The 255,423-nt window shown below is 45.7% G+C and overlaps 5 protein-coding genes across 17 annotated transcripts in view; 1 reads left to right on the top strand and 4 right to left on the bottom strand.

Annotated features, from left to right (window-relative positions):
* Window positions 1–16,257: 16,257 nt before the first annotated feature.
* On the top strand, window positions 16,258–140,854 carry NFAT5 (nuclear factor of activated T cells 5). Of its 9 annotated transcripts, none has more exons than XM_040410103.1 (15): window positions 95,170–95,297; window positions 100,422–100,538; window positions 103,042–103,103; window positions 103,609–103,733; window positions 107,431–107,617; window positions 109,542–109,732; window positions 112,055–112,227; window positions 114,693–114,827; window positions 116,282–116,334; window positions 118,063–118,195; window positions 118,745–118,822; window positions 132,718–132,863; window positions 134,704–136,975; window positions 137,290–137,516; window positions 138,011–139,827. In XM_040410103.1, the coding sequence occupies exons 4-14, from the start codon at window positions 103,609–103,611 to the stop codon at window positions 137,511–137,513; spliced, it is 3,717 nt and encodes a 1,238-aa protein (XP_040266037.1). In that variant the 5' UTR covers window positions 95,170–95,297; window positions 100,422–100,538; window positions 103,042–103,103; the 3' UTR covers window positions 137,514–137,516; window positions 138,011–139,827. The 9 variants fall into 9 exon arrangements, with proteins under 9 accessions (XP_040266032.1, XP_040266028.1, XP_040266030.1 ...); XM_040410100.1 differs by having other exon boundaries at window positions 103,609–104,140; XM_040410098.1 differs by lacking the exons at window positions 100,422–100,538; window positions 103,042–103,103 and adding an exon at window positions 16,258–16,631 and having other exon boundaries at window positions 95,172–95,297; window positions 103,609–104,140.
* A 4,104-nt stretch (window positions 140,855–144,958) lies between these two features.
* LOC120980807 (NAD(P)H dehydrogenase [quinone] 1-like) lies at window positions 144,959–163,578 on the bottom strand. Its single transcript, XM_040410104.1, has 6 exons — window positions 163,429–163,578; window positions 151,503–151,667; window positions 150,389–150,519; window positions 150,085–150,198; window positions 147,840–147,936; window positions 144,959–145,327 (listed from the first exon to the last, which is right to left on the bottom strand). Exons 1-6 carry the CDS (start codon window positions 163,433–163,435, stop codon window positions 145,008–145,010), a joined length of 834 nt encoding a protein of 277 aa, XP_040266038.1. The 5' UTR covers window positions 163,436–163,578; the 3' UTR covers window positions 144,959–145,007.
* Window positions 163,579–175,002: 11,424 nt separating this feature from the next.
* LOC120980456 (NAD(P)H dehydrogenase [quinone] 1-like) lies at window positions 175,003–193,557 on the bottom strand. 3 transcript variants are annotated; one of them, XM_040409580.1, is made up of 6 exons: window positions 193,539–193,557; window positions 188,153–188,317; window positions 187,577–187,707; window positions 185,373–185,486; window positions 184,982–185,083; window positions 175,003–175,570 (listed from the first exon to the last, which is right to left on the bottom strand). In XM_040409580.1, exons 2-6 carry the CDS (start codon window positions 188,259–188,261, stop codon window positions 175,259–175,261), a joined length of 768 nt encoding a protein of 255 aa, XP_040265514.1. In that variant the 5' UTR covers window positions 188,262–188,317; window positions 193,539–193,557; the 3' UTR covers window positions 175,003–175,258. The 3 variants fall into 3 exon arrangements, with proteins under 3 accessions (XP_040265514.1, XP_040265512.1, XP_040265513.1); XM_040409579.1 differs by lacking the exon at window positions 193,539–193,557 and adding an exon at window positions 190,517–190,606 and having other exon boundaries at window positions 175,259–175,570; XM_040409578.1 differs by lacking the exon at window positions 193,539–193,557 and having other exon boundaries at window positions 188,153–188,333.
* A 12,807-nt stretch (window positions 193,558–206,364) lies between these two features.
* LOC120980457 (NAD(P)H dehydrogenase [quinone] 1-like) lies at window positions 206,365–227,177 on the bottom strand. 2 transcript variants are annotated; one of them, XM_040409582.1, is made up of 6 exons: window positions 227,016–227,177; window positions 225,044–225,208; window positions 210,272–210,402; window positions 208,221–208,334; window positions 207,928–208,029; window positions 206,365–206,676 (listed from the first exon to the last, which is right to left on the bottom strand). In XM_040409582.1, exons 1-6 carry the CDS (start codon window positions 227,020–227,022, stop codon window positions 206,365–206,367), a joined length of 831 nt encoding a protein of 276 aa, XP_040265516.1. In that variant the 5' UTR covers window positions 227,023–227,177. The 2 variants fall into 2 exon arrangements, with proteins under 2 accessions (XP_040265516.1, XP_040265515.1); XM_040409581.1 differs by lacking the exons at window positions 206,365–206,676; window positions 207,928–208,029; window positions 208,221–208,334; window positions 210,272–210,402 and adding exons at window positions 221,330–221,874; window positions 223,238–223,339; window positions 223,639–223,752; window positions 224,473–224,603.
* A 25,789-nt stretch (window positions 227,178–252,966) lies between these two features.
* LOC120980458 (NAD(P)H dehydrogenase [quinone] 1-like) overlaps window positions 252,967–255,423 on the bottom strand; it is a 26,184-nt gene continuing 23,727 nt past the window's right edge. Inside the window, exon 6 of one of the 2 annotated variants that reach the window (XM_040409583.1) lies at window positions 252,967–253,757. In XM_040409583.1, the coding sequence (XP_040265517.1) occupies window positions 253,446–253,757 (312 nt within the window). In that variant the 3' untranslated portion in view covers window positions 252,967–253,445. The remainder of the gene's footprint in view (window positions 253,758–255,423) is intronic. The other variant, XM_040409584.1, reaches the window with a different exon arrangement.

Below are 255,423 nucleotides of genomic sequence, written 5' to 3'. Positions count from 1 at the left end.
TGTGGATGTAGTGAGGTGAGTAGAAGCCTGGACAGACGGGCGGCTGTGGATGTAGTAAGGGGAGTAGTAGCCTGGACAGAGGGGCGACTGTGGATGTAGTGAGGGTGGTAGTAGCCTGGACAGAGGGGCGGCTGTGGATGTTGTGAGGCGAGTAGTAGCCTGGACAGAGGGGCGGCTGTGGATGTAGTGTTTCTGGATTTTGCAAAGGCTTTTGATACTGTCCCTATGGACGTTTAATAGGTAAGGTCTATAGGTTTGGAAAGTATAGTTTGTAATTGGATTGAAAACTGGCTGAAGGATCGTGTCCGGAGAGTTGTGGTCAATGATTCCTGTTCAGTGCTGGGCCCTCTATTATTTAATTTATTTATTAATGATATCGAGGACAGGATTAATAGCACCATTTCTATTTTTGCAGATGACACTAAGCTGTGTCATACTGTACAGTCAATGGAAGATGTCCATAAACTACAAGCTGATGTGGACACTCTGAGTGATTGGGCATCAACTTGGCAAATGAGGTTCAATGTGGATAAATGTAAAGTTCTGCATCTTGGTAGTAATAATCTCTGTGCTTCATATGTCCTAGGGGATGTAACACTGGGACAGTCACTTATAGAGAAGGATTTGGGGGTCCTTGTGGATGGTAGATTAAATAACAGCACAATGTCAATCAGCTGCCTCTAAGGCCACCAGGATATTGTCATGCATTAGACGAGGCATGGACTCGCAGGGCAGGGATGTAATATTACCACTTTACAAAGTGTTGGTGCGGCCTCATCTGGAATACGCAGTCCAGTTCTGGGCACCAGTCCATAAAAAGGACGCCCTGGAGCTGGAGAGAGTACAGAGGAGAGCAACTAAACTGATAAGGGGCCCGGAGGGTCTTAATTATGAAGAAAGATTAAAATAATTGAATTTATTTAGTCTTGAGAAGAGACGTCTAAGGGGGGACGGGATTAACCTGTACAAGTATATAAATGGGCCATACAAAAAAATACGGTAAAAAACTGTTGCATGTAAAATGCCCTCAAAAGACAAGATGTCCCTGCCTCTGACTGGCGAAGAAAAAGTTCAGTCTCCGAAAGCGTCAAAGCTTCTTTACTGTAAGAACTGAGAATCTGTGGAATAGACGTCCTCAGGACGTGTTCACAGCAGGAACAGGGGACGGGTTTATAAAGGGTTTAAATTAATTCTTATAAGTAAAAAACATTAATGCTTATGGAAATGTGTAGAAATCTGAAGTCATTTCCTTCTGGGATTCGCGTCCCCACCGATCCCTTGGTTGAACTTGATGGACTTATGGTCTTTTTTTCAACCGTATCAACTATGTAAGAATGCACACCGTTCTGGTTTGTTGCGTTCTGTGACCGGACACAAAACCGCAGCAAACTGTGGTTGCGAATCTGAACAAACCGGACCCGGCACTAAAAACAACGTAAGTCAACGGTGCCGAATCCTTTTTTTTTTTTTTTTTTTTCTTGTCCGGCACCAATTGACTTACAATAGTGTTAGTTCTGTATCTGGTTTGTTCATTTTCAATTTAATACAACCGCATCCAAATGGAACGGATGCAGATGGTTGTATGAAATCAAACTGAAGCGGGATCTGAAAACTGGAAGGAAAATCGCATAGGTGAAAGTAGCCTAACTTTCATAATAAATTTATTAGCAATGAGCTCCCTCTAGTGGTGAATAAAAAAAAATATTATTTGGTTCTGTGGATTTCCCTGAACAGCTTGGAAAGGGTTTTCTAGGTACTAGGAACCTCGACCGTAGGAATTGTTAAATTCGTAGATCAAGATGGATGGAGAGAGAAATGCATTTGATTGTCATGTATTTATCTCTTACTGGAGAACTCGGAACTAGGGTTGTTCCGACACCAAAATTTTGATTCAATTTCGATACCATAAAAAAGTATTGCGATACGCCCTTGGCTCTCCCCGGAAAGACGGCTGCACGGCTTCGCCACGCCCTTGGCTCTCCCCGGAAAGACGGCTGCACGACTTCGCCACGCCCTTGGCTCTCCCCGGAAAGACGGCTGCACGGCTTCGCCACGCCCTTGGCTCTCCTCGGAAAGACGGCTGCACGGCTTTGCCACGTCCTTGGCTCTCCCCGGAAAGACGGCTGCACGGCTTCTCCACGCCCTTGGCTCTCCCTGGAAAGACGGCTGCACGGCTTCTCCACGCCCTTGGCTCTCCCTGGAAAGACGGCTGCACGGCTTCTCCACGCCCTTGGCTCTCCCCGGAAAGACAATTGCACGGCTTTGCCACGTCCTTGGCTCTCCCCAGACAGACAATTGCACGGCTTTGCCACGTCCTTGGCTCTCCCTGGAAAGACGGCTGCACGGCTTCGCCACGCCCTTGGCTCTCCCTGGAAAGACGGCTGCACGGCTTCACCACGCCCTTGGCTCGCCCCAGAAAGACAGCTGCATGGCTTCACCACGCCCTTGGCTCTCCCCAGAAAGACAGCTGCATGGCTTCACCACGCCCTTGGCTCTCCCCGGACAGACAATTGCATGGCTTCACCACGCTCTTGCCTTTCTTCGAAAAGCATAGCAGAAACAGGCAGGCCCTGTGCCCCCCTGAGCCCCAAACTTTGCTATCAGTATTTCTTGGCACGCAAACCACCACCAATCAAAACTTCTGAAATGTAAACTTGATGGATGCCCTTCAACGGTTCTAGCCTATCTATCTGGTCAACACAAATAATATCACTAGGAAAACCTAGAATACATTCTTTATTATTCTGCCATGTTAAAATCCTAGGTCCTGCTGGATTCCACATTGTTCCCTATGGTAGATGGAGGGCATAACCCATCAACGGAGTCTGGCACGGCACGCTTAGGTTTGTGTGTTTGGCTAGCTACTGGTTGCTTACGGGCCTTCCCCTATCCGTTATGTCTGACGCTTCCTCCGTGGATCAGAAGGTTACCCCAAGTCTTCCTCCCACTCATTCATGAGAAGTTTGTTTACTTACCATTTTTGTGCGTCCCCCCCCCCCTCCCGTTTCTTTGAAAGAGAAGGCTCCTTGTGTAGCGTGAAGTCTCACACAGTAAATGTTTGTTTGCTTGGTCACCGCTCGCACAATGGGGCTCTGTAAAGTGTGTCGTTTGTCAATGCGATTGTCTCTGTGCCATCCAAGTGACAATGATGGGGCATGTGCTGAGCGCACACAAGTGGCGCCTACACATCGAGCCCTCGGTGCACAATCCATACTACAACATCTCACGCTGGGGGGGTCTTTCTATGGAAAAGAAGAAGATCTGTCCAGCTCCATAGTTTAACCATTACACGTATAGGCAGGTAGATGTTCATCAGCTGTTCTTGGGGACCTGTTGCCATATTGATTGTCACTGTTAGGCCTCATTCCGCCGCACTGTGCATCAGGATCAAAGCCATGGAGGTCAGACTCGCCTTCTCAAAGTTTGTAGCAAAGTGATAGCCTTTGGTTGCTCCTAAAATTGTCACCGCAATACGGAAGCGGATCCTTCTCGTGTGAACAAAGGTATTAGAAAATGCCCCTTCAATCACACGGGTGGGGTGCTGGGAGTTGGACCCCCCACCAGTCAGATCTTAATGGCCTATCACTATGAAAGTTGCACAAAACTCCTTGAAGGACTCATGCACATGACCGTTGGGTGTTTTGCAAAATACGGATACCAGCCATGTGCATTCTTTGGAACGGAACAGACGGCCCATAATAGAACAGTCCGATCCTTGTCCGTAATGTCTGTTGTTTTGCAGACACTGAATGCACATGGACTCATTTCCGTTTTTTGTGGCCCCATTGAAGTGAATAGTTCTGCATACGGGCCGCAAAGAAGAACGGTCACGGTATAAAAAAAATGCGTTCTTGTCCATGAGGCCTAATAGTGGGCTTCCGTCATTCTGGACCCTCATCTATTAGCCAGGGAGCCGGATTGTCTGCACATTACACGGACTGCCATTGATTTCAATGTGAACTGTGTAATGCTTCATTTATCCTGTGGTGGCGCTGTAGGGAAAAGGAACGCTTGATGTTGAATTCCCTACAGTCCTTTTTAGGGTGTGACCCCACGCACCCAGGTTGTGCTCATCTGTGGCAACGACGTGCAAACTTTTGTGGCCATTGGTTGCTGCAGGTGGACCATGGGGGGGTCACACCTTCTAATGGACGATTCATTGGGTCATTTAACAGGGATGAGGGAAGCGCTTGCTCATGATAATCATCTGATAAATGAAACAATGCGCTTTCATTGGGTGATCGCGCCTTTCAGGCAGCCCAAAACATATTTTCTGGGCAGCAGATCATCTTGAACAGGGAGGGATCTGCTGCCCAGAGACACTGATTCCCTATGGCAGAGATGCCCAACCTGCGGCCCTCCAGCTGTTGCAAAACTACAATTCCCAGCATGCCCGGACAGCCTACAGCAGGGCATGGTGGGAGTTGTAGTTTTACAACAGCTGGAGGGCCGCAGGTTGAGCATCCCTGCCCTATGGGGACAGGCAATTGCTGTAGTGATGATTGCTGCACGAAGAAGCGGCTCTCCCCTCCTCTGACAAGCAGGCAGTTATTGAGAACATTTGGTTATCTCCCAATAATTGCCTGAATAATCAAAGGGCCATGAGTTCCATCCACAGAGAGCAGCCATCTCCAGTCTATCTGGGAACCCCCTATAGATGCAGTACCCTAATGGCAATAGTGGTCTATAAACTGTCATCAGGAGATCCTACGGTTTAGTTCACCTAAGGAGGTGGTGGTCATCGATGCACAGCTCTGTAACCTTAGCTGAATGCAAGAGGAATTAAGGAGATATTAAAGAAAAGGTGTCCGAAATTCCCTGTGGAATTCATGCTCATCAAAGATTTAATCCTTTCCTGAGTCGCAGGAAATAAAGTCTGTATCCTGGACTTATTAACCTTCTTGATAATTTCCATTAATGTTCTGCGCTCCCCGAAGAACAGAAAAAATAAATAAAAATAGAAATTCACTTAAAGTGACCCTCCAGTCAGGAGCTCAGAAATGACCTGTAAGTCAGTACCAACTGGGGATCATTACCTGCCATTTCTTTTCCTCAGGTCTTGCTCTTTTTTCCTAATTTGCTCTTTTTTCCGAATTTGCTCTTTGGCTGCTTTTTAGCTTCGCTCCATTGGGGCAGAGCTGTGATCTGTGCCTACGGGTAGTCTGAGACACACCCCCTGACTCATCATTGGTTCTCCTGCTGGAGTCTGAGCCAATGATGAGACAGGGGGTGTGTCTCTGACTGCCTGTAGGAACAGATCACAGCTCTGAACTAAGAAAGCAGCCATATGTGAGTATCACCTACAGGTACTGCCTTATCTTTTGAGCTCCTGGCTGGAGGGTCTCTGTAGGGTAGTTTTATTTTTTTTTCCCCAAAAGAAAAACTATACTGGTATGTCTGTAAAGAATAAATCAAGGCAACAGGACTTACTGTAGATTTCTTGAAAACGTTTCACTCGTTCTTCCAACGAGCTTTCTCAATTCTGAGTGACTGTACAAGAATTCTCTGGGAATAAATATGTAACTGAATCAACATCTGGTAATTATACCCAGCATGGGGTCAGAGGTCATTATACCCAGCATGGGGTCAAAGGTGTTGATTCCATTATCCTAATTGGAGTCAGTAGGTGATAATGACCTCCCAGAAAAAGGTGTCAAGACAGCATTGTATGTGGCAGACAACCCGCCCGCCCCCCCCCCCCTCTATTCAAGCTTGGCTTCTCCATTTTTACGTAGATGGCCTCCTTCACACCTAGTTTGTACCAATTGGCCTCCTTATGCAAAACACGTACTTGACTGTCTTCAAAGGTGTGACCTGTTTCTTTTAGATGTAAGTACACGGCTGAATCTTGACCAGAGGTTTTGGCTCTTCTATGCGGAGCCATACGCTGATGTAGTTGTTTTGCCGATATACAGTTCTGAGCATTCCTCATTGCACTGGACACAATGTTGTCCATCTTGTGTTTAGGCGTTGGGTCTTTGGGGTGAACCAGTTGTAGGAATCAAATAGCAGGTACTGGTCTGTGTGTGTTGGTTTTCGATAGACCTCTATTCCCAGCTTCCTTCCCTCTTCCACTGTTATAAGACAGTCCAGAAACGCCAGTTTGTTGGTCTGCATATCTTCCCGCGTGAAATTGATGTTATGATCTACTGAGTTGATGTGGTCGGTGAAAGCCTGTAACTCTTGTTTATGAATTTTAACCCAAGTGTCATCCACATATCTGAACCAATGACTCGTGTAATTCCCTTGAAAGTGGTCAGGGCTTTCCTTTCTACTTCCTCCATATACAGGTTCGCTCCAATAAGGATAATGGAATCAACACCTTTGACCCCATGCTGGGTATAATGACCTCTGACCCCATGCTGGGTATAATTACCAGATGTTGATTCAGTTACATATTTATTCCCAGAGAATTCTTGTACAGTCACTCAGAATTGAGAAAGCTCGTTAGAAGAACGAGTGAAACGTTTTCAAGAAATCTACAGTAAGTCCAGTTGCCTTGATTTATTCTTTACAGATATACCATGACCTGGATAAATGAGAACCTTCACAGGTATACTGGTATGTCTTCAAATGCTTGATTTCCTACCCAGGCATATGAAGATTTTTCTTACGTTTTCCATCTGTAATGTCCTAGCGCATGTCATACTGATAAGTGCCTTCAGGTCCATAGCACAGAATTATAGAGACTCCATGTGTTGCTGTGCAGGCTTTTCTATGTGCATAAGGCCTGACCCACACCTGTGTCTTCCATGTACAGCATAGGACCTTCCTTAAGGTCAGAAGTAGGGTGTCTCCTAGTTTACTACACCTCCCATTGGGTGTCCACCTAAGGCAACTATCCCTTTAAGGCAATAAAGTTTAGTTATCTGGTCCTGTCCTAATAATGTGGTTTTCCACATTCCAGTTTGGTAAATTTTAACCTACTTTTGTCCTCAAATGACAAAGCATGTAGTGATGACATCATGATACCCCCGGGCTGGACAGACCAGCTCCTCAGCCATAGTGAAGGTCATGAAGTTGATGGAAGTTTTTACTGCTCTCTACTCCATTCATCCCCAGTCCGACGGCAAACACTCGAGGACGCAGTCCTTCCAGCCGCACCAGTGGAGATGTTTTCCTTGGAGAAGTTCCTTTTCCGTTTTGTGGTGGAGTTTGGTGTGTAGTCAGCACAGGGATCATTGGTTTGTTTAATGACACATTTATGGCTTCTTTTTTCTTGCTGTCTTTTCCCTGAATTTAGGTTTTGGAAAAGACCCGATGGTAAAAAAATCTGCAATGCTGATGCCACTTACATGGCCGCCTTCGGTCCTTCCTTCCCATAGTTCTATGAAGCACATGGTGTTCTTAGCTTTCTGTACCTTTGTTGTGGTGCTTTGCGCCATTTATGATAATATCTGTTCAGTGTTTGTTTCCCTCCTTTACTCCATGTTCATGACCACTGGGCCAATTCCACAACTTCTTGTTCGCTAAAGATGCAAATCCTCTGGAGAGAGAAGGTTCTCACAACCCAGGAGAAAGAGGATGAAGCCAACCAAGGCAGGGTCTTCTTTCTCCAAGGACCTTAGAGCAGCTGCATGGTCTGCCTATGGTGTACACACTCTTATTTGTACCCTATCAGGGTACACCCACCTTAGGTTGAGAACCCAGAGTGTCTAGTTTTAGATTTGTTCTTTCAGGGTGAACTTCAAGGAAAATTGGAGTTTCCTAACGTGGCTTAAAATGGAGTCCGAAAGGACACTCTTTTGACCACTGTTGGGTGAAATTGATCCTATGGTCCGGTTCAAGATAAAAAATAAATAAATCACATTAACTGAGGAGTGCTAACATGGTGACCTCCTTTTCCGCTGCAGATCCACCAATTCCTGGGCTCCTCTTTTGCCATCCAACATGGCCGCATTGCTTCCCAGACTACCTGATCCACACTGAGCCAAGACACCTCCTGCCTGCCAAGCTCTGCCAATCCGAGGACAGCAGGAAGTGTCCTGGACTACCAAATGCTCAGTAGTCTGAGAAGTGATGCGGCCATCTTGAATTGCAGAAAAGGAACCCAGGGATCTACAAATGAAAAAGGTCACCAGGTAAGTGTTCCCCAGTTAAAGGGGTTTTCTGCAACTTTTATACTGATGACCTAGCCTCCGGATAGGTCATCTGTATCTGACACCTGGGACCCCCACCAATCAGCTGTTTGAGAAGGCACTGGAGTGTGCAGTAGCGCCGCAAACCTTCTCGCAGCTTTCCCTAGGTCATGTGATGTCACCTTCATTGGTCACATGGCTCAGGCCCATTGACGTGAATGGGGCTGAGCTGTGATACAAAGTACAGCTGGTTCCAGCACCAGAAAGGTAGCAAGGTGGCCAATGTTAATGGGATGATGGCAAGCTAAGGCTACTTTCACACTAGCGTTTTTTGCGGATCCGTCATGGATCTGCAAAAATGCTTCCGTTACAACCCGCATGCATCCGTCATGAACGGATCCGGTTGTATTATGTCTTCTATGGCCATGACGGATCCGTCTTGAACACCATTGGAAGTCAATGGGGGACGGATCCGTTTTCTATTGTGTCAGAGAAAACTGATCCGTCCCCTTTGACTTACATTGTGTGTCAGGACGACTCCATCTTACTCCGCACCATATCGCGGACAGAAAAACTCTGCTTGCAGCGTTTTTCTGTCCGCAATGGGGATGCAACCAAACTGAACGGAATGCATTTTGGTGCATTCCATTCAGTTCAGTTTTGTCCCCATTGACAATGAATGGGGACAAAACGGAAGCGCTTTCTTCCGCTATGATGCTGACGTCGGACAGATTTCTAACTCTTGGTACTTGGAGTCCGGCCAGTGTCCTGTTCATGTTATGGTGCAATCAGAATCAGTTGAGAAGATCTCCCCAAACACACTACATGCGCAGAGGGTCTTTGCTTTCCCCATAGGCCAAGACCTTCCAACCCTTCATTACTCCGAATAAACATCTAATAAATGCAGTACAGATCTCTGCCAAAAATGGCGTCCAACACTGAATTTTCAGAAGACGGTGGAGCCCCCCTCGAGCACATATCAGATCGAAGCACAGTAATTAAAATGATTAATAAGATGCTATTTATCGGGCAGTGGAGAGAGCACAGACAAGTCACTGAACTGGTCACTGAGCTGCCAGTCATGGGCGAAAGTGGGAATTCGCCAGGAATGTGGTGGGAGGCAGGAGGCCGTGCCCTGTGCTGAGACTGTTCTACTGTTCCTGTAACAATCTACCAACAAATATACTTTATTCAATGATTTATTTAAACTATTCCAAGGGAAAAGTATAAATTATAAATTGTTTTAGGTTATTTCCCTAGTTTTGATTGACCTCCGCATTCTCCTCAGAGACCTCCCTATCCAACTGTTTGCATGGCTGTGGTTCACATGATTAAAAGCAGCCAAGGAGGGGCTAGCAACAGAAAGGAGCGGAGCTTGGGTGCAACAACGGCAACGGTAACGCCTTCATTGCACCAAAGGACACCTGCTCCCTGCTGTTCATTTGGTGATCTTCCTGTCTCCCGCTCTGTGTACTTACAGATGGGGTAAGGATGGGGTCATGTGTGTCGCAGCAGCCTTTGACTGTCCTCAGGGATGACGTATTCCCAAGTGGCACATCACTGCTGAGGCCAGTCATTGGCTACAGCAGCGCAAGTGACTCCATCCTTATTCCAGGTTTAAAGAGGAACTTTTATGGTTTTATATTAATTAAGATAAATACCTGTACTTGCGGGGTACCCCCCGCTGATGCTGCCACCCTGCCTGTTTTTTTTAAATATCGCTCCTGTGCCCCCCTGTAGTTTTTTCGCTCAGTATGTTGATACTAAGCATCTGTACAGGGAGACACCAGGGTTTCTCAAGGGGTGTTCTCCTTTCTCCCTGGCTGTGCCGCGATCCAATCACAGCGGAGAGCGTCACAGCCAGGAGAAGGTGAGTGTTTTTTTTTCTCCCTGGCTGTGACGCTCTCTGCTGTGCCCCCCGTTCTGGTTTCCTGCGTGGTATGTAAATCCATACCATCAGTACAGGGAGGAGGAGACGGCAGTGTTTCTCAATGGGCGTCACCTTCTCCCTGGCTGTGACACTCTCCTCTGTGATTGGATCGCGGCACAGCCAGGGTGAAGGAGACGCCCCTTGAGAAACCCTGGTGTATCCCTGTACCGGTGCTCAGTATTAACATACTGAGCGGGAAAACTAACGGGGGGGGGGGGGGGCGCAGGAGCGATATTTGATTTAAAAAAAACAGGCGGGGTGGGGGCATCAGCGGGGGGGGGGTACCCTGCAAGTAAAGGTATTTATCTAGAATAAAAAAAATAAAAAAAAACATGAAAGGTCCTCTTTAAGTAAACATATCGGGGCCCAGAAGATAGACGAACGCAGCCAGGGCACCAGAGCGGAAGGCATCAGGTGGGTAGGAGTTTCTCGACAGGTACCACATGCGTCGGGGGCTATGAAAATAGCCCAAATTCTGAAAATCACCATTAATGAGATATTTGTGGTATATCAGGTCCTAGAGAACCCCCAAACCCTGTCTGACTATGTGACTCCCGTTCTCGACATTGGTGCAGGTCCCAGAGGTGTAGACATGTAGGCCAAGTTTTAATGGGAGTACCTTCTTTAAAGTGAAAGCATATTAGCGGCAGGTGATAATTGTTTGATCGGGAGGGGGGGGTCCGACATCTGGGAGAGAACGGGGTCTTGTGTCTCCACGTATAAAAGGAGTGGCAGTCGAGCATGTGTGCTACCGCTGCATTCATCTCTATGGGGCTGCCTATTACAGCCTTCTGCATGATTGACTGCAGCTCCATTCTCTTTATTGGTGGGGGGTCCCCGCAGTACCCCCCCCCCCCCCCATCAGATTTATTCTGTCAGTAGGGGATTAGTTGAGAATGCGGCACAAACCCCCGCCGTTCAACACGGTAACGGAAGACATGATCCCTATCCTATGGTGAGCAGCTTGCCCATTTACATTGTCCCGACTTCAAAACCCACCAAAGACTGATCGCTGTCATAAGCAAAAGCCATAATTGTTTCACGTCGCGGAGTGGCCCCCTTCTTTTTTAACATTTACAAGAAACGCGCCACCGCACCGCTGGAGCATTATCCTGTGGATGAAATAAGCTGAACTTTTTGTAAATGTTAAGCGGTCGTCTTCCGAATTTTTGCATCCACCATCTTCACTGAACAGAACTTAGATCAGTATAGGTCTCTGTGATGATCTAGGTTTGGTTCAACGGAACCATGGAAATCCGACTGCATCCATGAGGCCTCACATACACGCCCGTTGCTTGGCCTTTCTGTGCATTGGGGACCACAATTTGCGTGCGGCTGCCGCGACAGATCCGGACCCATTCAACTTGAGCACGTGGCCGGTGCCTGCAAATTTCGGACCCGCTGTTTAAGGCCGCAAAGGCCGTGGTGCATGAGACCCAATATGGATGCTAAAAAATGTGGCTGCATTGCGAGCCATGTGAATCTGGCCTTATTTTGCATGAAAGCAACACCATGCTATCCCAAGAGTGAACGGATTTCCAAAATGTGCTGGTGCCTGAAGGTCTTGATGGACTGCAATCAGTGACGGACACAGTCAGCATAGACCTCATGATGATGGGTCCTGCAAATCTACAAGAACCTCGATTTTAGAATGGTCAAGTCTAAAGCTGGCCATACAACACATTAGACCACTAAATATCGGGGAGAGAAGGTTCAGGCATGATGGGTTTTAATCAGGGATGAGCGAATCGACTTTGGATCCGAATCGTTTCGCATAAAACTTCGTTCCAATTCTGTACGGAGCAGTACCACTTGGAACTGAACCTGAGTTCGGGAAATGTTTTTTTTTTTTTTTACAGTACAAGTTAGTTTATGAAGTTATCACCCGAATTCTCGAAGCAATAACTGCGGCTCATCGGAGCCAATACATTCTAATACTGTACAGAGCTCCTGCTCCGTACAGTATTGGAACAAAGTTTTATGCGATTCGCTCATCCCTAGTTTTAACATGTCCAATCCTTTTGTTCTCAGGAGGATTAGTCGCTCTTTGTATTTACACCGACAGATTATGTGACCAATTTCTGTCCAATCAGGCCAATAGATGGTCTGGATCACAAAAGATCTGTGCGTGTAAACGGCCGACGGACCGATGATCGGTCAGACAATCTGTTGGTGTAAATGCCGAGGCCAAGCCCAGCATGCATGTGTGTGGTGGTGTCGGGACAGATAGGTGTCAGCTGAGGCTCAATCCCGATGACGAGTCCTAGGACGATCTGTAGCAGGGTTCTAATGAAGACGTCTGCAGACAAGCACAGCGCCCAATGAATCCCGTTCTGGGGCATTGCCAATAAAGAAGCATACAGCAGTTAATATGAGGGTTCACAAAGTTTTTCATCAAAGGACCTTGATTGTATTCGCTTTCACACAAGAATGCCATTGTAAAATGCAGGCTGCTGGTCACATAATAATCCCTTTATGATTGTGGCTTGGATTGAAAGTAAGATGACTTTCAGGAGCCATTTCATACAGAGGTGGGGCCCGTCCAGTTCAAGTAAGGCCTCACCCATTCATTCCAATGGGCCTTCCAAATCATCTCTGATCCAATCAGGTGGTCCCCGGAGCTAAATTCATAGCAAAGGGGGCTGAATACTTATGTCCATCCTTAAAGGGGTTATCCCATCATAATGATCACTGTTAAATCTGTTAATGATTTGACAGCGATCATTTTTGTAAATATATTTGATTAACCAATTCCCACCGTTTAGGAGAAAATTCATCCCCACTTACCTCACTGTTGTCATTCGGTCTCCTGGTTGCGGCCACCGCTCTCTCCGGAATCCCGGTGTCTGCGCTCCGCTTTTCTGCCGGCCGGGCCGCTCGCTGTCCTGAACGTGCACGCCGCCATGCATGCGCAATGGTGACTTTTTTTGCTGGCCAGAATAGGTACAGAGCCGCGAACGCGCATGCCGGCTCTGTACTATACTGGCCAGGATAAGTCACCATGGCGTATGCACGGAGGCGTGCGCATTCAGTCCAGGCGCGCGGCGCGGCTGGGAGAAGACTTCAATCAAGATGAAGCCTGCCCCCAGCCAGAATCCAGGAAAGTGAATGGCGCGCTGGCAGCAGGTAAGTATGAAAATGCAAAGTGGGATAACCCCTTTAAAGGGGTTATCCGATTTCAGGAAACATCCCCCCCCCATGTGCTAGGCCCCTGATTAGGTATATACTTACACCTCGCGGCGCTCCTGGTCCCCGCACCGCCGCTTCTCCCTGCACATGGATGAAAACATCCGGGTCGGGGGGGAGCCTCTCTAGGGTCACCTGCGATGGTAGGAGGCTCGTCCCCGTCCCTGCCTGCCATTGGCTGTTCCCCCCCACCCGACACCAGATGTTTTCATCCATGTGCAGGGAGAAGCGGCGGTGCGGGGACCATGATTTTGGCCCAATATTTTTGGACCTGACTGTAATGTGCAACCATGTGTTAATGCATAGTGAGCCGGACCATTAGGCTGGGGCAACACGGCGATCTGATCACAACGCCTAATGCACTCTAAAGATTGCTGTGCAAGCAGTGCAACCATTGAACTCACGCTGTAGCAGCCGCAACCCCCAGAATCTCCTTTTTTTTGCAATTTCTGGAATTGTGGCAGCTTTCATCTTGGGCTGACACCCTATTCATTTAGTGCCTGCTACGCGCCAGTCTCTGGTTGTGCGACGAGCGTTGTGGCAAAAGATCGCCATGTAGTCCCAGTTTTATTTCATATCTGCATTGGAGGCTCCGTTAGGAAATAGTGCAGATATCAGTCCAGCCTAAGGCTTCATGCACACGACCAGATGTGTTTTGCAGTCTACAAGTCGCGGATCTGCAAAAACATGGATCCTGACCCTGTGCATGTTGCCATTTTCTTTTTCACTTCAATAGAAACGTCCTATCCTTGTCTGCAAAACGGGCAAGAATAGGACAAGTTCTATCTTTTTTGCGGGGCCGCAGAACGGATGTGCGGATGCAGACAGCACCCATGAAGCCTAAGGCTGGACTGCAATCTGCACTATTTCCTAACGGAGCCTCCAATGCAGATATAACATAAGACTGGGACTACATGGCGATCTTTGCCACAGCACTCGTTGCAAGACCAAAGGCTGCCGCGTAGCAGGCACTAAACGGAATAGGGTGTCAGCCCAAGTTGCAAGTTACTGCATCTTTAGAATTGCAAAAAAAAAAATGCAGAGTTAGATTTTTGAGATTCTGGGGCTCGTCCTCTATACATTAACACATGGATGCACATTACATGAAAAAGTCGAAATAGAGTCCAACTGCCAATTGAACATACAGAGCATTTGGAAAGTCTTCAAACCCTTTCACTTTTTTCACATATTGTGGTCTTGTGGCTAAAAAAAAATTTTTTATATATATACAATTTCCCCCCATCAATCTGCTCTCACTACCCAAAATAAAAAAAATTATTTTATAAATGTATTAAAAAGGAAAAACAAATGTCGGATGGACATAAGTCTTCAGACCCTTTGAGGCCTCCCATTTCTCTGGAACGTCTGAGATGTTTCTACACCTTGACTGGAGTCACCTGTGGCAAATTCAGTTGAATGGACATGATATAGAAGGCACAGCCCGTCTATGTAAGGTCTCACACTGACAATGCATATCCAAGCAAAACCACGCCATCAGGAATAAAGAACGTGCCTGTAGAGCTCAGAGACAGGATTGTGTGGAGGCTCAGATCTGGAGAAGGGGACAAAAACAGTTCTGCTGCACTAAAAGGAGCCCAGTGGCCCCCATAATTCTTGATTGGAAGAATTTATACCAGCCAGGACTCTTCTTAGAGCTGGACCACCCCCACCAAACTAAGTAATTGGGAGAGAAGAGCCTTAGCAAGATAGGTGACCAAGAACCCAATGGTCACTCTGACTGAGATCCTGTGTGCAGATGGGAGAAACGTCCAGAAGGTCGACCATCACTGCAGCCTCCACCGATCTGGGCTTTATGGCAGAGAAGTCAGAAAGAAGCCTTTCCTCAGTGAAAGACACATGGAAGTTTGCACCTAAATGACTCTCAGACTGTGAGAAACACAATTCTCCGGTCTGATGAAACCAAAATTGAACATTTTCACCTAAGTTCTAAGTGTCATGTCTAGAAGAAACAGCAAAACAAAGTACAGAGATAGTCTTAATGAGAACCTGATCTAGTGCGCTCTGGACCGTAGACTGGGTCAATGGTTCCGATCCAGAGGGCTCTGGAGCTCAGACTGGGTTGAAGGTTCGCCTTCCAACAAGACAACACAGGAGCGGCTTAGGGACAACTCTGGGAATGTCTTTGAGCGGCCCAGCCAGAGGCCTGAACCCAATCAAATATCTCTGGGGAGACCTGAAAATGGCTGTCCACCGATGGTCACCATCCAACCTGACAGAGCTTCAGAGGATCTGCAGAAGAATGGCAGAAAATACCCAAATCCAAGTGTGCAAACCTTGTAGCATCATGCCCGAGAAGACTGCACCTTAGCTGCTCCTCTCTGCTTCCCTGATTCCCCATCACTTAATTGAGAGGTTGAGGTGGAGGGGAAGAGTCCAGGAAAGCAGAGAGGAGGAGCTAAGGTGCATCGAGTGGATAGGGCCTACCTTCAGTGCACTTCAGCCCTAATTTGAATATTCACTTTTTTCTCCTAAACACAGCAATGGATTGTTGGAAGAAAGGTATTTTTTTTTAATCAGGAGGGTGAGGCCTATAATAGGGTTGATCCTGCTGACAGATGCCCTTTAACTTAACTGTACAGCCCTTTAATCTCTTGCCTGGCATATCCGGGCAGTCGGTGACTCAAGAGCAGTGCCCCACTGACTATAGCTAGAGAAGTGGATCAGAAGGAAGCCACTAACCCACGTAAATGCAACCCCCATCTCTAAGAATGGGTTATATCTAGCGTCCTGGACCTCATTTTATCAGTCGTATTGGGACCCCCACAGTATGCACGTACCATTCTGCTAGCCCTACGCGTTTTGCACATCTCAATATCAATCCAGCCTTCATGATGTCCTATAGGCACCGTGCCCAGCCAGCTACCTGACATCCAGAGCTCGGAAGCTCTTGGCAAAGGCAATATTGTGCGAGGGGTTAATTTTTAGCAAAGACGACAGAGAGAAGGACCAAGGTGTTTAACTTGAAAGGACACAGCCTGAGAGCTGTCAGACAGGTTCAGGCAGAGCAGCAGAGAAGAATTCTCTTTAATGAAGCTCCTGGCCCTGATAAGCTGCGGCGTGTCGGCTTCAGAGTTCTGCTGTATGACCCGTGGCACCAAAGATCTGACCCTATACATATAGAGAGGGCAGCAGCGACCAGGTCTAACACAGTGCTACTGTGCCCATGCCAAAATAGCCAAACCGATCAGGACTCTTCGTGAGAAGCTGAAGGAGCTGCTGTTCCTGGATTTTAGAGACAACATAAAGACCCTTATTGATTCCCATAAACATTGCTCTAACGTAGAGAGGTTCGACCAGCGTCGGGCGGTCCGACAGGCAGCAGCGTTATGCGCTCCCTCTCTGAGGACATCTTTCTGCTCCACGGCTGGCGAGTCGATGGCGACACCGTGGTCTTCTTCCTGAAGTGAGAAGGAGAGGGTAGAGGCAGCAGGTCGTAGGAACTGCAGAAACCTGGGAAACAATGCAGGAAAAAAATGTGATATATTTTCAAATTGACGCATTTTTTTTAACTATTAACTTTTACTTACTATGGACTAATAGGAGAGAAGGCGCTTTGAAAACATTTAAAGACCACATCATAACTTTGTGATATTCTTTAGCAGTTTGGTTCCCAAAGACGACTCAAAGGGTTTAAGGTTATGGAGAGAGAAAGAGCAGCCATAACACATTACATAACTCCAGTCCATGAACTCCCGGAGATCTCCGATCAGTCACACGTTACATCTGCTCATTTCTAGAAGCTTTCTTTATAGACATAATTTAGAGACTCCTTATAGATAACTGTCCATTTATAATGCTTTAATTTTCACAGACTTATTATGTCCAACAGCTAATCACACAATATTACTTTTGGTTCATCTAGGGTCCCAATAGTAAAGCTACTGATCCTGAGTTACATCCTGTATTATACTCCAGAGCTGCACTCACTGTTCTGCTGGTGCAGTCACTGTGTACATACATTACTTATCCTGTACTGATCCTGAGTTACATCCTGTATTATACTCCAGAGCTGCACTCACTATTCTGCTGGTGCAGTCACTGTGTACATACATTACTTATCCTGTACTGATCCTGAGTTACATCCTGTATTATACTCCAGAGCTGCACTCACTATTCTGCTGGTGCAGTCAGTGTACATACATTACTTATCCTGTACTGATCCGGAGTTACATCCTGTATTATACTCCAGAGCTGCACTCCCTATTCTGCTGGTGCAGTCACTGTGTACATACATTACTTATCCTGTACTGATCCTGAGTTACATCCTGTATTATACTCCAGAGCTGCACTCACTATTCTGCTGGTGGAGTCACTGTGTACATATATTACTTATCCTGTACTGTTCCTGAGTTACACCCTGTATTATACTCCAGAGCTGCACTCACTATTCTGCTGGTGGAGTCACTGTGTACATACATTACTTATCCTGTATTGTTCCTGAGTTACATCCTGTATTATACTCCAGAGCTGCACTCACTATTCTGCTGGTGCAGTCACTGTGTACATACATTACTTATCCTGTACTGATCCTGAGTTACATCCTGTATTATACTCCAGAGCTGCACTTACTATTCTGCTGGTGCAGTTACTGTGTACATACATTACTTATCCTGTACTGATCCTGAGTTACATCCTGAATTATACTCCAGAGCTGCACTCACTATTCTGCTGGTGCAGTCACTGTGTACATACATTACTTATCCTGTACTGATCCTGAGTTACATCCTGTATTATACTCCAGAGCTGTACTCACTATTCTGCTGGTGGAGTCACTGTGTACATACATTACTTATCCTGTACTGATCCTGAGTTACGTCCTGTATTATACTCCAGAGCTGCACTCACTATTCTGCTGGTGCAGTCACTGTGTACATACATTACTTATCCTGTACTGATCCTGAGTTACATCCTGTATTATACTCCAGAGCTGCACTCACTATTCTGCTGGTGCAGTCACTGTGTACATACATTACTTATCCTGTACTGATCCTGAGTTACATCCTGTATTATACTCCAGAGCTGCACTTACTATTCTGCTGGTGCAGTTACTGTGTACATACATTACTTATCCTGTACTGATCCTGAGTTACATCCTGTATTATACTCCAGAGCTGCACTCACTATTCTGCTGGTGCAGTCACTGTATACATACATTACTTATCCTGTACAGATCCTAAGTTACATCCTGTATTATACTCCAGAGCTGCACTCACTATTCTGCAGGTGCAGTCACTGTGTACATACATTACTTATCCTGTACTAATCCTGAGTTACATCCTGTATTATACTCCAGAGCTGCACTCACTATTCTGCTGGTGCAGTCACTGTGTACATACATTACTTATCCTGTACTGATCCTGAGTTACATCCTGTATTATACTCCAGAGCTGCACTCACTATTCTGCTGGTGGAGTCACTGTGTACATACATTACTTATCCTGTACTGTTCCTGAGTTACACCCTGTATTATACTCCAGAGCTGCACTCACTATTCTGCTGGTGCAGTCAGTGTGTACATACATTACTTATCCTGTACTGATCCTGAGTTACATCCTGTATTATACTCCAGAGCTGCACTCACTATTCTGCTGGTGGAGTCACTGTGTACATACATTACTTATCCTGTATTGTTCCTGAGTTACATCCTGTATTATACTCCAGAGCTGCACTCACTATTCTGCTGGTGCAGTCACTGTGTACATACATTACTTATCCTGTACTGATCCTGAGTTACATCCTGTATTATACTCCAGAGCTGCACTTACTATTCTGCTGGTGCAGTTACTGTGTACATACATTACTTATCCTGTACTGATCCTGAGTTACATCCTGTATTATACTCCAGAGCTGCACTCACTATTCTGCTGGTGCAGTCACTGTATACATACATTACTTATCCTGTACAGATCCTAAGTTACATCCTGTATTATACTCCAGAGCTGCACTCACTATTCTGCAGGTGCAGTCACTGTGTACATACATTACTTATCCTGTACTAATCCTGAGTTACATCCTGTATTATACTCCAGAGCTGCACTCACTATTCTGCTGGTGCAGTCACTGTGTACATACATTACTTATCCTGTACTGATCCTGAGTTACATCCTGTATTATACTCCAGAGCTGCACTCACTATTCTGCTGGTGGAGTCACTGTGTACATACATTACTTATCCTGTACTGTTCCTGAGTTACACCCTGTATTATACTCCAGAGCTGCACTCACTATTCTGCTGGTGCAGTCAGTGTGTACATACATTACTTATCCTGTACTGATCCTGAGTTACATCCTGTATTATACTCCAGAGCTGCACTCACTATTCTGCTGGTGGAGTCACTGTGTACATACATTACTTATCCTGTACTATTCCTGAATTACACCCTGTATTATACTCCAGAGCTGCACTCACTATTCTGCTGGTGGAGTCACTGTGTACATACATTACTTATCCTGTATTGTTCCTGAGTTACATCCTGTATTATACTCCAGAGCTGCACTCACTATTCTGCTGGTGCAGTCACTGTGTACATACATTACTTATCCTGTACTGATCCTGAGTTACACCCTGTATTATACTCCAGAGCTGCACTCACTATTCTGCTGGATAAATAATGTTATGTATGTACACAGCTACACTAGCAGAATAGTATGTACAGCTCTGAGGTATACAGGATTTAAAGGGGTTTTCCGGTTGCCAATATTCATGACCTATCCTCAGGATAAGGCCTCCTGCACACGAACGTATTTTTTTGCGGTCCGCAAAAACGGGTCCCGTTTTTCCGTGATCCGTGACCGTTTTTTCGTCCGTGGGTCTTCCTTGATTTTTGGAGGAGCCACGGACATGAAAAAAAAGTCGTTTTGGTGTCCGCCTGGCCGTGCGGAGCCAAACGGATCCGTCCTGAATTACAATGCAAGTCAATGGGGACGGATCCGTTTGACGTTGACACAATATGGTGCCATTTCAAACGGATCCGTCCCTAATGACTTTCAATGTAAAGTCTGGAGTCCCTTTTATACCATCGGATCAGAGTTTTCTCCAATCCGATGGTATATTTTAACTTGAAGCGTCCCCATCACCATGGGAACGCCTCTATGTTAGAATATACTGTCGGATATGAGTTAGATCGTGAAACCTCATTTCCGACAGTATATTCTAACACAGAGGCGTTCCCATGGTGATGGGGACTCTTCTAGTTAGAATATACTACAAACTGTGTACATGACTGCCCCCTGCTGCCTAGCAGCATCCGATCTCTTACAGGGGGCTGTGATCAGCACAATTAACCCTTCAGGTGCCGCACCTGAAGGGGTTAATTGTGCTATCATATCCCCCTGTAAGAGATCAGGGCTGCCAGGCAGCAGGGGGCAGACCCCCCCCCCCCCCCCCCCTCCCCAGTTTGAATATCATTGGTGGCCAGTGCGCCCCCCCCCCCCCCCCTTCCTCCCTCTATTGTAATAAATCGTTGGTGGCACAGTGTGCGCCCCCCCCCCCCTTCCTCCCTCTATTGTAATAAATAGTTGGTGGCACAGTGTGCGCCCCCCCCCCTTCCTCCCTCTATTGTAATAAATAGTTGGTGGCACAGTGTGCGCCCCCCCCCCCTTCCTCCCTCTATTGTAATAATTCGTTGGTGGCACAGTGTGCGCCCCCCCCCCCCCCCTTCCTCCCTCTATTGTAATAATTCGTTGGTGGCACAGTGTGCGCCCCCCCCTTCCTCCCTCTTTTGTAATCGTTGGTGGCACAGTGTGCGCCCCCCATTGGCCCCCCTCCCTCTATAGCATTAACAACATTGGTGGCCAGTGTGCGGCCTCCCATCTACCCCCCCCCCCCCCCCCGATCATTGGTGGCTGCGGGTTACTAGCAATAGTACAATAGTAAAAGATTCATACTTACCTGGGAGCTGCGATGTCTGCTTCCGGCCGGGAGCTCCTCCTACTGGTAAGTGACAGTTCATTTAGCAATGACACTTACCAGTAGGTGGAGCTCCCGGCCGGACACGAACATCGCAGCAGCCGGTAAGTATGAATCTTCTACTATTGTACTATTGCTAAGTAACCATGGCAACCAGCGTCCTGGTTGCCATGGTTACCGATCGGAGCCCCAGCGATTAAACTGGGACTCCGATCGGAACTCCGCTGCCACCAATGATGGCGGGGGGGGGGGGGGAAGATGGGAGGCCGCACACTGGTCACCAATGTTGTTAATGCTATAGAGGGAGGGGGGCCGATGGGGGGCGCACACTGTGCCACCAACGAATTATTACAATAGAGGGAGGGAGGGGGGGGGCGCACACTGTGCCACCAACGAATAATTACAATAGAGGGAGGGAGGGGGGGGGCGCACACTGTGCCACCAACGAATAATTACAATAGAGGGAGGGAGGGGGGGCGCACACTGTGCCACCAACGAATAATTACAATAGAGGGAGGGAGGGGGGGGGCGCACACTGTGCCACCAACGAATAATTACAATAGAGGGAGGGGGGGGGCCGCACTGGCCACCAATGATATTCAAACTGGGGAGGGGGGGGGGGGGGGTCTGCCCCCTGCTGCCTGGCAGCCCTGATCTCTTACAGGGGGATATGATAGTACAATTAACCCTTTCAGGTGCCGCACCTGAAGGGGTTAATTGTGCTGATCACGGCCCCCTGTAAGAGATCGGGTGCTGCCAGGCAGCAGGGGGCAGTCTTGTACACAGTTTGTAGTGTATTCTAACTAGAAGCGTCCCCATCACCATGGGAACGCTTCTGTGTTAGAATATACTGTCGGTTCTGAGTTTTCACGAAGTGAAAACTCAGCTTTGAAAAAGCTTTATGCAGACGGATCTTCGGATCCGTCTGTATAAAAACTAACCTACGGCCACGGATCACGGACACGGATGCCAATCTTGTGTGTATCCGTGTTCTTTCACGGACCCATTGACTTGAATGGGTCCGTGAACCGTTGGCCGTGAAAAAAATAGGACAGGTCATATTTTTTTCACGGCCATGAAACACGGATCACGGATGCGGCTGCAAAACGGTGCATTTTCCGTTTTTTCCACGGACCCATTAAAAGTCAATGGGTCCGCGAAAAAAAACGTAAAACGGCACAACGGCCACGGGTGCACACAACGGTCGTGTGCAGGAGGCCTAAAAGTCATCAATATCAGATCGGTGGGGGGTCTATCTCCCGCCACCTCTGCCGATCCACTGTTTTTGAAGGGCGCTGTGCTCTGTTTAGCTGCTCGCCATCGACGCTACAGCAGAGAGCAGGAGTAATTACAGCTCCTCCATCCCATTCACTAGTAGTTACACTCCATCCCAAATGTGACGGAGGAGCCGTAATTACACTGCTCACTGCTGCAATGGCAAGCAGGTAAACCGTAAAGAGAACACAGCGCCCTTACTGCACTGCAGTCTCTTCAAAAACAGCTGATCGGTGGGGGTGCCGGAGGAGGACGCAATGATATTGGCAAACCGGCCAACCCCTTTAATTCAGGATCAGCACAGGATAAGTAATGTAATGTGTTCCTGATGGTTCCCCAGTATTAACAATTTCTATACGTAAGCTGATGGACATATCCTTTAAGGCCCCACTCACACGACCGTGTCCGTTTTATGGACTGCAAACCGCGGATCCACAAACATGGGCACTGGCCGTGTCTACCCCGCACCGCGGACCCATTGACTTCACCAGACAAGGATAGGACATGTTCTATCTTTGGCGGAGCTGCTGCACGGACCCGGAAGCACTCTTGTGGATCGCGGACCCATTGAAGTCATATTGGGGCAGTTGGTGACCACAAAGCAGTGCCCCACTGAATATAGAGATGTTCTAGATACAAAGACTAATGGTAAAAAAATCTGTTGCAGCGGTCTCATTCCCAGGGGGTCCGCACAGCGATGCGGGGTGCACACAGCCACAGATTACAGTCCACAAAACAGACTCGGGCGTCACATGGTTGTGTGAATGGCATTTATATTTACAAATAGTCCTCGTAGACCAAAAATCACTGGTACTAAAAAGCCATGTGAACGCTGCCGCCCCGACATGTTTCGCCGGAACTCCGGCGTCTTCAGGGGATCGGGCACATACAGACATATTGGTTTGTCATTCGACTCATCCAGGGTGCTATGGAAATGAAAAGGGTTGTCTCATCTGAGACAATGGGGGCATATCGCTAGGATGTGCCCCCATTGTCTTGTAGGTGCTGCACCTATCTCCTAAACGGAGCCCCGCAAATTGGTGGCTGGAAGACTCCAGTCCGGCCACCGCCAAGCGCTCTCCCACCACGCATGACCGGCCACTGCTCCACCTTCGCTTCTATGGACCCCAGCACTCGGCTATTTTTGGCGGCCCCATAGAAATGAACGGAGGGCACAGTGTGTTCTCCACCGCTTTCGGGGCTCCGTTTTCGATATAGGTGCGAGACCCGCGCCTATCAGACAATGGGGGCATATCCTAGCAAAATATGTCTCCATTGTCTGAGATGAGACAACCCCTTTGAGGGTTCCCTCCCTGGGCGTATGAATTGTCTTCGAGATTTATGTCAGGCGTTTCCACATGGCAGAGTTGGTAAAAAGGTCACTAACCCAAGGTCGAATACAGAGTCAGCGCTGTAATCTCAAGAGCGGTGATTCTTGCTGATGCCAGTATATACAGTACAAGGAAACCGGATCGGCAGGTTGTTATTCTTAGTTGAATTGGCTTTAATTATCGACAATTAGCTGAATATACAACACCCCGTATTTTCAGAGTCAGCCTGATCCACCGCTGGGAGTCTTCCCTGTAGAATAAATATCCTGTACCCCCATCACGTACCTCTGCCCGTCAGATGTTCAGACCCGTAGATAAGACCTGCTCAGGGCTGTGTTTGTCCGAAAGTCGGCTGACGTGTTTCAAGCCTGTGATGAGAAGTCAGGAGAGAAAGCCCACGAGTTCCACGCGGTTATCACACTGCTAGGTGACGTCATTTTACGCTGCTTAACGATACTGTTCATGGTAAACCTGTGGGCAAATTTGGTGGATTCGCAGTGGCGGGCAGGTGATTTGTGAGAAGGGGCCCCTGAGGATAAGTAGATCACAGGATTTCTCTGCTGCCGGGACCCCTATTGATCAGCAGCAATCTGCCTCAAACTGTGACGCCAGGTGTTTAGTACAGCAGCGCCACCACAGGGCAAATGTGGCATTACACTGCCCCCATCCATAGGCTGTTCAAATAACGCACAGATCTTCCGAGTCTGATAGATGAGGGTCCTGACTGGGCGACCGCCTTCTATTCGGGGTATCTGAAAATGGGGTTTCTAATGCAGACATCCCCTTTTATTTATTCAGCTCTATTTCTAACCAGGGTCTTGTTCCATAGGTTATAATATAATTGGGTATTTCTGGCCTGGCTGCTGACAGTTTCCAGAAAGTATTATCACTGTAGGGTTGTTGCGGGTTATCGAAATTTCGATACCCAATCGATACTTTTGTCCTGGTATCGATATGATACCGGGATTTCCATTTTTTCGATACTGGGCTGCGCAGTCTAGTATCTCTGAGCATGAGCGCGCTGCTCTCAGCGCGCTCATGTTCCCTCAACAGCACAGGGGAGTAGGAAGCAGTTTCTCCCTCCCCCTGTGCCACACTGCCAATAAAGAGAGAGGGGCGGGCGCACTGCGGCACCAATGATAGGACTTTTCCAACACGGAGCGGCGCCCAGCGATGTCCCAGCACTTACTATTATTCCTGGGCGCCGCTCCGTTCACCCACTGTGCCCCATTACTGTCTCCTCTCCTGCTCCATATGCTAATTACTATCGGAGCAATGGGAAGGAGACCATCAGCTTCTCTAGTGGGCGTTCCTTCTTCCTGCGCTGCGATTGGACAGCGCTACAGCCAGGGAGAAGGAACGCCCACTAGAGAAGCTGATGGTCTCCTCCCCATTGCTCCGATAGTAATTAGCATATGGAGCAGGAGAGGAGACAGTAATGGGGCACAGCGGGCGAACGGAGCGGCGCCCAGGAATAATAGTAAGTGCTGGGACATCTCTGGGCGCCGCTCCGTGTAGCCTAATACTCAATGTCTGGACCCAGGAAAAGTAGACTTTAACACATAATATAGGAGGCAGGTGACGGCAGCAGAATCGCATTGCCGGCACCCTACCTCTGACAGGGAGCTGCGATCAGCGGCAGTTAACCCCTCAGGTGCGGCACCTGAGGGGTTAACTGCCGCTGATCTGCCAGTACCCGCCTCCTGTATTAAGGGGTAAGTATCATTGGTGGCACAGTGCGCCCGCCACTCTCAACCCCTCAGTATTAAAATCATTGGCGGCAGTCGCCACAGGGTCCTCTCCCCTCCCCCTCATTGGTGGTGCAGTGACAGCTTCTGATCGGAGCCCCAGCTGTGTAAGCCTGGGGCTCCGATCAGTTACCATGGCAGCCAGGACGCTAGTGAAGCCCTGGCTGCCATGGTAACATCCCTGATGTTGTGTGCACAGATCACAGAGCAGCAGGGAGAGTGTGAGGTCCTATTCACCCTGATAGAAATCTATCAGGGTGAATAGGACAAGGGATGAAAAAAAATCCCAGGTTCTAGCCCCTAATGGGGGAAATAGTTATTAAATAAAAAGTGCAAAAAAAAAAAAAAGTAGTAGAAAAAAACCCTAACGAAATATTAAGTATGAATCACCCCCTTTCCCAATTTCACATATAAAATGTATAAACAATAAAAAAAACATATCACATATCGCCACATCAGAAAAGTCCAAACTATTAAAATATAAAAAAAATCTACGCGGTGAATGCCGGAACAGAAAAAATAAATAAAAACTGCTCGATTCGCCATTTTTTGAAATGCGGAATGCACATGGCTTTTTTGGTTTATTTTTCCGCGTGGTATCGAATGGTATCGAGTATCGCAATACTTTTTTATGGTATCGAAACCGAATCAAAAATTTGGTATCGCAACAACTCTAGATCACTGAACAAAAAAACCCCTAAAATTTAACTTTTAATATAATCATTAAAATTAAAAAAAACAAACCCCCAAAAACATAGATAATATATGGATAACATAGATATGCCTACACTCAGGATGCAACAGTCAGCGTAGTGCATATACCATATTAAAAAGCAACAGGGACAATAGACAATATGACACCTGCACATTTGATAAAGCATAGAACATGCAGTTAAATAACCAGAGGTTGTTGTAAAACTCACGGTTACTTGTCACCAGATAGTCTCCAAATATTGAAAGACTCACGGTTACTTGACACCAGGTGTTCTGTAGGCCAGCAACCAACAAGGTGGGGTGGGGAAGGTGTACTCTCCCTAAATTGTCCCTACCGGCTACCCCTGCCTAAGAGCATATGGGAAACAAGGGCAACAGTCTAGGAATAGAATAGAAGGGATGGAAACCGGAGATCGACATAAATCTCCAATTTCCAATAAGCAAATAAAATGCAAACTAACTCTGAACTGCGTGCGTTATACTACTACGGCGGTGACTACTACAATACATGACCACACGCTGTACTTTTAATAATAAAATAATTTATTAAAACAATTACACGTCTACAGTCTATTAATGCTATAATTATTGTGGGGATTCGCTCTGGTAGACCGGGTGTGCGGACGCAGTACAGAGGCAAATTACCAGTTCTTAAATCAAACTTCCGTGTTTATTCACACATAAAGCAAAAAACAAAACGTCACTTTGAATTCTTGGGCTTAGTTCACACACAATGGAAAGTCCACATAGCAAAAATCACCTTGTTGGCAGTTCTGCCTCCAGCAGTCCATAGCAGGCTTTTAGGGGGCCGTTTCCCTTACAGACGGGTCTCAGCCCTCCAGCACAAGCCTCAGATCCCAGCACACACACCTCCTGAGCTCCACTGTCGGACTGAGGTAATCCTCCTCACCTGGCAGTGCTGGCTGGTTTTTAGGCCTGGCAAAACCTGGCCTGGAAAATGGGGAGTTGTCACCCACCCAGCACTTTGACTACTCCCAGTAAGAGCTGTCCCCGATAAGCTATACAAAAATGTAAAAATCTGCAGCACTCGCCAGTGTAGTAAATCCAATAGTGGTTTATTCAATAAACACCATTCATTTCTAGAATGCTCCCATTAGTAATACTGCCCCCTACAGTGCCCCCAACTGTGATAATGCTCCCCAAGAGTGCGCTCATTAGTAGAAGAGCCCTCCAGTATTAATAATACCCTCACAGAGCCCCCAGTACAAATAAGGCCTCCTATTAATCCCCCAGTGGTAATAAAGCTCTCTACAGACCCCTCAGTAGTAATAAGAACACCTAATGTCCCCTGGATTTATACTGCCCCCTACTGTTATAATTCTCACCCTGAAGCGCCCCCAATATTGTGCCCTCTGTATATTCCTCTGTTTACTGTCAGAAATTATAATTCCTCAGCACCTCCACCATGCAGTCCCATGTAAATAATATTATTTCCCTCCCTCCGCCATAGAGTCCCATATAAATACAATCACACCATCTCTCCAGCCCCCTCCAATAGACAGTCCCATGTAAATAACATTACCCTACCCCAGCCACTTCCAAATTTCACTCCCATGTAATTAACATCACTTCACCCCACTGTCCCATGTTAATAACTTCCCTCCCTTCAGCCCTAACATACAGTCCCAGTTCAATAACTACAACTCCCAACATTGCTCTGCCTCTTCACTTACCTCTCCTCATGTAGCAGATCTCACCTCAGCCTCTTCCCAGGGCTTCTCTTCACTGCCATCCTCTCCTGCACTGGTCACATGATGGTGACATCATCCCAGGTCCTTTTCAGCTACTGCATTTAGAATTGATCACATGACCTGTGAGGTCATCACAGGTCCTTCAGCTCTTGCAGTGCATTAGATTCAATTGTATTGCAGTCCTGAGGACTTAGTTATATCTAGCAGGCAGGCAGTACATTCGGGGCCTGAGACAACACATCAGGGGCCTAGGCCCCGAATGTTTTGATCTAGCAACGCCCCTGCATATATATATCTATATATACACCTACCTGACACTTCCCTCTACAGATCTGTCAGAGAACCCATTGACTTAGGCTACTTTCACACTGGCGTGTTGGCTTTCCGTTTGCGAGATCCGTTCAGGGCTCAGCGGTCCAAAACGGATCAGTTTGGCCCTAATGCATTCTGAATAGAAAAGGATCCGCTCAGAATGCATCAGTTTGCCTCCGTTCCGTCTCCATTCCGCTTTGGAGGCAAGTAGGACAAATTTGAGCCAAACGGATCCGTACTGACACCCAATGCAAGTCAATGGGGACGGATCCGTTTTTTATGACACAATCTGGCACAATAGAAAATGGATCCGTCCTCCATTGACTTTTTAATGGTGTTCATGACGGATCCGTCTTGGCTATGTTACAGATAATACAAACGGATCCGTTCTGAACGGATGCAGACGGTTGTATTATCTGAACGGATCCATCTGTGCAGATCCATGACGGATCCGCACCAAACGCGAGTGTGAAAGTAGCCTAACATTGTGTGCCAAATTGTGTGATCCCTTTGTCAGGCGCTGCAGGCGCCAAACTGATGCATTCTGAGCGGATCCTTTTCTATTCAGAATGCATTAGGGCAAAACTAATCCGTTTGGACCGCTTGTGAGAGGAGCCCTGAACGGATCTCACAAACGGAAACCAAACCGTCAGTGTGAAAGTAGCCTTACACCCCTTTTAAAAAAAAAAAGAAAATACTTTTCCAGATCTGGAGACTAGAGAGACCTGTGTCTTCAGTAATGTATCTACTGACCTTGTATACATTGTATCATCATAGGAAATACATTGGTTACAGAGTAGCAGAAGCAGCAGGAGCACCGGGGTAGTGAGAAGAGAGAGGGACACGCATGCCACGTACTGGCCACTGTCCACACAACCAGTCAGGGGCAGCCGAATTCTACAGGCTCCTCCATACTGCCGGGTGACAGGTGTCTTCATCGCTTGCTCTTCTGATACATTAGGACTTTTTTAAAGTGTAGGTTCACCTTTAAAGAGTCCAAAGGGGAGTTCAAACTGTATTTTAGGTAAGTAAATGAACATCACTTCCCTAATTGACTTTAACTATAAAATTCTTTATCTTAAAAAAGTAAAAAAGTTACATGACTGTAACAAAGCTAGAACCAGTCCTGTATGGCACATGGATCCAGAGATCACTCTTCATTGCTCCAATTGCTCTGCTAGATTTATTTCAAGCAGACAGTCCAGGGGACATGTCCTTTCAGCTGCAGCTCTGCCCCTATCACAGCTCAGGGTGTGTGCCCTTTCTACTAGGGAATCGACCGATGTTGATTTTTTAGGACCGATACCGATACCAATAATTTGTGAACTTTCAGGCCGATAGCCGATAATTTATACCGATATTCTGGTAATTTTCATTTTTGAGAAAAAAAAAAAAATTCCTACACAAAACTGCTGAAAATTAATATGTTTATTGTTAACGTGTATTTTTTTTTTTTTTTTATATCTTTCTTTTATACTTTTTATATATTATACTTTTTTATATTTTGGTGTTTTTTTGTTACTAACTTTTAGCCCACTTAGGGACTAGAGCCCTTGTCCTATTCACCCTGATAGATCTCTATCAGGGTGAATAGGAGCTCACACTGTCCCTGCTGCTCTGTGCTCTGTGCACACAGCAGCATGGAGCTTACCATGGCAGCCAGGGCTTCAATAGCGTCCTGGCTGCCATGGTAACCGATCAGAGCCCCAGGGTTACAGTGCTGGGGCTCCAATCGGAGGAGGAGGGGAGAGGGGATCCTGAGGGGGGATCCTGGAGCCACTGCCACCAATGATTAATACTGGGGGGGGGGGGGGGGCTTGGGTGGGGGGGCGCACTGCGCCACCAATGTTTTAAATACTGGGATGGGGGTGGGGGTGGGGTGCGCACTGCGCCACCAATGAAGAGAAATCTCTAATAAATTCATATACAGGAGGCGGGAGCTGGCTGCAGAATCACATAGCCGGCTCCCGACCTCCATGAGCGTTAGCTGCGATCCGCGGCACCTGAGGGGTTAACTACAGCAGATCGCAGCTACTTGTCATAGAGGTCGGGAGCCGGCTCTGTGATTCTGTAGCCAGCTCCCGCCCCCTGTATATGAATTAATGAGAGAGGTATCATCATTGGTGGCGCAGTGGTCACAGCCCCTCCCCTTCTCTTGTCCTCTCTCCTCTCATTGGTGGCAGCGGCACAGGGGGAGGGAGACACTGCTTCCTTATCCCCTGTGCTGCTGAGGGAACACGGAGAGCGCTATCAGCAGCATGATCCGTGTTCCCCATACGTTATCGGAATATCGGCAAAATAGATGCGATAACGGTCAAAATACTGAATATCGGCCGATAATATCGGTAAAACCGATAATCGGCCGATCCCTACTTTCTACTATAGCTCTGTCACTATCACACCAGAGGGTCTGTGTACTTTCTGCTGCAGATCTGTCACTATCACAGCTCAGGGTGTGTGTCCTTTCTGCTGTAGCTCTGTCACTATCACAGCTCAGGGTGTGTCCTTTCTGCTGTAGTTCTGCCCTTAGAACACCTCAGGGTGTGTGTCCTTTCTACTATAGCTCTGTCACTATCACACCAGAGGGTGTGTGTCCTTTCTGCTGTAGCTCTGCCCTTAGAACACCTCAGGGTGTGTGTCCTTTCTGCTGTAGCTCTGTCCCTAGCACAGCTCAGGGTGTGTGTCCTTTCTGCTGCAGCTCTGTCCCTAGCACAGCTCAGGGAACATGTCCTTTCTGCTGCGGCTTTCTCCCTGTAACTGTCACAGCTTCTGGAATAGAACTGAGCATGTGCGACCACCTCAGCAGGTGGTGCTATACAGATAGATTTTATTGAATAACTCAGTTGCTAGACTAAATTTCAGGGGCTGATTTGAAAAATGTAGAATATCTTTCATGGGAGAAGCCCTTTAGAGGGGTTATTTCATGAAGACAACTACTTCCTAAATGTGACCATATACATGATGAACGTCAGCCAACCAGCTAATCTCTATAAGGGTGTCCCAAATCTTCCCCTGATAGAAGATGTCAAGGAAAAGAAGGATCAAACATGATGAATTTCAACATGTCTGATCCTGTGTTCTCATGGGAGCAGCTTAGCAGAAAGTATTGGCTCTTCTTAAAGGGGTTCTCCGGGCTTTTAATATTGATGACGCATCCTCTGGATAGGTCATCAATATGAGATCGGCGGGGGTCCGACGCCCAGCACCCCCACCGATCAGCTATATGAGAAGGCACATGCCGTCTCCCTTCTCTCTTCCCGATTGCTGCTGCTATGTCTATGGCGAGCAGGAAGAGAGAAGGGAGACGGCACGCGCACCTTCCCTTCATACAGCTGATCGGCCGGCGTCCCGGGTGTCGGACCCCCGGAGATCAGATATTTATGACCTATCCTGAGGATAGGTCATCAGTATTAAAAGCCCGGAGAACCCCTTTAAGGAGATCAGCTCCTTGAATGCTCCAAGGGAAAATAATATGAAAAAAAAAGAGGCATCTCCCGGGGAAAGAGAAGCGGCTGAATAATACATAGTTTCTTGTCATGTTCCAAAGAGCCAGCCACTTCCAGTAGGTGGCGCTAACGAGACTCCGATACCTCTTTACATATTATTTTCCCATGTAGCGTTGCCATTGTCTATACACAGCTGGTCTCCATAAGGAAAGCCAATATCTCCCCTGAGCTGCATCCAGGGTATCTCACTAAGGGCTCATGCACACGACCGTTGTTTGGGTCCGCATCCGAGATTTTTTTGCAGCTGGGATGCAGACCCATTCACTCCAATGGGGTGGCATCCACTGCTCCGTAAAAAAAAAAAAAAAAAAATAGAGAAGAATAGGCATTTCTATCATGGGCCACCTGTTCCGTTCCACAAATTGTGGAACGCACGCGGCCGGCATCCGTGTTTTGCGGACCCGCAATTTGCATTGGTGTGCATGAGCCCTAAGCCAGCTGGAATCCTACCCCATGGTGAAGAGCTGTCTGTGGACCGCTATATGGTCGGCTAGTTGGCGTGTTGGTAGGGAGCCACGTCCATTAGGTGGCAGTAGCGAGACGACCTCTTTGCGTGTTCTCACGCAGGATAAGCCACTGTCAGAAGAGAGTATTCCCTTCTCTCTGCTAAGCACACATGCATGCTCCTCAGCTAAGTGTGCATGTCAGGAAGAATAAGCTACGGAAAGTGAGCGGTCAGCTTTAGAGGAAGCGGCTGGAGGCCGCAGGTCGGGCTTCTCTACCTCCCCACAACGATCGGGGGAGGCCACGGGCAGCCTTACAACTAAATGGCCATTTGTGTAAGGCAGGGGCACGCTGGGTCTGTCGCAGCACATGGAGGTCGATGCTTGGCACCAGGGAGGACAAAAGGGCTAGCTACAATTCCGTGATGTTTTGGCACCTGGTCCTGAGAATTGTTCTTTCGCCGGTGTATGGCAGTATTATTTGCACATGGTGCGGAGTTCACAGCCGTGTTATCTGGGTGCTGCATGGTGGAATATTTGGACGCTTTATGGTCTTTCCACTGCAGGGTCTCATTATGTTGGCGCTATATGGAGTATTATTGGGAAATAGTCTACTTCTACCATCTGGGCACTGTATGATGTATTATCTGTGCAGTGTATGATGTATTATCTGTGCACTGTATGATGTATTATCTGTGCACTGTATGATGTATTATCTGTGCACTGTATGATGTAATATCTGTGCACTGTATGATGTAATATCTGTGCAGTGTATGATGTATTATCTGTGCAGTGTATGATGTATTATCTGTGCACTGTATGATGTAATATCTGTGCAGTGTATGATGTATTATCTGTGCACTGTATGATGTATTATCTGGGCACTGTATGATGTATTATCTGGGCACTGTATGATGTATTATCTGTGCAGTGTATGATGTAATATATGTGCAATGTATGATGTATTATCTGTGCACTGTATGATGTATTATCTGGGCAGTGTATGATGTAATATCTGGGCAGTGTATGATGTAATATCTGTGCACTGTATGATGTATTATCTGGGCACTGTATGATGTATTATCTGTGCACTGTATGATGTAATATCTGTGCACTGTATGATGTATTATCTGTGCACTGTATGATGTATTATCTGTGCACTGTATGATGTAATATATGTGCAATGTATGATGTATTATCTGTGCACTGTATGATGTACTATCTGTGCACTGTATGATGTATTATCTGTGCACTGTATGATGTATTATCTGTGCACTGTATGATGTATTATCTGTGCACTGTATGATGTAATATCTGTGCACTGTATGATGTATTATCTGTGCACTGTATGATGTATTATCTGTGCAGTGTATGGTGTATTATCTGTGCACTGTATGATGTATTATCTGTGCACTGTATGATGTATTATCTGTGCACTGTATGATGTATTATCTGTGCACTGTATGATGTATTATCTGGGCACTGTATGATGTATTATCTGTGCACTGTATGATGTATTATCTGTGCACTGTATGATGTAATATCTGTGCACTGTATGATGTAATATATGTGCAATGTATGATGTATTATCTGTGCACTGTATGATGTATTATCTGGGCAGTGTATGATGTATTATCTGTGCACTGTATGATGTATTATCTGGGCACTGTATGATGTATTATCTGTGCACTGTATGATGTATTATCTGTGCACTGTATGATGTAATATCTGTGCACTGTATGATGTATTATCTGTGCACTGTATGATGTATTATCTGTGCACTGTATGATGTAATATCTGTGCACTGTATGATGTATTATCTGGGCACTGTATGATGTATTATCTGTGCACTGTATGATGTATTATCTGGGCAGTGTATGATGTATTATCTGTGCACTGTATGATGTATTATCTGGGCAGTGTATGATGTATTATCTGTGCACTGTATGATGTATTATCTGGGCACTGTATGATGTATTATCTGTGCACTGTATGATGTATTATATGTGCAATGTATGATGTATTATCTGTGCACTGTATGATGTATTATCTGGGCAGTGTATGATGTATTATCTGGGCACTGTATGATGTATTATCTGGGCACTGTATGATGTATTATCTGTGCACTGTATGATGTATTATCTGTGCACTGTATGATGTAATATCTGTGCACTGTATGATGTATTATCTGTGCACTGTATGATGTATTATCTGTGCACTGTATGATGTAATATCTGTGCACTGTATGATGTATTATCTGGGCACTGTATGATGTATTATCTGTGCACTGTATGATGTATTATCTGGGCAGTGTATGATGTATTATCTGTGCACTGTATGATGTATTATCTGTGCACTGTATGATGTATTATCTGGGCACTGTATGATGTATTATCTGTGCACTGTATGATGTATTATCTGGGCACTGTATGATGTATTATCTGGGCAGTGTATGGTGTAATATCTTGGCAGTGTATGATGTAATATCTGTGCACTGTATGATGTATTATCTGGGCACTGTATGATGTATTATCTGTGCACTGTATGATGTATTATCTGGGCACTGTATGATGTATTATCTGTGCACTGTATGATGTATTATCTGGGCACTGTATGATGTATTATCTGTGCACTGTATGATGTATTATCTGGGCACTGTATGATGTATTATCTGGGCAGTGTATGGTGTAATATCTTGGCAGTGTATGATGTAATATCTGTGCACTGTATGATGTATTATCTGTGCACTGTATGATGTAATATCTGTGCACTGTATGATGTATTATCTGGGCACTGTATGATGTATTATCTGTGCACTGTATGATGTATTATCTGGGCACTGTATGATGTATTATCTGTGCACTGTATGATGTATTATCTGGGCACTGTATGATGTATTATCTGTGCACTGTATGATGTATTATCTGGGCACTGTATGATGTATTATCTGGGCAGTGTATGGTGTAATATCTTGGCAGTGTATGATGTAATATCTGTGCACTGTATGATGTATTATCTGTGCACTGTATGATGTATTATCTGTGCAGTGTATGATGTAATATCTGTGCACTGTATGATGTATTATCTGGGCACTGTATGATGTATTATCTGTGCACTGTATGATGTATTATCTGGGCAGTGTATGATGTATTATCTGTGCACTGTATGATGTATTATCTGGGCACTGTATGATGTATTATCTGTGCACTGTATGATGTATTATCTGGGCACTGTATGATGTATTATCTGGGCACTGTATGATGTATTATCTGTGCACTGTATGATGTATTATCTGGGCAGTGTATGGTGTAATATCTGGGCAGTGTATGATGTAATATCTGTGCACTGTATGATGTATTATCTGTGCACTGTATGATGTAATATCTGTGCACTGTATGATGTATTATCTGTGCACTGTATGATGTATTATCTGTGCACTGTATGATGTAATATCTGTGCACTGTATGATGTAATATATGTGCAATGTATGATGTATTATCTGTGCACTGTATGATGTATTATCTGTGCACTGTATGATGTATTATCTGTGCACTGTATGATGTATTATCTGGGCACTGTATGATGTATTATCTGGGCACTGTATGATGTATTATCTGGGCAGTGTATGGTGTAATATCTGTGCACTGTATGATGTATTATCTGGGCACTGTATGATGTATTATCTGTGCACTGTATGATGTATTATCTGTGCACTGTATGATGTATTATCTGTGCACTGTATGATGTAATATCTGTGCACTGTATGATGTAATATATGTGCAATGTATGATGTATTATCTGTGCACTGTATGATGTATTATCTGTGCACTGTATGATGTATTATCTGTGCACTGTATGATGTATTATCTGTGCACTGTATGATGTAATATCTGTGCACTGTATGATGTATTATCTGGGCACTGTATGATGTATTATCTGGGCACTGTATGATGTATTATCTGGGCAGTGTATGGTGGTTTTATTTGGGTACTGCATGGTCCCATTATTTTGGCATATTATATGGAAATTGCCTAATTCTTCTATCTGTGCACTGTGTGATGTAATATCTGGGCAGTGTCTGGTGGTATTGTTTAGGGACTGTGAAGTCCTTGTATTTGGGGCTGTAAAGTGTCATAGGGACATGGCCTAGTTCTATTATCTGTGCGCTGTATGATGTAATATATGGGCAGTGTATAGAGGTACTGTTTAGGTACTTTATGGTCCCATTATTTTGGCACTGTGGAGTATAATATGGACATGGTCTAGTGCTAAGATCTGGGCACTGTATGATGTATTATCTGTGCACTGTATGATGTATTATCTGTGCACTGTATGATGTATTATCTGTGCACTGTATGATGTATTATCTGTGCACGGTATGATGTATTATCTGTGCACTGTATGATGTATTATCTGTGCACTGTATGATATAATATCTGTGCACTGTATGATGTATTATCTGTGCACTGTATGATGTATTATCTGTGCACGGTATGCTGTAATATCTGTGCACTGTATGATGTAATATCTGTGCACTGTATGATGTATTATCTGTGCACTGTATGATGTATTATCTGTGCACTGTATGATGTATTATCTGTGCACTGTATGATGTAATATCTGTGCACTGTATGATGTATTATCTGTGCACTGTATGGTGTATTATCTGTGCACTGTATGATGTATTATCTGTGCACTGTATGATGTATTATCTGTGCACTGTATGATGTATTATCTGTGCACTGTATGATGTAATATCTGTGTACTGTATGATGTATTATCTGTGCACTGTATGATGTAATATATGTGCAATGTATGATGTATTATCTGTGCACTGTATGATGTATTATCTGTGCACTGTATGATGTATTATCTGTGCACTGTATGATGTATTATCTGTGCACGGTATGCTGTAATATCTGTGCACTGTATGATGTATTATCTGTGCACTGTATGATGTATTATCTGTGCACTGTATGATGTATTATCTGTGCACTGTATGATGTAATATATGTGCAATGTATGATGTATTATCTGTGCACTGTATGATGTATTATCTGGGCAGTGTATGATGTATTATCTGTGCACTGTATGATGTATTATCTGGGCACTGTATGATGTATTATCTGTGCACTGTATGATGTATTATCTGTGCACTGTATGATGTAATATCTGTGCACTGTATGATGTATTATCTGTGCACTGTATGATGTATTATCTGTGCACTGTATGATGTAATATCTGTGCACTGTATGATGTATTATCTGGGCACTGTATGATGTATTATCTGTGCACTGTATGATGTATTATCTGGGCAGTGTATGATGTATTATCTGTGCACTGTATGATGTATTATCTGGGCAGTGTATGATGTATTATCTGTGCACTGTATGATGTATTATCTGGGCACTGTATGATGTATTATCTGTGCACTGTATGATGTATTATATGTGCAATGTATGATGTATTATCTGTGCACTGTATGATGTATTATCTGGGCAGTGTATGATGTATTATCTGTGCACTGTATGATGTATTATCTGGGCACTGTATGATGTATTATCTGTGCACTGTATGATGTATTATCTGTGCACTGTATGATGTAATATCTGTGCACTGTATGATGTATTATCTGTGCACTGTATGATGTATTATCTGTGCACTGTATGATGTAATATCTGTGCACTGTATGATGTATTATCTGGGCACTGTATGATGTATTATCTGTGCACTGTATGATGTATTATCTGGGCAGTGTATGATGTATTATCTGTGCACTGTATGATGTATTATCTGGGCAGTGTATGATGTATTATCTGTGCACTGTATGATGTATTATCTGGGCACTGTATGATGTATTATCTGTGCACTGTATGATGTATTATCTGGGCACTGTATGATGTATTATCTGGGCACTGTATGATGTATTATCTGTGCACTGTATGATGTATTATCTGGGCACTGTATGATGTATTATCTGTGCACTGTATGATGTATTATCTGGGCACTGTATGATGTATTATCTGGGCAGTGTATGGTGTAATATCTTGGCAGTGTATGATGTAATATCTGTGCACTGTATGATGTATTATCTGTGCACTGTATGATGTATTATCTGTGCAGTGTATGATGTAATATCTGTGCACTGTATGATGTATTATCTGGGCACTGTATGATGTATTATCTGTGCACTGTATGATGTATTATCTGGGCAGTGTATGATGTATTATCTGTGCACTGTATGATGTATTATCTGGGCACTGTATGATGTATTATCTGTGCACTGTATGATGTATTATCTGGGCACTGTATGATGTATTATCTGGGCACTGTATGATGTATTATCTGTGCACTGTATGATGTATTATCTGGGCAGTGTATGGTGTAATATCTGGGCAGTGTATGATGTAATATCTGTGCACTGTATGATGTATTATCTGTGCACTGTATGATGTAATATCTGTGCACTGTATGATGTATTATCTGTGCACTGTATGATGTATTATCTGTGCACTGTATGATGTATTATCTGTGCACTGTATGATGTATTATCTGTGCACTGTATGATGTATTATCTGGGCACTGTATGATGTATTATCTGTGCACTGTATGATGTATTATCTGTGCACTGTATGATGTATTATCTGGGCAGTGTATGGTGTAATATCTGTGCACTGTATGATGTATTATCTGGGCACTGTATGATGTATTATCTGTGCACTGTATGATGTATTATCTGTGCACTGTATGATGTATTATCTGTGCACTGTATGATGTAATATCTGTGCACTGTATGATGTAATATATGTGCAATGTATGATGTATTATCTGTGCACTGTATGATGTATTATCTGTGCACTGTATGATGTATTATCTGTGCACTGTATGATGTATTATCTGTGCACTGTATGATGTAATATCTGTGCACTGTATGATGTATTATCTGTGCACTGTATGATGTAATATCTGTGCACTGTATGATGTATTATCTGGGCACTGTATGATGTATTATCTGGGCACTGTATGATGTATTATCTGGGCAGTGTATGGTGGTTTTATTTGGGTACTGCATGGTCCCATTATTTTGGCATATTATATGGAAATTGCCTAATTCTTCTATCTGTGCACTGTGTGATGTAATATCTGGGCAGTGTCTGGTGGTATTGTTTAGGGACTGTGAAGTCCTTGTATTTGGGGCTGTAAAGTGTCATAGGGACATGGCCTAGTTCTATTATCTGTGCGCTGTATGATGTAATATATGGGCAGTGTATAGAGGTACTGTTTAGGTACTTTATGGTCCCATTATTTTGGCACTGTGGAGTATAATATGGACATGGTCTAGTGCTAAGATCTGGGCACTGTATGATGTATTATCTGTGCACTGTATGATGTATTATCTGTGCACTGTATGATGTATTATCTGTGCACGGTATGATGTATTATCTGTGCACTGTATGATGTATTATCTGTGCACTGTATGATATAATATCTGTGCACTGTATGATGTATTATCTGTGCACTGTATGATGTATTATCTGTGCACGGTATGCTGTAATATCTGTGCACTGTATGATGTAATATCTGTGCACTGTATGATGTATTATCTGTGCACTGTATGATGTATTATCTGTGCACTGTATGATGTATTATCTGTGCACTGTATGATGTAATATCTGTGCACTGTATGATGTATTATCTGTGCACTGTATGGTGTATTATCTGTGCACTGTATGATGTATTATCTGTGCACTGTATGATGTATTATCTGTGCACTGTATGATGTATTATCTGTGCACTGTATGATGTAATATCTGTGTACTGTATGATGTATTATCTGTGCACTGTATGATGTAATATATGTGCAATGTATGATGTATTATCTGTGCACTGTATGATGTATTATCTGTGCACTGTATGATGTATTATCTGTGCACTGTATGATGTATTATCTGTGCACGGTATGCTGTAATATCTGTGCACTGTATGATGTATTATCTGTGCACTGTATGATGTATTATCTGTGCACTGTATGATGTATTATCTGTGCACTGTATGATGTATTATCTGTGCACTGTATGATGTATTATCTGTGCACTGTATGATGTAATATCTGTGCACTGTATGATGTATTATCTGTGCACTGTATGATGTATTATCTGTGCACTGTATGATGTAATATCTGTGCACTGTATGATGTATTATCTGTGCACTGTATGATGTATTATCTGTGCACTGTATGATGTATTATCTGTGCACTGTATGATGTATTATCTGTGCACTGTATGATGTATTATCTGTGCACTGTATGCTGTAATATCTGTGCACTGTATGATGTAATATCTGTGCACTGTATGATGTATTATCTGTGCACTGTATGATGTATTATCTGTGCACTGTATGATGTATTATCTGTGCACTGTATGATGTATTATCTGTGCACTGTATGATGTATTATCTGTGCACTGTATGATGTATTATCTGTGCACTGTATGATGTATTATCTGTGCACTGTATGATGTATTATCTGTGCACTGTATGATGTATTATCTGTGCACTGTATGATGTATTATCTGTGCACTGTATGATGTATTATCTGTGCACTGTATGATGTATTATCTGTGCACTGTATGATGTATTATCTGTGCACGGTATGCTGTAATATCTGGCAGTGTATGGTGGTATATTTTAGGGACTATATGGTCCCATGTCTTTAGCACTGTAGCATGTTATATGGACATGGTCTAGTTCTATTATCTGTGCACTGTATGATGTTATATAAGGGCAGTGTATGGATGTACGGTTTAGGTACTGTATGGTCCCATTATTTTGCCTTTGTGGCGTATTATAGGCAAATGGCCAAGTTCTATGATCTGTGCACTGTATGGTGTAATATCTGGACAGTGCATGGCGGTATTTTTCAGACAGTGTATGGTCTTATTATTTGGCACTGTACAGTATTATAAAGACATAGTCTAGTTTTAGGATCTGTGCACTGTATAGTGGTATTGATTAGGCCAGGGATCAGCAAACTTCGGCACTCCAGCTGTTGTGAAACTACAACTCCCAGCATGCTCTTTCCACTTGTGTGGGAGTTTAGAGAGCAGCCAAGCAAGTGTGCATGATGGGAGATGTAGTTTCACAACACTTGGCGTGACGGAGGTTGCTGACCCTTGGTTTGGGCAGTGAATGGTCCCATTATTTTGGCACTGTACAGTATTATAAGGACACAGTCTAGTATGTAGTATTATTTGTGCTCTGTATGGCGCTTGCTGACAGAATACTGGTTTGAATCTCCTGCTGTATCATTTCCTGCAGTACAATTTTCTTATGTTACCTGTAGCTTGTTTTTGAAGGTTATTTTTCCTTTTCTTAAAGGGGTATTCTGGTTTTAATGATTACATTTGTTTATTTAGAGAAGATGATGTTGAACGACCTATACATCTATTTAAAATGTTGCCCTTTATTGTATCCATACAGTAGCCTCTCCCTAAAGAAAAAAAAAATGGTCTATTTTAGTTCTATGAAGTACATCCATTGGAGGGCTGGATAGGACTAAACATGGCGTCACGTGAGCCGTCATGTGACCCTCACAAGTATCTTGTGACTTGGCTTTCAGTTACCCGCGCAGGTATCTAACAGGTAATAGTATTACATTGAGGAGCAGAACATGTACAGTATATACAGTATTACTACCCACAGCAGCATCTCATGTCTCAGCGTCTGTTTACAAACAGATGTGTTTTTTTTAGACTAAGCTTTATTAACAATATGACAACATGACCTAGAGACAGGCAGCCATTTTTACAACATGACCTAGAGACAGGCAGCCATTTTTACAACATGACCTAGAGACAGGCAGCCATTTTTACAACATGAACTAGAGACAGGCAGCCATTTTTACAACATGACCTAGAGACAGGCAGCCATTTTTACAACATGACCTAGAGACAGGCCGCCATTTTTACAACATGACCTAGAGACAGGCCGCCATTTTTACAACATGACCTAGAGACACTCAGCCATTTTTACAACATGACCTAGAGACAATCATTCATTTTACAAATCACCTACAGACAGGCAGCCATGTAAATGCATTACTATTATAACCAAAATAAGAATCATTATTCCAGCATTATGCACATGTATGTCATGTAACACTGCTGCTTACTGAATGTCCGGGCTTATAGGTTGTGAAGAGTGTCACATGACTGATGCCATGTTTCTGTTAGGCCACGGATACATTACACAGGGCCGCTACCTGGGCTACACCATTCTACTGCATGTAGGGGGTCAACGGCCTGATATTTATGCAGCATTTTAAATACATGTATATTAGAAAGTTGTATGATTTCCTATTATATAAACACATAAATTAAAAAATAAAATCTAGAATATTTTTCAGTGCGAGCGTATTGACCTGTACGCTGCGCCGATGCTGGCACAATATGTGAGCGTAAAACATTACCAAACTCCAGCCCAATTTTAGAAACAGTCTTCGTCCGGACCGGTCTGTAATAATATACCAGACGCAATAAATTATCTGACAACCGACAATGATAGATGATAAAGGGTAGGCTAATTACTTGTCTCCCGACAGCCAAAGATCGCTTCGAGGTCATGACTCATGATGGGTACGGGGTGTACTCGCCCTGGGTGGGAGCTGTACAGGAAAGCTTTCCGATAATGTGTGTAATTACAGGATACGTGACACGAAGCTGCTGCAAATGTGTGCTGCCGTTGGTTGCAGCGGTTGGGGGGTGGTTTGGGCGCATGCCGCCAGCTGCACCGTTGGTTACACCCCTAAATGCACACAAATATGGCCAGTTACTATAAATAATTGGTTGCTACACCTTTAAAGGCCACAAGGTGGCAGTAAGCAGGGGGGGGACTGGTAAGAGAATCAGAATAATCAGCGAGCAACCCCTGCCGCTCACCTCCAAAGGCTGCTGAGGAGCAACTACAGACATGGTAAATACTTACAAAGGAAACATCCGGAAAGCTGGAGTTCACCTTTAACTTTAATATAAATGAAGCAAAATGGATATTCTAAGGCCTGTACAATACAGTATGGGCAGAAGAGGACGGCGCATGGGGAACTGTGTGCCGCTGACCTACCACGGCAGTATGCTGCAAGCCGTGTCCTGGTGGGTGGGGTGCCCCTGAAGTCCTCCTGTCACCATGTAATTAACTATAGAGAGCAAGTGCAGCGGTGTGTATATATATATATATATATATATATACCGTCTATACACATCTATCCTGTGTGTCACTGCTGCAGTGTGTGTATATATAAATATATATACAGTACAGACCAAAAGTTTGGACACACCTTCTCATTCAAAGAGTTTTCTTTATTTTCATGACTAGGAAAATTGTAGATTCACACTGAAGGCATCAAAACTATGAATTAACACATGTGGAATTATATACATAACAAACAAGTGTGAAACAACTGAAAATATGTCATATTCTAGGTTCTTCAAAGTAGCCACCATTTGCTTTGATTACTGCTTTGCACACTCTTGGCATTCTCTTGATGAGCTTCAAGAGGTAGTCCCCTGAAATGGTCTTCACTTCACAGGTGTGCCCTGTCAGGTTTAATAAGTGGGATTTCTTGCCTTATAAATGGGGTTGGGACCATCAGTGGCGTTGAGGAGAAGTCAGGTGGATACACAGCTGATAGTCCTACTGAATAGACTGTTAGAATTTGTATTATGGCAAGAAAAAAGCAGCTAAGTAAAGAAAAACGAGTGGCCATCATTACTTTAAAAAAGTAAGGGCTATTTGACCATGAAGGAGAGTGATGGGGTGCTGCGCCAGATGACCTGGCCTCCACAGTCACCGGACCTGAACCCAATCGAGATGGTTTGGGGTGAGCTGGACCGCAGAGTGAAGGCAAAAGGGCCAACAAGTGCTAAGCATCTCTGGGAACTCCTTCAAGAGTGTTGGAAGACCATTTCAGGGGACTACCTCTTGAAGCTCATCAAGAGAATGCCAAGAGTGTGCAAAGCAGTAATCAAAGCAAAAGGTGGCTACTTTGAAGAACCTAGAATATGACATATTTTCAGTTGTTTCACACTTGTTTGTTATGTATATAATTCCACATGTGTTAATTCATAGTTTTGATGCCTTCATAGTCATGAAAATAAAGAAAACTCTTCGAATGAGAAGGTGTGTCCAAACTTTTGGTCTGTACTGTATATATATATATATATATATATATATATACCATCTATACACATCTACCCTGTGTGTCTCTGCCGCAGTGTATAATATATATACCATCTATACACATCTATCCTGTGTGTCTCTGTCGTAGTGTATAATATATATACCGCCTATACACATCTATCCTGTGTGTCTCTGCTGCAGTGTATAATATATATACTGCCTATACACATCTATCCTGTGTGTCTCTGCTGCAGTGTATAATATATAAATATACCGCCTATACACATCTATCCTGTGTGTCTCTGCCGCAGTGTATAATATATATACCGTCTATACACATCTATCCTGTATGTCTCTGCTGCAGTGTGTGTATATATATATATATATCTATATATATATATATATATATATATCTCCCATCTATACACATCTATCCTGTGTGTCACTGCAGGGGCCGCTCTGCTTCTCGCTTCCATTGTGTACAGAGCCAAATTAAGACTACTTTCACACTCACACCAGGGGCGCTGTTAGATTAAAACATTCGGGGCCTGGGCCCCGAATGTCCTGCCTGCCAGATAGATACAACTAAGTCCTCAGGACGGCAATACAATTGAATCTAATGCACTGGAAGAGCTGAAGGACCTGTGGTGACATCACAGGTCATGTGATCAGTAAACCAGGCAGTGGCTGAGAAGGACCTGCGATGATGTCACCATCATGTGACCAGTGCAGGAGATGACGGTTTTCTATCAGAAAACGTTAACTCGTCAGATTCCCTTACCCCACGTGACTTCCGGGGGTGTGCGCCTCTGCGCAAGTGCAGTACCAGAGCATGCGGATGCTTGCGATTTTCACGCAGCCCCATTCACTTCTATGGGGCCTGCGTTGCGTGGAAAACGCACAATATAGAGCATGCTGCGATTTTCACGCAACGCACAAGTTATGCGTGAAAATCACCGCTCGTGTGCACAGCCCCATAGAAATGAATGGGTCAGGATTCAGTGCGGGTGCAATGCGTTCACATCACGCATTGCACCCGCGCGGAATACTCGCCCGTGTGAAAGGGGCCTTAATGAGCACTTGTCTGTCAAAGGCTAAAATGCAAGCACCAGATAAATCCAACATATTGTTTTGTAAAGGTCCATGGAGAAGACCCTGCAGATTTGATCCAATGGCTTTTCTCTGCCCAAGCGACTAAGTGGACGGAGTGGATTGTGCTGTAACTCCACCTGGTAACTGGAGTACAGAACTGAATGGTATTCTTAATCCAAGCAGTGTATGCTTACTGGCTTTTATACTTATCTATAAGCAGCTGGTCAGCCAACCTAAAGGACCCTTGTTCAGCCGATTGAGGATTCCGATGAATTTCTTAACTTACATTCATGTTTAGATGAGAGCTTTGGTAGGATATAGGGCATCAACCTTAAAACCAAGTCTTCTTGATGTACTTTCAGATATGGCCCTTTATAGGATAGAGCGTGCAAAGTCTGACACCTTCTTGGCTGATACAATTGCCAACAGAGATAAAAACCTTCCAAGATACAAACATTAGTGGTGCTTCTGTAAGAGACTAAAATGGAGATTCAACCAGGGTCTTGAGGAGAACAGGCTGGAATAGGAGGCTTAACCAATTAATTTAAATTGAATAAAGAACGTAAAAAAATAAAATAAAATGCATTAAATGCACAAAGGCGCCATCGATGCAAGCAGCGGCAGCCATGAAATGCACTCTTACAGTGTTAGGTTTCCAGTTTAGATTAAAACCTTCCTGTAAAAAAATAAAATGTAAGACTTCAGACAGATCAGGGTTCTGCAAAGTTTCCACCACCACATCTTACAAGCCCTTCTTCAGTCCTGAACCGTCAGATTGCAGGCTGTAAGCTGAAACATCTCCGCAGTGGATGCTGTAGGCCTGCTTGAACCAGAAGGTTCGACTGTATCTCCAATAACTTCCTCTGAAAAGTTGAAGCCAGTGAGGGATCATGGCCTCCTGGCCAGATGAGCACTATGGCTATGGCTGAGACACTCAGGATATGAGGGGAAACGGAGGAAAATCTGGATGAAAATTTTCTGGTGCTATTCTTTCTGGTGGATCTGCTAGATTCAGGGAGCAGAACTTCTTGAGCTTTGTATTGGAGGCTGTCCCCAATGCATCTAAATGGGGATACCCAATCTGTGCACAATCTGTTAAAAATACAGTCGCTGAGACTTCAGCTGTGACCTACTTAACAGATCCGCCTGAACATTCAGAACACCTTGAATGTGGATGGCTGTCTACGGTTGGACATTCCACTGCCCAAGTCAAAATTTGACTGTATTGACTGTTCCGTGGATCAGAGCAAGTCCTGTGCCAATTGTTGGTATAGCACATGGTGGAGATATTATAATCAGCTCCACCACTGACTGATTCTTGGGCCTGCCCTAAATGAAGAGCTAGATATATCGCTCCCAGGTCTCTGATATTGGATCACAGATACATCTCTTGAGGAGACAATCTCCCCTGAACTTAGAGAATGTGGAAGTATACTTCCTGACCAGAGTTACCTTCAGTATTTATAAACTAAGAAGACAGGTTGGCATTAGCAGGAGGTGCTCAAACCCACATGCAGTTGTGCATATATATAGGGGAGCAAATCCTGCACTTGTGGCCTGTTGCTAATGGCAATCCCCAGCAAAATGCATACAATGGAGGATGCCCGCGGCGAACCATAAGTACCACAATAGACATCCTACACAAGATAACAAGTGCGGATGTCATAATTAATATAACAATATAACAAAACAATAACAAGAACAGGTGCACTCTGCAGTCTCACTAGACCCTCAAACTGATTTTAAAATTGAGAGATTAGTCAACATGTCCTACGGTGTAGAACATGTCTAAGCCCGGACACCACGCCAAGGTTTCTTAAGTAGCCCGGGACCTAACACTCTCCTACCTGAGCCGTATGGGCGATACCAGGAGCCAGTGGGCAAATTACAGGAGCATAAGGCCGACTCACAAACAGCTCACCAGTTACCTCCAGCATGTAGCCATGCTTCCAATGGGAGGAGGGAGGAGTATGCGAGTCCCACTCAAGACTGGCTGATATGTCCCAGGCCTCACAGGTGCACCTAAATGTGGCCTGTAGATGGAAAACAGGCACATTTAAATTGGAGTTTATACACCTCCAGAAATCTATATATATAAACTAAGAAGACAGGTTGGCATTAGCAGGAGGTGCTCAAACCCACATGCAGTTGTGCATATATATAGGGGAGCAAATCCTGCACTTGTGGCCCGTTGCTAATGGCAATCCCCAGCAAAATGCATACAATGGAGGATGCCCGCGGCGAACCATAAGTACCACCATAAGTACTTGAGAAACCTTGGCGTGGTGTCCGGGCTTAGACATGTTCTACACCGTAGGACATGTTGACTAATCTCTCAATTTTAAAATCAGTTTGAGGGTCTAGTGAGACTGCAGAGTGCACCTGTTATTGTTATTGTTTTATTGTTATATTAATTATGACATCCGCACTTGTTATCTTGTGTAGGATGTCTATTATGGTACTTATGGTTCGCCGCGGGCATCCTCCATTGTATGCATTTTGCTGGGGATTGCCATTAGCAACGGGCCACAAGTGCAGGATTTGCTCCCCTATATATATGCACAACTGCATGTGGGTTTGAGCACCTCCTGCTAATGCCAACCTGTCTTCTTAGTTTATATATATAGATTTCTGAAGGTGTATAAACTCCAATTTAAATGTGCCTGTTTTCCATCTACAGGCCACATTTAGGTGCACCTGTGAGGCCTGGGACATATCAGCCAGTCTTGAGTGGGACTCGCATACTCCTCCCTCCTCCCATTGGAAGCATGGCTACATGCTGGAGGTAACTGGTGAGCTGTTTGTGAGTCGGCCTTATGCTCCTGTAATTTGCCCACTGGCTCCTGGTATCGCCCATACGGCTCAGGTAGGAGAGTGTTAGGTCCCGGGCTACTTAAGAAACCTTGGCGTGGTGTCCGGGCTTAGACATGTTCTACACCGTAGGACATGTTGACTAATCTCTCAATTTTAAAATCAGTTTGAGGATTTAGTGAGACTGCAGAGTGCACCTGTTCTTGTTATTGTTTTGTTACCTTCAGTATTTATCAGACGAAGCCATCAAGATAGGTCTTCCCAAGTTTCTGACTTGATTACCACAAGACGAACCAGACTTGATAAACATTGGTTTCTTCCTGAAACAATGCTGGTTTGCAATGTACACTAATGCCCATGTTACGGCTTCTATCGAAGTGGTCAGGAAAGTACAGTACAGACCAAAAGTTTGGACACACCTTCTCATTCAAAGAGTTTTCTTTATTTTCATGACTATGAAGGCATCAAAACTATGAATTAACACATGTGGAATTATATACATAACAAACAAGTGTGAAACAGCTGAAAATATGTAATATTCTAGGTTCTTCAAAGTAGCCACCTTTTGCTTTGATTACTGCTTTGCACACTCTTGGCATTCTCTTGATGAGCTTCAAGAGGTAGTCCCCTGAAATGGTCTTCCAACAGTCTTGAAGGAGTTCCCAGAGATGCTTAGCACTTGTTGGCCCTTTTGCCTTCACTCTGCGGTCCAGCTCACCCCAAACCATCTCGATTGGGTTCAGGTCCGGTGACTGTGGAGGCCAGGTCATCTGGCGCAGCACCCCATCACTCTCCTTCATGGTCAAATAGCCCTTACTTTCAAAGTTTTCCCAATTTTTCGGCTGACTGACTGACTTTCATTTCTTAAAGTAATGATGGCCACTCGTTTTTCTTTACTTAGCTGCTTTTTTCTTGCCATAATACAAATTCTAACAGTCTATTCAGTAGGACTATCAGCTGTGTATCCACCTGACTTCTCCTCAACGCCACTGATGGTCCCAACCCCATTTATAAGGCAAGAAATCCCACTTATTAAACCTGACAGGGCACACCTGTGAAGTGAAGACCATTTCAGGGGACTACCTCTTGAAGCTCATCAAGAGAATGCCAAGTGCAAAGCAGTAATCAAAGCAAAAGGTGGCTACTTTGAAGAACCTAGAATATGACATATTTTCAGTTGTTTCACACTTGTTTGTTATGTATATAATTCCACATGTGTTAATTCATAGTTTTGATGCCTTCAGTGTAAATCTACAATTTTCATAGTCATGAAAATAAAGAAAACTCTTTGAATGAGAAGGTGTGTCCAAACTTTTGGTCTGTACTGTACATATTTGCAGACAGAGCGGCTGCCTGGCCTGGTCTGATAGCGATCTTGACTAGTGACAGGAGTGGCGGTTTCACCGGAGGGGGCTTGCACAGAAGTTGCTGGGGGAAGCCCTGTTCAAATATTTGCTGTGGGGCCCAATTATTTGTAGTTACTCCACTGAGTCCTGACTGGCACTTGGTGATGGGACCTTAGATCTCACCTTGATTTCTGGACCTGCTCCTGTGAGAGCCTAAACAACCAGTTTCTGGAGTCTAACTGGAAGCTAAGGGTTGAGTTAGCTCCACCACTAACTTATGAGTTGGCGATGATGAGAAACAAAAGGCCAGTGAATTGAAGATGAGAAACCCTGGTGAGTGATGGCCATAAAATCGTCCTGCTGGCGAATGTTAAAAACAAAACAGAAATTCACATCATGAACCAGCGGTGGACAGCGCGCAGGAGATGTCTGCACCAGCGGTGGACAGCGCGCAGGAGATGTCTGCACCAGCGGTGGACAGCGCGCAGGAGAGGTCTGCACCAGCGGTGGACAGCGCGCAGGAGAGGTCTGCACCAGCGGTGGACAGCGCGCAGGAGATGTCTGCACCAGCGGTGGACAGCGCGCAGGAGATGTCTACACCAGCGGTGGACAGCGTGCAGGAGATGTCTGCACAAGCGGTGGACAGCGCGCAGGAGAGGTCTGCACCAGCGGTGGACAGCGCGCAGGAGAGGTCTGCACCAGCGGTGGACAGCGCGCAGGAGATGTCTGCACCAGCGGTGGACAGCGCGCAGGAGATGTCTGCACAAGCGGTGGACAGCGCGCAGGAGATGTCTGCACAAGCGGTGGACAGCGCGCAGGAGAGGTCTGCACCAGCGGTGGACAGCGCGCGCAGGAGATGTCTGCACCAGCGGTGGACAGCGCGCAGGAGATGTCTGCACCAGCGGTGGACAGCGCGCGCAGGAGATGTCTGCACCAGCGGTGGACAGCGCGCGCAGGAGATGTCTGCACCAGCGGTGGACAGCGCGCGCAGGAGATGTCTGCACCAGCGGTGGACAGCGCGCGCAGGAGATGTCTGCACCAGCGGTGGACAGCGCGCGCAGGAGATGTCCTCCGTCCTAAATAGGAGCAAGACATTAACCCTTCGTGTGTGCTGCCTGAAGGACGATAAGGAAAGATAGATAATGGACAGATGAGCTGTAATGTTCTATCACTGTAGATGTGTATATATATATAGAGGAGGTAGCGGTGTTATCAGGGCTGGCTCCAGGTTCATGTGGGCCCTTGGGCGATAAATCCCAGTGGGCCTCCTTGAGCCATTTTTTTACATTTACATGTCCCCCTGTGGCTTCCACACGGTATAATGACCCCCAGTGGCCCCTATACAGTATAATGACCCCACAGCGGCCCTTCATTCAGAATAATAATCCCCAGTCGCCCCCCCTCCCCATTCAGAATAATGACCCCCAGTAGCCCCCACACTGGGGGAATACTGTAAGGAGGGGGCACTGCAGGTCATTATACTGTATGGTGGTCACTGCGGGTCAATATATTGAATGGGGGCTCTGGGGGTAATTATACTGAATGGAGGGTCATTGGGGATCATTATACTAAATGGCGGACACTGGGGGTCATTATACTATGTAAAGGGCCCTCACAGTATAATGACCCCACAGTGGCCCTCCATTCAGAATAATGACCCCCCCCAGTCACCCCCACACTGGGGGTTATACTGTATGGAGGGGGCACTGGGCGGTCATTATATTGAATGGGGGCTCTGGTGGTCATTATACCAAATGGAGGTTCAATGGGGATTATTATGCTAAATGGGGGGCACTGGGGGTCATTATATTGTGTAAGGGGCCCTCACAGTGTAATGACCCCGCAGTGTCTCCCTCACATACCTATCATTGCTGGAGCGCAGGGGAGCCGGCGGTCCTGTCATTTACTAACGGCAGCTCCCTGCGCTCCTTCTCTCCTCAGGCCTGCTGCAGCAGTGAGACACACGTCATGATGTCACTGGGCCGAGCCTGGAGGACAGAAGGAGATGTGCAGTGATGTAGCTAGAACTGACTGGGCCCCACAGCAAATTTTAGTACGCCCCCCACCCCGCCCCCCAGTGGGTTCACATCACGTTTTTTCTATTGGTTTGATGTATACAAATGTGCAGTACTCCACGTTTTTGTATCCTGCAGAGTCCAGTAAAAAACGCATACGTTATGTTACAATGGAACTGTATGGTGAACGGACGCCACTGTACGGCATCAGTCTGAGGCATCTGTTAGCGCATACATTGGTATACATTAAATGGATGGCAAAAATGGGATCTGAACCCAGCCCTAGTGTCAGAATAAACGCCAGTACACAGCGGAGCAGCGTGGCGGAGAGGGGAGACCGCCATGTACTGAGAGTGCTACCTGGTCCTGGTGGTCAGGGATGAGGACTGTGTTTCCCAAGGATCATTTATCTATTGGGAAATACAGGGCACAGTATAATACACTAGAATCGATATAATATAAAGATATTAGCCCTACCCCCGAATAATAATAAAATTAGGGGCTCATATATTATATAGAAATACGTCTATATTAGGCGTATTTCTGACACAGAAGTGGCGCAAAGGTCCTTAGCACCACAATCTGTATCTTTTCCCGCTCATGCCAGGTCTAAAAAAAGTGGCGTGGGCAGGGAAAGGGATACAGTTATGGCCATGCAGTTATTGGATACCACCGCCATATAGTGATAACACCGCCATATAGTGACCGGATAAAAGGGTATAAGAGGGCACAGTACAGGGAATGACTAGGGGCACTGCACAGGGTGTGGTAAGAGGGCACAATGCAGGGTATGAAGGGGCACAGTACGGGGTGAGGGGCACAGTACTGGGTGGGGGGCACAGTCACATGACCCTGTGACGTTGGAAGGTCCTCATGGTGAATGCGGTTCAGATGCCTCCATAATGAGAGGCAGAGGAGTGAGACAGGGGCCCTGGATGTACAGGAGGGGTGGACACAGCAAGTAGGTGGAAGGGGCTCTGAGGGGGATTCATACAACAAGTAGTGGCAGGAGGTCTGTGCAGGGCAGCAATAGGAGATAGGAGGGTGGAACAGAAGCTCTGGATACATGGGGGAGGAAAGGAGACAGAAGGGGCTCCATGAGGATGAGATAGGACAGGATACGGGGGAAGGGGGGCAGGTGTCATGGAGGCAAACTGCTTAATGAAACAGTAAAACAACTAAATAGAATGAAGCAGCATCCAGCAGCAGATCGAAGAGTCCCCCCCCCCCCTCCTGTCCCACAGAGAAGAGACAGTTACAGTGCAGACTCACTGACAACCTATGTTCACACTTCTGCTCCAGTCTCTCTCCTCAGGCAGCATGTCCTGTGTAGAAGGGTGTGTCTGAGTCTCTGCAGCAGTCGGCCTCATGTGACTCAGAGGGCCCACTAAAGCGGTACTGCGTAAGTGAAATGACAGCAATGAGAGCTTCCATCTGTATGAATGGAAGTGCTCATATCAGCTCAGTGGGCCCCCCCAGGAGCATTGGGCCCCGGCACTTGCCCGGGTTTGCCGGGTTATGACGCCGGCCCTGGGTGTTATATCTGCACTATGATGACGAGGCTCCTGTCTCTCACTAGCAGCTCTGACCATACCGCCCAACTTTTAAAAATCGCAGAGGTACAATATTTTCGGCGCACATCACGGCAGGTTTTTTTCATACTAAGCCACGCCTCTAACTCCGCCCAAAGCCTAATTATTGATGCCGTCTCCGCTGCAGCAGCCGGGGATCGGTTATTGTGGAGCCCCCGGGGACTATTTTTTTTTCTTTCGCTTCAATATCCATTGAAATATTAGGCTACTTTCACACTTGCAGACTGCCTGCCGGCAATCCGGACGCAGACGGATCCGTCTGACAAATGCATTGAAATACCGGATCCGTCTCTCCGGTGTCATCTGGGAAAAAAACTGATCCGGTATAAAAATTTTTTTGCCTTTTTTAAAGGTCTGCGCATGCGCAGACCGGAAAGCCGGATCCGTTTTGCCGGAACACTTAATGCCAGATCCGGCACGAATACACTTCAATGTAAATTGGCATTCCGGCAAGCGTTCAGTACTTTTGGCCGGAGAGAAAACTGCAGCATGCTGCAATATTGTCTCCGTCCAGAAAAACGTAAGAGGGACTGAACTGATGACATCCTGAACAGATCGCTCTCCATTCAGAATGCATTAGGGTAAAACTGATCCGTTTTTTTCTGGTATTGAGCCCCTGTGACGGAACTCAATGCCGGAAAAGAAAAACGCTAGTGTGAAAGTAGCCTTAGCAGATAAATCAGCGGATTAGAGATATTTATAGATATTTTAAGGTCCAAATAATGAAGTTCTGGTCTAATATACGGGGCATTAATCCCCCCCCCCAAAAGAGGGACACTTGGGAGGCCTGGCTCCTGGCAGGAACCTGTTGTCTCTAGGCTTTTCATTGGCTGACACACATTGGGGTCACAACCAATCACCTTCCCCGCACAGCCCGTCAGCAACACATGGCGCAAACATCATCCGCTTTCCTACGTCGCCCGCCAATCTTTTCCCAAGCCCCGCCCAGAGGAGGCGTATTTGCGTCTTCCTTCGCGCGACATATTTCAGCGCATGTCACGTCTTGGCTCCTCCCTTAGTTACCGTCACTACCGTGTTGGCTCCACTGCCCCGCCCCTAGTAACGCTCTACCGCCTGTCAGCACCGCCCACCCGTGGAACTGTCTCACAGCAGAAAGGCCCCGCCCCGCGCTTGCGCAGTGTACTGTCAGTAGGGGGGCGTGCCGTCGGTTCCTGTCAGTGTGTGAGCAGACCGGAGCGAGCCCCGGGACTTACCGACTTCTCCTCGCTTCTCCCGCTGGCCCGGGCGGCCATGCCCTCCGACTTCATATCGCTGCTTAGTGCCGACCTTGACCTTGAGACCCCGAAATCCTTGTACTCTAAAGGTGAGCGGGCCCCGGGGCGGCGGGGGGGACACACCGGCGACCCTTCTGACCTGAAGCTCGGGCTCCAGACTTTGGTTGCCGCCAAGGATTCTGGGAAGATCACACTGCTCCTTATTGGAGGTGGGCGTCCTGTGGAGTGACCTGCAGGGGGCGTCTCCCCTTTGGACGAGGAGCTTGCACTCTTTGGGCTGTGGGGGTCCTCCGTCACCTTGTGGCCCCCTGGCTGCCTGTCCTGTAGGGTTCAGGTCACATGTTGCGTCTTTTCTGCGTTACAACATCTGATGAGGTTTATTTGTGCCATCGATACATCTGGTAACTATTGGTGGTCACGGCTCGCCACCGCCACCCACAGAAGCCACCATTATCCCAGAGTGTGTCCGCAGTGGCTCGTCCTGTAGAACCACAAGTCTCAGCAGCAGAAGTGCAGAACACATCGCTGTCCTAGTGACCTGTGAGAGCCGAGTGTACGTCACTGTGTATCGGCATATACACGTATAGGCGGTATATGTATACGTCACTGTGTATCGGAATATACACGTATAGGCGGTATATGTATACGTCACTGTGTATCGGAATATACACATATAGGCTGTATATGTCACTGTGTATCGGCATATACACATATAGGCGGTATATGTATACGTCACTGTGTATCGGCATATACACATATAGGCTGTATATGTCACTGTGTATCGGAATATACACATATAGGCAGTATATGTCCGAGTGTACGTCACTGTGTATCGGAATATACACATATAGGCTGTATATGTCACTGTGTATCGGAATATACACATATAGGCGGTATATGTATACGTCACTGTGTATCGGCATATACACATATAGGCGGTATATGTATACGTCACTGTGTATCGGAATATACACATATAGGCGGTATATGTATATGTCACTGTGTATCGGAATATACACATATAGGCGGTATATGTATACCTCACTGTGTATCGGAATATACACATATAGGCGGTATATGTCCGAGTGTACGTCACTGTGTATCGGCATATACACATATAGGCGGTATATGTATACGTCACTGTGTATCGGAATATACACATATAGGCGGTATATGTATACCTCACTGTGTATCGGCATATACACATATAGGCGGTATATGTATATGTCACTGTGTATCGGCATATACACATATAGGCGGTATATGTATACGTCACTGTGTATCGGAATATACACATATAGGCGGTATATGTATACCTCACTGTGTATCGGCATATACACATATAGGCGGTATATGTATACCTCACTGTGTATCGGCATATACACATATAGGCGGTATATGTATATGTCACTCTGTATCGGAATATACACATATAGGCGGTATATGTATACGTCACTGTGTATCGGAATATACACATATAGGCGGTATATGTCCGAGTGTACGTCACTGTGTAGGAATATACACATAGGCGGTATATGTCCGAGTGTACGTCACTGTGTAGGAATATACACATAGGCGGTATATGTCCGAGTGTACGTCACTGTGTATCGGAATATACACATATAGGCGGTATATGTCCATGTATACATCACTGTGTATCGGAATATACACATATAGGCGGTATATGTCCATGTATACATCACTGTGTATCGGAATATACACATATAGGCGGTATATGTCCGAGTGTACGTCACTGTGTATCGGAATATACACATATAGGCGGTATATGTCCATGTTTACGTCACTGTGTAGCGCAATATACACATATAGGCGGTATATGTCCATTGTCCATGTATACTTTGTACAGTTGCCCCCTCCCCTGTATATCGGCATATGTATGTACACATATAGGCGGTATATGTCCATGTATACTTGGCTTTATATCATTGCCTCCCCTGTATATTGTAATATAGATTATATATAGGCAGCTAGGACATACCCTGCTGCTGCAGAATGTGTCAGTCAGTGACAGCAAACAGTGATCTCCAACTTGAACTCCTCTGACAGCTGCAAAATTTCAACTCCCAGCAGGCCGGAAATACAACTCACAGCCTGCAGAAATGCTGGGGGTTGTAGTTTGGACACCCGTGGCCTATGCTAGTAGGTGGTCTCGTGATGTGAGACGTTTTTCTGCACCTGTTTCATGCTTGAGACTTTTTCTTTCATCCTGGTCACTCACAGTCTGATCCCAAGAGCTCACAATCTATTGTCTCACACATACATTAGGGGCAATTTAATAGGAAGCTAATGAGCCCATCAGTGTGGTTGTAGAGCAGTGGTCTGCATCCTGTGGCTCTTCATCTGTTGCAAATCTATAACTCCCAGCATGCCCTGACACATTGTGGCTGTCGGGGCATATTGGGAGTTGTAGTTTTGCAACAGCTGGAGAGCCACAGGTTGGAGACCACTGTTTTTTAGATTGTTGGGAGAACATACAGCCTCCGTGCAGATGGATTGCACAAGTCTTCACCCCCCAGTGATGGTCCCTGAGGTGACGACCTGCTCGCTCTACGTCACTGTGTATCGGAATATACACATATAGGCGGTATATGTCCATGTATATGTCACTGTGTGTCGGAATATACACATATAGGCGGTATATGTATATGTCACTGTGTATCGGAATATACACATATAGGCGGTATATGTCCATGTATACGTCACTGTGTGTCGGAATATACACATATAGGCGGTATATGTATATGTCACTGTGTATCGGAATATACACATATAGGCGGTATATGTCCATGTATATGTCACTGTGTCGGAATATACACATATAGGCGGTATATGTATACGTCACTGTGTGTCGGAATATACACATATAGGCGGTATATGTATATGTCACTGTGTATCGGAATATACACATATAGGCGGTATATGTCCATGTATATGTCACTGTGTGTCGGAATATACACATATAGGCGGTATATGTATACGTCACTGTGTGTCGGAATATACACATATAGGCGGTATATGTATACGTCACTGTGTATCGGAATATACACATATAGGCGGTATATGTATATGTCACTGTGTATCGGAATATACACATATAGGCGGTATATGTATACGTCACTGTGTGTCGGAATATACACATATAGGCGGTATATGTATACGTCACTGTGTCGGAATATACACATATAGGCGGTATATGTATACGTCACTGTGTGTCAGAATATACACATATAGGCGGTATATGTATACGTCACTGTGTATCGGAATATACACATATAGGCGATATATGTATACGTCACTGTGTGTCGGAATATACACATATAGGCGGTATATGTATATGTCACTGTGTATCGGAATATACACATATAGGCGGTATATGTATACGTCACTGTGTATCGGAATATACACATATAGGCGGTATATGTATACGTCACTGTGTATCGGAATATACACATATAGGCGGTATATGTATACGTCACTGTGTATCGGAATGTACACATATAGGCGGTATATGTCCATGTATACGTCACTGTGTATCGGAATGTACACATATAGGCGATATATGTCCGAGTATACGTCACTGTGTATCGGAATGTACACATATAGGCGGTATATGTATACGTCACTGTGTATCGGAATATACACATATAGGCGGTATATGTCCATGTATACGTCACTGTGTATCGGAATATACACATATAGGCGGTATATGTCCATGTATACGTCACTGTGTATCAGAATATACACATATAGGCGGTATATGTATACGTCACTGTGTATCGGAATATACACATATAGGCGGTATATGTCCATGTATACGTCACTGTGTATCGGAATGTACACATATAGGCGGTATATGTCCGAGTATACGTCACTGTGTATCGGGATATACACATATAGGGATATTCACCCCCCAGTGATTGTCCCTGAGGTGACGACCTGCTCGCTCTACGTCACTGTGTATCGGAATATACACATATAGGCGGTATATGTATATGTCACTGTGTATCGGAATATACACATATAGGCGGTATATGTATACGTCACTGTGTATCGGAATATACACATATAGGCGGTATATGTGTACGTCACTGTGTATCGGAATGCCCTGACACATTGTGGCTGTCGGGGCATATTGGGAGTTGTAGTTTTGCAACAGCTGGAGAGCCACAGGTTGGAGACCACTGTTTTTTGGATTGTTGGGAGAACATACAGCCTCCGTGCAGATGGATTGCACAAGTCTTCACCCCCCAGTGATTGTCCCTGAGGTGACTACCTGCTCGCTCTCACATGACTCGCTCGGCCCGTTCTGGGTTGTGCTGCGTTTACTTCATACGGGCGAATGTTCTTCCCTTTCCTCCTTCTCACCTGTCACCTAGAAGACGTTTGACTTGTCCCCGAGGACAGATCACTTGCACTTTGGTGATAGCCACCCAACATGGCGGCCACAGAAATCTCCACCCAGCTTTCCAAGGCCCCAGAACAGCAGATCAAGATATACCTGCTGGTGTTATTGAGCTCAGTCTGTTGGGAGTTGTAGTTGCACGAGAGCCAGAGGTTGCAGACCGCTGATGCCCAGTGAGGCTGATTGCTATAATTTTGGAGCAAATCAGTTCCACGAAGATTTGCGCCAAAAAGGACTTAATGTTTTTGCTTTGTGTGTGGAGGATAGGGGGCGTGACCGTGGCGATGCGTCCGATTTATACCTGGCGGGCGTCACTTTTATTAGTTCACCCAAGTCGTGTCCTAAGGAAGGAAACTTAATCTAACACGTGCCAAAGATGCGCCAAATCTGTCAAACTGCGTGCGTTACTGCGACACGACGCATCTTCTGACTGCACCGCCGCCGATTCGGCTGTCTAGATGTTAGACCACATTAGTTAATCTGCCCCAGTATATAGTGGTCCCTAAATGGTTGCGCCAGACAAATCCCGGGAGCGAGGTTACCTATGGATCCGGAAATTTGCTGCCGGAGTTGTCATGCACGCATAGGGGGTCTGCTTCCTGTAGCGGCTGTAAATCATGCTCTAATAGGCGCTCTGCTTGTCATGCCTTTCTACGTATAACTATAGAAGGCCTTAGGTCCTTGGTGATGCACGACCAGATCGGATCTCCACTTTATGCACAGCTTAATTCATGTAGTTAAAGGGGTCGTCCGATTTAAGGGGGGGGGGGAACAGGATAACCCTGGGGATCAGCCTACAATTAAGAACTGCTCAGCACTTAAAGGGGTTGTCTCATCTAGCCATTGGTGGTATATCGGTAGCATATGCCACCAGTGTCAGAACAGTGCGGGTCCCACCTATTCATCTCTATGTCCCTCAGTCGCATAGAAGTTAATGGAGTGGCGGAAACGCTTGCGCGCAGCACTCTCCGTTCATTTCTATGGCTCGCAGTACGCTTTCCTTCACTTTCAAGTGTCCGTTCTGGAGATAGGTGCAGGTCCCACCTCTGGGACCTGCACCTATCTGACGTTGGTGGCCTATCCTAGCGATACGCCACCAATGTCTCAGCAGATCCAACGCCATAAGACCTGGAGCTGTATGTCTGGATCTGCCAGGTAAGTACTGAGCAGTTCTTTATGGCAGCTTGATCCCCAGGGTCCTCCTTTTATCCCCTTAAAGCCGGACAACCCATTCAAATATGGAAACCGCATGGGTCCTCCTTTTATCCCCTTAAAGCCGGACAACCCCATCAAATATGGATACCGCATCGGTCCTCCTTTTATCCCCTTAAAGCCGGACAACCCCATCAAATATGGATACCGCATCGGTCCTCCTTTTATCCCCCTTAAAGCCGGACAACCCCTTCCAATATGGATACCGCATCGGTCCTCCTTTTATCCCCTTAAAGCCGGACAACCCATTCAAATATGGATACCGCATGGGTCCTCCTTTTATCCCCTTAAAGCCGGACAACCCCTTCAAATATGGATACCGCATCTGTCCTCCTTTTATCCCCTTAAAGCCGGACAACCCCTTCAAATATGGATACCGCATCTGTCCTCCTTTTATCCCCTTAAAGCCGGACAACCCATTCAAATATGGATACCGCATCGGTCCTCCTTTTATCCCCTTAAAGCCGGACAACCCCTTCAAATATAGATACCGCATCGGTCCTCCTTTTATCCCCTTAAAGCCGGACAACCCCTTCAAATATGGATACCGCATCGGTCCTCCTTTTATCCCCTTAAAGCCGGACAACCCATTCAAATATGGATACCGCATGGGTCCTCCTTTTATCCCCTTAAAGCCGGACAACCTCTTCAAATATGGATACCGCAAGTCGGAATGTAGCTGAGATTAGTCAACTTATATGGATGTATAAGATGTTTCTACGGGCCCTCAGAGGGGGGCCAGGGGTTCTTCAGAGGGGGGCCGGGGGTTCTGAATTTCTTGGTAACCCAGACAGCACCTTCCTGGCTGATAACAGGGAGCAGTAGATTGCATTCAGATTTGGCGTCCATTTTCAGGACTAGGGACTGCTGGCCATTTTCATATAGAGTCAGAGACCTAAAAGGGGTTGTCCTCTGACTATAAGCTTGTGACAGAGAGCCCGCACCAGCTGGAATCGGTTACCCTGCAGCGCCACCACAGGTGAAATGAAGCATTGCACAGTTACTATTGATTTCAAAGGGCCGAATGCATTTCATTCCTGGGGTCCACTAAAGCAGGGATGTCAAACTCGTGTTGCAAAACTATAACTTGCATCATGCTCAGACAGTCTACAGCTATCAGGGCATGCTGGGAGTTGTAGCTTTGCAACGGCCGGAGGTCCACAGGTTTAACATCCCCCCAGTCTGGGTATAAGATGAGGGTCCTGAATGAGGGACCCTCTCGATTAACGGAGTTTCTGATTTCCGATTCCTCCTCTGCCGGCTGCAGTTGTCTTCAGGTGTCCTGAACTGGGTGAGAACCGCCGTGGGTCCTGTGATGGCGGGAGCGCTCACATGTAGATGTCCTGATGAGGGCGATCATGGGTCGGGGCAGTGTCCTCCGCGTAATCTCATATGCTGATATGAAATCACCAAAGTTCGTTCTGCAAAAATGAGATATCGTTACACGTGTGCAGGAACGGCTGCTCGTTACCGTTCTCCCTGATCAGTCCATAATGAAAGGACTGTCTGGCGGTACATTGTACGTTCTGTATTGGCCTATACCATTTTAAGGGTATGTTCACACGGGGCTGAAAACCTGCTGCATGTTACAGTAACAACAAAGTGCGATTTTACCGTATACTGCGTAAAAGATTACACGCTGTGCGGATTTTAAATCCGTAGCGTTTCAATTCATATCACAGATTTTTAGAGCAAATTTCATCCTTTGCAATGCATCTGCTTAGGCCTCATGCACATGACCATCTCCGTGTTTGGGGTCCGCACAGCACGGATACCGGACGCGTGCATCCCGCATTTCCCCTTCGGCAGGTCCTGCACTGTTGTATAAATGGTTATTCTCTGCAAGAATAGGAAATGTTTTTTGGGGTTTGTTTTGTGGGGCTGCGCCACGGACATACGGACAACGGTTTTTCTGTCCGCATCTTTTTCAAGCCCCACTGAAACCAATTTGTCCTTATCCGATCCGAAAAAATGCAGATTGGATGTGGACTGAAAGATGCAGTTGTGCGCATGAGGCCTTACATCCTGTACCCTAAAAGCTAGAGATCATGGCCGCCATGAGCGTGTCCAAAGGCCGGACATATCCCAGGAAGTTTGCATTGTTTTCTATGGAGGCTTTTGAGACAGGAGTCAGATTTGGCTTCTAAAGAGTCACTAGACAGACGCTTTATTCTAAAGTGAAAATTCAGCGCCATTTATAAACGAGAGCTCGGCTTGATCTGATTGGCTGAGAGGGTGGTCGCTACCGGTAAGTCCTTTTTTTTTTTTTTTTGTCTGTGGCCTCTTGCATTTCTAGTGTCAGAAAAGCTTTGCCACGTCAGAATTTTTTTTTGTGGCAGTCCAGATCCTGAGACACCTGCTCCTACTGATTGCTGAAACAAAGGAGCAGAAGCTCTGCTTTGCTCAGCTCTCTTCAGACTGGTGTACACCTTTAATCCCACCTGCCCCCATTTGTTTCGGTGAACATCGGACCCCAACCACCAGTCAAAACGATGACCTGCCAAACGTTTTCGGAAACCGGAGGCACGCTTTGTGTATGATATTATTAAGTTTCCCCCCCCCCCCTGTTTCATCCAGTTTTCAACCTGTGTCAGTCTCCATTGCAGTTAGCATTCTATTCGCGTAACAGGAAGATCAGGATGTACGCTGCCTTTAAGGGGGCGCTGCAGAGGATGGAAATGGGCATTAGCGCCTTGTGATTGCATTGTTGGAATTTATCAGATGGTTTATACGTTAACAGGGCTGACGCAATGTTGGTGGTTTTCTTTCACTGGGTACATGAATAGTGGTGGTGTTACCTCTGCCTGGCACGGTCACACACGCGCCCCCCCCCCCCCCCCATAACCAATTATGCAAGTGCGGACCACAGGAGTAAAAGATGCATGAGACAGGTACTCGCATGCCAATTCCTAGTGATGATGCCAGCCCGACCCCAGTCATTGGCACATAATAGAGGCTGGCATGTTTTAGGTTGAGTCAGTATTTCACAATGCAATCAATGAATGCAGCTGATCTTTCAGGTGGCATGGGCATGATGCCAGGAGGCTCCTTACTAAGCGCTGGCATCACCGGGGCAATATTGGTAGAGTGCCCATGTCTTGAGCAGCCAGTTTGGTTTTCTTATTGACCTCATTAATGGACATGAATGGAAATTGTTCCAGAGTCAAATTTATGGCTTCATTTAAAGGGGTTGCCCTATGAAGGTATGGACCGGGGAGGAGGGGGGGTTGGGTGAGATTGAAGGAAGCTTTGCTAATATTGTAGGAGAGCGGTATAAATGTCGGTGAAATTCCTTTAATCCAGCATTTGATAATCCCCAAAAACCGGATCATTTGGCACCCATGACCTAGAGCCGAAGACTGAGCGGAGAGAGCCAATTTGGAAACTTCACGTTTCATTTTCAGCTTCCTCCCTCACGGAGTTAATCCTGTTTTTAACAAGGTTTTCCACGTTGACTTCAGAGGAGCTGAGCTGCAATACCAGACACAACCTATGGGCCGGAGGTGGCGCTGTTTTTGGAAGAAAGCCGTGATGTTTTTTTTTAATAATCCTGGATAACCCCTTTAAAAGTTGATTTCATATTACTAGGATAGGGCGTCGCTTTATGATTGGTATGGGCTCGAGCTCTGGGGCCCCTGCAAATCCTGAGCATGGAGGGGATTTAGCACTGCGTCCCTTCACAGCAGCGCTCCACCCACTGTCGGAGCCCTCCAATTATAAAGTGCTGCCATATCCTGTCCGTACGCCGTCCCTTTATAAGATGGTTAAAGCTTATTTATTTAGTTTCATTATCGGAATCGCATTTATCAATCCGCCCGTCTTTTCCACAGACCAAGTATCGGCCACCTCTGGCACTCCGGCTGTTGGGAAACTACAACTCTCAGCATGCTCCATTCACTGTTATTAGAAGCTCTGAGGACAGCTGAGCAAGGGTGCACGCTGGGAGTTGTGGTTTGACTACAGACCCCTGCCATAGACGGCGTACAGGCTTCCAAAAACAGCACGTGCATTTTTCTTGATTTTTAAAAAAATTTTTTTTTTTTTTGTTCTCGCTTCGGAATGGTTATAAAGGATGTCATAGGGAATTGCCATTCATGCAATTGCCGCAGGTTGCGCTTTCTGCTGGGCCCGAGACATCGGAGGACTGTGCTTGCTTTACTGCCTGCTGCAACGTAGACTGAGAGGGTCGAGCTGATCTCGAGATCTGGGAGAACTTCTTCTTGGTAATACTTTTCCTAGACTTCCTCGATCAGATAAACAGTTGCAGCTGACCGGGGTACACGCATGCATATCTGTTACCATGGGACCTGCCTCGTCAAGGTCATTCGCCCTGCACGTTTGTCCTTGATTTTGCACGAGGAGGAGTCACAGCTCCGGAGGGCTCGGGGGGGGGGGGGGGGGAATTGCAAGTCTAACAATGCAGATCGCCCGACACTTCTCCTCCCCAGGACTTGCATCCAGCCGCCTTCTCCTGCTTTTCCGTGAGGCACGAAAGTTCAGGACGTTTTTTTTTTTTTTTAATCTGGCTGTAACGTGACTCGGACATGGGAGGTCACGGAAAGGACTGGATCCAGTGGTTTCCCTTGGAAGTGACAGAAGTTGATTGCAGGAACGGTGCCAGCATCTTGAAAACCCTTGGCAGGTCCATTCACGTGGATGCCAAAACTATGGTCTGGAGTTATTTTTGGGTGCAGATGCATTGTGCACGCTCGTTCCTGTCAACACCACAGGGGGGGGGGGACTGGAAAAAAAAACTAAACTGTGAAGTTACACCGCTGTCACGAGGCGAAATGTGCATTAGTGCTTGCATGTTATTAGTCCGGCCGCAGGCTTCCCTCCTAGATCACAGGCTCCATGATTAAGCCGGACTGACGTAGGTTTAAAACTCCAAAGTATCTTAGCAGCCTAGAAAAATGCAGTCTCCAGCATGGAGGGTATTACAGAGCGCTGAGCCCCACAGAGCCCCGGACAGGGTGGACAATGAGCGGGCCGGGCCACCAGACCTTGTGCGCTTTAACCCGTTTATTGCCAGGGGGGATGGCAGCAGTAATAAAAAGACGTTCTCCTGCCCGTCCACCCCTGTGCGCTCCAGCTCCTGGGACGTTAGGTACTGGGTGCACCCTCTGCGCCAGTCCGGCAATGAAACTTCACATTACCAGATAAGAATATACTGTGTACCTTGGCTAGGAATCCTGAAAAACTACTGAATCACAGCCGGGTCCACCTTTGGACACTTTTTTTTTCTTTTTCTCTCGTTTTATATGTAGACACAGCAATTGCTGCAGCGAGCAGGTAAACAGAGCAGAGAAGGCAGCGCTCGTATACAGGATGTAACTGAGGATCAGCACAGGATAAGTAATGTATGTACACAGTGACTGCACCAGCAGAATAGTGAGTGCAGCTCTGGAGTATAATACAGGATGTAACTGAGGATCACCACAGGATAAGTAATGTATGTACACAGTGACTGCACCAGCAGAATAGTGAGTGCAGCTCTGGAGTATAATACAGGATGTAACTGAGGATCACCACAGGATAAGTAATGTATGTACACAGTGACTGCACCAGCAGAATAGTGAGTGCAGCTCTGGAGTATAATACAGGATGTAACTGAGGATCACCACAGGATAAGTAATGTATGTACACAGTGACTGCACCAGCAGAATAGTGAGTGCAGCTCTGGAGTATAATACAGGATGTAACTCAGGATCAGTACAGGATAAGTAATGTATGTACACAGTGACTGCACCAGCAGAATAGTGAGTGCAGCTCTGGAGTATAATACAGGATGTAACTCAGGATCAGTACAGGATAAGTAATGTATGTACACAGTGACTGCACCAGCAGAATAGTGAATACAGCTCTGGAGTATAATACAGGATGTAACTGAGGATCAGTACAGGATAAGTAATGTATGTACACAGTGACTGCACCAGCAGAATAGTGAGTGCAGCTCTGGAGTATAATACAGGATGTAACTGAGGATCACCACAGGATAAGTAATGTATGTACACAGTGACTCCACCAGCAGAATAGTGAGTGCAGCTCTGGAGTATAATACAGGATGTAACTCAGGATCAGTAGAGGATAAGTAATGTATGTACACAGTGACTGCACCAGCAGAATAGTGAGTGCAGCTCTGGAGTATAATACAGGGTGTAACTGAGGATCAGCACAGGATAAGTAATGTATGTACACAGTGACTGCACCAGCAGAATAGTGAGTGCAGCTCTGGAGTATAATACAGGGTAAGTAATGCAATAAGGATGTACCAGAACCTATTCTGTTCTATCAGTTGGACCAGTCAGTGTAATTTAAAAAGCAGTTTTGCATAGAGTGTAATATTACAGACTTGCAGCATCTTTACAGGTATAGCCTTAGGGTCACTTTAACAGATAATCCACTTTAATTCATTTGCACCATTTGTCCTCTTGTGTTGGGAAAGGGAAACAACTTCGGAGTAGTTGTCCCTCTGTTAGTCCCACGTTCTCTCCGTGGTGGCTGCTGTGGACATGGCGCCCTGGTTCATGTCATCTTTATATCAGATGAGCACTTACAGCTTTCTATTAACTAAAGTAAATTTGCTAATAAATCCAAAGTACAAACTCCAATGCCATAAAGAGTTCATATATTTGGCTAGCCTGAGGCAGCATACTTTTTCTAAGTAGCCAAACTTTTACAGTGTAAAAAATAAACAGATTCATTTAAAGTGTGACTTGGAGGTTGTCGCCAGTGCGGAGGATGAGTGTTGTTCCTCTTTCACACAATGGTGCTGATAAGCTTTACAGCCAGTGTTTCACCGTGGCTAATCTGCAGAAGAAGTTAGGCCTCTTAAACCGTCTTCACAGCGACTCTATATGGCCTTAAGGGCCCAATTTAGCAGGCGATTGTCAGGAGGTGAAGCGTTCCCTGCAAGCGCCTGCTCGTCCGTAAAGGAGACCGCTGCCTTTACATGTAGTACTCCGCAGTATGAGGAGGAGCGATAACCATGTTATAAGGGAAAATAATACAATCTACCCAGCACCTAACCCAAACCCGAACTTCTGTGAAGAAGTTCGGGTTTGGGTACCAAACATGCCGATTTTTCTCACGCGAGTGCAAAACGCATTACATTGTTTTGCACTCGCACGGGAAAATCGTGCATGTTCCCGCAACGCACCCGCACCTTTTCCCGCAACGCCCGTGTGAAAGAGGTCTAAGAAATAGGCTCTGCTCGCACTGACTAAATGCTGAACTTCTGCAGGGCTTGTGCATATGCACAGCAGCCACTCAGAACAAGCGAAGCTTCAGTGTAAAACACAGAGGAAGGCAGAACGGGAACAGGGCGCTCTAATTAGACTGCCTCAACTCCCAGGAGATGACCACAGATCTGTCCTAAAGGTGCAGAGACTTTAAAGGGGTTGTCCCATTAGAAAGACGTTTCCCCCATGCGCATCATAGAGGATAGTTATCTGATGGGTGAGGTTCTGACCACTGGTGCCCCTGCCAATCATAAGAACTGAGACACATGTTACCCCGCTTGAATGGAGAGGCAAACACACGTGTCCACCTCTATGTTCAGCCCTATGGGACTGCGGGAGATGGAGGAGTATTTTATTTTATTTCTGACGAAGGTTCCGATCCGGACCTGAAATGCGTTGCCATTTAACTAATAGAAACGTCTCCTGAACCCGATCTGTATCCTGCTGTCGTATCTGGAGGTAGTGCCTTGCTTTCAAAGTCCCTGTTCTCCTTCTCTGTACCTGTATATCTACCCAAAAAAATGTTTTTGAAAAGTTACCCTCAATGGCACCTCTTCTGCAACGAATGTAATTGCCAGGAGTAAATTCCTGCACGATCTGACACAAGGCATGGTGATCGGGCAGGATCTATCATATGTACCTGAAAAAACTGCCATGTCTTAAAGGGGTTCTTAACAATAAGCTGACCACCAGCTAGGACCCCCAGTGATCAGCTGTAATCTGTGTGTGGGGGGGGGGGAACCTGCCAGTCGGTGTGTCCGTTTTGTGGATCCGTGGTTTGCAAAACAGACACAGCCGTGTGAATACATCCTAATTGTTAAATTTTGATGCAGCGCCACCACAGGGGAAATGAAGCATTGCACAGTGCCTATTGACAGCAATGGTCTGTCTGTATAATGCAGGACAGGATGGGTCCTCCAGAGCGAGAGATGCTCTTTGTAACCATTGGCCAAGAGACGAGGATCCTGAATGTCGTCTCCCCCCCCGGTTCCTGATTATCTCATAATTCCCTAATAGGTTTCAAAAATGTCTCGAAAAAGAAGGTCTTAAAGGGAGTGGTTCAGCTTTATCGGCGGGACCTGTTGAGGGAAGCTGCCCGATTCTCTGCTCCAGATCTGTGGGTCCACCACTGTTTTCACTGCATTTCAGTTCCCCAGGTAAACTTCTGGCATGAACGGGGACCCATGCACTGCTGCAGCCAACAGCTGATTGCAGTGTTGTCGTGTCCCCAAGCAGTACGTCTCCTTGTGGACTTGTCGCTGCTGGAGCCAGTCATTGACTGCAGCAGTGCACATGTCCTCATCCAGAATTTTACAGGTCTGGGATCAGAAGACCATGGCATGGAGCCAAGGTGTTGGAACAGAGCCATGGGGAGTATGTTTTTCTTTTTCTTTTTTCCCCCTTTCATCCTCCATGACGGCATACCATGAGAGATGACCGCCTTCATCCAGGTAGGGACAGGAAGAATAACTCTAAGGACTCTGCTCCTTACCTCCTTCTTTGCGCGTCGAGCGTGGAGGTCCATGTGGTGACCGGACAGTATTGTGCGCGCTCCCTGTTGCAACCCGATACTTTAGGCTCTTGTGATGACGTCACAGGAAGTTGGATGAGTTCCACATGCGTTCCAGCAAGAAATTCCGGTATGCTTGACACGCGTAGAGGGGGCGAAGCTTAATTTGGCACGTGGATCAAGGCGGAAATCGCCCTCTGATCTGAGGTCTGCAGGTTTTACAGAGGCCTAGCAGTATGCCTGAACTGGAGACAAGCCAGATGGAGAGCTCTCTGGGGCCTACTGCTGAAAGTTACTTTCACTTGGAGAGCTAACGCTAGTCCAAAAAGTAGGAAGTGTGTGATATGTTCGGTTAAATTTCCAGTGGCTTGTAATAGGAAGCTCTGCAAAAAATGTGCTGCCAATATAGCAGAAGATTTGGTTCCCTCTATTAGGGAGGCGTTAAGGGAGGTAATCAGAGAAGAAATGCGTTCGGCCCTATCTGAAACTCCTGTGGCCATTCCTGGTCCAGCTACATCAAAGCGTAGGGACCCTAAAATGGTTGTCTCAGATTCTTCCTCCTCAGACTCAGAACAAGACTCTGAGTTAGAGAGTCTAGATTCAATCCATTCCCCTGGGTCTGATACGGAATTCAAAAGTTTTCTTTTTTCCTCGGAGGATACGAAAGAATTGATTAAAGCGGTCAGAGCAACCATGAACCTCTCGGATGAGAAGGTCCAAAGGTCAGTCCAAGATAAGTTGTTTAGTGGACTAGAACAAAGCGTTTTTCCAGTCCATAAAAACATGCATGGATTGATAAAAAGGGAATGGAAGGCTCCACATAGGAAGCTATTTATTCCAAAAACAATCAGACGTAGATTTCCCTTTAGTGAAGAAGACGAAGCGTTGTTAACCTCCTGTCCAAAAGTAAAGGTGTCCCATTCAAAATTAGCTAAAGCATCTAATGCACTTCCCTTTGAAGATATGGGGTCCCTAATAGACACTATTGATAAAAATAAAGTAGATTCAGGTCTGAAAAGAAGCCGGGAGTCTGCTGCTGCCCTTTTAAAGCCAAATCTGTCACCAGATCTCTTAGAACAGTTGAAATCCTGTATGAAAGAAGGCTCCCCTTATGACTCATTAAAAGACTCCTTCCCTCTCTCACTAAAGGCAGTGGATTTCTTAGCAGATTCTACCGCGGAGTCTGTAAGGATGACGGCAAGAACCACTGGGCTGGCGGTTGTGGCTAGAAGGGCTCTATGGTTAAAATTCTGGACAGGAGGCATCAGTTCAAAGATGAAGCTATGTAGTCTTCCTTTTCACGGAAACCTAATGTTTGGTCAGGATTTGGAAAGTATTTTAAAAAAAGCTTCTGATTCTAAAAAATCCTTTCCCCGTTGAAACAAATAAGAGGAAGTTTCCCTTTCGGAAAGTTAGGAAAGGAGGTTCCTTCCAGTCCAAAAGATCTGACAGGGAGGGTGTCACGGATGGTGTTGCAGAAAACTAGAAGACACAAATGAAGATCCGACTGACTTGATCCCAAACTAAGGAACATATGGGTGAGCCCTATAAAAGCCCTAGAGCTCTCCCTGACTGCTCAGCCCATGCAAAGATCTCTATGATAGATAATTGCATGCCTTCGTGCCTCGACTGTATGACACCTGAACACCCTATAATAGAGGGGCCACGACCACCGGCACCCTACACTTAATACGGAGGGAGACAGGGTCACCTAGGATCAAGCCAACAGGAAAACGCAAATAAAGGAACAGACTTATCTGAGGAAGCAGCAGTTGCAGCATCTAGCATAGCACAATCCAGGAAGTTGTATAAACCGCAAAGTGATGCAGTATGGGAGGGGATATAAAGGGATGCAATCAGTGCAACTAGATGAGAGCTGAGAGAGGGAAACGAGATGACAAAACGAAAGCAAAACAAAAGAAGGCAAGAGGTACTGAAGAACGTCTGTCAGAACTTCTCAGATATCTGGCGGTGACAGAGGGACAGTGGTCCAGAGGGAAAAGTCAGAAGATTGGTAGAGGTAGAGGATTCTTGTTTAACCCCGAAAATTCGGAATCTTCCAAACAATGACGCCAGGCTTCAGGTGGGAGGAAGACTAAAATTCTTTACAAAAGAATGGGAAGAAATTACCATGAACCCTTGGGTTCTAAATATTATATTAGAAGGTTACGATATTCCTTTCCATCTTCCTCCACCCATAAATTTCTTCAAAGTATCTCCAATTCAGAAATCTGTTCTTCTACAGAGAAAATTAGAGGAAGGCATCTTGAATCTGTTGGCTCAAAAGGCTATTATCCCGGTTCCAGCCCCTCAACAAAGAACAGGTTTATTATTCAACAGTTCTATTCTGTAAAAAAAACAAACGGGGGATTTCATCTGATAATAAACTTGAAGAGCCTGAACAGATTAATAAAATACGAGAAATTCAAGATGGAATCTATAAAATCCACCAAAAAGGAGGAGACTTTCTGGCTTCGAAAGATTTAAGAGATGCCTATTCAGGGGTGTGGAAATTAAAAAAAAAACTACTTGTCGAAGGACTAAAGAGGGGGCTCCATCTACTTGTCTCTCATGACCATCTACTTGTCCTGAACTTATACAAACGTTATACTGTATGGGGGCGGGGGCCACAAGGAGACATTATGCTGTATGGGGCGGGGGCCACAAGGAGACGTTATGCTGTATGGGGGCCACAAGGAGACGTTATGCTGTATGGGGGCAGGGGCCACAGGGTGACGTTATACTGTATGGGGGCAGCCGCTTGGTGATGTTATACTGTATGGGGCACTAGGGCAGCCCCAAGGTGACGTTATACTGTATGGGGGCAAGAGGGAGACGTTATACTGTATGGGGGCAACAGGGAGACATTATAGTTTATCAAGTGCCACGTGCAGTGCAGATTGCAGGCAGGGCCAGAGCCTCAGAAGACAGACAGCACAACCTTTATTTCTGACACCCCTGCAGATGAGCGTTCCTCCCGGAGCCTGTCCACATCGCAGCTCCCGGCCTGAACTGCAAGCGCTGACTGGGGTCACATAGCATTATACTGATACTGCGATGTGGACAGGCTCCGGGAGGAACGCTCATCTGCAGGGGGCCGTGGGGTCTCTCACTCCTCTTCTCCCATCTTGGCCTGCAATTACTCAGTCTCTGGAGACGGTGTGCTGACTTACTGTGCGCTCCTGTGCTGGCAGGTGGGCGGAGACTTCGATACAGGAGCCGGGAGGAGCGGGGGCCGTCTGCAGGAAGTGATATGTACGGTACTCATATGCACGATGCAGGGGCAGGCTGACATAGATGTAGGAGCGGTCAGCTCGCGGCTAGCATATGACCGCTCCTATTACTTCCCAACCGACATGTCCCTGCTACTTGCCCCCACAGGGCTAAACAACTGTTCAAACTACTTGCCCGGCGCCCGGAACTGCATGTCCCGGGCATCGGGCGATAGGAATTCCACACCCCTGGCCTATTACCATATTCCGGTATGCGAGAGAGAGCGCAAAGATTCCTTCGTATAGCAGTTTTTCTGGGGATAAATCGACATCATTTTCAGTTACAAGTCCTCCCCTTTGGGATCACCTCCGCTCCGAGGGTTTTTACTAAAGTAACGATAGAGGTGGTGGCTCACCTGAGAAGAGGGAACATCATAATAATCCCTTACCTAGACGATTTCCTAATTGTAGGAAATTCAAAAGAAGCTCTAGAAAACAATCTGTTCCAAACCTGTCAAACTCTTTATCGAACAGGCTGGGTGATAAATTGGGAAAAAGTCAAACCCCTGTCCATCCCAAAGTTTAACCTTTTTTAGGGGTTCAATTAGATTCCACACATCAAAAAACCTTCCTGCTCAAAAAGTGGAAGGGGTAATGGAGAAAGTTCAAGCTTCGGGGGGCATGAAGCTGCTGGGCATGCTAACATCATGTGTCCCAGCGGTAAAATAGGCCCAGTTCCATAATCGGGTTCTTCAGCAGTGGTTACTAGGGAACTGGAACAAAAGTCAGGATTCGTTAGAGCAAACAATTCAAATTCCCACATCAGTTAATTAGTCTCTGCAGTGGTGGCTAAATCCAGATCATCTGCGGAGGGTTGTTCCTTGGAGTCCCAGGCACCTAGAGATTGTCACAACAGATGCAAGCCTTTGGGGATGGGGAGCTCATTGCTCTCATCTCTCTTTCCAAGGACGATGGTCCAGAGATCAGACTGCTCTATGTTCAAACCTGAGGGAATTATCCGTGGTCTGGGAAGCTCTAAAAGCTCTATCTCAAAATATAGAAGGGAAAGACATTCAAGTAAGATCAGACAACTCGACAGTAGTAGCCTATCTAAACTGTCAGGGGGGGAACAAGAAGTGTAAGCCTAAATCTGAAAAAAGATTTTTTTCCTGGGCAGAGATTCATCTGAAGTCCCTATCTGCAGTACACCTAAAGGGATCCCTAAATATAAAAGCAGATTTTTTTAAGCAGGGTATCTCTAAGGTTGACAGAATGGAGCCTAGAAGAACAAGTTTTTCTCCATATAGCAGACAAATGGGGAACTCTCTAGGTGGATCTGTTCGCTTCCTCAAAAAGTTATTTGCCCTAAACCCCTTCAATGGGAACATAGGGGTAGACGCACTGTCCCAAAAATGGGACTTTAATCTGGCATATTCCTTTTCTCCCTTTCTGCTGATTTCCAGGGTTCTGAAAAAGATCTGTCAGGACAGAGCCCATGTTATCCTAATAGCGCTGTTATGGCCAAAGAAATCGTGGTTCCCTCTTCTAAAGTTCCTTGGATTCTTCCCTGGAGGCAAGATCTGTTGTCCCAGGGACCGGTTCTCCATCCCAAGTTAGAAAAACTACATCTGGTTCCTTGGAACCTGAGAGGGTGACTTTGAGATCCAAGGCCTTGTCGGACGCTATAATTAATACCATGGCGGCCAGCAGAAAGGAGGTAGCCTCAAAAATTTATTCAAAAGTTTGGAAGAGGTTCTGTGGCTGGTGTATTCAATCCAAAAAATGTTTCACTGAAGTTTTCCATTCAGGCAGTATTAGGATTCTTGCAATTAGGGTTCGAGAAAGGGTTGCGCCCATATACCTTAAGAGTCCATATCTCGGCATTAAGTTCGGTGTTGGATAAAAAGATTGCGGATCGCCCGTGGGTCATCCGGTTTCTTAAAGGGGCAGATTGAGGCCTTTCCTAAGACCAGTGGTATCGCCCTGGGATCTTAACTTAGTCCTATCTGGTTTGACTGTAGCCCCCTTTGAACCTCTGTCGGAAGCCTCTCTAAAAAACATTTCGATGAAGACCCTATTTTTAGTGGCCATTACCTCGGCACGCAGGGTAGGCGGGATTCAGGCTCTAAAAGTGATTGAACCATTTTTTACGGTGTTTCCTGACAGAATAGTTTTCAGATTGGATGATACCTTCCTACCCAAGGTCGTATCCAATTTCCACAGGCAGGAGGAAATTATAGTCCCCTCATTCTGTTCAGATCCAAACTCCGAGGGGGAAGAAAGATTTCACAAGTTAGACATTTTGTTCTATCTAGAGGCTACTAAATCATCCAGAAAGTCAAATTACTTGTTTGTATAATGTCTAGGGGCGTATACAGGTCATAAAGCTACAAAAAAAATTCCCTGTCAAGATGGATAAAAATGGCTATATCTGAGACCTACAAATCGTTAGGAGTATCTCCACCAAAGACCTTGACGGCCCACTCTACAAGATCTGTCTCAACGTCCTGGGCCGAGAGAGCAAACTCATCCATAGAACATATCTGTAGGGCAGCGACATGGTCGAGTCCTCATACGTTTACCAAACATTACAGGGTCGATACTAGGGCAAGTCAGGATCTGTCTTTTGGTAGAAAGGTCTTGCAGGCCATAGTTCCTCCCTAAAAGAATTAATCTGATATATCTCATGGTATGCCGTCATGGAGGATCAAAGGGAAAAAACATATATTACTTACCGGTAATTTTCTTTTCATGAATCCTCTGACAGCATGTGTTCCCCCAACACCCCCCCCCCCCCCAAAAAAAAAAGTTTTTGACACATATACGAGTAGGAAATTGTTGCTGTGAAAGGCTCTCCGAGGAGGAGCCGGACGAGGGTCTAATTTATTCTTCCTGTCCCTACCTGGATGGCGTCACCTCTCATGGTATGCTGTCATGGAGGATTCATAAAAAGGGAAATTACCGGTAAGCAATATGTTTTTATTTTTTTCATGAGATACAACACGTTCCTTGGGCAATTAAAAAGCCTTTTAAGGTAGTCACTGTAAGGGTTAACTGAATTGTCCGCTCTTGCCAGGTGCACAGCGCCTTCCAAGGTTGTGAGAAGTGATCTCCGAGGCTGGAAGACGAGACCTTGGAGTAGCTTCGCCTTGGCACCCGATTCCACATCGTGAAGTGTGACCCCCGTCCAGCAGACCATTGTAGTAGATGGTCACACATAGGAGTCGGCGGGGCCCTGGTAAATCACCTGTTGTTGTTAGTAAGGAAACTTTAAATGCCGAGAGGCGCTCTAGTCCTGGACGAGATCTGTGGGCCGGGCAGCGGAGGGATGTTTTCTACCAGATGATGAAAGCCTCCATTCACATCGGAGCAGGGCTTATTACTGGCCATGCTCCACATACACAAGTTTACTTAGGTTTCAGCCCTGAAAATACTGTTCTTTTGTAAGGAAATTGTCTGTTTGAATAAGCAGGATTTATGTGATGTGCGCTGTATTTACTCAGCTATGTCTGTGTGGCTGAACAACACGCCGATTTCACTGGGTCTTCTTCACGGCCTTGAATGGCTGCAGAATTACACATCCCAATAGACCCTTGTATGACAGAAGGGGGTTTGGGAAACTTATAAACGGAGGCTGATCTAATCTTCTATCAACCATTCTTAAAGGGGATGTTCCACCATCGACAGGATTGGGTATAGGTACTTGTGGGGGTCTCCCACCGACCTCGAGCTTTGGGTCCACAGAGTGAATAGAGCAGTGGTCACAAATACTTGGGACTCCAGCACCTCCTTCTTGATCCCAATGGTCTGACCTCCACTGATCAGATTAGTTCTTAAGGTGAGACAGCCCCTTTAAGCTGGCTGCTTGTTTGGCTGTCAACGATTCCTCCTGAATGTGAATGGGGAGAGGGAAGTAAGCCGCTGCCAGGCTTCTCTGGACAGAAGGGTCAAGCACGTTGAAATCCAACAGCCCGATCCATCTTTCTTCTGACATCTGCCTTTGGGAGAAAGTCGGGATACCCCCTGTAACGGAACGCCTAGCACCCCGACCGGGTACCTCCGTCGATATATGCTCCTAGTGCTTCCAGAGGACTCCAAACACTCCACTTGACACCGTACGCACTGCAGACCCCACGAACCGCCGCAGCTTGGTTGGGGTCTCACCGTCCTCCACCCATGCTGGACCCAAGACTGGGCTTCAGCTTCCAGTGGGTGACCCTCTCCTAAATCCAGAGACAGGAACCAGGAGCAAGCTCTTACAAGAGCTTATACTCGGAAGTATTGTGATATAGCAATCCCCAAGAGTGTAGTTATTCCATCCCCCAAACATGAGCCAAGACTTCATGAAGGTATAAAACAGGAACTCTCTTTATTTTAACACACAAGCATTTTATACACATCTTCCAACAAAGTTACCACCCCAGGGTTTTGTAAAAACAGCCAATAACCACGTACAATACACTCAGACACTCCCACACAAAATCCTCCCCTCTGTCCGTGATAGAATTACCTCACACTGGGTTGATGCAATCATCACAGGCAGACGAATACACAATATCCTCTGTCCTGGAGACAACCGAGAAGTAATTCAATTATCTCTCAGGACAAAGGACATCGCCAATACACACAGAGAGACAATGGAACAGACCTCCCTACTCAACGTATACAATGTCCCACCCTTTTCAATACACATAGACATTTAACATCCCAAAATGGCACGAATTAGACCAGGGTTCAAGTTAGTCCAAGTCCTTTGTGAACAAATGAGGCCTGGCTGATGAGAGGGCCCATAATCCTGGGGCAAGAGGCTAGTACTCAGGCCCCTCCAAAACCCAGTGGCGAGGTTGGTTTCGCCACACCCCCATACACATAAGATGGTTGGCTGGTCTCGCTGAAATAGGTGGAATAGTGGTCAGTTCTGTTGTGTAGCAAAGTCTATGAAAATTTTTGAATTGACCCTTAGTGTTCTGTTCATCCCTTGTTTACTGTGAATGGGAGGGTTAGAGGGAGTAGGTCACCCCTTATGTTGGGCCAGCTTAAAGGGGGTTTTATCATGAGGTCAGCTCATAGACGATTTGGGGATCAGCTGTGAGTCAATCTTCTGAAAGCCCCAGCGATCCTCTGTTGGCGCCAGGGAAAGTTGCGATTGGCCAGAGGGTTCCTCTGCAGTGGCCACTGCAGGTGAAATAAAGTATTACACGGCGGTCTTCAGATGAATAGCTGGAATTGTAATGCGTGGATACAAAGCTTCATTTTTGCAGGAGCATTTCATATTTGGTAGGTATGAGAGGGTCCCTAATGGTGGACCCCAATTCCTTCCTTTTGTACTCGATAGTACTCTGATTGTTAATGAAGGACCCAATGACGAAATCAGCTGCAAAATTGTGGCCATCAGCTTATCGCTGAAATGGCTTTTAAAAAGTGCCCTAATACTATCAATAGCTATCGGCCGACCACTCGGTCCCGCCGACCCCCTATACCCATGTTCCCTCGGGGGTGCACGTGTTCTGAATAGAGAGAAGGCAGTTAGCTTCCGTTAAGTACCCCTGGCAGCAGAAAGGAGTGGCCGTTGTAATTCAGTGATCTGACCCTTCTTTACCCTGATATCTGCCGGGAGAGAATCGGAAGCTCGTGTGTAGAGAGCTTTACATGAAAGGGGGTGTTCACCTACTGGGGGCCTTTCTGCCAGAACCCCCACCCCCCTTTCCCCCCCAATGTCACCGGACCTCCGGAGGATAGCATTCTTATCTGCTCCGACTCCTTTGGTGCCAGTGTCCACGGGTCACTTGGTCGCTGCAGCGGTGACTTGTCCCCCCATTTCAAGTCATGTGGCCCAGTGACATGGTGTATGTGGGAAACCTGACCGCTGCATCAGGCTGTTGGCTGCGAAATTCACGTGAGCCACGTCAAGCAGGATGTTGGCACGTGTAGACCGGAGAACTGGAAGGGCCGTATCCCAGCGCCGAGGAGCAGGTAAATATGATTCCTTCCACAGTTCCTATGACGTCGGGAGGAGGGGAGTCTTACATAAAGGCCACCTAAAGGTGAACTGCCTCTTTGAAAGTAAAAAAAAAATAAATAGATCTTTTTAAAAATATCAAGTTGTGCCCCATCTGCAGAATAGGGGTAAGTGTCTCTGTAGGACCCCCACCAATCAGATGCTTATCCCCCATCTTGGTATGAGCCCTTTAATGTTGTGTAACGTGATCGGTGGATGGTTGTACGTTTAGGCCTCCTAAAAGGAACAGGTCGTTAATTGCCTTTGTCACAAAAGCAACAAATGCATATAACCAATGGCACGTAAAGCGGATTAGAGCCGCTCTGGCAGCCGGGGGTGTTTTCTTGCTTCCTTTGTCGAGAACAGATAGAGAAACGACTAAACCTAATCCCTTGTGCAATATGGAGGGTATCTTTAAACCTGGTCTCACGGGGAGAGGGTTAAGAGCTCCCGAGCGTCCTGGAGCCTCAAAGTATACCTCGCGTTGTTTAGTCACCGAGACTTCCCGTGTTTTGGAAATAGTGCAGGCACTGGGCGTCACCGACATGAGGTCTGCAAGTTTCCTACGGGTGACGCTGGTGTGTCGACAAAGGTGGCCTGTGTGCCATCTGCCGGGGTGCCAGCCTGAACTTGTGAATATGCCCTGATCTTGTTTCAGGCTCGTGCATCTCTATCCCAGCACGATCTAAATATCTAAAAATAATGTAATGGAACGTTAGGCACTTAAGAAGCAGATGACGCTGGATGCCTTCATTACTGTCACGTTGCTGCTCGCTCCTTCCCTTGGTTACTGTGTAACGTAGACTCCTCGGCCCGTACATGCACAGGAACTGTAAGGGAGGATGGAGCATTGTTAGCCTCTGGTATTGTTGGCGTACCGTCATCCCCTGCATTCCTTAAATACTTTGTTGGCTTTGGAAGTGGCTTGGCACTTCATGGGGTACTTTAACCCTTGGGTGGCTTAGCTGTCGCTCTTCTAAGGGCTACTGCAAGGTACAGTGCTGAACTGGAGCTAAAAAGCAAGCTCTGACACCCTAACCTAGCCGAGCTCTGACACCCTAACCTAGCCGAGCTCTGACACCCTACCCTACCCTCTTACAACATCACTGAAAATATGCCACAGCAGATTATGCGGTATTTGGGTCACTTGCTTACTACTCACACCCCCTAAAGTATAGACCCTAGATGAGACCAAATAAAAAATAATAATCAGATCCTGCCTTGCCTGCAAGCTTTCTGCAATTTGCTTGTGTTTTTACATCCATTTGTAGACAATTTGCATAAATGTTTTGCCATATAGCCCCCAGCCTTTGGGGTACAGCCTTTACGTAGCGGCATCCACAGCACATCCAAATTTGCATGAAATCATTCAGATTTTATTGTGGATTGTGGTGCGGAAACGCTGCCGATTTATTACAGATTTCTTCCTCTGCAAGGAAATTTTATGCTTCTGAACCCTTTAGAATTTTTCATATTTCTGCATAAATTTGACGTAAAACTACTTCAGATTTTCACACAAGTTCTAAAAGTAGATAAAGATAACCAAATAAAAAAAAAATAAGTCAAAAATATTAGATTTGGTCATTTATTTATTTGAGGAAAATGATAAGTTTTTTTTTAATGTGAACCTTTTAGGATTTAGCAGATAAAACCACACATCCGTGTGGTTTCCGCATCCGTATGTCCGTTCCGCAAAAAGATAGAATATGTCCTGTACTTGGCTGCGAAATGCGGACCAGTTGAAGTCAGTCCGCAAAAAAAAAAAAACAGTACGTCATGTGCATGAGGCCTAATTTGAAGATGAAATTAAAGTCAGGTGTTTTCAGTCAATGGGACAACAATCTGGTATCGGCAAGAAAAGAGTTTCATTTAGAGAACATGGATCTATCAAAGTCTGATCTTCACAACACATTTATGGACGTGTATCATGGCAAAATCAAAAGAAAACTCTGAGGACCTCAGAAGAAGGGTTGTTGATACTCATGATACTGGGAAAGGTTATGAAACGGTCTCTAAAGAATTTGGTCTCCACCAATTCACAGACAGATTGTGTACAAAAGGAGGACATTTAAGACCCTTACCCTACCCAGGAGTGGTCGACCAACAAAGATCATGCCAAGAGCAAGGCATGTAATAGTCCGCAAGGTCAAAAAAGAACCCAAGATAAGCTCTAAGCGACTGATGGCCTTTCTCATGTTAATGTTCATGAGTCCACCATCAGGAGCAGGGCTGTGGAGTCAGTAGATAAATGGTCCGACTCCGACAACGACTCCTCAGTTTTTGGTTCTTCCGACTCCGACTCCTCTGTATTTAATATGCAAATGTATTTTATACATTCCTTGAAGGAAAGAAAGGCAACATACATGTCATTACCACAGAACTACTGGCCAGGAAGCTGCTGCCTTCTCCGTTGTGTGCGGATCTTCTGCTGAAGATCGGGCAGTGGGGGGATCCAGGACGGGGCATTTATTTTAAAACATGATTTCCCCAGTAGAATCCCATAGTCATGTTTAAAGTTTAAGCTAACAATCTGAGTTTACAGGTTTTTAGAGCCTTAGCTGAATGACAGCAGTTTTTCAAATGGTTTACAGCTTCAGTCTTGAGCTATTGACCATCCATTCCCTTCACTTATACAAGTGTCTCTAGTCCTGCAAAAAACATATTTACTTGACCAGTTATAAGTGAGAGGCGAGGTTACCCATGGGCGATGCCTTCCCTGTAACAGCGGAACACAACACAATGGAAAGTATAAGTATTGCTGCTCCTTAACTGTGCGTTGCGTGCCATATAGTGCAGCATATGAAAAGCTTCTTCGTGGTCACTTAACGTGTTCGTTTTGCGGTAACGTGACACACTGCATGCATTGGCCTTTATTCTTACAGTAGAGAAGTACCGTATTTTTTGCAAAAGTGGGGGAAAAATAGCAGTGCGTCTTATGGGGAGGCAAATGCTGCGACCGTCCGATGAATAGGCTGAGAGGGAGGAGGGTCTGTGGGCCGGCATCTGTTTCTGTAATGGCAGCGGGGCCCGGTGTAGTAGAATACCGTATACTACAGTGAGCGGGGCCCGGTGCAGTCACTGCCATTACAGAAACAGATGCCGGCCCCCATTCACTACACAGGGACACTGTTATGGGGGGGATCTGTGGATGACACATAAGATAAGATGCTATATATGTGTCATCCACAGATGCACCCACAGATGTCCCCATAACAGTGCCACCCACAGATGCCCCCATAACAGTGCCACCCACAGACAACCATTAGTTCAAAACCCACCAAAAGCACACCTTTTGGTTCAATTTTTTTTTTCTTATTTTCCTCCTCAAAAACCTAGGTGCGTCTTATGGGCAGGTGCGTCTTATAGGGCGAAAAATACGGTAATTAATTATAACTTTTTGTGAATTGGGACATTTAAACTTGCTTTTTTTTTATTTATTCCAATTTAAATCTAGTAGGAGTCTGAGTCGGTTCATTTTTTTTCCGACTCCAGGTACCCAAAATTGCCTCCGACTCCTCGACTCCGACTCCACAGCCCTGATCAGGAGGACACTGAACTTCAGTGGTGTGCATGGCAAGGTTGCAAGGAGATAACCACTGCTCTCCAGAAAGAACTGCTGCCCGTCTGCAGTTTGCTAAATATCACCTGGACAGGACAGGAGGCTATTGGAACGAAGTTTTATGGACTTATGGGACCAAAATACAACTTTTTGGTTTACATAAGTGTTTGTAGAAAGGAAAACCACTGCATTCCAGCATAAAAACCTCATCCCGTTTGTGAAACATGGTGTTGGTAGTGTCATGGTCTGGGCCTGATTCGCTGCATCTGGGCCAGGACGGCTTGTCATCATTGATGGAAGAGTGAATTCAAATTACACCTGCAAATTCTATAGGAAAATGTCAGGATGTGAGCTAAATCTCAAGACAACGTGGGTCATGCAGCAAGACAACTACGCCAAGCACACAAGTTGTTCTACCAAAGAATGGTTAAAGAAGAAGAAAGCTAAAGTTTTAGAATGGCCAACTGCGAGTCCTGACCCTAATCCAAAGGAAATGTTATGGAAGGACCTGAAACGATCAACATGGCAGTGCTGAAGCTGTTCTGTACGGAGGAATAGGCTAAAGTTCCTCCAAGCCGATGTACAGGACTAATCCACAACTACCGGGAACGTTTAGGTGCAGTTATTGCTGCACAAGACACTGAAAGCAAAGGTTCACATACTTTACCACTCACAGACATGTCATATTGGATCATTTTCCTCCATGAATAAATTATCAAGTCTAATATTTGTGACTCATTTGGTTAACGTTATCTACTTTTAGGACTTCTAGTGAAAATCTGTTTTAGGTCAAATTTATGCAGAAATATAGAAAATTTTGAAGGGTTCACAAACTTTCAAGCACCACAGTAGCTGTACTCTAAGACTTCTAGCTTCCCATTCCCCCATTTCCCCCTCCAACACACCGCTACCAAAGGCCCCTTCTCTTTTTCACTTAGTGCCTTCCTTGGTCCCCCCTAATTTCTCACATTTCCCCCGTGATGACACCCTTTCTTATTTGCATATAATGATCCCTATAGTCCTGGTGACCTCATCCACTTCTTTCCATACTGTGCCCCCTCCTCTTTCCTGCTGGTTCAGGACCTTTGGCATGTGACGATGTTACCAAAGGTCCTACACCCAGTTTAATTGTGCTGTGTTTTTTTTTTTTTTTGTCAAAATTTGCATGAAATTGTGACAAAATTGCCTCAATTTTACTGCAGTTCAGGCAGGACTGCGTTGCTTCTAGCATGGTTCTGTGCATGTTGATCTGCATTCTTTTAAAGCGTACCCAAACTTTCAGAAAATTTTTCAGTATAAACCTCTGTGTGTGTATGAGTTATTGCACTATATCGGACCATTATTTGACTTTTTTTTTGTTTTTAGTTTTTTTTTAAATCCGTTTTCTCTTTTGCATACTACATCTCTAATTCTCAGTTGTCTCAGAGCTGGAGGGTGGAGACTAGCTGCTATGTCTGCCCATAGGCCACACATAGGGACAGCAGACTCCACTCTTAGGGTCCATTCACACATCCGTGTGTGTTTTGCGGATCCGCAAAACACGGACAGCGGAAATGTGCGTTCCGCATTTTGCCGGCACTAAGAGAATATGCCTATTCTTGTCCGGACAAGAATAAGACATGTTCTATTTTTTTTCAGGATCGGAATTGCGGACCCGGAAGTGCGGGTCCGCAATTCCGTATCGGGGCCGCACGTCGTTGCGGCCCCATAGAAATGTATGGGTCCGCAATTCCGTTCCGCAAAATGCGGAATGAAATTGCGGATGTGTGAATGGAACCTAACAGTGAGCAGGCTGGCCGTCTTGGTCTCGCAGTATGGATTTCTCGTAAATTTCAGGGAAAAAGTTATTTCTGAAAAGGGGAGAGGGAGAAACAGCCGAACAACTCTAGAACAAGGCATTCATGTCTCTGATAAGGTATATTACAAAGTTTCATACGGTCACCCTAACTATGGATTTATGCAAACTTATCTGATAGAGTTTAAAGAGTTAAATCATCGTACATTCTTCACTCTGTCATCAATTTAAAATGAAATAATCTTGCTGGTCTTCAGTAGTAACGAGCACAGTCTTTTTGTGGAGCAAGTGACGCGAGGCTCCTGGCACTGCAGACGGGGAGTGTGGGCGGACGCAGCATCACTACAACAATGTCCTCCGTGTACTGCAAATATTTACATGATAAATATATCAATAGAGGTTGTTTAGACCCCTGAGGAAGCTGGTTTGATCCGGCAATACTTGTGGGGCGTATTACCTGCACACCATGACCGCCTACTTCTCTATGTGACAAGTATCTTGCACTGTCTTTTATGCCATACTCATGAATTGTATATCTCCTTGGTAGTTTGCAAATGTTCTTTATGTTGAACCTGGTGTTTGTGGGACGTATTCTTGATCCAAACACAAGAACTTTTTGGGCTTTGTGTCTACAAATAAACTATTGATATTTTTTACAATAAGATGTGCGGCCGGTGTGTGCGGCTTCTTCTCTTACACAGCGGAGAGGTCATACCTGCGGCTGGTTACAAACTGTAATAATGTGATTAAAAACAGATGGCAGATATTGGGAAGCGATGGTTGCCTCTACTAGATCCCCCCCACTTTCAGGGCATATAGAGGGGTATGTGCTGCAGACATCTGGTGACATCTCTGAAATAATGTTAGTTAAAAGGGGTTTTCTGGGACTTAAAGGGGCTGTTCTGCAAAATCATCAAATTCCCTAACCACGGCAGTGGAAGTCTGAACAGGAGAGCTGAGGTATGATTGGAGAAGCCGCTCCATTCGTTCTCCACCGGACTGCCGGAAATAGCAGAGTACAGAGGTCAGCTGTCTCAGACAGTCCCATAGAGAGTGAGTGGCGTGGTAATGCGTATACTCCAACTGCCGTTCAGTTTATTCAGGACCGCCCCATGCTCCACTGCCGCTCCATTCGTTCCTGTGCACAGGACCGCCCCATGCTCGACTGCCGCTTCATTCGTTTCTGTGCACAGGACCCCGCTCCATGCTCGACTGCCGCTCCATTCGTTCCTGTGAACAGGACCCCGCTCCATGCTCGACTGCCGCTCCATTCGTTTCTGTGCACAGGACCCCGCTCCATGCTCGACTGCCGCTCCATTCGTTCCTGTGAACAGGACCCCGCTCCATGCTCGACTGCCGCTCCATTCGTTCCTGTGCACAGGACCGCCCCATGCTCGACTGCCGCTCCATTCGTTTCTGTGCACAGGACCCCGCTCCATGCTCGACTGCCGCTCCATTCGTTCCTGTGCACAGGACCCCGCTCCATGCTCGACTGCCGCTCCATTCGTTCCTGTGCACAGGACCCCGCTCTATGCTCGACTGCCGCTCCATTCGTTTCTGTGCACAGGACCCCGCCCCATGCTCGACTGCCGCTCCATTCGTTCCTGTGCACAGGACCCCGCTCCATGCTCGACTGCCGCTCCATTCGTTCCTGTGCACAGGACCCCGCTCCATGCTCCACTGCCGCTCCATTCGTTCCTGTGCACAGGACCGCCCCATGCTCGACTGCCGCTCTTCAGCTTGGCAGCTCGACTGCCGCTTCATTCGTTTCTGTGCACAGGACCCCGCTCCATGCTCGACTGCCGCTCCATTCGTTCCTGTGAACAGGACCCCGCTCCATGCTCGACTGCCGCTCCATTCGTTCCTGTGCACAGGACCGCCCCATGCTCGACTGCCGCTCCATTCGTTTCTGTGCACAGGACCCCGCTCCATGCTCGACTGCCGCTCCATTCGTTCCTGTGCACAGGACCCCGCTCCATGCTCGACTGCCGCTCCATTCGTTCCTGTGCACAGGACCCCGCTCTATGCTCGACTGCCGCTCCATTCGTTCCTGTGCACAGGACCCCGCTCTATGCTCGACTGCCGCTCCATTCGTTTCTGTGCACAGGACCCCGCCCCATGCTCGACTGCCGCTCCATTCGTTCCTGTGCACAGGACCCCGCTCCATGCTCGACTGCCGCTCCATTCGTTTCTGTGCACAGGACCCCGCCCCATGCTCGACTGCCGCTCCATTCGTTCCTGTGCACAGGACCCCGCTCCATGCTCGACTGCCGCTCCATTCATTTCTGTGCACAGGACCCCGCTCCATGCTCGACTGCCGCTCCATTCGTTCCTGTGCACAGGACCCCGCTCCATGCTCGACTGCCGCTCCATTCGTTTCTGTGCACAGGACCCCGCTCCATGCTCGACTGCTGCTCCATTCGTTTCTGTGCACAGGACCCCGCTCCATGCTCGACTGCCGCTCCATTCGTTTCTGTGCACAGGACCCCGCTCCATGCTCGACTGCCGCTCCATTCGTTCCTGTGCACAGGACCCCGCTCCATGATCGACTGCCGCTCCATTCGTTCCTGTGCACAGGACCCCGCTCCATGCTCGACTGCCGCTCCATTCGTTCCTGTGCACAGGACCCCGCTCCATGCTCGACTGCCGCTCCATTCGTTTCTGTGCACAGGACCCCGCTCCATGCTCGACTGCCGCTCCATTTGTTCCTGTGCACAGGACCGCCCCATGCTCGACTGCCGCTCTTCAGCCCGGCAGCTCAAGGGGGCGTGTCCTTTCTGCTCTCTCCCTGTAACTGCCACTTCTTCTAACAGAACATTTGGCGGGTGGCAGTTGAAGATTTAAAGGGACCCTGTCACCTGGATTTCACTTACTGAGCTATTAATATCACCACATCAGTCTCCACGATTTACATAAAAATATACTAGTATTACTGCCCTGTGTCTTGTAATTTGTCTATAAAATCACGTTTATCAATATGCTAATTACCTCAATAAGGAGCCAAAGGGGCTGTCCCTCCGGCCATTGGAGCCCAACCGCGCCCATTACTTCGGAGCCCAGCACCGCCCCACTGCTAATTTTTTCACTCCTCTTCGCCGACGTAATGTTTGTGCAGCGCCCGTAATCCCGAGCATGCGCCCTGGATACACATGTCAGCGCCCGCGCGGTGTCCTGGCATCGGCCTCACAGAACTCATTGCGCATGCGCCAGCTTCGCTCGACCCGAGAAGGAAGACTTGCCGGGCGGGCGGAGGACAGAGGAGCAAAAGAGGGTCGAGCAAAGCTGGCGCATGCGCAATGAGTTCTGTGAGGCTGATGCCAGGACACCGCGCGGGCGCTGACGTGTATCCATGTGTACTGATGTGGTGATGTTAATAGCTCAGTAAGTGACGTCCAGGTGACAGTGTCCCTTTAAACTGAGCTCAATGAGACGGTCAAAAAATAAGGGAAAAAAAAAAAACAACAGTCGGCGGCACTATACCGCACTATACCGCACTATACAGATACCTTTTATTGAATAGTGCTCAGATCCAGGGGCTGGTTTGAAAAATTTTAGAATGTGTTTTGTGACACAACCCCTTTAACTTAGCTTTTCTGCTTGTAAATGAGCTGTTAAAACTGTTATGGTGATCGCCAATTGTGCACAAGAATCCAGTCTTGTGCCAGTGGTACTAATGCTGGCAGTCATCGTAGTAGTCCTGTCCAGTTGGATGCTCGCCCAGCCGGTGTCTAGGCCCAGCCTCCTTTCATTCAGCTTTGATCAGCCTGTAAATAACATTGCTTTCTCCCTCATAAATACACAGTTTCCATCTATGGGTCGCATGTTAGATATTTCACGTCTTCCGAGGCCAAGTGAATACCGATGTCAGTGACTGTAGATTTGAAGGGTTTATGTGCAGGCTGACTCATGGGCTGTCTGTCTTGTTAAATATTATCGGTCGTGTATCTCTCTTTTAAAGGGTTTGTTCAGGATGAGAAAAACATGGCAGCTGTCACCTATTAACATCGCCACACCCGTACGTGGAATTACAGCTCTGCCCTATTCACTTCACTGAGCTGCAATATCAGGCACATCCTGTGAACTGGGGTGGCGCTGTTTGTGGAAGGCAGCAGCCATGTTTTTCTGGTCTTGGATAACGCCTTTTAATATATTCCTTCCCTGTTATATAAATGAGCCAAGGAAGGTTAGCGGTAAGGTTAGAGGCCTCTGCCTTTCCATGTTCCCAACGTCTTACCATATTATCGTAGCAGCCCCGTGCAGAGTGCGGTCATTGCGCCAAAACGTATACCGCCCTCTGCCAAACCAAACCTCCGTGACGTGGCAGCCAGCGGCTCATATAAACTCCTGCATTTCCAACGCCTCTTGTTCTCACCATGGAGGCTGAAGGAGCATCGCGTGGCTCGGAGATATTTTCTTTGGTATCTCCTCGTGTTGTTTTCCTTTTTTATTGTGGGTCATTGAGAGTTCGGAGAGCTGTTTGTTGCCTTTTTGAATAGCTCTTGTACCTTTTTTGTGCTTCCTTTTAGGAGATCTGTGGCTACAAATATTTTACCTATTGCTCTGATGTGGATTGCAAGCTCCTGAGGTGAAGGGCTGCGAATGTTCGCTGAATTCAGCCGTACTTTTACAAGGTTTGGAGTTCATGGGACGGTCAAAAGGACTTTTCCAACTTAGAGGTTTTTCAGGATTTAGACTTTGATGGCCTTGTCAATATCAGATCGGTGGGGGTCCGACACCCTATAGCCCCACCGATCACCTGTTTCGGGCAGCCTCTGGTGCTCCGTCCACGTTGTAGTTTCCACCGTACAACATGGCCACTACACGGTAGATGGAACCTTCTACGTCCAGCTCTATCCACTGTATAGTTTCTGACGCCGGTGACTGCCTGAAACGGCTGATCGGCGGGGTGGGCCAGTGTTGGAACCAGTCCTGAGAATAGGCCATCAATATTCAAGTCCCAGAAAACCCCTTTCAAAGTGTCCCTGAGATCTCCTTGTGTAAAGTCTGTATTTAGAAGTATTACTAATGCATTATTGAATCCCCCCCCTCCCCAATATCATTATCCCATAAACAGTTTTCACAGCAAGAGTCCGCAATGCTGTTTAATAGCAGTTTTAAAGCAATTTACAGCATCAGAAAAGAGCAACAGAAAACTGCCATATACTGCACGGACTCTGCTTCTTCCCTAAAGGGGCTATCCAAGTTATTTTTTTTGTTCTTTGTATGTTTCTTACTAAGTAACTGTAAGGGGTTTACAATTCACTTCCTTCATCTCCAGTGGCCCTGTTCTCCTAGTTAGCTGAGGGTCACATGACCTGTGATGTCATCTTCTCTCCCTGCTCTGTTGACCATAGGCTGTGCTGCTTGGAGCGACAAGCCACACCCCCTGCACTGCCTGATCTGCTGGTCACGCCCTCTACACTGCCACTCTGCTGGCTGAGCTGTCTGCCCTGTGTCTCCTCCCACTAGATTCTTCTGCAGTTTAACCCCTTCTACCATCTTCAGCACAGACTCCAGGCAATAAGGAGATAAATGCTGTGCGCAGGATCCTCCCTCCTCACCCTGCGGACACAGGCCGGAGGAGTTCTCTCCTCTGTACTCCTGTGCTGGCTGTGAGGAAGTGTCCGCAGAGCATTGCACAAGCAGGTAGGGGGAAGATCCTGTCCGTATCAGTATGGTCATTGTACTGTACAGCTGGTACCTGTAGTTCCACACATACACCATGAGTATCCCAGCAGTCAGACCGCAGACAGGGCAGCTAGTTTATTCACTCCCTTTGCAGAGCAGGGGGAGAGGAAAGGCAGTCTTTGTTGACACCCACAAATATATTCATGAGGAAAACCTCAGAGATTGCTGTTACACGCCCCCGCAGCTCTGCAACTGCATGTCAACAAAGGGGCCAGAACAGAACTAGCGAAATGAGAAAATAGAATTATGATTATTTATTTATTTTTGTTTAAAACTTAGCTTATGTATATAATGCTGACCATCAGATTTACAATGCTTTATTTTTTAATTATTTTTTTTTTACATAACCCAGACGACCCCTTTAACGAGCAGAGATCTGGCTTTGGGGAGACTGAGCCTGTGTGTCCAGCAGCACCCAGCTCATTAGGTGGATGTGCACAATGCCACTTGGTGAACACCAGGTGGCGCTGTACTGTGTCAGTAAGGATGCATTCACATGACCGTATATATTTTGCGGTTCGCAAAAAATACAGATGACATCCGTCTGATGCCCGTGTTGCATCCGTGTATTTTTTTTGTGGAACCATTGTTAAAATTGCCACCGGATGTACCAGGACATACCCCATATAAAGTAGCTACACCACTGCTCCTAGGGTCTCCGCCGAGCCTTCTGGACACCCCGGGTGGCGCGTCGATTGCGTTGTCATTGCTCAGTGCCGACTGATGACCTTCAGTCCTATGGAGAAGTAGCACATGGTATGTTCAGTCATAAACTCGCCTCTCCTGTGTGTGAACTTACATCGCTCCGCCAAGCTACACTGCTCCGTGGGACTGAGGTCAAGCAGCAGAGGTAGTACTTATGTTTTCTTAGTCTAGTTCGTTGGCCCTTTAAGAAATATATGGTTTAATTACTAACTTGTCTTTCTGTCCTTTAGGTTATTGCGCCGTACCTGGCATTATGGAGGTTACTGTTTAAGCGGTCATGCTGTGGCGTCTCCGTGTTTTCCAGTTAATCATTGCTCATTTACAATTTGGACACCCAGACTGTGTTCACACATAGCGGCAAAACACCTTGGGTCCACCCAGGGGAAATCTGCATTTTCAGGCCACGTCCGACTTGCAATTTCTGCAGACCCATTCATTCCTATGTGGCCTCAGAAACTGCAGACATCCGCGTGCTGTCCGCATCCGTTTTGCGACAGTAGGGCGGGAGGGGAAGTCCGCGATGTTCACGGACTGCTTACGCATTTTGTGGATCCGCAGTTTGCAGACCTCAAACTGCTTATAGTTGAGTTCTATTCACTTCAGTATAGCTGAGCTGCAATACCAGACAAAACCTGTGGACAAGTGCGGCGCTGTTTCTGGGAGAAAGCAGCCCATGTTTTTATAATACTGTAAGCTCCTTTTAAAGGGGTCCTCTCACTTCAGAAAATGGCATTTATCTTGTAGAGAAAGTGAATACAAGACATTTGCTAATGTATTGTGATTCTCCATATTGCCTCCTTTGCTGGCTGGATTCATTTTTCCATCACATTATATACTGCTCGTTTCCATGGTTACGACCACCCAGCGGTGGTCGTACTTGCACACCATAGGAAAAAGCGCCGGCCTATTTGAGCTCCCATGCTCCCGGCCACTAGAGAGGCTGGTGCTTTTTCCTGTAGTGTGCAAGCACGACCACCGCTGCTGGATTGCAGGGTGGTCGTAACCATGGAAACAAGTAGTGTATAATGTGATGGAAAAATGAATCCAAAGCTTTCTCTACATCAGGCATCCTCAAACTGCGGCCCTCCAGCTGTTGTAAAACTACAACTCCCACAATGCCCTGCTGTAGGCTGATACCTGTAGGCTGTTCGGGCATGCTGGGAGTTGTAGTTTTGCAACAGCTGGAGGGCCGCAGTTTGAGGATGCCTGCTCTACATAATAAATGTAATTTTGCAAAAGTCGGACAACCCCTTTAAGAGAAGGAGCTTTGGAAGTCTTGGATCATGTTTAAAGGGGTTGTCCAAACTCCACAGCCATTTTGGTTATAGCCCCTTAAAGGTGTCGTCCCAGGACAATAACTTATCTCCTATCCACACGATAGGGGATACGTGTCTGTTCAGCGGAGGTCTGACCGCTGGGGCCCCCGCCGATCGCAAGAACAGGGGCCCATGTTTCCACATTTGAATGGCGCTGCAGACACGAGTGCTTTAGTCACCTGTATAGGACCGCTGGAGATAGCCGAGCGCCTGCACTCGGCTACCCCCAGCTGTCCCGTAGGGATGAATGACGTGGTTGGTCACACGCGTGTTTGCTGATCCATTCACATGGAGAACACGGGCCCCTGTTAGTGGGGTCGGATCTTGGCAGATTGTTATGGGACAACCCCGATAACCGCCCAGCCTGTTGACGCACGTCTTTCCAGCACCAGGGGTTCCCGGTCCCACTTGTCCACAAGTGTGACGCTCCGTTCATTATCATGTGCACTGTGGCAGCCATTCACTGGTCTCTGGTGACGTGTCCGTGGACGGGGATCCTCCGTACTGGAACGCATCACAAGTGAATAGGTGTTTTTTTTTTTTGGGCTGAACAACTAAGGGACCATAACTGAAATTTCAGTGGGGGTCGGACAACCCCTTTAATATATGGATGGCCCTATTTAGGAATGATATGACAATAAACCTGCAGAGTTGTAGGGATCTCCAAATCTGCCGGATGCCGTAAGAAGCCGTTCACACACTTTCCATGCTGCCCTTTATGGAGGAGCACTCACAGGCCGTCCTCCTGCAGCAGAGGTAGAGATCACTGTAAGGCCTCTTGCACACGAACGTATTTTCTTTCCATGTCCGTTCAGTTTTTTTTTTGCGAACCATTCACTTCAATGGGTCTGAAAAAAAACGGAAGTTACTCCGTGTGCATTGGTTCCCGTATTTCCGTTCCGCAAAAAAATAGCATAACGGACAAGGATAGGACTGTTCTATTAGGGGCCGGCCGTTCCGTTCTGCAAAATACGGAATGCACACGGACGTCGTCCATATTTTTTGCGGACCGCAAGAGGCCTTACAGTGATAGAAGTTCAGATAAATACATTACAATTGACAATATTTCAACCCCTTTTTTGCACAGGAAAATTGCATCCACAAAGCCGGAGATGGCGGTAAAATGTCAGAGCGGCACCGTCCAGCATGACAACCAGATCTGGGCAGGATTTAATATTAATCCGAGCCCTTGCGGGGGCCGACTCTCAGTGAAATTCTCAAGGTTCCTGAAAACAATCTCGTACAATAGGTCACATTTTATGCCGCTGACCTCAAAGGACCAGAGAAGGCATCGGGCCAACGAAAGATCCCTTTTATAGATGTGGGGCGGAAGAAACGCAGAAAACAAGCACCGGTTTTTAATTTGGCCTCTAATTGGAACAGGCCAGGGGGTTAAATGTTGCGAGCGCTGCTGGCATCGGGCAGGCACCACTTCCTTCAGATACTGGCAGATTCATAACTCCAGGGGGACCCTGTTTCCAAGTTTGGGGTCACCCCGTAACCCTCCGGGCCTCCCCCGCACTCGTTATCTCACATGTTTATGGATACTTTGTAAATGACTTAGTAGCTGAAGATCTTAACGCTACACAAATATCTTTATTGCTCAGGGAATTGGGAAATTAATGGCGCCATCTCCTTCCCTTGCTTAGAAGATACAACCGCTACGGTTAGTGACTGACCGTGTAATATATAATTATTTTTTTTGGTTTGACGTCAGGACGATTTATATGTTCCTCTCAGATCTTTGTAAATGACTTATTATGTCTTTTCATGGGACAGCACTGACGATCTGACACTTTGATACAAAGATATCATAAAATATTTGCAAAAATGTGAGGGGTGGACTCACTTTTGTGAGACACTGTATGTCTCTTTTAGGGAATGCTGAGTGGTGACCAACATGGCCGCGGTTATAGCTTCTTGTATAGGGGTCATAGCAGAGGCTTTTCTGTCTGTTACATGGCGGCTGCGCCTAGTTGTGCAGCAGCATGAGAGAGAGAGAGACAGGTATTACTACATGACCTATTGTATTTTCCATTCGGGAGTTTTGGAAAGCTGGGAGGGGTATGCCGTCACTTCAGGAGTGGTAGGGGCCCCCTGCCATCCTGGGAATCGATGTGGTCGGCTGCAGCTCCCTGCACAGGGGAAAGCTGGGGCATCGCTGTGCTGAGCAAAACCAGCGCTGTGGCCCCTTCCTGTTCAGGATGACTGGCGGTACAAGATGGGCACACCCCTTTAATTGTCATAGTTCTCACTACAGTAGAGTTATTTGATAATCAATGGACAATCAAATTTAAAGGGGACATTGCATGAGGATATCTCCCAATTTAAAGGGAACCCGCCAGGAGGATTCAGGCCCCCAAACCGTCACCAGTGATCTGTACTGGCCTTGGCTTCATCCTCACACTGATGACATACCTGACCTGTGGGACATTAGTTGGTCCATTCTGACTCTCTAGAGCTGCAGCTCCGCCCCTTTGACTCCTTACAGGTCATTTGAATATAGCATGCATTTCTTTTTCTATGTTATACCTCATCTGCCAGAATATACTGTCGGACAGGGAGGCTCAACCTGTGGCCCTCCAGCTGTTGCAAAACTACAACTCCCAGCACAGCTGCAGGCTGTCCAGGCATGCTGGGAGTTGTAGTTTTCTGTACCGCCGTGGATAACAGGATGGTGGTGGTTTTGGGGGACTAAATCCTCCTGGCAGGTTCCCTTCAGTTTTGGTTCATGAGATGGGATCATGTAGTGGAGACCACGCAAGGCAAAGAATTGTATCTTTTGGACGCTGTAGACAATTATGGGAAGAATTTCGGGGGGGTCAAGTACTCTTTAGACGGGTGAAGCTAAGACTTTACTTTCTCCACTGTCACCCCTGCCTGGCAAATGGGCAAGGATGACAGCAGGAAAGCACAGAAGGGGTAAGGCTTACTTCCTTCCATGCTTTTTGGTGTCTCATCTGGCCTCGTAGTTGGCAAATTTGTTCCAGCCTCCCGGTATGTCCGCGTCCGCCTATTGATATTGGAAACGGCAAGGATTGTTGGCTGCTCCATCCATATGGTTATAAAAATATTTAAAAATAACACACATATATATATATATATATATATATATATATATATATATATATTATATATGTGTGTAATATTTAAGCTAGCAGCTCAAGGGGGTGTCCTTTCTGCTGCATCTTAGGTGGTGTGTACTTTCTGCTGCAGCTCAGGGGGCGTGTCCATGCTCTCCCTATCACAGCTCAGGAAGCAGTTGAAGGATTAATTTGAGCATGTGCGACCATCTCAGGTCGAAGAAATAAAAAATAAAAAACCAGCAGGTGGCGCTATACAGATACGTTATTGAATAACTTGGCTGCTTTACTCAATGTTTAATTACAGGCGATTACAAAGGTATTAAGATCCAGGAGCCGGTTTGAAAACTGTATAAATATTTTTTGTGGCAAAACCCCTTTAAGCTACAAGCGTGTTGCCTACATGGATGCTACTCTATAATATGTATGCAGTAGATGTATCGTGTGTATATGTTGTGATGAGGTTCCTCATGTTGTTTCATCACTGAGGCTAGCCATACACATTAGATGGCTGACGGCTATCCCTCCCAAGCCCGCCATACACAGGCATGCTCAGCTCAGTTGTGCGTGCATGTGTCCTGAATGGGGTGAGGGTAGTAAGTCACTGAGAACAAAAGGATCAGACATGTTGAAATCCAACTGTCTGATCTCCCCTGACATTAAAGCCGCATTCACACGATGGCAGTGCCTGTTTTGCAGACCACAAACCGCGGATCCGCAAGATGGCGCGGAGGGACGAATCCGGAAACACATGGAAGCCACTCTTTGTGCTTCCGGTTTCACGCCTCCGTGTTGCAAAAGATAGGACATTTCCTTTCTTTGGCCGCATCATGCGGATCGTGGACTCATTAAAGCCATGCAGGATGTCCGCGTTTCTCGGAACCGCGGTTTGCAGTCCACAAAACTGGCGTGGCCTTATCTGTACACCCATCCTATGACCAGATACGTGCCCTGCTTGAATTCTCACATTTCTGTCCTTTTTGTTTTATTATTATTTTTTAGAATCGGTTTATGACCTTCTCCCAAAGGAGCTGCAGTTACCCACATCTCGTGAAACCTCTGTCGCCCCAATGAGTCAGACGAGCGGAGGTGAGGCAGGGTCGCCTCCCCCAGCCGTAGTCGCTGCTGGTACGCATATCATTTCATTTCTCTTGCTCAGTAGACGTGCCATCATCCTCTGTTGTTCTCTTCTACTTTTCTGCCTTTTTGGTTTATTTTATTACTTTTATTGCTGGCTCAAAATGAGCAGCGCTGGTAAAGCAGAGCCTCAAACCACCCCCTAGTAAAAAATAAAAATAAACTTAGATTCTTAAATAAAATAAAAATATTTTAAAACGTTACACTTTTTAAAAAAAATATATAATAAGCAGGATATTAACCTCCTAAGTGATACTTTTCTGAGCCTCTCGGGTGCCAGCACACGTAGAGCGTTTATTGCTGCGCTGGACTTGGTTGGCAGCCGGAGCGCTCCACTCCTAAATAATTATGTAATCCTTGTATATTACACCCTAACTCCTCTTTGTTGTACTAATCGCCCCTTTCCTTTATCCTTTCAATCTCTGGAAACCATTTTTTTTTTTGCTGCCTGCTTCCTTTTATTACTATACAGTTGTATTATTATTAGCCCCATGTCCGCCTGTTTATGTCCTTTTTATATACAGGAAATCCTGATGGATATGATATGTATAGATACACCTCGGCCATAAGCCGCATTGCCTTGGTCCCGGATACGGCTGTGCCCAGCAGGTTGTTATAAACCTGGCACTCCGTTTCCACGTGTCATAGTCGCGTCCATCCAATACTTTACAGCGCTGCTCATTGTCCTGTGGCCGTCTGCAGGGTTCCTCCAAATCTGTGGTTTTATTGTGATCTGTATCCAAGTGCAATTTTTTTGTTTTTTAATTGCACCAAATTTGCCACCTTCGCAGTAAGCCCACAGATTGCCTTGCGCCCACCTTCTATTGCTTGGTTACCTGAGTATTGCAAAACAATGACCCAAATTCATTACATGGAATATACTGTCTGTTGCCTCACCGCTTTTCCGCTGATCAAACCCAGTTTTGGAGTCGGCTAAAAAAAATAACAGCTCTTGTTTATATTGGCTGCGGTTGGCGGCGGTAATTAGAGATTACTCGTATCGGCTGCCGTTATCACAGAATGTGCAGGGGTTTATTAACCTACTAAATCAGTCCGGACAGTCCGCCGCTGCTACAGTACGATTGGAGTTTGCTCCGAGGGGGGGAATAATAAACAGGTATTATATCTTATCTAAAAATAATTGCATTATAATAATAATAATAATACGCTCCAGACCTCGCTCCTCCCGAAAAGGAAATGTTGACCTTGGCTGTAAGGATCGTGAAATGCGAAACGTTTTTTCCTCTGTTGCTTCCCAGTCACAAAAGTGTTTTGGTGTACTTGGCCGCTTTCGTCTAAATATATGGAGGACGTATTTTTATGTTGTGGGTCTTCCTGCCATTTGGATCTGGGAATGTTTTATTCCAGAATGTTTAGAAAAAATAAATTTCTCCCCCCCCCCCCCTCCCCCTCCTGGAACAAGTTCCTGCAAAAGAAATGAAATAAAAAACCTTAAACTGCTAAAATAAAATAAAACAAAAATAAATGGAAAAAAGATAAAGAAGTAGAAATGATCTGGAAGATAAAGCCCTGTGTGAACTCATGACATATGCAGCGGAGTTCTTCTGGATTAATGGATGCTGGTTTCAAAAGGGGTCCTCTAACTTTCCATAGGGACCAAATCTACCAACCAATTTCTGTACCCATAGGGCTGTCCTCCGACTTTCCATAGGCCCTGAATTGCCTCTAAATCTACCAACCATTTTATGTACCCATAGGGCCGTCCTCCGACTTTCCATAGGGCCTGAATGGCCTCTAAATCTACCAAGTATTTTATGTACCCATAGGGCTGTCCTCCGACTTTCCATAGGCCCTGAATGGCCTCTAAATCTACCAACCATTTTATGTACCCATAGGCCCATCCTCCGACTTTCCATAGGGCCTGAATGGCCTCTAAATCTACCAAGTATTTTATGTACCCATAGGGCTGTCCTCCGACTTTCCATAGGCCCTGAATGGCCTCTAAATCTACCAACCATTTTATGTACCCATAGGCCCGTCCTCCGACTTTCCATAGGGCCTGAATGGCCTCTAAATCTACCAACCATTTTATGTACCCATAGGCCCGTCCTCCGACTTTCCATAGGGCCTGAATGGCCTCTAAATCTACCAACCATTTTATGTACCCATAGGCCCATCCTCCGACTTTCCATAGGGCCTGAATGGCCTCTAAATCTACCAAGTATTTTATGTACCCATAGGGCTGTCCTCTGACTTTCCATAGGGCCTGAATGGCCTCTAAATCTACCAACCATTTTATGTACCCATAGGGCCGTCCTCCGACTTTCCATAGGCCCTGAATGGCCTCTAAATCTACCAACCATTTTATGTACCCATATGGCCGTCCTCCGACTTTCCATAGGCCCTGAATGGCCTCTAAATCTACCAACCATTTTATGTACCCATAGGCCCGTCCTCCGACTTTCCATAGGGCCTGAATGGCCTCTAAATCTACCAACCATTTTATGTACCCATAGGCCCGTTCTCCGACTTTCCATAGGGCCTGAATGGCCTCTAAATCTACCAACCATTTTATGTACCCAAAAGCCCGTCCTCCGACTTTCCATAGGGCCTGAATGGCCTCTAAATCTACCAAGTATTTTATGTACCCATAGGGCTGTCCTCCGACTTTCCATAGGCCCTGAATGGCCTCTAAATCTACCAACCATTTTATGTACCCATAGGCCCGTCCTCCGACTTTCCATAGGGCCTGAATGGCCTCTAAATCTACCAACCATTTTATGTACCCATAGGCCCGTTCTCCGACTTTCCATAGGGCCTGAATGGCCTCTAAATCTACCAACCATTTTATGTACCCATAGGCCCATCCTCCGACTTTCCATAGGCCCTGAATAGCCTCTAAATCTACCAACCATTTTATGTACCCATAGGGCCGTCCTCCGACTTTCCATAGGCCCTATGGCCTCTAAATCTACCAACCATTTTATGTACCCATAGGCCCGTCCTCCGACTTTCCATAGGGCCTGAATGGCCTCTAAATCTACCAACCATTTTATGTACCCATAGGCCCATCCTCCGACGTCCCATAGGGCCTGAATGGCCTCTAAATCTACCAACCATTTTATGTACCCATAGGCCTGTCCTCCGACTTTCCATAGGGCCCGGCCTCCGACTTTTTATAGACCCAGTAACAAAAGTGTTTTGGTGTACTTGGCCGCTTTCGTCTAAATATATGGAGGACGTATTTTTATGTTGTGGGTCTTTCTGACATTTTGGATCTGGGAATGTTTTATTCCTGAATGTTTATAAAAAATAAAAATAATCCTCCCCCCCTCCCTTCCCTCCTAGAACAAGTTCCTGCAAAAAAAATAAAACCTAGGCCAAAATTAAATAAAAAGCCTTAAACTGCTAAAATAAAATAAAACAAAAATAAATGGAAAAAAGATAAAGAAGTAAAATAAAAACCCAGTGTGAATAGTCCTGAATGGCCTCTAAATCTACCAACCATTTTATGTACCAATAGCCCCATCCTCCGACTTTCCATAGGCCCTGAATGGCCTCTAAATCTACCAACCAATTTCTGTACCCTTAAGGCTATCCTCCATAGGCCCTGAATGGCATACCAATTGACAATATACAGAGGTTTGTCTTTCTCATCTCTGCTCCCAGTACTATCGCCCCCTCCCACATACAGAATGCATGGCACAATGGGAAGGCACAATAAATAATGGCTTTTACGTGATGGGATGAGTGACTTTCGTACAATGAAACGCACAGATCTTGTCAGTCAGTAAAGCCTCATATGTGGCTGCCGTTCGTGAGGCTTCCTGAAATAGCCCTTTAAATGGTGTTGTCTTGCCTTTAAATATCGCATTCAATATTGAATGGCAGAGGAGACGACTCCTGAGAGGGAAGTAAGAAGGGACTATATTATCAGCTGCCAGTGGGGGAAGGAGACTGATTATGCTTAGAGCCCACCCCCAGCAGGACAGATTAGCAGCAGCACTAAGGCCTCATGCCCACGACCGTATGTACAGAACAGCCGGCCCCTGATAGAACAGTCCTATCCTTCTCCGTAATGCGGACAGTAATAGGACATGTTCTATTTTTTTGCGGAACGGAAATACGGACATATGGAAACGGAATGCACATGGAATAACTTCCGTTTTGTTTGCGGACCCATTGAAGTGAATGGTTCCGCATACGGTGTGCAAAAAAAACCGGAATTGACACGGAAAGAAAATACGTTTGTGTGCATGAGCCCTAGGGGAAATGCATGGAATAGAAAAATGCTGAGGAAAGTATTGTTTATGCTAGAAACATAGCAAATTACATATTCGCAGCCTTTCAGGATCTACAACCCCCATCATGCCCAGAGACTTTGGGTACAGACCGCATCTTTGCAGGTGCCAGAAACGTATTATTACCGGGCAATTTAGAAAAAAAAAGTAGTTGCATTCTGCTGTATAATGAGCTCGATGCCTCCTAGAAGCCGCAGATTCTTGGTTTCTGCCGCATTTCATTTTCCCTTTGGATCTGAAATAAAATATACATACGTAGAGCTGCAGTGTAAAGCATGGGGGACAGAATAATAGCCTGAGCTTCTGAGATTAAACTTCAAACGAACAAAGCCACCAAGGCTGATAAATATAAAATGTGACAGATACGTGGTGGGTTTTAATAGTTAACCTCTCTCATTTGACTTAAACCTCCGCTATAGGTCCCATTAAATTTTTTTTATTTTTTCCTATTAATATATTGCGGCTTTATACCATTCTAATTACCGCCACAACTGCAGCCAATTCCGAGACACGGCGGGGGGGCGTGTTGAGGTGATAGTTTTCGCGGAGGCGACCAGCTATTGAGTTTCCTCCCTGTAGACTGATCGGTCTAACAAACCGTCTGAACATAAGCTGTGTATGAAGGTGTGAGATTTGGAAAGATGGCGGGTGGGTTTTGGGGAGGGGGAGGGGGTGTTATGTGAATCCGATAGTACTTCAGAGTGAATGCGGACTAAACTATTGATCAAATTGACCTAGAAATTCCATGTGATAATTGGATTGCTTTTAAAAAAAAATAAAAATACTATTTTTTCATTTATATTTGCTGGGATGCGGCTGTTTTCTCTATTAATACAGTTAACTTGCATTCTAGCTCCTCCACTCAGAGGCAGGCATCGTGTGGTGGGTTGTGTGACTATGTCTGTCTATCAATAGTGAAGACAAATATTCCCAGAGACACTAAACCCATCCAAACTCACCCAGGGTATAGGTCGGTCTCGTTTTCAGACTTCTTCCTAAGCCTTTTTTTCTTTTTTCTTTTTTCTTTCTTTTCTTCTTTTCCTTTTTTTTTATTCAATTTTTATTTTTTTTCAGTTATGATTAGTGAATTGATGATGAATGTTGGTAAAAAAAAAAAATGTTAATTTGACTGTTTTTTATTTCATTTTTTTTTTCACAATATGAAAAAAAATTGCCAAATTTATTTTTGACATAGATTTGTGGCCACTTTGCTTATAGACGATGAGCAAAAAAAATATAAAATTTAAATTGGAAAGGTCCCCTCAGTATGACGTGTAGTTGGCTCCTGTAATTTGTACGTGTTATTGGATTTGTTAAATTTGGGTATAAAATATAATAAAATATTTATATGTTTAGTTTTTTAGTTTTCTTTTTTTACCTTAATGTGATAACTGGTTCTGGTATTTTATCTACATCCATTCAGTTATCCATTTATTTTTAAAAAAAACTGATGGGAGTTATCTACATTGTAGTATTAATATTATTTTTTATTATTATTATTATTATTATTATTACAATTTATTATGTTTCCATATCTGCCTAAGCAATGTGGACTTCTATACAACAAAAAATATTCAAACATTTTTTAAGTCTAAATGTAAATAAGGAAAATGTATTTGACAAATGCATTTCATGTTTGTTTGTTTTTCTTCCAACCATTCTTTGTGTGGTGGTAATATTATTAATAATTATTATTATTTTAATATTTTTTTTAATCTTAAAATTGGTATTCTAAGAATAAGAAAAATGTAATTGACAATCTGAGATCAATATTTATTATTATTATTATTATTATTTTTTTTTATAGCAAAATTGGTCTTCTAAATATAAGGATTATTTAATTGACGCCCTGAAACTGAAATTCATTATTATTACTTTTTTATTGCAAAATTTGTAGTATAAAAATAAGAATTTTTTTTAATTAACAATCTGAGATCAATATTTATTATTATTATTATTTTTTATTTATTTATTTATTTTATAGCAAAATTGTTCTTCTAAATAAACTGATTATTTAATTGACGCCCTGAAACTGATATTCATTATTACTTTTTTATTGCAAAATTGGTAGTATAAAAATAAGATTTTTTTTTTATTAACAATCTGAGATCAATATTTATTATTATTTATTATTATTATTAGTTTTACTTTTACTTTTTTATTGCAAAATTTCTAGTATAAAAATAAGAAAAATGTAATTGACAATCTGAGATCAATATTTATTATTATTATTATTATTATTAGTTTTTTTATATCAAAATTGGTCTTCTAAATATAAGGATTATTTAATTGACGCCCTAAAAACTGGTATTCATTATTATTATTACTTTTTTTTTTTTTGCAAAATTGGTAGTATAAAAATAAGAAAAATGTAACTGACAATCTAAAACCGATATTCATTATCATTACTTACATATTCAACAACATCCTGTCCTAGGAGTCCTTTGAACAATTCCTTTATTGTATAGGGAAAAAGAACTGAAAAAATCCTTAGCGGGGAACGACTATTGTGGCAATAAATGTAATAAAAATAAAAAAAAATCATGCCTGCAATCTGTGCTAAAAGCAAAGTTGCTTCAAATCTTATTATGCAAAAATAAAATGTTTGTTTATTTATATTAATACAGAAGCATTTTCTTAATGCATGACCCAAAAAAACTTTAAAAAAAACTCCTCAGCACCCATACAGTACTATGATTTTCTTTTAAATGTGAATGTTTTTGAAAGTCACTGAATTTTTTTTCTTTTTCTTTTTTCATTTCAGCTGCAAAAGTATAGCAATGTGCACAAACATGGTGTAAAATGGAACTGATAAAATATGGCACAAAATGACATTTTTTGGAAAAAATAAATAAATAATAATAATTCTCCACCAAAAACAGCAGCTGCCAATAGGTGTGATTACTCCCCTTATTACAGTGGTTATGCCCACAAATAATATTGTCTTAAAAGGAAGTGACTCGTTACCTTGGGGATGGGGGGGGGGGTTTACATAATGGTGTGAAACGAGGTCGTCACTGGTAAATTAGTATTTAGTTAATAATTGAGTTATTATTATTCTATTTTTCAGGCTTGTGTGTAAAGCGTAACCTATGTATCTGGCAGGGCCATTATGTATAAATTGAAAAAGGTGGAGTAACGTATTATATTATATCTTGGTGTACGTGCCTAAATAATGATTTAAAAAAAAGCGCACAAAAAGTCACCTGTGGTAATAATAATAAATCCACCAATAGAATAATACACTTTAGCTCGTCTTCAAACCAGTTTTTCAAGAAGGTTACTTAAGGCCCAATTACTTAATTACCCCTTTCGCATTCTCTTTAGGGTCCAAAGCCGTATCAGTTCCATTTTGCCGAATACATGAGTTTGTCTTATACTCCTATTTTTTTTTTCTTTATTATTTTTAATAGTTGATTAACTGGAATAATTAGCAGCTGTTTCTCATTTATTTTCTCATATTTTTATTCCAGGATTTGCCTCTGAAGCAGGGAGTGTCTGCATTAAAAATGACCTGTAGTTCTCTGCTTCATAGGTTAGAAACTTATATTTAATATTTTGTGGCTACAGTCAGTCCCACTCCAAAAAAAAAAAAAAAAAAACCCTAAATGACTTGTACCAATTGGTTGGCAATAAATGCTGACCATACATTTCGTAGGGGGGTTTATAGACTTTTTTTTTTTTCCAATTGGCCAAAAATTCTAAATTTGATCAATGAAGGTCAAATTATGTAACAATTTTCTTATTTTTTTTCTTGTGAGGTTCTTATTTTTACACTTTTTTTGTTTTGACGATATTGGTGCAGCCAATACAGTTTGGGCATTTTAAGTGACCGGTGCCCTTATTGGCTAGTAGTATTTTATCCAATTTTTTTGCATTTCAATATTTACCAAATTTCTACATTTTTTTTTTTCCTGTGGGAATTAAAGTAATTGGATATATTTTTGAAGAAAACAAAAAAAAAATCACTAAAATCCATTGGGACTGCTGGCCAGTGCCGGTGAAAATGTGTGTATTTACTTTTGGATTATACACTGCAGATGCCTCATCTTCCTCCTCTTCCACCATGGGCGGTGCTCGCAGTTCCTTTACCACCACTTCCAGCCCTTCTAATTACTCTACCTCACTCACCGATACCAAAGCTATGCAATCCTCTACCACGAGGGTAAGTAAGCCAGGGGTAAGTGATCAGCTGTTAGCCAGTAATGCGGGTCGGCAGCAGTCGGTGCCATTGAGATGGACAGTCCTAAACATTTCACCGCCCCCAGAAGACCTGCTGGATAGCAGTCAGATGTCCTGCCAAGATGAAGGGGGTGGTCTGGAGTCTGAGCAGAGCTGCAACATGTGGACAGAAGACTCCACGTCTAATTTCAGCAACATGAGTTCTCATTCTTACAACGATAACACCGAGGTTCCACGTAAGTCACGCAAACGAAACACGAAGCAGAGGCCTGGGGCCAAGAGACGAGATTCCATCATGGACGTTTTTGATGCAGACAGCGCCAAAGCTCCACATTATGTTCTCTCCCAGCTCGCCTCGGACAGCAAAGGGAACTGCCAGGCTGGAAATGGGTTGGTATTTGAATTTAATACACATCTTCCCTCTGTCCTATCCATAAACCTTTCCTTTGGTGTCTTAGGGTGGATCATAGTTATGTAGTTGGAAAGACCTATGTCCCTCAAGTTCCACCAGGGTAGGGGAAGACGACCCAAAGGTTGTCAGCGAGGTTGCAGTCGTAGAGTAGTGAGGGTCTTGCAGACGTCCAGTACATTTGGGTGATGCAGCCAATAAACATTTATTGTAAGCCTATAACTTAGTAGAAACTTGAAACTGGCCGACGAGTAGATCTTCAAGATGACACGTTCCAGCGCCATGTTTATTTCCGCAGCGCTGTACAGAGATTGTCACCATTCACATTAGTCCCTGTGTCCAGCACTGTTAATTCCCCTGTTTCAGACACACACACACACACACGTTAGAATCTGTTTTAGGGTGCATTCACACGACCGTATAAATGGATACGCATCCGTTCCGCAATTTTGCAGATCAGGTGTGGACCCATTCATTTAAATGGGGGCCGCAAAAGATGCGGACAGCACACCATGCGCTGTCCGCATCCGTTGTTCCGTTCCCCGGCCCCGCAAAAAATATGGAGCATGTCCTATTCTTGCCCGCTTGACAAGACAAGAATAGGCATTCTCTATATAGCGCCGGCCATGTGCGGTCCGCAAAATGCGGAACGCACACGGCCAGTGTCCGTGTTTTGCGGATCCGCAATTTTTCCGGACCGCAAAACACTTACGGTCGTGTGAATGCACCCTTAAAGTAAGCCAATTAACTTCCCAATATATTTTTGGGAATACATGAGGAAAGGGGAAACCCCTCATAAATGCAGGGAGAACGTACAGACTCCATGCAGATGTGGACCTTGGTTATATTCAATCCCAGGATCCCAGCGCTGCAATGCAACAGTGCTAACCACTGAGACTGAAAATAGCGCTCCTCTCTAGTGCCACCTATTTGGGGGTAGCTGCCCTTTAAGTCGATGTCCGACTTTTTAACAGGCCTCGCAACGTGGTTGGAAGCCAAACCAGAATCTTCTCCAAAAGATGGAAAGGGACCCATCCATAGACAGCTGTTTTATCAATGGTTGGCTGGATGAGGGACCTTTGACATGGCATTCTGTTTTCTTCCCTCTGGAGGAGAGCTACTTTGCAAACCACTGAGCCATGCTTGCTTTACATGTGCCGGAAATGGACATCCATTTGGGCTTGTATATGGTAGGCTACTGACGTCCATAGAGAGTAGCTGCTTCTCTGTGCATTTGATCTACAATGCATTCTCTGGATATGTGGCACAGTGTTTGGCCATCGTCCTACTGCTGATCTCCATGAAGGTCAGTGGTTATTAGGATCTCACGTTTCATACGCGCCTGGATCCTGAGGGCACCCAAAGGCTTCTCTTCTACATATGACAAGGCTATATATAGGTAGGCCGCAAGTCCATTTTATGCCGGGGCTACATGGTCACTTGTGACCTGCAAGTTGCTGTGAAGCAACCGTTGCAAGAATCTGTCCTGCAAAATTGGGTTGTGGTTTCGGCAAGTAGTTGTAATGTAAGCGGCACTGCCTGGGATCTTTGCCCCTATGAAGCATGTCCCAACCAAAGTTGCCATGTAACCTGGACCTTAATATTTTATTTAGCAGCAGGAATATTAAGCTTACGATTATATGACAGTTTACCGATTCAGGTATAATATGCTGAGAAGTTGTACCGTAGCCCCCATCGTCCCCTATCAGTGCTTAGCATAGGCGGCTCCATCTATTTGATTTCATTTAATTACATAGCTTTAAAGGGATTGTCCGCATTGATACATAGCTGTAGTTCACCCCATTAAAACGCAGTTGATCCGAGGCTCCATCCCGCGTTACGATACTTTTACTTAATATGCAAATGTGGTATTTGGTGCAATGAGGGCGTCACTGTCGCTCTTGTTGCGCCCAAGCCCCACTTCTTTCTGAGGCGAGCCCCTCCCCGGCTGCTTTGATCGACAGGACCAGGGAGGGGCTGACCGCAGAAATGGGTGGAGCTTGGGTGCAACAAGAGCAATTGTGACTCCTTCATTGCACCAATGGCCTAATTTGCAATTTGTCCTTAGATCGGAGTGGCCCTATATCTGAGATTAGTGGCAGGGTTTTCCTTGAAGTCTCCCCTTTTTACACATGTAATCCAGGCGTAGCCGACATTGCCACAAGTGCGTAGATCGAGTGCAAACATCTACCGTGCCAGCAGGTCTCATCTTCTGTGTACTTGTAGGATTGTTAACCGTTTTATGTTGATCTGTGCATTTGTATTTGAAGCTGTTTGTTAAGATCGGGATCTTGAGACACTTTAAAGGGGTTTCCGGATTAGGCGGCTTCTTTTGAATGACCCGTAAGGCTATGTTCAGACGACGGATCTTTCAAGCTTGAAAAGGATAACGCTAATTTGCAAAAAATACAAAATTTGCAGCTGACCTCAAACCTCAGTGGGGCTGATCCACATGTGGCTAATTTCTGTGACACCCAGGTGACACGTCACTTCTTTTATAAATATGCGACCATGTGCACCGCCATGCTACATTCCCATTGAAAACAATGTGGGCAGATTTCATACGTGGCGAAATCTGTATGAAATTTCCATCGTCTGAACATATCCGTAGGTGATTTTTTTTTTAGGGGTGAGGTTTGCCATTTGATCTACCGCCCCACCTCCCCCGTCCTAATCCTGGACGACTGGCGCCTTCTTGCATTGCGCAGATGACCCATTGCAAAAATGGCCTCTTTTTTTTCAAATCGGCGTGACCTCCTTAGACCAGACTGTCATTATGTGAAAACTGACGAGCAGGCGATTTGCAGAGTACAGGCCACTGCTCCAACTTGTAAAGGAATAGATTAAGTTAACATAGTAAGAAGCTTCTAAGAAGTTTGCAGTAAATTGAAAATTGTTTTGAAAAAATGTAGTGTTGTGACCAGAAGAGCAGGCAGAAGGGTGGGAGATGGGTCGGGTTTAGTTCGGGTCCGCGATGGAGTCTCATGTGCAGTCGTGCTCCATTAAAATGAATGGGCGCAGCTGTCAGAGGTAGGTAGCTGCGGAGAAGTAGTCCACAGGAGTCATCTGGCCATAGCAGCCAGGGTCCACGTGTTATTTTGATATGCAGCAGCTAATAATGGTTGCTATGGGCAACACCACCTACTTTTCTTCTCTCTCTTCGCAGTGCAGCTTAGTACATAGGGGCAGTTGTGTTCTCCCTCTTTGGCTTTCTTTACTGTGCGTGTTGAAATCTGAAGACACAGAATTGACGTTCTTGCGTTCCTCTCAGAGCCTCCGAGCCTCCAAAGGGAGGGAAGAAGAGTCCATTGCTGTGCGAGCAGTTCCCAACGAAAAGTGAAGGGAAAGATCTGAAGATTGTGGTACAGCCAGAGACGCAGCATCGCGCCAGATACCTGACGGAGGGAAGCCGCGGCTCGGTGAAAGACCGGACACAGCAGGGATTTCCTACAGTAAAGGTAAGTGTGATTATCACACTGGGCGGCTATTCACCACACGCATGGCCCCTATGACTATTGGGAAACTACAACTACCAGCATGGCACCCCCTAGGAGTACAGGTTTGTAAAATCCACAAGCAAGATTTGTTACCATTCCACAGGCTAGGCCATAGATCAGCAACCTCCGGCACTCCAGCTGTTCTGAAACTACAACTCCCAGAATCCTCCTTTCACTTCTATGGGAGTTACAAGAACTGCTGAGTAAGTGTGCGTGCTGGGAGTTGTAGTTTCACAGCAGCTGGAGTGCCGAAGTTTGCTGATCCCTGGTCTAGGTTATAAATGAATGATCTCTGGGGGTCCACCAATGATGAAAGCAGAGGTCCCCTGTGTAATTGGAGTGATGGTGCACATGGATGACCACCATTCACTGTCTATAGGACTCGTGGATCTCTGTCAGTCCCGTTTCCTGATAGGACAGTGATTGTGGGGAATACTAAGCATTTGCAGGGGCTAAGAAAAAAAATATACCTTCCTTTTGACTTGGGGCCCATTCACATCATCAGTACTTTGTTCTGGGTGTAGTCTTAGTTTAGAACGGACAGCACCAGGACTGACCACTGACAGTGGGTCAGTTCACTTGAACGAGATCCCCTAAGGACCATAGGTCATGCCCTGTCCTGCTCAGATTTTGTGCTTTTTGCTCATTCACTTCCCGTCGTCCCTTATGGCTCCTTGCTTCAGAATGGAGTAGTGGGCAGATACTGCCGAGCCTAATCCATCCAGTCACATAGACTATCACTTCCCACATGGTTCCTGTGGAGGGTAATGGTAGGTTTGTAAGTCATCGTAACTTATATTGGCAGATGACCGTGCAATCTAGAAGGACCTCTTCACGACAGATGTGCCACCAATGTGGAGAAGTTGACTCTACAGTTATGGCCGTTTTTTATTACATGGAATGGGAGACATTTAAAGGGCATCTGTCAGCAGTTTTGTCCCTATGACACTGGCTGACCTGTTACATGTGCGCTCGGCAGCTGAAGGCATCCGAGTTGGTCCAGTGTTCATACGTGCCCGCATGGCTGTGAAAAATGACGTTTTAATATATTCAAATGAGCCTCTAGGAGCAATGGGGGCGTTACCATTACACCTAGAGTCTCTGCTTTGTCTGCAACTGCCGCTCCCCCTCCAATCTGATTGACAGGACCAGGTGTGATGACGTTTATTGCCTGGCCCTGTCAATCAAAGTGCAAAGGGCGCGGCAGTTGCAGAGAGAGCAGAGCCTCTAGGTATAATGGTAACGCCCCCGTTGCTCCTAGAGGCTCATTTGCATATATTAAAACATCCTTTTTCTCAGCTATGCGGCCACATATGAACATGTAACAGGTCAGCCAGTTTAAGGCTACATTCACACGAACGTATTTTATTTCCGTGTCCGTTCCGATTTTTTTGCAGATGGTATGCAGACCCATTCAAGGCACCGTGTGCTATCTGCATCCGTATGTCTGTTCAGTTTTTTTTGCTGACCGCAAAACACATACGGTCGTGTGAATGTAGCCTTAGAAGTACAAATCTGCTGAACTGACAAAGCATAAATCTCCCATCACCTGGAGACATGTTAGTATACGGGAATATAATTTCTATTATGAACTTCATTAACTTTATTGCTTCAAACCGTAAGAACAAAGATTACAGTGCAGGACCGGGCAATATAACCCTAGCCCTTGACTAGACAGCCTTCTGCTCCGGCTCCAGTACTGAAGAATGCATCCCAGTGGCCAGAACAGGACGCTGTCCAGTCGCGTGCCGCCGTGTAAGCCCGGCCAAAGGCATTGAGATGTGTGTGTTGCATGCAGCCTGAATAGAAGTGCCTATGCCGGCACCATAGGTCATAGCCGCCTTATTTTCCGAAACAGCTGTGAGATTTAATTCCTCTTTTGCAGCTGGAAGGTCACAATGAGCCTGTGGTGCTTCAAGTGTTTGTAGGCAATGATTCCGGCCGAGTGAAGCCGCACGGATTCTACCAGGCCTGCAGAGTGACCGGGAGGAACACTACTCCCTGCAAGGAAGTGGATATAGAGGGCACCACAGTCATAGAGGTCATGCTTGACCCCAGCAACATGATGACCATAGCGTAAGTAAATGATCTACCAGCAGCTCCCACCCTCAGGAGCTGAAGCGCTGTGCCCCTCGTGACAGGTTTATGTCACGGTGCGATGCTGGCATGCTGCTCTTATTGGGCCTTATCAGACGTTTTCATCTAAAATGCAGAAATTCCAGATTCTGTTACCGCTGGACCATGCAAAGAATGCAGACTTTCCTGAAATGCTGCACAGAGCAAAGGCATACAAAGGGAAAAAACCTACAGTGACCCCATACAGTGTTTTTCCCCAGTGCAGAAATGTGTAAATTATTTATAGGAGCCACCAGTTTATAAAACATTAGACATGTCAGTTAAGTTTTTACAGGTCGTTTTATTTTTTTGGGGGGAGGGGGAATTTTTCTATTTTATTTAAAGGGCCACACCTTTTTGCAAATATAAAAAATATATGGTGTAATGGTGTTAAAGCAGCCCCCTTGTTAACGAAAAAAAAAACCACTTACCTGGCGCCCTCCATTTGATCTTTTCAGCTGCTGATCCACCAATTCCAACCCAGGCTTTTTTTCTGTCATCCAAGATGATCGCTCCGCTTCCCAGACTACCCGGTGCACACTGTGTGCCGGTCGTCCAAGATACTCCCTCCTTGTTCAGTCCTGCTCTTGGATTGGCCAGCGCTGCTCTGGGAACTGCTTAACGTGGCCCTGGGAAAAGTTTAAAAGTAGCCCTCACGTTGTAGGCGGGTCCAGATTGATAGATGTTGGAGCCAACACATGTAGTGGGGGTCAGCGATACCATAGTGCAGCACAAAATGCTGCCCAAGAAGAATGAAATATCTCAGTCTAGCACTAGATGCTGTCCCAGAGGCTGTCCCTCGTGGTAGCCTTCAATAGCTGCACGTTCTGGTCTCTAAAGAAGATATGGAGCTATTGGCAACCATGCCTCGCTGCGGTATTCAGAGCCATACAGTTGAATTCTGGAGGACATCTGCACCCTCCAGTACATGGGTACCTGATTCTCCCAAAATGTATTACTGCTGGGACCATCAGATCACTATGTACTTAGCCAGCGGCAGTAAAGGAGGGCTTGGGTGGCCACGGCCCACCGGGAAATGTCCCTGTAGGGTCTATGGCCGCTCGGGCGCAGCCATCTTGGATGACAGAAAAGAGGCCTGGGAATTCTGCAGCTGGAAAGATCAAAAGAAGGGAAGTGTTCTGTTCAAACCCTAATCCCTAGTTATTTTTTAATTAGTACATTTTAAACATTCAATATAACAAGAAATAGAAGACATAAGAAGAAAATACAGAAAGCCCTGGAATGTAGAAGTGTTTACCCTGGAGGGCGTGAATTGGGAGTTCAGGGCGTGTCTCACCTACAGATGCCCGTACCTCTGGGTTCGCAGTAATCGGAAGACATTTTATTGTTGTACAAAGGAGCGAAGAGTATTATTGTCGTAGTATTTGGGCGCGTGGTACCTAGAGTTATCCAGAATGGAGGGCCAGGTTACTGCCACAAGTGCTGGTAATGTGGGGCTCGTTCCATGGAGGAAGGTTCAGTATAGCAGCATGGAAGTCTAGTACCTTTTTCACAGATCCCCGGGCCTGGTAAATTGCATGAGCAGGCACATGGAGAATGGAACCAGGATTGTAGGCACACCTGGTGTACACGCTGCGGATTCTCTGCAGAGGAATGGCACGTGTAAAATAGCGCCATTTACGGATTGATAAAGTGGCTTGCGCTGCAGAATAAAACAACAACAGTAAAGTGACGCGCGCTGCAGGATTCCAGTAGGTTTTACCCGCGGCTTTCATCCTTTGGTTGGAGGCCAGAGAAGACCCGCTGTGATTCCTCCAGCAATGCCACCACAAAAAAACAGCCCATCGCAGGCATTTTTTATTTTTTTTGGCACCTGCACATTTTGGCCTTACCCTCAATCGTCCAGATAAGCGCCTTCCCTACGTAGTTTATAGGCCTCTGTAAAGTGAATAGTCCTACTAACATGTCTGTCGGACTTTCCTCCATGTGATTTTCACAATAAAGTAGGATTTTTCGGAACATTCATTAATACCAAGGGTAGAAAACTTGGTAGAAATCATCGCCTTGTGGACTTTTTGTTTTTTTGTGCGCGCCGTGTACCTTGAGCCTTGGAAGAGCTTCCTAGAACAGGTTATGGGGATAATGTCGGGTTTTGCAGCTGCTCTGCAGTTTTTGGCTTGCCTTCTCTTTCGTTCCCCTCCAGTCAGTTTGTTGTTAATTGCAGTTTAGCGGTAGTATCCATAGAAACCATACCCCGCCATGGGCTCTCCGTTGCATTAAAAGCCTTCACATTTTAACCCTTTCCTTTTGCTCCTTTCACAGGGTTGATTGCGTTGGGATCCTGAAGCTCAGGAACGCCGATGTTGAAGCCCGCATCGGGATCGCCGGTTCTAAGAAGAAGAGCACACGAGCGCGGCTTGTGTTCCGAGTAAACATCCCTCGGAAGGACGGCTCCACTTTAACCCTGCAAACCCCCTCGTCTCCTATCCTCTGTAGTAAGTGTTTTCACTGCGTTACGTCACATTAGACATTGCCACCATATGTTTTATAGCATGCGGCTATCCTCTGACTGCTGAAACATATTGTAGATGCATCCTCAGTCCATATCTGTGCAGGGTGAATGGAAAGCTGTTAGATGGGTCCTGAACTGCTGGATACAGTTCAGTTTATATTCTTTTCTTACTGTATGGGTTGGCCAGGACATGTCACATAGCAGCTGTAAACTTAAACGAGGGGTTGTGTTATCTGGGACTTTGATGGCATATCGCTCGAATATGCCATCAAAAGTCAGTTAGGTGCATGTCCCACCTCTGAGACCCATACCTGTCTCCAAAACGGGACCATGTAAGTGAAGAAGAGCGCTCCACACCGTGCATGCAAGGCCACGCATGCACATTCTGGCGTTGGGTGTGGGTCCCAAAGGTGGGACATGTGCCACCTATGTCTCAGATGAAACAACCCCTTTAAAGACCATTATCTAATCCTGCCTGGGCTAGTTTCACATCTGGGGCAGAGATCTGACTATAATGGGGTTGGGCAGAGATCCATCCACTACCCCGCAAATATGCAGAGAATTTGTCGGTCCCAAAAAAGCAGTTTTTGTCCAGCCTATTCCTGGCATTGCCTTCCGGACCTGCTGGCTGAAACACACAGCTGCCTTATCCTACGTATGGTACTTTAGTAATACATTGCAGCCATTTAAATGACTAGCCGACCATGTTATGCACATATTAAACAGTTAGCTCAGAGTGGGAGCTTCACTCTTTGAGTGGCTCTCTGCTGTGGCTTAAAGGGGTTATCCAATCCTAAAAAAGCCCCCCCCAATATGCCGGGGCCCCCACATTGAATATACTTACCTAGGTCCCCGCTCCCTGCAACACCGCTGCAGTTTCTCCCCGTGCACAGATGAAAACATCCGGTGCGGGGGGGGGAGCAGCCAATGACAGGCGGTGACGGGGACAATCCTCCCTAGCATCACTTTTTCAGGCCACATTCTTATCAGTAAGATAACATAACAACTGAGCTATAATGACTGTTTATAAGGGCAGAGAGCAGAGATAAAGAGTCCATCAGCTCCTCAAATGACGGTGAAAATGGAAAATCCAGTTGGTGCTTCTAGAGCATCTCAGCTCTGTACAGAAAAAAGGACTCCGTATTTTTAGAAAAGATTAATTTGAAAAATTATTTTTAGCTCAAAATGAGTACAATGCAATAATAATAATAAAAAAAAATCAGGTTATCCCTTGTCCACCGGACAGGTGATAACTATTAGATCAGTGGGGGACCTACTGCTGGAACCCCCCACCGATTACAAGAACTGGGGGCCCTGTACCCTCTGCAGACCCCTGAAATGAATGGAGCGGCCTGTCGGGTATGCATGCAGCTGCTCCACCCATTTCTTTTGGATTTCTGGAGATAGCCGAGCCCTGTACTCCTCTATCTTCGGAACTCCCATAGAAACGAATGGAGCAGCCTTGCCCAAGTGTGTCCGACCGCTCGGTTCATTTCAGGGGGGGGGGGGCTGCAAAGGGTACGGAGTTCCCGTTCCCGTGATCCCTGGGGGTCCAAGCGGTAGGAACCCCACCGATCTAATAGTTATCCCCTATCCTGTGGATAGGGGATATCTTAATCTAGTTGGAATACCCCTTTAATAAACTCTGCCCCTTTTGCATCGGCATATCCAGCTATAGCAGCATGTAAACCTGCCCAGGAGCCACAAACGCAAGCTGCATGGGGACGAACGATCATATTAGCGATCACTTATTCCCACGAGCTGGGAGTGGAGCAGGACATCTGCGCGTGTAAAGGACACCTAAGGCCCCACTACACATTAGATAATCGATGGCGGAGTTGGGAGGAATAACTTTAAAGATGCATGCAGTTGTTTATAGTAAAGTGAGTTTTTCTTCTTTTTTTTTTGGGGGTGGGGGGTTGGAGATCAATGATCTATTTTCGGGGCTTGAACACTTTGTCCGCACTTTGTTTTCCAGCTTCTGTGTGCACACAAAATCTATTTAATTCAACCTGCTGCCAAAGCATACATGGCCTTTGTGTCCTGATCACATCTGCCTGGCCGAATGCAGCTGTATCACAGTCTGGAAAACCTGTGCTCATAGTGTCTGACTACTGTTCGTGTTTATCCATCGTTGGGGGCATAGCTGGCGCCGCGCCGTTTCAAAGACTACCCGTAATAAGCGGCTAGCTGACATGACTCATTGCAGCCACAGTCGGGGGCTTTGTCCAGCATTTTATGTCGTTTTGGAGTAAATGGGAGCTTGTGCAGAGCAGGAGTCGTGGTGCCTGCAGGAAAAAGCTGTTCACGTGTGGATGAACACTGGAGCGTCGTTCAGCTATTGGGGTCGCTCTGCAGTGGGCAGCACCTTCAATACCCAAAAGTCTTTTTATATCCGGCTAGTCAGAGATTATTATATTAACACATGTCCTGTTCTCTCCTCTTCAGCTCAGCCTGCAGGAGTGCCAGAGATTCTCAAGAAAAGTCTGCACAGTTGCTCGGTAAAAGGAGACGAGGAGGTGTTCCTTATAGGCAAAAACTTCCTGAAAGGGGCGAAGGTTGTGTTCCAGGAAAACATAGCCGGTATATATGACTCTAGTTCTACATGTTCACATACAGAGTTTTGGAGGACTCACCTTGATATCTGCCCTTTAAAGGGGTTTTCCCCACCATAACAGCTTATCACCCATCTACAGGGACCCTCACGGATCACGAGAATGGGGTCCTCAGAGGGCATTCATTCACTAGGGGACCGCTGGCAAGTAGCCGAGTAAAGCACTTGGCTATTTTCAGCAGTCCCATATATGACGAATGGAGCAACCGTGCCGATGCTCATCCGTCACTCCATTCATTCCAGGGACTTCGGGACCCTGTTCTTGTGATCAGTGGGGGTCTCGGCAGTTGGACCACCACCTATAAGATACCCATGACCTGCCCTGTGGATGGGGATGAGCTTTTATGGTGGTTAAATTGTATAGTGGTATTAATAGATAATATTTCTGGGTTCCAGTGGACTGTTTTCCCTTTTTCTACTGTTTTAAAGGGGACCTGTCACCTCTCCCGACATTCCTGTTTTAGTAACTACTTGCATTCCCCATACAACACTGGAGAATATTTTTTAGAACTCTGTGTTGTCATTCTTCTATTTTTCCTACTATAAATTAATGAATAAATTGACAACTGGACGTTACTAGTCGAGGCGGTGTCCCTGCAAAGTCTGACACTAGCAGCACTGATTGGATGGTGTGAGACTGTGCAGGGAACACCCAGTTGTCAATTTATTTATAAACTTCTTTTAGGAATTATAGAGGAACAGGGCAACATATATAATAAAAGATGCTTCGGAATTGTCATTTCACGTGGAATACAGTTATTTAAGACAATTTGGCCAGGAATTGAGGGCCCGTGGTACAACCCCTTAGTTACATGTAATGTTTGTAAAAGGTCAAAGTTTGAAGAATGCAATAAAATTATATATATAATTATTGGTCAAATACAATGTGTTAGCCTAGTGCAGGGATGCTCAACTTGTGGCCCTCCAGCTGTTGCAAAACTACAACTCCCAGCATGCCTGGACAGCCTACAGCAGGACATGGTGGGAGTTGTAGTTTTACAACAGCTGGAGTGCTGCAGGTTGAGCATCCCTGGCCTAGTGCAAGAATAGGACTTTACAACTAGTAAGAAGCCCAAGACCTTTCACTGCCTAGTGGTCCACCTCGGTGCTGCTGGAGTTTTTTTCTGGCATACCCTCTCCGAGTGGAGATAGGGAAGCCTTGGGGGTGGACTTTAAATCTACCCACATGCTGCACCACTGCCAGTCAGGAAGAGGTGCCATCTGATGGAAATTTCTTACCTTACCACATGGATGGTGCACCCCTGGTCCAGACCGCTGTGTCCCTGATTAGAAGGGGAAAATAAATTTAACTTTTAACTCTTTCCACTACAACTCGTGTCCTTGGTGGTAATAATGTCCTTTTTGGGTGTGCTGTGAAATTGGTTTACGTTCTATATTTAATAGATTTCTGTTTCTATTTCAGATGATAATTCGTGGAAAGCTGAAGCTGAAATTGACATGGAGTTATTTCATCAGGTACCAGACTAAACATTAAAGATGGCTATTTCTCCCAGCCTCACTCCATGCACATGCACGCTTTGCTTGGCCGTGCGTACTTTTGCTCTCAAGAGAGTAAGACTGTAGCAGACCCCTCTAGAGATGATTTATTTTCCTTGAGAAGAAAACGATCAGGCAGGTTGAAAGCCAGTATGCCCAGCTCTTTTTCCCCCAATATTAGATTAAATGGTCGGCTGCTCCCACTAAAATCAGCAGGCTCTGCCAAAATTCATCTTAGGGCTCATGCACACGACCGTATGCCCTCCGAGACACACGGTCCGTGAGCGGGCCATATGTCCCGGAGCAGCATACATCGTGCGCACAGCATCATAGGTTACTATGATGCTGTGCGCATCGGGCCACCCGCGGGGCTATTGTCCCGCACTCATATGATATTATGAGCGCGGGACAATAACCTATGATGCTGTGCGCTCCCGTGCGCACAATGTATGCTGCTCCGGGACATATGGCCCGCTCACAGACCGTGTGTCTCGGAGGGCATACGGTCGTGTGCATGAGCCCTAAGGCTCATGCGCACAACTGTATGTATATTGCAGTCTGCAAAACACGGATCCGCAATAAATACAGATGGCGTCCGTGTGCATTACATATTTTGCAGAATGGAACAGCTGGCCCCTAATAGAACAGTCCTATCCCTGTCCATAATGTGGACAATAATAAGACATGTTTGGCGGAACAGATATATGGAAACAGAATGCACACGGAGTAACTTCCATTTTTTTTTTCCAATTGAATATTTCCACGGTTTGTAAAAAAAAACAAAAAAAAACAGAACAGATATGGAAAGAAAATACATTCATGTGCATGAGCCCTAATGTGCATGGTCACCTTTACTCAATAATTACTTCCAGTTTATGATGATGGGCAAGAAGAAGATGTTTTGACCGGACAGTGAAGCTGTTGTTTCCGGTGGGAATTGGTTTATTAATATAGTGTGTAAATGTCCAGACTGCGTCATCTGCAGGTGGTCGGGAGCAAACAGTGAAGGAGATGCAGTGCTTTACCAGTGCTGCGGACCCTTCAGTCTCAGGATAGGTGGGAGTCCCCGTGGTTGGACCTCAATGGCCTCTCCATGTGCTATGACATCATTTTATAGGGATTGTCCAGTTTCAGGAGAATGGCTGACAGATCCTGAACTGCAGCTCCCAGCCGGGCTGTGTTTACCTGGCTTCAGCATCATGTCCACAACATGCCACCACTGCAGCCAGTCCTTGCACTCTTCAGGTGCACGTGTTGTCATAATTTCTGCAGCCGGATAAATACAGCCCAGACGGGAGAACCAGGGCGGCAACATGGGATCTGCAAGGTAAGTATTTAGGAATTTAAATTTGCTCACTTTTATATAGCGCTGACCTATTCTGCATCGCTGTACAGACATGATCCTTTATTGCCCTATCAGTATGTCTTTGGAGTGTGGGAGGAAACCCATACAAACTCCATGTTGTCCTTGGTCACATTTGAACCTGGGACGCCAGGCACCAGCGCTAACCACTGTGCACACTCGCACACAATCTTCCTCCTGAAACAGGCCAACCCTTTTAAGTTAATAAAATGATAAAATTCCAACCAGCATTGGCAAGGCCGGGCGTATGAGCTGAGCGCACGCGGTTTAGTTCTGGAATGCGTCGGTTAGTCGCTTTATGTCCTCACTGAACACCTTCTTTATGTTCTTTTCATTTGCTGCAGAATCATCTTATAGTGAAGGTTCCTCCTTATCACGACCAGCATATCGCTTCCCCCGCCTCTGTTGTAATATTTGTGGTGACAAACGCAGGTCGATCTCATGAAGTTCAGCCTTTCACCTACACTCCAGAGCCATGTAAGTGCCCTCTTCTTTCCTATGTTGATTGGCGGTCCAGGACACAGCCCAGTGACCTACAGTAAAATCACGGGACCGCAAGTGCACCGGTCCCTTGTGACTTACCGCAGAAACGCAGTCACGGCCTTCCCATGATTTTACTGTAGTTGATGCCGCTGCCACTTACCATGTGTCCTGGGCCTTATACTCCACCGTATAGGACTGACTTCTCTCAGTGGACTGCCGATCAGACAGGATTAACGTATACTTTGTATTCTTTACCGTGTACCATAGATCTATGTCCTAGTGCACTGTACAGTCTGCGATCCACCTTGCTTCTGGTATCATGTATATACAGTTAGTTCTGGAGGTGCATAGATATGGAGCAGCGTGGATTTTGCCATCGTAGGAAGAGGACGTTGGCAACTCTACCCAGCACAAATGGGCATGGATTTATCAAATGAGAGTGGATGTAGCAGAGTTTATATGTTAATCCGCTTTTTTTTAATATTGAGATTTTTTATTTTTTTTTCTTAACATGTGTAATTAACTTTTGTCTTCCATTGGCAGCCACTCCTGTAAATGTTCTCATAAAGAAAGAGATTTCCAGTCCAACACAGGCCTGTACTTTTGAAGACTCTATGAAAGGTATTCATCTGCTTCATATTGATTCAAAAGTTCACTTAAGGGCAACTACTTCCATAATTGTATTTTTCATATTCGTAGCATTGCAAGAAAACTCATCATTGGTGGTTTGAAGGCATAGACACGTGTCAGATGTCCCTGTCAGCCCGTGTAGCCGTTATTGCCTCCTTTGCCGGCTTCATTTATTTTTCAGTTGCATTATACACTGCTTGTATCCCCGGGTGTTATGACCACCCTGCAGTCCAGCAGCGGTGGTCGCGCTTGCACACTATAGAAAAAAGGTGCCGGCCTTTTTCTGTAGCCAGGACTGGGTGAGCAGGTCCCATCACCTCATGGCCGGAACCTCTGGAGACGAGCCGTGTATAATGTGATGGAAAAATGAATCCAGCCGGCAAAGGAGGCAATATGGAAAATCACAATGCATTAGCAAGTGCCTTGTATTAACTTCCTCTACATGATAAATGCCATTTGCTGAAGTAAAGAGTTATTCCCATCTCATCAATATGCATAGCTTTTTTGGTGGGTGTCTTACTTCTGGGACCCTAAGAAGGCAGGGGTCACAACCACAGCACGTCACCCAGCCCCCTGGCTGTGCGGGGAACTGCATCTGCCCCCCATTCTCTCGAATGGTGGCGGGGTGCGACTATGCACAGATTAAATCTTGTCCCTTACTTTGGCTTTAGACATTTGATATTTTTTGGTGTATTGTGCCGGTTTCTCCAGGATCCAAGAGAACGTTTTTTTTCCTTTTACTTACCATGTAGATAAACACTTTCAAAGCAGTCTGGCAGCCGCTCTTCCTCCATGTTTAAGAGCTCAGTCTGTATATATTATGTATGGCTCCCACGTGCTCCACTTCAATAGACTCCAATGAGATTCGCAAGGCAGGACGGTACAGCTCAGCGTCCTCTGTATATGAAGAGTACAATAAAAGCACCTTGGGTACTGGGTGACTTGTGGGTTTTCAGTATGCACTCGCCAACGTGTGCACTGCCTTGCAAATCTCATTGGAGCCGCTTTTCCTGCTGCATCGAAATAACATGCCTGTTTGGGTGAGCCCGACGATACACTTGTACACGGGGGAATCAGCATTAGTAGATGTAACGATTGGTGGCTATACCACGTTAAGCGGAAACGCTGGACCTCTTCCTTTAGAATCATTTTCACTGAAGGTTTTAAGACTCTCCCTAAACTGCACAGCCTCCGCAGAGTCTCACAAGGGGCCCCCGCTGGACAGATTTAGCTATGCATATTTCATGGATGTGATTAAGATCCGTAATACACCTCAGCCTTAAATGCACTATGCAATAATGAAATTATTTGCTCTTTTAAAGAGGCCCCGTCTCCTCCCTTGACACGTCTGTGTTTTAGTAGACACCTGCCTTCTCCATGAAATAACAATTACGGAGCATCTATTCTTATGACTCTGATGCGCCGTGTCTATATTATTCCTGCTAGAAGTTATTAATTAATTTCTAGTAGTTTTCAATGAAGGTCCAGCTGGGTGTTACCAGTTGAGGGCGTGTGTGACACTATCCAATCACTCCTGACAGTGTCAGACTGTGCAGGGACACCCCTCCAACTGGTAACACCCATCTGGACCTTCATTTCAAAGTGGTAGCAATCCATTCATAACTTCTAGCAGGAGTAATAAAGTTATGGCACAACGTACAGTAGAACAGATGAAGAATGCTCCAGAATTATTACATGGGGGATGCAAGTACATGTCAGGAGCGGGGACGGGTCCTCCGTAAACACTTTTCTTGCTGCAGTACTCATTGCAGATTTGGTGACCACGCTCCGGTGGACCCTGTTCTGCAAACATAGGCATGAAACAGACCGCGGACGGGGTCACGTTGTCTGTGTTGTCTCCTGCATAATGCAAGGTCTGAGTGTGTCCTGTTGCTAATGAGTGACCGAAAAGCACCATGTTGTCCTGTTTGGACACAGTCTGGCATCTCTCATGTTCTTTATGATTCATCACAGAACAGTCATTGTTGCACTGACCATATTTTGTACTTTGTCTTGTAAAATGAGATCGATTTGAATTTAATGAAGAATTTGCTGAATAGTTTTCTGAATGTCACTTCCATCAAGCCTCGGGTTCCAGCATCTATTACGTCAAAGGAGATTGTTGTCTTTGGAATCTCCCCAAACGACTAAGGGATCACAGGACGTCTGCTGGGAACCCCCACAATCATTGGGTATCACTACATTGCAAGAAGGCAAGTGGTCTTGCCAGAGCTAGAACCAGGGGCGGACTGGGAACTGAAAGTGGCCCCGGAAAACAAAAAATAAATAAAAGTGGCCCCTTGTTGTAGGTGCGTCCATATCGACAGAAGTAGCCATGGCCAACAGTACTGTCGTGCAAAACACTATACCGCCCCAGCAGAACCATGTACCACAGTGCAGCACAATATACTGCCCCAGCAGAACCAAATATCACAATGCAGCACAATATACCGCCCCAGCAGAACCAGATACCACAGTGCAGCACAATATACCGCCCCAGCAGAACCATGTACCACAGTGCAGCACAATATACTGCCCCAGCAGAACCAGATACCACAGTGCAGCACAATATACCGCCCCAGCAGAACCATGTACCACAGTGCAGCACAATATACTGCCCCAGCAGAACCAGATACCACAGTGCAGCACAATATACTGCCCCAGCAGAACCAGATACCACAGTGCAGCACAATATACCGCCCCAGCAGAACCAGATACCACAGTGCAGCACAATATACCGCCCCAGCAGAACCATGTACCACAGTGCAGCACAATATACCGCCCCAGCAGAACCAGATACCACAGTGCAGCACAATATACCGCCCCAGCAGAACCAGATACCACAGTGCAGCACAATATACTGCCCCAGCAGAACCAGATACCACAGTGCAGCACAATATACCGCCCCAGCAGAACCACATACCACAGTGCAGCACAATATACCGCCCCAGCAGAACCAGATACCACAGTGCAGCACAATATACTGCCCCAGCAGAACCAAATACCACAGTGCAGCACAATATACCGCCCCAGCAGAACTAGATACCACAGTGCAGCACAATATACTGCCCCAGCAGAACCAGATACCACAGTGCAGCACAATATACTGCCCCAGCAGAACCAGATACCACAGTGCAGCACAATATACTGCCCCAGCAGAACCAAATACCACAGTGCAGCACAATATACTGCCCCAGCAGAACCAGATACCACAGTGCAGCACAATATACCGCCCCAGCAGAACCAGATACCACAGTGCAGCACAATATACTGCCCCAGCAGAACCAAATACCACAGTGCAGCGCAATATACTGCCCCAGCAGAACCAGATACCACAGTGCAGCACAATATACTGCCCCAGCAGAACCATATACCACAGTGCAGCACAATATACTGCCCCAGCAGAACCATGTACCACAGTGCAGCACAATATACCGCCCCAGCAGAACCATATACCACAGTGCAGCACAATATACTGCCCCAGCAGAACCAGATACCACAGTGCAGCACAATATACCGCCCCAGCAGAACCAGATCCCACAGTGCAGCACAATATACCGCCCCAGCAGAACCATATACCACAGTGCAGCACAATATACTGCCCCAGCAGAACCATATACCACAGTGCAAAACACTATACTGCCCCAGCAGAACCATGTACCACAGTGCAGCACAATATACCGCCCCAGCAGTACCAGATACCACAGTGCAGCACAATATACCGCCCCAGCAGAACCAAATACCACAGTGCAGCACAATATACTGCCCCAGCAGAACCAGATACCACAGTGCAGCACAATATACCGCCCCTGCAGAACCAGATACCACAGTGCAGCACAATATACTGCCCCAGCAGAACCAGATACCACAGTGCAGCACAATATACCGCCCCAGCAGAACCAGATACCACAGTGCAGCACAATATACTGCCCCAGCAGAACCAGATACCACAGTGCAGCACAATATACCGCCCCAGCAGAACCAGATACCACAGTGCAGCACAATATACTGCCCCAGCAGAACCAGATACCACAGTGCAGCACAATATACTGCCCCAGCAGAACCATATACCACAGTGCAGCACAATATACCGCCCCAGCAGAACCAGATACCACAGTGCAGCACAATATACCGCCCCAGCAGAACCAGATACCACAGTGCAGCACAATATACCGCCCCAGCAGAACCAAATACCACAGTGCAGCACAATATACTGCCCCAGCAGAACCATATACCGCAGTGCAGCACAATATACTGCCCCAGCAGAACCATATACAACAGTGCAGCACAATATATCGCCCCAGCAGAACCAAATACCACAGTGCAGGACAATTTACTGATGCCCGCGCCACAACATGAAACCATATTGTCGTCCTGGGGACAGCAATAAGGCTAAACTCAGGAGGGCACCTTTGGCCGATGGTCAGGTGCAAAAGTGCCTGATGCTCCTACATTAACTAGTGCTGAGAGCATCAGATCTATATGTACCTGTCTTGCGGCAAAGTGGAAGGCTTGGGCAGCCACCTGGGCATCGGCCTACCGGGGAAATTACCCTGTAGGGTCAATGGCCAGTCCGCCCATGGCTAGAGCTGGGTCTGGACACTCCCTTGTATTATTTCTATATGCCCAAATATTGCTTGATTACTGATGGACTATTTTTCGGCTAGGCACAGGGCCCTGCTTTTTGTCATGGGTATGGTTCACTTGAATGGGACTGAGCTGCAGCGCGTTGCAGTACTGAGTACAGCCACTACCACGAGTGTGGCGCTGTGCCTGGTAAACTGTAAAGGTGGCGGTGAGGGAAGTTGGACCACCACCGATCTGATACCGATGGCCTGAATCAGTTTCAGGAATCTTTATATCCTTTGGGGTATCCAAAGTTATGGATAATCCGCAGGCTATTGCGATACTACAACTCCCAGCAGCTGTAGAGGCCAGGACCCCACATCATCAGTATATGCCATATAGTCCTATACATTTTCGTGACGTTTAGCAGTCTTAGAAGCCTTGATTTAATTCCTGTGCTTTCTGAGTTTTTCTCACCACCCGCACGGCTGTGTTTTATGGAAATAAAGTGATTTGCTTATCGTCGGCTGTAGGAAAATAACCGACATGTTGGTGATCTGGGACCCTGGCGCTCTGCGCACCCCGTACAGCCGTGCATTCACCGGGTAGTAAAGCTGTTTACAGCCAGGCCCCTCCGGGCTCCAGCGTGACTCGTGTTTTCGTAGAATGATTTGCATTCCCATTCCCACAGGCTGGAGCTATGGAATGCAGTTTTGTGAATGGTGGATGTAATGGACTTGACTTGTGACTTTGAATAAAGGAGAGATGGAGAACGCAGAGGGCAAAAATCCTCCACTAATTCCTTAAACACACAAGCGCTGGTGGGAAAGTGTATAGCCCAGGTGACGGGGACATGTTGATGCGGCCAGTGCTGTCCAGCTGCAGAGGTAGTCACTACGCCAGACGGCCGCAAAACAACGCAGTGTTTGTGGCCCGCTCAGGACAGCGAGACAGGCGCAGAGTTTTTGCCAAGGAGCTACTGCATAAAAAAAAAAGACTCTTTAAAATGACTTTGAAAACCTCAGGCTTAGAAATAGTTCCTGTTTTTCCGATTCTAGGCCGGCTAAGAAAATAAGATGCCTCATAATTTCCTCAAATAGAAATTCAGACCTGAAGAGACGACGTAGACTAAAAGAAAGGGAGATAGTATGAACGCTAGACGAGCTGAGGCCCCACAAGAGGTAGAAGTAGTACTAAAGCCATCCTGGTCTTACTAGGGCGGCCATTTACCTGAATCGTCACCATGCAGTATACTGCATTTCCCCTTCAGTGGCCGCTGCAGGAAAAATGCCTGGCAAAATCTGTTTTATTGCCGAGAGTGGGACAGCTGGTCACCCTGGGGGGGTCTCATACCGAAAGGGATTGTCTCCTGTCAGCGTGTGCTGCGCCGCCATCAAGCTTCCCGCTGCCCAACCTACGGAAGAACCGAAATGGGCGTGTTCCCTGTCTAGGGTGGTACAGGATGTCTCCAATACCAACAAAGCTATTGTGGATATATTGGGGCGTTTGTCGGCAAGGCAGTCCTCTGACCGGTCCGACTCTGGGGATCATGGGGCTTGTGCCCATCGCGGCCGCCCCACAAAACGGGCCAGAACTTCCTCCCCCAAAAGGGGTTCTGTGTCCTCGGCCTCTCCTCCTCCTACTACAGAGTCTCACTCCGACATGTCCTCAGCTGAAGAGGCATGTTCCGAGCAGTGAGATGAGGATGTTGTCTCACCGGAGGGTCAGTCGCCCAAACTATCCTCCATGGTGGACAATTTAATTACGGCAGTTATTGAGACGTTGCAGGTTGAAGATCCCGCTCCGTCATCTGCCAGCTCGGGTTTTTCTTTTAGAAGGTCCCGTCGCTCGCACAAGTGTTTCCCCAACCACCAGGAGTTTGATTCCTCTTTCTCTCTCTCTCTCTCTCCAAGGAGTGGAATTTTCCAGATAGATGTTTTATGTTGCCAAAACGCTTTAACGTCCTTTATCCTTTTCCGGAGGTCCTATAGTTGACCCGCCAGTTTCCCACTTGGCTAAACATACTACCTTGCCAATGGCGGATGGGGCTTCTTTTTCTGATATCAAAGATAAGAAGCTGGAAGCGTTTGCAAAATCTGACTTTGAAGCAGTGGGCACAGCGCTGCAGCCGGTGTTTGCCTCTACATGGGTGAGCAAGGCTATGGGGGAGTGGGCAAATAACTTACGTCAGGGTCTTGAGTCGTGAATCCCCTCTGAGGAACTTGCAGATGTGGCCCTGCAGCTCTCGCATGCCAGTGCATATATTTGTAAAGCATCTTTGGACGCAGCCAGGTTTGTGGCTCGCTCGTCAGCCATGTTGGTGTCTATTCGCCGTACCCTATGGCTCTCATGCTGGGCGGCAGATAATGCTTCAAAGCGAACCCTGACGGCCCTGCCATTTACCGGCACCAGACATTTTGGTAAGCGCCTGAATGAGATCATTTCGGACGCTACAGGTGGTAAGAGCACCCATTTACCTCAGAACAGGGGGCGGTCTAATAAGGCAAAAAAGCGGAAGCCTTTATTTCATCCCTTTCGGAGTTTTTCCGGCCCCAAGGGAGCGTCCGAGAAGCGCAAGCCTTCCTTCAACCTGCGGCCTTCCTGGCATTCCCGTCAACAGGGCTCCAAGCTCTTTAACCCTAAGAGCTCTGCTGCATGACAGGCGGCTTCCGGCGCCCTCCGTTTGTTCGGCTTCATGTGTTTCGGAGGTTATTACAGAGGGCTACAAGCTGGATTTCAAATCCTCCCCTCCATCCCGTTTTTTTTCGGTCGTCTCCTCCGGCCTCTCTCGCAGCCGCAGATTCTTTTTTTCTGGCAATTCACATGCTACGGCAGCAAGGTGTGATTGTTTGGGTTCCTGCGCAACACCGTTTTCAGGGGTTTTACTTCAATCTCTTTGTGGTTCTCAAAAAAGAGGGGATGGTTCGTCCCCTTCTAGACCTCAAGGTGCTCAACCGTTTCCTTCGCTTCCGGATGGAGTCACTGAGGTCGGTCATTGCGTCCATGGAACCGGGGAAATACCTGTCCTCGATAGACATCAAGGACACTTATCTTCACGTGCCCATATGCGTCAGTCATCAGAGGTTTCTCCGGTTCGCAGTGGGTCCATTTCACTACCAATTTGCAACCCTCCCGTTCGGCCTGGCCACGGCTCCCAGGGTCTTTACGAAGGTTCTGGCGGCAGTCATGACCCTTCTCCATGCCAGGGGGATCGTGGCGATCGCTTACTTAGACGACATCCTGGTGAAGGGTTCGTCGTAACAAGGGACGGCAGACAGACTGAGCATAATCCTGGACACCCTGGAGCGTTTCGGATGGATCGTGAACAGACAGAAGTCTTGTCTTTATCCATCGCAGCGATTTGACTTACTGGACACTTGTCAGGCCAAGGTGTTCTTGCCTCCGGAAACACTATCCCCTCTCCATCTTCAGTTTCGCTCATTGTTGCGGCCAGGTCCAGTTCCCATTCGTCGCTGCTTGCGGGCTCTGGGGCACATGCTTTCTGCTTTCCAAACAGTTCCCTATGCTCAGTTCCATACCAGAGCGCTTCATCGAGCCATTCTGTCCAGCTGGGATCTCTCCCCAGACTCTTCGGATCGGCCAATGTGTCTCCTTGCCCCAGTGCGCCGGGCCCTCAGATGGTGGATGGCCTCTCCGATGTTGACATCGGGGTGTTCGTTTCTCCCTCTGTGTTGGAGGGTGTTAACAACGGACGCAAGCCTCAGGGGTTGGGGGGGAGTGTTGGAAAATCTCTCGGTCCAGGGGGGGTATGGTCACGCGAGGAGCGCTCCCTTCCAATCAATGTTCTGGAGTTGAGGACGATTCGGCGCTCTCTGCAACACTGGGCCGACCATCTCAGGGGTTGTCCGGTGCGGGTGCAGTCCGACAACTCCATGGCATACTAGGGCGGCACCCGGAGCCCGACAGTCATAGAGGAAACAGCGCTGATTTTCAGCTGGGCGGAGAAACAGGTCCCGGCGCTATCGGCAGTTCACATTCCAGGCATAGACAACTGGATCGCAGACTTTCTCAGCCGGGAGCATCTCGATCCCGGCAAGTGGGCTCTTCACCTGCAGGTCTTTCGGGACATCTGCGATAGGTGGGGTCAGCCGGATGTGGATCTCATGGCCTCACGATTCAACAACAAGGTTGAGGACTTTGTTGCACGGTCCAGGGACCCCAGGGCCCTGGCATGCGATGCACTGGTGATCCCGTGGAGTCTGTTCACGTTTCCTTACGTGTTCCCGCCTGTTCCGCTCATTCCACGGCTTCTCAGGAAGATCAGGTCCGAGGGACTGCCCGTCATTCTTGTAGCCCCAGATTGGCCTTGCAGGGTGTGGCACACATCCCTAGTCGCACTTCTCGCCGATGAACCTTGGTGTCTTCCTCTTCGGGAGGACTTGCTGTCGCAGGGGCCGATCTTCCACCCGAATTTAGGGTCGCTATATTTAACGGCATGGCTGTTGAAGCCGCCGTACTGAAGGCTTGGGGTTTTTCGGATGCAGAGCTCTCTCAAAGGGCAAGTGTCTGCTCTCTCCATTCTTTTTCAGCATGCGCCCCCCTTCCCTCCTCCATTGGATCCTTGGGATCTTAATCTAGTGCTCAACGCTCTCCAATCTTCTCCGTTTGAGTCTTTGCAGCAGGTGTCGCTGCGCTTCCTGTCTTATAAGCTGGCTTTTTTGGTTGCAATTACTTCTATCCGTAGAGTGTCGGAACTCGCGGCTCTGTCATGTCTGTCGCCCTTCCTGATCCTCCAGGTGGTCCTTCGCCCTGTGCAGTCCTTCTTGCCGAAGGTGGTGTCGACATTCCATCTAAATGAGAAGATTATTCTTCCTTCATTGTGTCCGGACCGGTCTCGAGAACAGTCGCTCCATACTCTGGATCTGGTGCGTGCAGTGCGTATCTATCTGTCCCAGACGACATCTTTCAGGCGGACGGATTCCCTGTTCGTGATTCCAGAAGGGCCGAGACGAGGTCTGGCCGCGTCAAAGACTTCAATTTCCGGATGGATTCGTTTGGCTATTGTGGAAGCGTACCGCGTTAAGGACCGGGTCCCGCCCTTCCAGATGACTGCTCATTCAGCTCGGGCAGTGGAGGCCTCTTGGGCGATGCATCACGGGGCTTCGGCCCTTCAGGTGTGCAAGGCGGCGACCTTGTCGTCTTTGCACACTTTTGCTAAGTTTTACAGGGTGCACACCTTTGCATCTTCTGACGCTTCTTTGGGGCGTAGAGTTTTGCAGACAGCGGTTCTATGATTGGCAGGGGGGTTGTAGTTAAGCCCACCCTCAGGGACTGCTCTGGAACGTCCCATGGTAAATGCCTGTGTCCCCCAAAGAGACCGATGAGAAAACTAGATTTTTGTACTCACCGTAAAATCTGTTTCTCTTCCGTTCATTGGGGGACACAGCTCCCACCCAGTTTTTTGTTTATGGGCCTTTTCGGGCCTGTGTGGTTCTGGGTTTGCACATAATGTGATTTTCTTATGTCCGGCTTCTCCTACTGCTTTTGCAGTGAACTGATTTAGCTTGGTCCCTGCAGGAAGGGATATAGCTGAAGAGGGAGAAGCTTACACTTTGTGTGCTTAGTGTCCGCCTCCTAGCGGCAACAGCTATACCCATATACATATACAGCTATAGCCTGTCCCCCAATGAGACGGGTGAGAAACGGAGACGGGTGAGTTTTTGCTCCACATCCGATCCGCATCTTTTGCAGACTTATGCATTTCAATGGGGCCGCAAACAATGCAGACATCGCATCGTGTACTGTCCACGTCTGTATGTCTGTTCCACAGCCACGCAAAAAAGATAGAACGTGTCCTATTTTTAACAAGAATAGACATTGTTACAATGAGTCTGCAAAAAAAAAAAAAAAACAGATACAACATGGACGTCACACGGACATCATCTATATTTTTTGCGGACCGTAAAATACTTGCGGTCGTGTGAATGCACCCTAAAACAACTATTAGTCCCCTGATAAATCCCTCAATTCTCTTGTGGTCCTGCAGCGGCGACATGCCGTACATCCACATGAGTGCTGCAGCCAATCACTGGCCTCAGCCACCACTGCTTGCACCAGCGCTGAGGCCAGTGGTTGGCTGCAGCAGTCACGTGGGTCTACGGCAGGATGTTAAAGATCAGGGGAGTACCGGAGCATTGTCTGCGCAGGATTTAACAGGCAAGTAATCCTGCTAACTTCTTATACTCCCAGACACCCCTAAACATCATGTTATTTAGGATCCTGCGCCCCAGGTACCTAGGCAGCTATTAGCGCCCAGGAATGAGGAAATGCAGAATACACGTCCAGATAAATGCAGAGCCCCCAGACAGGAAGGAGATCCAGGGCCGGGCCATGGTTGCAGTCAGTCTCGTCGAGCCTCTAAACCTCTTTTCAAAGGTTCCCACATAGATTGGGAGCAGAATGTATCCGCTAAGCGAGGGAACAGATGGGAACGCGAGAGGTTTCGCCACAACCGTCGCTCAGCCTCTTTTCAGATTAAACAGATCTATTTTTGGTCTTTGAGCAAATATTCAGTGTGTGCTGCTGGCTGGCGTCCATCCTGTTCACCAGCCCATGTGAGCCGGTTAGAATCCGACTGAAACGGAGATGGACAAATGTTGTGCAGACCTGCACAATGCTGAATTTCTTTTGTGGCAGCAGCTTTCACGCAGAAACATCTGGCGGGGCACATGCAAGGGAGCTTTTGCAGATTCCTCCGTACAAGTCTGCTATATAACAAGGCATCGGATTTACTAATGCGGTCTGAAACGTAGAAACTGTAAATGGTGCATCTCAGGCCACACCCCCATTCCCGCTAAGTCCCACCCTTAACATCTATGCCACACCCCCTTCCGCAGAGTGGATTATTTTTGTTTTTTTGCGTTATTGCTTCAGAAATATGTCTGAAAAGAGGTTTCAAAAATGCAGTGGCTATTCTTGTGGCCACTATTGGGGTCAGTTCATATGCTGCAGAAATCCATGCAGAAGCCGCTTCATTCAGGCAAATGGAAGGGAACTTCAGCTGCAGAAATGTCCACAATTCTGCTGCGTGTGAACATATCCTTACAGCTCCCCTTGTGGTTGTCGCCCAGAGTACTTCTCAGAGGGGGGTTCCTGGACTTAGATATTGTCCTTATCAGATTGATGGGGGTCTGACACCCGGCACCCCCACCAATAAGCTGTTTCGGACCGGCGCCAGAAGCTGCAGTGGACATAACCTTCTGCTTGCAGCTCCATCCACTGTATAGTTAGAACAGCTGCCCAAAGCAACTGAACGGTGGGTCTGCTGGGTGTCAGACCCCCACCCATCTGATGATGAACGATCCTGAGGATAGACCATCAGTGCACCAGAAGACCCCCTTTAAGAAATCTGCCTTCTGCTTTGCAAGGCATTCCCTGCTCCCAAATCTCTGAATAACTAGAGAGATCTCCTGCTTAAAGGTGACCCCTTGTGGGAATTTTAATGGCTGCCACCAATTTTTATAAGATGAGGACCACCACCTCCATACACCCGATCAAGGAATTCTGAGTTAATCTTTTGATTCCTCAAGTCTTGGACATGTCTCTGACTCTGGAGGACCTACTACGCAGACGAACCCCCAATAATGTGAATAGGCACTGTGTAATGCTTCATTTCCCCTGTGGTGGCGCTGCAGGGAACTTGAACACTTCGTGCAAGGTTTCCTTGCAGATTATTGCCGATCGCTGGCGGTCCCAGCATGGGATCTCTTTGTGACCATCTTATTATCAGGGGAACGTTCTAACAATTGTCCAAAGTGGGAAAACCCCTTCAAACTAGCTATAGGTGCAGTATTTTGGCCCAGTGTAATGATTAAACTGTTTATGGGGGCTGTTGAGTCCCCTTCAGAAGCTTATACGTTACATCTCAATTTATCGTCCTGTATGACCAGGTTTATACAGATCATTGCCATCCGCTCAAGGGGGCGTGTCTTTTGTGCTGCAGCACAGGGGGCGTGTCTTGTGCTGCAGCACAGGGGGGCGTGTCTTTTGTGCTGCAGCACAAGGGGCGTGTCTTTTGTGCTGCAGCACAGGGGGGCGTGTCTTTTGTGCTGCAGCACAGGGGGCGTGTCTTTTGTGCTGCAGCACAGGGGGCGTGTCTTTTGTGCTGCAGCACAGGGGGCGTGTCTTTTGTGCTGCAGCTCTCTCCCTACCACAGCTCAGTAGGCATTTGAACTGAACACATGTGGCCACTGGATAAAGAAATAAGTGAAAAATACAGCAGGTGGCGCTATACAGATACATTATACTGAATAGCTCAGCGGCTATACGGAATTTCCGAAAATATATATATGTATTTTGTGGGGATTCGTTCTGGTAGGCAGGTTAGCGGACGCAGTATAGAAGCAACCACAAAGTCTTCAACTTGAACAGTTCAGGGTTTATTCACACAGAACACAAACCTTCACCTTGTGAGCAGTTTTTCATCAGCGGTCCCCAGCAGGCCTGTTTTCCAGCATGCGGCTCTCAGCCCTTTAGCACGGCACACATCTTCAGATCCCAAAACACAGAGACTCCACACCTTCACTGTGAGATGGAAGATAATCCTCACCACCTGACAGTGCTGACTGCTTTTATAAGCCTCCTAAGACCCGGCCTGGAATGTGGGGAGTAGCCACTCACCCAGCACTTTGGCTACTCCCAGTAAGAGCCGTCCCGGATCAGCTTTACAGCCATATTAACCAGCTGAAGTGTCAGACTGCAATAATGGACAAAAAAAAAGTCTCTTACCGCACATCAATGACGACCCCTTGTCCCTTCCTACTATATATATATTACCAAATACAGTGCCATCCATTGTATAGCGGCAGTGCTTGGTATTCAATTGGATGAGGCTGAGCTGCGCCTAGGCCGATGATGAGGAAGAGGCTTAGGAGCTAACACACTGCCTTGGCCTCGTCATACATCTGATCGGTGGGGGTCCTGAGAGTCGTCCATCTCATATTGATGACCTATCCTGAGGATGGGTCATCAGTATGTAAATCCCAGAGAACCCCTTTAATACTTTTTCAGCGCCACCACAGGAGAAATGACGCATTACATGGTGTCCATTCATATTAAAGGGCTGTCGGTGTAATGCAGGACAGGACAGATCTTTCAGAGAAACTCTGAGCCACTGTCTCGTCTGGGCAAAAGTGAGGACCCTGAGCAGAGACCCCCTCTATTAATTCTGAACTCTTTAATTGGGTCTATGAAATGGGTTTTCTTACCTGAACAAGTCCTTTAAGTCGCAGGAGCTCTAACCACAGGCCGATGTCATCTCAGGTGTCTCATGTAGCTCGTATTTCTTTTCCTTTCCTCAGCCGTGACCCCTCCTGTGTCTAACATCGACCAAGTGAATTTGCTTCCACCCGCCCGGGGGTCTCCGCACAAGTCCAGCAACATAAAAAATGAAGATGTGGCTCCCATGGAGCTGACAGGAGACCAGAGAGCTTCACAGTTATACAAGGTGCGTCCAACACTGATGGCTTATAAATGTCAGCCGGGATTAGGACACGGACATAATCCCAGACATGGTACTATGATAGAAGTTATATTGTAATGTTATAGTAGTAGATGGAGATAGACCTGGGGTCAGCCACCTCTTGCACCCCAGCTGTTGTGAAACTACAACTCCCAGCGTGCTTTTATGGAATTTCTGGGGACAGCCATGCTGGGAGCTGTAGCCGGAGGTTGCTTAGCCCTGCAGCAGATCGAGTAACTTTTTGCAGCCTTAATGATACAAGAACACGAAGGTTAAAGGGGAAGGGTCACTGAAGCTTAGCTGTACGGCTCGCAGTAAGCATGGCACACTCACAGGATCCCCTGTATTATAAAGGATCTATATCTATAATTGTATGTCCCGTAACATATGTTGTTAGGCGTCTGTGTTGTGCCTTTCCTCTGTTATACTTCCTGGAAATGTTTGACCAAATTGATACTCTGCTGTTACCGTTAGGGTGTGACGCTACAATGCCGACCATGTCAGAGGGTGTGACCCGCCTAGCTGTCAATAAGGAATAACAGAGGAATGGCGCTCTCCAGCCCTCCTGAAAACTCTGATGCGACCGTCGATGGTAAACCATAGTTTTGCAGGTTCTGCCTTGGTACTAATGATGGCCACAGAGTTAGCAGGACGGCTGGAGAGTGCATATTCCGTAGACCCAGCGGACCAACACCAGATGGCATGGTGGGGGCGCAATTAGACACCATGGCCGTTCCCGTCTGGTATTTGTGCTGGAAACATTGACCAGCCTTCGGTATGTCCAGGACATCCTGGAACCTGTCCTACTGCCTATTGTGGACTCTGTTCCAACAAGATGACCCATTGACACATTGCCCGCCTCACACAACGTGCTCTTCAGGGTCTCCGGCCAGTTCTATCTCCAGATCTCTGGGATTGGATGGGGCGACGGATCTGTACCTCGGCAGCAAGCGGAGCGGCCACCCAGTATTAATGTCACCCTGCCCCAATGTACGTCCTGCAGGGGCACCACCTTGCTTGTGTGATCATTGACGGACACCGCCATCAGTTTACACTTCTATCAGTCTTGGCTCAGTCACATTGTTTTCCATGTTTTCTTTTCTCATTTTCCAGCAATGTAAATAGCAGGTTGGCCTTCGGCAAAGGGGGCGACTTACATGTCATTTTTGGACCATTGATATACATTACCTTACTTTTAATCCAATTGTTATTGCTGGAGGGCCCTCCCCGGTCTACCACATAACACCTATATACAGTGGGGATGTGAGGTCTCCGAAGATTAGGATTAGGGCTCATGCACACGACCGTATGTATTTTACAGTCTGCAAAAAATGGATGACATCCGTGTTGCATCTGTTTTTTTTCTGGCGGATCCATTGTAAATGCCTGTCCTTGTCCGCAGAACAGACATACGGACACGGAATGCACACGGAGTAATTTATGTTTTTTTTTATCAAACCCCATTGAAATGAATAGTTCCGCATATGGACCTGTAAAAAAAAAATATGGAAATGGAAGAGAAATACGTTCCTGTGCCATGAGCAAGGGGTTTTCCTGGGAATTAAAAAAAAAATAAAAATAACTACTCACCGATCCCCTGCTGCTGCTCCTCTCTGCTTCCTACATGTCATTTTCGGACCATTGATAAAGATGTTATTGCTGGAGGGCCCTCCCGTGCCCATACGGTCCTGGCTCAGTAGACTGGTCCACCCAGCCAGTCACTTTTCATGGTTTAACTAAATTTGCTCCAGTCTTGGTTTATGAAATGTAATTTTCCGCTGAATATCTAAGTGTTAATATGAGTGTTTTCCCATTTTATCCACAGACCTCAAACAGTGTTGGATCAGGCCAGCCGAACCTGGAGAGCTCACCTGCCAGTGGGTCTTTTTCACCTTCTGTGTCCCATATCGCCAACGAGAAGGACCAGCAGACCCCAATTCAAGTGCAAGTTTTCAGCCCAGAACCGCTGCCTACCATCCAGACTCAAGACATCGCTCAGCCCAGCAGTTTCCAAGCGTCGCCTCCCAGCCAGAGCGAGGAGTCCATCCTGCAGCAGACGACGTTTCAGGCCATGGAGTCCCAGAGCCAAGAAACTCTGCAGTCAGAGAGGACAATGGTCACCCTGTCACAGATGGCAGAGGCCACACAACAGGCTCAGCAGCCAGGCTTGCAGGAACAGGCTCAGACTTTGCAGCAGCAGATCTCGACAAGCTTATTCTCCCCATCTAGCAGCCAGATGCAGAACACCCTTCACCAGATTCAATCTGGGAGCTTTCAGCAGGGGGTCAGCGGCAGCAACACAGAAGTGGACCTGGTCCAGCAAGTTCTGGAGGCGCAGCAGCAGCTAAACTGCGTCTTGTTTTCTAGTCAAGGTGGGAGTGAAAACAAGCAGCCTGCAATGGGGCAAGTAGAGGAACAGCTAGAGAATGGGATATTTCAACTTATTGGTTCAATGCAAAATACTCCCAGTCAAAGCATCTTTTCTTCCGCTGATTCGGTGCATAGTAGACCTGAAAATGTCCTCTCTGGGAGACCTGAAAGTCTTCTTCAGCAAGCTGAGAACGCCATGACAAGTCAACAACAAGCTATGGAAACCAATGCATCCATGGTCATGGAAATGCAGCCAGGTATCCACCAGGCTCCGGGACCAATGCAGTCGGACATGTTCCAAACTCAGAGTCCCGGTGCGGGAAGCATCCAGTCACCCGTTTTCCAGCAAGGCTCTCACTTAATGAGTGGCCTCACTGCTAGTGAAGAGATGCAAATACAATGCGACATGTTCTCCACACCCGGTGGGAACGATGGAGGCACAGGGCAGCAGCAAGTGTCTGCCGCCGGCTCCAATCTCTTCCAGTCTTCCACAGCTGCAGATAATAAGAATTCACCAAATCAGGCAGAGCAGATGCAGAACAGCGTCTTTCAGTCCATTGTCCAGATGCAGCACAGCGGGGACGGACAAGCCCAGGTCAACCTTTTCTCGCCTGCAGAAGACATGATGGGGGTTCAAACATCTAGTGGTCAGCAGCAAGGGGCAGGATTGTACCAACAAGCTGGCAACATGATGGCCCTCCAGCAAGGTAATTTTCTTCAGCAGCCCCCACACTCGCATGCTCAAGTATTCCACTCCCAGAACGCAATAGCCGATAACCAAAATTTGGCTCAAGACACACAAGGAAGTCTCTTTCACCCTTCAGGCTCCATCAGGCAGCATCCAAGCTCGTCTTCTTCTCAAGACCAGATGCAGTCTACACTTTTCCATCCACAAGAATCCATTCCGTCTCCTCCAGAGCAGGCGGCCACGAACATGTACACCATGAGCTCTCTGCAGAACAGCCAAGTGCCTCAAGAGAAGCCTCTCTCGTTCTTCTCCAGCCAGAACTCCCTCCCGCAGCTCCAGGGAGCGACGAGCTCGGAGCAGCAAGCCGCGTTCCAGCAACAAGCCCAGTTGTCTCATATGCAGAATTCAGCGATGGCCCAGGAGCAGCAGCGGCAGCAGCAGTCGCCGCAGAACCTGTACCAGGCACAGAACCAACAGGCGTCTATTTTCCAGGCAACTCACTCCATGGTGGGCATGCAAGGCAGCCCTTCACCTCACGAGCAGAATCAGAATATCCTCTTCAGCGCACAAAGTTCTATGGCCAATATGGCGGCACAAGAACAGCAGCAAAACATGCTGTTCAGCCAGAGCCAGGAACCAATGGCTACCCAAGAGCAGCAGAACCAAGCCTTATTTCATGCACAAAACATGGACTTTCAAGCTCAGAGCCCGGTGACCTCTCAGCACGAGCAGCAGCAGTCTCCAATGTTTCATAACTCCCCGCAGCTCCAGCTCAACCAAGCTTCACCCACATCTCTGGAGCAACAAGTGGCATTGTATATGTCCCCTGCCTCCATGTCGGCTCTGCAAAACAGTATGGGCCCACAGGAGCTGCAACAGGCCAGCATGTACTCGCAGTCCATCCAGGGGTCCACTCCCCCTCCTCAGCAGCAGGCCGCCATGTTCCACAGCTCTGCGGGGGGAGCCATGAGTCAGATGCAGGGTGCATCCGCATCATCTCCACAGGCCACCGGGATGTTCCTGTTTGGAATCCAGAACAGTGAGTTGTCACCAGTTATGCCTTATAGATGAGTAATGCAATGCTATGGGCATCCCCTGCTGTTTCAGTGTCTCTAAAGACTTGGCTATGGACCCCATGGGAAGTGCACAGTTTATAAAGTTTGTCTTCCGTTTCCATAGACCACTTTATCGAGAGTTCTTGATTGGCATATCTTGGCAGAATTTTCCAATTTCTCTTATTACTGGGGTGTTTGGGGACTAAGTTTAGTTATGATTGTTTTGGGGCTTTTTTTATTTTTTTTATTGTCAGGTGTGTAAAGAAATGACTCTAACGTCCTATTCTCCCTTCCACAGACTGCAGTCAGATGATGTCCCCAGGAGCGGGATCGCTGCCGGACCAGATAATGGCGCTGGCTCAGTCAGGCCAATCCCAAGGAGACGGACAGTCGGTGACCACACTCCTGTCCCAGCAGATGAACGAGAACTCGTCGATGACAACAGATCAGAACATGGAGAAAATCAGCAATTTACTAGTGTCTCTCCACAACCAGGGGAACAATATGTCCAGTTCGTTTTAAATGGTAAGTTTACAGCAGTGGCATCTACCATTGGATAGGTGAGGGGAATGACCACACAAGTCAAATTCACCAAATACCGTATTTTTCGCTTTATAAGACGCACCTTGGTTTTAAAGGTGTGGGGGGGGGGGGAATCAGACCCCCATTTTATCCCTCTGATCAGATCCCCATGTCAGACCTCAGATGAGACCCCCATAATAGATCAAATAAATACATTAACTTACCTCTCCTGCGCCAGCTCTCCACTCGTCAGATTCCGCGGTCTCTCCTGCAGTCACCGCTCGCTGGTCTTCTCCGTGTGCTGAGGCCGTCAGGGCAGTGCAGGGCCCGGAGGAAGACCAGGGAGCGGTGAGGGCATATTATGAGGGCTTTCCTCCGTTTTTTGCGGACCACAAATTACATACGGTCGTGTGCATGAGCCCTAATGGCATATACTGAGGCAGTCAGACATTCCCTCTAAATGTTGTACCCTTCTTCTTCTGTTTTTTCCCTCTCAGGTGGAGCCGGAGCAGCTGCCGTGATAATAAACTGGATTCTTCCGTTTATCGGTCACGGTCCAAGTAGAATCGGTTTCTAGTGTTGTTTTCCTCCAGACTCTTCTTCGTCTTTGTTCAGTATTTAGCGACCAAGACTACAAAGCTAATATAACGTCATACTCCAGAAAGCCGTAACCCCCGAGACCCCTGCAGGGGGCGCTCAGCCGTCAGGGCTTTCTTCAGTGATTGTAATGTTTACCTCTTATTTCATTTTTTTTTTGTCCGTGTGTTTTATGTAGGCGTGTATGTATGTATATATAAATATGTACAGAATATATATATATATATTTTTCTTCCTCTATTTTTCTCCTTGAAGAAATCACTTTAATCTCCCTCCCAAGAAGCTGTGATAGTGTACGCTTAATGCATATAACGGTCTTATTACAGAGCGGTCTGTGCTAGCAAGTGAGGTGGCGGAGGTACGGCTCTTTGCAGAGCGGACCTGGATGTAGTATGCAGGTGCTACCGTGGCCCCATCAGCGGGGCCCCTACAGCAGCTGGATGAGGGCCAAGACATGTTAGGCAAGTAATGCTGCACTTAACCCTGTTTTCTGCTGCCCCCTGGTGGCCAGCAGAGGCAGCGACTTTAACTTTATTGAGCCATGTAGATATATTTTAGTACCTAATCTGTTTCTAGTCGCCCGTTTTCCTCCTGTGTTCTTTCTTTGTGTATTATGTCATCTTCACGGAGACATAGCATCTGCAATTGGACACTTTCTGGCAGCGCAGGCTTTGCAGAGCATCATGGGATACTGGAGCTTGACGTGCTAAAAAGCACCCAGTCTCTGGATTTTAACAGTTTCAGTAGCGCAGGATTATTACCGATATGAAGGGAACTTGAGGCCCATCGCCGGCCATTTAATTATTATTATTATATTTTATTTTTTTTTGACTAAGGTTTTTAATTGTTGGTTTTTATCTAACGTGTTTTTTAATTTTTGGGATTTTTTTTGTTTGTTGAAAGCTCAATTTTGTATTTAGGTCTTTGCTACATGTACTGGACCAAGTGCGTTAGCAGAAGTATATATAATAATAGTATATAAAAATGAAAGGTTTCTATATAAATACAATACATAAGATTTTTTTTTTTTTTTTGCACACATTTGTGGCAGATTTTGTCCGTCTTTGTCTCTGTAGCTCCTTTTTGGGAAAGGGAAGAACTGGAAATGCTGCTGTATATGGAATGGGGGACAGGGGTGTATGGAGAGGCGATTTGGTCTGGTGTTTTCATTTCGGTTTGGCCCTATAGATCTAGAAACCCCTTTGCATACGGTTTTATGCATCCCGACACCCCACGGCCATTAGCCTGCCTTGCCATGAATGAAGTCAGCGTAGTTTTCCTGCAAGGCGCACGGACTTACTCATTTATGCCTCGTCATGAATTGGGCTAATGCTCCGGCCTCGCAAAGGGAAACAAAGGACTGTGGCCCAGTATTGATAGTTTTCTACTAATAATGAAACCACCTTCAGCCAAGTGGATTAAATAAGTAAAAAAACAAAAACCTGTCCTGTGGATACAGGGGTGAGACTAGCCTGTGATTCATGATCTGTCTTTGGCCCTTCCAATACATGATGACCATTATGGGCAAGTTTTTGTCTCCATGTTTTGCAGGCTCCGTCATTGCTTTTTCAGAAGGAAGACGCTCTATAGCGCCACCTATCGGTGCATAAAGACAAGGCTTTCATGTCCATATACGTGAACCCCGTGATTTGCTGCTGGAAGCTCATTGGCTTTAAAACCTGTAGTTCTCCATGAGGTAAAAATAAAAACTGGCATTGAGCGAGGTGGCTGTATAAAAACAGGAAACCCCCCCCCCCCCCCTTACTTACCTTTAAAATGAACTGACTTAATGGGAGCAGCGCTGGTGCTGCACTCAAACAGGTGATCGGTGGGAGTGCAGGACGCCGGACCCCCCGCCGATCAGCTAGGAGGTTGGTGACCCCTGACCTGTATTAGTGAAACTGTAACTTACCTGGGGTCCTTGTGCACATGCAGTTTGGATGTGGGAACGTGAGGTTGTCGGACTCCAGCTTCCAGCAAGGTATGCAGGAGTATTCTGGTCTGACAACCTTGTCCCCACACTCGGCCCAAGATTTATACCGCCATAGACCACAGCGAAGTACGTTTTTCTGTTTAGACCTCTCGTAGGTCAGAAACTTCACTGACAGTCTAAAAGCCATTACCAGACGGCTTACACTTTGTATCCATCTTCGTAAATGCATCAAACAATAAGCGGAGACGGGTAGGACACTAACTTGTTATACTGACCGACCGCTACATGAGAAGAAGAAGAAATGCTCTGTCATCTGGATGGAGGATGAACCCCTTCCTTCATAAGTGAGTGACATCCAGGACGAGGTACACTGTTCTAGATGATGTACATGCAGACCCCCACATCGCATGCTCCCATCATGACGTAAGCTTCTGCCGGTTCCAGGTTCATGGCTGCTGACCGCCCCATGGACTTGTTTTTTTTATGTGTAATTGCAAAGCAGGGGGGGTCAGCCTGTACGTCAGTGGCATAGGGGGCACCAGGCAGACCTGCTGAGCCTCTCCATCCTCCACCCACGAGCGAGCGGTGCAGGGCATGGCTCCGGGGAGACCAGCGGCAGTTTGTTTTATACCAGCTACACACAGTTTGTTCTGTCGAGGGGCAGAGGTATTTTTATTGTTTTTAGCAATCTTGTAATAACGTGTTAAATATTAAAGAAAGGATATTTTGCTTCTATCAGAACATTTGTATACTCTTTGCAATTATATTTCTGTAAACAGCTCAAATCAATAAAATTAAAGTTTTCAGTCTGCGTTCATTGCTTTGATTCCTCTTCAGCTTTCCCAGAATGGCATACCTACCTAATGTCTCTCCTTATATTGCTGTCACTAATGCAGATTTTCTGTTCTCTTAAAGGGGTTGGCTACTGTCCAATGACTATATGGCACTTACTAGTGTAGCCATTGTTGATTCTGCACCCTATTTTGTAAGGTACGCCCCCTGGTGGGCCGAGTTTTGTGCCGTCAATGCAGATGTAGTCATGGGACCGGACCTATCGCTCAGTCTCCTCCATTCATATACACTGGACCTGCCGTCTGCACTGTTGAGAGTTTAGTGCGGGTGCAGTGTCCTTTAATGGAGGAGGCCGAGTCGTGTCCATCAGCAGCCATCTTAGGAACAGGACAGCATGGAACGGCTGGGCAATGGCCGTGTGCGTCAGCCCTTATACTGATAACCTATTCAGAGGACAGGTCATCATCTGATCAGTGAGGGTCCGACGCCCCCGCCGATCAGCTGTTTGAGAAGGCACCGTGCCCTTCTTGCAGCTTAATCTAGGCTAGGGATGCTCAAGTTGTTGCAAAACTACAACTCCCAGCATATTTGGGCAGGCTACAGCTATTAGGGCATGCTGGGAGTTGTAGTTTTGCAACAGCTGGAGGGCTGCAGGTTGAGCATCCTTGGTCTAGGCACAGCTCAGCCCTATTGAAATGAATGGGACTGAGCTGTGATAACGAGCACAACCGTAATGCAGCTTACTAAGCACAGCGCCGTACATTGCAAGACGGACGCAGTGCTAACAGGAGCGCCAATGCATTCTCAAACAGCTGATCAGTGGGGGTCCCGCGTGTCAGACCCCCAACGATGAGGATAGGTCATCAGTATAAAAGTCTTGGGAAACTCCTTTAAAAAAAAAAAAGGTATGTTCTCTGGTTGGGGGGGGGGGACGTATACACTGCAGATATGAGTGCAGCAAATGTTTGCCGTGTTACAATACCAGCAACAGTGGGTGACATTTTAAATCTCATCTGCAAAAAATAAAATCCATAGTGTAAATAACCTGTGATGCAGATTTTAAAACCACAGCAAATCAATGTATATGGTGGATTTGGGGGAATATTGCAATACACACAAACTCCACTAGGTGGAGTCAATGGGCCAGATTTATCATTCCTCTGACAGCTCACTCCACTTTCACATATGGCTAAAGTCAGTTTTAGCCAAGTCAGATTTATGATCGGCCCTTTAAGACTATAATAAATGTGGTTTGACGGTAGCAGTTTATCCGTCAGTAAGCAGCTTTACAAAAGTCGCACATCTTTACGAAAAAGTCGCACGTTTTTATGAAAAAGTCGCATGTTCTATTAAAAAGTCTCATAAGATAAGCATGGTCCTCACTGGAGTGAAATTGGGACTTTTTTGCGACTTTTTTGCGACTTTTTTAAATAGTCCCAATAGTAAATCTGTCTAGAGATTCATTTACATAAGAAAACACGCCCACTTTCAGAAAACTGGCGAGCATAGTGCAGAGCAGAAAAAAGTCGCAAATTTGTGCGCAGTTTTAGCGTTTGGGACTTTTTTGGGACTTTTTCACTCCATTATTCTGACTTGAGCTAATGATAAATCTGGCCCAATATTTTTTTTTTCTGCAGCAAAGTTACTTTCATATATAAATGACAAACTATAAAAACATTTGTAATGTGCTTTCCTCACAGGGATGGCTGTGCAGTTGGGGCGATCTGTATATTTTTGGAGTATGTAAGGAAATCTATATACACAGGGAGAACATGCTAACTCCATGCAGATGTCAGATTCAAACCCGGGAGGTACCGGTGCTAACCACTGAGCCACCAGAATGAGAGCAGCTTGCTAAACCCAGAGCCGTGAGGGATAGATTTGCTATTGGCAGCAATGTTGCGGGAATGCAATTTTAACAAATCCCATTCACTACAGACATACCACAGTGGTAGGTACGAACGTTTCATTAGGATGGCATCACTAAAATCGGACCCGTCACCTCTCCTGACGTCGCTGTTTTAGTAAGTAATAGAATTCCATATTAAATGCCAATTCTGGAACATTTCTAATTGACTGTTCTGCCTCTACTATTCCTGCTAGAAGTTTATGAACAAAAGGTACAATTGGGTGTTACCAACAGGAGGGTGTCCCTTCAAAGTCTGACACTGTCCAATTAGTGCTGCCAGTATGAGGCTGCAGGGACGGACACCCCCTTCACTAAACTGGTAACACCCAGATGGACCTTTACTCATAAACTAGCAGGAATATCGGAGAATCGGCACAGAATACAGTTAGCAAGTAGTTAGTAAAACAGACATGTCAGGAGAGGTGACAGGTCCCCTTTAAAAGGGGTTTTCTGCAATTTTAATATTGAGGACCTATACTCAGGATAGATCGGCGGGGTGTCGGACGGATCAGCTGGTTGAAGGGAAGGCTGTGCTCCGTGTGAGCAGGTGGAACTACAAGTCGCCCCATTCACTTCTATGGCACGGCTCTGTAGTATACACTTGAATATAAACGTGAATGGGACGGCTGAGGTGTAATTACACTGCTCAACGCTGCGATGTTGACGGCGAGCAGGTAAACCACGAAGGGAAGGCTGCACTCACGTGGAGCGTGGCATTCCCTTCATCCAGCTGATCAGTGGGAGTGTCGGGTATCAGACCCCCTCAGATCTGATATTGATGAGCTTCCCTGAGGATAGGTTGGCAATATAAAAATCCCAGAAAACCCCTTCCCGACCAGCGCTGTAATAGTACGGCGCTGCAGGAAGTGACTACGGCGCGCGCAGGAGCTGTGCCCGCCCAATCAGCTGCAGGGGACCGGCAGTTCCCGTTAGCCGGACCCCTGCTGTATGCGCCGGCATCGGTGAAAACACAGATGCCGGCACATTAACCCTCACTATGCCATGGTCAGCGCTGACCACGGCATGTGCAGGTCCCTGTGCTGCTGTGACGGGAACCCGATGGTTGGGACGGCAGCCCAATGACTTCCTTAGGCATCATGGCTGCCTTCCCTGTTAGCCTGTGAGATCCAGCCCCCTGGATCTCAAAGGCAGTAAGCTGTACAGATGTATTGTAATGCATTATACAAGGGATGAGACCCCCAAAAGTTGTGGGGGGGGGGGGGGGAGAATTTAAGTTTTGCATAATAAAAAAAAATTAAAAAATAATTTCAAGTAAAAAAAAAAATAGGAAAGAAAAAAGTATGCATATTAGGTATTGCCGCGTCCGTATCGACTGGCTCTATAAAAATATTGCATTATTGTGTATTTTTCCAAATTTTTGGTAAATTTTATTTTATAAATAAAGGAAAAATATATTGACTCAAATTTACCACTGTCGTGAAGTACAATGTGTCTCAGAATGGTTTGGATAAGTTATAGTGTTCCAAAGTTATTACCACATAAAGTGAGACATGTCAGATTTGCAAAAAATGCCCTGGGCAGGAAGGTAAAAACTGGCCCGGGGTAGAAAGGGTTAAGCATCTACAAAAACAATGGTTTCCCTATTATGTCACAGGCCGGGAAAAAGAAAAAAAAAAGTCAAATTCATCAGGATTCTGCAACTTCTGGCACTCCAGCTGTTGGGAAACTACAAATCCCAGCATATACATTTGCTGTTTTCAGGACTTCCGCAATAAGGAATGGAGCATACTGGGAATTGCTGGAGTACCTGAGGCTGCCGACTCCATGATGGGTAAAGAATTCAACCAGTTTATACTAAGAACTCCTCCAACTCCGCTCCTAGTACAGAAGTTTGGCTGGGTGGCTTGTACATGCCTGGCATCCAGCTGAAAAGGACATGTAGGAGGAGCATTGTGAGATTCTGCATCACTCGAAATGTTCAGCAGCGATGACCAGTGACAGAGCTCTTTGCCAAGGTCCTTTTCAGCTGAATGCCAGCCCCACTTCACATCCTCCCTTCCCCAAGATTTCGATGAATAGTGGAAAGTGTTAACTGCTTAAAGAACCGTACACAAGCAGTTCAAGCTTTTCCCTTGACCACCATCGTTACCCGTCATGTAATACGGACTATCAGAATATGTGCAGATTTCCGGACTCGGCACAATATGGCATCTAGTGGGTTGAGGGCATGTAAAGTAAATGGAGGCAAAGCACTTAAAATGAAAGGTGGTTTTATTGGATATGACGGAGTGGCCGGTGGTGCTCACAGCCCGGTGCAGCTTGCCTTCACTTGACTATTAGGAGGTAAGGCCTTACCCTCATGTTGGCCCACGGTCAGCCCGTATTTATTCTTGGCCTTCTTCTCCAGCACTTCCTTTTTCAGCACAAACCCCCCTGCGAAGGACATATCGAAATCTTCATTGGCTGCAAAGTTGATGCATTTCTCTTCGCAGATCTTGTCCAGGCGAGCTTGCCATGCCTTCAGGATGAGGGAGCGTTGCTCCGGAGGAGTGTGGGTAATGCTGTAATTGATCTGAGGCTCCAGCACTTGGAAGCCACAAAAGTTCAAGATTCCTCTCTGCGGGAAAGAACACAAAGAAGCCAACTGGGTTGTAGGAGAAACGGCGCCACTCTTTTCCATAGACTGTGCCTCGTAGCCATCATCTTTACTGATTTTAATATGGCTGGTAACAGAACTATGGAGGATATCATGAGATCCTCCATCTGTATCCATATTAAAAGAGGCTCGGTCACCAGCATACTGCCTGGTAGAAAAAGGGAAAAGATGTCCAGCACTAACACGAAAATAAAATCTTCAGTCTTTATTTAGCTTTAGATTTGTTAGAAAGCAGTAATGTACCAACGCGTTTTGATCTATGTGGAGATGTATTTTTCATCTCAGTGCTGGACATCTTTTTCCTTTTCTTCGTGGATTGTTTACGGACTGGACCAGGTCCTTGCACGAGAGGCATTTACACAGTATACTGCCTGGTAGGGCTCATCATGCTGATTAATGTACAGACAAAAGAAATATAATGCTTTAATAAACATCTGCATTTTTACTGAAATGCAAATGAGCAAGTTGGAGCACCAGGAGCAGGGCCAAATCCTTGGAGCACTGATTTGTAACACACCCTGTGCTCTATATTGACAGGAATAGACATGCTGAGGGTCCTAGCATCTACACTTACTTACTGTAGCCATACTGTAATAAGAAGTGTGGATTTTTAGACTTAGCAAGCTAATACATATTACTGGTTTATCATACCTCCCAGAAAGAGGGACAATAGGTCATGGTAACATTTTTCATGCTAAACCACACCTCTTAACTCCACCCAAAACATAAGTATACACACCCAATCCGGAGGTATGGGTTTATTCACAGACACAATATATAACTATCAAGACGGCAGTAATATGTATTAGCTTTCTACGCCTAGAAAAACCACATTTTTTAATATGATGAGGCTTTGAATGTAGATGTCCTAGGCTTGAATCTTGGGACAGACTTTTAGATTTTTGTCTTTGATATTTTTCTCTCTAATTCACTCCATCAACCCATATCAAAAGGCTATAGACTTATCATATTGAGAATAAGGTTTTTTTATACTTAAAAAGCTAATATATATTACTGGTTCCTTTATAATCATGTATTGTGCCTGTGAGTAAATTAGTAATGTGTGTTCAGTTTCTAAGCATAGAAACCTCTATTCTCAATATAGTAAGGCCACAGCCTTTTATTATGGGTTAAATCAGAGGAAAATAACAAGAAAAAGAGGAAAAAAAATAAATAGAACATAGTCCTACCACTTTACAAATCACTGGTCAGACCACACATGGAGGATTGTGTACAGTTCTGGGCTCCTGTGAACAAGGCAGACATAGCAGAGCTGGAGAGGGTCCAGAGGAGGGCAACTAAAGTAATTACTGGAATGGGTGGACTACAGTACCCTGAAAGATCATCAAAATTAGGGTTATTCACTTTAGATAAAAGACGACTGAGGGGAGATCTAATAACTACCATATGTATAAATGTATTAGGGGTCAGTACAGAGATCACTCCCATCATCTATTTATCCCCAGGACTGTGAGGAGGGGACATCCTCTGCGTCTGGAGGAAAGAAGGTTTGTACACAAACATAGAAGAGGATTCTTTACAGTAAGAGCAGTGAGACTATGGAGCTCTCTGCCTGAGGAGGTGGTGATGGTGAGTACAATAAAGGAATTCAAGAGGGGCCTGGATGTGTTTCTGGAGCGTAATAATATTACAGGTTATAGCTACTAGAGAGGGGTCGTTGATCCAGGGAGTTATTCTAATGCCCGATTGGAATCGGGAAGGAATTTTTTCCCATAAAGTGAGGAATATTGGCTTCTACCTCAGTTTTTTTTTTGCCTTCCTCTGGATCAACTTGCAGGATAACAGGCCGAACTGGATGGACAGATGTCTTTTTTAAGCCTTATAAACTATGTATAATTCTCTGCTGGCACTTGAACTTAGGATATCTGGTAACTTACAACCAAGCTAAAGCCTTACCACATAGAGAACTGTTTTTTGTTCTATACGTAGAAAGCTAAAACATATTTCTGGTTGCTTTATCATATACTGTGCTTGTGAATAAAGGAGTAATAAATGTATATTAGCTTTTTAAGCATAGAAATCCACCCTTCTCATTGTAAGTAATGTATGTGTAGATGCTAGGACACAGCTCTGCCCTCAGCATGCTGATGTCTAGCCCTGTCAATCAAAGGGAGGAGGGAGTGTGCAGAATACAGGGGTCATTACAAAAGCAGTGCTCCACGGATTCAGCCCCGCCCCCTGGTGCTCCAACTTGCTCATTTGCACATATGAATAAAAACACATATCTCTGCAGCCGTTTAACATACAGAGAAAAGAAAGGCATCATTTTAATCAGCAGGATCAACCCTATGAGGCAGTATCCCTGGTTTAATTACATTGATCATGCTGTGACAGGCTTTTTAAATGCAGCCTAACTGCATTACAGACAGCCTGGGCATGACAGTGTTTCTCTTGCCTGGCGCCCGTACATCCATTGCCCTTATTATTAGTACAGAATTAACAGCCATGTTACCTGGACTGGCCACATAAGGACATTCATATCGCCATTGATCCCTATTGGGCTGTACATGGATTCCAGCCCCCCAGTGGTGAAGGACAGAACTGCCTTTTTATTCTGTGAAAAGAAGGAAGATTTCAGAGTAATTGTCTTATATTAAAATATGGATTCGCCTTCCAGACATCCAGCAAAACATTTGGAAAATTTAAAAGGGTTCTGCCAAGGTTTAAAAATCCCTACTCCACAGGACAGGAGATGGTGTCTGACTGCCAAGACCCCCTCTGATCACTGTGCTCCCCTGAATGAATGGAGCAGAGGTTGAGGACGAGCACCGCTGCGCTATTTATCCCTGTGTCTCGATCCCATGGAAAATGAATGAGCAGCTGTGTACAAACAGGGAGGGGGCCAAAGGACCCTCGTTCTCATGATCAGGGGGTCCTGGCAGTTTGACCCCCACCAGTACTGTGGGTAGGGGATGCATTTAAATCTTGACATAACCCCTTTAAAATGGAACAAGCCTGGCACCTCCATTGTGTTTGGTAATGCAGCTTAAAGGGAACCTATCACATGGAACATGATGTCTGAGCTGAAGGCAGCAGGTTATAGAGCAGGAGGAGCTGAGCATATTAATATATAGTTTTATGGGAAAAGATTCAGTAAAAACTTGTATTTTATTCATTTATATTCCTGCTCATTCTGGGCTTTGAAGTCAAAGCCCAGAATGAGCAGGAATATAAATGAATAAAATACAAGTTTTACTGAATCTTTTCCCATAAAACTATATATCAATCTGCTCAGCTCCTCCTGCTCTATAACAGGCTGCCTGCAGATTACACTGCATTTTCACAGTGACCGGTTCCCTTTAAGGTCCTTTTGCATTGACCGATGATCTGGCAGGTTATCGGGGGATGAGTATTTGTATAAGGCGATTGTGTCGTTCTGCCGGCACCAAAAATCATCGTTCCTGTGCAGCGGATGGTGCTGTATAACCAATAATCTGCTGCGCAGGAATAATGATTCTCTATGGAGACAAGTGATCGCTTGTCCCCATATAGCGGGGGGAGGATTACCGCCTATAAATGCCACCATCATCTCTGGAGCGTCTGTTTTGTTCCCAATAATCTGCAAGATCGGTCCATGTAAAAGGACCCTTTTGAATGAGGAATGCATTAGATACAGATGTGTGTATAGCAGACGCTGTATGCAAATCGGGATGACCCTTGACCTCACTGGCCACAAAAGTGCCGAGAGGGGTCAAGGAGTGGTGGTGGTGGCCAATTTCGCTGCGAGGTGCCTTGATTTGGATACAGTACACGCTTTAAATTTCAGTAGCGCCCACTGATGTGATTTCTACCCATGATCTGAAACTAGGACTACACGGTAGACTTTGTGGTCCCAGCTACCAGTATGGCTGCATTAGTTGCTTGTGAAGGTCTGGACCACCTATACCATTGAGGTCAACTCTGCTACATAGTGGCCCTGGAAAATAAATAAGAGGCCCCATGTTGTAGACAGGTGTAAACCGACACAAGGCAGTGGGGTTAGCAATGCCATAGTGCAGCATGAAATATTTCCCCAGCAGAACCAAAAACCACAGAATACCCCCTCAGAAGCTGCTTCTCTGTGATGACCAGCGCCTCCTTATCAGCACCAAGCCAGGCTACCTTCAGCATCAAACATACAAGAGAATACAGCACCAAATGCCTATTACACCCATCAAAGTCTCTTCTGATGTAGAATTTCTTTATATTCTCCATTCAACCCAAACCGCCATGACAATCATTTCTCCATTCAACCCAAACCGCCATGATAATCATTTCAGTTACAGCTCGTCTCTGCAGAGTTTGCCACAGACTTAAGATTCCTCAATTTTCCATCTTCCCCACCTTCTCAAGCTCACCATCCTGCTGCCACCCCTATATTGTTCCCGCTGTGCTCCCCAATGCCCCCAAATACTATACCGCAGAAAGAGCGCTATACAGACAGTTCCCCTGAAAATATTAGCACTATAAAAAATAAATTGTGACAATAAGTGTGCCCTCAAAAAAATATAAACGCAACACTTTCGGTTCTGCTCCCATTTTGCATGAGCTGAACTCAAAGATCTGAAACATTTTCTACAGACACAAAAGACCCATTACTCTCAAATATTGTTCAGTAATCTGTCTAGATCCGTGTCAGTGAGCGCTTCTCCTTTGCCGAGATAATCCATCCCACCTCACAGGTGTGGCCTATCAAGGTGTCGTCACTTATTGATAATCTTACCTTAAATGGTCCGGCATCGAACATGGAGGACATGTTGTAAGCAAATCCCTGAGTTAAAACTCGATCAAACCAGCCCTTCAGCATGGCGGGGAGTCCGAACCAGAACATCGGGAACTGTCAAACGTAAAGAAAAACAAACACTCATTGCAGGAAATTTATCAAAACTGGTGCAAAAAAAAATAAAATAAAAAAATAGTGCAACCAAATCAGGTTCCGGATTCTATCATCCAAAGGGGATACGATAACAGAGGTGGGATCTGGTCATTTGCTATGGGCAGTTCTTAGACAGTAGAGCCGTTTGTACCTGGAATATCACCAGATCCGCAGCTTCCAGCTTCTTCTGCTCCGTCACAATGTCTTGGCTGAGCCGCCCCTCCTTCCAGGCGTTCAGAGATTCTGGACCATACTTGAAGTTTTCAGGATCCTGAACTTTTTCTGCAGGCAGTATATATGGTGTGAACAGTCGCTACAGGGGAAATATAGTAATACACGGCGGCAGGGGCGTAGCTACGGGGGAAGCAGCTGCTTTGGGGCCTGAACTCAGAAGGGGCCCGCCCAGGAGGAGCGCTAAAATATTTTATTGTCAGGGCCCCCTCAACAGTATTATACAGTGACATTATAAGCAGTGACCATGTAGGAAACAGATGGTGGTGCTGCTGCCGGGCCTCGTCAGAGAGCCATCTGGACTAGTCACAGTACTGGACGGGGGGGAGGCTGTTAAAAATTTTTCTGTGGGGCCAAGTTATTTCTAGTTACGCCACTGCACGGCGGCTATTCAAGTGCATGGGAACTATGTGATAGGCACAGTCCGGCAGGGCTGCAAACAAAGCCATACCTAATGCACGTGCCGACCTGCAGAAAGCCAAGGGTCAGTCTCAGATTTCGGCTGCAGGATTTTTTCCAATGGAAACATTTACTGTGTGAATCCAGTAATAGATGGCGGTTAATCCCCGACACATCCGTTCTTGTAAATTCGGTGTTGTGCCTTTCCTCTGTTATTCCTCTTGGGAACACATCTGGGAGTTACTATTCCCCTTGTCAGTAAGGTGTGTCCCTCCAGTCTGCAGTGATTGGACCACGTCAAGAGAGACACCCAAGGGAAATGGAAACTCCCAGTCATCATATAGTCATATTTCCAGGAGGAATAACAGGAGCACAACGCCAGGTTTTAACAAGAGATGCTCCAAAATGGTTATGTCATGGGGAACACAAGTATTTGCGGAAAGAGACATGTCAGAAGAAGTGACAGTCTATCGCACGCAATGTTGTGGCACTGTAGTGTTTTACAATAAGAGCCACGTGGCACTCACGTGGTGTAAATCACACAGTTTTCAGGACATGCTGCTGCTGCTCCACCGGTGCAGAATGTGTGTATGATGGTAGGTCTCTATAGATTTCTCACCTGATGGGTGCATTACCTGTAATATCATCTCTGGACACTAGGGGGCTAAATTTCATGGCGTATAGATCGGACTCTGTGACCTGCCATCCATTCCTCTTCAGAGCCTCTACAGCGGCCTCCTTCATGGCATAATTAAAGGACGTCCGCTCAGGATGAGCCAAAACCAGAAGTGCGCGCTTTCCTGAAGACAAACAGAACACTTACTAAGAACCCCCCAGAAACTGCGCTGGAATATACACATAATATATAATACAATGGATAGATGCAGGATGCAACTCAGGCTCATTACATGAGATGTATGAATAGTGAGTGCAGCTCTGGAGTATAATACAGGATGCAACCCAGGATCAGTACATGAGATGTATCAATAGTGAGTGCAGCTCTGGAGTATAATACAGGATGCAACCCAGGATCAGTACATGAGATGTATGAACACAGTGACTCCACCAGCAGAATAGTGAGTGCAGCTCTGAAGAATAATACAGGATGTAACTCAGGATCAGTACAGGATAAGTAATGTATGTACACAGTGACTGCACCAGCAGAATAGTGAGTGCAGCTCTGGAGTATGTATAATACAGGATGTAACTCAGGATCAGTACAGGATAAGTAATGTATGTACACAGTGACTCCACCAGCAGAATAGTGAGTGCAGCTCTGGAGTATGTATAATACAGGATGTAACTCAGGATCAGTACAGGATAAGTAATGTATGTACACAGTGACTCCACCAGCAGAATAGTGAGTGCAGCTCTGGAGTATAATACAGGATGTAACTCAGGATCAGTACAGGATAAGTAATGTATGTACACAGTGACTCCAGCAGCAGAATAGTGAGTGCAGCTCTGGAGGATAATACAGGATGTAACTCAGGATCAGTACAGGATAAGTAATGTAGGTACACAGTGACTGCACCAGCAGAATAGTGAGTGCAGCTCTAGAGTATAATACAGGATGTAACTCAGGATCAGTACAGGATAAGTAATGTATGTACACAGTGACTGCACCAGCAGAATAGTGAGTGCAGCTCTGGACTATAATACAGAATGTAACTCAGGATCAGTACAGGATAAGTAATGTATGTACACAGTGACTGCACCAGCAGAATAGTGAGTGCAGCTCTGGAGTATAATACAGGATGTAACTCAGGATCAGTACAGGATAAGTAATGTATGTACACAGTGACTGCACCAGCAGAATAGTGAGTGCAGCTCTGGAGTATAATACAGGATGTAACTCAGGATCAGTACAGGATAAGTAATGTATGTACACAGTGACTGCACCAGCAGAATAGTGAGTACAGCTCTGGAGTATAATACAGGATGTAACTCAGGATCAGTACAGGATAAGTAATGTATGTACACAGTGACTGCACCAGCAGAATAGTGAGTGCAGCTCTGGAGTATAATACAGGATGTAACTCAGGATCAGTATAGGATAAGTAATGTGTGTACACAGTGACTGCACCAGCAGAATAGTGAGTGCAGCTCTGGAGTATAATACAGGATGTAACTCAGGATCAGTACAGGATAAGTAATGTGTGTACACAGTGACTGCACCAGCAGAATAGTGAGTGCAGCTCTGGAGTATAATACAGGATGTAACTCAGGATCAGCACAAGAATAATTAAAGGGAACCCGTCACCACTAAAACGATAAATAATCTGTGACCGCTCTCTCTGTATACACAGTCATAGAGGGCAGGGTGTCAGGACCTTCTCCTGGACTTCAAAGCCCAGAATGAGCAGCAATATAAATTAATAAAATGCAAGTCATACTGAATCTATTCTTTTCCCATAAAACTATATATCAATCTGCTCAGCTCCTCCTGGTCTATAACCCACTGCCTGCAGCTCAGTTCCATGTGATAAGTTCCCTTTAAACTATTTACACATCGACTCACATTTATTGAGATTAGATCTACATAGAGATCAAAATGGAGAAGACACTTTACATCAGTAATCTCCAACCTGTGGCTTTCCAGATGTTGTATAACTACAACTCCCATCTTCCCTGATAGATGCAGGTATATTGCTTTATATCCAGTTTATAATGGGAATGTTCTTTCTATATCTGAAAATAACCAGCAGGTGGCAGTATGGTTGCAGAAAAAAAGAGCCATGAATATTCTCTGTCAGTGACTTTGAGCCAAAACCATGCGGACATACGGAGTAACTTCAGTTAGTTTTTTGTGTGGACCCATTGAAATAAATGGTTCCCGATACGGTCCGAAAAAAAAAAAAAAAAACACATGGAAAGAAAATACGTTTGTGTGCATAAGCCCTAAAAAGTGGTGCGAATTGGCAGTTTGGCACCGAGTGTTTGTACAAGCTTTTCTAACTTGCTTGAAAAGGGGGTTGGGGCACGGACAGGTGTGTGATGTTTTGTGCCAAAATTGCACCACATTTATGGCATAAAAAATTCTTGACTAGGGTATGGCAGAGGTGATAATCTATCTATCTGTAAAATAACCAGTCCTGCTCCGTGTGACGAGGGAAAAGGTTGACCACGAACAGGTTCTAAAGATATTAAACCCAGACAGGTTGTCAGGAGAGGAGGTCATGGGTGCCCCGACATCCCCAGTCTCAACACACCGACTCGGGGGTGATAACTTCCGGTATCCGTAAACCGATCCCTTTCGTTGTTGGGGGGCGCCATCTCTCCAATGGTTCCCCGACTACCACCTCAATCCGCTCAATCTACGCAGAATATCTAAAAGCTGGATTTAGACTCGTTCTCAACAATATGCCCGTGTAAGCGCTCATTCTCACAAACGTAAGGGCTCCGTGCCGCACACGGCGGTTCCGCAATACACAGGTCACCAGCCGTGTGCATTCCGCATCACAGATGCGCACCCATTCACTTGAATGGGTCCGCAAATCCGGAGATGCGGTGCGGAAGTGAAGCACGGAACGGAGCCCCACACAGAGTGCTTCTGTTCCGCAAAATGATAGAACTTGCCCGTGCATTGCGGACTGCAATTTGCGGTCCGCGGCACGGAGCCCTTACGTTCGTGTGAATGAGCCCTAAACGTGCCAAAGATCACCTGAAGAAGTGAAACGCCCATTCACCAGGTGATCTCGTCATTTGTGCAGGAACCTAAATGATCGTTTTTTGGGCAGCCGATCCTGCGGTCTGAACGGCGATCTGCTGCCCAGACACAATGCAACGAAACAGACTCCCAGGATGCATTGCAATTGGCAACTTCTACGAATTGTAGATTGTAAGCTCTTGCAGGCAGGGTCCTCTCCCCTTCAGTACCAGTCTTATGATTAGCTTCAGGTTTATCGTACTTTTTATATTATGTGTGACCCCATCTTGATGTACAGCACCCTGGAATTAAGTGGAGGTGGGAAGGGGACATGAATTCTGGGTGGGGGCATTAAAAGAATCTCTGGAGGGAAGGGGGTTTCAGTTTTTGCCTCAGGCAGCAGAAAGGCTAGGTGCCCCTCCGCTTACCCCTTACAATGATAGGGCAGGAGCCAAGCACATGTATACAGGTTAAAGGGGTGACGTGGGAGGTTTTAGCCACATAGCCGGCACCTAGCTTATGCTTCCAAAATGCTACGTGCACAGGGCAGTGTCGTTTACGCTGATTTTTAATGTGCATACAGCATATCCGCAGAAAAATCCACGTGTAACATGCATTTTTCGTTTCAGACCTTCACATGGATTTGCATTGCAAAGGGTGAAATCTGCACCCTCTCGAGGGCATATGCACAGTTTTTCCGCATGAATTTTTATACCAAAAATCCACAGAGCAATACAGTAATCAGCAAGGTGAATGACATTTTACAAATCTCATTTACACAGGGCGTTTTTTTGGGTGAGAATTTTAAAATCCTCAGCATGTCAATGGTCTGTGCGGATTTTCCATGAAAATTTCACCCTTTGCAACGCAGAGAGTGAAATTTGGGACAAATCTGACAATATCCGCAAGTAACACATATGGAATTTGGTCCGCGTAAACTACACGTCGTGTGCGTAAATCCGACCCTAAACGGTTGACGTGCCGAGGGTTTCAAAATCCCTACCGCAAGTCAATTTACATGATAAGAATGTATGTATAGGAGATTAAAAAAATATATATATATCCCGTCTACGTCGCTGGGACTGGATGACGCTGTGGATTTTCCACAAACAAATCTGCATGCGATACGCAGTGTGTGCATGTGGCCTTATAGAAGGTGTCATCTGCATGCGATACGCAGTGTGTGCATGTGGCCTTATAGAAGGTGTCATCTGCATGCGATACGCAGTGTGTGCATGTGGCCTTATAGAAGGTGTCATCTGCATGCGATACGCAGTGTGTGCATGTGGCCTTATAGAAGGTGTCATCTGCATGCGATACGCAGTGTGTGCATGTGGCCTTATAGAAGGTGTCATCTGCATGCGATACGCAGTGTGTGCATGTGGCCTTATAGACGTGTCATCTGCATGCGATACGCAGTGTGTGCATGTGGCCTTATAGAAGGTGTCATCTGCATGCGATACGCAGTGTGTGCATGTGGCCTTATAGAAGGTGTCATCTGCATGCGATACGCAGTGTGTGCATGTGGCCTTATAGACGTGTCATCTGCAAGGCAATGCTTATCAGTGGGCAAGAGTTTGGCAATGTTATTCTTTGACCGAGAAGGTGATCATGTGCCAGGAACAAATTAAAAGCACAAACAGCCCGGACCCTCCAGGTAAAGGAGCGGTCGGTGCCAGATACAGATAACGTACGCTGCAGACTTCTTACATGGATCTACTGTGCACAATAAATCCATGCCACCTACCGAGTGATGGCTTCCTGCCATTGAAGTCAGTGAGTCATTACTCATTGAATGGTGCGGGGCCAGACTGGGAAGTTAAAGTGGCACTGGAAAAAACTCAAAAAGGTGTCCTCATAGTGTGGGTAGGTCTAAACTGGCAGCAGTCAGGGCAAACAGAGATAGGTAGGGTCCACAAACCGTCAGCCCCAGCCACGCTGGTTGTAGGTAGGGCCAGTGCAAAGATACAATGGAAAACCTCTTTAAAGAGTCACTCTCACCTCTCCTGACATGTGGGCTGTACGTTGTGCCAACTGCCATTCCTCTGTTATTTCTACTAGAAGTTTAGAAATTAACTGAGCAGCTTGCAGTAAAGGTACAGATGAGTGTTACCTGTCGGGGGGGGGGGGGGGGTGTCCCTGCACAGTCTGCCACTAACAGCACTGATTACAGATGGGTGTTACCTGTCGGGGGGGGGGGGGGGGGGTTGTCCCTGCACAGTCTAGTCTGCCACTAACAGCACTAATTACAGATGGGTGTTACCTGTCGGGGGGGGGGGGGGGGTGTCCCTGCACAGTCTAGTCTGCCACTAACAGCACTAATTACAGATGGGTGTCACCTATTTCGGGGGGGGGGGGGGGGGGTGTCCCTGCACAGTCTGCCACTAACAGCACTGATTACAGATGGGTGTCACCTATTTGGGGGGGGGGGGGGGGGGGGGGTCCCTGCACAGTCTGCCACTAGCAGCACTAATTACAGATGGGTGTCACCTATTTCGGGGGGGGGTGTCCCTGCACAGTCTGCCACTAACAGCACTGATTACAGATGGGTGTCACCTATTTGGGGGGGGGGGGGGGGGGGGGGGTCCCTGCACAGTCTGCCACTAGCAGCACTAATTACAGATGGGTGTCACCTATTTGGGGGGGGGGGGGGTCCCTGCACAGTCTGCCACTAGCAGCACTAATTACAGATGGGTGTTGCCTGTTGGGGGGGTCCCTGCACAGTCTGCCACTAGCAGCACTGATTACGGATGGGTGTTACCTGTCGGGGGGGTCCCTGCACAGTCTGCTACCGGTAACACTCAGCAGTACTTTACTGCAGACTGCTGGCAATTTATATGTAAAATTCTAGCAGGAATAATACAGGAATGACATCACATAAGAATAGATGCTCCAGAATTGGTATTACACAGGGAATGCAAGTAGTTACTAAAGCAGACATGTCCAGAGAGGTGAGAGCTCCTCTTTAAGACTATAAGACAGGGTTCCCCGACCCTTTGGCTACACTCTAATGTTGCGGCTGCAATGTGTTTTTATGCGTTTTTTCAAAAGCACTGTAAAAACGGAACGCCAGTATTTTACACACTGCCCTATAGTGAGCCCAGTCATAACATACATAGGGGAAAAGCTAACAGTTTTTGGCAACCACCAGATTTGTAACTCTTGTATATGCATTTTACATCGCCCTCACCAAGTCTACGAAAAGGGGGCATGCCGAGGGTGGAGATAGGGCACTGCCTTAGCTAATTCATCATCATTTACTCCAGAAACTGAAATCTATGGCAGCTCCGAGCTGCTGAAGATTAGATATATTGCCCCCCAAGGGGGGCTTAGAACGGGAGAAGCGGGCCACAGCAGGTGAATTCAAATGCAGTTGCTGGTGGGGTTCATGAGTACCTGAATCTCACACTGTTAGGGCTCATTCACACAGCCGTTGCCCGGCCGTGGCACCCCGCATCACGGATGCGGACCCATTCACTTGAATGGGTCCGCAATCCGGAAAGTCTGTGCAGAACGGAGGCATAGAACCCCACGGAGTGGGGTTTCTGTCCGTGCCTCTGCACCGCCAAAAAGTAGCGCATGCACTACTTTTTTGCGGTGTGGCCCGTCAGATGCGGATCGCTGACCCCATTCAAGTGACTGGGTCTGAGTCTGCATGCGGCGGCCCTACGGTCGGTGCCCATGCATTACGGACCGCAGCACATGAAGCCTTATTTACCACTCAGAGATCATTATGTACCCAGCCAGCGGTAGAGAGTAGACCTCCCGCGGCCCCCTGGGATATTTCCCGGTAGGATCTATGGCTATTCCGCCCCTGGTCACAGGTATAGGCTGCCACTCCATTAACCTCTATGGGGCTGGCAGAGATTGTAGAGCGCTTGTACTTCTACAGTCCTAAAGAGCTGAATGGAGCGGTGGATACACATGCAGGTGTAACGCCCCAGAGTGGCATTACCATCTTCCACCCCTCCCCACTATCTCTTATGCTTGATTTAATGCCATCATGTGTATTTATTTCTAGGTCCTAATTTTGTGACTGCTAACATGTAATATACCTGGTTCACCAGCAGATGGCGGCATCTATGGCAGAGCTACTTTGCATAGAATGGAACCTTCTTCCATTCTAGTCTCTCTCCCTAGAGAGGGAGGAGTTTAGTTAGTGAAGGTCAGTCTAGCCGACCACGTCTAGGGGAGAAGTCGTGTCTAAAGGATCCCCTCTAAGAGGCCATTCACACGTCCGCATCCGTTCTGCATTTTTGCGGAACAGGTGCGGACCCATTCATTTTTAATGCAGCCGGAATGTGCTGTCCGCATCCGCATTTGCGGATCCGCTCAAAAATAGAACATGTCTAATTCTAGTCTGCAATTGCGGACAAGAATAGGCATTTTCTATAAGAGTGCCGGCGATGTGCAGTCCGCAAAATGCGGACGTGTGAATGGACCCCAAGGGGAAGGCAGCCGGCCCTCCTCCCTGCTGGACGAGCCCTGCAGAAGTGAGTCTAAAGTACCCCCTGTAAAGGGAAGGCTGCGTGCCAGGCAGCAGAGTCCTGTCGGCTCTGCTGAAACAAGAGCAAAGAGCCTCAGAAGCCAGGAGGAAAGGTCCCCTGGATAAAGACAAAGATAGAGATAGAGTCAGACTACAGAAAGCGAAGTCCAGTAGAAAGGAAAAGTTTCTATTTAATCCTGACAGCACAGCAGAGCCAGAGAGTGACAGATGTAGCAGAACCGAATGTGTTTGCCTGCCAGAATATAAGCCAAAACCTGCTGGTGACCAAGATAAAGTTGGAAGATAAAGTTGGAAGATTGTTCTCTGATGCAAGTTCATTCAAGTAAGGGCTCATGCACATGAACGTATTTTCTTTCTGCTTCCGTTCTTTTTGCGGACCGTATGTGGAACCATTCACTTCAATGGGTCGTCAAAAACAACGGAAGGTACTCCATGTGCATTCCGTGCCACAAAAAAAGTAGTCCATGTCCTATTGTTGTCCGCAAATCACGGTCCGAGGCCCCATTCAAGTCAATGGGTCCGCAAAAAATACGGAACGCACACGGAACACATCCGTATTTCATCTGTATTTTGCGGATCTATACTGTAGAAATGCTATGCCCAGCCCATATTGCTCATGTGTTTGGTGATTAATAAGTTACGGTTTCCATTTCCGATCCGCAAAAAATGGATCAAATACGAAAACCATATGCATATGTTTTGTGCAATAACGGAACGGAAGAGGACTTAAATCAGAGAGAAAAAAAAAAACAACAACTCAGATGCGGAACAATGGATCCGTGAAAAACGGACCGCAAATACAACAACAGTCGTGTGCATGAGCCCTAAAGCTGTTTTTAACTTTAATACAAGTCTGGACTCAATTCATTTCTTCGTCCCCTTCATCAACTATCCCTTGCTCTGCTTCGGACGACTGCGTCTGGGGGTCCCAGGATATCCAGGTAGGAGCACGGTGACACGTGCACAGCCACACCTAAAGGGACATTATAGGCTACCCTTACACCACTCTGGCATTCCTACACCTGGGTACCACCATCACCATCTACTTAGGGGGACTCCGTCCTTAGTTGCTGAAATGCAACTGGCGTCACGACAAAAAACATTCCCTTTAAGGGACCCCTGATAGTAAAACCACCACTAACCGCATCCATTGCACAGGTCTGCCACTAGATTTGGACGGGGAGCACGGACTCCCATTCTCATGATCGGCAGGGGTCCCAGCACTCCTGTGGGAAGGGGATAAGTTGCCTTAATAGGACTACCCCTTTAAGGGCTTATTGAGACAGCCGTATGTTTTGCGGTCTGCAAATTACGGATCCGCAAAACACGGATACGGGCCCATGTGCGTTCCGCAATTTACGGACCGCACATGGCCGTCACTCTCATAGAAAATGCCTATTGTCTGCAATTGCGGACAAGAATAGGACATGCTCTATATTAAAATGAATGGGTTCGCACCCGTTCTGTAAAAACACAAACGGCCGTCTGAATGAGCCCTAACATATACACAAGGGGATTGTCCTAGTTTAGGTGTTAAACACACGGTCAGACTCAGTGCGCACTGAACCTTACGGCCCCCATTTAGTACCTCTAACAGAATGGCCGCTGACCCCCCCCCCCCCCCCCCCCCCCATTAAATCGCAGTAGTCTCCAAGAAGCGCTTTGTATTCGACCTAAGAGCAACTTCAATAAACATCTTCACTTCGAGGCTCTCTGGAATACTAATTACTAATTGTGTCTACAGAGACGTCTTACTTCTGGAGGAGATATTAATGAAATCCAAAGAGATGCGTTGCCATGTTTTAGGCGTCTATGGGGAAATCCGTTTCCCAAAAAAAAAAAAAGCCCGATGACATGTAGACGTGCAACATCATGGCTGCCCTTCCCCTATAGAGTAATATTACAGGGGATAACGTACAATATAGCACTGCAGATACTGAGGTGTGTAACAATGTTGTTATGAGGCCTGGGCCATACACAGGGGAGACAGTTGCCCATAGCAACCAATCAAGTCACTGCTTTCATTTTACAAAGGGCCTCCGAAAAATGAGAGCTGGAATCCGATTGGATGCTATGGGCAACTGCTTCACTTTTTTCACCAGTTTTGAGAATTCTTCCCCGACCTTCTCTATAATGACTTGATCATAATTATGTTGGCTTGAAAGGCCAACTGTCACGGTGGGGAGGGGAAGGAATGCCACCAGGCCTGAAACCAAGGATAAGGGAGCGGGACACCTCCTAGCACATCCCTAATCATCGCCCTGACTCCTAACTGCATGAGTAGACCTAGAAGGTAGGGCGGCTCATGCTCAGGAAACCTAGAGCCCTACTAACCCTGATTATCCCTGGTAGTAAGATCAGGGCCAGAGACGACCTGTTCTTCTAAGACACAGAAGAGCAGGAGTCTCTGCAGGCCTAACAGCAAGGAGAGGAGCAGACAGTAAGCAGAGGACAAACTCGACAGGTAAGGCCTCTTTCATACGAGCGTGACGGATTAGGTCTGGGTGCGTTCAGCGAAACTCGCACTATTTTGCAAGCAAGTTCAGTCAGTTTTGTCTGCGTGGGTGCAATGCGTTTTGATGCGTTTTTCCCATTTGTGATAAAAAAACTGAAGGTTTACAAACAACATCTCTTAGCAACCATCAGTGAAAAACACATCGCACCCGCACTTGCTTGCGGATGCAATGCGTTTTTCACGCAGCCCCATTCACTTCTATGGGGCCAGGGCTGCGTGAAAAACGCTGAATATAGAACATGCTGCAATTTTTACCCAACGCAGAACTGATGCATTAAAAACAACGCTCATGTACACAGACCCATTGAATTGAATGGGTCAGGATTCAGTGCGGGTGCTCTGCGTTCACGTCATGCATTGCACCCGCGCGGAAAACTCGCTCGTGTGAAAGGGGCCTAAGTGTCCTGTGGCAGAAAGACAACAGACCACAACGTCACTTACCTGCCCACAACAACTAAAAAGAGCGAGTCGTCCGTACCATAACCACTGGATCCTGTGAAAAGCACTGGAGTTCGAACACACAAACATGGACTCAGTACCAACACCAAACACAGGAGCAGTAGTAACTGCGGCAAGATGCATGGCGGACCCGGACAGCGCTGCTTAACTTAGTTGTAGTTCCCCCCTCCGGAGAACCCCAGGGACCCCCTTCCGGTGGTACAGACAAACAGGGGAAATGACAAACAACCATGCTGGACTACAAACACCAAAGGATGAGAAGTATGGTTAGTATCACACTACGGGCTACCCTGAGGTACTGCTGGTGGGTCTACATGCATTTAGGAGGTGACAGGTTCCCTGCTATTATCACAGTTTAAATGCCAAGTGTCAATTACTCACTGGGTGACTGTGGTCAAAATTTAGGAAAAGTGGGTGGAGCCTGAAACAGCAAATCAAATTTCACCCGGGACCCCCGCCGATCAGCTGTTTCAGAAGGCAGCGGCGCTCCAGCAGCGCCGCGGCCTTCTCACTGTTTACCGCCGGGCCGCCGGCCCACTGACGTCACGACTAGTATCAACTAGCGTGGGCGCAGCTAAGCTCCACTCAAGTGAACAGAGCTTAGCCGCGCCCACGCTAGTTCATACTAGTCGTGACGTCAGTGGGCCGGCGGTAAACAGTGAGAAGGCCGCGGCACTGCTGGAGCGCCGCTGCCTTCTGAAACAGCTGATCGGCAGGGGTCCCGGGTGACGGACCCCCGCCGATCAGATGCAGAGGATAGATCATCAGTTAAATGAAAGTGCAGAACCCCTTTAAAAAAGGAAAAAAAAAACAAACACACACACACACACACACACACACACACACACAGCAGACAAACCATTTCCTACGCTTTCAAAATCCCAAAGGAATGCACCAGATCTGCGCTGACAGATTAAGGCCTTAGAATAATCTTATTAGAAAGCGTATGAGCAGGCGGCATTGTTTGGAAAGATGAAGAAACCAAAGGATAAAAAAAATAAATAAATTATATATAAAAATAAAGAAGAAGAGGGAAACAAGAAGAGTATGTATCGGGAGATTTATCAAAACTAATGTAAAGGAACACTGGCTTAGTTACCCATAGGAACCAATCAAATTTCACCTTTAATTTTTCAGGGCTCTGTTGGAAAATGAAAGGTGGAACCTGATTGGTTGCTGTGGGTAACTAAGCCAGTGTTCCTTTACATTAGTTTTGATAAATCTCTCTCCTGTAAACTGTGCAGGAGGAATGAAACAGCTGCTGCCGAACCCACCACAAGCTCTTAAAGGAGAAGATTTTTAAGATGATCAACTATCAAAACATATTTTGCAAAATTGCAAAAAGATTTTAAATCCGTCTTAAGGTGCATTCAAGGTCAATAACTGCCACGAATTGTAGTCCCAGTAATAGCAGCCTGGTCCAGGACTTACCAGACATTGTTGTACGACACCCGGCTCTGGGCTGCAGACGTTAGTGCTCGCTTCCTGCAGGATGCAGACAGAGTTATAGCTCAGTGAGAGGCGGATCTGAAGACGCCTGGCCCCGGGGAGGTGGCAGCTGGGCCAGGCCCTGGAAACTAGAGGATGCAGCTATACTCCATGTTCACATGTGATGCACTTTGATGCAGATTTTCAGGGCAGATCTTGCACTTGACGCACGATGACAGTCAGAGCACGGCCACACCTGCAGGTTTTTGGTTTTTTTATGCAGTTTTTAAAGCCAAAATCAGGTGTGGATTATAAAAGGACAGAAAGTATAAAGGACAGAAAGTATAAAGGACAGATACATTTTCTCTTTTTTTTAATCCACTCCTGGTTTTGGCAAAAAAAAAAACGACTTAAAAAAACTGAAAACCTGCAGGTGCGGCCGTGCCCTAATTGTACAGCTGGCTCGCAGGCTCCGCAACACACCCGCCCGGCACCCCTATAGAAATGCCTATTCTTGTCCGCAAGCTGCGGACAAGAATAGGACATGTTCTATCTTTTGCGGAGCTGCGGACCTGAAGATCAGGGTAAATGCGGATGCTGACAGCACACTGTGTGCTGTCCGCATCCATTCCGTCCCCATAGAAAATGAATGGGTCCGCACCCGTTCTGCAAAATTGCGGAACAAATGCCCATTTGCGGATGTGTAAATGGAGCTTAAGGCCCCTTGCAGACGAGCGTGTCCGGATTAGGTCTGAATGCGTCCCGGTGCATTGCGTCAAACCCGCACGAGTAGGTACGCAATTGCAGTCAGTTTTGACTGCGATTGCGTTCAGTTTTTATCGCGCGGGTGCAATACGTTTTGCACGTGCGTGATAAAAAACTGAATGTGGTACCCAGACCCGAACTTCTTCACAGAAGTTCAGGTTTGGGTTCAAGGTTGTGTAGATTGTATTATTTTCCCTTATAACATGGTTATAAGGGAAAATAATAGCATTCTAAATACAGAATGCATAGTACAATAGGGCTGGAGGGGTTAAAAAAATAAAATAATTTAACTCACCTTAATCAACTTGTTCGCGCAGCCGGCTTCTCTTCTGTCTTCTTTTGTGAGGAATAGGACCTTTGATGACGTCACTACGCTCATCACATGGTCCGTCACATGATCTTTTAACATGGTGATGGATCATGTGACGGACCATGTGATGAACGTAGTGACATCATCAAAGGTCCTATTCCTCACAAAAGAAGACAGAAGAGATGCCGGCTGCGCGAACAAGTGGATTAAGGTGAGGTAAATTATTATTTATTTATTTTTAACCCCTCCAGCGCTATTGTACTATGCATTCTGTATTCAGAATGCTATTATTTTCCTTATAACCATGTTATAAGGGAAAATAATAATGATCGGGTCTCCATCCCAATCGTCTCCTAGCAACCGTGTGTGAAAATCGCACCGCATCCGCACTTGGTTGCGGATGCTTGCGATTTTCACGCAACCCCATTAATTTCTATGGGGCCTGCGTTACTTGAAAAACGCACAAAGAGGAGCATGCTGCGATTTTCACGCAACGCACAAGTGATGCGTGAAAATCACCGATCATGTGCACAGCCCCATAGAAATGAATGGGTCCGGATTCAGTGCGGGTGCAATGCGTTCACCTCACGCATTGCACCCGCGCGGAAATCTCGCCCGTGTGAAAGGGGCCTAAAGCCCCTTTCATGGTGATGGATCATGTGACGGACCATGTGATGAGCGTAGTGATGTCATCAAAGGTCCTATTCCTCACAAAAGAAGACAGAAGAGATGCCGGCTGCGCGAACAAGTGGACTAAGGTGAGTTAAATCTTTTAATTTTATTTTTTAACCCCTCCAGCGCTATTTTACTATGCAGTCTGTATTCAGAATGCTATTATTTTCGTTATAAGGGAAAATAATACAATCTACACTACAACTAACCCAAACCTGAACTTCTGTGAAGAAGTTCGGGTCTGGGTACCACATTCAGTTTTTTATCACGCATGTGCAAAACGCGATGCACCCGCGCAATAAAAACGGAACAACGGAACTCAATCGCAGTCAAACCTGACTGCAATTGCGTTCCTATTCGCAATGCCGCAATGCACCGGGACACATCCGGACCTAATCCGGACACGCTCGTCTGCAAGGGGCCTTAGGGCTCTTTCACACGAGCGGATGCCGTGCGGGTAATCTGCTGCGTGAAAGAGAGCCAAGCCCCGTTCTGGACAGCACAGACACGGAGCATTAACATGATTGATGATGCTCCGTGCCTCTCTGTGATCTTTTTACTACAAAATCACAGCGAGATAAAGTTGTCCCCGTGATTTTGTAGTAAAAAGGTCACAAAGAGGCAAAAAGCATCATCAATCATGTTAATGCTCCGTGTCTCTGCTGTCCGGAAGGGGCTTGGCACTCTTTCACGCAGCGGATTTCACGCACGGGATCTGCTCGTGTGAAAGAGCCCTTCGTTTCCCCCTTGCTCTGCCATTAGATTTATCTAATTTAGGGCTTGTTCACACAACTGTGTGAAGCTCGTGCCGTGGAGCGAAAATTGCGGTCCGCAATGCACAGGCACCGACCGTGGCCCAGCCGCATGGGGATCGCGGACCCATTCACTTGAATGGGTCCGTGATCCATCCATTCCGCAAAAAGATAGAGCAAGTTCTATCTTTTTGCGGTGTGGAGGCACGGAACGGAACCCCATGAAGCACTCAGTAGTGCTTCCGTAGTGTTCCGTTCTTTCATTACTCATCTCCGGATTTGTGGACCCATTGAAGTGATAGGGTCCGTATCCCTAATGCGGAATGTACACGGAACAGTGCCCGTGTATTGCGGATCCGCAAATGCGGCCCGCAATACGGCAACGGTGAGCACACGTTCGTGTGAATGAGCCCTTGTGACGAGGCGTGCACCTTGTCATAAATTAGGCCCATCTGTGGCAGTCCTTGTGCCTGGCGTAGTTTTTCACTAAAGTTAGTAAATTTGTCCCAACCCCCAACATGCCCCCACCCTGGTCACGCCCAACTGGCGGACAGGGCGTAAACCCACGCATGGACGGTTAAAAAAGGGCACTTCTAAAATAGTGGCAAGTCCCTTAGTGATTGTGCCGCTTTGTTCCAACCGGACAAGACACAGGCCTTGTCGTGAATCAGAAGCACTGCTGGCAGTCTGTGCACCTGGAATAAAAACTACTCCAGACCCTTAGGGCTCTTTCACACGAGTGTGTCTCTTGCGGGAATCACACTCCGTGTGAGAGAGGGATCATGCGTTCTGGACTTAGGAAGCGCACAGCATTATCATGGTTGATATTGTTGTGTGCCTCTGCCTGACTTTTCTGTAACAGAATCAGGCCTCATGCGCACGACCGTTTTTCGGGTCCATTCACTTCGATGGGGCCGCAAAAGATGTGGACAGCACTCCGTGTGCTGTCCGCATCCGTTGCTCCGTTTGTTCCGGGGCCCCGGAAAAAAAATATAGCATGTCCTATTCTTGTCCGTTTTGCGGACAAGAATAGGCATTTCTACAATGGGCCGCCCGTTCCGTTCCGCAAATTGTGGAAGGCACACGGGCGGCTTCCCTTTTTTGCGGATCCGCGGTTTGCGGACCGCAAAGAACGGCATGGTCGTGTGCATGAGGCCTCATACTGACATAAAGCTGTGTGTCTCTGACATAAAGCTGTCAGTATGATTCTGTTACAGAAAGGTCAGGCGGAGGCACACAACAATATCAACCCTGATAATGTGTGCGCTTCCTAAGTCCAGAACGCACGATCCCTCTCCCACACGGAGCGTGATTCCCGCAAAGAATTCTCCTAACAACCATCAGTGAAAAACGCATTGCATCCGGAAGCAATCTGTTTTTTCATGCAAGCCCCATTCAGTTCTTTGGAAACAGAGCTGCATGAAAAAACGCAGAATATAGAACATGCTGCGATTTTTTCTGAACGCATAAATGATGCATTAAAAAGCATGTGCACAGAGCCATTGAAATTAATGGGTCAGGATTCAGTCCGGATGCTATGCGTTTGATTCATGCATCGCACCCTGAAGGAAAACCCGCTTGTGTGAAAGAGACCTAACTGGAGTAGTTTTTCCTCCTCTTTTACATCTGTTTTCAGGCATAAAAGTAAGGAAACTTGTCTGGGCCGATGTCCCGGCCCCCACCAGTAACAAATGGCAAGGACAAAACACAAAAACACCCGTACGACAAAATATTGTTGCTAGGGTGTTTAAAAAGTCACAAAAAGTAGTCTTGCAACAATGTTTATGCCAAAAACTGTGTCAATCCAATTCATACAATACAGAAGTAACCCCCGCCCTGAAGATAAACAGTTCTGCTCTTGTTTGGAATCTGCGGTAGTTTTGTGGTTTATTAACCTGTGCAGACAAGGTTCTGGCATGGCTGCGCGGTGCAGCTATTGAACCGAATAGGGCCGCAGCATGACTCACAAGTTAATGGGATCCGAAAATAAAAAAAATAAAAATTCAACAGTGTTGGTATATATATTTTTTTTATTCTAGTGTCGTAGCTGTGGTAACTTGCCAGTTGTGCTGAGACCCTATGCAGTTCAACCACTGCACTACTACACAGCGATCGTTGGCAGCACGACGGTTGTTGCAGCCAAGATTGCAGTGTAGCCCCAGTCTTAACCACCTCAGCCCCCAGTGCTTAAACACCCTGAAAGACCAGGCCACTTTTTACACTTCTGACCTACACTACTTTCACCGTTTATTGCTCGGTCATGCAACTTACCACCCAAATGAATTTTACCTCCTTTTCTTCTCACTAATAGAGCTTTCATTTGGTGGTATTTCATTGCTGCTGACATTTTTACTTTTTTTGTTATTAATCGAAATTTAACGTTTTTTTTTGCAAAAAAATGACATTTTTCACTTTCAGTTGTAAAATTTTGCAAAAAAAACGACATCCATATAGAAATTTTGCTCTAAATTTATAGTTCTACATGTCTTTGATAAAAAAAAAATGTTTGGGTAAAAAAAAAATGGTTTGGGTAAAAGTTATAGCGTTTACAAACTATGGTACAAAAATGTGAATTTCCGCTTTTTGAAGCAGCTCTGACTTTCTGAGCACCTGTCATGTTTCCTGAGGTTCTACAATGCCCAGACAGTACAAACACCCCACAAATGACCCCATTTCTGAAAGTACACACCCTAAGGTATTCGCTGATGGGCATAGTGAGTTCATAGAACTTTTTATTTTTTGTCACAAGTTAGCGGAAAATGATGATTTTTTTATTTATTTATTTTTTCCTTACAAAGTCTCATATTCCACTAACTTGTGACAAAAAATAAAAACTTCTATGAACTCACTATGCCCATCAGCGAATACCTTGGGGTCTCTTCTTTCCAAAATGGGGTCACTTGTGGGGTAGTTATACTGCCCTGGCATTCTAGGGGCCCAAATGTGTGGTAAGGAGTTTGAAATCAAATTCTGTAAAAAATGACCTGTGAAATCCGAAAGGTGCTCTTTGGAATATGGGCCCCTTTGCCCACCTAGGCTGCAAAAAAGTGTCACACATCTGGTATCTCCGTACTCAGGAGAAGGTGGGGAATGTGTTTTGGGGTGTCATTTTATATATACCCATGCTGGGTGAGAGAAATATCTTGGCAAAAGACAACTTTTCCCATTTTTTTATACAAAGTTGTCATTTGACCAAGATATTTATCTCACCCAGCATGGGTATATGTAAAAAGACACCCCAAAACACATTCCTCAACTTCTCCTGAGTACGGGGATACCAGATGTGTGACACTTTTTTGCAGCCTAGGTGGGCAAAGGGGCCCATATTCCAAAGAGCACCTTTCGGATTTCACTCCTCATTTTTTCCTGAATTTGATTTCAAACTCCTTACCACACATTTGGGCCCCTAGAATACCAGGGCAGTATAACTACCCCACAAGTGACCCCATTTTGGAAAGAAGACACCCCAAGGTATTCCGTGAGGGGCATGGCGAGTTCCTAGAATTTTTTATTTTTTGTCACAAGTTAGTGGAAAATGATGATTTTTTTTTTTATTTTTTTTTTCATACAAAGTCTCATATTCCACAAACTTGTGACAAAAAATAAAAACTTCCATGAACTCACTATGCCCATCAGCGAATACCTTGGGGTCTCTTCTTTCCAAAATGGGGTCACTTGTGGGGTAGTTATACTGCCCTGGCATTCTAGGGGCCCAAATGTGTGGTAAGTAGGTAAATGACCTGTGAAATCCGAAAGGTGCTCTTTGGAATGTGGGCCCCTTTGCCCACCTAGGCTGCAAAAAAGTGTCACACATCTGGTATCTCTGTATTCAGGAGAAGTTGAGGAATGTGTTTTGGGGTGTCTTTTTACATATACCCATGCTGGGTGAGATAAATATCTTGGTCAAATGCCAACTTTGTATAAAAAAATGGGAAAAGTTGTCTTTTGCCAAGATATTTCTCTTACCCAGCATGGGTATATGTAAAATGACACCCCAAAACACATTCCCCAACTTCTCCCGATTACGGAGATACCAGATGTGTGACACTTTTTTGCAGCCGAGGTGGGCAAAGGGGCCCATATTCAAAAGAGCACCTTTCGGATTTCACAGGTCATTTTTTACAGAATTTGATTTCAAACTCCTTACCACACATTTGGGCCCCTAGAATGCCAGGGCAGTATAACTACCCCACAAGTGACCCCATTTTGGAAAGAAGAGACCCCAAGGTATTCGCTGATGGGCAAAGTGAGTTCATGGAAGTTTTTATTTTTTGTCACAAGTTAGTGGAATATGAGACTTTGTATGAAAAAAAAAAAAAAAAAAAAAATAAGCATTTTCCACTAACTTGTGACAAAAAATAAAAAATTCTAGGAACTCGCCATGCCCCTCACGGAATACCTTGGGGTGTCTTCTTTCCAAAATGGGGTCACTTGTGGGGTAGTTATACTGCCCTGGCATTTTCCAGGGGCCCTAATGTGTGGTAAGTAGGTAAATGACCTGTGAAATCCTAAAGGTGCTCTTTGGAATATGGGCCCCTTTGCCCACCTAGGCTGCAAAAAAGTGTCACACATGTGGTATCGCCGTATTCAGGAGAAGTTGGGGAATGTGTTTTGGGGTGTCATTTTACATATACCCATGCTGGGTGAGAGAAATATCTTGGCAAAAGACAACTTTTCCCATTTTTTTATACAAAGTTGGCATTTGACCAAGATATTTCTCTCACCCAGCATGGGTATATGTAAAATGACACCCCAAAACACATTCCCCAACTTCTCCTGAGTACGGCGATACCAGATGTGTGACACTTTTTTGCAGCCTAGATGCGCAAAGGTGCCCAAATTCCTTTTAGGAGGGCATTTTTAGACATTTGGATACCAGACTTCTTCTCACGCTTTGGGGCCCCTAGAATGCCAGGGCAGTATAAATACCCCACATGTGACCCCATTTTGGAAAGAAGACACCCCAAGGTATTCAATGAGGGGCATGGCGAGTTCATAGAAATTTTTTTTTTTTGGCACAAGTTAGCGGAAATTGATATTTTTAATTTTTTTCTCACAAAGTCTCCCGTTCCGCTAACTTGGGACAAAAATTTCAATCTTTCATGGACTCAATATGCCCCTCACGGAATACCTGGGGGTGTCTTCTTTCCGAAATGGGGTCACATGTGGGGTATTTATACTGCCCTGGCATTCTAGGGGCCCTAAAGCGTGAGAAGAAGTCTGGAATATAAATGTCTAAAAAATTTTACGCATTTGGATTCCGTGAGGGGTATGGTGAGTTCATGTGAGATTTTATTTTTTGACACAAGTTAGTGGAATATGAGACTTTGTAAGAAAAAAAAAAAAAAAATTCTGCTAACTTGGGCCAAAAAAATATCTGAATGGAGCCTTACAGAGGGGTGATCAATGACAGGGGGGGTGATCAATGACAGGGGGGTGATCAATGACAGGGGGGTGATCAGGGAGTCTATATGGGGTGATCACCACAGTCATTGATCATGCCCCTGTAAGGCTTCATTCAGACGTCCGGATGCGTTTTGCGGATCCGATCCATCTATCAGTGCATCCGTAAAAATCATGCGGACATCTGAATGGAGCTTTACAGGGGGGTAATCAATGACAGGGGGGTGATCAATGACAGGGGGGTGATCAGGGAGTCTATATGGGGTGATCACCACAGTCATTGATCATGCCCCTGTAAGGCTTCATTCAGACGTCCGGATGCGTTTTGCGGATCGGATCCATCTATCAGTGCATCCGTAAAAATCATGCGGACATCTGAATGGAGCTTTACAGGGGGGTAATCAATGACAGGGGGGTGATCACCACAGTCATTGATCATGCCCCTGTAAGGCTTCATTCAGACGACCGGATGCGTTTTGCGGATCCGATCCATGTATCAGTGCATCCGTAAAAATCATGCGGACATCTGAATGGAGCTTTACAGGGGGGTGATCAGGGAGTCTATATGGGGTGATCACCACAGTCATTGATCATGCCCCTGTAAGGCTTCATTCAGACGTCCGGATGCGTTTTGCGGATCCGATCCATCTATCAGTGCATCCGTAAAAATCATGCGGACATCTGAATGGAGCTTTACAGGGGGGTAATCAATGACAGGGGGGTGATCAATGACAGGGGGGTGATCAGGGAGTCTATATGGGGTGATCACCACAGTCATTGATCATGCCCCTGTAAGGCTTCATTCAGACGTCCGGATGCGTTTTGCGGATCGGATCCATCTATCAGTGCATCCGTAAAAATCATGCGGACATCTGAATGGAGCTTTACAGGGGGGTAATCAATGACAGGGGGGTGATCACCACAGTCATTGATCATGCCCCTGTAAGGCTTCATTCAGACGACCGGATGCGTTTTGCGGATCCGATCCATGTATCAGTGCATCCGTAAAAATCATGCGGACATCTGAATGGAGCTTTACAGGGGGGTGATCAGGGAGTCTATATGGGGTGATCACCACAGTCATTGATCATGCCCCTGTAAGGCTTCATTCAGACGTCCGGATGCGTTTTGCGGATCCGATCCATCTATCAGTGCATCCGTAAAAATCATGCGGACATCTGAATGGAGCTTTACAGGGGGGTAATCAATGACAGGGGGGTAATCAATGACAGGGGGGTGATCAGGGAGTCTATATGGGGTGATCACCACAGTCATTGATCATGCCCCTGTAAGGCTTCATTCAGACGTCCGGATGCGTTTTGCGGATCCGATCCATCTATCAGTGCATCCGTAAAAATCATGCGGACATCTGAATGGAGCTTTACAGGGGGGTAATCAATGACAGGGGGGTGATCACCACAGTCATTGATCATGCCCCTGTAAGGCTTCATTCAGACGACCGGATGCGTTTTGCGGATCCGATCCATGTATCAGTGCATCCGTAAAAATCATGCGGACATCTGAATGGAGCTTTACAGGGGGGTAATCAATGACAGGGGGGTAATCAATGACAGGGGGGTGATCAGGGAGTCTATATGGGGTGATCACCACAGTCATTGATCATGCCCCTGTAAGGCTTCATTCAGACGTCCGGATGCGTTTTGCGGATCCGATCCATCTATCAGTGGATCCGTAAAAATCATGCGGACGTCTGAATGGAGCTTTACAGGGGGTTGATCAATGACAGGGGGGTAATCAATGACAGGGGGGTGATCAGGGAGTCTATATGGGGTGATCAGGGGTGATTAGGGGTGATCAGGGGCTAATAAGGGGTTAATAAGTGATGGGGGGGGGGTGTAGTGTAGTGTAGTGGTGCTTGGTGCTACTTTACTGAGCTACCTGTGTCCTCTGGTGGTCGATCCAAACAAAGGGGACCACCAGAGGACCAGGTAGCAGGTATATTAGACGCTGTTATCAAAACAGCGTCTAATATACCTGTTAGGGGTTAAAAAAAACACATCTCCAGCCTGCCAGCGAACGATCGCCGCTGGCAGGCTGGAGATCAACTCTCTTACCTTCCGTTCCTGTGAGCGCGCGCGCCTGTGTGCGCGCGTTCACAGGAAATCTCGCGTCTCGCGAGATGACGCGTATATGCGTGACTGTGCGCAGCGCTGCCACCTCCGGAACGCGATCCTGCGTTAGGCGGTCCGGAGGTGGTTAAAGGGGTTGTCCTACAAAAAATATTCTACAGTTTTTAAACCAGCACCTGGATCTGAATACTTTTGTAATTCCATGAAATTAAAAATTTAGCATAGCTACTGAGTTATTCAATATAATGTATCTGTATAGCGCCACCTGCTGTTTGTTATTTTTCTTATTTTTTTGTCCTGCTCTCTGAGATGGCCGCACATGCTCAGTTTCATCCTTCAACTGCTTCCTGAGCTGTGATAGGAGGAGCATGGACACGCCCCCTTAGATGCAGCAGAAAAGACACGCCCCTTGAGCTGTCAGCTTCATATAAATCTAGCAGAGCAATGAATGGGGAGATCTCTGGATCCATGTGAGGTTCAGGGCTGGTTCCAGCTTTGTTAGGAAGAGATTTTCATGTTCTACATGATGTCTGATTTTCATTTTTTATATTAGTCAGGGATAACCCCTTTAAGCTGGACATGCATTTTAGGGCTCCTGCACACGACTGTCGCCTGTTTTGCAGTCTGCATACTGTGGATCTACAAAACACGGACACCGGCCATGTGCGTTCCGCATTTTGCGGCACATCTGGGTCATAATAGAACAGTCCTATCCTAACTATTATCAATGTGAAGCATTGCCGTCTGCTTTCATAATGTATGTTTTTGTAACTTGAAAATTAATAAAAAAAAAGTATTTTAAAAAGAAAATAAGAACAGTCCTATCCTTGTCCGTAATGAGATCAAGAACAGGACATGTTCTATATTTTTGCAGTTGCCACAGAACGGACATACGGATTAAGACAGGACACGGTGTGCTCTACGCATCTTTTGCGGCCCCCCGGATACGTTTGTGCGTGAGCTGACTAATGTTTGTTCATAGCTATATCTTCTGACCTCAAACTACACATACATGCATACACGGCCCGGTCTAGTGTGCATGTGCTATGGATGAGAATAGCTGCAGTCAGACACCTGGTGGGGACGTATCACCACGAGAACAAAAGGATGGGGCATTTTGGGATCCGATTACCCCATTCTATTTAGCAAAATCCCTTTCTCTCCTGTCCTCGAGGAACAGTGAATTGGTTATAAATCTTAGAAGATCGTTCAGGAGAGGAGAGAGAGGGTCTAGAGACTGAGGCTCCACACAGCCAGTCTGATGGGTTGGCTAGTGAACTGCTATGTGTTGTCATATATGCAGCATATGCAACCATTTTTTTAATAAAAACCTATTGTAAAAATTTTTATTTTTTTTTATTTTGAAAATATGTATGTATGCATAGCCTTAGTGCATATTGGACCTGCCCCAATCATCGGGTAATGAAGAGCATGCACTCTAATTTTCAGTACATTCAGTCCTTCATTCCCTGCAGTCCCATATGTATCTGGAGATACTAGTCCCACTCTCCTGCCTGCATGTTTATGGAGAAGATAGATGTTGGCTGTGCTAGAGTTTAGCCGAGACCGAATCCACACCACCCAATGAAACTTACACAAATTTTAATGTCATATAAGAGTAAAATGCTTTACAGGCTATTACAATAGCATAAACATTATGAGGGAATGAGCAGAGGAACTTGATGTCGAAAATGTCCGCCTGGTACCTCGTTGTGTAAAATGATCCTGTGACGACACATCTTTGTATTACCTCATCGTAGTGGCAAGATCCTAGTGCAGCCAGTGACGCGTAGACTGAAAGGACACAGCGTCTCACGTAAAACACTTTGCCAAGCCGTCTCTTATAAGCTGGAGACTTCAGCCTTCACCTGGCTATCGGGTGGTAGAGGTTTGCCCAGGTGTTGCCCCACCGTTGGGCCATACCTATCATCAGATCTGGCCTCCTCCACCTGCTTCTTCAGCAGAAATCCACCAGACATACCCTCAAAGTCCTGAATGGGAATGTATCTGATGGGCTTTTCGTCCCAGATGGTCTCCATTCGCTTCTCCCAGCTCTTCAGTATCCCAACCCGAGCTTCCTGAGGCCTGTGTGCCACAGCGTATGAGATCTGAGGCTCCAGGACTTGGAATCCACAGTAATTCAGAATGCCATTCTGTAAATGCATAAAAAAACCAATTACCGTAGATTCTGCTTAATGGAGACAAACTCTACTGAGGAGGAGAACTGTAACACCCAGTCATCAATGAATTCATATATTTCCAGGAACAATAACAGAGGGATGCATTGTCTCCTCTGGAGGAGGACAGGACATTGCTGCCAAACGCGGACGATTTAGAAAACAGTCTCCGCCGCAATAATGTGTGCTTAACTGGTGTGCCAAAGAAAACCGAGGGGCAAAACCCTGCTGAGTTTTTTGAAAAATGGCTTGGGGGTAACTTTGGTCAAAACAACCTCACACCGCTGTATGCAGCAGAAAGAGCACATTGTGTTCCCACGTGTGGCCCTTACAACCCCCAGATATATACAATACAGAGACAGAGGGGCACATTTATCAAGCTCGCCTTATTTTTGGCCATAATAATATTATACAGGCATATTTAATTGTCTGAGGAAGGGGTGAACACTGGGACCCCGAAACGTGTCTGGTGCTACATCCCCCACTTTTGCTGCACGGAAAGACTGAGTACCAACTATCGACTGCCATCGACCAGAGGTTTGTTGCTTTAAATCGACGAAAGTTGATAATATAGAACTTCCGAGGACTAACAAACAGAAGGCCGGCAATTATTGGCCTAGGTGTCGACAAAAGTCCACCAATGTGATCCATATTAGCAAGAATCTCCCGATAAAATAGTGCTACAAACAACTGAGGCACGTTTGGGGAGTGAGAACATCTCGAGGTCTGGCAAAAGGTTACATCGATTTAAAGGTAAAGTTACTTGCAAGTTGTTCAGTAGCGGGACGCCGCTACCTACCCTGTTTAAGCGGGACGCCGTTGTTTCAGGTGTGGGCAAATCGCCATATGAACACTGTTTCTTGGTTTCGAAAATTCATCGGATACTATTAACTGACTTTCTGCAGGACATTGCATAGAATCGATTTTTATTATCATCGTTTTTTAGGGTATACATATCCCATTGGGTCAAATATTGGGTCGAATATTTATCGAATATTTTATCGATTATTGTATCTGTCATTTTGAGCATATGTATTGTCTCCACTTAATAACTTGATTTTCAGTTTAGCTGCAGTATTTATATTGTCCATATTCGTATGAGGCTGTTATCTATTATATAGAGCTTATAGCTACATTTTAGGCTGCCATTCGTTATTGATTTTATTGTTTGCTGACCCAATAGTGTAATACACATGGTCCCGGATTTCTTTGAGTGCTCTGTCCATATTCATTAATTTTTCATATTTAATTTGTCTGTCTTTCTTTTGCGTGATCTGGGAGATGCGAACAAGATATATGCTGCCTTTAAGTACGTTAAACAATAGCAGCAAGTGATATAAGTTCGAATTTGTAATTTCCTAGCTAAATCTAGAGAATCACACGGTTTAACCCATGTGATAATCACCTTCACTCTCCTTAGGCCTCTTTCACACGAGCGTGTCCGGATAAGGTCCAGATGCTTTGCGGCAAACCCGCGCGAGTAGGTACGCAATTGCAGTCAGTTTTGACTGCGATTGCGTTCCGTTGTTCAGTTTTTATCGCGCAGGTGCAATGTGTTTTGCACGCGCGTGATAAAAAACTGAATGTGGTACCCAGACCCAAAGTTCTTTACAGAAGTTCAGGTTTGGGTTCAAGGTTTTGTAGATTGTATTATTTCCCCTTATAACATGGTTATAAGGGAAAATAATAGCATTCTGAATACAGAATGCATAGTAAACTAGGGCTGGAGGGGTTAAAAAAAATAAAAAGTCATTTAACTCACCTTAATCCACTTGTTCGCGCAGCCGGCATCTCTTTCTTGTTCTGTGAGGAATAGGACCTTTGATGACGTCACTACGCTCATCACATGGTCCGTCACATGATCCATCACCGTGGTAAAAGAGATTCCGGAAGAGGGGACAGCGGAAGAATAACTGACTTATTCCAGTTGATTAGTAAACCAGACTGTTTTCCAAAGTCTGAGATTAACGATATAATGGGATCAATTGATGATGCAAGATCACCCACATATAAGAACATATCATCCGCATATAGTGAGACTCTTTCCTCCACCCCAATTTTACCCAATTAATGTATCCAGGGCCGCATCCTAGTTTTGCCATAACCACCCGTAAGTATTCCCATTCAACGCTATCTAAGGAGACCACTGCAGGGCATCCCACATCCCATTCTTTTCCCCCCATCTGAATATTGAGGAACAGACCCCTAAGGTTTAATGACGTGGATTTTCCTGGCATAAACCCGCACTGATCTTCATGTATAATGTGGGAGATAACATTCAGGAGCCTATTAGCAAGTACCTTGGCCAACACTTTTATATCTACCGTTAAGAGTGAGATGGGTCTATATGAATCTACCATATTGGGATCCTTATCTGGTTTAGGGATCACCACCACCAATGCTTCTCTCATAGAGCTAGGTGAAGCACCTGTCCTATAAGATTCATTAAACACCTGTAGGAGATGCGGGATCAAAACTTCTTGATGTTTTTTATAGAATTCCCCAGATAAACCATCTCCCCAGGTGCATTTCCGTTAGGAAGTGACTGCACCGCCAGCACCATCTCTTCTAATTGAACGCTACGGGGTAAGTACCTAACATCCTGGACCTTATCCAACACTCCCTTAGATCCCACAGCCAGATCTATCCTAGAAAGAGAACTATGTGATGACGAGTAGCAGGAGTATTGCTTCACACCCGGATTTCTGGACCTCCACAAATCATACAAGTCTATTTCGGAGAGCGCCTTGGCTAATGAGGATAGAGAAGGTCCGGAGGCCCCACTATCAGATTGGAATTTATCTAGGGATTTGTCCAAGAACATGTTAAAATCGCCAATTATTAGAACTGGTAGATCTGGAGATTTGGAAGTAAAGGATAATACTTTTTTTGAGAACTTCGCAAGAATATGGGGGCGGTATATAAACGGCCACTAGTATCATTTGGTAATGAAACACAGAGCAGTTAATACATATAAGGCTACTTTCACACTTGCGTTTTTCTCTTCCGGCATAGAGTTCCGTCACAGGGGGTCTATACTGGAAAAGCACTGATCAGGTATGTCCCCATGCATTCTGAATGGAGAGTAATCCGTTCAGTTTGCATCAGGATGTCTTCAGTTCAGTCGTTTTGACTGATCAGGCAAAAAGAGAAAACCGCAGCATGCTATGGTTTTCTCTCCGGCGAAAAAAACGGAAGACTTGCCTGAACGCCGGATCCGGCATTTTTTCCCATAGGAATGAATTAGCGCCGGATCCGGCATTCAGAATAGCGGAATGCCGGATCAGTCGTTCCGGCATGCGCATGCGCAGATCGGTAAAAATGTGAAAAAATGTACAAGACGGATCCGTCGGTCCGCATGACAAGCGGAGAGACGGATCCGTCCTTGCAATGCATTTGTGAGACGGGTCCGCACCCGGATCCGTCTCACAAATGCTTTCAGTCAGCGGCAGATCGGCGGATCCGGCGGGCAGTTCCGACGACGGAACTGCACGCCGGATCACACTGCCGCAAGTGTGAAAGTAGCCTAAAACGACCCTCATCATCCACATGCACCTCCCTCGATATAAAGGGGAGATTTCTATGCACCAACACGCTCACTCCTCTCGACTGCGTGGAGTAGGAGGAATGAAACTTCTGTGCCACCCAAGCCATATGAATAAGGCCTCATGCACACGACAGTATTTTTTCACGGTCCGCAAAACGGGGTTCCGTTGGTCCGTAATCCGTGACCGTTTTTTCGTCCGTGGGTCTTCCTTGATTTTTGGAGGATCCACGGACATGAAAAAAAAGTCGTTTTGGTGTCCGCCTGGCCGTGCGGACCCAAACGGATCCGTCCTGACTTACAATGCAAGTCAATGGGGACGGATCCGTTTGACGTTGACACAATATGGTGCAATTGCAAACGGATCCGTCCCCCATTGACTTTCAATGTAAAGTCAGGAGTCCCTATTATACCATCGGATCGTAGTTTTCTCCAATCCGATGGTATATTTTAACTTGAAGCGTCCCCATCACCATGGGAACGCCTCTATGTTAGAATATACTGTCGGATATGAGTTAGATCGTGAAACTCAGATCCGACAGTATATTCTAACACAGAGGCGTTCCCATGGTGATGGGGACGCTTCAAGTTAGAATATACTAAGAACTGTGTAAATGACTGCCCCCTGCTGCCTGGCAGCACCCGAACTCTTACAGGGGGCTGTGATCCACACAATTAACCCCTTAGGTGCCGCACCTGAAGGGGTTAATTGTGCGTATCATAGCCCCCGTAAGAGATCAGGGGCAGACCCCCCTCGGCCCCCCCTCCCTCCCTCTATTGTATTAATTTCATTGGTGGCCAGTGTGCGGCCCCCCCTCCCTCCCTCTATTGTATTATTTTCATTGGTGGCCAGTGTGCGGCCCCCCCCCCCCGGTTGCCATGGTTACTTAGCAATATTAGAAGCATCATACTTACCTGCTGCGCTGTCTGTGACCGGCCGGGAGCTCCTCCTACTGGTAAGTGACAGGTCTGTGCGGCGCATTGCTTAATGATCTGTCACTTACCAGTAGGAGGAGCTCCCGGCCAGTCACAGACAGCGCAGCAGGGGTTAATTGTGCGGATCACAGCCCCCTGTAAGAGATCGGGTGCTGCCAGGCAGCAGGGGGCAGTCATGTACACAGTTCGTAGTATATTCTAACTAGAAGCGTCCCCATCACTATGGGAACGCCTCTGTGTTAGAATATACTGTCGGATATGAGTTTTCACGAAGTGAAAACTCAGCTCTGAAAAAGCTTTTATGCAGACGGATCTTCGGATCCGTCTGTATGAAAGTAGCCTACGGCCACGGATCACGGACGCGGATGCCAATCTTGTGTGCATCCGTGTTCTTTCACGGACCCATTGACTTGAATAGGTCCGTGAACCGATGTCCGTCAAAAAAATAGGACAGGTCGTATTTTTTTGACGGACAGGAAACACGGATCACGGATGCAAAATGGTGAATTTTCCGGAAAACGGCACAACGGCCACGGATGCACACAACGGTCGTGTGCATGAGGCCTAAGATGTGTTCTCTCAGAAGTGAGATGAGTTTCTGAGAGGCACAGAACTGCCGGTTGATACGTTTGTAGAGCGTCGAGCCCCCTTACATTCCAGGCAATTAATCTAAGGGTACCCATTTATGTTTTCAAACCATAGCAGTGCAGATCCGTAAGCAGCCTCGCCCCGGTCATACACATAGAGCCACTGGTGTCTAGTCGATAAGGTCTCACTGCTGGATCCCTATTATTTATACAATCCTTAGGATCTGCTTCCATTGCCTCATAGCAAACATGTTCCATGATCTCCCATGGCTAAGGGTAGTATCACATGTGTAGGAGTAGATAGTAATGCAATTCCTACTCCTCTCACCAATTAATCACCGTCTTAAGGGTGTGCAAAATTAGATCTGACTACTCTGCGTCTGGAGGGGGGGGGAGGCTGGAAGTAGTAAATAAAAATACTTTCCCAACTCTGTAAATAAAATAAAAAATTCTTTCTGGGAGTAGTAAATAAAAATAAAAATATAAAAATTTACTGTCTCCAATTAATAACCATATTTTCAGGTTCTTGGAAGATGGATCATCTCGGACAGGAGATGCTGTTCCTACTTAATATGATGTTGTCAAGAAAGAAGCACTCCCTCCAGCAATGTTAGTGCAGGAGACAGAGCTGAAGACACTCGCTGAGGTTGGTAAGATGGCTGAGGGTAAGACTACTAACATCCAGGTATGCCTTCGGTATCACTCATTATTTTGGTCTAATCTGGTGAAGCAGAGATTTTGTTTGATCCATGGGTAAGCCCATCAATAATGAATGCGGAGTGTATGAAAGATGTTTGATGCCCCGATGCTGCCTGAGAAGGTAGAGGTTAAACTATTACCTGAAGTCCACGCTAAGTTGAAGTCTGTGTGATACAAGATGGCTTAGGGCCAGTGGACTTCCAAAAAGTTTGTATTTTTCAGATACAGGCTACAGAGGCTGAAAGGAAACATCAAAGGATAAAGGTAGAAGTGATGATGGAGAATGGACTCTGGAGGGTTGGTAAGAAACTCTTCCTTCAGAGGGCACTCTACCTAAAAAGGATGGATTTAGAACATGGGCAAAATCAAGAGAGAGAAGGTGTGATTGGGTTCTGTGGTGGATGGCTCCTGGGTCCAACAATGCTGCCACTAGGTTAGTTGAAGGTAAATGCTGTAATAATGATGGGAGAACTATGGGAGTTCCAGGAAGGCATATGCCAAGGTCATCTTACCCATTTCAGAGACTGCGGATTGACTACATTCAGAACAAAGGTGGAACAGTGTGAATATATCCTTGTCTGTATTGATCTCTTTCCAGGATATTCAGATATTTGGCCTGTAGCAAAGGCTACAGCTAAAAGATACTGAGGTGAGAGTACCTACCCCTGGGGTTTTTCTCCATCCGATATACATCTAACCGGAAGATAGGCCTAAGTCCTTATGAAGTACTCTTTGGGAATGCCCCTGGATTAGGTCTCTATTTCCCCAGCAGCTCCAGATGCAGCATAGTAGTTTTCCAAATGATGTTGTCTGTTGCACAAATTGATTGTCTAATGTGTATTTCCAAGTTTTAGTTGTTTTCTAGAATCCAGACTGTATAGAAGAAATTCATTCTTTACAATCAGGAGATTGGGTAGTGGTGAAACGAGAGACGTGCGGAAAGTCCTAGAGCTACGGTTTGAAGATCTACATCAAGTCCTGATAACAGCCGCCACTGCTGTCAAATTGAAGAAGAGCCTAATCGTATTGCAATCAAGTGCCAGGACTATAAGAGCCATAATGTTTTGTTTCATATTGTACAAGAAGGAAATCACAATCCAACAGTATTATATTATCAAGATGAGTCAGGAACAACTAAGCTGACTTTTGGAGTATAGTGGACTGTAAGACAGAGGACAGATAGGACACTTGGTTTTGGTCTGATAAGTCCATCTGTGTGACTGGAATTGACCCAGTCTATGGTAATTGTGTTTAGAGATGACCATACCAACTGTGGATATTGGAGATTAACAGAATAGAGCACTAGTCTGAAGTGTTGGGAATATAAACCAGTGGAAACTACCTCTCGAGTCAGAAAAGGTGAAGGTTTGTCACAAAGAATGACTATCCTGAAGGGAACCCCACCAAACAGTTGTAAACATAATGAGTGTAATCCTCTGTTCCTGTCCATTAGAAATCCTATCCAACAGGATTCGGGGATGTATGTGTTAGGAGCATGTGAAAGTGACAAAGATCCCCTAGGCAAATTTAGAATGTTGGTAAGGGAGTAACCTAAAAATTCAGTTGCATCTGTGGCTCCTACATCCTTACCTATAATTGGCATTCATTAAATATTTGGCCAATTTAAAAATATGATAAACTGGCCTTAGAGACAGGATTATATACAGGAAAGCCCTTTGGGGTTTTCCCTCCAGGATATTGTTCTTACATAATTCAGCTGAATGAGATGAGTAGTGACTCTAACGTTTACTCTGACAGTTGGTTTATCAACGCAGATATCTGGTGATTGTGTGGAGATCTGAAACTCCGACCCAGGATGCAGGTAGAATGAAGTGGCCAATGTACCCTGATCAAGTCCTGATGCCATTTGTTCTATTCTCACCTCCTGAGTGGGATTAAATGAGTAGGCAAAAACAATGTCCGGTCACGACTAAGGAGGTCACTCCCTACATCCTTTGACTCACGTGTATACATGGATGCCATAGGAATCTGTAGAAGAGTTTCTGATGAATTTAAAGCTAAAAATCAGATAGTTGCAGGATTTGAGTCATTCATTCCCACGATTAGTAGTTTAAAAAATAAATAAAAAAAATGTAGATTGGATTAATATCTCATATTGTCATCAACAGAGATTTGTGAATTACACCTGTGATGCTGTGAAGGGAATGGTGGAACAACTGAGCTCTTTTTCAGTGATGACTCTACAGAACTGACTGGTCCTTGACAGCAGAAAAAGGAGGGGTCTACAAAATCGTTGGAAGTTCCTGCTGTATCTACATTCCGGACAACACTGCCCCTGATGGAAGGATCGCCAAGGACCTGAAGAAACTGATGGACTTTATCAAATGAACTGATGGGAAAAATTCTGAAGTTAATAATATCATGACTAGAATAATATTTTGGGAACTGGTTCAGTGACTAGAGTGTTTTTAGCATTTGGTTTTAACAGGCTGTTATATAGTTCTCCATTTTAGGAAAATAGTTTTTAAGAATGTTTAATACATCCATGCCCACACTATGTGCTGTGCTCCTGTCAAAGACAAAAATTATTCCATCTTGAAGTAAATAAAACCTTGTTGATGATTGCAGAGTAATTAGGACAAGGTGAAGGCAAACCCGAAAGGGAGTTGAGGGGTCTGGTGAAGCAATAAGGAAAGTCCAGCTCTTAGCTGTTTAGGGCGTTGGGAGATTACCTCACTTTGCCTGTTCACCTTTGGTCTATTTCCTGCAAAAGGAGGGATTTGTGAGAGATAGGATTTATTCCTTTATACATATATAATGTGAACATTCTGTAGTACACATTTTTGTCCACTAGATGGCCGCAAAACATATGTATGAGAAGGTCAATAAGGGAGGGGGGAAATGCGGATTACATTACAGTTTTCAAATATACCTATGAACTCAGTTGAAGATGCTGAAACCACTTCTATCAGGTTAAGGAGCCAATAGTCTCTTCTTAAGGAACACCCTCTTTGTGATGTCATGTCTGCTATTTAAGTCAATGTAATGTGAATAAAACTCGCTCTTCTACCATGGCTCAGGGAAGATGAGAAGATGCTTTCATGAAACCACCTAGTGTGTCTGGTCTCATTATGAAAGCAGTATGGCACGTGCATACTTCTAATTGATTTGGCACCGCACAAACAAGATGAGAAGCGCATGAACACAGGCCGCTCTATGGACGAGTTACCTTTGGGGCCCTCAATCCAAAGAATCCCATTTATACAGTGCAACCTGCAGCCAGGGGAGTAACTACAGCCAGGGGAGTAACTACCATAGTGGCAGACCATGCAACTGCTATGGGGCCTAGGGCAAGAGGGGGCCCAGTCTTATGTGAGATTATCTCCTCTTCTACTGGAGGTGAATACTTGGTCAGGACTCTATCCTCTAAAGGAACAACTTTTAGCAAACGAGGCAGTGGAAAAATGGCCCAAGGGTCATTGGAAGGGGTTTAGGCAGTAACCCTTCTGTCCTGTGGGGGGGTTTGATCCTTGCTATGGTGCACTTACTTCAATGGGACTGAACTGCTAGCCGCCCTTCACCCCCTTGGATGCCATGTACAGAATGTGCCAGCCTTGGGGCCACTGAATACAATCAGCATGAACACCATTGATAAAATACCTGTATAGGCCACAGAATAACATTGATGTCTCCATTAATGCCCCCGGGTGTAGTCATCGACTCGGAGCCACCGGTGGTGAAGGATAATATTGCTTTCTTATTCTGTAAAAATAAAATTAAGAGGTTAGAATGAGATTGTATCATCCAAATTAATTTCTTCTGGCATCTGATAATCCAGAAAGACTCATAATCCATCAAATATCATAATGTGGAGTTTCTGAGGAGGAGTGTAGCGGAGAATATTCGATAATCCGTCATCTATAGGTTTCATTTCATTCCAGATTAAACAATGTACGATGTCTATAGCAGTAAGCAAAGACCAGGTAAAGCAGTGGTATCTCGGCTTTCATGTATGACGGCTCAATCCTACAAGTCAATGACGGCGGCATACCTTGAACGATGCTTCAGAGTACTTTCTTTGAAAGCTGAACGCAAACCCCACACAGAAGACTCGTTCCACCCATCCTTTCATTATGGCGGGCAACCCGAACCAGTACAAGGGAAACTGGAACAAATAACAAATGTCACTTTTAAGACCTCAGCAATATTCCGGCATACCACCATTTGAATTGACTAAATGTAAATGTGTTACAATATTAAATTTAGGGCCCCATTTCAAATTTTGCCTAGGGCCACATATTGTCTAAATCTGGCCCTGAGGTAAGGCCACCATTACGATGGCAGAGGAATCATTATACCAAGCTGAGCCCACGTCCGCTCTTACACTCAGAATCCTAGTATTCTGTCCTGGAAAAGAAACAGAATGCCAGTAGTAGTGTTGATCACGAATATTTGAATTGCAAATTTTTATCGCAAATATAGGTACTTCGAAAATTCGAGAATATTTAGAATATAGTGATATATATTCGTAATTTCGAATATTCTAGATTTTTTATTGCGAAATTTGTAATGCAAATTTTTTAATTGCCGAGTAAAAAATGACTCATTGGCCCACAAGCAAGAAGCAGGGAGGAATCATAGCTTTAAATGGGAAAAATTATGAATATTCTAAAAAACAAATATATAGCACTATATCAAATATATTTGTTTTTTTGAATATTTAGAATATTCTAAAACAAGAATATATAGCAATATAGCGAATATTCGAAAAAAAATACGAATATAGAGCAATTTAGCTAATATAGTGCTATAATCTTCTTTGTTTAATAGTTGTAATTTTTTTCTCATCTGAAGTCCAGATTGGAAAAAAAATTCTACTATTGAAAAAAAAAGATTATAGCACTATAATAGCTAAATTTGTCGATTTTTTTCGAATATTCGCTATATTGCTATATATTCTTGTTTTAGAATATTACGAATATTTGAAAAAACAAATATATTCGATATAGTGCTATGACTCATTGGCCCACAAGCAAGAAGCAGGGAGGAATCATGTTTTTGCTCGGCAATTGAAAAATTCGTGAAAACATTCGCATTAAGAAAATTAGCATATTACGTGATCATTACCTTGTCGATTTTTCGAGTAAAAAAATCGTAAAATATAACGAATATTCGGCGAATATTCTACAAAATTTTCGCGAAATATTGCGAATTCAAATATGACCCCTTCCGTTCATGAATATTCAGTAGATGCCGGAATGGCTCTCTGCAGGAAACATACCACTGCATGGTTGGTAAGGTGGTCTAGGATCATGTTTTCTCCTGCATTACATAACACCATTTGGAATATGGAAAGGGACACAAAAAAGACCACAGAGAATGTGTGATGGCAGGGGGAGGTCGTGAGTCATGAAGAGATCAACTTTAAGGGGGTCATTTACTATCAGCGCTATGCCAGTTTTTGGCATAAAAAAGGTTCCAAGACCCCGTTTTGTGACTTTTTAAACGCCCGGGCGACAATATTTGAAGGTGGCGAGGGCCTGGATATTATTGGTGAAAAACTACTCCAGTCAGGGCTCGTCATAAATTAGGTGCTTCCTCTGGTAGTACAGGGAGTATCAAAGACCAGCGTAAAAAAAAAAAAAAAAGGGTCTTTGATAAATGACACCCTAAATATTCTGGCCTGGTGGAAAAGCAGCAGATAGGACCAGCAGAGCCATACTTTTGTTGGTGGAATCGAGATATTGTTTCCATCAACAAGGTCATCTCGGTGGAGATCAGGCGGCCCTGTGGTGGGATATGCATGAGCTAGATGGCAAAGGCAGCCACGGCAGAAGGGCATTTAGCTAGTCCCTCAGTATGGGTAGCTGCAGGTGGCAAGCTGCTGACCCAAAGGAACAGGACGAGAAAAGGGTGGTCCTGGCCAGAAAAATATTGGTCAGATGATCGGCAATGTAGTATAGTTGAGGAGTTCGTCCCATTTTCCCATAAGATCTATAGAGGATTGTACATAAGAATAAACCGCCAGGAGACATGAAGCAAACAATGCTCTAATTTAAAAAAAATAAAGGTCATGTGTGAAACCTACCAAAAGGGGTTTCCAGAAGTATACATTGATGGCCTTACCATTACGATTGGTGGTGTCCAACCCCTGAGACCCCCACAATCCAAAGAACAAAGGGGATACTTGAATGGTGCAGAGCTACACTAGTACCAGCTACATCCACACATAGTGCTGACATCTAGCACACATACCTGAAAGATTACAAGGTCGGCCTTCTCCACTTTCTTCTGCTCCTCCACAATGTCTTTGGAGAGACGTCCTTCCTTCCACGCTGTCTGAGCCTCTGCGGCATATTTGAAATGACTCGGATCCTGGGGACTACCTGCATGAAAGCGGAATTGGTCTAAGGCTCTGTTCATATCATAGTAGAACCTTGTGTCTAAAATTGGTCCAAGGCCTCGAAGTACAGCACTGCACAGGTGTCAAGTGGCATTGGTCACCCATAGACGCCCATGCAAAAAAAAAAGTAGAGGACGCAGTGTATATTGTGGGATGCCTCTTTTTTATGCAGAGTAGTCAACCTGCTTTTCTATGCAGTAAAAAAAAAACCTGTATACTGAAACTGGAGAACCACAGGTTGGAGACCACATTTTTACAGTGCCCGTCCAGCCCATGGGCTATGTCTAATATTGCAGCCCAGCCCTACTGACTTCAATGAGCTGCAATACCATACACAGCCTATGTATAAGAGTGGCAGTGTTTCTGAAAAAAAGTAAAAAAAAAATTTAATGCTGGACAGACCATTGAAGTGCTGCCATTATTCTTACCTGTGATATCATCACGTGACAGGATAGCATTAAACTTCATCTCGTAAAGATCAGACACGAGAACCGTCCAACCATTCTTCTTAAGAGCTGCCTGAGCTGCTTCCATCATGGCATAGTTAAAAGATGTCCGCTCTTGGTGAGCAAATACAATCAGCGCTGTTTTTCCTATTAATATCATAACACTCAATTAGTCATTTAGCCACAACTGGGACTTTTAAGGAATATCTGTCATCAGGATCAACCCTATTAAACCTGGTGTACTGTCTGGTAGGGTTGATCATGGTGACTAAAATGACCACTTCCTCTCTGCAATTGGTATGACCGTTGCTGATCAATTCTGAGCACCGATTCACCTCCAGCTCTGCCCCTGCCAGTGATATTGATAGGGTCATGCATCCTCACTGTTCCAATGCCTGACCCCGAGTGCCGTTACTATTGGCGCATGTGCAGTGAAGATCTCATAGTGGGGATGAATGCTGTCAGATCTTTGCTGCACATGCAGAAGATTTCAGGGCAAGGCAACAGAGCCTGGCCATCTCACGTGAGTGGTCCTTCCCAAAGGACTGCGGCTGGACGGAACGTGCATCTTCATCGCGAACCAGACTTGAAGAGAGAGCTCCAAAATGCGTTGTCTAACTGAAGTTTTACCAATAAAGATCTTCAAACACCCAATGGTTGCGTCATTGCGTCAATAGATGTCTAATCTGCATCAGACCTTTATGGTCTTACCGTTCAGCGCTTCCTACTATATTCTCGTTGGGAAAGGCAGCGCTCTAAGGGGCTGAGGACGCCACCCACCCTTCATGCTGCAAGAGACCTAATCGGCCATGAACAAGGTCTGGGTTGGACTGAAACGTTGGCCGTGTCTATTGGATGGAATAAAATCCCTAAAAACAATTTAAACTCTACTCGAGTGCCGTGATATTTTATAACATTATTGTTTGACGACTCCCCTATCATTGAGCACTGGGACCTAACCACTAAAGTGGAATGCCAACCATTTTTCTTTCTTTCTCTAAGGGGCTAGGCCAGCCCCTCGGTGCTCCAAGTATCTCATTTGCATATAACTATATAAAAATTTCTCTGCATCTGTAGTACCGATTGCAGATAGAAAGGGCTCGATTTGATCAACCTTACCCGGCAGTATGCCTGGTTTAATCAGGTTCATCATGGTGACAGATTCCCTTTAAAGGGGGAAAAATTGTTGGAGAAGAAATAAGATTGGGTTAAAAAAAAATTAAAGGGCCCCCTCTCAACACATAGTAAATGTCTTTTCGGCCAATCACTGGCTGAGGTGGTTCACTGGGCCGGCCAGGGACTGGCAGAGGGGGCCCTTCCTATATCCTGAGACAGGACTAGTGAGGACCCAATAAGTGGCACTTTTGACCTGTAGCCGGCCCCTCCCGACCTCTGGGAGGGGTCCACTCCCCCTCTTCTGGGGCTGGCAGCAAATGAGCCACAAAACCGATTAGGGCTCATAGCTCCAGACCAGAATGTCGCAGGGAGTTGGTTCTGGGACCAATGGATTCCCCTGGGTTCCAGCTACCATGAGAGTCAAAGCACGGTACCGTTATTTGGTTTCTGTGGGGAAATATGTATATCTCCCCTCCCTGGCATCCCACCACCAAACTATGACCATGGGCCTGTTCATCGTGGCCACAGGGACACAAATATGTATATGCCTGTGATGGACGGGCGATTCATAATTCCTTATGAACCGCCAGCTCCAATATGTCTGAAAATTCTGACTGAACTGGAGAATGACCTAGACCCCCTGCAGAGAGGTTTTTCCAGTTCCATTAGCTGGGTTCCTGGCTGGCTGAATGGATGTGTAAAATTGTACGCAAGTGGTCTGCTTGGCCAGGACCTCCTGTGGAGTTCTCTGACCTCTGCTACCTGGCTGCACTTTGAAGCAGGGCCCCCCTGTGGAGCTTGATTTCCTCTCTCGGCTATCTGCCAGCAGAGGGCTGGAGTGAGAACATGGCTGACAATAAATAATAATCCATATTCCTCACAGATGCATTCACTGAAAACTGCGCAATTTCGCAAAGTCATTCAGTTTTGTTTGCGATCGCGTTTCATAAAAAACTGAATGTTTACAAACAACATCTTTTAGCAACCATCCGTGAAAATCACATCGCAAGTGATGCGTGAAAACCAACACTCATGTACACAGCCCTATTGAAATATTTAAATGAATGGGTCTGGATTCCATGCAGGCGCAATGCGCTGAAAACGCTCTCGTGTGAAAGGGGCCTTAAAGAACCCTGGTCACCTGCAAACATTGTAATTATATATTATATATATAAAAAATGAGCAAAGCAAGAAAGGTTGGGGTTCCTAGAAGACCCACAAAAGACTCACCAGGCATTGCGTCCTCTCCTGACTTTCTCTAAACCGGTCGGGTTCACCTTTGCTCAGTTGAAGTTGCTTTATTAACTACCACGCTGAAACAGGGCATTTGAGGACAAAACCTGTGCTTTTATAGATAATCTGGCCCAATCAGATTTCTCGTCACCAAGACACAGGTAAGTGAGATTGAATCTACCTTACAATAAGGCACACACCCCTTCACTGCCTCTGCTCAGTGATAGAGCAGACCCCAGCCCAGGACCAGACAGGTTAGTCTAGTTATTTCAAGTGCAAATATTGATGTGTCTGCTGTATGTAAATCAATGGGAAGAGGAAAATATATAATTACTATCATAAGGAAGAGGAATAGCAGAGGCGAACAAGAATTAGGTGCCTGTTCACACAGTAGTATATGCCAAAAAAAAAAAAAGGGATTGTATATTAGCAAAGCACATTCGGTTTTCCAAAATGTGATCTTGCTACAAATTTCTTCACGCGCAGTATTTTTTGTTGCAGGAATTTCGGTGACGGAAAATCAGTTCCGTTCATCTGATCGGGGTTGCTTTGGCAGCAAGGACATGGATTTCTGCAAGCCTTGTCCAAATGAATGGAACCGATTTTCAGTCACAGTGTGAAGACACCCTTAGGGCTTGTGCACGCCAACGTATTTGTTTGTCCGCATCCAACGCGCATTTTTTGCATGTCCGATGCTGACCCGTTCACTCCAGTGAGGCCGCATGAGATGCGGACAGCACACCGTGTCCTGTCTCCATCCCTATGTCTGTTCTGTGGCATTCGCAAAAATATAGAACATGTCCTGTTCTTGTCTGCATTACGGAGAAGGATAGGACTGTTCTATTATGGCCATGACATGACGGCTGGTGCACGTGTTTTGTGGATCGCAAAAGAGGCAACGGCCGTGTGCATGAGCCCTTAAAGAGGTGGTCCGAGTGATGAATACTGATGACCGATCCTCAGGATAGGTCATTATCTGATTGGTGGGGGTCTGACTCCGGGCATCCCTACAAATATGCTGTGGGAGTGCCACGGTCTCTTCCTAGACCTGTGATGTCACGTTCATTGGTCACGTGGCCTAAGTGCAACTCAGTCCCATTCAAGTGAATACCAAACACAGCTGCTATCCAATGGGTAGCACTGTGCTCAGTAAGCTGTGAGGGGGCAGTGCCGCCCACTGGTGTCGGACCCCCACGATCACATACTGATGACCAATGCTGAGCTTTAAACACTTGGAAAACCCCTTGAACAACCACAGATTCTAGTAATACAAATTCAATTCATTCTCGTGCAGACACATATATGACGCATAAACTAAGCCCAACAGATTAAGGCTACCTTCACACAGGGTCTGGATCCATGCTAACGCTAGCCCACCGTGCCGCCGGTAGTCCGCTCCCGCCCCATTCACTATAATGGGGCAGGAAGGTGGTCCAGCCACAGCACGGCAGACAAGCCGAGAGGCGGCCGGACAAAAAACGCAGCATGCTGTAGTTTTAGTCCGGCCGCCTCTCGGCAAGTTTGCTGTGCTGCAGCCGGACCTCTGGCCTGCCCCATTATAGTGAATGGGGCTGGAGCGGACTTTCGGCGGCACAGTGGGCTACCGTTAGCACGGATCCGGCAGGCTGTTCCGGCAGCTTCTGCTGCAAATGTGAAAGTAGCCTTACATCATTTTTTATACCACTGCTAATGGAAGGAGTCTTGTCTACTCCTTAAGATATATTAGTGCATAAACCACTACATACTCGTATCTGACGGATATGCGACGCACGGGGGTTAATGGCCATGGGATTCCTTTTAAATTGGTTTGTCGTGACGCCAGTTGCAGTGAAGCAACAAGGGCATAGGGCCCCTTTTAATGATATGGTGTTGGATGGCACCCAGGTGTAGGAATGCCAGAGTGGTGTAGGGTGGCCTAAATGTCCCTTAATTGTGTTGCACATGTCACAGTGCTCCTACCTGGATACGCTGGAACCCCAGGCGTTGTCGTGCGAAGCAGATAAAGGGATAGTTTATGAAGGGGATGATTAAATAAATTGAGTCCAGACCTTGCGATGAAGTAGATAACGGCTTTACTTGCATAAACGTTCATCAGGAAACAATCTTCCAGCTTTGTCTTGGTCACCAGCAGGCTTTGGCATAAGTCAGGCCGGCAAACAATCTTGGCCCTGCTACATCTGTTGCTCTCTGGCTCTGCTGTGCTAATGTTGCACATATGCTGAAAGTATGGTTAATAATTCCAATGTGCAAAGGGATGGGGCTGGGTGAAACCAGAAGTGTTTTTATTGAACATTTTCTGCAATGACAAATACATGACCTCCAGTCTGAGAGACAGGATAGTAACAGTCTATTCTGTCCCTACATCTTAATACACATCTATCTATTCAATAATAACATTCACATAAACAGATATAGCATTCTTAGAAAAGATAATAATCAATTAATATGTGCAGCTCTATACAAAATAGTATAATAGAATATATATTAACATCAGCTCCTATAGCAATCGCATTCACTATGCATTAGCAGCATGTGACACAGCAGTTTACTTCACTAACATTTGCACAGTGTTTATCTACTCACACTGCATCACATAGAAACATAGAAACATAGAATGTGTCGGCAGATAAGAACCATTTGGCCCATCCAGTCTGCCCAATATACTGAATACTATGGATAGCCCCTGGCCCTATCTTATATGAAGGATGGCCTTATGCCTATCCCATGCATGCTTAAACTCCTCCACTGTATTTGCAGCTACCACTTCTGCAGGAAGGCTATTCCATGCATCCACTACTCTCTCAGTAAAGTAATACTTCCTGATATTACTTTAAAACCTTTGCCCCTCTAATTTAAAACTATGTCCTCTTGTAGCAGTTTTTCTTCTTTTAAATATTCTCTCCTCTTTTACCTTGTTGATTCCCTTTATGTATTTAAAATCACCAGCAGCCTTAGCTGATTACAGGGATGTGAATTAAATCATTTTACCCTTTATTGCTCTGAATATGTGTTCTCTTACCTGCAATGACAAATACATGACCTTCAGTCTGAGAGACAGGATAGTAACAAAATATTGTGTCCTCCAGGAACCAAAGGTCTGTGTTTTAAGTTCCCCCCTGCTATTAGGAGTGCTATGTCAGTCAGGCTTTAAACCCTCTGCTGCCATCTACTGGTGATTCAATAGAATTGCCATAAGTTTGTTTTTCCTATTATTACAGCCATACTTCTGGGATTGTTGAAGCTGGAAAGGTAATATATATTATTAATAATATATAATATACTTTTCCTTTCTGCTGTACTTAGAAACATAGAATGTGTCAGCAGATAAGAACCATTTGGCCCATCTAGTCTGCCCAATATACTGAATACTATGAATAGCCCCTGGCCCTATCTTATATGAAGGATGGCCTTATACCTATCCTATGCATGCTTAAACTCCTTCACTGTATTTGCAGCTACCACTTCTGCAGGAAGGCTATTCCATGCATCCACTACTCTCTCAGTAAAGTAATACTTCCTGATATTACTTTTAAACCTTTGCCCCTCTAATTTAAAACTATGTCCTCTTGTAGTAGTTTTCCTTCTTTTAAATATTCTCTCCTCTTTTACCTTGTTGATTCCCTTTATGTATTTAGCAGTTTCTCTCATCTCCCCTCTGTCTCGTCTTTCTTCCAAGCTATACATGTTAAGGTCCTTTAATCTTTCCTGGTAAGTTTTATCCTGCAATCCATGTACCAGTTTAGTAGCTCTTCTCTGAACTCTCTCCAAAGTATCAATATCCTTCTGGAGATATGGTCTCCAGTACTGAGCACAATACTCCAGATGAGGTCTCACTAGTGCTCTGTAGAGCGGCATGAGCGCCTCCTTCTATCTACTGGTAATGCCTCTCCCTATACACCCAAGCATTCTGCTAGCATCTCCTGCTGCTCTATGACATGGTCTGCCTACCTTTAAGTCTTCTGAAATAATGACCCCTAAATCCCTTTCCTCAGATACTGAGGTTAGGACTGTGTCACTGATTGTATATTCTGCTCTTGGGTTTTTACGCCCCAGGTGCATTATCTTGCTCTTATAAACATTAAATTTTAGTTGCCAGATTTTTGATCATTCCTCTAGTTTTCCTAAATCCTTTTCCATTTGGTGTATCCCTCCAGGAACATCAACCCTGTTACAAATCTTTGTGTCATCAGCAAAAAGACACACCTTACCACTGAGGCCTTCTGCAATGTTGCTGATAAAGATATTAAACAATATGGGTCCCAGAACAGATCCCTGAGGTACCCCACTGGTAACAAGACCTTGGTCTGAATATACTACATTGACTACAACCCTCTGCTGTCTGTCCCTCAGCCACTGCCTAATCCATTCAACAATATGGGAGTCCACGCACAAAGACTGCAATTTATTGATAAGCCTTCTATGTGGGACAGTATCAAAAGCCTTACTAAAGTCTAGATAAGATGTCTACTGCATCTCCGCCATCTATTATTTTAGTCACCCAATCAAAAAAATCAATAAGATTAGATTGACATGATCTCCCTGAAGTAAACCCATGCTGTTTTTCATCTTTCAATCCATGGGATTTTAGATGTTCCACAATCCTCTCCTTAAGTATGGTTTCCATTAATTTCCCCACTATTGATGTCAGGCTTACTGGCCTATAGTTGCCCGATTCCTCCCTACTACCTTTCTTGTGAATGGGCACGACATTTGCTAATTTCCAATCTTCTGGGACGACTCCTGTTGCCAGTGATTGGTTAAATAAATCTGTTAATGGTTCTGATAGTTCACCGCTGAGCTCTTTTAATAGCTTTGGGTGTATCCCATCAGGCCCCTGTGACTTATTTGTATTAATTTTAGACAGCTGACTTAGAACCTCTTCCTCTGTAAAGACACATGCATCAAAAGATTCATTAGTCTTCTTTCCTAACTGAGGTCCTTTTCCTTCATTTTCATTTGTAAAAACTGAACAGAAGTATTCATTGAGGCAGTCAGCTAGTTCTTTATCTTCTTCCATATACCTTCCTTCTTTTGTTTTTAATTTGGCAATTCCTTGTTAGCTTGGTAGTCTGGTCTGTCTCTGGTTTAATCCAGGGAACTTTCTCTTGGCTTCAGAGGCTCAATATCCAGCAGAGCTGAAGGTGCTCTTGCTGGCCTAAGCAAGGCTTGTCCAGGAGGGACGGGCTCCTGCTGCACACCCTCCCTTGGCAGGGGGTAAATTAGACTACCCTCTAACTAGCTTAACTCCTCGCTAGAGGGGGAGAATATAATGGAAAGAAGGTTCCAATCTATGTAAGATAGCTCTGCCATGCTTGCTGCCACCAGGTGAACCAGGCACATTACACTTGAACAGTTACATAACATTATTACAGATATACATTTTGCAGGCCCTGGAAATCAATACACAGGGTGACATTGGGTTAACCTTAGGAGAGAGTAGAGAGGTGTAAAGGTGATAATGCACCTCTGGGGCGTTACAGATACTCTGATTGTGACTCTTGAAACCAAAGGCTATAGACATCTGTGTGGAGGTATGCCATAGCCGTCTCTAACTACTAACCGGGCATGGGTCCACAAATTAACCAACCCTGATGACCACGGAGCTGCACAGTGGTCAGTGCAGAGTTGCACTCATCATTTCCATTAGCTTGGAGAAAAGGGAGCATAACCCTCTTCATGAATCCATATTCGTTTATTAATAGACCCCCGTTCAGGACCCTCATGTATTAGCCAGAGCCGAGAGAGAGGCTTCTAAGATCATCTTGCATTTCGAAGGACGTGGCCAATCCATGCATTACACTAAAAGTCTACTGATTTCAATAACAATTTTATAATGCTTTATTTCTCCTGTGGAGGTGCCATAGGGAAAATTGTTAATTTCTAATGATAATTTGTTTTCCCTTAGTCCTAACAGCAGCACAACTGGGGTATTACTGCCCCTGTGGACAATCAGGACAGGTGGAACTTTTATTAATTAATTAAATCAAAATAAGCGGTAATTAACCAAATAGGCCCCTATGAAGCCGTCCTCCAACATACACCCCGTGCAAACTATTAAGTATTAAACAACAAAAATTAGAGGGAGGGATATACGTGTGCTGCTGTTAGGACTAAGGGGAAACAAATTATCATTAGAAATTAACAATTCCCTTACGTCTGAACAGCAGCACAACTGGGGACTTAGCAAGAAGAGAACCTATGAGGGAGGGTCTTCCAGGTGAACTGAATTCAAGACAGACCTGCCAAAGGCGGTGTGTTCTGAACTCCTCAAGTCAAGCCTATAATGGATTACAAATGTAGCGTGGAAACTCCATGAGGCAGCAGCACAAATGTGCTCCAAAGGTACTAGGCTCCTCTCCGCCGTAGAGGTAGCTACCGCTGGGGTAGAATGAGCGTGGACAAAAGCAGGGGGCACCAATCCCTGGGCGACAAAAGCTACTCTGATGGCTTCTTTGATCCAACGGCTTAATGTTGGCTTAGAAGTTTTAAGACCTTTGTTTCGTCCGGCAAAAAGAATCAAAAAAATTCTCAGATCTTCGAAAGTCTTTAGTTCTTTCTAGGTATATTTTCATACTTCTAGCAACATCTAGGGTCTGAAGGACCTGCTCTTCTTCCGACACTGGACATGGATAAAAAACAGGTAAAGAAATGACCTGGTTTAAATTGTGGAAAGAAGGTACCTTAAGCACGATGGTAGGGAGAAACCGCAGAAGGACTCTATCCGGTAAAAATAGAGTATAAGACTCCACAGCAGCCAAGGCCTGCAATTCTCCGATTCTCTTTGCTGAAGTGATGGCCAGCAAAAAAAAACAGGTCTTCCAAGACAATAACTTTAAATCCACGCTTTGAAGGGGTTCAAAGAGGGGAGAGCAGAACCCCCTGAGCACGACTGACAGATCCCACAGAGGTATAAGGCTCAGGATCCTAGGTTGCAGTCTTTCGGCTTCTTTAAGGAACCTTTTGATTAGAGGGTCATGAGAAAAAGGCTTGCCCAAAACTGCAGTCAAAGCTGAGGTATGTAGTCTTAAGGTTGAAGGTTTGAGACCCTTGTCTAATCCATCCTGTAGGAACTGAAGAATGGAAGAAATAGGGGGATCCACCGAGGACACCATATTTAGGGCACACCACTGCCGAAAAGTTCTTCCGATCTTGGAGTAAGCTTTGTTGGTAGATACCGATCTGGAATGGGATAAAGTCTTCAGGATCCTCGCAGACAATCCCCTAGACTCTAGAAGGGGGCGATCAACCTCCAGGTTGTAAGGTTGAGACTCTTCAAGTCTAGGCAGGACCCTGCCAGATGTACCAGGTCCTGCCTCAGGGGAAGCTTCCAATATTGGCCCTGGCTCATCTGCATGAGCTGGGTGAACCAAGACCTCTTCGGCCAGAAGGGTATTATGGCGATCGCTGAGGTCTGGTCTTGCCTGACTTTCATCAATACTGTTGGTATCATGGAAACTGGAGAGAATACATAGGCCAGCCTGAACCTCCACGGAATGGACAGAGCAACCACCGCCCAAGGATTGTCTTCCCTGTATAGGGAGCAGAATCTGTCCACCTTGGCGTTGAACCTTGTCGCCATAAGATCGATCTCTGGCATTCCCCACCGTTGCATAATCTGATGGAAGACTTCTTGGCTTAGGGACCACTTGCCTGGCACGGGAATATTTAGACTTAGACGATCCGCCACCACATTGAGAGTTCCTCTGATGTGAACTGCGGCCAGGTGGATAAGGTTCTTTTCTGCCAAGATAGGATCCATCCCACTTCCTAGAGGAGAGGTTGAGATCTCGTTCCTCCCTGTCTGTTTATATAGAAAACTGTCGTCATATTGTCCGAGCGAACTCTCACTGCTTTGCCCTGGACTTGAGGCGCGAAGTGTAGGAGTGCCAACCAGACCGCTCTTAATTCTCTTAAGTTTGACGACATTTGGCTCTCTTGGGGAGTCCAAGTACCCTGTACTTGAACTTCTTCCAGATGGGCTCCCCAACCTAGAAGGGATGCATCTGTGGTCAACATGTTCCAACGGGGTGGAATCAAGTACCTCCCATCTTTCAGCTGCTTCCACCACGTGAGGGAGCGGCATACCCAGAGAGACAGGGAGCACTTCTTGTCTAACCCAGTTGGGTTGCGGTTCCACAGGACCCACACTTCTGACTGAAGAGGGTGCAAGTGTGCTAGGGCCCAAGGGACTGCTTCTGCAGTTGCTGACATGTGGCCCAACATCTTCATCAAGGTTCTGATGGAAACCACACGGGGGACCATTAGAAACTCTGCGGCTCTGATTACCTTCTGGGGTCTCTCCAGAGTGAGGGAGAGAGTCATCCGAGAGGAGTCTATTATGAACCCCAAGAATCTTCTTTATGTTGCTGGTACGATTTTGGATTTCTCCCAATTGATTATCCAGCCTAAATGCTGGAGAAAAGTAAGAGCCCGATGAAGATGGTTCTGCAACACATCTAGAGACGCGGCCTTTAGTAGCCAGTCTTCTAGGTAAGGAATAATTTCTAAACCCTCTAGCCTCAAGGCTGCCACTATAGCAACCACAACCTTTGTGAAGATTCCAAAAGGCAGGGCAGCAAACTGAAAATGTCTGACAGTGCCCCTGAGAGAGACAGCAATCCCTAGGTATCTTCTGTGATCTGGATGAACTGGTACATGAAGATACGCGTCTTTGAGGTCTATGGTGACCATGAGGTCCCCTGGTTGCAAAGCTTCTATGACCGAGCGAATGGTCTCCATGCTGAACCGCCTCTGGGTTATAAACCGGTTCAGGTAACAGAGATCTATTATCATTCGCCAGTTCCCGTCCGGCTTGGGTACAAGAAAAATCTTTCTACAGAGGGCACTTCCTCTAGCGCTTCTTTTTGTAGGCTTCACGAACTTTGAAGGAGGAGGAGCTAAAAAACGTATTCTGTACCCCTCTTTTATAATCTGAAGGACCCACTGGTCTCCGAAATGGCGGAGACGTCCACCTACAGAAGTGAGCAAGCCGGGGGGAAAAAGAGGGTCTACAATAAGATCTGCCAGGGGAGTAGAGATGACGTCAAAGGCTCGACTTCTTCTCCCTAGGTTCCTAGGTACAAGGATTTCCCCTGCCCCAAGAGCCTTGTCCTCTGCGGGATCTCTGGTAGGATTGGGATCTGGATCCCCTAAATTGTCTACCTCTCCCCCTAGAGGATTGCTGAGGGAGACACATTCCTTTTTTATTAGAGAGTCCCTCCATAATCTTATCTAGTTCAGACCCAAATAGTCTCCCTGGTTCATAAGGGAGACCACAGAGATTGTACTTAGAGGCATTGTCTGCCTTCCAGGGTCTGAGCCAGAGGGGCCTCCTACTGGCGACAGAAAGAGCCATCGACTTTGAGGCCAACCTAAGCTGTTGAGATGCTGCATCACTCAAGAAATCTGCACCTAACTTTAACTGAGAACTGATATCAGCTCTAGCCACGCCCGATCTAGTGGATCCTGGAGATTAGAACCATCCTCAGAGGGAACCACAGTGCGTCTAGACAGCTTGTACTATACAGGTCCTTCTCAAAAAATTAGCATATTGTGAAGTTCATTATTTTCTGTAATGTACTGATAAACATTAGACTTTCATATATTTTAGATTCATTACACACAACTGAAGTAGTTCAAGCCTTTTCTTGTTTTAATATTGATGATTTTGGCATACAGCTCATGAAAACCCCAAATTCCTATCTCAAAAAATTAGCATATCATGAAAAGGTTCTCTAAACGAGCTATTAACCTAATCATCTGAATCAACTAATTAACTCTAAACACCTGCAAAAGATTCCTGAGGCTTTTAAAAACTCCCAGCCTGGTTCATTACTCAAAACCGCAATCATGGGTAAGACTGCCGACCTGACTGCTGTCCAGAAGGCCATCATTGACACCCTCAAGCAAGAGGGTAAGACACAGAAAGAAATTTCTGAACGAATAGGCTGTTCCCAGAGTGCTGTATCAAGGCACCTCAGTGGGAAGTCTGTGGGAAGGAAAAAGTCTGGCAGAAAACGCTGCACAACGAGAAGAGGTGACCGGACCCCGATTCCAGACCTTGGGGGACCTGCGGAAGCAGTGGACTGAGTCTGGAGTAGAAACATCCATAGCCACCGTGTACAGGCGTGTGCAGGAAATGGGCTACAGGTGCCGCCTTCCCCAGGTCAAGCCACTTTTGAACCAGAAACAGCGGCAGAAGCGCCTGACCTGGAGGAAGACTGGGGAGAGGGAAATGCCAAAATGCCTGAAGTCCAGTGTCAAGTACCCACAGTCAGTGATGGTCTGGGGTGCCATGTCAGCTGCTGGTGTTGGTCCACTGTGTTTTATCAAGGGCAGGGTCAATGCAGCTAGCTATCAGGAAATTTTGGAGCACTTCATGCTTCCATCTGCTGAAAAGCTTTATGGAGATGAAGATTTCGTTTTTCAGCACGCCCTGGCACCTGCTCACAGTGCCAAAACCACTGGTAAATGGTTTACTGACCATGGTATTACTGTGCTCAATTGGCCTGCCAACTCTCCTGACCTGAACCCCATAGAGAATCTGTGGGATATTGGGAAGAGAAAGTTGAGAGACGCAAGACCCAACACTCTGGATGAGCTTAAGGCCGCTATCGAAGCATCCTGGGCCTCCATAACACCTCAGCAGTGCCACAGGCTGATTGCCTCCATGCCACGCCGCATTGAAGCAGTCATTTCTGCAAAAGGATTCCTGACCAAGTATTGAGTGCATAACTGAACTTAATTATTTGAAGGTTGACTTTTTTTGTATTAAAAACACTTTTTTTTTATTGGTCGGATGAAATATGCTAATTTTTTGAGATAGGAATTTTGGGTTTTCATGAGCTGTATGCCAAAATCATCAATATTAAAACAAGAAAAGGCTTGAACTACTTCAGTTGTGTGTAATGAATCTAAAATATATGAAAGTCTAATGTTTATCAGTACATTACAGAAAATAATGAACTTTATCACAATATGCTAATTTTTTGAGAAGGACCTGTATATGGCCAACTTTACAGATACAAAGAGCCAAAAAAAAAACACGTATGACTACCAGGAGCCACAAGCTATACATTTATACACGAGTCACCATATTTTTTCGCCCTACAAGATGCACCTAGGTTTTAACAAAATAAAATAAGAGAAAAAAAATATTTTTCATCTGATCTGAGGTCTGCTAAAAATATTTTTTTCTTATTTTTCATTAGCAGAGAAAAAAAAGAAAAAATATATTTTTCATCAGACCTCAGATCAGACTCCTAAATCAGATCCCCAAATCTCATCAGACCTCCAAATCAGACCCCCATAATAAGACCCCCAATGCTCGGATCAGACAACACAAATCAGACTCCTAGTGTCAGACCCTCAGTGCTCAGATTCCCCCCCATGTTCAGATCTTTCCCCCCATGCTCAGACCTAACCAACCCATGTTCAAACAAGACCCCCCATGCTCAGATCTGACCCCCCATGCTCAGATATGTCCCCCCATGTTCAGATCTGACCCCCATTGCCAAGATCAGAAACTCCCATGCTTAGACCAGACCCCCATGCTCAGTTCTATAATTTAAAAAAATCTCTTCCCTCTCCTGATCAGACACTGGGGTCCTGCTCGGGCACCTGCTACTCTGCAGGTCTGACACACTCTCCACTGTGACCTAATGAGCACCATCAGGTCATAGTGCGTGTCTCCGTACTACGTTCTCACACTGTGTGATCAGGACGTAGCTGAGATTGAGTGAGCTGGAGCTGCAAAGTATTAACTGTTCCCGATCAGTAAAAGATACCTGAGCATGGGGTGGAGAGTGAGCCGCCTGACTGCTTCCTGGCTCCATAGCTAGAGCCTCACTTGAAGAAGCAAAGAGCAGCATGCGGCTCAAGAGCCACAGGTTGGCCATCCCTGGACTAGGGGGTATAAGGTTCTGAACCTTTTACATATTACCGGTCCCTTTTCTGGATGCTTCCATTCAGTTTTCATCAAACTTTTGAGCGACTCCTCCACTTTGAAGGCCCTAGGCCCACTAGAGGTGGATGCAGAAGCTTCCCCTTGATCAACATCCTGGTCCCTTGACCTGATGGATCTCAATAGTCGCAGAACTTTTTCCACCGGAAATATCTGGGTGGTAGTGTTCTCACCTTCTTCACTATCTGAAGCCGAGGAATGGGCTTCATCAATAATCATCGGGTCTTCTCCAAAAGACGAAGATCTTCTAGGAGAACTAAGTCTAGGCCTTTTCTGGGCGAATGTGTCAGTTATGGACTTGCCCATAAATTCTTTTACCCAGGTTATCATGTCCAGAGAATGGGGCTCAGGATCTGGAGGGAGGGGAGCGACAACTCTGACATTTGCTATAGATATAGTCGTCAGACGGGCAAGGCGCCACAGCCCTAACACGACAGGTACCTGCGTTTGGAAGAGGTGTTCCGTCCTGAAGAGGGCACCTCCCCCGAGCCCGGAGAAGACATAAGAGGAAGATACTAGCAGCAACAACCGAGACGGCTGAAGGATTAGCAGGTAACGTGAGCTCAGTCTTGTCAGCACTAAGGCATCAGCAACTCTCAGAACACGAAGTGAACGGAAAGACCGCTGAAGGGGAAGATCTTCTTAAATAGCCCAGAGAGGAGGACAGAAAAAAATCCTCTGCCCCTTCTGACATTAGAGTCGAGTAAAAAAGGAGAAATTCTACAGGCACTGGAATTTAGAAGTGGAACTACAGAAAATCAAGGTTTTCTGTCAGGAAAATAAGATAAATAAAATAATTAAGATAAATAACTTATAAGCTATAGCTTATAACAATATTTCTGGTCCGGAGCCGGACCGGAAGTTCGGCAGTTCACTGCTCCCCCCCTCCGCCGCCGAAGAGAGGTGGAGCCGCCAGGAGTAACTGGCGGCGACGGCGCATGGAGGATGCACCGCGCACAAGCATCAGCCCGCACGCCGTCAAAAAATAGGAGCGATCCGCGCTCACCCAGCGCAGACAATACTGACCCGCCAGCCCAAAGTAAAAAAAGTGTGTGGAGGGGGGAAGGGGGGGTAGCCAGGGGGACCGCACGCCTCTAAGACACCACCACCTGTCCCTTCTGTCTGAAGGACAGAGAAAAATCGCACGGGGTGTGTATTGGAGGAGGGCTTTATAGGGACCTATTTGGTTAATTGCCACTTATTTTGACTTAATTAATAAAAGTTCCACCTGTCCTGATTGTCCACAGGGGCAGTAATACCCCAGTTGTGCTGCTGTTCGGACGTAAGGGAATAACTATTTTCCATGGGGTTCTCCCACAGATGACCCCCAATCACTGGTTTATCTCGCCACCAGAAAGCCTACTGCATGAATGCTCAACCTGCGGACCTCCAGCTGTTGTAAAACTACAGCTCCCATCATGCCCTGCTGTAGGCTGATAGCTGTAGGCCGCCCGGGCATGCTGGGAGTTGTAGTTTTGCAACAGCTGGAGGGCCGCAGGTTGAGCATCCCTATTATAGCTTCTTGTCAGGGGACTCTTTTAGGAAAAGGGTATGGTACAAAGCAGAGATCCCCTTGCAGATGACTGCCCCCCTCCTCTATAGCTCATGTGACATGCATGGTGCAGTGCATATTACTGGTGCATAGTGCTTTCTATAAACATATCATGAGACGTTGCAATCCAGATAAGGGTAATAATAGAGTAACCGCAAGAAGGAGAAAACCACAGAAATAAGATAATAATGCACTTAGTAAATTAGATGCAAGCATTATATATGGACAAAGTCCTCACTCTGATATGATAATATCTGAGTCACTTAGTCAATATATTTTGATCAAAACACATCTAAGCCTGCCTACCAAACGCCAAGGTGGTCTCAGGTCAGGCGGGTCCTACGCTAAACCTACCTAAGCCATTGGGCTTCTATGTTCAGGAGCGCAGACGCCGCACATATGGTGTGCTGCTCCTAGTCACCTCCATGTGCATCAAGCAACCAATGGGAGGAGGAGCAAGCACACCCATATGTACCACCTAATCAAGGAGCTCTATTGGATAGGAAGGGCAAAAGTGCAGAGGAATGCTACTCCCAAGATAAAATAGGTGCGCATTCACACTTGAAGGTGCTACTCCCTCAAGCAAATACTACAGACAAAGAAATTCCACAGAAAAAACTAAAATAAAAACATCCTGCACTTTGTCCATATATAATGCTTGCATCTACTTTACTAAGTGCATTATTATCTTATTTCTGTGGTTTTCTTCAATAATATGGCCAGGGACATCCGCACATTTGTATATCATATCGTGCAGCATGTTTTTATCTTAGTTTTTTCTGTGGAATTTTTTTAACCGCAAGAAGGAGCCTCAGCCCCATGCTGAGTCACTGTGACTGGAACAGTAGAAGATCTGTCTCCCAGGCCGCTCTGGCATAATACTCCCGTCAGGTTCATTCAGCTGCCTCATTCACAGCAACCATCTTTTAACCCTGCCGCCCTTTCTATATTTGCTCAACAGTCTCTGCACACCTAGACTCTGTTCATCCCTGTCACCATCAAAAGCTGCCGCTAGCGACCAAGCTGCAAAATCAACGACAGCAGCACTATTACATTTTTTTTATTAAATTCTACTTCTAATTTTGGTCAGACATTTTTTTTACCAGAAAAAAAGCCACAAAAATAATTTACCCTTTTTCTTTTAATGTATTTTTTAATTTTAAAGATTATTAATAAATTAAATCTAGAAAGGAGATTAGATACATTGGTTTTATGGAAGTTGATGTCTGACTTTTTTTTTTTTCCAGGTGTTTTTTTCCCCCTACAGAGATGTAAAAAAATGCCAAAACTTCAGCATGCTGTGTTAAACAAAAGGTCAATATTTGAAGGGTCAATGAGCTTTCCATAAACTTTTAATATGTCATAGCAACATATCAAAAGTTTTGATTGTTGCAAGCCCAAGTGTTGAGACCCCTACCGATCACTATAACCAAAAGAGAGTCCCAAACTGTGGATCCGCAAAACAAGGACACCGGCCATGTGCGTTCCGCATTTTGCGGCACATCTGGGTCATAATAGAACAGTCCTATCCTTGTCCGTAATGAGATCAAGAACAGGACATGTTCTATATTTTTGCAGTTGCCACAGAACGGACATACGGATTAAGACAGGACACGGTGTGCTCTACGCATCTCTTGCGGCCCCCCGGATGTGGACAAAAAAATACGTTTGTGTGCATAGGCTGACTAATGTTTGTTCATAGCTATATCTTCTGACCTCAACCTACACATACATGCATACACGGCCCGGTCTAGTGTGCATGTGCTATGAATGAGAATAGCTGCAGTCAGACACCTGGTGGGGACGTATCACCATGAGAACAAAAGGATGGGGCATTTTGGGACTCGATTACCCCATTCTTTTTAGCAAAATCCCTTTCTCTCCTGTCGTCGAGGAACAGTGAATTGGTTATAAATCACCTTAGAAGATCGTTCTAGTACATTCAGTCCTTCATTCCCTGCAGTCCCATATGTATCTGGAGATGCTAGTCCCACTCTCCTGCCTGCATGTTTATGGAGAAGATAGATGTTGGCTGTGCTAGAGTTTAGCCGAGAGACCGAATCCACACCACCCAATGAAACTTACACAAATTGTAATGTCATATAAGAGTAAAATGCTTTACAGGCTATTACAATAGCATAAACATTATGAGGGAATGAGCAGAGGAACTTGATGTCCAAAATGTCCGCCTGGTACCTCGTTGTGTAAAATGATCCTGTGACGACACATCTCTGTATTACCGCATCGTAGTGGCAAGATCCTAGTGCAGCCAGTGACGCGTAGACTGAAAGGACACAGCGTCTCACGTAAAACACTTTGCCAAGCCGCCTCTTATAAGCTGGAGACTTCAGCCTTCAGCTGGTTATCGGGTGGTAGAGGTTTGCCGAGGTGTTGCCCCACCGTTGGGCCATACCTATCATCAGATCTGGCCTCCTCCACCTGCTTCTTCAGCAGAAATCCACCAGACATACCCTCAAAGTCCTGACTGGGAATGTATCTGATGGACTTTTCGTCCCAGATGGTCTCCAGTCGCTTCTCCCAGCTCTTCAGTATCCCAACCCGAGCTTCGTGAGGCATGTGTGCCACAGCGTATGAGATCTGAGGCTCCAGGACTTGGAATCCACAGAAATTCAGAATGCCATTCTGTAAATGCATAAAAAACCCAATTACCATAGATTCTGCTTATGTGATCTTCAATGGCGTGCTTGGATCAATCACCCTGGACAGGCTAGGCTTGTGAATTGAGAGTATTAGTACTCTTCTTTATTTTTCTGCACAGGAAGGTTGGTTGGTTGGGGAGAGGTGGGATGGAGAGAACGGGGAGGGGGTTTATACTCTTTTGTATGGTTTCCTGTACAGTACTAGGTTTAAAAAAAAATAAAAAATCCAATAAAAAAGATCTGATAAAAAAAAAACTAGAACGGAGAACCCAACATGGTTATAACGGAAAATATTAGCATTCTTAATACAGAATGCTTACTAAAATGTGGCTTGAGGGGTTAAAAAAAAAATATATATATTATCTCACCTCATCCACTTGTTCGCGCAGCCAGCATCGCCTTCTTTCTTGTTCTTTCAGGACCTGCAAAAGGACCTTTGATGGTTGTGACGTCAGCGCAGGTCCTGCTGAATGAAGATAGAATCTTCTATCTTCATTCAGCAGGACCTGCGCTGACGTCACCACGTGGTGAGCGCGATTACGTCATCAAAGGTCCCTTTGCAGGTCCCGAAAGAAGAAGAAAGAAGACGATGCCGGCTGTGCGAACAAGCGGGTGAGGTGAATTACATTTTTATTTTATTTTTTTAACCCCTCAAGCCACATTTTAGTAAGCATTCTGTATTAAGAATGCTAATATTTTCCATTAAAACCATGTTATAAGGGAAAATAATAAGATCTACAGAACACCTAACCCAAACCCGAACTTCAGTGAAGAAGTCCGGGTTCGGGTCTGGGTACCACAATCAGTTTTTTCTCAAGCGCGTGCAAAATGCATTGCACTTGCGTTGAAAAAACTGAGCAACGCAGCGCAATCGCAGTCAAAACTGACTGAAATTGCCTACACACTCGCATGATTTTCCCTGATCGCAGACGCAACGCATCCGGACACGCTCATCTGTGTGGGGCCTAAAGGAACAACTTTTAGCAAATGAGACAGTGGAAAAAATGGCCCAAGGGTCATTGAAAAGGGTCTAGGCAGTAACCCTTCTGTCCTGTGTGGGGGGCCTGGTTTGATCCTTGCTATGGGGCCCTTACTTCTCTATGTACACCACTGCCTGCAGCCAGTAGAAGGGTCCCATGGGACTGAACTGCTAGCCGCCCTTCACCCGCTTGGATGCCATGTACAACCTTGGGGCCACTGAATACAATCAGCATGAACACCATTGATAAAATACCTGTATAGGCCACAGAATAACATTGATGTCTCCATTAAGGCCCCTGGGTGTAGTCATCGACTCGGGGCAACCGGCGGTGAAGGATAATATTGCTTTCTTATTCTGTAAAAATAAAATTAAGAGGTTAGAATGAGATTGCATCATCCAAATTCATTTCATCTGGCATCTGATAATCCAGAAAGACTCATAATCCATCAAACATCATAATGTGGAATTTCTGAGGAGAAATTCCACATTAATTTCTGAGTTCATGTATGACGGCTCAATCCTACAAGTCAATGACGGCGGCATACCTTGAACGGTCCTTCAGAGTACATTGTTTGAAAGCTGTACGCAAATCCCATACAGAAGACTCGTTCCACCCATCCTTTCATTATGACGGGCATCCCGAACCAGTACAAGGGAAACTGGAACAAATAACAAATGTCACTTTTAAGACCTCAGCAATACTCCGACATACCACCATTTGAATTGACAAAATGTAGATGTGCTACAATATTTAATTTAGGGCCCCCATTTAAAATTTTGCCTAGGGCCACATATTGTCTAAATCTGGCCCTAAGGTAAGGCTACCTGGCAGAGCAATCATTATACCAAGCTTAGCTCACGTCCGCTCTTACATTCAGAATCCTAGTATTTTGTTCTGGAAAAGAAACAGAATGCCAGAAATGGCATATTCAGTAGATGCCGGACACCGCCTGTACCTGGCGGATCCCATTTACGATAAGTGGGGTCCACCAAGGGTCAGACGTGAATACTGGCTCTCTGCAGGAAAAATACCACTGCATGGTTGGTAAGGTGGTCTAGGATCATGTCTTCTTCTGCATTACATAACACCATTTAGGATATGGAAAGGGACACAAAAAAGGTTGATAAGGCCACGGAGAATGTGTGATGGCAGGAGGAGGTCGTGAGTCATGAAGAGATCAACTTTAAGGGGGTCATTTACTACCAGCGCTATGCCAGTTTTTGGCATAAAAAAGTTTCAAGACCCCGTTTTGTGACTTTTTAAACGCCCGGGCGACAATATTTGAAGGTGGCGAAGGCCTGGATATTATTGGTGAAAAACTACTCCAGTCAGGGGAGTACAGAGAGTATTAAAAACCAGCGGAAAAAAAAGGGTCTTTGATAAATGACACCCTAAATATTCTGGCCTGTACAAGGCCGAGGGGAGTTACACCTGTCTGATTTAGACATTTTTAACATTTTTTTGCAGTAGATTCTGGAGAGGCGACTTGACCTGTGCATTAGGTGTGGTGGAAAAGCAGCAGATAGGACCAGCAGAGCCATACTTTTGTTGGCAGAATCAAGATGTTTCCATCAACAAGGTCATCTCGGTGGAGATCAAGTGGTCCTGTGGTGGGATATGCATGAGCTAGATGGCAAAGGCAGCCACGGCAGAAGGTCATTTAGCTAGTCCCTCAGTATGGGTAGCAGCAGGTGGCAAGCTGCTGACCCAAAGGAACCGGACGAAAAAAGGGTGGTCCTGGCCAGAAAAATATTGGTCAGATGATCGGCAATGTAGTATAGTTGTGGAGTTTGTCCCAGGTTTCCATAAGATCTATAGAGGGTTGTACATAAGAATAAACCACCAGGAGACACGAAGCAAACAATGATTTAATTTAAAAAAAATAAAGGTCATGTGTGAAACCTACCAAAAGGAGTTTCCAGAAGTATTGGTGGTGTCCAACCCCTGAGACCCCCACTACTTGAATGGTGCAGAGCTACACTAGTACCAGGTACATCCACTCATAGTGCTGACCGGGGCTTGGGGGCCCCAAGCAAAATAGACTTTTTTTTTTACTCCCTACCCTACCTTAGATAAGTTCCTAAGTTAATTCAGTCCTCCGGCTCCTTCCCTGGACCCTGTAGCGTGGCCGAGCTCCTCGCTCTCTACCTCCAGTCCTGGCTGTCACTCAGTGCGGCCGGGAACCGCGTGGTACAGGTCAGGAGATTCAGTTTCCTGTTCCCGGCCACGGCCGGACTAAAAGTAAGTGAGCACTCAGTGTACACTTCCTGTCAGTCCAGCCGGGAACAGGAAACTGAATCCCCTGTTCCTGTACCGCGCGGTACCCGGCCGGACTGAGTGACAGCCAGGAGGTAGAGGAGGAGAGCTCGGCCACGCTACAGAGCAGCAGTCAGCAGAGGAGGAACTCGGGAGGTAACCAGGAGTGCTGCAGCCGCCTGAGGCTCTCTATAGAGCGCTCAGGCGGCTGCAGCCTTAAAGGAAGCAAAACAAGCACCGGCTCTGCTTGGGGCCCCGGGCCAGCTCGGGGCCCCAAGCAATTGCTTGTTTTGCCTGTCTGTTAGCGACGGGCCTGGTGCTGACATCTAGCACACATACCTGAAAGATTACAAGGTCGGCCTTCTCCACTTTCTTCTGCTCCTCCATAATGTCTTTGGAGAGACGCCCTTCCTTCCACGCTGCCAGAGCCTCTGCGCCATATTTGAACTTACTCGGATCCTGGGGACTACCTGTATGAAGGCGGAATTGGTCTAAGGCTCTGTTCATATAATAGTAAAGCCTTGTGTCCAAAATTGGTCCAAGGCCTCGAAGTACAGCACTGCACAGGCGTTAAGTGGCATTGGTCACCCATAGATGCCCATACAAAAAAAAAAAGTAGAGGACGCAGTATATATTGTGGGATGCCTCTTTTCTATGCAGAGTAGTCAACCTGCTTTTCTATGCTGTAAAAAAAAAACTGTATACTGAAACTGGAGAACCACAGGTTGGAGACCACATTTTTACAGTGCCCATCCAGCCCATGGGCTATGTCTAATATTGCAGCCCAGCCCTACTGACTTCAATGAGCTGCAATACCAGACAAGGTCTATGTATAAGAGTGGCAGTGTTTCTGAAATTTTTATTTTCTTATGCTGGACAGGCCATTGAAGTGCTGCTCATTATTCTTACCTGTGATATCATCACGTGACAGGATAGGATTAAACTTCATCTCGTAAAGATCAGACACGAGAACCGTCCAACCCGTCTTCTTAAGAGCTGCCTGAGCTGCTTCCATCATGGCATAGTTAAAAGATGTCCGCTCTTGGTGAGCAAATACAATCAGCGCTGTTTTTCCTATTAATATCATAACACTCAATTAGTCATTTAGCCACTACTGGGACTTTTAAGGAATATCTGTCATCAGGATCAACCCTATTAAACCTGGCGTACTGTCTGGTAGGGTTGATCATGGTGACTAAAATGACCACTTCCTCTCTGCAATCGGTATGACCGATGCTGATCAATTCTGAGCACCGATTCACCTCCAGCTCTGCCCCTGCCAGTGATATTGATAGGGTCATGCATCCTCACGGTTCCGATGCCTGACCCCGAAATCTTTTGCATGCACAGGTGCCGGTACTATTGGCGCATTTGCAGTGAAGATCTCATAGCTGTCAGATCTTTGCTGCACCTGCAGAAGATTTCAGGCCAAGGCAACAGAGCCTGGCCTGCTGTCCATCTCACGTGAGTGGTCCTTCCCAAAGGACTGCAGCTGGTCGGAACTTGAATCCTCATCGCGAACCAGACTTGAAGAGAGAGCTCCGAAATGCATTGTCTTACTGAAGTTTTACCAATAAAGATCTTCAAACACCCAATGGTCGCGTCATTGCATAAATAGATGTCTAATCTGCATCAGACCTTCATGGTCTTACCGTTCAGCTCTTCCTACTATGGTCTCGTTGGGAAAGGCAGCACTCTAAGGGGCTGAGGACGCCACCCACCCTCCATGCTGCAAGAGACCTAATCGGCCGTGAACAAGGTCTGGGTTGGACTGAAACGTTGGCCGTGACTATTGGATGGAATAAAATACCTAAAAACTATTTAAACTCTACCCGAGTGCCGTGATATTTTTTAACATTATTGTTTGGGGACTCCCCTATCATTGAGCACTGGGACCTAACCACTAAAGTTGAGTGCCAACCATTTTTCTTTCTTGCTCTAAGGGGCTAGGCCAGCCCCTCTGTGCTCCGAGTACCTCATTTGCATATAACTAAAGATAAACATTTCTCTGCATCTGTAGTACCAATTGCAGATAGAAAGAGCTTGATTTGATCAACCTTACCAGGCAGTATGCCTGGTTTAATCGGGTTCATCATGGTGACAGATGCCCTTTAAAGGGGGAAAAATTGTTGGAGAAGAAATAAGAGTGGGTTAAAAAAAATTAAAGAGCCCCCTCTCAACACATAGTAAATGCCCTTTCGGCCAGTCACTGGCTGAGGTGGTTCACTGGGCCGGCCAGGGACTGGCAGAGGGGGCCCTTCCTATATCCTGAGACAGGACTAGTGAGGACCCAATAAGTGGCAGAAGGGCCAGGAGAACACTTATCTTATGCTTACCATAGATATATCAAAACTAAGGCCTCTTTCCCATGACCGTATTTATTTTGTATACATTCTGCAAAAAGATAGAAGATGTCCTATACTTGACGGCAAAATGCGGTCGACGGATCCATTGAAGTCAATGGGTCTGCTCAAAAAATGGCTGCAAAACGGATCCCAACATCATCCATATTTTAAGGAAAGGCGCTATATTTATGGTTGTGTGCATCAGGCCCGACCATGCCATTATTCCGGGCACAAATGCAAAAACCTTGCACACCATCATCTACAGGACTGGTTCTCCTTACGTAGGGTAGAGGGACCTTTTTGGCTCTTGCAGATTCCAGGTCCTATGGACAACAATAAACAACCCGTCCTCCAGGGCAACCGGCCAGCATTTAGTAAACTATGACCTTGTGACCATATGAATTGCAAAATAGGTAGAAGAACCCTTAAAGAACCCTGGTCACCTGCAATCATTGTAATTGTATATTATATATCAGAAAAATAAGCAAAGCAAGAAAGGTTGGGGTTCCTAGAAGACCCACAAAAGACTCACCAGGCATTGCGTCCTCTGACTTTTTCTAAACCAGAGTCGGGTTCACCTTTGCTCAGTTGAAGTTGCTTTATTAACTTCCACGCTGTAAATGTACATTTGAGAACAAAACCTGTGTTGTTATAGATTAGCTGGCCCAATCAGATTTGACGTCACCAAGACATAGGTAAGTGAGAGGTGATTGAATCTACCTTACAATAAGGCACACACCCCTTCCCTGCCTCTGCTCAGTGACAGAGCAGACCCCAGCCCAGTACCAGACGGGATATTCTAGTTATTTCACGAGCAAATATTGATGTGTCTGCTGTATGTAAATCAATGGGGAAGAGGAAAATATATCATTACTATCATAAGCAAGAGGAATAGCAGAGGCGAACTAGAATTAGGTGCCTGTTCACACAGTAGTATATGCAAAACAAAAAATCATTAAAAAAGGGATTGTATATTAGCAAAGACCATTTGGTTTTCCAAAATGTGATCTTGCTACAAATTTCTTCGCATGCGGCATTTTTTGTTGCAGGAATTTCTGTGACGGAAAATCAGTTCCCTTCATCTGATCGGGGTTGTTTTGGCAGCAAGGACATGAATTTCTGCAAGCCTTGTCCAAATGAATGGAACAGACGGGGCCTCCTGAGATTTTTTTTGTACAGGCGGCCCGTTTGGTGGTGCCGAGGCACTGGAAGTCTCGGGATGCCCCACTTGTGGGGGAATGGCTAGAGACGTTCAAAAAAAATGCGTAGGAGGGAGGAACTAATTGTAGAGGATCAGAAGTATTTGAAATTATGGACGCCGTGGCTTCTTTTTGAGGGGTCTCAAGCGTTTCATGATTGGCTGGAGCAGGCCAGTATCTCTCCAGTTAATCTTGGATGATTGAGTTGGGTTTCATGTTGGGATACCTTCCTTGTCTGTCTTTCCCCTTATGTGTCTTGTGTTAATTGTCTTAGTTTGTCTTGTCCCTGTATGTCTTGTCTTGTTATGTTTGTACGGGCTTTATGGGTCATTTATTCATGTATCAGCGGGATAATACTTTGAATAGGTCTTAATAACCATATTCAGTAGCCAAATGATCAATATTTTGATGTGCATTCCACAATGTATTTGTACATGATGTTTTATCTACATGTGTGTTCATACTTAATAAAAATGATTGAACAACAAATGAATGGAACAGGTTTTCAGTCACACAATCTGCAGTGTGTGAAGACACCCTTAGGGCTTGTGCACACAAACGTATTTTTTGTCCGCATCCAACCCGCATTTTTTGCATGTCGGATGCTGACCCGTTCACTTCAATAGGGCCGCATGCGGACAGCACACCGTGTCCTGTCTCCATCCGTATGTCTGTTCTGTGGCATCTGCAAAAATATAGAACATGTCCTATTCTTGTCTGTATTATGGACAAGGATAGGGCTGTTCTATTATGGCCCGGACATGGCGGCTGGTATACGTGTTTTGTGGATAGCAAAAGAGGCAACGGCCGTGTGCATGAGCCCTTAAAGACGTGGTCCGAGTGATTAATACTGATCCTCAGGATAGGTCATTATCTGATTGGTGGGGGTCTGACTCCGGGCACCCTTAAAAATATGCTGTTTAAAAAGACTGTGGCGCGGGGGCGGGACCGGCCATGAGCGAGTGAGGACGCGCTCAGTAAGAGCTCCTCTGCATCCCTGGCAAAATCACCTTCCATCCAGCCTCTCCTGATGGGAAAAACTCTAAAAAAAGGGTAGAGCCCGTCCATCGGCTCCCCTGGCTTCATCGCAAGGCGATTTGCCTCTCCTCTCCGCCCAGCATTCCTCACCCCCGGGCTCTGCTCAGAAGGACCGCTGTGCCCCCAAGATGGCGCCGGCGCGCTGAACACGCGGTCCACTGAAGCGCATCCAGGCACCCCTGGGAGCCCTGCCACACAGCTACACCGGCACCGCGTCTGTGCCTCCGCTGCCAGCCTCGACCCCAGGCAATGAACGGAACAAGCGTCGGGACCGGATCCACCGGAGCTGCACTCTCCATCCTCACCCTCCAACCTGGCTCCCACGCACGCGCTGGAACCTCCGATGCTCACCTCAGCCGCAGCGCTGCCAGAAGCCTCACAGGTCAGTCACAGGGGCTCTTCACAAATCCCCCACGATGTGGCCCCGGAGGTCAGCAACCCCACCATCCCACAGAACTCCACTCTGAGGCCCTTGGCCCACTCCTTCTGGCCTTGTGGGCCCATGTCTGGAACCCCTGGAGCCCCAACTCACCACCAGGGGCACACAAGCACCCAGCTCCTGACCCATTCTGGTCTCTCCCTTCCGGGACAATACTAAGCACAGCAGCAACAGTCCCCTAGCAGGGTTGCTCCTCAGCATTGTGCCCCTCCTGCTGCAATGGAGCCCTTTCACCCTTTTTCCCACTCTCCTGGACCCTCTCTAGCCGCCTCAACACATTGGTCCACTGGATCTTCGTGGGACGGCTCCCATCAACAGTTGCTGCGAGCAACCCCGTCTGGTCCTGAACCTGTGAGCGGTTTACTATCCTCGCCGGCCTCTAAACATATCTCACCCCATACCAGGAACCCCCCGGCCTCCACAGATCTATTTGACGAGGACGTCAGACCGCCAACAATGGCACCCTTATCTGCTCACTGCCCTCTAAGGCGGACCTATCTAATTTTGCCACCAACATACTGCAGGAATGCAAGTGGGAATTCTCACAAGTCCACTCTGAAATGACGGTGCTTGACTCCAGAATTGATTCTGTCGTCCACGATCACACATCTCTATCTGCTACGGTTTCGGCCCTCCAAGATAAGGTCCAGTCTCACAAGGCTCAACTGTACACTCTACATCAGCACCTTGATGACATTGAAAACCGCAGCCGCCGTAACAACATACGGATCAGAGGCCTCCCAGAATCAATAACGACACCTGACCTACTGCCTTCAATTGTAGGAATATTCAATAAAATTTTGGGTCGCCCACCGAATTCTCACATAGAAATTGACAGAGCTCACAGAGCCCCCTAATCCGGATGGCTCTAGACCAAGAGACGTCATCTGCAAAATACACTTTTATGTTGTCAAAGAGCAAATTCTGAATAAGGCTCGGCAGTCTTCCTCTCTGTCTCATGAAGGGTCCCCAATCAAGTTGCTGCAGGACCTTTCCCGCCACACTCTGGTACAGAGAGCTGCCCTGCGTCCTCTATTGGAACTCCTCAGGAATTGGGGAATTCTCCGTCGGTGGGGCTATCCATTTGCCCTCTTTGCAGGCCCCAGTGTGGGGGACAGTTACTACTGTGGGGTCAAACTACTATATGGGGGTAGTGTGGGGGATGTTGCTAATGGGTAGGAACTATAGGAGCATTTCTATTACAAAGACATATTAGGGGACATTATTTTTCAGGGACACTATACAGGCATTATTACCTGGAGCACAATTTAGGATGGTATTATTACTGGGGGCACTCTAGGGGACATTATAATTGCTGTAGACACCATAGGGACATTTTGGGGGTCATTTATCAAACTGGTTTAACGTAGAATTGGCTTAGTTGCCCATAGCAACCAGATTCTACTTTTAAATTTAGACTGCTCCTTTTGAAAATGAAAGGTGGAATCTGATTGGTTGCTATGGGCAACTAAGCCAGTTGTACTTTACACCAGTTTGATAAATGACCTCAATTATGAGAAATCTAACGTGTCTGTGTAACAAACTCTGTAGAGACGAGATGCGGCGGAAAGAATTAGTCATGGCGTTCTGGGGCAAACGGAGGAGAAGAGGAAAGAGAAGGTCTACATGACAGGAGATGTCTCTGGAAGTAAGAGGTATGTGGTGCTGTATTCTATTATATGTAGAGCTGGCTCACTACTGTGAGCTGCGTCTCATCTTCTACTCCAAGTCTTTTTTAATTATAATTTATCGTATTTGTCGCTTCATAAGACACACTTTTTCCCCCCAAAATGTGGGGAAGAAGTCAATGCTTCTTATAAAGTGAACGTGCCCAGAAATATGGCCGTCACATTGCAGGCTGTTATCTAGAGACGCACCTCCAGAGTTAATAATGTGAGGCGGCGCCCTCCAGTAGGAAGTGTGGGGCGGACGGCGGTCATTGAAGCTAAATGCCACCAGCACGCATGTTTAATAGGACGTGTGAGCGCTCAGTCTGCTGTTGCTTAGCAGCACTGACGGTTTGCTGTCCTCCGCACCACACCTCCCTCCTCTACTGTGACGCGCTCCGGCACTGCTGCCCTGTATGGTGAGCTGATTGGTGGTGAGCACTGCAGTATATGGGTGCATTCCTATGGATGAGGGGGGTTATAACACAGGTGAATTACGGTACCCTGGACTGTGTTTATATTATATGACTATACTCCCCTCATCCATAGGAACCCATGTACTGCACATGTTTTAGCCCATCTTTTGGTTGAAAATATTTTTTTGTTATTTTCCTCCTCTAAACCTGTTGTGCGTCTTACATAGCGAAAAATACGGTATGCATTTTAAATTTGGTAACTCAAAATGTAATCTGGCTCCTAAATTTTTCAGTTTAGGAGCCAATGGCGCCTGGGTATTTTTGCAGTCCTATGTAACACTACAGATAACATAAGGTAAAAGGGTTCTTTGGGATTTATATCCTCAGGATAGGTCATCAATATGAGATTGGTGGGGGTCCGACTCCTGGCACCCTAGCCAATAAGCTGTTTGAGGAGACTGCAATGTCCCTGTGAGCGCCGCAGCCTCTTTGCTCCTTACCAAGCACAGCGCTGTCCAGTTGATAGCACTATGCTTGTTATTGCAGCTGAGCCCCAATCACTCGGATGGAACTGAGCTGCAGCTAGGCCATGTAACGATGAATGTGATGTTATATGGCCTAGGAAGAGACTGTGGCGTTCATGAAGCACCACAGCCTGTTCATATAGATAAAAACACTAAACTAAAATGGAGGGAGGGGCCCGAGATGGGTGGACAGCCCCGGGCCTATCATGCATTTCATCCGCCCCCGATTCTCTGTGACCTCCAGAATTCCCGTATGGATGCCCCACGCCTCTTAGAGACGTCTTATAAGCGAATGATCCAAACCTTCCGTAGTAAATTAGTCAATTTTATGAATACAGCAACAAGAGTGGTCGCTTGCTGGCGAGTGCTCTCAGGGGGGAAAATGCTGCCTCTTACATCCCCGTGGTAAAAAACCCTGCACACCGTATGGTGTACACCACGGAGGACAATGCCTCATCTTTCCAATATTTTTATTCTGAACTATATAACCTTCCATTTTCCTCTCAAACATGTGAAGACCAGGTCCCTGAACCGGCACCTCATACCTTCAAGCTATCTGCTAGCTTAAAAACTCAATTTACCAAAGTGGAACTGTTAAGATCAATGGCACCTTCTCCTCCCCCTTCTCCATCCACAATGGCACGCGACAGGGATACCCGCTGTCTCCGTTACTTTATGTTTTGGTCATGGAGCACCTGATCTCATCCATACGCACCAACCCAGACATATCTGGGATCAAGATTGGAGACACTGAGCATAAAAGTGCGGCCTTCGCGGATGGCCTTTTGCTCTACATAACTAACCCTCACATCTCCTTACCGTCTGTGCTTCGCGAGATTGCCAGCTTTGGTAAATGGACGAACTTTAAAATCAACGTGACCAAATCTGAGGCCCTAAACATCTCCCTGCCTTGCGCCTTGGTCTCTTCTCTCAAAACCTCCTTCCCATTTGTCTGGCCAACCACGGAAATAACATATTTGGGAATTAAGATCTCCGCCGACCTGTCACATCTCTTCAGAATGAACTTCACCCCTCTCCTTCAAAAATTAAAAGGAGTCGTGGATCCGATGGGATTTTTCTTTGTTTGGTAGAGTCAGTATACAAAAAATGAACTTATTGCCAAAATTGCTCTATCTCCTGCAGTGTTCTGGTCGCAACTACGTCAATGCTTCACACACTTTGCATGGTCACCTGGTAAAACACGGATCAGGTGGGCAATAATGACTCGCTCCAAAGAGCTGGGCGGGGTTGGTTGCCGGACTGTAGACTGTATTATCACTCCACGGCATACGCTAGGCTCCTGGATATGCTGCGAGTGGATTCTTCCAAATTCTGGGTTCATATAGCGCGAGACTCCTCTTCCTGCTCGCTTTCAGTACTCCCCTGGTTGACAGGCGTGCCACGCTCTATCACCTCTAGGTTATCCTTTGCGGCTAATCACACATTTGCAACAATATCATCCAAAAACCGTCACACCTCTCTAATCGATACTAGGGGCCACCTGACTCCAATCACCGACCACCCGTGTTTCACGCCGGGACACTCATTTCGCCCCTTTCTTACAGGCACCAAAATAAGCCCTCTCAGATTTCACCAGGTCCTCTTGGGGTCATGCCTGAAGCCCCTAGTCCAACTGGTAGAATCTCCGCACTCCCAATCTAGACATTCCTTTGAAAACCTACAGCTTCAGCACTTCTATTTTTCTACACGCAAGACTCATACCCTAACCAGACGCCTCACCACATTCAGCGGTATTCAGGGACATCTCAACCATCTACAAACTACTAATCCTCCAACGCTCCTCACACCCCCCTCCCTTTTGTCAAGCTTGGGAACAAGATCTGGGTGTACAGCTCATTCCCTCTCAATGAACAGGACCTTCCTTCTCTCCCACAAAGCGCTGATTTCCACTAAGGTGCAAGAAACAAGCTATAAAATCCTCTCCACATGGTACAGGGCTCCTACACTTCTGCACAAATGGTTTCCAACAGTGTCAGATCGCTGCTGGAGATGTCACACAGAAGAGGGTACGATGATCCACATTTCGTGGCACTGTGCTATCCTGCGCCCATTTTGGAACTTCGTACATAAAACAATACAGGAGGTAACAGGTATCCCTGTACCAAATTCTCCTGAATCCCTCCTACTGTCTATATTCAACTTGAATATCCCAGCCTACAAAACCTCACTTTTAAAGTATATGGTACAGGCGGCAAAAACGGTAATCCCCCGACACTGGAAATCTCCCTCTCCCCCTGACACTGGAGGAATGGTTTGAAGAAATTGCTCTTCACCAGAGAATGGAGAATCTCATTAGCGAGACTCCCTCAGACTCCTCACGTTTCATAAAACATAGGAAACATTTCGTACTTTGGATGCGTTTCTAAACGCTCATTTTTTTTCTTTTTTTTTGTGTTTGTTGTATTCATCATAGATACTTACAAGGTTCATGTTTATTGTGGGGATAATCTTCTTTACAAGTTATCAAATTCCCCCTCAGATTGTATGTTACTTTACACATCAATGTATGTTACTGCTATGGAAATACTTTCTTGAAAATCTCAATAGAAATTTTGAATAGTAAAAAAAAAAAAAAAAAAAGACTGTGGTGCTCCGGTCTCTTCCTAGACTTGTGATGTCACGTTCATTGGTCACATGGCCTAGGTGCAACAGTCCCATTCAAGTGAATGGGGCTGAGCGGCAATACCAAGCACAGCTGCTATCCAATGGGTAGCACTGCTCAGTAAGCTGTGAGGAGGCAGTGCCGCCCACTGGTGTCGGACCCCCACGATCACATACTGATGACCTATGTTGAGCTTTAAACACTTGGAAAACCCCTTGAACAACCCACAGATTCTAGTAATACAAATTCAATCCATTCTCGTGCAGACACATATATGATGCATAAACTAAGCCCAACAGAGTAAGGCTACCTTCACACTTGCGGTAGCAGGGTGCGGCAGGCTGTACCGGCTAATGCTAGCCCACTGTGCCGCCTGAAGTCCGCTCCAGTCCCATTCATTATAATGGGGCAGGCCGGTGGTCCAGCCGCAGCACGGCAAACAAGCTGAGAGGCGGCCGAAATAAAACTACAGCATGCTGTCGTTTTTCACCGGCCGCTTCTCGGCAAGTTTGCTGTGCTACGGCTGGACCTCTGGCCTGCCACCATATGCATACACGGCCCGGTCTAGTGTGCATGTGCTATGAATGAGAATAGCTGCAGTCAGACACCTGGTGGGGACGTATCACCACGAGAACAAAAGGATGGGGCATTTTGGGATTCGATTACCCCATTCTATTTAGCAAAATCCCTTTCTCTCCTGTCCTCGAGGAACAGTGAATTGGTTATAAATCACCTTAGAAGATCGTTCCGGAGAGGAGAGAGAGGGTCTAGAGACTAAGGCTCCACACAGCCAGTCTGATGGGTTGGCTAGTGAACTGCTATGTGTTGTCATATATGCAGCATATGCAACAATTTTTTTAATAAAAACCTATTGTAAAAAATTTAGTTTTTTTTTATTTCGAAAATATGTATGTATGCACAGCCTTAGGGCATATTGGACCTGCCCCTATAATCGGTAATGAAGAGCATGCACTCTAATTTTCAGTACATTCAGTCCTTCATTCCCTGCAGTCCCATATTTATCTGGAGATGCTAGTCCCACTCTCCTGCCTGCATGTTTATGGAGAAGATAGATGTTGGCTGTGCTAGAGTTTAGCCGAGAGACCGAATGCACACCACCCAATGAAACTTACACAAATTGTAATGTGATATAAGAGTAAAATGCTTTACAGGCTATTACAATAGCATAAACATTATGAGGGAATGAGCAGAGGAACTTGATGTCCAAAATGTCCGCCTGGTACCTCGTTGTGTAAAATGATCCTGTGACGACACATCTTTGTATTACCGCATCGTAGTGGCAAGATCCTAGTGCAGCCAGTGACGCGTAGACTGAAAGGACACAGCGTCTCACGTAAAACACTTTGCCAAGCCGTCTCTTATAAGCTGGAGACTTCAGCCTTCACCTGGTTATCGGGTGGTAGAAGCTTGCCGAGGTGTTGCCCCACCGTCAGGCCATACCTATCATCAGATCTGGCCTCCTCCACCTGCTTCTTCAGCAGAAATCCACCAGACATACCCTCAAAGTCCTGAATGGGAATGTATCTGATGGGCTTTTCGTCCCAGATGGTCTCCATTCGCTTCTCCCAGCTCTTCAGTATCCCAACCCGAGCTTCCTGAGGCCTGTGTGCCACAGCGTATGAGATCTGAGGCTCCAGGACTTGGAATCCACAGAAATTCAGAATGCCATTCTGTAAATGCATAAAAAAAACAATTACCGTAAATTCTGCTTATGTGATCTTCAATGGCGTACTTGGATCAATCACCCTGGACTGGCTAGGCTTGCGAATTGAGAGTATTAGTACTCTTCTTTATTTTTCTGCACAGGAAGGTTGGTTGGTTGGTTGGGGAGAGGTGGGATGGAGAAAACGGGGAGGGAGATTATACTCTTTTGTATGGTTTCCTGTACAGTACTAGGTTTAAAAAAAATAAAAAATCCAATAAAAAAGATCTGATAAAATAAAAACTAGAAATGAGAACCCCACATGTGATTTATAGCTCTGGTGCCTGTATATGTGGTGGAGGAGCTTTTGGTTTCCTCAAGTACCATTACCTTGGTGCAACCCCTAACTTCTGCACCAACACCCCTCACCCCGTAGATTGCAGATGCTAAATATACCGCGCCCATTGACATGAAATATGTCCTGCTAAACAAAGGGGGAGAGCGGAATTTCTCACATTTGCTGCCCTACATACATATCAACACAGGCTGCTCTGTGGACGAGTTACCTTTGGGGCCCTCAATCCAAAGGACCTTTGATGGTGGTGACGTCAGCGCAGGTCCTTCTGAATGAAGATAGAATCTTCTATCTTCATTCAGCAGGACCTGCGCTGACGTCACCACGTGGTGAGCGCGATTATGTCATCAAAGGTCCTTTTGCAGGTCCTGAAAGAAGAAGAAAGAAGACGATGCCGGCTGTGCGAACAAGCGGATGAGGTGAGTAAAAATTTTTTTTTATTTTTTTAACCCCTCAAGCCACATTTTAGTAAGCATTCTGTATTAAGAATGCTAATATTTTCCCTTATAACCATGTTATAAGGGAAAATAATAAGATCTACAGAACACCTAACCCAAACCCGAATTTCAGTGAAGAAGTCCGGGTTCGGGTCTGGGTACCACAATCAGTTTTTTCTCAAGCGCGTGCAAAATGCATTGCACTTGCGCTGAAAAAACTGAGCAACGCAGCGCAATCACAGTCAAAACTGACTGAAATTGCGTACGCACTCGCATGATTTTCCCTGATCGCAGACGCAACGCATCCAGACACGCTCATCTGTGTGGGGCCTAATGGAACAGCTTATAGCAAATGAGGCAGTGGAAAAAATGGCCCAAGGGTCATTGAAAAGGGTCTAGGCAGTAACCCTTCTGTCCTGTGTGGGGGGCCTGGTTTGATCCTTGCTATGGGGCCCTTACTTCTCTATGCACGCCACTGCCTGCAGCCAGTAGATGGGTCCCATGGGACTGAACTGCTAGCCGCCCTTCACACCCTTGGATGCCATGTACAACCTTGGGGCCACTGAATACAATCAGCATGAACACCATTGATAAAATACCTGTATAGGCCACAGAGCAACATTGATGTCTCCATTAAGGCCCTTGGGTGTAGTCATCGACTCGGAGCCACCGGTGGTGAAGGATAATATTGCTTTCTTATTCTGTAAAAATAAAATTAAGAGGTTAGAATGAGATTTCATCATCCAAATTCATTTCATCTGGCATCTGATAATCCAGAAAGACTCATAATCCATCAAACATCATAATGTGGAATTTCTGAGGAGCAGTGTAGCGGAGAATATTCGATAATCCGTCGTCTATAGGTTTCCTTTCATTCCCGATTAAAGGATGTACGATGTCTATAGCAGTAAGCAAAGACCAGGTAAAGCAGTGGTATCTCGGCTTTCATGTGAGTTCATGTATGACGGCTCAATCCTACAAGTCAATGACGGCGGCATACCTTGAACGGTCCCTCAGAGTACATTGTTTGAAAGCTGTACGCAAATCCCATACAGAAGACTCGTTCCACCCATCCTTTCATTATGGCGGGCAACCCGAACCAGTACAAGGGAAACTGGAACAAATAACAAATGTCACTTTTAAGACCTCAGCAATACTCCGGCATACCACCATTTGAATTGACTAAATGTAAAAGTGTTACAATATTTAATTTAGGGCCCCCATTTAGATTATGGAGAGGCGACTTGACCTGTGCATTAGGTGTGGTGGAAAAGCAGCAGATAGGACCAGCAGAGCCATACTTTTGTTTGCAGAATCAAGATGTTTCCATCAACAAGGTCATCTCGGTGGAGATCAGGTGGCCCTGTGGTGGGATATGTATGAGCTAGATGGCAAAGGCAGCCACGGCAGAAGGTCATTTAGCTAGTCCCTCAGTATGGGTTAAATAGCTGCAGGTGGCCAGCTGCTGACCCAAAGGAACCGGACGAAAAAAGGGTGGTCCTGGCTAGCAAAATATTGGTCAGATGATCGGCAATGTAGTATAGTTGTGGAGTTTGTCCCAGGTTTCCATAAGATCTATTGAGATTGTACATAAGAATAAACCACCAGGAAACATGAAGCAAACAATGATTTAATTTAAAAAAAATAAAGGTCATGTGTGAAACCTACCAAAAGGAGTTTCCAGAAGTATACCTTGATGGCCTACCATTACGATTGGTGGTGTCCAACCCCTGAGACCCCCACAATCCAAAGAACAAAGGGGATACTTGAATGGTGCAGAGCTACACTAGTACCAGCTACATCCACACATAGTGCTGACATCTAGCACACATACCTGAAAGATTACAAGGTCGGCCTTCTCCACTTTCTTCTGCTCCTCCACAATGTCTTTGGAGAGACGCCCTTCCTTCCACGCTGTCAGAGTCTCTGCGCCATATTTGAACTTACTCGGATCCTGGGGACTACCTACATGAAAGAGGAATTGGTCTAAGGCTCTGTTCATATCATAGTAAAGCCTTGTGTCCAAAATTGGTCCAAGGCCTCGAAGTACAGCACTACACAGGCGTTAAGTGGCATTGGTCACCCATAGACGCCCATACAAAAAAAAAGAGTAGAGGACGCAGTATATATTGTGGGATGCCTCTTTTCTATGCAGAGTAGTCAACCTGCTTTTCTATGCTGTAAAAAAAACAATTGTATACTGAAACTGGAGAACCACAGGTTGGAGACCACATTTTTACAGTGCCCGTCCGGCCCATGGGCTATGTCTAATATTGCAGCCCAGCCCTACTGACTTCAATGAGCTGCAATACCAGACAAGGCCTATGTATAAGAGTGGCAGTGTTTCTGAAATTTAAATTTTCTTATGCTGGACAGGCCATTGAAGTGCTGCTCATTATTCTTACCTGTGATATCATCACGTGACAGGATAGCATTAAACTTCATCTCGTAAAGATCAGACACGAGAACCGTCCAGCCCTTCTTCTTAAGAGCTGCCTGAGCTGCTTCCATCATGGCATAGTTAAAAGATGTCCGCTCTTGGTGAGCCAATACAATCAGCGCTGTTTTTCCTATTAATATCATAACACTCAATTAGTCATTTAGCCACAACTGGGACTTTTAAGGAATATCTGTCATCAGGATCAACCCTATTAAACCTGGCGTACTGTCTGGTAGGGTTGATCATGGTGATCAAAATGACCACTTCCTCTCTGCAATCGGTATGACCGATGCTAATCAATTCTGAGCACCGATTCACCTTCAGCTCTGCCCCTGCCAGTGATATTGATAGGGTCATGCATCCTCATGGTTCCGATGCCTGATCCCGAAATCTTTCGCATGCACGGGTGCCGGTACTATTGCTGCATTTGCAGTGAAGATCTCATAGTGGGGATGAATGCTGTCAGATCTTTGCTGCACCTGCAGAAGATTTCAGGCCAAGGCAACAGAGCCTGGCCATCTCACGTGAGTGGTCCTTCCCAAAGGACTGCGGCTGGATGGAACTTGCATCCTCATCGCGAACCAGACTTGAAGAGAGAGCTCCGAAATGCATTGTCTTACTGAAGTTTTACCAATAAAGATCTTCAAACACCCAATGGTCGCATCATTGCGTCAATAGATGTCTAATCTGCATCAGACCTTTATGGTCTAACCGTTCAGCTCTTCCTACTATGGTCTCGTTGGGAAAGGCAGCGCTCTAAGGGGCTGAGGACGCCACCCACCCTCCATGCTGCAAGAGACCTAATCGGCCGTGAGCAAGTTCTGGGTTGGACTGAAACGTTGGCCGTGTCTATTGGATGGAATAAGATACCTAAAAACAATTTAAACTCTACCCGAGTGCCGTGATATTTTTTAACATTATTGTTTGGGGACTCCCCTATCATTGAGCACTGGGACCTAACCACTAAAGTTGAGTGCCAACCATTTTTCTTTCTTTCTCTAAGGGGCTAGGCCAGCCCCTCGGTGCTCCGAGTACCTCATTTGCATTTAACTAAAGATAAACATTTCTCTGCATCTGTAGTACTAATTGCAGATAGAAAGAGCTTGATTTGATCAACCTTACCAAGCAGTATGCCTGGTTTAATCGGGTTCATCATGGTGACAGATTCCCTTTAAAGGGGGAAAAATTGTTGGAGAAGAAATAAGAGTGGGTTAAAAAAAATTTAATGGGCCCCTCTCAACACATAGTAAATACCCTTTCGGCCAGTCACTGGCTGAGGTGGTTCACTGGGCCGGCCAGGGACTGGCAGAGGGGGCCCTTCCTATATCCTGAGACAGGACTAGTGAGGACCCAATAAGTGGCAGAAGGGCCAGGAGAACACTTATCTTATGCTTACCATAGATATATCAAGACTAAGGCCTTTTTCCCAAGACCGTATTTATTTTGTATACGTTCTGCAAAAAGATAGAAGATGTCCTATACTTGACGGCAAAATGAGGTCCACGGATCCATTGAAGTCAATGGGTCTGCTCAAAAAACGGCTGCAACACGGATGTCTCAACGACATCATCCATATTTTGAGGAATGCAATATATTTATGGTTGTGTGAATGAGGCCCGACCATGTAATTATTCCGGGCACAAATGCAAAAACCTTGCACACCATTATCTACAGGACTGGTTCTCCTTACGTAGGGTAGAGGGACCTTTTTGGCTCTTGCAGATTCCAGGTCCTATGGACAACAATAAACAACCCGTCCTCCAGGGCAACCGGCCAGCGTTTAGTAAACTATGACCTTGTGACCATATGAATTGCAAAATAGAAGAACCCTTAAAGAACCCTGGTCACCTGCAATCATTGTAATTGTATATTATATATCAGAAAAATAAGCAAAGCAAGAAAGGTTGAGGTTCCTAGAAGAACCACAAAAGACTCACCAGGCATTGCGTCCTCTGACTTTTTCTAAACCAGAGTCGGGTTCACCTTTGCTCAGTTGAAGTTGCTTTATTCACTTCCACGCTGTAACTGCACATTTGAGAACAAAACCTGTGTTTTTATAGATTAGCTGGCCCAACCAGATTTTCCATCACCATGACACAGGTAAGTGAGAGGTGATTGAATCTACCTTACGGCACACACCCCTTCCCTGCCTCTGCTCAGTGACAGAGCAGACCCCAGCCCAGTACCAGACAGGTTATTCTAGTTATTTCACGAGCAAATATTGATGTGTCTGCTGTATGTAAATCAATGGGAAGAGGAAAATATATAATTACTATCATAAGGAAGAGGAATAGCAGAGGCGAACTAGAATTAGGTGCCTGTTCACACAGCAGTATATGCAAAACAAAAAATAAAAAAAAAAAGGGATTGTATATTAGCAAAGACCATTTGGTTTTCCAAAATGTGATCTTGCTACAAATTTCTTCGCATGCGGCATTTTTTGTTGCAGGAATTTCTGTGATGGAAAATCAGTTCCCTTCATCTGATCGGGGTTGTTTTGGCAGCAAGGACATGAATTTCTGCAAGCCTTGTCCAAATGAATGGAACAGACGGGGCCTCCTGAGATTTTTTGTACAGGCGGCCCGTTTGGTGGTGCCGTGGCACTGGAAGTCTCGGGATGCCCCACTTGTGGGGGAATGGCTAGAGACGTTCGAAAAAATACGTAGGATGGAGGAACTAATTGCAGAGGATGAAGGAGTGGATCAGAAGTATTTGAAATTATGGACGCCTTGGCTTCTTTTTAAGGGGTCTCAAGCGTTTCATGATTGGCTGGAGCAGGCCAGTATCTCTCCAGTTAATCTTGGATGATTGAGTTGGGTTTCATGTTGGGATACCTTCCTTGTCTGTCTTTCCCCTTATGTGTCTTGTGTTAATTGTCTTAGTTTGTCTTGTCCCTGTATGTCTTGTCTTGTTATGTTTGTACGGGCTTTATGGGTCATTTATTCATGTATCAGCGGGATAATACTTTGAATAGGTCTTAATAACCATGTTCAGTAGCCAAATGATCAATATTTTGATGTGCATTCCACAATGTATTTGTACATGATGTTTTATCTACATGTGTGTTCATACTTAATAAAAATGATTGAACAACAAATGAATGGAACAGGTTTTCAGTCACACAATCTGCAGTGTGTGAAGACACCCTTAGGGCTTGTGCACACAAACGTATTTTTTGTCCGCATCCGACCCGCATTTTTTGCATGTCGGATGCTGACCCGTTCACTTCAATGGGGCCGCATGCGGACAGCACACCGTGTCCTGTCTCCATCCGTATGTCTGTTCTGTGGCATCTGCAAAAATATAGAACATGTCCTATTCTTGTCTGTATTATGGACAAGGATAGGGCTGTTCTATTATGGCCAGGACATGGCGGCTGGTATACGTGTTTTGTGGATAGCAAAAGAGGCAACGGCCGTGTGCATGAGCCCTTAAAGACGTGGTCCGAGTGATTAATACTGATCCTCAGGACAGGTCATTATCTGATTCGTGGGGGTCTGACTCCGGGCACCCTTAAAAATATGCTGTTTAAAAAGACTGTAGCGCGGGGGCGGGACCGGCCATGAGCGAGTGAGGACGCGCTCAGTAAGAGCTCCTCTGCATCCCTGGCAAAATCACCTTCCATCCAGCCTCTCCTGATGGGAAAAACTCTAAAAAAGGGTAGAGCCCGTCCATCGGCTCCCCTGGCTTCATCGCAAGGCGATTTGCCTCTCCGATTTGCCCCAAGATGGCGCCGGCGCGCTGAACACGCGGTCCACTGAAGCGCATCCAGGCACCTCTGGGAGCCCTGCCACACAGCTACACCGGCACCGCGTCTGTGCCTCCGCTGCCAGCCTCGACCCCAGGCAATGAACGGCACAAGCGTCGGAACCGGATCCACCGGAGCTGCACTCTCCATCCTCACCCTCCAACCTGGCTCCCACATACGTGCTGGAACCTCCGATGATCACCTCAGCCGCAGCGCTGCCAGAAGCCTCACAGGTCAGTCACAGGGGCTCTTCACAAATCCCCCACGATGTGGCCCCGGAGGTCAGCAACCCCACCATCCCACAGAACTCCACTCTGAGGCCCTTGGCCCACTCCTTCTGGCCTTGTGGGCCCATGTCTGGAACCCCTGGAGCCCTAACTCACCACCAGGGGCACACAAGCACCCAGCTCCTGACCCATTCTGGTCTCTCCCTTCTGGGACAATACTAAGCACAGCAGCACCAGTCCCCTAGCAGGGTTGCTCCTCAGCATTGTGCCCCTCCTGCTGCAATGGAGCCCTTTCACCCTTTTTCCCACTCTCCTGGACCCTCTCTAGCCGCCTCAACACATTGGTCCACTGGATCTTCGTGGGACTTGCTGGGAGCGACCCCCTCTGGTCCTGAACCTGTGAGCGGTTTACTATCCTCGCTGGCCTCTAAACAGATCTCACCCCATACCAGGAACCCCCCGGCCTCCACAGATCTATTTGACGAGGACGTCAGACCACCAACAATGGCAGACTTGAGCACCCTTATTTGCTCACTGCCCTCTAAGGCGGACCTATCTAATTTTGCCACCAACATACTGCAGGAATGCAAGTGGGAATTCTCACAAGTGGGGGTATATTTACCTGGGGTGTTGTCTAAATACTGTCTACATATCTTATTGAATTGTGAGTGGTGTATCAAGGTCCAAGGAACCCACTCAAAAATGGCTCAAAGATGTTAAATTTGGGATTAGACGGTTTACTAACAGGTCACCTACTGCCACATCTCCTAACGCTGCCCACAATCCCATGTCATCCCTAAAGTCTGCGTTAATCAAGTAGGGCAGGAATCTAATAGGTGTAAGAGGTGAAATGTGGCTGATGGGATGTAAAAATTTAGATAGTTTGAACCAGGAATCAACCATACCTTTCAGCAAGATGGGGATCCCTTCTTTACATGGGGGTTTACCACTGATATCCCATAATAGGGCTAGCCCTTTGGGTCCGAGCTGTTTCCTCGCTATCTGACAGCCTAATTTATCAATTTTAGGATTTATGATCTCCGAGTGTAGCCTCATTTGAATTGCTCTATAATAACCATTCACATCCGGTAGTCCAAAACCACCTTTGTGTTTAGGGAGTGTTAGTCTTTTATATGCAATTCTGGGTTTGGCTTGATTCCAGACAAACGAGGAAAAAGTTTTCCTAACTTGCACTAGAAACTGACGGGGTATTGCTACTGGTAACGTCTGCATCAGATACAGTAGTTTAGGCAAAACATAAGTTTTGATCACGTTTTTTCTCCCTAACCATGTCAAGAAGGGTATTTTAAGATCTTTCAGCTGTTGTTTAATATCCTCTAGTAGCTTAGGGTAATTCTGGGAGAAGAGTTGGTCTGGGTGTTTTGTTATCTGAACTCCAAGATAATTAATATTATCTGTCCTCCATTGAAAGAGGAAGTTTGCTTTAAGATGGGCTATGGTTGACTGTGGAGTGTTGATACCTAAAGCCACACATTTGGCCAAGTTTATTTTAAAATTAGATAAAGACCCAAAACTCTCTAATTGTCTAAGAAGCGCAGGAAAAGCTGCCCTGGGATTAGAAAGTAACAAAAGCATGTCATCTGCAAATGCTGCCACTTTATGCGTTTAGGAGCCAATACTAAGTCCTTGTATTTCTTTATCCTGTCTAATGGCCTGGAGAAAGGTTTCTAAACAAAGAATAAATAGAGTTGGTGATAACGGACAACCCTGCCTGGTCCCATTCCTAATATTGAAGTGAGTGGTAAGGTTGCCATTTATGCGGATTTTCGCTGTGGGAGAGGAGTGCAGGGATAGCACAGCAGTCACAAATTGAGGAGGAAAACCAAACTTGTGAAGAGTGGCTGCCATGAACTGCCAGTCCACTCTATCAAACGCTTTTTCAGCATCAGTGCTTAAAAGGGTAATACTTTGTCCATGAGATAAAGCGAGTTGAGCAAGTATAACCCGGAACGTGCTATCCCTGCACTCCCTACCCCCCACAAAGCCGGATTGTTCTCGGGAGATCAAACTCCCGAGTGAGGAAGAGACTCTAAAAGCCAAGATTTTTGCCCATAGCTTGATGTCAGCATTAAGCAGTGAAATTGGCCTGTAACTAGATGGTAGCTTTGGATCCTTGCCAGGTTTCGGCAAAACCGTAATATGAGCTTCCAAAGACTGCTTGGGCAATGAAGTGCCGCTCAAAATGGAATTAAAGAGAGAAACTATATGCGGGCCTAGTATTGGAAGAAATTTTTTGTAATAGGCCACTGTCAGACCATCCGGTCCCGGGCTTTTCCCCTTGGGGATTGTTTTGAGGACCTTTTTAACTTCTTCCAACGTTATTGGAGCCATTAAACTGTCCTTCTCTTCTATAGACAGCATTGGCAAGTTTAGTCCCTGCAAATAGGCCTCTGTCTTTTCCTGTCTTATCCGTATTGCATCGCTAGACTCATCTTTCCGCAAGTTATATAAGTCATGGTAGTATGCAGTAAATACCTTAGAAATTTCTACGGCGTCCGTGGTGATCGTGCCCTCACTTGTCGTCATCTGCTTAATAAAAGTTTGCTCTACTCGTTTTTTAATCATAGCAGACAGGACTTTGCTGCCTCTGTTCCCATGAATGTAGTGTTTATGCTTCATTCTTAGATACCTTAAGCACCACTAATTTCTCGTAGTCTCTTATCGCCATAGATTTTTTATGGGTTCTTTCTAACAGGGAAATACGGGTCAATAACTCTGTCAACTGTTTTGTTCGTTCCCTCTTAATGTGTGATCCTAAAGCAATAAATTCCCCCCCGTATAACTTCTTTATGAGCCTCCCACGTGATAGCAGGAGGAGTCGCAGTGTTCACATTAAGATCAAAATACTCCTGCAGTTTTCTAGACATAGCATCCACCTGTGATTGAGTGTCTAATAACGTATGATTGAGTCTCCACGACCACTCTTTCTCCCTCAAACTAGGGAGCTGAATAGCACAATGAACCATAGCATGATCAGACACCGTTATGCTATCTATTGTAGCAGACTGAGCTAAAGTTAGGCAATTCTCCGGAATCATGAGGTAATCCAATCTCTGATAAGATTTATGCGGGTTTGAATAGAAAGTATAATCCCTCCTATCTCCATGAATTGACCGCCATACATCTAAAACATGAATATCCCGGAAACGTGTCTGCAGGGATTTCAATGCCCTGAACGAAATAGCTGATCTCTTGAATGAAGAATCCAATAGCGGATTCAGAGTTAAGTTAAAATCCCCTTCCCCAATTATCATCCAGCCAAAAGCGAAAGCAGCTATCTTGTCCAGGGTTTCCAGCAGCCAGTGGACCGTTTTTATATTCGGTGCATATAGATTACACAAGGTAATTTTTGTATGACCTATCTCGCAATTCAGCAACAGGTACCTGCCCTCTGGGTCTGACAATTGTGAGTGGAAAGTAAACGGAACATTATTTTTTAGTCCAATACTGACACCTTTACATGAATGGTACCATTGGTGAAAAGCAGAGTTACCCAGATTGGGTATCTATCGCCGCCTTTTTAATACACCGGAAAATTCGGCTCCTTTTGACAGGGCTTTTGCAGCCATGTACGTTGTAGGTAGCAACATTAATTACTAACGGTGCCATTCATGTGCTATAAATATGGTGTAGCATCCCTGTAAGCGTAAAGCTAACCAGAAGGTGGAGCATAAAACAGTAGAAGCAACCGACAAAACCAACAGTAAACTGTGTATAACCTACGCATAGATGAAATATCGTATGAATCCCATATGGAATTCCATGTAATGGGGGGGGGGGAATCAATTCTCATCAATATTCCCTGATCGGCCTAGATTCTCACTACAGCCCGTTTGGTCAAAAAAAACACAGTTAATTACTACCCATTGTTGTGCATAGATAAGTAACCTCTCTCCTGCGAAGGTGCATAGGAAAAATAACTATTTTCCATTGGGTTCTCCCACAGATGACCCCCAATCGCTGGTTATCTCGCCACCAGAAAGCCTAGTGTATAGCTTCTTGTCAGGGGACTCTTTTAGGAAAAGGGTATGGTACAAAGCAGAGATCCCCTTGCAGATGACTGCCCCCCTCCTCTATAGCTCATGTGACATGCATGGTGCAGTGCATATTACTGGTGCATAGTGCTTTCTATAAACATATCGTGAGACGCTGCAATCCAGATAAGGGTAATAATAGAGTAACCGCAAGAAGGAGCCTCAGCCCCATGCTGAGTCACTGTGACTGGAACAGTAGAAGATCTGTCTCCCAGGCCGCTCTGGCATAATACTCCCGTCAGGTACATTCAGCTGCCTCATTCACAGCAACCATCTTATAACCCTGCCGCCCTTTCTATATTTGCTCAACAGTCTCTGCACACCTAGACTCTGTTCATCCCTGTCACCATCAAAAGCTGCCGCTAGCGACCAAGCTGCAAAATCAACGACAGCAGCACTATTAAATTTTTTAAAATTAAATTCTACTTATAAAATTTTCAGATAAATCACAAAAAAACATAAATATGGTCAGCCATTTTTTTTTACCAGAAAAAAGCCATAAAAATAATTTACCCTTTTTCTTTTAATGTATTTTTTAATTTTAAAGATTTTTAACAAATTAAATCTAGAAAAGGGATTAGGTACATTGGTTTTTATGGAAGTTGATGTCTGACTTTTATTTCAAGGTGTTTTTTTTCCCTACAGAGATGTAAAAAAATGCCAAAACTTCAGCATGCTGTATTTAAAAAAAAAAAGCCAATTTTTGAAGGGTCAACGAGCTTTCCAACAACTTTTAATATGTCATAACAACATATCAAAAGTTTTGATTGTTGCAAGCCCGAGTGTTGAAACCCCTACCGATCACTATAACCAAAAGAGAGTCCCAAACTGTGGATCCGCAAAACACGGACACTGGCAATGTGTGTTCCGCATTTTGCGGCACATCTGGTGTAGCTGGCCAGCTAAGACCTGTCCTAGGTTGCTAATATGCCTTATATGTGTATACAGCTAAATCTGCTTGTAGCTGGCCAGCTAAGACCTGTCCTAGGTTGCTAGTATAGCTTATATGTGTATACAGCTAGACATGCCAATAGCCTTAATACAGTTCCTATGTTTATATGTTAACGACAAAAGCAGAGTTATTTACTGTGACCTCATGTTTTGGATGTCATATAACTGTTATATTTTGTGTTCACAGAAGCAGAAAAAGATAATATGCCTTTAAGTTTCATTTTGTAATGTAAGGTAAGCTCAGTGACACAGCAGAAACAACAGAAAGCATAGTGTTAGGCCTCTTTCACACTACCGTTTTTTTCCGTTTTGCGGACTGTTTTTTGAGTTCCGTATACGGTCCGTATACGGATCCATTCATTTCAATGGTTCCGCCAAAAAAACTGAATGTACTCCGTATGCATTCTGTTTCCGTATTTCCGTTTTTCCGTTCCGTTAAAAGATAGAACATGTCCTATTATTGCCCGCAAATCACTTTCCGTGGCTCCATTCAAGTCAATGGGTCCGGAAAAAAAAGCGGAACACATACGGAAATGCATCCATATGTTTTCCGTATCCGTTCCGTTTTTGCGGAACCATCTATTGAAAATGTTATGCCCAGCCCAATTTTTTGTAATTACTGTATACTGTATATGCCATACGTTAAAACAGAACGGAAACACAACGGAAACAAACGGAACAACGGATCCGTGAAAAACGGACCGCAAAACACTGAAATAGCCATACGGTAGTGTGAAAAAGGCCTTAATCTGTTGTTGCTGGGCAGAAGTCTAGACCAATCACAGCCAGCTTTTCACACAGCAAGAATTTTCAACAATCACAGCCAGCCTCACACACCGCCTGTCTGGGAATTCCCCTAGCTGCTAGAATCATTATTCACCAGAGACATGAACTGAAGAGACATTCACTCCACTGAGAGCCATGTTTTTATGGAAGCAGAGAGGCCAAAATAAGTATTTAAAACAGTTATATAATGTTCCTACTGTTAATATAGTGATTAGAACTGTATACTGAACCAGTTATAAGTGTGTTTACTTACAGTTCCACCAAATTGCAAGCTACAGTTGAAAACAGTGAACTACTTAACAATCCATACAAATTCCAACCATACCAGATCATACTCAACCAATCTGCAAATAGTTACTGCAAACTGCAAACCAAGTTTAGCCAGTAGAACTGTTACATCTCAGATATACCTCTCAGAGAGATCATAAAGTGCTTAAATAACTTAAAGTGAGAAATATATCCACCATTTTATGTTGAGTGACAAGATTGAACAGTTGAACCACCATCTTATGCATACCGCCATTTTGTGATATCTTTTCAACATGTGTTTTATACATGGACTATCTGATGTGGAGGCGGCAGTGTTATAAATGAAGAAAAGTTGAAGTTAACCACCTCAGCCCCCAGTGCTTAAACACCCTGAAAGACCAGGCCACTTTTTACACTTCTGACCTACACTACTTTCACCGTTTATTGCTCGGTCATGCAACTTACCACCCAAATGAATTTTACCTCCTTTTCTTCTCACTAATAGAGCTTTCATTTGGTGGTATTTCATTGCTGCTGACATTTTTACTTTTTTTGTTATTAATCGAAATTTAACGATTTTTTTGCAAAAAAATGACATTTTTCACTTTCAGTTGTAAAATTTTGCAAAAAAAACGAGATCCATATAGAAATTTTGCTCTAAATTTATAGTTCTACATGTCTTTGATAAAAAAAAAATGTTTGGGTAAAAAAAAAATGGTTTGGGTAAAAGTTATAGCGTTTACAAACTATGGTACAAAAATGTGAATTTCCGCTTTTTGAAGCCGCTCTGACTTTCTGAGCACCTGTCATGTTTCCTGAGGTTCTACAATGCCCAGACAGTACAAACACCCCACAAATGACCCCATTTCTGAAAGTACACACCCTAAGGTATTCGCTGATGGGCATAGTGAGTTCATAGAACTTTTTATTTTTTGTCACAAGTTAGCGGAAAATGATGATTTTTTTTTTTTTTTTTTTTTTTTCTTACAAAGTCTCATATTCCACTAACTTGTGACAAAAAATAAAAAGTTCTATGAACTCACTATGCCCATCAGCGAATACCTTGGGGTCTCTTCTTTCCAAAATGGGGTCACTTGTGGGGTAGTTATACTGCCCTGGCATTCTAGGGGCCCAAATGTGTGGTAAGGAGTTTGAAATCAAATTCAGTAAAAAATGACCTGTGAAATCCGAAAGGTGCTCTTTGGAATATGGGCCCCTTTGCCCACCTAGGCTGCAAAAAAGTGTCACACATCTGGTATCTCCGTACTCAGGAGAAGGTGGGGAATGTGTTTTGGGGTGTCATTTTATATATACCCATGCTGGGTGAGAGAAATATCTTGGCAAAAGACAACTTTTCCCATTTTTTTATACAAAGTTGTCATTTGACCAAGATATTTATCTCACCCAGTATGGGTATATGTAAAAAGACACCCCAAAACACATTCCTTAACTTCTCCTGAGTACGGGGATACCAGATGTGTGACGCTTTTTTGCAGCCTAGGTGGGCAAAGGGGCCCATATTCCAAAGAGCACCTTTCGGATTTCACTCCTCATTTTTTCCTGAATTTGATTTCAAACTCCTTACCACACATTTGGGCCCCTAGAATACCAGGGCAGTATAACTACCCCACAAGTGACCCCATTTTGGAAAGAAGACACCCCAAGGTATTCCGTGAGGGGCATGGCGAGTTCCTAGAATTTTTTATTTTTTGTCACAAGTTAGTGGAAAATGATGATTTTTTTTTTTTTTTTTTTTTCATACAAAGTCTCATATTCCACAAACTTGTGACAAAAAATAAAAACTTCCATGAACTCACTATGCCCATCAGCGAATACCTTGGGGTCTCTTCTTTCCAAAATGGGGTCACTTGTGGGGTAGTTATACTGCCCTGGCATTCTAGGGGCCCAAATGTGTGGTAAGTAGGTAAATGACCTGTGAAATCCGAAAGGTGCTCTTTGGAATGTGGGCCCCTTTGCCCCCCTAGGCTGCAAAAAAGTGTCACACATCTGGTATCTCCGTACTCAGGAGAAGTTGAGGAATGTGTTTTGGGGTGTCTTTTTACATATACCCATGCTGGGTGAGATAAATATCTTGGTCAAATGCCAACTTTGTATAAAAAAATGGGAAAAGTTGTCTTTTGCCAAGATATTTCTCTCACCCAGCATGGGTATATGTAAAATGACACCCCAAAACACATTCCCCAACTTCTCCCGATTACGGAGATACCAGATGTGTGACACTTTTTTGCAGCCTAGGTGGGCAAAGGGGCCCATATTCAAAAGAGCACCTTTCGGATTTCAAAGGTCATTTTTTACAGAATTTGATTTCAAACTCCTTACCACACATTTGGGCCCCTAGAATGCCAGGGCAGTATAACTACCCCACAAGTGACCCCATTTTGGAAAGAAGAGACCCCAAGGTATTCGCTGATGGGCATAGTGAGTTCATGGAACTTTTTATTTTTTGTCACAAGTTAGTGGAATATGAGACTTTGTATGAAAAAAAAAAAAAAAAAAAAAATAAGCATTTTCCACTAACTTGTGACAAAAAATAAAAAATTCTAGGAACTCGCCATGCCCCTCACGGAATACCTTGGGGTGTCTTCTTTCCAAAATGGGGTCACTTGTGGGGTAGTTATACTGCCCTGGCATTTTCCAGGGGCCCTAATGTGTGGTAAGTAGGTAAATGACCTGTGAAATCCTAAAGGTGCTCTTTGGAATATGGGCCCCTTTGCCCACCTAGGCTGCAAAAAAGTGTCACACATGTGGTATCGCCGTATTCAGGAGAAGTTGGGGAATGTGTTTTGGGGTGTCATTTTACATATACCCATGCTGGGTGAGAGAAATATCTTGGCAAAAGACAACTTTTCCCATTTTTTTATACAAAGTTGGCATTTGACCAAGATATTTCTCTCACCCAGCATGGGTATATGTAAAATGACACCCCAAAACACATTCCCCAACGTCTCCTGAATACGGAGATACCACATGTGTGACACTTTTTTGCAGCCTAGGTGGGCAAAGGTGCCCAAATTCCTTTTAGGAGGGCATTTTTAGACATTTGGATACCAGACTTCTTCTCACGCTTTGGGGCCCCTAGAATGCCAGGGCAGTATAAATACCCCACATGTGACCCCATTTTGGAAAGAAGACACCCCAAGGTATTCAATGAGGGGCATGGCGAGTTCATAGAAATTTTTTTTTTTTGGCACAAGTTAGCGGAAATTGATATTTTTTATTTTTTTCTCACAAAGTCTCCCGTTCCGCTAACTTGGGACAAAAATTTCAATCTTTCATGGACTCAATATGCCCCTCACGGAATACCTGGGGGTGTCTTCTTTCCGAAATGGGGTCACATGTGGGGTATTTATACTGCCCTGGCATTCTAGGGGCCCTAAAGCGTGAGAAGAAGTCTGGAATATAAATGTCTAAAAAATTTTACGCATTTGGATTCCGTGAGGGGTATGGTGAGTTCATGTGAGATTTTATTTTTTGACACAAGTTAGTGGAATATGAGACTTTGTAAGAAAAAAAAAAAAAAAATTCCGCTAACTTGGGCCAAAAAAATATCTGAATGGAGCCTTACAGAGGGGTGATCAATGACAGGGGGGTGATCAATGACAGGGGGGTGATCAATGACAGGGGGGTGATCAATGACAGGGGGGTGATCAGGGAGTCTATATGGGGTGATAACCACAGTCATTGATCACGCCCGTGTAAGGCTTCATTCAGACGTCCGGATGCGTTTTGCGGATCCGATCCATCTATCAGTGCATCCGTAAAAATCATGCGGACATCTGAATGGAGCTTTACAGGGGGGTAATCAATGACAGGGGGGTAATCAATGACAGGGGGGTGATCAGGGAGTCTATATGGGGTGATCACCACAGTCATTGATCACGCCCCTGTAAGGCTTCATTCAGACGTCCGGATGCGTTTTGCGGATCCGATCCATCTATCAGTGCATCCGTAAAAATCATGCGGACGTCTGAATGGAGCTTTACAGGGGGGTAATCAATGACAGGGGGGTGATCAGGGAGTCTATATGGGGTGATCACCACAGTCATTGATCACGCCCCTGTAAGGCTTCATTCAGACGTCCGGATGCGTTTTGCGGATCCGATCCATCTATCAGTGCATCCGTAAAAATCATGCGGACGTCTGAATGGAGCTTTACAGGGGGGTAATCAATGACAGGGGGGTAATCAATGACAGGGGGGTGATCAGGGAGTCTATATGGGGTGATCACCACAGTCATTGATCATGCCCCTGTAAGGCTTCATTCAGACGTCCGGATGCGTTTTGCGGATCCGATCCATCTATCAGTGCATCCGTAAAAATCATGCGGACATCTGAATGGAGCTTTACAGGGGGGTAATCAATGACAGGGGGGTGATCACCACAGTCATTGATCATGCCCCTGTAAGGCTTCATTCAGACGACCGGATGCGTTTTGCGGATCCGATCCATGTATCAGTGCATCCGTAAAAATCATGCGGACATCTGAATGGAGCTTTACAGGGGGGTGATCAGGGAGTCTATATGGGGTGATCACCACAGTCATTGATCATGCCCCTGTAAGGCTTCATTCAGACGTCCGGATGCGTTTTGCGGATCCGATCCATCTATCAGTGGATCCGTAAAAATCATGCGGACGTCTGAATGGAGCTTTACAGGGGGGTAATCAATGACAGGGGGGTAATCAATGACAGGGGGGTGATCAGGGAGTCTATATGGGGTGATCACCACAGTCATTGATCACGCCCCTGTAAGGCTTCATTCAGACGTCCGGATGCGTTTTGCGGATCCGATCCATCTATCAGTGGATCCGTAAAAATCATGCGGACGTCTGAATGGAGCTTTACAGGGGGTTGATCAATGACAGGGGGGTAATCAATGACAGGGGGGTGATCAGGGAGTCTATATGGGGTGATCAGGGGTGATTAGGGGTGATCAGGGGCTAATAAGGGGTTAATAAGTGACGGGGGGGGGGGGGGTGTAGTGTAGTGTAGTGGTGCTTGGTGCTACTTTACTGAGCTACCTGTGTCCTCTGGTGGTCGATCCAAACAAAGGGGACCACCAGAGGACCAGGTAGCAGGTATATTAGACGCTGTTATAAAAACAGCGTCTAATATACCTGTTAGGGGTTAAAAAAAACACATCTCCAGCCTGCCAGCGAACGATCGCCGCTGGCAGGCTGGAGATCAACTCTCTTACCTTCCGTTCCTGTGAGCGCGCGCGCCTGTGTGCGCGCGTTCACAGGAAATCTCGCGTCTCGCGAGATGACGCGTATATGCGTGACTGTGCGCAGGGCTGCCACCTCCGGAACGCGATCCTGCGTTAGGCGGTCCGGAGGTGGTTAATAAAGAAGTTACTTGAAGCATTTGGTGTGCTCTTTAAACCTACTGTTTCTATAGAACGGTGCTAGAGGAATTACAGAGTAATAGACAGTCTGGTTAGACTAAAAGTCAGAGATATCAAAATTCTTCTAATGTCACAGCGCAAAAGGCATTTCATAGTGCTGCGCCTGCCACAGTGGAACTATTACCCTCAGAGGGCGAAGTGATAGCGCTCCTCAACTTGCACAGTAAAGAGCGCATTAGACCAGTGGAGCGCCAGCATATACCGCCACGCAGCAACTGTTCCCTAAATGAGCAAGCAAATAAACCTCAGTGGAGCTGCCATAGAGGCCATAGAATGTGCGCATTAGTCAAACTGCAGCCGACTCTTAAAGTGGCAGAACAGCAAAGGCAAAATAGTCAGAGAAAGAGTGCCAACCCTCCTGCGATCCCTAGAGAGAGAAAGAGACGCATGGTGGGAGGCCAAAGTCAGCAGCGTATCCAAGCCAACGCATCGCAAGTCTGCACAGAGCATCGCAAGTCATCACAGAGCATCGCAACACATCAAGAAAAAAAACGTCTCCTTTAAGACTAACATTTTTTCTGGCTCTTCAGAATAAGGTCAGAGCTTTCCTTTTATTACTCATCATTTCACATAGGTTTTGGTATAAAGAGACATTTTCGTGTTAAGGAATAAAAGACAAAGGACAGTTTGCATTACATGGACTCTATTGCATTTAAAGTGAAAGTCATTTATTTCTGCATTTGTCAATATTGCATTTAAAGTGAAAGGACTCTTAATATTTGTATTGATTGTTATAGCATTTAAAGTAAAATGTCTGAGCCTAGTATTACCATGCCACTGTTAGAGGATACAAAGATAGATAAAGTAGAAGTTGAAGAGCAAGGGAACCTGTCTGAGGTAGAAGAGTCTGATGCAGCATTAGTCTTGCCTCAAACAAGTATAGCCCAAACAGATGAACTAGGACGTTCATCACGTGCCAGAAAACCGACCTCAAAAATGCTGGAAAATTTGGAGCATGAAGCAGGACTGAAAGGGAAAAAGTTCGCCCGGATGTATGATAGGTGGAAATCATACATTAAAGACATTCGTAGAAAGCTAAAGCAAGAAAGTATAAAAAGGAACTTGAGTGATATGGCAGAGATGGTAGAAGAATCTGAATCAGAGCTTATGGCAGCATATGTCAACCTGCGGTCATCTACGACACCTTCCCAGGACATTGTAAGGAACATGGACACATGTACTGCAGTCACTAAAGATTTAGTAAAGCTTATGAGAGAACTATCATCTGCAGAAAACTATGATGAAGTTAAAGCAAGAAGGAGAATGAACGAGCATTTTATGAGAGACTATGCTTGGTCCTTAGGTGGAACCACAATTAGAAGTGGGACTTCCTTCGCTAGCAGAAGTGCCGCCCCCGTATCAGAGTCCTCAAGTACTTCAGCCAAAAGAAAGGAATTAGCTGAATAACTTGCTGTCAAGAAAGCAAAAAATTAGATGGAAGATGCCATCAAGGCACAGCGCCAACGGATAGCTGAAATGGAAGCTGAAAAGGATGCACAACGCTATCAAATGGAAGCTGAAAAGGATGCACAACACCATCAAATGGAAGCTGAATTGAAAAGTCTGGAAAGGCAAAAAGAAGTTAAGATCATAGAAGCCAGACTCAGAGTAGTCATAGGTTCAAATCTGTACTAAAAGAAGAGGCAGACTCCTACTTTCCTTCATACGCCCAGGAGGATGTAAAGGAATCTCCAGCATGTAGTAAAGAAATAAGTTATTATCCTTCCATCCCTGCTCAGAAAAACAATGAGAGGCCTAGTCCAGTGTTAGGAAAAAGGTGTGTGAATTTACCTTCTATCTCTACCAGAAAAGATAAAGAAAGGGACTCAACTAATTCAGAACAAAGTGAGAAATTAGAACCGGATGATTCTATTCCCAGATGTCACGGCAATGCTCAGGAGAGTGTTACAACCATTGTCCCAGCAAGACAACAGAGAACAGTCCTAGCTAGACTTCCCGTTCTGGAACCCACTGTATTTTCAGGAGACTGTCACGAGTTGGAGGTCCCAGGAGAGACCACCGCGTCGTCATGCAATAAACGGAAATCAGGCACAGACACATAAGAGTTTATTGCACAAACAAAAACATGAAAGGCAGCACAGAGAAAACATGAGCTCTATGTACCGTCAGCACAGTGGGAGAAAACCCCCACTGCGCCACTGTCTAGTAATACTCCAGAGGGGCGTAACTAAGCAACTCCTGGTTTTCACTAGAGCCCTAGATGGTAGGGTTAGACTTTGCCGCATGAAGTTGCCAGGGTCCACTCTGGAGCGTGAACTTAGACAGTGACAGCAGGAACGAATGGACAACAGGTACCAGAAGGTACCGACGGCACATAGGCATACATAACATACAGGCAAATACAAAACAGGGCAAATAATAACACAAGCAGGAGTTCATGCAAGGGAGCAGGAGTGGCAATGAGCAGAGAAGGACTTGCTCCACCAGTAGTAAACTGCATGGCCTTGTCATGCCACTCTGCTGCAAAGGCTTGCTGAACACAGACATATGAATACAAAACAGGGGAACTAATAATACGAGCAGGAGTTCACGCAAGGGAGCAGGAGTGGCAATGAGCAGAGAAGGACTTGCTCCACCAGTAGTAAACTGCATGGCCTTGTCATGCCACTCTGCTGCAAAGGCTTGCTGAATACAGACATCAGAATAAACACAAAGTAACTAAAACATAACAGGCAGAACAGATAACAGACAGACAACGTAAGTTAGGACGGGAAAGAGGACGCAAATGAACAAGTAGAGAAACCCACAGAGCACAGGCAGACAGACACGGATCCCATGGGTCAGCAGCATGGGAGAGAGTACAAACCAGGACAGGACAACACACACCAGGAGAGCTGACCCAGAACTGAGGAAACCTCAGCCTTATATACAGGTTCCATGGGTGCAGCAGAGAAGCCACACCCATGGAGCAGACAGAGAATTAACTCCTAATAGGCACACAGGGGAGTTAACCCATACAGAACCACAAAGGAACAGAACTTCAGCGAGGAGCTCCAAACGAGCAAGAACGGAAGGTCACAGCCAGAGATAGTGGCTGTGACAGAGACGTACTGAAGTTCATAGAGTGGAAGGCAAGCTTTGAAATGATTATTGAGCATCATTGCTTCAGTCCAGTTGACAAGTTATTCTACCTTCAGAGATATGTTGGTGGAGAAGCAAAGAATGATATACCTCTAGATCGAGATCGCATACCTACCTGTGAAACAGCACCTATGTGTCATATTTCATGAAATGTCCCTGCTGAAGGAGTTTGGTGTTGGACTGTTGATAGGCTACGATTGTCCCGAAGCCTTGGTACCATGAAAGGTAATCACAGGAGGAAAGGGTGAACCCTACACTGTTCAAACTGATCTAGGATGGGGTGTTGTTGGAGGAAAACAGCAGATCGCAAACTCAAAAAGGTGACAGGATTGTGTCATCGAATATCTGTCCAAGAGTTACCAACTGTAAGTCTAGCAAAAGTAATCAAGATCATTGAATCCGACTTTGTAGACATAAGTTCTAAAGAAAAGAGTCTATCCCAAGAAGACAAAGTTCGTACACACTCTAGAAGAAAGTATTACGCAGAATCAACAAGGTCATCTTGAAATGCCCTTACCTTTTAGAGAATGACCTCGTCTGCCAAATAACAGAAATCTTGCCCTAGCAAGATTGAAATGTTTCAAGAAAAGGATGGGAAGTGATCCCAAACTCAAGAATGATTATTTAAAATTCATGGAAGGCATCCTCGAAGAAGGACATGCAGAGAAAGTTAATGTGGCAAACCTAGCCACTTCAGACTGGGTTCATGTGTCAATTTCACACTGTACAAGACTGAGGGCATTCCTATGCTAGTTTCAGGAACAGATGTGTATGCCACACATCCCTCCCCCCTTGCATGTGGAAACTCCTGGAATGTCATTATGGAAACCCCGTGCATGGGGACTTGTATATAAACATTCACATAAAAATAAAAAAAGGATGGTTGACTACCAGACTGTGTGTCGGCCAGTTCCTGGGACATCGGGATTATACTTACGCGACCCGTATCTTGTATGCTGGATAGGACTACCAGCGGAGACACCGTGGATTATACTGTTACTCCGCTACAATTGGTGGCAAGCGACGGGATAAAAACCTCACAGCAAAACAGCGGTTCGTTGAAACAGCCATTCGTATATAAACCGGAGTTCGGGGATATGTTCGGCTATACGAACGGACGGTGAATGGAGATGAACTATGCCGCACTGAAACGAGCTACACTAAAAGAACTGTTGGAAGCAAGGGGTAAAATAGCCAGCAACAAGACGAAAGCTACCCTTATTGCCGAACTCATGGAGGGAGACCAAGCAAATAATATGGCACCTCCACCACAGAGGGAAGAAACAGAGTTCCAAAAAGAACTCAGATCCAGATTAGAGTTTTACCCAGAAACACCACTCACGGAGACATTGGAAAGATGTACAGGAGTATATCATGGCCAGGCAGCTACAAACAGGCCGGCGATCCAGAGAGGGGTCACCAGCACCATCCAGCATCACCCAGGGAAGAATTAAGATTCCCTATCAAGCATTTAAAAATTGTGCTGATACAGAGGACGACATCGACGGATATTGACAGGACTTTGAAAGATAGCGCCAGCTGCATGATATCAGCCCCGTAGGCCAGGTACCCCCATTGCCGGTAGATTATCTGGCCGCGCAGCAAAGGCATACCGCGCAGTTCCGGATGAGGACAGCAGAGACTACCAGAAGGTGAAACAGGCCATTCTAGCACGTTATGCCATTACCCCCGAAGCATGGAGACGTAAATTCCGGGAACTTACAAAGCAGGAAAAGGATTCTTATGCAGAATGGGCTCACTGCTTACACAGAGATGAAATGGGGTGGATACAAGCGACCCAAGCCACTAGCCAGGAGGACCTACTACAACTAGTCCTCCTAGAACAATTCTTCAAGGGACTGGCACCAGAGGTACAAGACTGGGTACATGACACAGCCAAGCTAGCAGACGAGCACCAAGATGTCAGGCGATACCAACGTCCACCCCCTCACCCCCCGCTTATTCTCCAGACCTGCAACCCCTCTTCCAGCTCCTGCGACTTCGACTCTGTCACAACCAGGGGGAGCCCCTAACCGATACCCACCGAGATACCCACCCCGGCCTAGTATACGATGCCACACCTGCAACCAGTTGGGCCATGTGCAATGGGAATGCCCACGAAACTGAAACCGCCAAACCTGGTCCAATCAGGGCCAACCTCCAGGGGCTCGGGCAACGGTACATTGCTACCAGGGTGAAGCTAACGCTCCTGACACACTTCAGCCACCTCTGTAGAAGAACAACTGGGGGTACTACATGAGGCCAACCCCATCCAAGCAGCTTCCGACAATAGACAAGGTAATCGCCAGGGTGTATACCTAGCGGGGAAACATGTGCAAGGACTACGGGACTCTGGGGCCACTTTGACCTTGGTCCGGAACCACCTCATCCCCAAGAAGGCCCGCACCGGAAAGTGTGTAGCCGTGCGAGTGGCAGGGGGAGCCATCTACAAAGTACCTACTGCCAAGGTGCATTTGAATTGGGGAGTAGGATCAGGGGATGTTGAAGTGGGGCTCATGCAAGACTTGCCGGCAGATGTTATTTTGGGCAACGACTTGGGGGAGCTCACGTCAGCTTTTGTTCCCCAACCCACGGTACAAGAGGCCTACCCAGTCATCACCAGACAGCAGGCTCGCACCATGGCACCATCCACACACTCTGAGGCTCAGGTAAACGAACCACCCCCTTCTCCCGACGCCCTCCCCTGGGATGTCCCGTTAGCATTTGGCAGTGAGGTAGCCCTCGATCCCTCCTTACAGGTGTATAAAGACAGGCTAGCCAACAGCCAGGCCGGGTTAGAGGGAGAGAGATATGCCTGGGAAAAGGGCCTATTATATCGCTACGCTGAAAAAATGGTAGCTGGGTCTATCCCGATGCGCACAAAGCAGCTGATAGTCCCCCAAAAATATAGGCAGGATTTACTGCGCATTGCCCATGACATACCCCTGTCAGGACATTTAGGGGTCAGCCGAACTAAACATCGGCTGACCCAGAACTTTTTCTGGCCAGGTATCTCAAAGGATATCAGCCAATTTTGCCAAACTTGCGATACCTACCAGAGAGTAGGGAAGCGAGGAGATCGCTATAAAGCAAAGCTCCAACCCCTTCTAATCATTGAGGAACCATTTAGTCGAGTGGCCGTAGACCTCACAGGCCCCCTAGCGAAACCCAGTCCCTCCAGCAAGAAGTACATCTTGACCGTAGTGGACTATGCCACCAGGTATCCAGAGGCAGTGGCACTGACCAATGTTCATGCAGAGACCATAGCGGATGCCCTGATGCAAATCTTCTCCCGCATGGGATTTCCCCGGGATATTATTTCGGATAGGGGCACCCAATTCACTGCAGAGGTTACCCACCAACTCTGGAAGGTATGCAGTATTAAACCCATTTTAAATTCGGCTTATCACCCCCAGTCCAACGGTCTCTGCGAACGTTTCAACGGAACTCTGAAGCAGATGATCCATACGTTTGTAGACACCAGAAAGGACTGGGAAGGGAAAGGTTCTTACCTCATTTGCTCTTTGCATATAGGGAGGTTCACCAAGAGTCCACCGGGTTCTTCCCCTTTGAACTACTGTTCGGGAGAAGGGTGAGGGGTCCCTAACATGGCCAGAGGCCAGTACCTCACTACAATAGATCTTTGTAAGGGGTACTGGCAGATTCCCTTAGCCGAGGAAGCCGTCCCCAAGTCAGCGTTTGTCACCCTGTTTGGCCTGTACTAGTTTAAGGTCATGCCATTCGGGATGAAAAACGCCCCGGCTACTTTTCAGAGAATGGTGGATCGGTTATTGGACGGGTGCCAGGAGTACGCTTGCGCCTATTTAGATGATATAGCCATTTTTAGCCACTCCTGGGCCGTACACCTGACCCAAATAGGAGCCGTACTAGACCGGATCAGGGAGGCAGGGTTAACCCTTAAACCCAGTAAATGCCATATAGGGATGGCTGAAGTTCAATATCTAGGCCACCGAGTAGGGAGCGGCCAACAGAAACCCGAGCCCGCCAAGATAGAAGCCGTAGCCAAGTGACCAACCCCCGTACTAAGACCCAAGTCCTAGCCTTCCTGGGTACCGCCGGGTACTACCGGAAATTTGTGCCCAATTACAGCACCCTAGCCAAGCCCCTCACGGATTTGACCCGTAAAAACCTCCCTAAGCTAGTAGTCTGGGCCCCAGAGTGTGAACAGGCATTCCAGAAATTGAAAACCGCCCTGATCAATGCACCTGTGCTCACCGCTCCTGATCCCACTAAACGATTCCTTGTCCACACAGACACTTCTATGTTTGGATTGGGAGCAGTGCTGAGATAAGTCGGAGCAGATGGCGACGAGCACCCAGTAGGTTACCTAAGCAGAAAACTCCTACCCAGACAAGTAAGCTACGCCGCCATCTAAAAAGAATGTCTGGCCGTGGTGTGGACACTTAAAAAGCTGCAGCCCTACTTGTACGGGCAACCCTTTTCCTTACTCACAGATCACAACCCGTTGGTGTGGCTAAACAGGGTATCAGGAGACAATGCCAGGCGGGTTATCCAGACAAACTGAACTTGAAAAGTGATCTGTGGGTACTTCTCCGGACATCTCCAAGCTGATCCGTTGGGATCAGACTGTGTATGCCGGCTTGTGGTTCTGGGGGAGCATTGTGGCAAACCTAGCCACTTCAGTATATCAAAGACTGGGTTCATGTGTCAATTTCACACTGTACAAGACTGAGGGCATTCCTATGATAGTTTCAGGAACAGATGTTTATGCCACACATTCCCCCCTCCCCCCTTGCATATGGAAACTCCTGGAATGCCATTATGGAAAACCCTTGCATGGGGAAACTCTTGGAATGTCATTATGGAAACCCCGTGAATGGGGACTTGTATATAAACGTTTCAATAAAAGGGTTGTTGACTCCCAGACTGTGTGTCGGCCAGTTCTTGGGACAAAGGGATTATACTTACGCTACCCGTATTTTGTATGCTGGATAGGACTACCAGTGGAGACACCGTGGATTATACTGTTACTCTGCTACAGAGTGTTTACCACTTAAAGAAACCAGATAAGATTAGAGTGGTGTTTGATTGCTCAGCAAAGTACAATGGTGTTGCATGGAACGATCATCTACTAAAAGGACCAGATCTTACAAATACTCTGCCTGTAGTACTCTGTAGATTCAGAAAGTATCCCGTAGCAGTCATGTGTGACGTTGAAAAGATGTTCCACCAGTTTCATGTGAAGAATGAAGATAGAGAAAGGAAACCTGCGCCTTCATAAATTCATCTCAAACAACAGAGAGGTACTGGAATCCATCCGTGACGCTGAACGTGCAGCAACAATGAAGAATGTAGATCTCAATTATGATCATCTTCCAGTTCAGAACGTACTTGGATTGGGATGGAATGTAGAGAATGACAAATTCTTCTTTGAAGTATCTATTGAAGAGAAAGTTGTAACTAGACGTACCATTCTTTCCACAGTGGCTTCTATATTTGATCCATTGGGATTCTTGGCCCCAGTAATCCTCAGAGCAAAAGAAATACTACAAGAATTATGCAGAGAGAAGTTGGGATGGGACGAGCCCATACCTGAAAATTTGAGGCCAAGGTGGGAGAGTTAGATAAGAGACTTGCAAAACTTGAGTGAAGTTCGAATGCCCACATGTTTTGTACCTCATGATTTCGGAAAGTACAAGAAAATTGAATTTCATCACTTTTCAGATGCCAGTAGTTATGGATATGTTCAGTGCTCCTACATCAGAGTAATAGGAGAAGAAAAGATACACTGTGCCCTGGTTATGGGAAAGGCCAGAGTTGCACCTACCAGTATTCAGACTATACCAAGACTTGAACTGACAGCAGCTGTAGTTTCAACATCAGTAATCAAGTTTCTGAGAGAAGAATTGGAATTAAAAATAGATGAAGAATATTTTTGGACAGACTCACAAGTTGTCCCAGGATACATAAACAACAAAGCTCGAAGATTCCATATCTTGAATGCCTTGAGCCTGAATGTAACAGAATAAAAAAAATTCTAATGGTTCACCGGTCCAAAGTTCCTTTGGGAAAAGGAAATCACGCCTAGTAAAGGTTACACCACAGAATTGTCTATGGGTGATCCAGAAGTAAAGGTTGTTCAAACATTGAGCACTGCTGCCAAGTGTCAAGATGACATACTTGAAAGACTAGCCAGATATTCAAAATGGAATACAGTCATAAACGTAGTAGCTCGAATTCAATGTTTGGCAAAGGGAATCAGAAAGAAGGAATCATTGAATGTAGAGGAAAGACTGAAAGCTGAAGAAACATTCAACAGAGATTCTACAGTGAAGAGTTGAAGAGACTTAGTCAAGAACCTAAAAGGCTTCCAAACAACCACCCATTGTACAAGCTTAATCTTGTTCTGCAGGATGGTATACTGAAGGTGGGAGGGCGACTGTTAAATGCATCGTTACCTAGCAGAGTGAAGCATCCAGCAATTCTACCCAAAAACTCTACCTTCACAAGATTGATTATTGATCACTACCACCACAAATCCTTGCATCAAGGAAGAAGCTTTACCGAAAGCTGTTTGAGAGAAGGTGGTTACTGGATTGTGAAAGGCAGCAAAGTTCTAGCAAAGTATGTTAGTAAATGTGTAGTCTGCAGAAAGGCACGTAGACCTACCGAAGCGCAAAGAATGGCAGATTTACCGGCAGATCATGTAAATCCATCACCACCATTTCTTTATAGCGGAATGGATTGTTTTGGCCCATTGATCACAAAACAGAACCGCAAGGAGTACAAGAGATCTGGATTTATATTTTCATGTTTAAGCTCCAGAGCGATTCACCTGGAAATGTTAGAGGATATGTCAACTGACGCATTCATCAACGTCTTAAGATGTTTCATAGCCATTAGAGGTACCGTCAGAGAGCTTAGATCTGACCAAGGATCTAATTTTGTCGGAGCAAAGAATGAATTGAAGAAAGCTCTAAAAGAGATTGATAAAGAAAAAGTAACTGAGTATTTGTTAGAGAAACAGTGTGATTTTCACATGAATGCTCCACATGCAAGCCATACAGGAGGAGTTTGGGAAAGACAAATCAGAACTGTGAGAAATGTGTTGAAAAAGAACACCAGAAGAATAGATGATGCTTCACTTAGGACCCTATTCTATGAAGTAATGTCTATTGTTATCAGTCTTCAACTTATAGTTGATAACATCAATGATCCAACAAGTTTGGACCCTTTAACTCCCAACCATCTACTTTACCTTAAGTCTGATTACATACAGCCACCGCCTGGCAAGTTCACCAAAGAGGATTTATATGCTAAAAGGAGATGGCGAAGAGTTTAATATCTATCAGAATAGTTTTGGAATAGATGGAGGAAAGAGTACTTAGCCAATCTGATGCTAAGAAGTAAATGGCAAACACCTAGAAGAAATGTCCAAGTTGGTGACATAGTGTTAGTAAAAGAAGAAGATTTACCTAGAAGTTCAAAAGGATGAAGACAGACTAGTAAGAAGAGTGTTGTTACAATTAGGAGACTCAAAACTTGACAAAAAAGGAAAACATCTCACTACTCCACTCAAGTTGGAACTTCCTATACAGAAGTTAGTTGTTCTACTTCAGAGTGATAAAAGACACTTGAGAGTCGAGAACCTGATGGAAAATTCCTCAAATTCATGTTCAAGTCCTACCACTAAGAACATAGAATTATAGGTAATTTTGGTGGGAGTGTAGCTGGCCAGCTAAGACCTGTCCTAGGTTGCTAATATGCCTTATATGTGTATACAGCTAAACCTGCTAATAACATTAATACAGTACCTATGTTTATGTGTTAAAGACAAAAGCAGAGTTATTTACAGTGACTTCATGTTTGGATGTCATGTAACAGTTATATATATATATATATATATATATTGTGTTCACAGAAGCAGAAAAAGATAATGTGCCTTTAAGATTAATTATCTAGTGTAAGGTAAGCTCAATGACACAGCAGAAACAACAGAAAGTATACAGTTAAACTGTTGTTGCTGGGCAGGAGTCTAGACCAATCACAGCCAGCCTCGCACTCAGCAGGAGTTTTGACCAACCACAGCCAGCCTCACACACAGCCTGTGTGGGAAATCCCCTAGCAGGAGCTTCTAGAATCATTATTCACCAGAAAAAAGAGCTGAACACACACAGATCCAGCCAGAGTTCAGTTTTATGGAAGCAAAGAGGCCAAAATAGGTATTTAATACAGTTATGATGTGTTCCTATTGTTAATAGTGTGTTTAGAGCTGTATACTGAACTGGCTATATGTGTTTGCTTACAGTTCCACCAATTGCAAACTACAAATAGCAATCAAATAGCAAATAGCAATCCATACAAATTGCATACAAATCAGTAGAACTATTGGTCAAATCTCAGATATACCTCTCAGAGAGATCATAAAGTGCTTAAATAACTTAAAGTGAGAGTACAGATACTCAAGAGAAAAATATATCCACCATTTTATGTTGAGTGACAAGATTGAACAGTTAAACCACCATCTTGTGCATACCACCATTTTGTGATACTTTATTCATCACGTGTTTTGTACATGGACTATCTGCTGCGGAGGCAGCAGTGTTATATATGAAGAAAAGTTTAAGTTAATAAAGAAGTTATTTCAAGCATTTGGTGTGCTCTTTAAACCTACTGCTTCCATAGAACGGCGCTAGAGGAATTACAGACAGTCTGGTTAGACTAAAAAAATCTGAGATATCAAAACTCTTCTAATCCCACAGCGCAAAAGGCACTTCATAGTGCTGCGCCTGCCACATCTGGGTCATAATAGAAAAGTCCTATTCTTGTCCGTAATGAGATCAAGAACAGGACATGTAATATATTTTTGCAGTTGCCAGAGAACGGACATACGGATTAAGACAGGACACGGTGTGCTCTCCGCATCTTTTGTGGCCCCCGGATGTGGACAAAAAAATACGTTTGTGCGTGAGCTGACTAATGTTTGTTCATAGCTATATCTTCTGACCTCAAACTACACATACATGCATACACGGCCCGGTCTAGTGTGCATGTGCTATGAATGAGAATAGCTGCAGTCAGACACCTGGTGGGGACGTATCACCACGAGAACAAAAGGATGGGGCATTTTGGGATCCGATTACCCCATTCTATTTAGCAAAATCCCTTTCTCTCCTGTCCTCGAGGAACAGTGAATTGGTTATAAATCTTAGAAGATCGTTCAGGAGAGGAGAGAGAGGGTCTAGAGACTGAGGCTCCACACAGCCAGTCTGATGGGTTGGCTAGTGAACTGCTATGTATTGTCATATATGCAACAATTTTTTAAAAATAAAAACCTATTGCAAAAATTACTTTTTTTATTTTGAAAATATGTATGTATGCATAGCCTTAGTGCATATTGGACCTGCCCAAATAATCGGGTAATGAAGAGCATGCACTCTAATTTTCAGTACATTTAGTCCTTCATTCCCTGCAGTCCCATATGTATCTGGAGATGCTAGTCCCACTCTCCTGAGTGCATGTTTATGGAGAAGATAGATGTTGGCTGTGCTAGAGTTTAGCCGAGAGACCGAATGCACACCACCCAATGAAACTTACACAAATTTTAATGTCATATAAGAGTAAAATGCTTTACAGGCTATTACAATAGCATAAACATTATGAGGGAATGAGCAGAGGAACTTGATGTCCAAAATGTCCGCCTGGTACCTCGTTGTGTAAAATGATCCTGTGACGACACATCTCTGTATTACCGCATCGTAGTGGCAAGATCCTAGTGCAGCCAGTGACGCGTAGACTGAAAGGACACAGCGTCTCACGTAAAACACTTTGCCAAGCCGTCTCTTATAAGCTGGAGACTTCAGCCTTCACCTGGCTATCGGGTGGTAGAGGTTTGCCCAGGTGTTGCCCCACCGTTGGGCCATACCTATCATCAGATCTGGCCTCCTCCACCTGCTTCTTCAGCAGAAATCCACCAGACATACCCTCAAAGTCCTGATAGGGAATGAATCTGATGGACTTTTCGTCCCAGATGGTCTCCAGTCGCTTCTCCCAGCTCTTCAGTATCCCAACCCGAGCTTCCTGAGATATGTGTAACACATTGTCTGAGATCTGAGGCTCCAGGACTTGGAATCCACAGCAATGCAGAATGCCACTCTGTAAATGCATAAAAAAAACAATTACCGTAGATTCTGCTTAATGGAGACAAACTCTACTGAGGAGGAGAACTGTAACACCCAGTCATCAATGAATTCATATATTTCCAGGAAGAAGAGGGATGCACAATGTAGAGCTCCAAGAGAACATGCTTTTGAATTTTTATATAACGGGAAATACAAGCATCGCTCCTCCCCATGCTGTGGAGGAGATCTCTGCACGTAATAGCAGTGGTCTCCTCCGCTAGCTAGCAAGCGATTGCCGGGAGGGAACACTTCCCTCCCGCAATCGCTTGCTCAATCGGCTTGTGTAATACAGGCTTTAAAAATCTGAATTGCCCGATGAATAAGCATTGTCTCGTGCTTATCAGGAAATCGGCGGTAGTATTACACTGCAAGATGATCGCTAACGAGCATTCATGCGAGCGCTCATTAGCAATTATCAGCTGATATATCGCCCAGTGTTATCCAGCCTTTAGGCCTCATCAGGACAGTTTTAATCAAACTGTTGCAATACAGAGACAGAGGGGCACATTTATCAAGCTCGCCTTTTTTTTGGCCATATTATTATTATACAGGCATATTTAATTTGTGTCTTTCTTTTGCGTGATCTGGTAGATGCGAACAAGATATATGCTGCCTTTAAGTACGTTAAACAATACCAGCAGGCCATTATTGTGTTAAAAGAGACACATCTCACGAAAGACAAAACTCAGTTGCTGCACAGGGCCCAGATGAGGCATAGCTATCATTCTACTCATACCGCACATTCCAGTGGAGTCAGTGTCTTTATCCGTACAGCAAGTCCCTTTCAATGCATTAAAGGGCATCTGTCAACAGATTTGTCCTTATGACACTGGCTGACCTGTTACATGTGCGATTAGCAGCTAAAGACATCTGTGTTGGTTCCATGTTCATATGTGCCCGAATTGCTGAGAAAAATTATGTTTTGTTATATGCAAATGAGCCTCTAGGAGCAACGGGGGTGTTACCATTACACCTAGAGACTCTGCTCTCTCTGCAACTGCAGCGCCCTCTGCACTGTGATTGACAGGGCCAGGAGTGATGACGTTTTCTGTGCCTGACCCTGTCCATCAAAGCAGAGAGAGCGCAGCCTGTAGGAGTAATGGCAAACCTTATGAAAATGATAATTATGCCTCAATTGTTGCACTTTCTTCACAACTCTATGGTCTAGGTACCATCTCATATTTTTTTAACGTGTGAATAAGTTGTTCAATCTCTTGGTGTGGAGGAAAATAAATCCTACAATAAGCTTAGAAAAATGACACATGCAGGTCAATGAGGGTAGATTAGCTGTCCCAAATGTGTGGATGCAGTGGCGTACATACAGGGGTCGCAGGGGTCGCAGTTGGACCCCTCCCCTTCCTCAGGCTGCTGGCAGGGGCCCCGCTGTACTCACATGTAATAGAGCGTTCTAATGGGGCCCGTCATGAAGTACAGTGCAAATTTTGTGCCCCATCAGAGCGCTCCATGCTTCCATTACATGTATAATACGGGGCTAGGGGAGGGCGGAGGGTCAAGGAAGTGGGGGGGTGGGAGCGCGCACTCACTCACACCTGGCCAAGCAGTTCCGTTTCTATAGTGAAGCAGGGAAACCTCTCTGCTCCCTGCTTCACTAATCTTCAGAGCTCAGGAGCTCCCCCTGC

Source organism: Bufo bufo, chromosome 10 (assembly GCF_905171765.1).
Source record: "Bufo bufo chromosome 10, aBufBuf1.1, whole genome shotgun sequence".
Classification (NCBI taxonomy): domain Eukaryota; kingdom Metazoa; phylum Chordata; class Amphibia; order Anura; family Bufonidae; genus Bufo; species Bufo bufo.
The sequence above is the reverse complement of the archived record's forward strand: the minus strand, read 5'-3'. Positions and strand labels throughout refer to the sequence as shown.

Excerpts from the sequence above, each read along its gene's own strand:
- LOC120980456 (XM_040409578.1), bottom strand. The coding sequence starts at position 188,330 with ATGATATTAATAGGAAAAACAGCGCTGATTGTATTTGCTCACCAAGAG. Across the intron at positions 187,708-188,152 it reads GTCACGTGATGATATCACAG|GTAGTCCCCAGGATCCGAGT; the intron begins GTAAGAATAATG and ends GCTTTCATGCAG. Across the intron at positions 175,571-184,981 it reads TTATTCTGTGGCCTATACAG|AATGGCATTCTGAATTACTG; the intron begins GTATTTTATCAA and ends ATGCATTTACAG.
- LOC120980807 (XM_040410104.1), bottom strand. Across the intron at positions 150,520-151,502 it reads GTCCAGAGATGATATTACAG|AAAAAGTTCAGGATCCTGAA; the intron begins GTAATGCACCCA and ends TACTGCCTGCAG. Across the intron at positions 150,199-150,388 it reads CGGATCTGGTGATATTCCAG|TTCCCGATGTTCTGGTTCGG; the intron begins GTACAAACGGCT and ends TACGTTTGACAG.
- LOC120980457 (XM_040409582.1), bottom strand. Across the intron at positions 208,335-210,271 it reads CCGACCTTGTAATCTTTCAG|TTTCCCTTGTACTGGTTCGG; the intron begins GTATGTGTGCTA and ends TATTTGTTCCAG. Across the intron at positions 206,677-207,927 it reads TTATTCTGTGGCCTATACAG|AATGGCATTCTGAATTTCTG; the intron begins GTATTTTATCAA and ends ATGCATTTACAG.
- NFAT5 (XM_040410094.1), top strand. The coding sequence starts at position 54,444 with ATGCCCTCCGACTTCATATCGCTGCTTAGTGCCGACCTTGACCTTGAG. Across the intron at positions 107,618-109,541 it reads AGGGATTTCCTACAGTAAAG|CTGGAAGGTCACAATGAGCC; the intron begins GTAAGTGTGATT and ends CCTCTTTTGCAG. Across the intron at positions 112,228-114,692 it reads CTCGTCTCCTATCCTCTGTA|CTCAGCCTGCAGGAGTGCCA; the intron begins GTAAGTGTTTTC and ends TCTCCTCTTCAG.